This window comes from Bufo gargarizans, chromosome 8 (genome assembly GCF_014858855.1).
Source record: "Bufo gargarizans isolate SCDJY-AF-19 chromosome 8, ASM1485885v1, whole genome shotgun sequence".
Taxonomy (NCBI): domain Eukaryota; kingdom Metazoa; phylum Chordata; class Amphibia; order Anura; family Bufonidae; genus Bufo; species Bufo gargarizans.
In genome coordinates this window covers 137,149,980-137,405,560 of record NC_058087.1, presented here as the reverse complement: position 1 = coordinate 137,405,560, position 255,581 = coordinate 137,149,980, and the positions used below count along the sequence as shown (strand labels likewise).

The 255,581-nt window shown below is 44.7% G+C and overlaps 3 protein-coding genes and 1 non-coding gene across 6 annotated transcripts; 1 reads left to right on the top strand and 3 right to left on the bottom strand.

The window, feature by feature from the left end:
* Positions 1 to 12,111: 12,111 nt before the first annotated feature.
* EEF2K (eukaryotic elongation factor 2 kinase) lies at positions 12,112 to 88,857 on the bottom strand. Of its 2 annotated transcripts, XM_044303476.1 has the most exons (19): positions 88,661 to 88,857; positions 75,325 to 75,650; positions 66,770 to 66,870; positions 54,474 to 54,534; positions 54,320 to 54,357; positions 47,949 to 48,120; positions 40,286 to 40,435; positions 39,983 to 40,115; positions 35,394 to 35,521; positions 33,966 to 34,152; positions 31,783 to 31,850; positions 31,628 to 31,699; positions 30,197 to 30,256; positions 28,644 to 28,703; positions 18,762 to 18,896; positions 16,458 to 16,646; positions 14,231 to 14,355; positions 13,913 to 14,091; positions 12,112 to 12,359 (listed from the first exon to the last, which is right to left on the bottom strand). In XM_044303476.1, exons 2-19 carry the CDS (start codon positions 75,568 to 75,570, stop codon positions 12,250 to 12,252), a joined length of 2,214 nt encoding a protein of 737 aa, XP_044159411.1. In that variant the 5' UTR covers positions 75,571 to 75,650; positions 88,661 to 88,857; the 3' UTR covers positions 12,112 to 12,249. The 2 variants fall into 2 exon arrangements, with proteins under 2 accessions (XP_044159411.1, XP_044159410.1); XM_044303475.1 differs by lacking the exon at positions 28,644 to 28,703.
* A 10,485-nt stretch (positions 88,858 to 99,342) lies between these two features.
* TRNAL-UAG lies at positions 99,343 to 99,424 on the top strand. Its single transcript has one exon. It is a non-coding gene; the product is annotated as a tRNA-Leu (tRNA).
* Positions 99,425 to 102,769: 3,345 nt separating this feature from the next.
* On the bottom strand, positions 102,770 to 177,502 carry SDR42E2 (short chain dehydrogenase/reductase family 42E, member 2). 2 transcript variants are annotated; one of them, XM_044303523.1, is made up of 12 exons: positions 177,323 to 177,502; positions 160,161 to 160,533; positions 159,968 to 160,063; positions 151,205 to 151,262; positions 150,397 to 150,515; positions 146,836 to 146,911; positions 121,408 to 121,490; positions 120,689 to 120,826; positions 120,538 to 120,606; positions 114,528 to 114,591; positions 109,655 to 109,728; positions 102,770 to 103,689 (listed from the first exon to the last, which is right to left on the bottom strand). In XM_044303523.1, the coding sequence occupies exons 2-12, from the start codon at positions 160,482 to 160,484 to the stop codon at positions 103,468 to 103,470; spliced, it is 1,323 nt and encodes a 440-aa protein (XP_044159458.1). In that variant the 5' UTR covers positions 160,485 to 160,533; positions 177,323 to 177,502; the 3' UTR covers positions 102,770 to 103,467. The 2 variants fall into 2 exon arrangements, with proteins under 2 accessions (XP_044159458.1, XP_044159459.1); XM_044303524.1 differs by lacking the exon at positions 109,655 to 109,728 and having other exon boundaries at positions 103,503 to 103,689.
* A 51,824-nt stretch (positions 177,503 to 229,326) lies between these two features.
* Positions 229,327 to 242,443, bottom strand: LOC122945618 (PHD finger protein 13-like). Its single transcript, XM_044304731.1, is given in 5 exon segments — positions 229,327 to 229,480; positions 229,482 to 229,555; positions 231,872 to 232,472; positions 234,741 to 234,842; positions 242,006 to 242,443. Coding segments are annotated over 5 exon segments (966 nt in total). The 5' UTR covers positions 242,042 to 242,443; the 3' UTR covers position 229,327.
* Positions 242,444 to 255,581: the final 13,138 nt, after the last annotated feature.

Below are 255,581 nucleotides of genomic sequence, written 5' to 3'. Positions count from 1 at the left end.
CTTGACATCATTTGCTATGTGGTAAAACTGACCAGTTAGCGTCATCCTCTGGATCAGTGCGATTACAGCGATACCACATTTAGGCCTCTTTCACACGAGCATTATGAATTCACTGAGGGTTTTTTCCATGCGGTGCAGTCAGTTTTTGATGCATTTTTCACACCCGTAAAAAAAACCCATAAAAACTGAAGAATAACAATCTACATCTCCTAGCGATCATGAGTAAAAAACACATTGTATCCGGATGCAATCTGTTTTTTTCACTGAAGCCCCATTCACTTCTATGGAACCAGAGCTCAGGAAAAATGCAGAATATAGAAAGTGCTGCGCTTTTTTTTCCTGAACTCAGAAACGATGCGTGAAAACAACGCTCATGTGCACAGACCTATTGAAATGAATGGGTCCGGATTCAGTCCGGATGCTATGCGTTTGCTTCACACTTTGCACCCGGACGGAAAACTTGCTCATGGTAATGAGGCCCTATGGTACCTGCACACAGTGTGGTACAGATTTGCGAGGCAGAAAATCCGCAAGAAATTTGCACAAAAAAGTATATAAATCCACACTATTTACTGCAGTTTTGGTACTTTTTTTGTGCAGTATATATGTGGTTTTTGTTGCGGATTTTCTATTTATATGTAAATTGTATGAGACGCACAGGAGTGAATGTGACCACGGGCGGAGGTGCTCACAGTAAAGAGGATTCGCCCCTCCTCTGACAAATTGAGATACTGAGATAGACAATACTGGGCACTCTCTCTATAAGTAGAACCATGCGAAAAACAGGTATATATGGTGATAAATTATTTATTATCATATACAATTTATATAAAGATTACATTCAATTTATTACTTAAAAATATGGATGTATAAAATATTAGCTTAAAATACCCAATTAATACATATAAGATAGTGGAACTACCTAAAACCATAACTAGGCATCAGTGCAACAATATATTACATACAGATATACGAATAAATGGTAAAACGTCAATGCAACATAAGGTGTTCTCCACTCTGCAACTTATAGCAGTTAGGTCCCAATAATGGCTAGACTAGTGGAAAAATAGGAGTATTCTTGGGGTCTAATTGTGTCCTCTGTATTCACTTCCCAAGTGTATCCCAATCTCTTAGTAAGAGCAAAGTTCCTGGATCTTTATGTAGATGAATCACAGTGAGTTTTTAGAGCGGCGTCCCGCTATTACTCACTGCTTGATGTCTGCTGGTGAAGCTCCGGTCCACTGTAAGTATAGAGATTCTCTCACAGGTTGCTGCTGTCGCCGGTCTAGGCTTCTCTGGGCACCGCTCCGTTACGCTGAAGAGCCGGTGTCCTCCGAGAACCTAGTCGCCTGCTACCGCTCTGGATTTGGACTGCAGTTGCGGTCTGTGATGTCCTTTTGCTGTGGTCTTAGTTATCCAGCGTTCCAGGTCTTAGACTAAGACCACAGCAAAAGGACATCACAGACCGCAACTGCAGTCCAAATCCAGAGCGGTAGCAGGCGACTAGGTTCTCGGAGGACACCGGCTCTTCAGCGTAACGGAGCGGTGCCCAGAGAAGCCTAGACCGGCGACAGCAGCAACCTATGAGAGAATCTCTATACTTACAGTGGACCAGGGCTTCACCAGCAGACATCAAGCAGTGAGTAATAGCGGGACGCCGCTCTAAAAACTCACTGTGATTCATCTACATAAAGATCCAGGAACTTTGCTCTTACTAAGAGATTGGGATACACTTGGGAAGTGAATACAGAGGACACAATTAGACCCCAAGTATACTCCTATTTTTCCACTAGTCTAGCCATTATTGGGACCTAACTGCTATAAGTTGCAGAGTGGAGAACACCTTATGTTGCATTGACGTTTTACTATTTATTCGTATATCTGTATGTAATATATTGTTGCACTGATGCCTATTTATGGTTTTAGGTAGTTCCACTATCTTATATGTATTAATTGGGTATTTTAAGCTAATATTTTATACATCCATATTTTTAAGTAATAAATTGAATGTAATCTTTATATTAATTGTATATGATAATAAATAATTTATCACCATATATACCTGTTTTTCGCATGGTTCTACTTATAGAGAGAGTGCCCAGTATTGTCTATCTCAGGATTTTCTATTTATGTTAACAACCCGATTGAAGTTTATGGAACAATCACTGTACAGAAGCTGCCGAATCGCACAGGCAATTGACCTGCTGCAAATTTTAAAATCCACACAACAGGTAAATTTCCACAACTAAGAAAAAAGCAAAGTGTACATGAGATTAGTCAAATCTCATTCACTTTGCTGTTAATGTATTACGGTGCAATTTGTCTGGATGAAAATCTGCATAGAAAAACCACATGAAATCTGCATCAGCCTTAGGCCTCTTTCACATGAGCATATTGAAATCCATCAGTATTCCGGCTCTGGATTACACACGGATTACTGATGATATACCATCAGTATTGCTTCAGGATTTCATCAGGATTTACACGTGTATTCTTTCCTCCCTGCATTTTTGATGCACTCCCATAGACTGTAATGTGTGTAATTGGAAACAAACAAGCACAAAACTCGACATGCTGCAGATTTCAATAACTGACGGAAATTATACGCCCAATAGCTCTATTCATTAACATTAGCTTTAACATTGTTTTTGACAACAAATATACCAGGAGAGCTGACACGTATGTACCGGAAAAATCTGAAGGGGCTATGGTGCCCCTTCTTGCTGCTGATCAACAAGGCTTTGGGGGTTTAGAACCCCACTGTTCACATAATGATGTCCCCGGCTTCTCTTTCATACCTCCTAACCCAGGTCTGGCGCCTGAGGAGACTACAGTGCTTCAGAGGCCTGGCACCTGAGGAGACTACAGCCCTTCAGAGGCCTGGCGCCTAAAAAGACTATAGCGCTTCAGAGGCCTGGCGCCTAAAAAGACTATAGCGCTTCAGAGGCCTGGCGCCTGAAGAGACTACAGCGCTTCAGAGGCCTGGCGCCTGAAGAGACTACAGCGCTTCAGAGGCCTGGCGCCTGAAGAGACTACAGCGCTTCAGAGGCCTGGCGCCTGAAGAGACTACAGCGCTTCAGAGCCCTGGCGCCTGAAGAGACTACAGCGCTTCAGAGGCCTGGCGCCTGAAGAGACTACAGCGCTTCAGAGGCCTGGCGCCTGAAGAGACTACAGCGCTTCAGAGGCCTGGCGCCTGAAGAGACTACAGCGCTTCAGAGGCCTGGCGCCTGAAGAGACTACAGCGCTTCAGAGGCCTGGCGCCTGAAGAGACTACAGCGCTTCAGAGGCCTGGCGCCTGAAGAGACTACAGCGCTTCAGAGGCCTGGCGCCTGAAGAGACTACTGGCGCCTTTATAGAGCCCCTTCTTGCTGCTGATCGGCAAGACTTTGTCTACTCTAGGACTTGACTCAGGGACGAACTTTACCACCACGCAAACCAATTAAATGCTTAGGCCCTGTTGGCTGAAAAAAACAAACAAAAAAAAAACACTAAGCTAGCGCCTGCGCAGCCAGTTCAGCTACACAGGGGCCCAGTGGTGAAGAGGAGCAGAAGTGCCCAGGCTTGACTGCCAAGCTTCGAGTAGGGTTGACAGAGGCAAAGCTCAAAAGGCATAGCTTTGCTTGGGACCCCAGAAATGCCAAATTCGTCCCTGACCGTAGTCTCCTGATGTCTCCTTTAAAAATTGCATAAGAAGGCAAGGAGGTGTCAGGCATCGTTTTAGTTCATTGGCATAAAAAAAAATAAAGCTGTGATGTCCTAAAAATATGTAGAACGTACCCTTTTTTGTATTTTTATTTTTAAAAGGGGTTATCCTATCCCTTAAAAAAAAAAGCTGAAAATGTCTATAAAATATAGAAAAATAAATCAACATCCACATTTCCAGTCCCTCGCCACTCCAGCGGAAGTTCCCCCCCAGTTTCCTTTACAAACAGCCATGTCAATCAGTGGCCTCAGCTCCCATTGGTGAGTGGTGGTCTAAGTTGTATGGCATGTGACTGTTTAGGCCACTGATTGCAGTCTTGTGCCAGCCGCTTATAAATAAAGATGGGGGAGACCACCACCACGTGCCTGCATCGGATTGGTAGGGGATTGAAGAGGCTTAAAAAACAAACAAAAAACAAACAAAAAAAAAAAAACGAACTTTGACCTTAACATCAGCCTGTCCCTTTAACAGTGAGTTCCACAGCACTCCACCCCCTTGACAGTGACCTCCACAGGGACCATACGTTACAGTCCCCTTAACTGTGACCTCCACCATTCCCGACCCCCTTAACAGAGAGACCTCCAAAGCGGCTGCCTCTTTAACAGCGACTGCCACAGTCCTCTCCTCCCTTAACAGTGACCTCCACAGAACCCGTCCCTTTAATGGTGACCTCCACTGCGGCCTGCCCCCTTAACAATAACATGCACAGCACCCTCCCTTTTAACAGTAACCTCCACAGCAGCCGCCCCTTTATTAGTGACCTCCACAGTACGCCGTCTCCTTAACAGTGATTTCCACATTCCCAGCCCCCTTAACAGTAACCTCCACAGTCCCTGCCCCTTTAACAGTGACCTCCACAACTGCCGGCCCTTTATTTGTGACCTCCAAAGTACCCAGTCTCGTTAACAGCGATTTCCACAATAACCCGCTCCCTTAACAGTGACCTCCACAGAGCTCGTTACCTAAAAATGTGACCTCCACAAGACCACAACACCCCGCTCCTTAACACTGGCCTCCATAGCGGACAGTCCCCTTAACTGTGACCTCCACGGTTCCCTGCCCCTTAACAGATTTCCACAGCTCCCGCCCCTTAACATTGACCTCCACAGCAGTCGCCCTTTATTAGTGACCTCCACAGTACCCCATCTCCTTAAGTGATTTCCACAACACCACGCCCCCTTAACAGTGGCAATCTGCCCCTTAACACTGACCTCCTCAGCAGCCTGCCCTCTTAACTGTGACCTCCACAACCCTCCACTCCCTTAACAGTGTCATCCACAGCACCCTGCCCCTTTAAAGCTGACCTACAGCAGTGAAGAAAAATGGCTGGGTTGTTATGGAAATCTGGTGTAAAACTGTGTGTATGTGGAGACTAAGGGCCTGCCCGCTTCTACTGGCGGATAAGGATCATGTGACTGTGTGTATGACAGTTGGCATATGAGGAGGAAGACCTGCAGGCTTCTATTGGCTAATTATTTGGGGGGGGGGGGGGAGGGAATATCTCAGGAACGGTACGTGCTACAGAGCCGAGACCCAGTCTAAAACCTTCCCGGACACCTGATGTACCTGGGTGCCAAATTCCGTGATTGTAAATACATACACTCAGCTTTATAGAGTATAAAATATATATATATATATATATATATATATACATACATACATACATACATACACATACACACACACACACACAGTTGTGTTCAAAATAATAGCAGTCAGACATCACTAACCTGATCAATCACTGTTTTTGGTAGAAATTATATTTCTACAGGGCAAATAATTTACTAGCAGGTGTAGTAGAGTAATAGAAATCCAACAGACCCAACAGTCATGACATGCATGCTGCTGATTATGTGTAATTGAATCACTAATTTAAAGGGGCATGTTCAAAATAATAGCAGTGTGGAGTTCAATGAGTGAGGACATTCATTCTTTGAAAAACAGGTGGAAATTATTGCCCTCATTTAAGGAAGGAAGGCAACAAATGTTGTACATGCTGGTTACAGTGCATTTCTCTCAGAAATTCTGAGGAATATGGGTCGTTCCAGACATTGTTCAGAAGAACAGCGTACCTTGATTAAAAAGTTGATTGGAAAGGGGAAAACATATAAAGAAGTGCAGAAAATGATAGGCTGCTCGGCTAAAATGATCGCAAATGCTTTAAAATGGCAACCAAAACCTGAAAGATGTGGAAGAAAGCGAAAAACTACCATTCGAATGGATAGAAGAATAGCCAAAATGGCAAGGACTCAGCCAACAATCAGCTCCAGGAAGATCAAAGAAGGTCTAAAGTTACCTCTGAGTACTGTTACTATTAGAAGACGCCTATGTGAAGCCAAGCTATCTGCAAGAAGCTCCCGCAAAGTCCCACTGGTGAAAAAAAGACATGTGATGAAGACGTTACAATTTGCCAAAGAGCACATTGACGGCCTAAAGAGAAATGGCGCAACATTTTGTGGACCGATGAAAGTAAGATTGTTCTTTTTGGGTCAAGTGGCCGGAGACAGTTTGTCAGACGACCCCCAAACACTGAATTCAAGCCACAGTACACTGAAGACAGTGAAGCATGGTGGCGCAAGCATCACAATATGGGGATGTTTCTCATACTATGGTGTTGGGCCTATTTATCGCAGACCAGGGATCATGGATCAGTTTGAATACATCTGAATACTTGAAGAGGTCATGCCACCTTATGCTGAAGAGGAAATGCCCTTGAAATGGGTGTTCCAACAAGACAACGACCCCAAACACACCAGTAAACGTGCAACATCTTGGTTCCAGACCAACAAGATTGACTGTTATGGAGTGGCCAGCCCAATCCCCGGATCTTAATCCAATAGAAAACTTGTGGGGTGACATCAAAAATGCTGAGGCAAAACCAAGAAATAGAGAAGAACTGTGGCATGTAGTCCAATCATCCTGGGCTGGAATATCTGTTCACAGGGGCCAGAAGTTGGTTGACTCCATGAAACACAGATGTACAGCAGTTCTCAGAAACAGCGGTTATACAACTAAATATTAGTGAAGTGATTCAAAGGAAAGCAAAATCTTCAAACATTTTTCAGTTTATATAGTGAATGTTTGAGTTTGTAAAGAAGAATACACAAACTGCTATTTTTTTTAAGTCTAATATTCACTTATCTTAAAAAATTTTTTTAGAGGAACAACACAAATATTATATATTTTTCTTCATGTTTTCATTTGGAATAGAATGTGTAGTGTTCCCAATGCATTTGTGTGTATGGAAATAAAAGCTATTAGAAGAATTTTGAGCTTTATTGACTTTTTAAACACACTGCTATTATTTTGAACACAACTGTGCGCGTGTGTATATATATAATAATATATTTATATACACACATACATACACAGTACAGACCATAAGTTTGGACACACCTTCTCATTCAAAGAGTTTTCTTTATTTTCATGACTATGAAAATTGTAGATTCACACTGAAGGCATCAAAACTATGAATTAACACATGTGGAATTATATACATAACAAAAAAGTGTGAAACAACTGAAAATATGTCATATTCTAGGTTCTTCAAAGTAGCCACCTTTTGCTTTGATTACTGCTTTACACACTCTTGGCATTCTCTTGATGAGCTTCAAGGGGTAGTCACCTGAAATGCTCTTCCAACAGTCTTGAAGGAGTTCCCAGAGATGCTTAGCACTTGTTGGCCCTTTTGCCTTCACTCTGCGGTCCAGCTCACCCCAAACCATCTCGATTGGGTTCAGGTCCGGTGACTGTGGAGGCCAGGTCATCTGGCGCAGCACCCCATCACTCTCCTTCATGGTCAAATAGCCCTTACACAGCCTGGAGGTGTGTTTGGGGTCATTGTCCTGTTGAAAAATAAATGATGGTCCAACTAAACGCAAACCGGATGGAATAGCATGCCGCTGCAAGATGCTGTGGTAGCCATGCTGGTTCAGTATGCCTTCAATTTTGAATAAATCTCCAACAGTGTCACCAGCAAAGCACCCCCACACCATCTCCTCCATGCTTCACGGTGGGAACCAGGCATGTAGAGTCCATCCGTTCACCTTTTCTGCGTCGCACAAAGACACGGTGGTTGGAACCAAAGATCTCAAATTTGGACTCATCAGACCAAAGCACAGATTTCTACTGGTCTAATGTCCATTCCTTGTGTTCTTTAGCCCAAACAAGTCTCTTCTGCTTGTTGCCTGTCCTTAGCGGTGGTTTCCTAGCAGATATTCTACCATGAAGGCCTGATTCACACAGTCTCCTCTTAACAGTTGTTCTAGAGATGTGTCTGCTGCTAGAACTCTGTGTGGCACTGACCTGGTCTCTAATCTGAACTGCTGTTAACCTGCGATTTCTGAGGCTGGTGACTCGGATGAACTTATCCTCCGCAGCAGAGTTGACTCTTGGTCTTCCTTTCCTGGGGCGGTCCGCATGTGAGCCAGTTTCTTTGTAGCGCTTGATGGTTTTTGTGACTGCACTTGGGGACACTTTTAAAGTTTTCCCAATTTTTCAGACTGACTGACCTTAATTTCTTAAAGTAATGATGGCCACTAGTTTTTCTTTACTTAGCTGCTTTTTTCTTGCCATAATACAAATTCTAACAGTCTATTCAGTAGGACTAACAGCTGTGTATCCACCTGACTTCTCCACAATGCAACTGATGGTCCCAACCCCATTTATAAGGCAAGAAATCCCACTTATTAAACCTGACAGGGCACACCTGTGAAGTGAAAACCATTTCAGATGACTACCTCTCGAAGCTCATCAAGAGAATGCCAAGAGTGTGCAAAGCAGTAATCAAAGCAAAAGGTGGCTACTTTGAAGAACCTAGAATATGACATATTTTCAGTTGTTTCACACTTTTTTGTTATGTATATCATTCCACATGTGTTAATTCATAGTTTTGATGCCTTCAGTGTGAATCTACAATTTTCATAGTCATGAAAATAAAGAAAGCTCTGAGAAGGTGTGTCCAAACTTTTGGTCTGTACTGTATATATATATATATATATATATATATATATATATATATATATATATATATTTTTTTTTTTTTATATGCTGCTGACAATTTTTTTTCAAAGGTCCGACAATACCTTTAATGTGCGGGTAAAATAAATATAAAAAAAATGAGCACTCCTCCGATGTATGAAACAGGGTTGACTGTTTATTTGATAAAACATTTAACAATTAATAAAAAATTCATACCACATGCATTTTGCACATAAAAGGCATTTGCACATTCACTCAATCAAGCTTCTCTTCAACCATTTATAACAGTGTAGCCTTTTTTTTTTTGCTTCTGCTTTAAAGAGGACCTGTCCCCCTCTACCGACATGTCCGTTTTAGTAACTACTTGCATCCCTCATGTAATAACAATTCTGAAGCATCTATTGTTATGACTGTATGTTACGCCATTCCTTTATTATTTCTATAATAAATTCTGAATTAATTGCTAGCAGTTTGCAATGAAGGAGTTACCAGTTTTGGGTGTGTCACTGCTCAGTCTGACACTAGCAGCACAGATTGGATAGTGTCAGACTGTGCAGGGAACCTCCCCCAACTGGTAACACCCAGCTGGACCTTTACTGCAAACTGCTAGTGAGTCGGTTAAAACCTCTAGGAATGGCACAACATAGAGAAATAGGAATAGATGCTCCAGAATTGTTATTACAAGGGGCACGCCATTAGTCGCTAAAACAGACATGTCAGGAGGGGGTTACAGTGAGTGTATATTGTACACAGGCATCACTAACATAACCCCTATGGGATTTTAAACAACACATTGCATATTTTTTTGTAAACGTTACATCACATTTTAAAGTTTTTATAAGTACAGTCTTTTTTCAAAAATATTTTTTTCTAAAGCTGCATTCGCATGGGATACAAGCTAGTCATTAGCTGTTAGAAATGCTCCATTCAGCATATGTGTTTAGTAAGGTATTAACCCCTGGTATGCACACCCATTTGTAATTAATGGTAAGAAAGCACAGACCATTCACAAGAGGTTCCAGTAGGTTCTATATAGAGTATGTTGCAGCTGCCAAAGCATCATCTTTTTGGATATAACATGAGAAATGCATAAATTCTTTAGAGCCGTTTGAGGGTTCCCAATTAGTTTGTGTAGAATGAGAATGACAAAACAGCAGTTTTCAACATTTCTGTCAAGTTTTTTCCCCCAATTTTTTTTTTGTAAAAGCAGCATGTGGAATTTGGAGATGATCAAACAAAATTTGTCTTTAAAATGCATACACGGATCTCTCATTAAGTTTCCTTCCCAAACGGCACATTCCGATAAAAAAAACACTACAGCATCCGTAAAGCAAGAACCATGCAGATCTTAAACCTAGAATGAAAAAGTATAAGCAACTAACCTGATTTACAAAGCAATATGGACCTGAAATAGTGTATAATATACTGCAAATAAAACACTAAATTTTATCCCAGACTTTGAATGCCTAAGAAAAGGTAAACATACTAAATATATCCTACGCAAAAAAAAATAAAAAATGAGTATATGTAAAGTCAGTATCTAAAGTTGCTATCTGCTTGTAAAAAGATTTTTTATTTTAGGCCCGTGCTATGGGTATTTCTGGCGCAGCATACTCCCCAGGGTTTCCACATCATGCAATAGTATACAAGAAATAAAATCAACATTTTTCCAATGAAATGTAATAGGCGACACTACGTAGTGAAATAATGGCGAATATCAATAGATTTCTGATATGGATAGATTTTAGAATTCACAATTTCCCATTCGGGGATTCTGAGTTAATGGAAGAGAGTCCTTCATCCAGGATCTGCATCTATTAGGCCTCATTCACATGTCAGTGTTTGGTCAGTGATTTCCATCATTGATTGCGAGCCAAACCCAGGATTGGAGTCTCCAGCCTAAGGTATGAGGGAAAGATCTGCAACTGTTCTGTGTTTAGAGCCGCACCTGGTTTTGGCGCAAAATCACTGACTGTGTGAATAAGGCCTCGTGCACACGACCGTTGTTTCGGTCCAAATCCGAGCCGCCGTTTTGGAAGCTCGGATGCGGACCCATTCACTTGAACGGGGCCGCAAAAGATGCGGACAGCACTCAGTGTGCTGTCCGCATCCGTGGCTCTGTTCCGCGACCCCGTTAAAAAAATATAACGTCCTATACTTGTCCGCGCTTTGCAGACAAGAATATGCATTTATATTGCTGGCACCCGTTCCATAAATTGCGGAAGGCAACACGGGCGGCTTCCGTTTTTTGCGGACCACAAAAAACGGTACGGCTGTGTGCATGAGGCCTAAGGCATTAGGGGAACTAAACACTTACCGCCTGGTATCCTGCTGATTGCGGCTGGTTCCAACAACACGGAGTAATAAACTTATTTTTGAGGGACCCTTCTAACAAAAAAAGATTGTCAAAAGAGGACAACCCAACCCCTTTAGGAGCAAGTTAGAGAGCAGTAGAGGAGTCTGCAGTTTCATCTGATGAACCACTTGTTGTGCTTATAACCCTACAATTTGATCAGGTAAAATGAATGAGGTCTAAAATGTACATTTTCAGTCATGTTACCTAAAAATTGAAAAAATATTAATTTGCTCAATGTTTTTGCTTCTCAGCTCCAAGATCCTGATGAAGACCTCACAATATAAAGCCCTATTATCCTGCTGAAGACCTTCCAATCTAGATCAGTGATGCCCAACCTGTGGCCCTCCAGCTGTTGTAAAACTACAACTCCCACCACGCCCTGTCTTAGGCTGATAGCTGTGGGCTGTCCAGGCATGCTGGGAGTTGTAGTTTTGCAACAGCTGGAGGTCTGCAGGTTGATCATCCCTGATCTAGATGTTCATGATCCAGATGAAGACCTCAAAATATAGAGCTCCCTGATCCTGATGAAGACCCCTCACAATACATAGTTCCTTGATCCTGATGAAGACTTCATGATACAGAGCTCCATAACTCTAATGAAGACCCACAATATAGAGCTCTATGATCCTGATGAAGACCACACAATGCAGAGTTCCACAATCCTGATGAAGACCCACAGTATAGAGTTATATGATCCTGATGAAGGACTCACAATATAAAGCTCCAGGATCCTGATGAAGACCCCACATTATAGAGCTCCATGATCCTGATGAAGACCTCTCAAAATATAGTATATGACAAAATTACCTTGTTATATGTGATCTTCTCCAGACAAATGTAGCAAATAGAGAGCAATACAGCTGCTGATTCCAGAGATGGATCAGATAATGTATGCATAGGGCCAGGGTTTGCAGTTATGAGGTCTGCTTATTTTAGTAAATGCAGCAAAAAACCTGGGTAACCCCCTCCCAACTTTACATAAAGTAAACACAGGATCATACAGAATTACTGCTAGATCTGTGGACATTCTTACCCATCATACATCTAACAAAATATTTTTTTAGCATTTTTAAAAGTTTTTTTTTTTATCAGTGTAAACATGTATTAGGAGAGTCCAGCGACAATAAAATAATTTTAGAACCAATATAAAATATAATCCTTATTCGAGGAGTATTTTCAGCTGCCATGTTCGATGCTTTTCGGGCGAGATTCATTCCTCCATGAGGGCCCAGGCTTCCTCTGCCTTCTGATAGTACTGATTTGCAAGTCTTCCTTTCATGGCCTCAATTGCAGCCTCTGCAGCTTCTGTGTAAAGTTCACCTAGAGGAAAGAGAGAACAATATACCACATCTGAAACAGAAGAGGTGTTGGCCAAACGTTTGAAAGCTAAGAATACTGTAGGTCTGACCATAAAGATGAGATTTTTCTCTGTAAAGTCAGACAATTTTGTCCACATCCAGCAACAATTCAACATCTATGAAAGATGTCGGAGTGTTCCCCAAAGCTTCTGGTCAGGTGAAACAAGGAAAAGTCAGGTTGGAATTTTATCCATTGTTAAGGCCTCTTTCACACTTGCGTTGTCCGGATCCGGCGTGTACTCCACTTGCCGGAATTACACGCCGGATCCGGAAAAACGCAAGTGTACTGAAAGCATTTGAAGACGGATCCGTCTTCAAAATGCTTTCAGTGTTACTATGGCACCCAGGACGCTATTAAAGTCCTGGTTGCCATAGTAGGAGCGGGGGAGCGGTATACTTGCAGTCCGCGCGGCTCCCGTGGCGCTCCAGAATGACGTCAGAGCACCCCATGCGCATTGATGACGTGCCATGCGATCCATGCGCTTAGGGTGCCCTGACGTCACTCTGGAGCGCCCCGGGAGCCGCACAGACGGTAAGTATGCTGCTCCCCCGCTCCCCACTACACTTTACCATGGCTGCCAGGACTTTAGCGTCCCGGCAGCCATGGTAACCATTGAGAAAAAAGCTAAACGTCGTTTCGGCGCATTGCCGGATCCGACGTTTAGCTAAGGCCGGATCCGGATCAATGCCTTTCAATGGGCATTCATTCCGGATCCGGCCTTGCGGCAAGTCTTCAGGATTTTTGGCCGGAGCAAAAAGCGCAGCATGCTGCGGTATTTTCTCCGGCCAAAAAACGTTCCATTCCGGAACTGAAGACATCCTGAACGGATTTCACTCCATTCAGAATGCATTAGGATAAAACTGATCAGGATTCTTCCGGCATAGAGCCCCGACGACGGAACTCTATGCCGGAAGAAAAGAACGCAGGTGTGAAAGAGCCCTAAGCTGTGTCAGAGGTGGCTCCATCAAAATTGCAAAATGGATATGTTTTATTTGGGGGTTCAGTCGACAACTTTGCTGAATACCCCAGCCAGCTTAGAGTGAAAAAAAAAGGCATCTGTCAGCAGATTTGTAGCTATGAAACTGGCTGACCTGTTACATGTGCACTTGGCAGCTGAAGACATCTGTGTTGGTCCCATATATATGCAAATGAGCCTCTAGGAGCAACAGGGGCGTTGCCATTACACTTAGAGGCTCTGCTCTCTCTGCAACTGCCGCGCCCTCTCCACTTTGATTGACAGGGCTAGGCAGTGAAAAAGTCATCATGTCTGGTCCTGACTTGTCCTAAAAGTCAATTAAAGTGCAGAGAGCGCAGCAGTGAAGTACGTAATGTTTTTTTTAACCCATTCTGCCATATATATATATATATAAAAAAAAAAATCTCATTGGACAACCCTTTTTACTCTTAAAATAAGTCTATATCCTCAGAGTAGATTTGAAGTCTTCAAATCACCAACATCCTGAGTAAAATTTAATTCAATAAAACAATATTGGTTTTTAATTAAAAAGTTTTACCAGATCGCTGTGGGTCGTTCTCCAGTTTACATCCCCCAGTAAGCAGCATCTCAGCCTCCCTAGCTAGCAGCAGGTACTTGGGTTCATCTTGGGTACCATCATATTCCCCTCCTTCATCATAATCAGTCATGTTTAGTGCAGCATTGTACCAAAACAGAGCCTCCTGCCAGTCTTGTAACCTGCAACACGATATAAAATAAAGACTATGGTTTCTACTATAAAACCAGGGATATCGTATCAAAAATAATCTTTGTTGTGTGTTAGAATTTTACATAATTCCCAGTTAACTTCTACATGTCCATTATTCTTATTATTTACCTGTCGGTTCCAAGGTTTATGCCAGTGTCGTAAGCTCGAGCAACATGAATCATGGCGGGCCGGTCGCCTGCTTCTGCAGCCATCAATAAATAGTTAAATCCTTTAACTTTGTTTTTCTCTGTGGCCTTTTGAAAAATGAGAGAAGCAATCAATAGGTAACATGCAGCATAGCATTTACTATAATTAGACTGTACATTGCATGACCAGCTCAAAAGATATGCTGCCTTATGGTCCTTTTAACCGGGAAGATTCCTTGCCTTTAATTTTAGGTTTTGGTTATAGTATATATAGACAATAAAAAGGAGGGTTTCAACTCCACAAGTACAGAGTCATCAGAAGATACGCCATACATTTATTTACCTGTAAAATAAAACAAAAAACTAACCACCTAACCTAGTGCCAGCACATGGCTCCCATAAATTCCCTGCCTTTTACGTGTGCCGATCGTCGGTACCTTTAATGTGATCGTCAGTATCGTTCAGGAGATTGCCAATATCGTTAATGTTATGGTCGGTATTATTAATGTGATCAATATCGTTAATGTTATGGTCGGTATTATTAATGTGATCATCAATATTGTTAAATGTTATTGTCGGTATCATTAATGTGATCATCAATATCGTTCATGATATGGTCAATATTTTTAACGTGATTATCAATATCGTTGGTGTGATCGTCGATATCATTAATGTGATGAGTGATATAACTAATGTTGTCGATATCGTTAATGTGACCATTGATACTGTTAATAAGATCATCGCTATCATTAATGTGATCATTGATATCATTAATGTGATAGTCGATACTGTTAATGTGATAGTTGATATCAATGTGATCATCAATATTGTTAACGAGACCATCTATGTCATTAATGTAATAATCGATATTGTTACGGTGATCGGCGATATCATTATTGTGATCATTGGGGCCCATACATTTTCACTATTTTCAGCAGCACATCCCTGTTTACAAGTAGTGAAGTACTGCTGACAGCTGCCAAATGAGCGTAAAGATTTAGCTTAAAAGGGTTTTCAGACATTTTAATACCGATTACCTATCCTCAGGATAGATCAACAGTATCTGATCGGTGGAGGTCCGACACCTGGGACCGTCGCTGATCAGCTGTTTGAGTAGAAGTGCCGCTGCCTTCTCGAACAGCTGATCGGCGGGGATGCCGGGTGTCAGACCCCTACGATCAGATACTCATGACCTATCCTGAGAATCAGTAAAAATATCTAAAAAAAAAACCTTTAATTGTTGCCTGATCGGTGAGCATGTTTACATGCAGCAATGATGGAGGACAAACTTCGATAGGAAGATTCGTTCACATGATTATCGGCTTGGTAAAAACTTTCAGTCAATTTTCCAATAAACAGGGTTGTACAACTGGATCAAAAATGAAATATTTTTTTGAAAAAGGATGGGAGATAAGTGGTTGCCTGGCACCCCTGCCAGAAATAATTATAATAATGGATCAAAATCAAATAATTTTTCTTCACAGTCAGGTGACTGTCATCCAGGCATTGCGATAGTCAGTCTTGTAAAATTGGGTGGTATCTACTAACAAACCTAGAGTCACGTTAAGACTAGCATTTTAACCAACCACTGTGCTGACTGTGCTGGAACCTAGCAGTTACAAACTTGGTTAAAGAAGCTCTCCCACAAAAATGTTTATTCTCTCACCTGTTTGAAAGGTTCATGATGTAATCTGTAGTGAAGGTAAGCTTCTCATCAGTGACTGTATTTGTGAGTTATAACCTCCCTTCTGATTCTCAGCTGTGTCATGTGACCAACTCTCTGATCTCCAACTGACACAGGACGTTAGATACTTCTCTATTCATTCCTATGAGACTGACATTGAGGCTCCCATAGGAATATATAGAGAAACTGACTTCCTTCCTGTCCACACATAAAGGGCTGAGTTATTTGGAAAGTCAGTGTGTTGGTCACATGACACAGCTGAAGATCATAAGGGAGGTCATAACTAGATTACATCATGTATCTTTCCAACAGGTCAGAGAAGTTTTTTTTTGTGGGAGTGCTTCTCTAACAAGCCGTGTAAATGCCAGGTCCCTGCCATAGTCATAGGCATTCACAGCATGAATCTGCTCTAAAGTCCCATCATGTACACGGCTTGTACAGTGGAAATGTTCCCATTATGTCAGTACAAAGGCTTTGCTCAGTCGTGTGAATAAGCGGATCCTAATAATCCGTATTCCAGCTTTACCTCCACAGATACATCAGTCAGGATATGATGGGGCAGCTGAGAATATATAAGCCCAAGGCCAATAATGGCCTCCAGTTCTCCACAGTCAGCAGCATGTTCCAGGTGGTATAGGGCAGATTCTTGGTCCCAGTCCTGATCTTTTTCACAAAAACGTCCTGCCTCATGATAGCGTACCATGGCCAAGTGAACCTGTCATATAAGAAAAAATAATGTTACTACCATGTTATGCAGTATTGCAAATTTGCTCAGATGGGGCATCAAAATGGCCTTCTGGCTTCACTTGTTACCAAAAATATTGTGTGTGTCTTGTGTCACTCTGTAGACATCGTGTTTACATTCAAAACGTCTTTAAGGCCCCATGCACTCTTTCATTTTTGGGAAATTGGATACGGACCTTTTCATTTAAAAGGGGGCGCAAACATCCGTATGTCCACATGTCTGTCCCGCATAAAAATTAGAACATGTCCTATTCTTGTCCGTTGTGGTAATGTGAACAGTGCTGGAAGGTGTGTTGTCCAACTTCAGGTACCTCAGATGGGTGAGACAGATAAAATCCGCATAGTTTGCAGAGACATTTTTGTATACATTTTCTGGGCTGGATTTTACTTGGACTGGTGGCTAGGCTTGGTAGAGGGAGTTGCCAGTCCACAACCTTCCAGTACGGGTTTTCCTTTCTACCTGAGGTGATTTCAGGTGAGGCCTGCTGTAATCAAGCTGGCATAAAGCGCCTCAGAATAAGTCAGTCTGGGGAGAGATACAGAGACCCAAAGCAGAGGCTCTGTGTGTGGTCTCAGCTTGCCAGGCTGAGAGACCAGGGCATTGTGACAGACCAAAGTTTGGGGAACGCCGTGACGCCGGGATTCAAGGGTCACAAGGCCGGAGTCGGGAGGACTGTTGGGCCACACTTCCCCATACAGGTACGGGACTGATTACAGCCAGAGAGGCTGGGGAACTACGGGCTGAGAAAAAGCCGCATATGGGTTCCGTGTGTGAACAGGGTTCTGTAGCTGAGTCAGGGCCACGTTAACAGGTGTAGTGAGAGCCCAGCCAGGCAGGTATTTGTTTTCTTTTAATGTATGTGGGAACCTCATCACACCCAGTGATTATTAACTGGACTGTTCAGTGTATGAAAAATGTCCTAATAAATGCAATGTTTGGCCCCGAAAGCTGCGGTGGATGACGATTCTTGTGAGAATGACCCCCCCAGGTCCTCATTAGGGGCCTGCAATGGCTGCTGCACATGTATGCCTAGGCGAATGTATGCCCATGTAATGCGCCAGGTCCACCAGAGAAGGAGCTGCTTTTACAGAGGTGCTTAAAGGGGATGTCCAGTCTAAAGATATTGATTACCTATCCTCAGGACTGGTCATCAATATCAGATCAGCGGAGGTTTGACACCCCCTCCAATCAGCTGTTTGAAGGGGTAGTGGTGCTTCAAAATCACTTGCGCGTTGTCTCGCTTGTACAGACCGCGCAGTGCAATTACAGCTCCAAGTCCCATCCACGTGAATTACACTGTGCTGCCGCTGCAAAGGGGACGACGCGCAGATAATTTTGGGCGTCGCTACCCTTTCAAACAGCGCTGATCGGCTGAAGTGTCGCAAGTTGGACCCCTGCCGTTCTGATACCAATGAACTGTCGTGAGGATAGTTCATCAGCGTCTTCGCACTGGCCAACCCCTTTAACTTTTGGCACAGAGAAGAGGGTCCGGAGCACCTCTATAACATCCATATGCCCCATTATAGGTTATGGGCAGAAACTGTCATTCGCAAACAACCCCTATAAGGCCTTGTTCACATTTCCGTTTTTCACTGACAAGTGCTGTCTGCATTTTCTGCGGACAGCGCACGTACCCTTTGATTTAAATGTGTCTGCTCACATTTCAGTATTTTTTTATTTTTTTTTACTGACCGTGACTCAGTAAAAAAAAACAAAACAAAAACATAGGGACATGCACTACCTTGATCGGTGATGCGGACTAAGCACGCCTATTGAAATCCATGGGTCCATGAAAATCACTGACAACACGGATGGTATCCATGGTGTGTCCGTTTTTCACTGAAGACTGATAGGAGAGTCTTTGGAAATAGATTTTCAGCTGAGCAACGTCAGTGTAATATGGATGACACGCGGATGGTAAAAAAACAGACACATGGACCAACCACAGATGAAACGTACACTTTTTTTCACAGACGTGACACTGACACGGAAATGTCAACAAGATCTAAAAGTGTCAATAGACTATTTCTAAAGCTCCACATGTTTGTTTACATGGCACAACAATTGTAAAGTGTCAACCATCACCTTCCCCAGGATGGATTTCCCAATTTTCTTTTCTAGTTCCAGGTCGTTAAGTCTTTGCACTTCTGACGCAACACAAGAAGAGCGGTGAATATGCACACGGGATGCATGGAACTGGTTCCACTTCTCCACGGACACCTAAACCACCAAACAGAAAGAGTTTAGTTTTTGAAGAAAAAGGAATAGAATGTCACACACACGTAAATCAATGGCGGTATCAAAACAGACTTATGAACTGGTCCGTGTTCTCGGGGCTTGTGGGATTAGGACTGAAATGTATTAATTACTTCTGGATCAGCAAGTAGTTATTCATTTTTAAACTCGTTTTATTGAGAATAACAAATGAAAATTGGTACAGTACATGCTTGACAATAGCACAATGCACATACATGTATACATATATTCTTCAGTGAAATCGTCCGGTACATATGGAATGGGTCACAATTCTCCAGGTACACATTATGAAAGCGGCACAGTTATAAGAAGGATCACAATAGCCCACGTCCAGAAATGAATTACAATCCTTCCCCTCTCCCACTCCCCTACACACATGATGAAAACTCAAGGTACATAGAACCGTGGAATTCACGCCGACAGCATATGGAATGGTAATGCAGTAGCTGACGAAGAACACCAAGAGCCCCAAATCTTATCAAATTTCTGGGGACACTTTCTATTACCATACATTATTTTCTCAAACGGCAATATCTGGTTTACCAAAGCTTTCCATTGGCCTACAGTCGGCGGTCTGTCCGCCATCCATCGCAGTGCTATGGCCTTCCTGGCTAGGAACAGAGACTCCCTTAAAAAGATGCAGACATATAAGGGGTGGGAATCACAATCCACTACTCCCAAAAGGCAAAGCTTGGGACAGCACGGAATTACCGCTGCAACTAGGGTAGATAAAGTATCCACCACCTTTTTCCAGAATGGTTGTATGTATCGACAGTCCCAAATAAGATGCCAAAAATCCGCGTTAATCTGAGCGCATCTGTGGCATCTCGTGTGGTCTAGTCTACCCATCTTATGTAGCCTAGTAGGTGTCAAGTAACTTCTGTGAAGAATGAACAATTGAATAAGCCTATTGTTGAGAGCAGGCGAAACAGTAGATGGCGCACTCATGGCTTCAGCCCACTCCACATCAGTAATCTGCGTCACCCTTTCCTTCCACCTAGCCTCTACCAACAAGGGTTTGGATCTTACTTTGAGGTCAAGAAGATGTGTGTAGAGGTTTGAGACCATCCCTCCAGGGCCTTGTGTCTTAAAAATGCCTATTAATGGGTATTTGGAAATACCTTTTGTACTCCCTCGAAACTGGGATTGGACTGCATGTCGTAACTGCAAGAATCTATAGAAGTGAAGCCGCAAAACTCCAAACTTCTCTTGTAACTGAGAAAAAGAATATAGAACGCCCTTCTCATACAAATCCCTCAGTGTGAGTACTCCATAGTCCCTCCAGATAGTCCTCCCTTCACAATGCTGTAGGTGCGGGAACATGGGGTTATTCCATAACTCTATCTCCTCAGGAAGGTCTTGGTATTGCTGGAGCTTCGCAGCTCCCCAAACCTGATGAGCTAACCTATGTATGGGCAGTAGTCGACCCTCTATTACATGTGTGTTTTCTAGAACCGGCCACAAGGTTGACAGGCCCAAATGACACCTCAAAAATATTCAGAATTTGGCAAAAGGGACTGTGAAACCCAGGTGGTCAAGAATCTGAGCTGTCCTGCCAAAAAATAGAGAAAGAAATCCGGCAAAGCCGCACCTCCCTGTTGCCAACTCCTCTGCAGGGTGTCAAGGGCTAGCTTCCTTCTCTCCTTCCCCCACACAAACCTCGCTATGGCAGAGTGTAGCCTCACAAAAAAGCTCTTCGGAACTGGAGTGCATGCATGTCCTAGTAAATATAATGCTTTGGGTAAGAGAATCATCTTGACAAGGTTCACCCTGCCCATTATAGATAAAGGCAGCAAAGTCCAGGACCTGAATTTATCTGCAGCATAAGACTCGATGGGAACAATGTTAAGTTGGTGTGACAGTGCAGTGTCCCTGGTAATAATAACTCCTAGGTACTTGAAATGCTCCACCACCATAAGATTGTGATATACAGGGGGCCACCCCGGAGACCATAGAGGCATCAGCGCCGATTTGGCCCAATTAATACGCAAACCAGAAAAATCTCCAAACCTATTAATTAGGTCAATCGCCCGTGGCAAGGACAAATCTACTGAGTCCATAAACAGAATAAGATCGTCCGCATACAGCCCCAGTCTATCCTCTCTGCCTCCCATCGACACCCCTTTATAGATGTCATCCTGACGTATTCTAATGGCCAAATGTTCAATAGCTACTGCAAAGAGCAGCGGGGATAGGGGGCATCCCTGCCGAGTACCCCTGTGCAAGGGAAAAGTAGAGGACAGGGAGCCACTGACCATGATATTAGCAGTAGGTCGGTGATAAAGCACCTTTATCCATCTGACAAAGGTAGGACCAAAGCCAAAACATTCCAGGACATTCAATAAAAACTCCCACTCAATTGAATCGAATGCCTTGGCCGTGTCAAGAGAAGCCAAGGCCCACTGTCTGCCGTCTAAGCATCCCACCTGCGCTATCACCTGAGCACGTCTAATATTGCTTGATGTGGAGCGGCCCGGTATAAATCCAGATTGATCCACATGAACAATTGAGCCAATCACCTTGTTCAATCTATTTGCAAAAATCTTAGTTAAGATTTTATAATCTAGATTCAACAATGATATCGGGCGATAAGACCCACACTCCAAGGGGTTTTTATCTGGTTTTAGGAGGACCACAATAGAAGCGTCATATAGCGTATCTGGTAATTGACCCCTTTCCAGAGAGGCGACATACATCTTACGCAATTGAGGCCCCAAGATGTCCTCGTACTTAGCATATACCTCCAGGGGAATGCCGTCTGGGCCTGGGGACTTTCCCAGGTTCAAGCCTTTAATCGCAGCAATTACTTCCTCTAATGTTATCTCTTCGTCAAGAAGCCCCCTATCCAAGGGGGATAATTGAGGATGAGCCATCTCCCCCAGGTATGATAGTAAATCCGACAAGGCATACTGGTGTCTTGATGAGTACAGCTCACTATAAAATTCCTTAAACCTGGTCAATATTCCCCCTGGATCCTCTGCCACATTTCCGTCCTCAGTCTGGATGCGAATGATCGGGGGAGCCATAGTATTACGCCTGACCACCTGTGCTAGGAGCTTCCCTGTCCTACTACCCTGCTCAAAAGCTTGTTGCTTAATAAAGAAAAACCTGCGATCGCTCTTCTCTTGCAAATACATCATGTACTTCCTGCCTCTCTGCATCCATTCTAGTCTATTCGCCTCAGAGGGATCAGTAACGTATGCATTCTCAGCTGCCTTGCATAGCGCCCCCAGCTCTTCCTCCTTAAGTCTCCCAGTCTTCTTAATGTATGATATGGATGACTTGATACATCCCCTCAGAAAGGCTTTCAGGGTATCCCACAGTATAAGAGCATCGCTATCTCCCACTGAATTAAGATCTAGGAACACCCTCAACTGATCAGGTATACGGTCAGTCATGCCCATTAATGACAGCCAAAATGGGTGTATGCGAATACCGTGGCTACGGGGCCCCCCATCAGAAGAGACCAATGTCCCCACCATGGGCGCATGATCAGACGGTCCCTGAGGCACATATCTAACATCTGAAATTGCGTGACACACTTGCACATCGCATAGCATATAATCAATACGAGATAGCGCCCCCCTGGAAGGCGTGAAACAAGAGAACTCTCTGACAGACGGGTTTCTCTCCCTCCACACATCCAACCATCCCAGTTCAGAAATAAAGCGTTTAAGGCGCGTATCGCCCGCACGTACACCTTCTGCATGGGGGCTGGCCCGGAACCTATCTAATGACTCATCACCCACCAAATTAAGATCCCCCATACACAGTACCCCGGCCAATGGGAATTGAGCTGCGAAACCCGCCGCGGCTTGCAAAACAGAAAGACCAGCGGGAGGAGGTATATAAACACCAAGCACTACATGAGGCATACCATTCAAATGCGCATACACAAACACATACTGGCCTTCAGGATCTATCACTTCCCGGTGCACCTCCCACCTGACCGACCGATGAACCAGCAAGGACACACCCCTAGAGTATGACGTGCCAAAAGAACTGCTAGTCCACTGCACCCACGGTTTTCGCAGCCTGCCCTCAGTTTCCGCTGTAACATGAGTCTCCTGAAGGCACAGTATATGCGGAGAATATGTACGGATATGCGCAAACACCGCCATACGCTTCCTAGGACCTCCCAGACCACGCACATTCCAGGACATACACGTCACAGATGCCATTTGTTCTGTATAAAGATCATTGAATAGAATGTACCATGGATCCCACGAACATATGCACTAAACCCATCACAGCAGTGTATATCATAGCAATACATAGAGCACCAATTGACATAGAAACATTCAAACCAAGAACCAAACATTAAATCCCAGCGAACCGGGTAGTAAAGAAATCTGAAGCATGGAACATTTGTGACCATGGTAGTGGGGGACCTGCACAGTGTAGTGATGAAATATACAAGTGCAGGTAAAACAGCAAGCTCCCACAATCAATTACAAGCATGGTCATACATTTATCACAGTGTAAACTGAACCTGAGGCACATGTTAGACAGACCCACGAGTCTCTCACCCCCGTCGGCCGTCCTGTATAATGCTCATGAGGTAGTCCAGTGGAATCCCCGCCGCACAAAATGGGGAAAAACAGATGGTGATCAAGTCCTGGCCAGAATCAGAAAACAAACACCACCACTCCCAATACAACTTCACCTCATCTTTGGGGCGCACTCCGGGGCCTCACTAGGAGCCAGTCCTCGGCCTCCCTAGGGTTGTTGAAGAAATGCGATTTCCCGCCATCTAGGACCCTCAAACGGGCCGGATAGGCCATGGAGTATTGTAAATCCAGATCCCGCAAGCGCTTCTTGATCGATGTGAAGGTAGCCCTTTTCTTTTGTAGCTCCGCTGAGAAATCCGGATACAAGGAAATGTTGGCAGATCCCAAAGTGATGGTTTGTTTGACTCTCGCTTTAGAGAGTATAAGATCACGATCCCGCCAGTTGAGCATGCGGGCAAGGAGCGGTCTTGCGGGAGCTCCAGGTGGAGGCATCCGAGCAGGGACCCGGTGGGCTCTCTCCACCGCATAGGCCGTCGAAAATGAAGCGTCCGGGAACGTCGATTTGAACCACCCTTCTATAAACGTGGCAGGATCGGATCCCTCAGACCGCTCAGGCATTCCCAATATACGTATGTTGTTTCTTCTGGAGCGGTTCTCCAGGTCATCGCATTTCTGGCGCCACATTTCAACCGCTCCTTCCACAGCAGTCATCCTAGCCACCAGGGGTCTGGTGGTATCTTCCAGCTCAGACACCCTCTCCTCAGTGAGACGAACCCGCTCTCTTAATTGCTGAACGTCATGGCGCAAGAGGCCTAGGTCCACTCTGACCTCCTCTATCTTGCCCGTAAGTGACGACTGGCAACCCACGATAGCCGCCATCAGCTGACTGTGAGAGGATTGCAGGGTAATTTCGGGTTCCTCCTCCGTCTCCGCCGCTGGGGCTTGTCCAGCTTGCCCCCTGGTGAGCGGTGCACGAGGAGAAGAGGTGGCGGCGGCGCCAGGCTGTGACTCTTGGCGGGCAAATTCTTTCAGGCGATCCGCCGCTTGCTGTGCCTTGCTGGGACCCATGGCCAAGTTCTGCTGCCTCCGGGGATTCCACAGCTCAGGTTAGATAGAAAATAGCTGTATTACCAGCTCAGGATTGCTCAGGATGAAGTTATGGAGCCGGAGCCGCTCTCAGACACGTCCGGCCATGTCGGCAGTTGGCCACGCCCCCCCCAGTTATTCATTTTTAAACTTTATATGTGCCTGTCCAATTAATTTAAAGGAATGTTCCAGTTTTTTTTAAGGTTGATGACCTATCCTAAGGATTGGTCATCAGTTTCAGATTGGTGGAGGTCCGACTCTCAGCAACCCTGTTAATCAGCTGTTTGAAGGAACTGCAGGGTAATTACAGCTTTCCCTCCCATTCACTTAAGCCTCATGCGCACGTCCGTGGAACACGGACCGCGAGATACCGGCCTGCATTCCTGCTGAGTGCAGGAGCGCACGGCGTCATTGGTTGATATGACGCTGTGCGCTTCGTGCCGCCTCTGCTGTACAGTAATACACTCGTTTAGATAATCTTTAAATGGACTAAAGCCTCTTTCCCACGAGCGAGATTTCTGTCCAGGTGCGATGCGTGAAGCAAATGCATAACATCCGGACTGAATCCTGACCCATTCATTTCAATGGGTCTGTTTTTAATGCATCATTTCTGCGTTCAGGAAAAATGTTCTATATTGTGCGATTTTCACGCATCTCTGGCTCCATAGAAATGAATAGACCTTGCATAAAAAAAACTGATTACATCCGGACACAATGCGTTTTTTCACTGATCATTGCTAGGAGATGTAGAGTGTTATTCTTCAGTTTTTTTTCACGTTAAAAAAACGCATCAAAAACTGATTGCACTCAAGCAGAAAAAGCTGAAACACTGAACACAATTGCAGACAAAACTGAGTGAACTGCAAAACCATCAGTTTTTTCCTGAACAGATCCTGACACCATCCATATCGCTACCAGCTGTAATAACACAGCACTGTCACTACAATGTAGATGGTGAACGCAGCTCTCGCACGAGCACTGCAGCCCCCTCAAACAGCTGATCGGCGGGGGTGCCGAGAGTCAGACCTCCTCCAATCTGAAATTGATAAAACTATCCTGATGAAACCGGAATACCACTTTAAATAATGTATGATCTAGTAGACTGTAATACCTCCTAACAGCCTGCAGGTGTCAGTGTAGTATTCTCATTCAGTTAATTTTTTTTTGCCGTAATAACTGACTAAAATGATCCGCCAAACTCAGAAATCAGTTTGGAATACACTGGGAATTGCTAGTAACATCTCACTCAGTTCCCTGCCAGATCTATAAATCAGAGTTAAAGTGGATGTCTCCCTTCAGCAAATGGCATTTATCACGTAGAGAAAGTTAATACAAGGCACTTACTAATGTATTGTGATTCACCAGATTGCCTCCTTTGCTGGCTTGATAAATTTTTCCATCACGTCATACACTGCTAGTTTCCAGGGGTTATGACCACCCTGCAATCCAGCAACGGTGGACGTGCTTGCACACTAGAGAAAAAAGTGGTGGCAGGGACCGCGGAAGCACGCACAGGCACGCATATGCAGCAGTTCCCGTCCCGGACACCTTATATCTGGCCTATAGCAATGGCTGTAACCCCTGGAAACAAGCAGTGTGTAATGAGATGGAAAACCGCTACTCTGCTATCCTGGTCGTGACACGTTGTACGAACAGTGATCTCCATGTAGCAGTATCCTTATGTACGCACAATGTCATAATTTTGAGCAGGAAGTGTTGTCATAGGGACAGGGCAGTAAAAAAAGCTTTCATATATTCCTTATACTAACTCCCTCCTAACCACCGCGTTTAGCAATCAGTAATTAAGGACGTGTAATTTCATAAAAACAAACAAACATTTCAAAAAGACACAAAAGTAACCGTCGTGCTTTGTAAAGCTTTGCTTGCCTTTACAAAGATGAAAGCCCATATTACTCATGCACAGCCGTACATAGCACAGTCATCAAAAGAGACAGACAATATTTTCAGCGACTCCAATACTTACCATGTACAATTTAAAAGGGGTTTTCCAGGTGTACGATATGATGACCAAGAATATATATCCAATTAGTGGGGGTCCGACTCTTGGCACCCTCACCAACCAGCTGTTTGAAACGGACAGCTTAGGCTACTTTCACACTTGCGCTTGATCGGATCCGTTCTGAACGGATCCGATCATATTAATGCAGACGGAGGCTCCATTCAGTACGGATCCGTCTGCATTAATAACTTTAAAAAAATTCGCAAGTGCGCAAGTAGCCTGCGCGGATCCGTTCAGACTTTCAATGTAAAGTCAATGGAGGACGGATCCGCTTGAAGATTGAGCCATATGGTGACATCTTCAAGTGGATCCGTTCCCATTGACTTACATTGTAAGTCTGAACGGATCCGCACGCCTCCGCACGGCCAGGCAGACACCCGAACGCTGCAAGCAGCGTTCAGCTGTCCGCCTGTCCGTGCGGAGGCGAGCGGAGCGGAGGCTGAACGCCGCCAGACTGATGCAGTCTGAGCGGATCCGCATCCATTCAGACTGCATCAGGGCTGGACGGAGGCGTTCGGGTCCGCTCGTGAGCTCCTTCAAACGGAGCTCACGAGCGGACAGCCGAACGCTAGTGTGAAAGTAGCCTTACAATGTCTGCGACCTCCACACCGCCATACACCGTATAGTGGTTGTGTTTGGTATTGCAGCCTAGGCCATGTCTGTCTTCCTGGCTGCAGCGGTGACATCTTGTGATGAGGCCAGTGATTGGCTGGGCGGTAACCTGTGATGTCACCGCTGCAGCCAAGAAGATGACGTCAGCACTGCAGGAAGCGCTGTTGTTTCAGGTCCTTTACAGCTGCTGGACTTTTTATTTAACTCAGCCTCCCCCTTTAATGTTTAAAGTACAACTATGTATGATACTGTGGGATCCTGTCCTACATAATGCGCCATTATGCATGCCACATCTCACACAGACAGGGTAACTGGACCCGACATCATGAAATCTACACCTGATATTAATAAAACAAACACAAGAAGCACAGTATTTTGATGATTATCTTCAACATGATGGAGCTGCGTGAATCACAAGGATGGCCATACAATTAAAAGGGGTTGTCTGGGTTTAGAGCTAAACCTGGATATACCCACATTTTCACCCAGGCAGGCCCAGCATTTGATGCTCCGATGCTCTCCCTTGCCCTGCGCTGTATAGCGCAGGGCAAGGGTTTCTTTGTTTTTATTTTTACACTGCTGGGCGGAGGCCTCCACCCAGCAGTGTATTCGGTGATGTCACTGGCTCTGATGGGCGGGCTTTAGCCGTTGTACAGGCTAGGGCAGCGCTAAAGACCGCCCATTAGTGCCAGTGACGTCACTGGGCTCACTGCTAGCCTCCGCCTACCATTCTCTATGGAGAGCCCGGTACGTCCAACGACCAAGGGCTTGTTCACATCTACACTGATCAGCGCAGACCTCACTGACTACAATGGGGTCTTATCTGGTTTCCATTATGGTGTCTGGCACTTTTTATGGAATCTGTATCTGGAGAAAGAACAGCTTGGGCAGTATTTACACTCCTTCTGCTCCATCGATTCCGCGATACAGGAATTTAACATCCCGACTGCATGTGCTCCTCTTTCTTCCTGTTCAGCTGTATAATGTAGATGCAGCTGAACAGGAAGAAAAAGGAGATTGCCCGGTCAGGATGTCGGAGGAAGAGCCCGCAGCCAGTTGGGCAGTTACGTGAGCCCAGGCGGGATGTGGAATTAGCGGAGCGTCGGAAGAGCAAGTACTGTCAAACATGCTGGAAAAATGTGCCAAATTGCGCCCCTTTTTAGACAGATTTTTAGTGCAGACACGTTAGTAAATTCAGGCCTGTATTTGAAAGGCCACAAGGTTTTTTATATATAGATTACATAAATAGTAGCTGTAAAATGAACCATATCTGCTAAAAGGAATCTCAAGAGCAAAAATGCAAAACAGGAAATATTCTAGCATTTCTAAAGGGTCAATTTTATATTCCGAATGCAGATGATCTAGAATGCTTCCCACTTTCATGTTGAAGAACCATCTAAACATGTGCAATGTGTTATATCGGCAATAAGCTGTAATATAAGCATTCATTGGAATCTCTGGCAGCACGTCATGCAGAATCACCAGTTTACTCCGGGGGCTGTTTATAGGGTTCGCATTGGCTTTAATTATATGACATTTGCTCTAGTTGGAAAAAAAATTAGAAAGGAATAGATGATGTGATGGGTTAAGGAACAAAAATCGACAATCACATAGGAATACAGCAGTACTACGTATATAATGAAAATGAAGCCGGGTGATTGGAAAAGACAAGCAGAGGAATATCCCCGGCGCACAATATAGCAGCAACTATAGCCAGCTAGCTGCCCACGTAATACACTGGGTCTGCCAGAGGGGGAGCTGTTCTTACAGTGTAGCTTAAAGGGGTTGTTCAGTGCAAAAATGCTGACGGCGGCAGTGGTCCAACTCCTGGTACCGCCATCGATCAGCTGTTAGATGGGGTAATGGCGTTCGTGTGAGAGCTGCTTCCGCTTCAAACTTTCATGTACGCCATCTCATTTCCAGTGACTGTGCAATGTAATTACAATACATTCACTTGAACGGGACAATCAGTAATAACTAGTGTGGCGCCCCTGCAAGCGAGACAACGCACAGGTAATGTTGAAGTGAACGCAGCGATCGCATGAGCACTGTTACCGCTTCAAACAGCTGATTAGCGTGGGGTACTGGGAGTCGGCCCCCTGCCGATCTAATATTGGTGACTAGCCCTGAGGACAGGTCGTCAGTATCTTTGCACTGCACAACCGCCTTAAGCTACTCTGTAAGAACAGCTTCCTCTCTGGCAGACCCTGTGTATTACGTGGGCAGCTAACGCGGATGCGGACCGATTCAGTTCAATGGGGCCGCAAAAAATGTGGACAGCACTCCGTGGGCTGTCCGCATCCGTTGCCCCGTTCTATTTTGCGGACAAGAATAGGCATTTCTATTATGGGCTGTCCGTTCCGTTCTGCAAATTGCGGAAATCACACAGGCAGCATCCGTGTTTTGTGGATCCACAATTTGCGGACGGCAAAACACGTCGCGGTCGTGTGCATGTAGCCCTGGGAAAACCCATTGTTGTCAGCAATTAAATATTTCCTGCTAAATGGACAAATCTGATGAATATTGTTTGTCACGACAGTTAAAGGTAAGTTCCATCGAGGCTCATAGGTTGGCAGTGGGTATTGTAAAATGTGTAGCTGTCCCCAAAATCTGTGACTGGGAATCGTTAACATTAAGATCATGGTCTGCACTCAGCTGGCCCGGCAAATTCACCGGAAATAGGCGTAAATGATGAATGAAACGTACTCAGGGGCTCAGGGACTGGAGTTGTTTTTAAACTGGGTGCATGGACTGCCGGATGATGCACCTAATTTATGATAAGGCATCTGCCTCCTCATAAATTAAAGGCATCCTCCAGGAACAGAGGCTATTAAAGGCCAGAGTAAAATGCTGGTGTTTGACAAATGACCCCCTAAGTATATAGACAACAGAGGCTTAGGAAGAGGACTCGCACACACAGAGTTCTACTCTGACTTCCTAAAGCAGTACTGCTGTTTTCTCAGTGAAATAAGAGTTAGATGGCAAATGAAAGAAGGATGAGAAAAGCAAATATCATTACGGTTGTCAGCACATACCTTCCCAAAGCTGTCCTCCGACTCGGACTCAAACCGCCTCCGGTTATAATTGCCATGAGCCTGCAAAGGTAAAAGGTGCATGCATAGCAAAAGTCAGAAAAACGTGGGGAATGGATCCAGAGCACGCTCGCTCAGCTATTGCCAGAGATTTTGGACTTTTCCATTAGCTATGCCGTAAAGGCCAAGGATGACAAAACCTCAATAAATTGGGGAAAAAATATAGAACTAAGTGCCAGGAGGTACAATATCTACCAATATAAAAGGGCATCTGTCAGCAGATTTGTAGATATAAAACCAGCTGACCTGTTACATGTGCACTTGGCAGCTGAAGACATCTCTGTTGGTCCCATGTACATATGTGCCCGCATTACTGAGAAAAATTATGTTTTGATATATGCAAATGAGCCTCTAGGAGCAACGGGGGCGTTGCCGTTACACCTAGAGGCTCTGCTCTCTCTGCAACTGCCACACCCTTTGCACTTTGCCTGACAGGACCAGGTGTGATCACATTTACACTCCCTGGCCCTGTCAGTCAAAGTGCAAAGGACGCTGCAGTTGCAGAAAAAACAGGGCCTCTAGGTGTAACGGCAACACCCCCATTGCTCCTAGAGGCTCATTTGCATATATTAAAACATCATGTTTCTCAGCAATGCGGCCACATATGAACATGGGACCAAAACAGATGTCTTCAGCTGCCAAGCGCACATGCAACAGTTCAGCCAGTTTCAGAGGTACAAATCTGCTGACAGATGCCCTTTAAGTGTATCATCTTCAGCTAGGACAATTATCTTAAAGAGGACCTGCAACCTCTCCTGGCCTGTCTGCAAGTACTTGCATCCCCCCCTTGTAATAACAGTTCTGAAAAGCATATTTTCTTACAACTCTGTGATCTAAAAATGTTTTTTATTTTTGCTAGAAGCAATATTCCTTTATTCCTGCTAGAAGCTATGAATGAATTACTATGTATTTTGCATTGAAGGTCCAGATGGGTGTTACTAGTTTCGGGGGGAGGGGGATGTCCCTGCACAGTCTATCCAATCAGTGCCACCAGTGCCAGACTGTGCAGGGACACACCGCCAACTAGTAACACCCATCTGGATCTTCAGTGCAAACTGCAAGCAACTCATTCATAACTTCTAGCAGGAATAACAAAGGACTGGCATAACATAGAGTCATAAGACTAGATGCTGCAGAATTGTTATTACATGGGGAATGCAAGCAGTTACTAAACCAGACAGGTCAGGAGAGGGGACAGGTCCGAGCATGTGACTGTGTCACATCTGATGTCTGTGCTCTGCTTTAGAAAGCGGACTATCCTAGGAATACCATACGTGGACTGATATGGCGGTCTTGGTAAGAATCACTGCAATTTGATTTAAAGCATATGGGTCTGTAGGTGGGCTGGAATTTTGGGTGAGGTATTGGACTTACCCTGTGCTCCATTTCATCAGATTCACTTCTCTTCTCACTGGGACAACCACTGTCGCCACCGTTTTCAGAGTCCTATAAGAGTCAAGAGGATAAGGCTAATGCTGCACGAGCACAAAGTGAGCATATTACTGAGTAGGGGGCAGTGAAAAACTTACTCTGTGGTTATCTAGGTTGTTATTGTGTTCATTATTCAAGTTATCAACCTCATTGAAAATCGGCCATCCTGTGCAATACAAAACATACATAATACTACAAAACCATACATACTATGAGCTTGTATTCAATCACAGTGGGGCACACATATCAAGTGTAAAAATGTCGCATGTTGTAACTGCACAATAATTTGAGACTTTTCACTTGTCTTGATACTTTTCAAGTGGTGAGTAAAGGGGTGAGGCTTTGTGGTGGGGGCTCCCACAGCCTGCCGGATTTACTATCATTCACACCAGCAACTGGAGAAAAATCTACCACAGCTCATAGCTGGCAGAGCCTTGACAGTAGGGCTGCAACGAATACTCATTGAGTAATTCGACACACAAAAAATATTCAATGCAAATTTTTTATATCAAGGATTCGTTTGTGTCACGTGACCACGGAGTGGGAGTAAAGCCCCTGGAATACTCATCTTTCCGGCAGGGGCCTCAGCACGTCCATGGCCCCGCGCTGCACTGACCTCCTGACATACGCACGCCGTGACCTGACGCAATGTGTGACGTCAGGCACAGAGCAGCGCAGAACGATAGAGTGTCGGCGGCGCCCCTGCTGGAAAGGTAAGTTGGTGCGACTAAGGCTGGGCACCCAGCATCATAGCACATAGCAACCCAACCAATGACGCTGTGCACTCCAGGTGTCGGGGGGGGGGGGGGGGGGGGGGGGGGAAGCTGCAGGCACTGGAGGAACGGAGCTGATGGCACTGGTAAGGGGGGGTGCTGATGGCACTGGGAAGGGGGGGGTGCTGATGGCACTGGGAAGGGGGGGGGTGCGGATGGCACTGGGAAGGGGGGGGGGGTGCTGATGGCACTGGGGGATAATGGAGCTTATGGCACCAGGGGGAACTGATGCACTTGGGCTGATCGCACAGGGGGAAAACGAAGGGTGTTGAGGACTGATTGCAGGGTGTCTGATGAGTTTTTATAAAGGAAAACAGTCTATTAAATCAATTTTTTCTTATTAGATTACTTGATTAATAGTAAAAAAAATGTGTATGTGCACTCAATAGGCAAAGGGGAATTATATTAGATTCACTGGCGGTGGTTTACCCGCTGTGAGAACAAAGGATTGTGCGTGCTGAAATCCAACATGTTCAACCCTTCTTTTCCATGACATCTGACACCCCCCATACACATTAGATGGTCACACGGTCCCATAGAAATCATCAGGTATGGGCAACATGTATGTAATGTGTATATCCTGCTTTACTATTAGTTTTTTTTCATAATCTGGGGGTCAGGTGGGTACACGGCTGTATCGAGCTACAATAGATATTATTAGCTGTTTGCTATGAACAGGACTGTTTTGTAGCAGCCTGTAATCTGTAGTCCATTGAAAAGCTGAGGCCCCCTATGGACATCCTACCCCCTGTTAAAACCACCCTAAATTAGGGCATTTTAGATACACTCTGGTGTACCCCCCCCCAGGGGTTAATATCCACGCGTGGCTGAGAGACTGGACACTGACACAGAAGTTGGTCAAAGCAATCTCTAACTTTTAATTACATGGGGGTAAGCGTATATACATCTTTAGAAGAGGGCAGTCCTCACTGAGGCTAAAACATTGTTTCATTGGTCAAAAAGGAAGAAGAGATAAGAGAGAGGAGATAATACATCTGCATCTGCGCACTGGGTCCTACTTTGGAATGTGAACTAATGTAAACATCTGGTTACCATCGCCATTTTGTAATGGAGTTTATTCTAACAAGAATTCTGCCTACGTCATATGTGACACTTCAAAGAGGTGCTTCTCTATAGGCAGTGAATAATATATACATATCATCAAGCCATATGATTGGCCTACGCATTCCACCACACTCTATTGGACACCTGTAGAAAGATGAGAAATCAGACACTTTCCACAGCACAGCTCTTTGCCCCCCTCTCTCTCCTCTCCAGTCTTGAAACAAAGAGGGGGGTGGGTGGGCACTTGGAAGTAGAAAAAGTTAACTCATTACAATCCTAGATATACAAAATATAGAATAAAATTCACACATCTTTAACACCCCCACGTCATTGGACACTGACGGCATACCGTAGCGCTATGCCACCAAGTCCTATTGGCATTCTCCTTCAGGTGTTTGATATTATATTGTGTCCAGGGACATTCACACTATGACACGACGTACCGTGACCCTGAGGGGTAGCTGGGGAGGGCGAGCTTGGCAGCGAGTCGAATGTCATGTCGCTCATGTTCTCATCTCCAGAATTCTCAGAAAGCCGGAAAAGCAGAGGCGGGCGGCTTCCAGACATGGTTCTCACCCGAGAGCTGCCGCACTTCTCTTCTATGCCACGTACAACCGTCTGCGCAGTTTGCTAAAACATTGCAGGGACAGGACATTTTTAGATTGCAGGTCATGCACTGGATAATATGTACCGCCGTTACATTACTCTGCTGAGAGTGAATGACCTGTGGGTCACAGAAAAATATCATCTAAAATCAATGAGCTATAATCGCGGGAGTGCGGGTATAGTCACATGGCAGATTCTGCAGCAGCGAAATCCGCTGTATATTCCGGCTCAGAAACTGCGTGGCCCCGGTCACTGAATGGAGCTAGGCTGCAAATGGTCAATCGCCGCGGCTTCCATCAGGACATGTCCTTTTCTTGGGGCGGTGTCCAGACGGACATCGCTGGAAGTCCTTTTACTTCATGTTCTTTAAACCAATGGCTGCGCAAATGGCAGTATGGCCTCCCATGTAAAACAATGGGAGACGAACAACCCCGGAATACTGGCACAAGAAATAGACTATGAAATATCCTGGTATTAGATGCGGCCAAATTATTAAGAGACAAATTTTTGGCAGATCCACGAGCCAGAATATGAAATCTACTTTCTGACACAAGTAATTGTTAAATGTGTCAGGAAGCACAGTTCTCTGCCCATAACCGGCCCCCTCCAGACCACTTTTTTAGAAAAAGAATTTTGACGCAAAAAACGGACTTGAGCCAAATTTGCCAGAAAATTGGCGTAAAATTTTAATAAAACCTCCCTTTTTCACTTTGGGAACGTAGATCTGTATGTAGATGATATTTATTTCTTAAAGGGGTTGTCCAGGATTTTTTATTTTTTTTTTTAAACCTTCACTCACCCAGTGGGACCCGTGAAGAGATCTTTACCAGCGCCCCTGGCTTTGAGGCTTTTGGGCTGTCTTCAAAGGACTTCCGGGGGAGGGGATAAGATGAAAAAATACCTGGACAATCCCTTTAAATAACACATGAAATGGATGTAACTTCTGTACAAACATACGATGGTCTATTCACAGTATGACCTGTGGGAAGTGACAGCTGCTCAGAGCTCTGATGCAGCCGTCATTCAATGCCCTCTGACCCCCAAACAGGAACATTCGAACATTCATATTGACTTCCAAAAAGGAGCACAACCTGTTTTCGGGGGTGGGGGGGGACCTATTACACTTTGCTACAGCAATTTTTACGACAGCTAAAGTTCTCGCCAGTGTGGAAAAAAAAATACATTTTGCAAACCGACATTACAAAATACTAGACATTTTGAGCCAAAGGTCCTCAGCTATCTGGTTCAGTATAATGGACACATACCAGCATCTTGGTGCAGTTGTCCAACACGGCTTTTTCTCGAGGGGAATGGTCAAAAGGTGTCAGTCTCATGCTTTTACAGATTTTGTTGCAGGCATGGGAATGGAAGAACAAGGCCATACCACGCACTCCTGGAGAAAAAAATTAAAATTAAATCACGTCATGTAGTTATGGGTAAATTCTAAGAACAAAGGGTCTCTATAAATGTTCTGTAATGAATATTACGAATCGGAAGCTGTGATTTTCATACCTGAACCCATGGTCAGGCTGGTGAAGGGGTGAAGGGGGGTGTTGGCCTGTCAGCACAGGGCCATACTGCGCTGTCAGGTGCCCCTAACCAACAAATGGTTTTTCTTTCATAAACCCAGACCAAAAGGAAAGGTTCCCAAAAAGGTGTGTGGACACAGCAGTCCTGCAGACAGTTCTAGTAGATCTCTGGATCTGGCATAGTCGGATACTGGAGTTTGCCTAGAATATTGTGAGAAGGTTCACTATTCTAGGCTCAAAGTGTCACCCTCTAGTCAGCTAATTAATCCATACCCCCTGAGCAAAGGGGACCTGAGATTGTGACTTTGGGGTTTCATAAGCTGTAAGCCATAATCATCCAAATTATAACAAATAAAGGCTTAAAATATCTGGCTTTGCCTGTAATGAGTCTCATATGTTAGTTTCACCTTTTAAGTTGCATTACTGAAGTCTCTGCACTGGATGTACTGATCCACATGGAGGAGATGTGTGCCTCTGATCAAAACAAGATTCCAGTGTTTCTTAAGAGTTGGGAGCCATGGTCCAGGTTTAGAACCTCTTTCTCGGTTTGGGTAGCTTCTGGGGCTCTCCCTGATTCCCCTCCCTAAGTGCCTAGTGATTCACCAGCTATGCCCTACGATTTTTCCCCTTCCCCCACCCCTCCTAGTGTGTGTCGTCTTGTCTTCCCCTCTTTTATGTCAATGTTTGTCTAGAATTATGGGCCTAAGTACCTTTTATTTGAGGCCTTTTTAAGCCCTTTTGGGGCCTTTTGATTCCGCTGACTATATAACAGCTGGTTGTTTGCAATACAGTTACGGATACATGCTTGTACCATGTCCTTAATGCTATATTGCTGTTTAAAGGGACACTGACAGGCCCAATTAGCATATTTAGGTATATATATGTCAGTACAGGTCTTCTAAAGTCTATTAAAATCATCTAAGTAGCCCCCCTGTCCACCTTATAAATACCGAAATATAAAGTTTTATAACCTGCTTGTCCGGTCACCAATCTGCCCAAGCGGCGGCGTTTCATGTCAAAATGCGCCCAGCCAGCCGCTCCCAACTGCCGTTCTGAAGCCCCGCCCAGCTCATCAATATTCACTTTGCTGGGCGGCGGCTACAACTCTCCCGACTCACGATTCTGCGCATGGCCCATTCAATCCTCTGGGCACGTCCTCCGTCCAATCTTCAGCGCATGCGCCCGGCCGGGGTCACATTGCTCCTGCGTACAGAGCGCTGCAGCCTCTGCTTTATGCACATGCGCCGGACACTTGAGTTGGGAGAGTTGTAGCCGCCGCCCAGCTAAGTGAATATTGATGAGCTGGGCGGGGCTTCAGAACGGCAGTTGGGAGCGGCTGGCTGGGCGCATTTTGACATGAAACGCCGCCCCTTGGGCAGATTGGTGACCGGACAAGCAGGTTATAAAACTTTATATTTCGGTATTTTTAAAGGTGGACAGGGGGGCTACTCAGATGATTTTAATAGACTTTAGAAGACCTGTACTGACATATATATACACCTAAATATGCTAATTGGGCCTGTCAGTGTCCCTTTAAGACTGCATGTCGCATTGTAACTATTTATGTGGTTTCTATACTGCAAATTGTGATGTTTCCTTTATTATTATAAAAGAGAATAAAAACTTATTGAACCATAAGTTGCATTACTGAAATAAATGAACTTTGCAAGATATTCAAATTTTTCGAGTTTCACCTGTATATCAGGATTTGGTCAGGACAAAAACAGTTGTGTCCAGCAATTTTTGACCGGCCGAATCCCGGCATTTATGCCGGGGAGCGGCAAGATCCTTGCTGGTTCCCATTATTGTCAACAGGGTCCGGTGGGCAAGCGACATTATCCGCCTATGCCGGAACCAGAGAACTCTTCTGCCGGATTGCTCCGCCGCATGTGTCAACTTAGCCTTATCCCCTATCCCAATGGTCAGAACGCCAGCAATCCTGTGAAGGAGGGTCCACAAGTGCTGCAGAACTGCCCCATGTGAATCTAACCGACTGCCGAGTACAGTCCTTGCAGTAGTCCATAGAAGCAAATGCAGCAGTGGTCATGCGTGTGCATCACTGCTCCATTTCCATGGGGCGGGGCAGGGGGAGGTCGCGTGCGGACCCCTGTTTACGTGATCACTGGTGGTCCCAGCAGTCAGCCCCCCCAGTGATCACTTATCTCCTATACTGCAAACAGGGGCTAAGTGTTATCAGTGACACAACCCCTTTAAGTAAATTCATGTGTCTGCCTCGCCTTTTTTTTTTTTCTTACCACTTCTATCTGTAAATATGACACTGGGGACGTTGCATAGCAACAGCGAGGATGACACTTCGGTGACACACTTTGTTTACATAAGTCTATAGGCATAAATGTGCTACCATAATAACCTGCGTGGACTCTCAGCGCCTGTCACAGAGATGTACTGAAGATGATGGCAGCCTCCCTGACTGTATACTGGTATATACACTATATACTGGTCCCTTAGCTTTAGGACATTTAGACTACAGAGTGTATCTATATATCTATTGTAATGCCGGCAGTTTGTGCCCGCTGGCATCTCTCCTTGCTCGGTGGGCACAGCTACTGGAATATTGATTACCTCTGCTGTCGGTGGTGGGTGTTCACTGGCATCTTTTCCCTCCTGCCAGCCATGCTGCCAGAGGGTGGGCTGCCTTGCTGGTCCTATATGGTTGCCCTCTTCTAGCCTTCCCCTCCTCCTGCCCGCTATTCTGCTCCCTTAGGGCATGCACTTGCTCTCTGCGTCTCTTAAAGAACCAGCATATGCGGCCGAAATCATTCCCCAGCCAATGGCTGCTGTCCCCGAGTTATTTAAAGCATCTTCCCCCTATGGGAAGGTACCTGAACAAAAAGGTGTTTGTGTCTTTATATCGATCCTGTTCCGCCAGTTCTGACCCCTAACTGCTCATCGTACTCACCCTGTGCCGAACACCCTGAGCTACTGCCTGACCTCCGCTTGTCCACTGACCACGCTCATACGCACCCATCTCTCTTGACCCACCTGGGTAAGCTGTCACTGAACGGAAACTATTTCAAGAGGTATCGGCCTGGTGGTTGCCCTGCAGCATAGTACAGATTCCGGTACTGAGCTACTGCCTGACCTCTGCTTGTCCACTGACTACGCTCTTTTTTGTCCCCTTGGTACTACACAGCCATCTCTCTTGATCCTTCTGGGTGAGCTGTCACTGAACAAAGACTATTTTAAGAGGTAGCGGCCTGGTGGTTCCCCTGCAGCGTAGTACAGATCCCTGTACATGGGTGCCACTTAGATTTACTCCCATTCAGAGACACAGTGGGTTCACACCCGCTGCGTTACATCTACTTTTTATAGAGAAAAGATACAGATGGCACTGGCTCCAGCCGCACACACTATGTTGTGTTGAGGCATCATGGGACTAATAGTATAGCCACACACTTTAGATAGATGCCACCAAACCTGCCAATTTCAGCAGGACCAGGTGACCCTCTTATTGTGTATAGAGGCCTCCTAACTTTATGCCGTTATCTGATGTTGGTTCCATCCCTTTGTTCTCAAGCCGGAGGAGGGCTAAATTCCCCTCTACATATTGTGAACACATGCACACTCTGCTGTATAGAAGAGGAGGGAGGGTGAAAAGAAATTGTTGTTGCCTGAACAACAGCTTTCTAAGGTGTATGACCACCTAAAATTCAATATGGTATCTGATCAGAAGCAGAGAGGAGGCTGCATGGACCCGTCAGGCCCTATGTACTATGCATAACACAGTGTATCAGATTTTCTTGGCATGTTCCTTTACATAAAAAAAAAAACCTGCATCTAAAAAAAAATATAAGGTATTGAAAATAAATATTAATTTTACAGATAACATCAGTTCTTATTAATGGGAAGATGTCGTGAGAGCACTTCACAGCAAAACTCCGTCCTAGGCACTTGAGAGAGCAGAATGAAACATGATTTTCACACTACTCCTGATAATTAAAAGCCCCACAAAAGATATGTTTGTACAGCTCTCCCCAGCCCCTACCTAGTGCACGGTCAAAACTGCTGACAGTCTCACATAAAAAAAAATAAGCCTCTTTCACCTCCCTGTTCCCCCACTGCTTGCATTCCAACACTGAGCAGGTCCATTCTGGTCCTGGCTCAACGCACAGGAAATGCACAGACGGCTGCTAAGGTAATCACAAGTCGTAGGCAATTTCCACGTATTTCCTGTATGTTGAATGAGGACCAGGAAGCGATGACCTAAGGGGACCTCATAACCTATTCTGCTCCATAAATTAAAAATATTATCCTGAGGGACAACCCCATTAAGGTCAATGTGGTATAAATACAGAATAGAGTACCTAAGTTGCCGTCTCCAAAGTCAGTTCCAACCTCTGTATGGATTTGAGGGTCTGTGTACAAGTCTCCTACTCCTTGAATGTCTACGACAATCAGCTGATGGCCCGACCGTTCGAATGTAAAGTGGCTGAAAGCCTAGAAGATGAGAGAAGACATTTATCAGGGGACACAGTTCTGGCACCTTTATGGACGGGTACAATGGGTACGACGTCAGGAAGACAGACGTTATAGACAAGAGATGCAACATGAGCGTCACGGCATGGAATAGAATGAATCGGCATCGGTGCCACCTGAACGAAGCCTACCTGCGGAGTGAGGCGAATGTTGTCATCTCGGACGAATCCGGAGTTGGAGTTATACTTAATGTATTTGCCTTCAATGTAATGTTCTAAGTGGAAGAGAGGTTTGCCGGGTCTGTCTTTCATTTCGATGATGCACATCTGCATGATGTCCACCTGCATGGAGGAATCACACGTCATATACAATGCCACCACAAACAGGGAGGTAAAAACATCTAAGTACTTTTCAGATTATGCCTTCTAGGCTGTGTAAGGTTGGGTGACCACATGGGGTTTTCTGTTGCGGTTTTGCCAAAAGTAAGGCTACTTTCACACTTGCGTTCAGAGCGGATCCGTCTGAGACGGATCCGCTCATATAATGCAGACTGTGGCTCCGTTCAGAACGGATCCGTCTGCATTATATTGTTAAAAAAATTAGTGTGAAAGTAGCCTGAACGGATCCGTCCAGACTTTACATTGAAAGTCAATGGGGGACGGATCCGTTTGAAGATTGAGCCATATTGTGTCATCTTCAAACGGATCCGTCCCCATTGACTTACATTGTAAGTCTGGACGGATCCGCACGGCCAGGCGGACACCCGAACGCTGCAAGCAGCGTTCAGGTGTCCGCCTGCTGAGCGGAGCGGAGGCTGAACGCTGCCAGACTGATGGATTCTGAGCGGATCCGCGTCCACTCAGAATGCATTAGTGCTGGACGGATGCGTTCGGGGCCGCTTGTGAGCCCCTTCAAATGGAGCTCACAAGCGGACACCCGAACGCTAGTGTGAAAGTAGCCAAAAAAACTGCTGCATGGGTGAATACAGCCTCAACCAAGAGAGGTCAAAAACAACGATCAATGGGTAAATACAATGGGATCACTTGTATCTTACTGAAAATCACTGTGTAAACGTGTATTATAATAATCAGATCTTCGTAGCGTGTACATCCAGCTTTTCATGACGTTTAATGGCAAGTATGAATAGATAGAAGCTGCAGATCACTGCTCAAACATGCATGCCATACAGTACATAAACGATATGAAATGTTACCGCCATACCATGCAAACTAACTTTACCATACAGAGTGCACATAAAGGCTAGTTCATATGGTGGATGTTGCTAAGGCAAAATCCGCTGCGTATTCCACAGCAGTAACCACCAGTTTGAATGCCAAGGACCCGCTTGCAGTTTATCCCCCTTGAATGGGGCCAAACCTGCAAGGTTTACTGCAGCGTCCATCCAGACACTGTGCCAAGAAACAAGGACAGGTTTTTATTTTTGAACCGGGGAAGGGGGGTTGCTTTAGGGCAGGCATGCTCAACCTGCGGCCCTCCAGCTGTTGCAAAACTACAACTCCCAGAATGCTCTAATAGCTGTAGGCTGTGAGGGCATGCTGGGAGTTGTAGTTCTGCAACAGCTGGAGGGCCCCAGGTTGGGCATTCCTTCTTTAGGGTATGTTCACACTATGGATTTTGAAGAAAAAAAATGCTAAATTTTTTGATGCATTTTTTTTATCAATTCTGGAGCATCTATTCTTAGGTCTCTATATCCTGCCATTCCTTTATTATTCCTGCTAGAACTTATGAGCTAATTACTAGCTGTTTTTATTGAAGGTCCAGCTGGATGTTACCAACTGGGGGGGGGGGGGTCCCTGCACAGTCTGACACTATCCAAACAATGCTGCCAATGTCAGTCTATGCAGGTTCACAACCCCAACTGGTAACACCCATCTGGACCTTCTTTGCAAACTGCTAATAATTCATTCACAAGTTCTAGGAGGAATAATAATGGAACGTAAAGTCATAAGAATAGATGCTCTAGAACGGTCATTACAAGTGGGATGCAAGTAGTTACTAAAACAAACATGTCAGGAGAGGTAACAGGTCCTCTTTAAGTTTGTGAACAGTCACCAAGGAGGACGTTCAAAGCGGACCAACTGATGTGGAGACAGGGCAGCGACCCATGGGATAATCCAGCCTTGCTCTACTCCACCATAATTATTTCCAGTCCTGAAAATCTTCATAATTATGTGTGCATAGCATTGGATGCTCCTTCCATAGGCTCACTGGTCAGACTGGCCCACCAGGATCCTCCGGTGGGCCCAGGGTCTAATACCATAGTGGGCCCCAAAGTACCAGGAGAAAAGTCACATTTGGCTGCCTTTGGAGCCAATAGGGTTGATTTAAGACCTATTAGACATTATTGATGATATAGGGGTTGGGCCCCAAGAATAATTTCCTCTGGTGGGCCCAACGAACCCCTTTGCACGTCTTTTAGACTTTTTAACTTCAGGTTTCTTGCTCCTTGATATCTTGGCACCATAAAAGAAATGCACATCTGTTTTTCTTTACCGCACTGCGGTTGCAAGTCCAAGATGGGACAATATGATGACTCACTGCTTACAGCGCATTTTCAGCACAAACCTGGGAAATGGTCAAAAGTTCTCCCTCAATGAAACATTTCCAATAACAAAACAGTGTTTGGTTTTTCTCTCTTGTCGAGGTTCCCTGCAGATTGTTTTCTTTGGGACGTTCACATATGTTTTATATAGGCTACAAAGCAAGCTAAAACCAGAAATGTTACTGCTGGGACTTCCTGTTCTTGTCAGCAAGCCAGAAGATGATTGTATGGTAGATAAAAGTGCAAAAAAATAATTGTAACGGTGATTGTTTCAGCCTTAGGGCTCATGCACACGACCGTATATATTTTGTAGTCCACAAAAAACGGATCCGCAAAAAATACGGATGACACCCATTTGCATTCCGTATTTTGCGGAATGAAACAGCTGGCCCTTCATAGAACCGTACTATCCTTGTCCGCAATGCGGACAATAATAGGACATGTTCTATTTGCGGAACGGAAATACGGAAACGGAATGCACACGGAGTAACTTCCGTTTTTTTTGCAGATCCATTGTAAATGAATGGTTCCGTATACGGTCCGCAAAAATAAATAAATAAAAAATGGAATGGACACGGAATGAAAATACGTTTGTGTGCAAGAGGCCTTATGGCAGAAACTGTCATTACTGTATGTATTTCGCATTAAAGGGGCTTTCCTTGTGTTTAAGATTAATGACCTATCCTCAGGATAGGTCATCAATATAATATCGGTGGGGGTCCGGACCCGGCAGACCTTGGCATCGGGTAATAATCTAATGGGGATGGCTCAATGGTCTCTTAACAGCAGATGTTCAGGGAAGAATTTCAACATGCCCGATCTTCTGTTCCTGCAGGGAATGTTATTAGCACTTGCTTTTATTCTGTCTCCATTTACACTGACTTGATTGCATGCTATAAAATAATGGTTGCTCGTGAACCCCCTCTATAATAAATGGGAGCAAAGTCAGATCTTTGCAGAAATGTCGCGTGAGAACAAAATCATAAAAATACAATAAGGTGTGACATAAAATCAATCAATTGAAGGAAAGTGCATTCTGTACGAGAGGATAGATATACATGGGGCACGTCCTATATAATGTAGGTTTATCACTAGACCTTCAGTAAAATATCTGCACATGTCGGATTACACGGCATGGGAGCCTAACAAAGCGGGAGGTGGCTGGTTTTCCTGCGGGCTCTTTCATGTCTGACATGAGGCAGATTAGATAGCAGCTGCAGCCTTGTCAGGTCTGTCTCACAGGCACATTAATTCTGTTATGGGCGAGACTGAGGGATGTGGCCACGTGGTGACACGGCCATTCTCCAGCCGCTCGGGCTCACGTTTTAGGAGGAGCTGATTATGGAGAATGTAAACAGGTCCAGGCACATTGCACAGCCTCACGTATAGCACGTCCCATCAGCATGTTTATATGCTGCGGTACAGGGTGTTCGCTGCGCTGCTGCAGCTGTCTGTTCTCAGCGGTTTAGGTTACAGGTTATAACTGGAGACGCGTGGAAAGGTTTGGGTTATAGCATAACATACACAGAGACACCATAGATGTGTATGACAGGAGGACGCTGATGGGTTTCCGCTAGCTGTGCAAAGGGGGAGCAAAATATATGTTAGGGTATGTTTACATGCAGTGTTTTCAATGCCAATTATGGTCAGATAAAAAAAAAAAAAAAAAAATAACCATACAATTTTTTTGGGAGAAACTGATAAATTCACAAGGAGATGATGCGTAATTACATCTAATCACATTACCTATCTCTATCTATCGATCTATGTAATATCTATTGATCTATCTAATATCTATCTATCAATCTATCATACGTTCTTCTTTCATAAATCAACACAAAACATGATGTAGTTACATGCAGTTTCTGTACTTTAACAGATTGGCAGTGGTATAGCGCTATTACTGCATTATAAACATCCTAAGGCTAAATACACACGAACGTTGTTTGTTTCCGTGTCTGCTCAGTTTTTTTTGCGGATAGGATGCAGACCCATTCATTTCCATGGGTCCGCAAAAAATGTGCATCAGTATGTCCGTTCTGTAGCCCCGCAAAAATAATAGAACATGTCCTATTTTTGTCAGTTTTAGGCATTGTTACAATGGATTTCCCCAAAAAACGGATGGCATACAGATGTCATCCTTTTTTTTTGGGGGGGGGGGGGGGGGGATCCGCAATTTGCGGAGCGCAAAACACATACGGTCGTGTGCATGTATCCTAACGCGAATACAATTGTCCTGGTGAAGTGGGAGAGATTGGTAGTACCGTTTCTTATAGTACCATCTGGGCAGGGTTGGACTGGCCCACCAAAGAACTAGAAGATCCTCAGGAGGGCGCAGGCTCTAATACTATAGTGGGCCCTGAAGGTCCAAGAAAAAAAAAATCTTGGGGGCTACCAGGGCATATTTTCCTACAAGCAAATTTAGACTAGCACATTCCTAACTGCAGATGCATATCCATAAAGATAGATAACATGCAGGAAGCAAACAAAAAAAGGTATGGCAGCACAATATTTTTCACATACAAACAATAAAACTGAGAAATAAGGATCATTCTAACTTAGAGTGGTATTATACCTACTATAAATGAGAAAAATATCGCACATTTTTGATCAAACGTGTGTCGAGGCCATCTACCAGGCGTCAAGGTGGCTTCTGCAGGTGGGTCCCCAACACTAACAGAACTGCCTCTCCTGGGCTTGACCTAAGCCTACAATATTCAGGGCAGTGTAGGAACCAGCTACATATATACTCTGCTCAGAAGCCCTAGGCAGATGGGTGGGGAGTGCTCAATCTAAAAGAGAAGCTACCCTCAATATATACTGCAAGAAAATTTAGACTATCACAGATGCATATCCATAAAGCTAACATGCAGGCAGCACAACATCTCACATACAAACAAAACTGAGAGTTTTATTGTTTGTAAGGGCATATTTTCCTGGCACTGGATGCCATTGGAGTTACCACTTACACTGTGCATGGCTGACACACGGTGTAACAAGTTCTACATGACGTCATGTGAAATTTTGTCACAAAAACAATCCCATCCACTCTTCATCTTGGATAAACCCTGAGGCTGTTTTTGTAAGAGGCCCTAGAGAGAGGTAGGTGTGTCTGTATGGACCTAGAACACAAGGTCATGAGTTCAGTTCCTGTCTCTCACCTTGCTGCCAAAAACTTGTGCAAACCAATCCCTCGTATGACATTTCTGTACAAACATCCCAGTGGAAATATGTGTATATAAGAAAGTAGAGCTATAAAGTGTAGACCTCAAAAGTATACCGCACATTCAGCGTTTGATTGACATATTATTGGGATACTGCAAGGGATAAGCAGCTGCCAGAACCTTTGCAGCTGCTTATCTCCACAGACATAGAAGGATCAAAGTCATTATAAACTTTGGTTGCTCCATTTTGTAGATGCATAGGATTTGAAGAAAATAAAAATTATGCTTTCTGCCAAAAAATGGCACCACTCCTGTACTTAGGTTATGTCTGGTATTGCAGCTCTGATACAATGAAGTAAATGGGCCTGAGCAGCCACGCCAAAGACAATCTGTGGGCAGGTAAGGCACCGTTTCAGGTAGAAAGCAGCCATGTTTTTCTAATCCTGTACTACCCCTTTGAGGACAACCCAAAGACTAGACTGTTGTTGAATCTCACCACTATTGTCAAGATCTGCTGAGATGACATGCACAGTCATGTTACATGTTGCCTCATCTCCTCTTTCCTATTTTTGAGGCAGGGGTAGGCCACCAGGAAATGCTGGCATCCAGAAGGTCACGAAGAGCAAATGTCTAATGTAATTGCTATGTGCCAAGCATCCAGAGGACCTTCTCTCACAAAAGGGAGTTTACCAGAAGCCATTATATCCTGGCCAATGACTGCCCATCCAAAAGCCCGATCCTTCTACCTCCTGACATTAACCGATGGGGGAAGAGTCGGGATGCCCCATACATATTAGATATTTGGCCTGCCTAAATGGATGGTTTCAGCCAACATGCATCTAATATGTATGACCAGCTTTAGGCTGGGTTCTCACATCTCTGTTTTTGCCGTGGTTTACCAACACAGCTGCAAAAGTATGACCCCAGCCTTAGAATGGAGAGGCTGCAACGGTAGCTAAGGCCATGTGCACATTTGTGCCACATTTCTGGTATTCTGTACCAGCGTAGTAACAGAATACTGGAGCAGCAAACGAGGTTTGTCGGGTGTCCGGCGTGAATACTGGCAATTTGCCAGACAAAATACCACTACACATGCAGCGGTATTTCAGCCTTTCTTTGCCAGAATCTGTAATGGAGGCGCCTGCCGAAACCTCCGCTGCAGAAGTGAACTAAAGATAACTAAAATATAGTCCCGTTTGCATGAATGGATCTGTGTTGCGGTTCCCTGCACAGTGTGCGCCCGCACAAACTGGATTTTAAAAGCTGGAACCCCAGAATGCCGTGAAATGTTATGGAATTGCACTCAACCTTCTTGGCATGACTTAGGCCTACAAACATTTCCATGAAAAGATCAGTCTATGAGTTCTCCTCCTGTTCTACCTGTTCATTAGTTTCAGATTTATCCTGGTCTCATACACAGGTAACGAGTGGCAACCAAAGCATGGCCACCGAAGTATCCACGGACCCTCAACAGCATATCAGTAGTGATGAGCGAACTTCTGTTTTAAGTTCGGCGTCTAAAGTTCGGCTTCCGGTTAGCGGAGAATCCCGATCTGGATCCGGATATGGATTCCGACTTCCGTTGTGGTCCGTGGTAGCGGAATCAATAATCGGCCATTATTGATTCCGCTACCACGGACCACAACGGAAGTCGGAATCCATATCCGGATCCAGATCGGGATTCTCCGCTAACCGGAAGCCGAACTTTAGACGCCGAACTTAAAACAGAAGTTCGCTCATCACTACATATCAGTCTGAACAGAGCTTTGTAGATCTACATGTGACTACTGCATGAAATCCTGGAGTCGGTACAGGACCAGTGTCGGACGGAAGTCCCTTGGCCCACCAGAGGAAATGATTCTGAGGGACAAAGAGTACACGTGTATACAGGACCTTAAGGGCCCTGCTTTATTAGAGGTCCATAATTGTCAAAGCTTGGGCCCACCGGAGGATTCTCTGGTACTCTGATGGGCCAGTCCAACCCTGTATGGGACAAGGCTAAAAGTTTAGGGTGTTGCAAAACCACTTCCAAGTATACAACCAAACCAAGTCTCCATACGTGCTCGTGTTGGTTGCTCATTACGGAAAAACAGTGTGACATAACGATAAGTCATAAATCATCCCTACCTGTTTTGGTGGTTTGTGTCGGTTGTATTCTTCACCCCACAACTTGGCCTCCATTTGTAGGCGGACGTCTTCGAAATAGACATCCCTGTCAACGGTCTCTAAATACCGTTTGGCCACATAGTTGTAGGCGCTTTTCCACTGCTGACTGTGTGAGAAATTGGACAGCTTCTTCCTAACAATACAGAAAAGACAAGAAGCATTTACATAGGATGGCTGTGATGGATATGATAATATGTCACCATACATAAGCACAACAAAGGCTCTCGTTCCCACTGACCTGTTGATTTCGGCAGGGTCGACTGTCTGTATAATGTGTATAGGGGCCTCGTCACTCTCTCCCGATGGCAGATGTTGAGGGACAGAAGGGTCAGACATGACAGATTTCTACCAGTCTGATCCTTTTGTTCTCAGGAAGATAAGCCAAGCATGCATGAAGGATCGGGAGAAAAATCGGTCATATGGGCGCTTATCCAGCCATGTATGGCCGGCTTTAGACATTTATGGCTATCCACACAACATGCCATAAATGTCTGAGAGATCAGGTCCCACCTATCTGACTCACCTTTATCTCCAAAATGATAGCCGCCGCATCAAATGAATGGAGAGGTGGATGGGAAGAATTCTCCATTCATTCTCAATTTGCATGTGGTGGCTGGCAAGTGAGAAAGGGGTGGGGGACCCCTGTTCTGGAGATAGGTGACTGTACTATAAATGACGAAGATGGTAATACCCTTCAAAGGCGATGTGCAAACAGTCCCAAATTTTCAGGGACTGTCTCTGCAACTTCGCGGTGTGCCGGGCTGAAAATGGATGAGCTTATATTAGACACACCCACAAATAGGCAACCCACTCTTTTTGGGGAAGTTCCCTGTGGCGGAATCTATTTATCCCTAATTTATGCAACAATTAACAGGGCAAAAAAAAAAAAACACTACTTGTCAAGTGGATGCTGGCACAGATAACACTTCGAGTAGAGGAAACAAAAAAAAATAATTGTGGAAATGTAATAAAATGGTCTCAAAGAAAATCTGTGTTCTCCATAGCAACCAATCGCATCCAAGCTTACATTTTTCAAGAGCAGAGTAGGAAGTGAAAGCTGCGCTGTGATTGGCTGCTATGGGCATAAACACACTGTAATAGGAGAGATTTATCAAAACTGATGCAAAGTAGAATTGGCTTAGTTGCCTATAGCAACCGATCAGATTCCACCTTTCATTTCCCATAGGAGCTCTAAAAAAATGAAAGAAGGGATCTGATTGGTTGCTATGGGCAACTAAGCAAGTTTTCCTTTATGCCAGTTTTTATAAATCTCCTTGACTGTCTGATCCAGTTATTATGTAAGATTTTATAAATCTGCTCTAAAAAGTATCTGAAAACACATCCAGATCATGAAAGCAATGGTCTTGAGAGGACCCAGGGAGCCCACTGACTTCTATGGGAGTGTTGTAGGCATGCTTTGTGATCCGTGCAGAGATCAGGAGGGAGTAGATAAGTCTTGACAATCACCTATTGCGAATGGTGGATCCTGTGATTACATATGTGATATCGGTCATTCTAATTCTGCTCGTAATGATAAGCAGATAACTGCGGTAAGAGTACAGAAGAGGCACCTATTTATTAGGCTTAGCGGCCAGTGCTAAAACTGCAGGATTTTATGGTTTTTGTTTAAATACAGATATTGATATGGAAAATAAAAACTTCCCCAAAAATTGGCTCCAACAAAATAATTGCTGTGTATAACCAATTAGAATCTCCACGCCTAAACAGACATTATAAATACACATCGCATAATTACTCCAATTCAATTAATTTCATATCAAATAACATTTAAAATCTAGTAGCAGCGGCATACATATACTAGATTTTAAATATTCATTTGGATTAATTATGCACTATGTATTTATAATGTTTGCTTTAGTATGGAAAATGAAAAATAACATCACCCAAAAATATGTTTGACATGAAAACATTATTAAACAATAGGCAATTTTCTGATGACACATTCCCTTTAAATGTATGGTCCCTATCACTGTTGTCTCTCACCTTATCAGACGCTGCAGTAAAATCTAGTCCATTGACTTATCAGGGATCAATGTGTAAACCATTGAAAATTCTAGTTCTGCAATGTTTAACCCTCACTGGCTTTGTTTCTCCTATGTTATGTCACACGGAGACAGATGATGAGAGGGGAAGATAACAGAAAAGAAGAAGGAAAGCTAAAAGCAGTGGCCCTGAGCTCTTTATAGACACGCTTGTCATAAGGGCCCTTCACACAGGGTGATAATCCCCTAAACGAGCGTTCACAATCAGTGCCCAGCGTAACCATGTCCAGTGATCAAACGATGGAAGACAATTCGCATTGTTGTCACTGAGCTGGTTGATGACATAAACATCCTACATCCCCTCATGTAAAGAGGCATGTCACTTGTAATGCAAGCTGTATAGAAGGGGAACGATCATATGGACAATCATAGTTATAAAAAACCCTCTCAATTAATGTATTGTATAATCTATTGTATTATATAAATTATTTAAAGGAGTGCCGATCTACTTACTATAATCGCCAATCGGCACTTTACAGGCAATTTATCTGCTCATGTTAAAGGACACTAAAGCCTGTATTAAACAGCCAGTTCAGGCAGGCGATCATCAGGAGAGAAGCGTCCCTTCCCAGCAATCGCTTTCTCGTCAGTGGAGAGCGCTGTTATTACATGCATGGATCTTCTCCACAGTATGGGGAGGAGCGATCACTAATGCCATCGCTCTTCCCTATACTAAATCATTGTTTGCCGGCAGCAGATCGTGATTACACACACCACGATCTGCCACCTGCAGACAATGATCTTCAAACCTGTTGAAAGAGTTGGATTAATCGGCAGTAAAATTACACTGCCAGATCATCACTAACGAGTGTTACTACGAATGCTCGTTAGCGATCATCTGGCAGACAATCTGCCTGTCTAATACCGCCTTTACACTGGGCATACACAGGTTAAGCTGCCACCTATTCCTCATGATCCTCTCTCCATACACATGCATGCTAGGCAGAGCGTGCACGTGATCTCGAAAGGGAAAGAGCAGTAAAGTGCTGCCAGACTCTCCTGTAGGCAGCTTATCTCCCCTGAGAACAAAGGAATCATGCATGTTGGAATGGAACTGCCTGATTATGATCTCCCTCAACATCTGCTGTTGGGGAGAGTCAGGACTCCAGAGACCTTAGATGGTCAGCTAGTCCTACTGAAATTGGAGGGGTCGGCCAGCTTAATTTCAATAGCAGCATAAGTGTATGTTACCGTATAAACCATTGTGCCGCATATCCCAGGAGGAACCATAATGTGAATTTACACGGCCGGATATTCGGGAAGAATATCGTGAAAGAACGTTCTAGCGAAAGCTCGTTCCTGACAATCTGCACGTCTAAAGGTGCCGCCGATTACCCGATGAACAAGCAAAACGCTAATTTATCTGGTTATCCTGTCATTTGTGCAGGCACCTAAAATATATTTTCTGGGCTGCTGATCATGATGTCTAAACAGCGATCTGCTGCCCAGAAACAGCGCAGCTGTATGAAGATGAGCGATCGCAATAGTGACTGCTCGACCCCATACTGTGGAGGGGATCGCTGCATGTAAATGCAGTAGTCTCCTTCACTGGACGAGCAGCAGATTGTCGCTTCCTTCCCGACAATTGTCTGTCTGTTCGATCGGAGCATGTAAACCAAACCCACCTAAAGAATTCCACTGATTGGACAGGAGTATAAAGCTTGAGTAAAAAATTTACTAAAAATAATAAATACAGATAATAATCCATTATTTTAGGACCATTGAGACCCCTCAGCTTTCCGCTTGGCGAATGCTGTGGCCAGCTTGACGTTGGGGAAAGTCAGAACCCCAGAGACTTTAGATGATCAGCCAGTCCCACCAAAATCGGCAGGTTTGGCCAACGTCTAATGAGTAAGGCCAGCTTTATTGCAATAACGGAGTAAGCATTGGTCATAAACCATTGTGCCGCTTATCTTAGAAGGAACCAAGAATTCCATGGAATGGACATGGACTTTTACAAAAGTACAAAATCTAATAAACCTAATATGTGATAATAGTCCATTATATAAAGACCTTCGTGACCTCTAAGCTTTTCGCTTGGGGAAGGCTGCGGCCAACTAGACATCTGTTCTGCAGGGGCCATTACATGTGCAAAATTGAATCAACTTAATACATAGATAATAATCCATTATCTTAGGACCATTGTGACCCCCTCTGCTTTCTGTTAGGGAAAATGTATGGCCAGCTTTATTTCAATAGCAGCGTGAGCGTACGTCATAAACCACTGTGCCGCTTATCTCAGGAGGAACAAAGAATTCCACCAAATGGACATGACTTTAAAACTTACAACAGTACAAATCCTAACAAACCTAATATACAAATAATAATCCATTAATTAAAGACCTTTGTGACCCCTCAGCTTTTCGCTTGGGGACATGCTAAAAGTAGTATTACTTGGCTGCTGTCCAGAAGGAAGACCATTCATCTAATGAACAGACAGATAAAATCCACCAGAGTAGGAGCTGGTTAAAGGTGACCCTTTGGACTTTAGTTACACCCCTGCATTTGTAACTTCCTATATCTTATATTAAGCTTGATTTAAAACACGTTCATTACAATCCACACGTTGGACAAGCAGCTCTGATGTGTTCCCATTAGGAAGTTCCTGGGCAGCAAAGATCGATGAGATGAGATTACAAAAACATTCTCCCGTCCCAGAGCTCCAGGGCATGACTTTACATGAGCGAACACTTTTGTGCACTGCTGATAGTACCTTACACATTCCCACGCTCATTACATTCCCAAATGTTTCTCAGTACATTTAACAAGAGCTGCAGACGCTCAGCACACACACCCTATAATGATTAAAGAGGTTCTCCAGCAACCAACGTTAATTATCACAGTGTCTCAAAGTTGCGTGGATCAGCCGTTCTGGAACATGGAAGCCTACATCCTCCAACGTCAGATCTTTTACCAGGTTTCTGGTCTGGGCTATAGATGGAGAGGTTTTGTGGATGAGACCTGAACTATGCAACTTGCCGGCGCATGCGCAGATGCCGTGGATTTAGGGGTTTGCGCGCGCACCAGGAAGCTGAGCAATTCTGGCTCCATCCACGGCCCCACTTCTGTCCTAGGCTGTAGAAGTGACGTCGCTGGAAACAGAGTCCAGATCAGAAACCTGGTAATTTATGTGATGCTGGGGTTTTCTGAAGAGGAGTCACGTAACTAAAGATCCAACACGCCAATCCACGCAACTTCGAGATGGTAAGTGTATTGGAAACTTTCTTCTGCAGGCAGGATATGGTGAATTAAAGGGGTTGTCTCATTTCGGTAAGTGGCATTTATCATGTTAAAAGGGGTTGTCCGGGTTTAGAGCTGAATCCGGACATACCCTTATTTTCACCCAGGCAGCCCCCCTGAGGCTAGCATCTCATGCTTCGATGCGCTCCCGTGCCCTGCGCTAAATCGCACAGGGCAAGGTCTCTTGTTTTTAATAACACACTGACGGGCGGAAACTTCTGCCCGGCAGTGTGTTCGGTGACATCACCAGCTCTGATGGGCGGGCTTCCTGGCAGCCCCATGGAGAGCCCCGGTAGGTCACCAGATCTCCAAAAAAAATGCCTTTTCCCTGCGCGACTTAGCGCAGGGCAAAGGAGAGTATTGGAGCATGAACTGCTCCGATGCTCAAGTCAGGGGGGGCTGCCTGGGTGAAAATGCAGGTATGTCCAGGTTCAGCTCTGAACCCGGACAACCCCTTTAATACAAGGCACTTGCTAATGTATTGTGATTGTTCATATTGCCTGCTCTGCTACTTCATTAATTTTTCTATTGCATTATACACGGCTCGTTTCCAGGGATTACGACCACCACAGCAATGCAGATATGAGGTGGACTGGACGGGAGCTGCTGTGCATGTGTCAATATGTGCGCCCCCACGGTCCTGGCCACCAGAGAGGCCGGCACTTTTTCCTATGGTGTGCAAGCAGGACCACCGCTGCTGAATTACAGGATGGTCCTAACCTCTGAAAACAAGCAGTGTATAATGTGATGGAAAAAATTCTAATAAAAATCTAAAGGAAGCAATATGGACAATCACAATATTTTAGCAAGTGCCTGGTATTAATTTTCTCTACGTGATAAAAGCCATTTTGTAAAGCGAGACAACCCCTTTAAAGTTAAATTGCTGAGTCCCCAAAATCCTTTAACATAAGCACACTTCCTATCATATATTCATATTTTGTGCATGCAATATAGTAAATATAATAAAAAGAGACAGAACTGATTAAATAGAGAGATATGAGATAGATGGATAGACAGATAATTACTTACGTTCTATAGCATTCTCTCATAGCACCACGTCCAAATGGCTATAAGAAAAAAAATAGGAAATATTTTATTCCCAAGTGTCCTTATGTGACGTGGTTACTTATAATAAGTGAACCCTCGCCCTGTACTTTGCACCCAAAAGGAAAGAAATACTTACCTGAGAGGCCATTTTAATTAACACGACATCCTGTACCCACTGGCCGGAGACAGCATTGTACCTACAGACAGAAACATGAAGATTATCACACAGGTCATAGATAATAATAGCTCACAATAACACGTACATACAACACACACAAAATTACATTTCCTAGCTAGAAAGTTGCTTTCTAATTTGCCACTTGTAGACGAAAAATGACGGCACAAGTGAAAAAGCGAGAGGGTGATCCTACTATACCCCTTGAAATTCAGTACAGTTTATTTGGGTTAATCTGGAATTAAATTGGTTGTGCCACCATTAAATGTAATTTTTTTCATATAACTAAATGAAAATCGAGTTACTTTTAAAATTACTTTCTGTTACAAAAATGCTCTGCTTGTTGGATATTATCTTCACATCCTTATAAAGGTACCCCCTGGTGTTTAATCTGTATAGTAATTTGCTTGTCCATTTAATGAGCTGGTCGCACATGCTCAGTTCCATCCTTCAACTGCCGTATCTACTGTAAGAAGCTGTGACAGTTAAGAGAGCTGCAGCAGAAAGGACATGACCCCCTGCCTAGTTGAGCAAAGATTAGGGAGATCTCTGGATACATGTGAGATACAGAATTGGTTTGAACTTGATGTCAGATTTTAATTTACTACTTCTATCACAGCATAACCCCTTTAATAGTAACAGATGACCTAAGTGGTTTGTATAGAACTTACTTTAGGACACAGAACAAAGGATCAGGCATACTGAAATTGAACACACCACCCCCCCCATGATCTGCCAGGGGAGAGTTGGCACACAGTCATACATAAAATATTCATGCGGTCCCGGCGGGTTCAGCCGCCTTTGCTCTCATGAGTGTGAGGACCTGTAGATCATATTACAGTTCTGTGATAAGACAGGTGCCAGATTTTCTAGATTATCAGATGCTGAATTAAAGGAATTTCGATGTAGATAATAACACTTTAAGACAGGCTATGGCTTTTACTGCCAAACTGCATAGTGCACGTTGGCCGATCATATATTTTGAGCATTGTTATACCAGTGTATGTGGCAGATGTATATACATTTTATATGTGCCGCATATGGATGTTATTCGGAAGTAGTGGGTTTGCATATAATAATTCTGCATTGACAGACTTTATAGCAGAGGCCATGCCCCCTCTGTTCTATTCCTGGCCATTTAAGGGCCCTGCATGATGTTCCTAGAGCAGCTGGGTCCTATCTAAACACAGAGATATGTTTAGTACAGTCTAAGAGCATGGTCCCCCAACGTGACACTAATAAAAGACACAAATATTAATGCAAACCTCTCTGTGTATCAGCGGCGAACTGGGAACTTAAAGTGGCCCTAGAGGGGGAAAAAAAAAAAACTAAAAGTGGCCCCAATTTTGTAGGTGGGTGCAAACTGACAGAAGGTGTGCAGCGACCGGGTCCGCAGGGGAAACACGTGAGACTAGGTAGGCCGATGGGGGTAGTAGTTCATTTACTCACAGTTAGCGGAGCCTCCCTGGACCGGCGTGCAGTGTTGGGGAAGACAGCACTAAATCCTCCGGGGTACTCTCTATTGCAGGGAGCACCAGCCCAGATGGTGGTTGAGGCGCCCTTGATGGTAAAGATGCTTAAGGTGCTTTTGCGGCTGGGCCCCTGTAGTCGTGACGCCAGCACCGTAAGGTGCAAATGTTGAGTGTAGTAGTAGTAGTAATTAAGAGTCAGTTGTTGTAAAAGAATTGAACATTTACTTGAATCAATAGTCTCAAGGCAGATGTTACAGTCCATCAATAAAGTGCATTCATATGGCACCAGTAATGATTCAGATGTTAAGGTAATTGTAATCCTGTCAATTGAGGAGTTTTCTAGTACTTTAGCTTTACAGGCGAAGAATAATTAGTCTTAATTATAAAGTGTAACTAAGTGTAATTAGTCCACTTTCTATAGCACTCTGGTACTAAACATGCTGTTTTCTACTTATCTTGAGCTATCCCATAAGGGCGTTCTCCCTCGTCTTCTGCTACATTATTTACAGGATGCTCTCCTGAAGCAATCAGATTTTTTGGTTTCCACTAGATCCCGGAAGGCTTCTAGTGAATAAGGACAATTCTGCGCACTAATTATCCATTCGTGTCCCGGCACTTGGAAAGCTGCTCTCAGGCACTTGTGCGGATGAGGTCCATAAGCTAGAGTCAGCTGTAACCCTCACTAGGCTTACTTCATATTTAGACATAGACTTATGGTCTGGTGCTTGGCTGCTGTAGATAAATGTTAGCTGTACTCCCTTAGCCTGGCCATGACCAAGGGGTAGAAATAGCAGACGACATGGTGGACGATGCCCGTTTCTCTCCTCCATACACGCTGTACTAACTAACTTCACTTCCTCTCTACTCTGCTCTACTGTTCTAACACACAGCCCAAGCTATGTAAACGAGTGGTGCCAGCACCACCTAGGGGCGACCGGGCGAAATGACAATGCCAGTCTGATAGTAGGAAATACCATACAATGCAAATACATAGGCAGATGTTTTAAGTGCCCCATCTACACACATATGTGGGACGCTGCAGGTGGGGTAACACAATTAGATGAGGCCAATACAAGTTGTCAGGGTCAGTAATACTGCAGTGCAGCACAGAACGCCATCCCACAGAACCAAATATTATAGTGCAGCACAAAATACCTGCCCAGAAGCTGATCCTCTGTGGTGGCCATCAATGCCTGCCATGTTCTGTCCTTAGAAGGTGAGATGTGGGCCACGACACCAAGCCAGCCTTACTTTCAGCATGCTACCTGGACTTCCTCTAATAATAAACCCCTTAAGTTCCAACAGAAGTATGTATCCAGCCAGCGGCAGTGAGGAGGGCACAGGCGGCCCTATGGGCATCGCCCCACTGGGAAAATTCCCTGTGGGGTCTATGGCCTGTCTGCCCCTACCCTGTATACATGCTGTGTCCTAAATTATTATACTGGCAGTTGTGGAGCAACTGGGGGATGGACGTTGCCCTCAGCAGCATCTTTTATGGACCAGTAGATGGCCTTATATTGTTCAGTGGAGATGCAGATAAGAAACACTTAAAGGGGTATTCCCATCACATACAAATGGGGGCATATCGCTAGGATATGCCCCCATTGTCTGATAGGTGCGTGTCCCGCCTCTGGGACCCACAACTACAAGGAGAACGGAGCGGGGAGAGCTGTGGCTGGAAGACCACGGGTTTTCCCGGGGTCTATCCACCACCAAGCGCTGCTCCCATACAAGTGAATGGGAGCGCACCACGCATGCGCGGCTCCTGCTCCCATTTATTTCTACGGGGCAGACGGAAATACCTGAGCCAGCACTTGGCTATTTTCGGCAGCCCCATTGAAATGCATGGAGGGCGGCTGCGCATGCGCAGTGCGCTCTACATTCATTTCCCCGCTCCATTCTTGTTGTAGGTGTGGGTCCCACCTCTGGGACCCAGATCTATCAGACAATGGGGGCATATCCTAAGGATATGCCCCCATTGTATGTGATGGTAAAACCCCTTTAACTGTCAAGAAATCACCTCCAAATTGGAGGGATCCAAGAAAACTTGATTGCCTTGGCCAGCTTTATGGCGGCCAAGGCCATCAATTGTTGGCACATAATTGGGGATGAATGTTCCTACGAATGCTCGTACTCAACAATCTGGCAAGTAAATTATCGTTTCTGGGCAGCAGATCGTTCTGTCTAAACAGCAATCTGCTGCCCAGAAACAATGCAGCCGTAGGCCGTCCGTGCCCTTGCTGCAATTTGCTTTCCGCAATGCATGGTCACCAGCTGTGGGAGTCCCGTATTGTGTCACGGACCTATTGACTTGAATGGGTCCGCAGTCCGCAATATATGGCAAAAGATAGGACATGTCCTATCTTTTGCGGTGCGGAGGCACGGACCTAAAATGCCCACAGAAGCACTTTTTGAGGAACAATTGCGGACAAGAATAGGACATGCTCTATAATTTTTGCGGAGCCGCAGAACGGAATTACAGATGTGGACAGAATGGGTCTGCACCTGTTCAGCAAAATTGCAAAACGGATGTTGACCAATTCATACGGTCGTGTGAATGAACCCTAAAATTGTAGGCACTGCTGGGATCCCGAGACTCTCGCTCCCGGTGAGTGCCCAGTCACTGCCCATTTTAGTCTATGGATGATGAGGGAACAGTTCATTAAGCCCTGCTGATCTGGATACGCCATAAAACTCAATCAAGCCTCGATAAGTACATTTTAGAATTGAGGATATTAATTACATTGCTTACGCTACTACTGATACAGTTACACCTAATAGGACGCTAATGACAATTTGATTACAGTATGTGTTGTGGGGATTCGCTTTGGTAGGCAGGGTAAGCGGACGCAGTACAGAGGCAAAAAACAAGGTTTAAATCAAAGTTCAGTGTTTATTCACACATAGCAAGAAAACAAGCCAAAAGAAAGTGTTCAGTTTTGGTGCCTGTTCACACCACACAAAGTTCACAGTGCAAAAAGACGTCACCTGGTCAGCAGATGATTTTCACCCAGAGTCCGCAGCAGTCTTTAGTGGCCTGTTTCCCCAGCCTATGGCTCACACAAACAGATGCCTCAGTGTTTCAAACCACAGACTCCTCAGCTCCTCTGTCATGGAGGATAATTCCCCCACCTGAACATGCTGGCTGGGTTTTTTATATTCCAGCCAAAACCCGGCCTGGAACCGTGGGGAACAGCCACCCACCCTGCTCTTTGGCTGCTCCCAATAAGAACCGGCCCGGATTGGCTTTACAGCCATTCTAACAGTTGAAGTGTCAGATTGCACTACAGACCTGACACTTCAGGAAAAAACCCGGTTCTTACCTCACCGAGGCCAGGAACCTCGGTGACACGTATCTTCCGTCAAAGACGGCTCCTTGTTCCTTCTTACATACCTCCCCCCTTTGTTCAACCCTGAGGGGGTGAACACTTGCCAGACAGTGTACGCGGGATAGGGCATCCGCGTTTCCCTGTAACCTGCCTGCCCTGTGTTCCACGGAAAACTTAAAATTTTGCAAAGATAAGAACCACCTGGTGACCCGAGCATTCCTCTCTTTGGCCTGGCTCATCCATTTCAAAGGGGAGTGGTCGGTCACCAGACGGAACCTTCTCCCCAAAAGGTAGTAGCGGAGAGACTCGAGTGCCCACTTGATGGCCAGGCACTCTCTCTCCACTATACTGTACCTAGTCTCGGCTGGGGTGAGCTTCCGGCTGAGGAAGACAACGGGATGCTCCTCCCCGTCAATATCTTGAGATAGTACAGCACCGAGACCTACCTCGGAGGCATCGGTCTGCACTATAAACTCCCTTTTGAAGTCGGGCGTCACCAAAACCGGGGACCCACACAGGGCCGACTTCAAAGCGGAGAAAGCCTTTTCCGCCTGCTCATTCCAGTGGACCGTCACTGACTTGCGTCCCTTCAAAAGGCCTGTCAATGGTGCGGCGACTGTAGCAAAATTGGGGACAAACCTCATATAGTACCCCACCATACCCAGGAACGACTTTACTTGCCGAGTAGAGACAGGTCGGGGCCAATTCCTAATTGCCTCAATTTTGTTCACCTGAGGTTTGATCACTCCGCGCCCAATGACATACCCCAGGTATCTGGTCTCTTCTAACCCTATCGAGCACTTTTTTGGGTTAGCGGTTAAGCCAGCCTTCCTAAGGGAGTCCACTACAGCCTGGACTTTAGGCAAGTGACTTTCCCAGTCGGTGCTATGGACAACGATATCGTCCAGGTACGCTGAAGCGTATCGACGATGTGGACGGAGTACAATATCCATTAACCTTTGAAACGTGGCGGGAGCGCCATGTAGACCAAAGGGTAATACCTTGTACTGATACAGCCCCTCTGGCGTGACGAAAGCCGTTTTTTCTTTGGCAGCCTCAGTCAAGGGTAGCTGCCAGTACCCTTTGGTGAGGTCCAACACAGAAAAATACCGGGCTTGGCCCAACTTTTCAATAAGCTCATCCACTCGGGGCATGGGATACGCGTCAAACTTGGACACCTCATTAAGTTTGCGGAAGTCATTACAAAACCGCAATGTCCCGTCTGGCTTGGGTATTAATACTATCGGACTGGCCCACTCACTTTTTGACTCCTCGATGACACCCAGCTGGAGCATTAGCTGCACTTCCTCCGTGATGGCTTGTCGCCTAGCCTCGGGTACCCGGTACGGTTTTAACCGGACTTTCGCCTGAGGCTCAGTGACAATGTCATGCCGGATTACGGACGTGCGTCCAGGGAGGTCTGAGAACACATCCGTATTCCGACTAATGAACTCCCTGGCTTCCTGAGCCTGTTTAGAGGAGAGGCTGTCAGCAATTTTCACTGTGACAGCCGCTTCCCCTGCTTCAGACTGAGGGGCCAAAACCGCTTCCCCTAGGAACCCTGGTCGTGGGCTGTCTTCCGTACAGGTTTCCCTTATCCTTCCACGGCTTGAGCAGATTCACATGGTACACCTGCTTTGGCTTTCGCCTCCCTGGCTGGTGTACTTTGTAATCTACTGGTCCAATTTTTTCTAGTACCTCGTAGGGCCCCTGCCACCTAGCTAGGAACTTACTATCTACCGTTGGTACCAGAACCAACACCCGATTACCCGGGTTAAAGTTTCGGACCCGAGCCTGCCGATTATAGACCCTTACTCTGGGCTCGCTGCGCTGCCTGCATATGCTCCCTAACCAGAGGTAACACTGTTTCCTATCCGTCCCTGCATCTGGGTGACATACTCAACTACACTTTTGTGCGGTGTGGTTTGTTGTTCCCACGCCTCTTTGGCGACGTCTAATAAACCACGAGGGTGTCTGCCGTATAGTAGTTCGAAGGGCGAGAACCCAGTAGAGGCCTGGGGCACTTCTCGCACTGCGAACATGAGATAGGGCAGAAGAAGGTCCCAGTCCCTCCCATCCTTAGACACCACTCTTTTCAGCATATTTTTTAACGTCTGGTTAAACCTCTCTACCAGGCCATCCGTTTGCGGATGATACACGGATGTCCGTAACTGTTTTATTTGGAGCAACTTACAGAGTTCCCTCATGACCTTGGACATAAATGGGGTCCCTTGGTCAGTTAGAACCTCCTTAGGCAGACCCACTCTAGAAAACATTTCCATTAACTCCTTAGCTATGAGTTTGGCTGACGTATGACGCAGTGGCACCGCCTCCGGGTACCGCGTGGCGTAGTCGAGGATGACCAGGATGTGCTGGTGCCCTCTAGCTGACTTCGGTACTGGGCCTACAAGATCCATAGCGATCCGCTCGAAGGGAACCTCAATAATCGGGAGAGGGACCAGAGGACTACGGAAATGTGGCTGGGGGCTGGTTATCTGGCAGGTTGGGCAAGACTTGCAAAACTCTTCTACCTCTCTGAACACACTGGGCCAGTAAAACCGCTGTAAAATCCGGTCCTGCGTTTTCTGCTGGCCCAGGTGTCCCCCAAGAACATGTTGGTGGGCTAATTTCAACACGAGCTTGCGATATGCCTGGGGCACCACCAGCTGTTCAATATGTTCACCCCGTAGTTTATTTACCCGGTACAGCATCTCCTGTTGAACCACAAAACGGGGGAACATAGATTCGGCCCCCGGTTGTTGCGGCTCACCCTCAACTACTACCACATTTTCCCAGGCTCGAGATAGAGTCGGATCCTGGTGTTGTGCTGTACCGAAATTATCCCTAGAGACATTGAGGTCTGCCAGCTCAGGACCCGGCGGCAAATCCTCTACGTCTCCCACCATCACACTTAACGGGGTTGTCTCCCCCTCTTCCACCGAAGTGGCGGTCACCCCTACTGCTGGTCCTTCTGACTCAGGTTCCCAAGGTTCTGGCCTCCCCCCTGAGTCAGGCCACTCTGCTAGGGGTACATCTGTCTCCCGGGTAACTTTCGTATCCGGCCAGAGTGCCGGGAACCCGGGGAAGTCTCTCCCAATGATCAATTCATATGGTAGCTTTGTGGCGACGGCCACCTCATGCATCCACCTGCCGGCCACCATTGACAGAGAGACCAGGGCGGTGGGATACTCCTTTAAGTCCCCATGTATGCAAACAACACCGACTCTTCGGCCAGTATACTCAGCCGGCCGCACCAGGGCAGCTCTTACCAGGGACACCAGGCTCCCTGAATCCAGCAGAGCCACCGCCAGAGTGCCCCCCACTTCCACCTGGCACAGGTGGCTATTGTCCATAGTCTCTGAAGTTCCTGTGGCACACAACATCCTGGCATATAATGAGTGGCGGAAGCCATAGTTGGTGTCCATGGGTTCCCCCCGATGGGGACAGTCCGCCCTTATGTGTCCAGGCTCCTGACAACGCCAGCAGACCACCGGGTTTGGGTCGGCAGGGGGTACATCCCGGGCGGGTCTAGCTGGCACCGGCCGCCGGGTCTGGGGTGGAGTTTTCCGGGGTTTGACTGGCCCCCTCCCAAAAGAACCCCCCTGTAGATTTCTGGTGGCCTCATAGCGCTCCACCAGGTCGACCATCTCCAGGGCATTATTCGGAGACACCTGGCCGATCCAGTGCTGGAGAGGGTACGGCAAAGCCCTCCAAAACACATCCGCCAACAGCCGATCCAACATAGCAGTGGGAGTCAACATGTCCGGCTGCAGCCATTTTTGCAAACGGTGCAGCAGATCATAATATTGTGGTCTAGCGGGTTCAGCCGGGTTAAATTCCCACTGATGCACCCTCTGGGCCCGGACCAATACATTCACCCCGAGTCTCGCCAGGATCTCACCTTTTACTGTCGGGTAGTCGGCCGCCTGATCATCGGGGAGATCAAACAATACTTGCTGGGGACCGGACGCCAGGAACGGAGCAACGACCTCAGCCCACTGGTCTCGGGGTAACTTTTCCCTCACGGCCACTTTTTCGAAGACCGCCAGATAGGTCTCGACGTCATCCGAGGGGGTCATCTTCGGAATCGCCGCGCGGACAGCTTTCCGGGCATCGTGGACATTCTGGGACGCTCCTGACGCCTGCAACGCCATCACATGTTGCAATAGCAGCTGGTTCGTTTCTTGTTGCTGCTTGTTAGCCTCCCGCTGCTGCAAGTTAGCCTCCACGAGGGCCTTCACGACCGCCTCCATTTTGTCAGGGGATACGGGTCGTAACCTTGCCGGCTTAATGTAGGACATGCACTTGTGCCCGGATAAACAAAAACTTTTCGGCCTTCAGGCCTGCCTCACTGCGTTTGCCCGCATCCGACACCAAATGTGGGGATTCGCTTTGGTAGGCAGGGTAAGCGGACGCAGTACAGAGGCAAAAAACAAGGTTTAAATCAAAGTTCAGTGTTTATTCACACATAGCAAGAAAACAAGCCAAAAGAAAGTGTTCAGTTTTGGTGCCTGTTCACACCACACAAAGTTCACAGTGCAAAAAGACGTCACCTGGTCAGCAGATGATTTTCACCCAGAGTCCGCAGCAGTCTTTAGTGGCCTGTTTCCCCAGCCTATGGCTCACACAAACAGATGCCTCAGTGTCTCAAACCACAGACTCCTCAGCTCCTCTGTCATGGAGGATAATTCCACCACCTGAACATGCTGGCTGGGTTTTTTATATTCCAGCCAAAACCCGGCCTGGAACCGTGGGGAACAGCCACCCACCCTGCTCTTTGGCTGCTCCCAATAAGAACCGGCCCGGATTGGCTTTACAGCCATTCTAACAGTTGAAGTGTCAGATTGCACTACAGACCTGACACTTCAGGAAAAAAACCCGGTTCTTACCTCACCGAGGCCAGGAACCTCGGTGACACGTATCTTCCGTCAAAGACGGCTCCTTGTTCCTTCTTACAGTGTGTACTTATCATCTACAAGCTGAGAATGACATTAATTACATGATGCAAGTCATTATCTCCTGATAACTGGACCAGCACCTGGTAGTATGACAACACTAATCACTAGTCATTAATCCTTTATTACACATATTATTTACTGACAACCTAACGCAATCATTATCTTCCAGTAGCAAATGCTCACGAGCCATGAAACGGCTGCACACTACAGATGTAGCAGAGCTACGTGTGTCACTTAGAAAGGGGTTGTTCCCTTTTTTCTATTGATCCTCAAGATAGGTAATCAATATCCGACTCCCGGCACCCCCAACCAATCAGCTGTTTGAAGAGAACGCAGCACTTGTATGAGCGCTGCCTTCTCTTCACCGTTTACCTGCTCGCCGTTGCAACTGCAGCAGCGTAATTACAACTATGGCGTCCCTATTCACTTTTGTTCAAGTGAACACTACAATGCCATCCCATAGACGTGAATAGGGATGCCATAGTTGTAGTTGTTGTTAGGTGCAGTCGCAACGGCGAGCAGGTAAACAGAGAAGAGAAGGCAGCACTCATACAACGCTGCTTTCTCTTCAAACAGCTGATCGGCGGGGGTGTCAGGAGTCAACCAGGGCCGATCTGATATTGATGACCTATTGATTGGTCATCAAAAGAAAAAAAGCAACCCTTTTAAAAGGAGGTTTCCAAGATTTTCATATTGATTGGCCTTTCCTTAGGATAAGCCATGAATATCAGAGTGGTGGGGGTCCAACTCCAAAAACCGCCACCAGTCAGCTTTTCTGCGATAGATCTGCTGACTGAACTACACAGCACCGCCCACTGTGTAGTGGACGAAGCTTGGTATTACAGGGCTGTTCCCATTAAAGGGAATGGGAGCAGCACTACAGTAACCAGCTTACGCCAGATCAACTGCTGATTGGCAGGGCTGCCGAGAATCGGACCCCCATCAAGACGGGGCCAATCAAGTCCTGGAAAACCCCTTTAAAGGGGGTATTCCCATCTCCCACATTTATGGCATATTGCTAGGGCAGGACTTCAATTTCGGATATAGGTGGGTAACACCTCTAGGACCTGCTTTTATCTCCAGAAAGGGTCCCCCAAAGTGAAGTAGATCATACAGCGCAAGCGCTGCCACCCTCCAGGTGCCTGTGCGTTCTCCATTCACCGCTATGGCAGCTCCCAAAATAGCTTAGCAGAGCTCCTATAGCAGTGAATGGTGAGCAAACCAAGCATGTGCAGTGTGCTCTACTCCACTTCATGGACCACGAAGTGGAGTAGAGCACCTATCTGACTGTCTGACATTGATGGCATATCCTAGCAATACGCCAATGTCTGAGATGAGAGTACCCCTTTAACTGTGAAACCAGCTCATCATGAGAATGCTTGCAGCAGTTTTACCATCAGGCTTGTGCAAAACTGCAGAAATTACAACGAGATATCTCCAGCAGTTGTGAAAAATCTCACTTCTGCAACATTTGCAAACTCAGCTCTACGTCTGTGCAACATGTACCAAAATGACATAAGAAATGTGATAAGTGTTGCGTTTCAAGAGCTGCTATCCTTTTCCGAGTTGACTCTGCACGTATGTTACTTTGGTGACTGTAAGACTACGTGTCACGGAGAACCCTTCCAAATTTACTGAGAACATTCCTGGAACCCCACCAAGTTTCTGAGAGAATGAGACAGGCACAAAATGCTGGCATCTAAACACAGTAATGGACTTGCATTGCAAATGCAGACTGCTACGAAAACAGCACACTGCACAAGACGCCAGCTAAAAGTACCGTAAAACTACGCGATGTATATTATTCCTACTCGTAGTCAACAGGTGAAACCTCTCCAAACCTCTTCTTGGAGAAGATCACCTTTTGATCTAGATGAGATATCCTGTAACATACTAGTTCTGTGCATACTAGTCACTCTCTTAGAGGACCACTCGCCCAGAAGACCCTTTGTGGATGCAGTTTGGGCGTCTCAGAGAGACTTTATTGTATGTGCATATGCCGTTCTTGAAAAGGGGTTATCCCATGATTACTGTAAAAAATGTAAATCAGAAATCATATACCACATGACAATTTCTTCCTATCAAAGCTAGAACCAGCTCTGTTCCTCACCTCGACCCTGAATCAAGCAGGCAGCACATGGGGCGTGTCCTTTTGGGGAGGGGGGGGGGGGTCCTTCTGCTGCAGCTCTCTCCCTCTCCTTGTCACAGCCTCTAACAGAATAAAGGGCTGGGGACAATTGAACAATTTAACTGAGCATGTGCATCCACCTCAGCGAGGTGGACATAGAAATATGTTAAAACACAAACAGCAGGTGGCGCTGTACAGATACATTTTTTTTTAATAACTCAGTGGCTATGCTAAATTTTTATTTATAGGCAATTACAAAAGTATTCAGATCCAGGCGCTGCTTTGCAAAAAGATTTAAAAATTTTCTTGGGACAACCCTTTAAAGGAATCTTGCAGAGCATTTCCCAGCTACACTTGAGATGTCACAGACCTGTGTCGGATTGCATGTTCTGTATCCATGTCTTCCAGGTGAAACTCGGCCCAAGGATCAGGCATCTGCTTGGCTTTTTGGATGGCATGTTTCCAGGCCTCCTGTGAAAGGCAGAGCATAATCAGCCATAAGTACAGAAAAGAGATAAGGATGAAAAGTCCATGTTATTACATATGTGAATGGTAGTGATGGACGCCATATGGTAGCGAGGAGTGACATTAAAGGGGTTACATAAATCATGTAAAAAGTATCACCTGAGGTGGAGCTGATTGTAGGGTGTCCTACAAAGATTCTCAGCAATTTGCTGTAATCTGTTGGAGAACCCAACAGCAGCAGCAAAGTGTTCACTTTCTCTACAGCGCCTCCACAGGAGAAATTAAGAATTCCTCGGTGGGGGTCCAACCACTGGTTTTGCTGGCTCCTAGGTCGGACAACCCCTTTAAGGTGCCAATTCTATATGCCTAAAGAGGTGGTGGAAGAATGTTTTTGTTTTTTTTGGCAAACCCCCCCCCAATTTGACATTGCCGCAGCGAGGCGATGTCAAACCAGATGTTGACATTGATGGAGCCCAGCAGAACATCATAGGAGAAGGAGCGTGGAGCCGGTGCTGGAAAACAGGCAAGTCATCTTCCCTTTGCAGGTCCGGCTTAATAGAGGGGGCACAACCCCTTTAAAGTAAGTATTATGTGCAATATACATGTGGAATGAGTATAACACAATATCCAACCACTTGCAGTTCGTACAGACAGTATATACACAGTACAGAGATGGACAAGGAATGTAGCACAGAGAATTAAGCACCAAAGTACAGTCTCACTAGCGATTATGATGTCTAATTTCAAATGACACATACCCGACCTCGATCAGTCAAGCAGCCATGCTTAATATAGCGGTGTTTGTCATTCTAGGAAATGCACAAAAAGTATTAATGGACCATCACCCAAAGCGCCAGCACATACATAGCAAACAAACACTGTACAAGATTAACACCAGTATACACCCAATGAAATATTCCACATTTAAGACAAGACATATACGGAATGCACACATCACTCTAAAGCCTCGCACACGTCCGTGCTGAAATCCGTGAAAAGGTGGTCAGTGATGCATCCGTGAAGGATCCGTGTGTGGTCCATGTGTCATCTGTGTTTCACCGACCCTGCACAGCTGAAAAATTATTTTCAAATCATCTCTTCCTAATGATCCGTGAAACATGGATGAAACACGGATTGGCATCTGTGATGCATCCGTGGTTTTTACTGACCCGTAGACTATAACAGCTGTGAACACGGACAAATTAGAGCATTGCATCCGTGCTAAAAACACGGAGCCGCGGACCGTGGCAAAACACTGGCGTTGAACGGAAGCTCGACGTAAACGTTCCTAATCCTTATTATTCCAAATTCCTCTCCTCTATTACCAGCAAATTCCACTTTTTGGACTCGTAATCTCCCTCTTTGCCTCGGCAGCCCCTTCCTCTGCACGGGTGTGTGTGTGTGTGTCCAAATCTGCTGCCATTCAGTCCATCAGGAGATGGATATTTCCACACGCAGAGGCCTCATGTGAACAGGGCAACTCCTCTATGTGACTTATTAGGGCACATGGACTTTAAAGGACTTGTCCGGGAAGATAGGCCATCACTTTCTGGTCTTAGAAGTCCGACACCCTGCAACCCCCGATCAGCCGTTCTGCAGTAGCTGTGCGGTGGACGGAGCAGGTTACTGCAGCGCCGATCCTACTGAAGTGAATGGGGGCAGCACTGCAGTAACCAGCTCCGTGCACTACACAATGGATGGCGTTGTGTAGTTCTGGTATCCGAGTTGCTGCAGAACATCTGGTGTCGGACTCCCCACTGATCAGATAATGGTGACCTATCCTGGGGCTATCACTTTGTAAAATCTTGGACAGTCTTTTAAGGGACATAGTTCCTCTGTCAACAAAAGCTCTTTGCAAAGGGCTTCAGCTGCTTCACCAGGGGTCCGCAGTTAAAAAAAGGGATTGTTCAAAATGAGACAACCCCTTAAGTCCCTGCTCACATTTGAAATATTTGCTGCAAATGTTTGGTGCACAATCAGTAAATCGTCGGATGCGGATCGCAGACCCCATTCAAGTGAATGGGTCGGCGATCCGCATGTGGCTGCCCCGTGATCGGTGCACGTGCATTGCGGTCCGCAGCACGGGCCCGGCCAGCACTAAATTTGAGAACATGCTGTGAATTAGGACTTATTCACACAACCGCCTCTGTTACTCCATCTGCAAAAAAAATAAATAAAAAAAATCCGGGAAAATCTGATAGCACAAAAAAGGTTTCCAAAACGTTTTTTTTTTCCGTTTTGCGGGCCGTTTTTATATCCGTTTCCGTATCTCCGTTCAGATAGAACATGTCCTATATTTGGCCGCAAATCACGTTCCGTGGCTCCATTAAAGTCAATGGGTCCGCAAAAAAACTGAATGCATACGGAAATGCATCAATGCATCCGTATGTCTTCCGTATCCTTTCCGTTTTTTGCAGAACCGTCTATTGAAAATGTTATGCCCAGCCCAATTTGTTCTATGTAATTACTGTATACTGTATATGCCATACGGAAAAACGGAACGAAAAACGCAACCGAAACGGAAACCCAACGAAAACAAAAAACGGAACAGATCCGTGAAAAACGGACCGCAAAACACTGAAATAGCCATACGGTAGTGTGAAAGAGGCCATAGAGTACAGTTGATAGGTAATGCAATGGATCAAATCCCGTGAAGTTAAAAGAATTCTGCAAAATCCACACGCAATCCACGTGTAAACCGTCCACTGCCCGTGCTGGAGTCTGAAGGTGCAGATAACAATGGGGATGAGCTGTAGGGATCGTGTGACTCAGGATTACACTGGGGGCCCTGGTATGAATGCTGGGGGGATGCTGCTGGGGAGGAACTGGTTCGAGCTTGCTGTACTCGGAGGCAATTCCCTATCCATTAACTTGGCAGGTTCCCTTTGAGCTTCTGTAACCTTGTGTCCCCAGGACAGCTCCACTCATCACGTCATGCCTCGGGGCAACACAATGGTATATTCAGGAAAAAAATGTTGTTTTATTAGGCCATGCTAACGAGTTCTTCCTGACAACTGGCTGCACAGATGATATAGTTAGAGTTCTGTGCATTCGCTTTTGAAGCTTCTAAATGTTTTAAAGGATGGGCTTGAGAACCGCTTAAAGTGCAATCCCCTAATGTAATCTTTTTCTGCTCGAGTGTGCAAATGTACCTGTGACGAGAAGGTGATGTTTGTGAAGAGGACTACAGACTGTCATAAAACAGCCTCGAACAACAGCCTCACACCCCTCGTTTAAAAGCTACCTTTAAGGGATCCTCCACCTTTTGGACCTGTGAAGGGAAGCACACTTACCTGCTCCCCAACGCTCAGCCAATAACTGGCCACAGGGGTGACGTCCCCCAAGCGGCACGTCACTGGGCCACATGGTCACTGTGGCCAATCATTGGCTGGACCCCTGTCCATGCTGGAAGTTGACAAGTGGGTAGCAGAATGTTGCGAACTGAAGGAGCGAGGACCAGATAAATATGTTTCCCTCCACAGGTCCGGCAGGAAGGGAGAAAACCTAAAATAAGGTTGAGTATGCCTTTGAAAGGGATTGTCCAGAATTTTTATATTGATAGCCTACCCTCCCACGGTGGGAGTCTGACACCCTGCCCACCTGCCAATCAGTTGTTTCAGAGCAACTCCGGCACCAGAAGTCAGAGCTGGGACTGACCAGCTCCTGTCATGGAGCAGTGGACGGACTGGTAAATAAAGCTTGAAGTGAAAAATCGAGATTTCTAGTTCCGGCACCGACTTCTGGAGCCGGAGCTGCTCTGCACAACTGTTCTGCAGGAGAGTGTGGTGTTTGGCCAATGCTGATCAAACGTTGATGGCTAGGGATGAGCAAACTTCTGTTTCAAGTTCGGCACACAAGGTTCGGGTTATCTAAGAATTCCGTTACGGATTCTGCTACCACGGACCATAAGTTATGGACCGTGGTAACGGAATCCATAAAGGAATTCTTAGATAATCCGAACCTTGTACACCGAACTTGAAACAGAAGTTCGCTCATCCCTATTGATTGCCAGTCTACTCCACGTGTAGGCAAAACCTAAAAAACAACAAACCGAAAAACTTTTCATCTGTGTCTATGTGCAAGGTAAGTGGTGAGCAGCTCATGACAAGGCATGAACACAAGGTAGAAAATACATCTGGTCTCTGTCACAGTGAAGGTCACCGACACCCTGTGGCATCCATTTATTGGATTAGAGCCTCTAGATTGTCTGGCGATTGCCTGTATCCGTTTTACTGGAATGGGAATGTTAAGCAGATAAGGATTTCCTTTTCATTTCTGATCATCTGAAATAAATCAGGCAAAGTTCACTTTCCGCAGATAGTTTACGGTTATGTTAGGTGATCACCTCTGCCAAGCTATTAGTAGGGCATGCAGCTCAGCAACACAACGCATGCACAATGTCACACATAATTTGTCCATAGGTAAAGCTAATGCATTTCAATCGATCTGCTCTGCAAACATAGATATTAGTTTTAATGGAACGGGCGCAGGATATGCATTGCTTGGTTTTCAGACCACACTCTCAGGGGCTGCAGGTGAGACAACGTCTGTGCACATTTCCATGTAGGTCCTTCGTGCACATGGTAGTATCATGCATTATCTATGGCAGTGCAGTTTCTAGGTAAAATTTCTCTCAGGGCGAGTGTCAAAAAAACTCCCCCCCCCCTCATAACTGCTCGATGAAATAAGTGTCTCCCTATTGTAAAAAACGTGGAACCACAGTGCACGGACGGTCACAGTGACGCACCCAGTGACCCACTGTCCAATAGACTCAGGCTCACTCACAGCAGGCTTCTTTCTCAGCACTGCTCCGGGCGGGCGGTAACAGACAGGCAGGCAGTGCGGGCGGCGGTGCAGCGCGTGAGGTACAGTGAGTGAGCGCCGCCGCCCGCACTGCCTGCCTGTGGGGGGACATTATTTTTAATAAGGATCACTATGGACATTATTTAGAATGGAGGCTGCTGTGGATGTCATTATAACTGTATAATGTCTGATAGGCCTAGTCCTGAGTTATATTACCCTGCCCTGTATAATAATGTATCCTGATACCCCTTAGTTATATTACTCCAGCGGGGTAATATAACTAAGGGGTATCAGGGATGGGTACATTATTATACAGGGCATGGGCAGGGTAATATAACTCAGCTCAGGACTAGGCCTATCAGACACTATACAGTTATAATGAGTAATGACACCAACAGCAGCCTCCATTCTAAATAATGTCCATAGTGATCCTTATTAAACTTAATGTCCCCCACAGTGACAGTGGCCCCCATTTTCATGTCTCCCACAGTGGCCCCCCCATTGTAATTAATTCCCCCCATTGTAATTAATGCCCCCTCCCCCATTGTAATTAATGCCCCCCCCAGACCATCACTCGCCTCACAGCAGGCATCAGCACTGCTCAGGGACTCACGGCGGGCGGTAACAGGCAGGCAGTGCGGCGCTCACTCACTCACTGTATGTCACGCGCCTGCACCGCCTAGTGGGAGGACATCAGTAAGTCTGACCAGGGCCGGTGCAAGGATTTTTGCCGCCCTAGGCAAGATAAAAATTGACGCCCCCCCCCCCCCCCCCCCTTATCAGATCCGGAATTGCGGACCCGGATCCGCAATTCCGATCCTGAAAAAAAATAGTACATGTCCTATTCTTGTCCCCAATAGCGGACAAGAATAGGCATATTCTCTTAGTGCCGGCAATGTGCGGTCCGCAAAATGTAGTATTAATAACTAAACAATTAAATAATACACATATTGCATTGTCTACTTACCACCAGGACAATTAGATGATCTGGTCTCTGGCTGCAGTCTGGCTATGCGGACTCCCTTGTCACTCTCATTCTACTCCCCCCCACCCCCCTTGTCACTCTCATTCTACTCCCCCCCACCCCCCTTGTCACTCTCATTCTACTCCCCCCCACCCCCCTTGTCACTCTCATTCTACTCCCCCCCACCCCCTTGTCACTCTCATTCTACTCCCCCCACCCCCCTTGTCACTCTCATTCTACTCCCCCCACCCCCCTTGTCACTCTCATTCTACTCCCCCCACCCCCCTTGTCACTCTCATTCTACTCCCCCCCACCCCCCTTGTCACTCTCATTCTACTCCCCCCCTTACCCCCCCCCTTGTCACTCTCATTCTACTCCCCCCACCCCCCTTGTCACTCTCATTCTACTCCCCCCACCCCCCTTGTCACTCTCATTCTACTCCCCCCACCCCCTTGTCACTCTCATTCTACTCCCCCCACCCCCCTTGTCACTCTCATTCTACTCCCCCCACCCCCTTGTCACTCTCATTCTACTCCCCCCACCCCCTTGTCACTCTCATTCTACAACCCCCCACCCCCCTTGTCACTCTCATTCTACACCCCCCACCCCCCTTGTCACTCTCATTCTACACCCCCCACCCCCCTTGTCACTCTCATTCTACACCCCCCACCCCCCTTGTCACTCTCATTCTACACCCCATACCCCCCTTGTCACTCTCATTCTACACCCCCTACCCCCTTGTCACTCTCATTCTACTCCCCCTACCCCCTTGTCACTCATTTCCTCCCCCTTGTCAATGTCACCTCTAATGTAGTAGCGTGGCCGAGCTCTGTTCGCTCCGTGGTACAGGAGCTTTTGTTTCCTGTACCCGGCTGACAGGAAGTGCTCACTTAGTGTGCACTTCCTTTCAGTCCGGCCGGGTACAGGAAACAAATGCTCCTGTACCCCGGGCCGGACCGAACAGAGCTCGGCCACGCTACATTAACAACTCAGCAGTCTGCAGCGCTGATCTATGGGCCTATACTGTACTGCTATGCGAGTACACTTTCATACCAGACAATATAGCATGTTTTACTGCATTCCGTATTACAGAGGTATTCTCCCCTAAGAGCCATCGTGCCAGCATATACTGCCTTCAGTTGCATAACACAGAACCACAGGGACTCCTAGTGCCATCAAATAGGTCCTGTGCGCGCTTTGTTGCACATATAAGGCCTATGACTACACCGCGCCATATGGCCGCAGGACACTGAGGGCTCATGCAAACGACCGGAATTTATTTCCGTGTCCATTCTGTTTTTTGTTTTTTTTTGCAGCCCAACCATTCACTTCATTTGGTCTGCAAAAAAAAAAAAAAAAACGGAAAGGACTCAGTGTGCATTCCGTTTCCGTATGTCTGCAAGTCCATTCCGCAAAAATAAAATAGAACATGTGCTATTCTTGTCCGTTTTGTGGACAAGGACAGGCATTGTTACAATAGATCCGGAAAAAAAAAACGGATCCAACACAGATGTCATCTTTTTTTTTTTGTGAGTCTATGTTTTGCGGACCGCAAAATACATACAGTTGTGTGCATGAGCCCTAAGGCTACTTTCACATCTGCGTTTTTGCTGGATCCGTCAGGAGAGTGAATAATACAATTGTCTGCATCTGTTCTGAATGGATACGGTTGTGTTATCTCTAAAATGAAAAGACGGATCCGACACTAAAACCACCGTAAGTCAATGGGTGTCGGATCAGTTTTTCGTCGACAGATCCGGCACCATTGACTTACATTGTGTCTCGCTCAGTATCCGAAGACGCACACAAAAATGCTGCTTGCTGCAGTTTTGTGTGCGTCATGGGAACGCAACAAAACCGCGTGCATCAGTTTGGTCCTCAATGAAAATGAATGGGGAGAAAACGAAAGCGTTTTGCTGCGGTTTTAAGATCCTGTGACGGATCTCAAAACCGTACAGCGAAATAACGCAGATGTGAAAGTAGCCTAAAAGGGCTGACCTGTTTCCTATATTGATGCTAGGTCAGATCAGATGGGGGGTCCGACACCTGGCACCAGGAGTTGGACCCCCGCCAATCTGATATTGATGACCTAGCCTGAGGATGGGTCATCAATATAGGAAACCAGACAACCCCTTTAAGATCATAATGTCATGTGATTCCCGGTCTCCTGTTTGCCATCCAAGATGACTGCACAGCTTCTCAGACTGCCCGATACACATGTCCTGCTTGTCCAACCCTGCTCTTGGATTGGCCAGCACTGTTCATGTGAGCACTGCTGGCCAATCAAAGGGCATCAGGAAGTGTATTGAGCGACCAAATACACAGGGTGCACCAGGTAGTCCGAGAAGCAGCGTGCCAATCTTGGATGACAGAAGAAGAGCCCGGGAATTGGTGGATCAGCAGCTAAAAAGAGGTTTTGTTTGTTCCCCGGTTAATGTGAATTTTTATTTTATTTTAACCAAATTGTCACTTTAAGAGCGGTTTACCCGATAGTAACCCCCTTTTATTAGCAACTGTGAATGGTTCCTGCTCTGTAGGGTTGCACATTACACAGACGGCTCTCTGATTTCCATAGGCACGGGGTAATACTTTATTTCTTTCTAAATGATCAGTCAGTGACCACTGACAGATTACCGTCTCCCAACCTAAACTGACAACCGATCACAGGCAGTGAGTAAGTGGTTGCTGCACACCTTGAAGCTGAAGGAGTTCCTGGGAGATGAGCTGCTCCCATATTCCGTATCCTTTTTCAGGTTTTCAAAGAAGCGGGTCTTTTTCGTCTTCGCCGTGTTGTGTGATGACACATCATCAGTGATGGGGCAGATGAAGTAGTTATCTTCCTCATCACTGTCAGCCTTGTTGTAATCTGAGCAGTGATCTTTCAAGATGTGAGAGTTATCCAGACCCTCCATTCTGAAGATGAGGTCTTCGTCTGCCATGGTTGCTGGTAAGCAGGGCTTATTCGCGTAATGACTGAAATAGCCAGACTGCCGCTGTAGATTAGCATTCAGGAGCGGGCCTGCAAAGCAATATTCAAAAACGACCAGTCAGTAAGGTAACACCAGCACCGGATATCGGTAAATATACAAAAGCACAGACTTTACAGGCAATGCACAAATGTATTTCTCAACAGCACCACTGTCGCTGCTTTATGAAATCTAAGCACTGCCACCCAGGCGTCATGTATGATGACTACGGCCAACATAGAGATGCTGCAAGGCAAGTCTTGGAACGTCTCGGTTCCTTGCATAAGGCTAGATGTACATATTAGGCTTTGTTCACATCTGTGTTGGAGGCTCCGTTGGGGCCCTTCTTGCAGATTCTGTCGAAAATGTACTCGGCTAGCTCCCATAGAAATGAATGGAGCGGTGGTGCCGCTTGGTCCATTTAAAAGGGGCCCCACGGGGTGGGGGGGTCCTACTGCTGGATCCTGTGGATAAGGGCTAACTTTTTATAACCAGACCTGTACCTTCTCCTGACATGTCTGTTTTAGTCACTACTTGCACTCTCCTTTCTGGAGCATCTGTTCTGATGACTTTATATATGCCATTCTGTTAATATTCCTACTAGAAGTTTATAAATGAAATGCCAGCAGTCTAATTGAGTGTTAGGCTACTTTCACACTGGCGTTTCTAGGTCCGCTTGGGAGATCCGTTTCAGGGCTCTCACAAGCGGCCCCAAATGGATCAGTTCAGCCCCAAAGCATTCTGAATGGATAAGGATCCGTTCAGAATGCAGCAATTTGGCTGCGTTTGGTCTCCGTTGAGTTTTTTAGACGGTCACCAAAACGCAGCTTGCATCGTTTTGGTGACCGTCTGACTATGCAGAGCCAAACGGATCCATCTAGACTTACAATGTAAGTTAACGGGGACGGATCTGGTTTTCACTGACACAATATGGTGCAATTGAAAACTGATCCGTTCCCCATTGACTTTCAATGTAAGTCAAGACGTTTTTTTGGAATGAATAATGCAAACGCATCCGCACAAGACGCAAGTGTGAAAGTAGCCTTACTTGTTGGGGTTGTGTGCCCCTGCACAGTCTGACACTATCCAATCAGTAAAAATTATAAATAAAGTCCCAATCCGTATGACAAAATTGTCGCAGCGGTTCCCAATTGTGAAGTGGGCAAAGATCACAGTTCAGACCATGCGTTTTTGAGGGGCCGTGCGTTCCCTATCCAGAAGGTTAAACCTCTTCAAACTTGAGGAGTCCAAGATTTCTGACACAGGCAAATAAATCAGGTCCCCACTACCAGCACACTAAGGCAGCTGTGGGATGTCAGAAAGTTTGCATATAGTGAAGTACTGCAGATCACCAGGAAATTCCTTGTGTGTTTGTACTCACAAGCGCAGCTTGATATATAGGCACATAGTATAGCTCCACAGCTCTCCTTTGTCCACGTCTCTTCACCACCACTAAAACAAGGATTACTCCGATAGTGAAGCATCGCTAGCAAGTGGTTATATGAAAAGTATTTATTATACTAACAAACATATGGTAAAACAAAGCAGTCAAGGATGTCTTTCAAATCTGCCCATATTTTTAATATGGAAAACCAAGCAAACCACATGACATGTTAACAGATTATATATTGATAAATAAACATCTATTTATTTATAAATATGTATAAATACAGATTTGAAAAAGACAGCCTTGACTGCTTTGTTTTACCATATGTATGTGAGTAAAATACTTTTCATATAACCACTTGCTGGTGCTTCACTATTGGAGTAATCCTTGTTTTAGGCCTCTTTCACACTTGCGTTGTCCGGATCCGGCGTGTACTCCACTTGCCGGAATTACACGCCGGATCCGGAAAAACGCAAGTGAACTAAAAGCATTTGAAGAAGGATACGTCTTCAAAATGCGCTCAGTGTTACTATGGCACCCAGGACGCTATTAAAGTCCTGGTTGCCATAGTAGTAGTGGGGAGCGGTATACTTACAGTCCGTGCGGCTCCCGGGGCGCTCCAGAGTGACGTCAGAGCGCCCCATGCGCATGGATGACGTGCCATGTGATCACGTCATCCATGCACGTGGGGCGCCCTGACGTCACTCTGAAGCGCCCGGGAGCCGCACGGATGGTAAGTATACTGCTCCCCACTACACTTTACCATGGCTGCCAGGACTTTAGCGTCCCGGCAGCCATAGTAACCATTCAGAAAAAGCTAAACGTCGGATCCGGCAATGCGCCGAAACGACGTTTAGCTTAAGGCCGGATCCGGATCAATGCCTTTCAATGGGCATTAATTCCGGATCCGGCCTTGCGGCAAGTGTTCAGGATTTTTGGCCGGAGCAAAAAGCGCAGCATGCTGCAGTATTTTCTCCGGCCAAAAAACGTTCCGGTCCTGGACTGAAGACATCCTGATGCATCCTGAACGGATTTCCCTCCATTCAGAATGCATTAGGATAAAACTGATCAGGATTCTTCCGGCATAGAGCCCCGGCGACGGAACTCTATGCCGGAGAAAGAACGCAAGTGTGAAACAGCCCTTAGTGGTGGTGAAGAGACGTGGACAAAGGAGAGCCGTGGAGCTATACTATGTGCCTATATATCAAGCTGCGCTTGTGAGTACAAACACACAAGGAATTTCCTGGTGATCTGCAGTACTTCACTATATGCAAACTTTCTGACATCCCACAGGTGCCTTAGGTCCCTTTCACACGGGCGTTGCAGATTGGGGCCAGATGCGTTCAGGGAAAATGATGCGATTTTGACACTAAAACAAGTCAGTTTTCACTGCGATTGCGTTCCATGTTTGCGTTTTTTTTCCGCGCGGGTGCAAAACATTGTAATGAGTTTTGCACGTGCGTGAGAAAAATCGACATGTTTGGTACCCAGACCCGAACCCGGACTTCTTCACAGAAGTTCGGGTTTGGGATCGATGTTGTGTAGATTTTATTATTTTCCTTTATAAACATGGTTATAAGGGAAAATAATAGCATTCATAATACAGAATGCTTAGTACAATAGCGCTGGAGGGGTGAAACAAAAATAAAAAATAATATAACTCACCTTAATCCACTTGATCGCGCAGCCCGGCTTCTCTTCTGTCTTTATCTTTGCTGTGCACAGGAATAGGACCTTTGATGACGTCACTGCGCTCATCACATGGTCCATCACATGATCTTTTACCATGGTGATGGATCGTGTGACTGATTTATTTGCCCGTGACAGAAATCTTGGACGCCTCAAGATTGAAGAGGTTTAACCTTCTGGATAGGGAACGCGCAGCCCCTCAAAAACGCACTATCCAATCAGTGCTGGCAGTGTTAGACGGTGCAGGGACACACCCCCTACTGGTAACACCCATCTGGATCTTCACTGCAAACTGACAGTAATTAACTCATAACTTCTAGGAATAATAAAGGAATGCCACATCATAGAGTCATAACAATAGATGCCAGAATTGTTATTACATGGAGATGCAAAACATGTCAGGGATGTAAAGAAACTAATTGGGAAGGTAGAGCCATGGTTCATATGGTGCAGTCGTTTGGTGCCTTCATTCAGTTAAATAGTACTGCCGTTTAGTAGCATTACCCAATTTTGGTCAATCAAAGGAACAAAGTGGGAACCCCGTCCTGGGGATAGTTTGTGTGCATACATTTCCCAGCACTTTTTAGGGGACATTTTTGCCACGACTAGGGATGAGCAAATTTCATATTTTGAAGTTAGTGTGCGGGTTCGTGTTGTGGTATTTACTGAATTGCGTTATGGATTCTGTTAACACGGACCATAACGCAATTCCATGACGGAATGGAGGGACCCCAGACGTTTAGGAGGGGTACACATGGCAATACTGGCATTGCCTGGTTCCTTTAGGTATATGTCTATGGGCTACATAGGTTTTCTGCCCAGTGAGGACAGGCTATTTTTAGCCTGTGAGTTTGAGGGAAAAGTTTTCCTGCTTCTGTCAGGATCACTGGGCAGAAGTCTGATTCTGCCTAGTGATCCCCCTTTAATTGGTCAGTTTGATTGACCTATTGTGACCCAGGGTTCCGGGTAGGGTTACCCGGACCCTGGTAACAATGGTCCGATTGGTTGAAGGGGCCGGGATATGGGCTATAAGTGTCCGTGCTCCGCGGGCCGGGTTGCCTTTTATCTGCACCTGCCCGTGGAGCCGGATCCTTTGTTGAATGTTGGCCATAGTTCTAAGGAGGGTGGTTTGGGTAGTCATCCCGTGATGGGACGGACTCTGATGCACGGTTATGGTTTAATTGAGTCAGAATTTATGACTAGGCTCAGAGTTGGTATATTAAAGTTTAAGTTGAAATTTTGGTTTTAATAAACAGGCCATGGCCAATTTTTACCTCCATTCTCTAGTCGTGTATTTATTTATTTAATTAATGTTAATAGTTTGGGCGAATGGTGGTAAGTATGGGCATATATGCCATGTGCTGCCATGCATAAGGGAATGCCTTTAGAGGCATTACGTCATAATAGAAATCTATGGGCTGCAAAACGGATCCGTCCGGTTTACGTTATGCAGGGTAGTCCTCTATTATGATGAAAGGAATAACGGAATGCCTCTTATGCATTAGGTCATTAAATTGCGTTATGGTCCGTGGTAACAGAATCCATAACGCAATTCAGTAAATACCCCAACACGAACCCGCACACAAACTTCAAAATATGAAATTCGCTCATCCCTAGCCACGACCCTAGAGATGGTCTTTCTTTCCTATTTGGCTAAGGCAAGGGATGGGTGAACGCGAGATGGACTTATCTCAGCCCACTCCCCAGAGCTAATACATGTATGCAGTAGATGTCACTGACCCAGTCTTACCAGTAAAGCCTCTTTCCATAATGGAATACGACCTGAATGTGTGGAATGCAGAGCGGCCGAGTTCACGCAGTACTCCCGTGAATGGTTATTGCCCTAACACACAGGATTAGTGACTTACGGTCAATGTATTAATCAGAATACAGCTGAATTATCACTTTTATAGTCACTAATGCCCTGTAGTCTTGTGTACTCCTCTACCAATTTCTTGCCGTTAGGCCTTTTGCTCCTAGTCATATTAACATCATGTAGAGAAAGTTAATACAAGGCACTTACTAATGTATTGTGATTGCCCATATTGCTTCCTTTCCTGGCTGGATTAATTTTTCCATCATATTATATACTGCTCGCTTTCAGGCGTTACGACCACCCTGCAATCCAGCAGCGGAGAGCAGGAGACAGAAGTGGTGGTGGCAAGGATAGGAGTAGTAGTAGTCAAGGTAAAAGTCCTCACTCTGGCGTTCCCGTGCAGTGATGAAAGGAGCACACTCCTTCTGGTTCGGGGTACTACTAGGTGGGGTATACTTGATGTCGGTGGGTTTTGGGGCGCAAGGCAGGGAAGCCTCCGAGTACTAGAGAGAAGCAACGATGGGACAGTGCAGGGTGGTTTAGGGGTTACAAGTCCATTGTGCTTTAGGGCTCATGCACGCAAATGTATTTTCTTTCTGTGTCTTTTTTTTTTTTTTTTTGTGGACCGTATGTGGATCCATTCATTTCAATGGGTTCACACAAAAAAAAAAAAAAAACGGAAGTTACTCTGTGTGCATTCCGTGTCTGTATGTCCCTACAGCAAAAAAATAGAACATGTCCCATTATTGTTCGGATTAGGGACAAGGATAGGACTGTTCTATTAGGGGCCAGCTGTTCCGTTCCGCAACATACAGAATTCACATGGACGTCACCCGAATTTTTTGCGGTTCCGTGTTTTGCGAACCTCAAAAAACATACGGTTGTGTGCATTAGCCCTTACTAAAACTATTTGGCCAGATGACACATGCAGGCACTTGCATTATAGCAAACCAATCTCCGCCAATACAATTCTGCCGATTTACACGTACTGGTAACTGTGCCGATCCAACTATTGCTTAGCAGAGATAGTACTAACTACTGCGCCATATAACCGGCGGCTATGACTTAACAACCAAGCCATTTCTAGCTGTAAAACTGATCAATAATACATAACAGTGTGGTGGTGAGTCATTGTTTGACATTGTGACCGCATACTAATGTGCCGGTCATTTCTTATGGAGTGTGTAAACAGGCCTTATGTGACAAAGGAGAAAATAATAAAGCAGGAAGGGCGCACTTAAAGAGGACCTGTGCCCTCTCATGAAAAGTCTGTTTTAGTATCCCCCTTGTAATAAAAATTTGGGAGAATTTTTTCTTTCATTGCGGTATTTTTCTTTTATTATTCCTACCAGAAATTAGGAATGAATTGCTAGCAGTGTACAATGAGGGCCCAGATGGATGTTACCAGTTTGGGGTGTGTCCCTGCAACGCCTGAATCTACCTAATCAGCGATGCCGGTGTCAGACTGTGCAGGGACAGAGCCCCAACTGGTAATACCCAGCTGGACCTTCATTACAAACTGCTAGTAATTCATTCATATACTTCTGGCAGGAATAATAAAGGAATGGCACATCATAGAGCCATAAGGATAAATGCAACAGAATTTTTATTACATGGAGGATGCAAGTAGTTTCTAAAACGGACATGTCAGGAGAGGGGACAGCTCTTTAAACAAAGACATGAATTATACGCTGTGCATACCCATAAAATATGTGCTTTCTGTATTTTTCTCAGACCCATCAATAAAAACGACTATTAACTGCCACAATACAAACAAGATAATTTGTGGGGTGGCCACACAGATCCGCAAAAAAATAGAATGGTGTGCACGACCCCGTAAAAAGTGAACGGTCAGTGTGCTATCCGCCAAAAATGTGGGTAGCCCACGGGATCTTACTGACGTGGAGGGAAAACGACTTTCATTCTGATAATAGAAAGTAGCTGTCACCACGCCAGGATGTAATTGTCCCTGTTTGTCAGACACAAGCCTCTAATTAAGAGTCTACAGACTGACGTTCTGTTAGTGAAATGAGAATGGGTAGAAAGCAGCCCCCTGTAAATAATTCATCAGCAGTGCCAGTGAAGTCAGAGAGTATCTGATGTACAGTTTGCTATTACCTTGCCTTACATATGTTGTACTCTTCACACAAGACGAGATTTATCACCCCCACCTACTATTAGCCTGGCACTTTTCCGTCCACAGGCCCCCATTAGGAGTTCCCAGTCTCCCCATATGACAAATCTTGCCAAAACAAATCTCATTGTCATCAGAAACAACTTTCAAATGTGTGCTGCATTCTTCACAGTCCTGACTTCACATCTCCCATCATTCCCCTGCTTGTTCAGTGTCTCTATACAATGGGGCAGATTTACTCATTCTGCCTAAACTGTAGATGGGGCCTCATTCACATTAGCTATACGTAGTGTAGCTGGCTGTTTTGCGATCAGCAAAACACGGACACTGGCCGCATGCATTTTGCGGAACGGAATGGCCGGCCCCTAATAGAACAGTCTTATCCTTGTCCGTAATGCAGACAAGAATAGGACATGTTCTATTATTTTGCGAACGGCGTGGAACGGACCACATCTTGTGCAGCCCCGCTGAAGTGAATGGATTCACATCCAAACCCCTGCAAAAAATGTGGATTGGATGTGGACTAAAAAATAAGTTTGTGTGCATGAGCTCCCAATACTGACGGATCCGTTTTTTTCTGCAAATGCGTTTAGCGTTTGCATCTTTTCCATCTGGATTGCATGCGTTTTTCACACTCGTGAAGAAAACCTGAAGAATAAAAATCTACATCTCCCAGCAATCAGTGAAAAACGTATTGCATCTGGATACATTCCAATTTTCACGCAAGCCCTTTCAATTCTAGGGAGCCAGAGCTGTGTGAAAAATGCACAATATATAGAACGTGAAAAATGTATGTACACAAACCCATTGAAATGAATGGATCAGGATTCACTCCTTTAAAAGACTATGAAAAACCTACTGTTTGATAGAGCAGTGCGAATCCACACGGTAATAGATATTTCATATTAAAGGTCTTTTAAGAAGCCCAATGGACATGACGGAAAGAGTCAGATGTCATTAGTCGTGTGGGTCTACAAGTGACTACATGCCACCTTATATTTATCTGGTACAGGCAGCGACAGCTTTTGGATACTACTGCCCTAAACTATGGTGGCTCCAGGCTGATGACATTTTATCTACGCTGCGCTGAGGATGATGATGATGCACAAGGTTACAAAGGCCGGGTACAATTATAGGGAAACTCCCAGCAGTCAGAAGGTCTTTACTGGTTTTCACCATGTGACTGTAAAGAAAAACATTTTTATCTACTGACAACAAAGAGGTCTTAAAGAGCACCGTCAGCAGGATAAAACTTCTAAACTAACTATACAGACATGGAGAGCGGCGCCCAGGGACCCCCCTGCACTTACTGTTATACCTGGGCGCCGCTCCGTTCTCCCAGTATAGCCTCCGGTATCTTCATAGTTAGGCTCCACCCAGTGGAACCTGCCGGCGTCACCTTCTCCCAGGCTGTAGCGCTGGCCAATCACAGCGCTCAGCTCATAGCCTGAGAGGCTTTTTTCTCTCTCAGGCTATGAGCTGAGCGCTGTGATTGGCCAGCGCTACAGCCTGGGAGAAGGTGACGCCGGCAGGTTCCACTGGGTGGAGCCTAACTATGAAGATACCGGAGGCTATACTGGGAGAACGGAGCGGCGCCCAGGTATAACAGTAAGTGCAGGGGGGTCCCTGGGCGCCGCTCTCCATGCCTGTATAGTTAGTTTAGAAGTTTTATTCTGGTGAAAGGTCCTCTTTAAAGAGCACCGTCAGCAGGATCGATCCTATAAAGCCAGGTATACTGCCTGAAAGGGTTGATCCTGCTGATCAACATGATAGCTATACCTCCCAACTTCTGAAAAGCATGAGGAGGGGTGACAGCATAGTGTGGCAATTTTTTTTCTTTACATGCAGTCACACCTCTAAAGTTGCCCTATGCCTATCTATTCAATAAGTGTGCAAGATAAAATAAAATACACGCCCAATCCTGACTAGCCCGCCAAGTGCCCCTACACAGTAGTTATGCCCCCTTAGTGCCCCCACAAAGTAGTTATGCCCCCTTAGTGCCCCCACAAAGTAGTTATGCCCCCAGTAGTTATGCGCATTGCACTTGCTGCTGGGGTTCTCTGCTTTATCATTGCACTCAACTGTATCCTCAGTAGATGCAGATACACTTGAAATTAGGACATAGCACAGCCATTCCGGGACCTTGGGACAGCTGCCAAAATCCGGGACAGTTCTGCCAGATCCAAGACGGTTGGGGGATATGGATACATGTCTTTTGAAACTTCAGTGCACCAAGCTGCGTGGACAGCACTGGAAAGCTGAGGACCTGAGGGGTAAAGACCCCAGCCCTCGGTGCAATGAAGACCTCATTTGTATAAAGAATAAGTCTTTTTTTTTTATCCCCCCCTCAGGAATGCCAGAACCGAATTTCACAAGATGGGCAACATTGTATTCAGCAGGAGCAATCCTACCAGGCCATATGCCTGATAGAATAGGACTGATCCCGCTGACAGCTGTATTTTAAAGGGTTTCTGTCATCAGAAAAATCGTTATGCATCTGGCTGGCATTAGCGATGTGCCAACGTCAGCAGAACATAACTGTATGACTTGTATCTCCCTGCCTAACGCCGTTCGTGCTAAATAATGACTTTTATAATGTGCAAAGGAGCCTCTAGGTGCTAGTGGGGCGTTGCTGCAGCACCTAGAGGCTCCGTCCTCTCACCGTTTGGCACGCCCTTGCAAAGCATCCTCGGTCTCATCCGTGCCCCGCAAATCCCACGCCTGCGCTATCCATTTTAGTATTAGGCGCAAGCGCAGTGAGTGAAGGACGGCAGCAGGCGGGCGTCCTTCATTTACTGAGCCTGCGCCTAATACTAAAATGGATGGCACGGGATTTGCGGGGCACGGAGGAGACCGAGGATGTCAATCACCTTTACAAGGGCGTGCCAAACGGTGAGAGGACGGAGCCTCTAGGTGCTGCAGCAACGCCCCACTAGCACCTAGAGGCTCATTTGCATATTATGAAAGTCATTATTTAGCGTGAACGGCGGAGGGCATGGAGATATAAGTCATACAGTTATGTTCTGCTGATGTTAGCACATCGCTAATGCCAGCCAGCTACATAACGATTTTTCTGATGACAGAAACCCTTTAAAAGGGATTGTTCGGTTTCAGCAAGAAACAAGACAACGCTGGGCAAAACCATATTTACAGCATACAGTGATGTCATCAGATGGACACTGAAACCGGAGAGTTGGAATCATTAATAAAGGACTTAGAAAGTAATTTCCTGGCATTTTTCCCAGAACGCTATTCACTTACCATGTGATATGTAGGTGTGTGGATCTACACTGTCAGTGCAATGGAAAATTAATTCCAGCCCAATGTCTTATATAAAACACAAATCTGTCAGTCTCATATCAGTCAGTGTATCTATCCATCCATCATCAATGTCTGAGATGAGACAAACCCGTTCAGGGTGGACCATCAATATGCTGAAACAGGAAAACGCCTTTAAAGGGTTATTCCAGTTTGTAGGATTGCATAAACACCCTTTAAAATAATCCATTATGAAGGTCGCTGTAATTTTGTCATTTATTTATTTTCCCTTCATTGCTCCTGTCTCCAGTTCTGGGCTGTGGTCACATGACCATGTCCATGCAGATCTTTCTTATTTCCTGTGATGTAATGTCCATGGGCGGGGCAGTGATAGGGGAGTGTCTATGTAACTAGCTGGGTGGGAGGAGCTATAAACCAGCTGGGCATTGTTAGGGGCGGTGCTGGAGGTGTGGCAGAGAAGGAAGAAGTGCATCATGGGTTTGGTTGGACACAGCAACAAGCAGTGCTGCCTACACGGATGGGCCTCCCTGTACCTGTGTGTCTCTGCTTATCTATAGAGACACACGGATGCCAAAAATAAAAATTTCATACACCATCTACCACAGGCATTCCCCTTTAGAAAAGGGCAGACGAACATACAGCAATGATAATCCAGACCTCTAGTGTCCATACACAAGGGAGTTGATCTCCGTTGAATTAAATAAGAAAACCGCTTGTTAATTCATATGGCGCTTTTTTCCCCCTTTTTGCGGTTTTAAAAACCGTGCTGCAGAATAAAAGAAGGGACATATCCATTGTTGACAAGAATCCGCATGCAGAGTTCCCATTGAAATGAGCAGGATGAAAAACCACGTCCAAACAAACGCACCAGAAAAACGTATAGCCGCGGGCACGTTGAGAATGGACATGTCAGTTCTCTGTGCGGCCACAGCTTTAAGCCGCCGCTACCCGATCCTCAGCGATGCCTCCCATTCAGATGTATGTGAGGCAGAGAGTACATGGCCACAGCCAGGTTTTCGGCGTAGTTCTCCATGCCAAAATTCCGCTGAAAAAGCCGTCATGTGAACGTCCTCTTATGGAGCATTTTCGGTGCTAAAAAACAACCTGATGGAGAATCCGCAATTTTTTTTGTTCATGTGTTTTTTTTTCCCTAACTCTTTTTTGACGTGGTTTTGGCGAGTGGCCATTTTGAATGGAATTCTGGAGGCGGAGTCAAGAATGGACAGAACCATTCTTTTTTTTCCATTTCTAAAACCACATATGGGAAAAAACAGCGCTGTATGGTTTCACATGCAGATTCCCACTGAAATCAATGGGGAAGTTCTGCAGGCATTTTTTGGCAAGGATTTGTGGCATGCAATCCGCACCAAAATCCTCCACGTGCACCTAACCTAAAACATACAACATAAGGTATATAACAGTAACGTAAAATAACTGCTGCACAATTCTACACCTTCTTAGGCTACTTTCACACTAGCGTTTTTTGCGGATCTGTCATGGATCTGCCCAAATGCTTCCGTTACAATAATACAACCGCATGCATCTGTCATGAACGGATCCGGTTGCATTATGTCTTCTATAGCCAAGACGGATCCGTTTTGAACACCATTGAAAGTCAATGGGGGACGGATCAGTTTTCTATTGTGCCAGAGAAAACGGATACGTCCCCATTGACTTACATTGTGTGCCAGGACGGATCTGTTTGGCGCCACTTCGTCAAGCAAAAACTCTGTAGGCAACGTTTTGGTGTCCGCCTCCAAAGCGGAATGGTTACTGAACGGAGGCAAACTGATGCGTTCTGAGCGGATCCTTCTCCATTCAGAATGCATTAGGGCAAAACTGATCCGTTTTGGACCGCCTGTGAGAGCCCTGAACGGATCTCACAAACGGAAAGCCAAAACGCCAGTGTGAAAGTAGCCTAAGAAATCAATGCATTTCCAGATTTTTAAGACTGTGTGACGCTAGTACAAAGCGATCCACGTACTATTCTTGCCACGTAAAAAAATAAAAAATGTAAATTATAATAATAATTATGTCATCTTTCCTGAAATAGGACGAACATTTATCCGCTTGTATTGCCTATTCCTCTGGTGAAGCAAGAGTTAACTAAAGACAAGCCAAATTCTGCTGATGTCTGTTTGTTTTCTTGTGCCATGTGCCCCTCCATCACGCAGGGTGCCATCAGCCGCACAAAACGGCAAATAACAACACAATGCTGCAAACCAATGCAAAATATTATAAAATAAAATGTACAAACGTCTCATAGACAGAAGAACACACTGCTGCAGACCCATGCAATGTAAAAAATAAATAAAAATTACAAATGTGTCATAAAAAGAACACACTGCTGTAAATCAAAGCAAATGTAAAAGAATGCAAAAAATATATATAACTGTATCATAAAAAGGATCAACACACTGCTGCAAACCAATGCAATGTAAAAGAATGCAAAATATAATAAAATATGCAAATGTATCATAAAACTAGGCATCAAAGAGCAAAACAACAACACGCAGCCTATGGCCTCCTGCCATATATAGAGGGTGCATACTGGTCGCTCCTAAATCTTACCATTCTGAAAGGGTTTTGATGATCGCCGCAGATTACTCTGAGGCCACCATTATTGTTACTGATTGTACACTGCTATGGATGCATGTATACAGCATGAGACATCTCAGATGACAATACACAGACCATGCCATCACTGCAGCTGCTGGTAAACAACCTGCAGAGGAGACACATGCATTAGAAGACTTACCTTGTACAGATGGCACACAGCCTGCAGAAGGCTGGGGACGGTAAGTGATGTCCTGGAGGGGGCAAGAAGCTGGCACACAATGAATGAGCAGCAGGCCAGCAGTGTGCACCCTCCTGTCCTGTCCTCTCACTACTGAGCCCCCCGCAGCATAGCAGCACAGGAAGACCCGGGCCCCGCCTGCCACTCAATTCCTGCTGACTCCTGGCCCCGCCCACTGGCTGCTCCGTGTCTGTCAGAGAGGGAAGGCGCCAGGCGGAAGCCATGACACTTGTGTGGTGTCTTGCATGTGGCTCAGTTCGGCCTAAAACGTGTAAAAATGTACATTAATAAGACATAAATCACATCTTAGGTAGGGGTGACTACTTTGGGCTCAAGTTACGTCATCCACACGCACACGGTTGTATTAGGCTATTGTTCACACCACAGATTTTTGGCATGGGTTTTAGCGCGGATTCGGTGCTGAAAACCGCATCAAGCCTGGGCTTGAAACGCCTTCAATTGTTTTCAATGAAAAGCGGCGTCGCAGTTCACATGGCCGAGGACTTTTCACATGCGGTTTTCCAGGCCAGTTACCACAGAGTTTTTGGTCCTGATTTTGGAGCATTTCTGCCTCAAAATTGGCTCCAAAAAACAGCTTCAAAACAGCCTCCCAAGCTTTTTTTTTTCCATGTTCAGCATGTCCTATCTTGTGGCGGAATCCATGTTGAATCTCCCATTAAAATACATGGGAAGCTCCAGAAACCTCGAGCTGAAAATGCAGCTTTGTATTGTAAAGAACACCCACTGGCTAAAAAAAATAAAAAAACTGGTGAAAAAAATATTGGATTTTGCACAGTTTTTTTCAGCAAGTTTTGAAAATCCGTGAATATTCCCTAAGAGGACGTTCGCACGGTGGGATTTACAGTAGAATTTTAGCACGCCAAAAACCTGCCTGCGTCCCCGTCTTCTCTGCCTCTCATACATCTCAATAGGAGGCAGCGGATCGCAGAGCGGCAACTCATAGCTGCGGCCGCACAGAGAAGGGACCTGTCTGTTTCACCGTAGCTTTAAGCAGCCACTCCGCTAACCTCCGCACTGCATTTTTGCCGAAATTCCGCTGTAAAACCTGTGTGTGAACGTCGTTTTTATCGATACCATTTTAGAGTGTGTGTGACTTTTTGATAACTTTTTATTCAGATTTTTAGGGGGGCGAATCAACGAAAAAATGGCAAATCGGTATTTGATATTTTTTTTCTCTTCACCATACGGGATAAGTATGTTTAAATTTTAGTTTTAGTACGGACATTTTGGGACGTGGCGGTGCAAATGATCTTTATTTTTTTTTATCATTTATTTTTATTATGGGGGCAGTGGGGTGATTTGAGTCGGATCCCCCCAATCAGAAATGGATGACCTAGCATGAGGATAGGCCATCAATATAAAATTCCCAGAGACCCACTTTAAACTTTAAGGTACTCTAAATCTATATCAACCTTAAGGGCTCATGCATACGACCGTATGTATTTTGCATTCCCAAAAATGGATCTGCAAAAAATATGGATGACGTCCGTGTGCATTCTGTATTTTGCAGGAACGGAACAGCTAGCCCCTAATAGAACACTACTATTGTAATGCGGACAAAAATAGGACATGTTCTATTTTTTTTGCGGAACGGACATACAGAAACGGAATACACACTGGGAAACTTCTGTTGTTTTTGTGGACCCGTTGAAATTAATGGTTCCGCATACGGTCTGCAAAAAAAAACGGAACGAGCACGGAAAGAAAATACGTTTGTGTGCATGATCCCTAAGTATGCTGCATGCCCTACTAGCACAAAATTTTGCAATATTTTTTGAGGGTTTACACGGAGCTGGGTGTTTAGAGGCCAGGTATGGCGGCACATTTACAATAATCTGTGTAGATTATAACCGAAATATACAAAAGCTCCCTTGCTGCTGTAGATTTCAGTATTTTTGTACAGAACTTTACAGATGCCCCACAAATATTAACGCCAGCAGGGGACACATTCACACCGGCGGTAAGCAGATCCAGCAGGCTTTTCCGGCTGAGAACAGCCTGCCGGATCCGTCACTGACGTGCACTGACGGAATTCCGTCCTACCCCATTCACTGTAATGTTCCCCATTATAGTGAATGGGGTCAGGCGGTATTCCAGCGGCGCACGGCAGTGACGGATCCGGCAGGCTGCCGAATCTGCTTACCACAGATGTGAAACAAGGCAGTGTGCAGGTAAACAGTAAAGGGAACGCAGTGCTTGTATTATAGCTGTAGACTCTTTAAACAGCAGCTCAACGGGATTGCCGGGTGTCGGCCCCCCACCGATCTGATACTGATGACCTGTCCAGAAGACAGGTCGTTAGTATGGGAAACCAGACAACCCATTTAATCTGTCCGTGCACATTAGAGTCAGTCAGTGATTTTGGCAGGATCGTGTATGGATGTGTATAGAAGCCTTGCAACAGCAGATGTCGGGGTAAAGTCGAATTGGGCATGTTGGATTTCAACATGCCCAATCCTTTGTTCCAGCGGGAGAAAAGCCGCTGCCAAAGATATCTCCACATTGAAAAATATGTTAATAGAGGAGCTGAGAGTCTTAGCTATCACCGTTAACTCTCTCACTCGCTTGTATGGCCACCTTCCATGGCACCCATTCAAATTAATGGAGCCACTCTTAGTGGAGTTCTGTTCAGACAGACAACCCCCTTTAGGACCCCTATGATCAGGAGGTGTCTTCATGAGACAAGCCCTTTAAGGGGGCTTCTGCAAATGTTTTCTGTCCTGCTAATAGACACCAGGCGGGAGGCTGTGCATGCTCTTCATTAAAAGGAATGGAAGTGGTGATTTTGTGCAGCGGAAAATTTCTTTGGATTGGGACTAAAAATGACAAAATTGGCCTCTTTTTGCTTCGGCATCACAGCAGGTTTTCCGCTGCTTTCAACCTTTGCATTGCTGCTACAGCTATTGACATGTTGCGGGTTGATTAGGTTTTCTCTGCAGAGTGCGAATGAGATTTCTAAATTCTCATCCATTTTGCATATATTGTAAATGCCGCCTATTATTCAACACCAATTCCACCGCAGAGCAGCATTTATGCCTCGTGTGAACGTGCCCATGTTCATTTCCATGAAAAGCAACCGGGCACTGGATGGGGAAAAGCTGCAGAGTGCTGCTGAATTCCTGCTGTGTCAGGGAAGCACAAACCTGTTTGAGGCTGGTAATTTATTGGCATTTCTTAAAGCTTGGTCGCAAACATCACGAAAAAAGACCAGGCACCTGACCTCTGTATCTGGAAAGAAAATACCTGACCTTCGACCACAACCTTTGACTTGACCTCAGGACTGTGATGTCATCATACATCATATGAGAGTCATACGCATAAGGTTCATAACTGTGGAGGTACACAGCTCACAGTCTTGCGTCATGGGCACTGATGGATGGTGACCATCTGGGATGTGTCCTCATATACTACTTCCTAATGTCACAGGCTTAAATTTCACATGTGCTTAAAAGATTTAGGAAAGGTCTCGTAGATGACTCTTTTGGTGTATACGTGTGCCAAGATCACGCTCATACTATAGTTATCATTTGCCCTTTGCTCTTCTTTGCCTCCGTCATTCTTATACTTTCTTGTCTGTTTTTGCTAATTTGAGCCCCCTCCCAGATTCCTCCTGTTGACCGCTCTGTCCTGCATCTTCCTGACTCGGTTTAATAGTTAACTTGCCGTTAAATTGTAATATCGTTTTTTGTGGGGGGGGGTTTTGTAGTTGTTACCACCCCTGCCGTCCATCCGTTTGAGCAGTGACGTGGAGTGCACACAGTACAGATTGTTTGTTTTTCATCTTTGTGTTTTTTTTAAGTAGTTGTAGGTTGAGTAAGGGTACATGCACACGTTCAGGATTCATGTGCGGAGAATCCGCAGGTGTTCGCAGGCAAATCTGTGCGGTTAATCCGCATTAATTGGTGCGGATTTGCATGCGGATTCGGTGCGGATTTTCCGCATGCGGATTTCACTAAGTGAATGAAGAAAATCCGGTCAGGAAAAAAATAATTTATTAACATGTCGCGGATTTTAAAATCCGCACCGCAGGTCAAAATCCGCCCGGAAAAAATCTGCATCGTGGCCTAAGGCCCCCTGCACACGATCAGGATTGCGTGCGGATTTTCCGCGCGGATTTGCGTGCGGAAAATCCGCACCGTAGGTCATGTCCATTGTATTCTATGAGAATTTGGAATTCTCAATGCACACGATGCGGATTTTTCGCGTGCGGATTTTGACCTGCGGTGCGGATTTTAATATCGGCGACATGTCAATTAATTTTTTTTTTCCTGTCCGGATATCTTGCGGATTTTCTCCATTCACTTCAATGGAGAGGCTAAAATCCGGATGGTACACGCACACAGTGCGGATTTTGATGCGGATCCGCATCAAAATCCGCATGTATGTAATAGGAAGGGGAAATAAGGGGAGGAGAATCAGCCACCATTTTGTGTCTGTTCATTGCAGCAAGAGAAGGAAGCAATATACTACATATAGTATATGGAGACGCAATATACGTCTCCATATACTAGAATGTACTGTCAGATTTGAGATTTACTGTACGTTGAAATCGCGATGCGATTAATTTAACACGAAATAATCGCATGGCGATTTCAACTTAGTACTGCTATATTCCATATTCGCTGAATATGGAATATAGCAGTACTAATGGAGCGTCCCCATCACCATGGGAACGTCTCCATACACTAGAATGTACTGTCGGATTTGAGAATTACGTTGAAATCGCGATGCGATTAATTTAACACGAAATAATCGCATGGCGATTTCTACTTAGCACTGCTATATTCCATAGTAGGCTAGAATTAACGAATATGGAACATAACAGTGCTTAAGTTGAAATCGCAATTCGATTATTATAACTTGAATTAATCGAATTGCGATTTCAACGTAATTCTCAAATCCGACAGTACACTCTAGTATATGGAGACGTTCCCATGGTGATGGGGACGCTCCATTAGTACTGCTATATTCCATATTTGGCGAATATGGAATATAGCAGTACTAAGTTGAAATCGCCATGCGATTATTTCGTGTTAAATTAATCGCATCGCAATTTCAACGTACAGTAATTCTCAAATCCGATTCTCAAATGATGTCACAGGAAATTATGTTAAAAAAGGGTCTATTTTTGTTCTAGAGAGATGTTGAGAAAATCCGCATGCAAATCCGCACGCAAATCCGCACCAATTAATGCGGATTGACCGCACGAATTTGCCTGTGAACACCTGCGGATTTCAGTGCGGATTCTCCGCACATGAATCCTGATCGTGTGCAGGGGGCCTAAGGGTACTTTCACACTAGCGTTTTTCTTTTCTGGCACTGAGTTCCGTCAAAAGGGCTCAATGCCGGAAAATAACTGATCAGGTATATCCCTATGCATTCTGAATGGAGAATAATCCGATCAGGATGTCTTCAGGTCAGTCATTTTGACTGATCAGGCAAAAGAAAAAACCGCAGCATGCTACAGTTTTATCTCCGGCCCAAAAAAAACTGAAGACTTGCCTGATCTGGCATTTTTTTCCATAGGAATGTATTAGTGTCTGATTCGGCATTCAAAATACCGGAATGCCGGATCCATCCTTCCGGTGCGCAGACCGAAAAAAAGGTGAAAATAATAAATGACGGATCCGTTTTGCCGGATGACATTGGAAAGACGAATCTGGCATTTCAATGCATTTTTCTGACTGATCAGGCATTTTTAAGACTTACTAATGCCATCAGTTGGCATACGTTTTGCCGGATCTGGCAGGCAGTTGCGGCGACGGAACTGCCTGCCGGATCACTCTGCTGCAAGTGTGAAAGTAGCCTAAAACTTAACTTAAATCTTACACTTAAATTTTGCTTTTTCTGAGGTGATAAACTATTGCTGAGTGAAACGGACAATAACATGGAATGACTGCTGCCAGGATGCCAGTCTTTTTTTTTTTTAAGTTTTCGGGAAGGTGTTAGACCAGTCACATTAGACAGACTGGTCAGTATGAATAATCACACACAAAAAATAAATTAAAAAAAACATCCCTGAACATGGCCTTTACTTTATTGGCTGCATGCGTGTTAAACAGCTGCCCAAAGGTCTAGCGGTAACGGGGTACTTACTATTCATTATGGTAATATTTGTACCTGGTCTCCATCAATGAGAGGTCTGATGTCGGTTTATTTTTGCAGCATATGTGCATTTATCACATCAAAAATTCACCCACAGGGGATAATAACTGGGTTAAGGTATTACCCCTTAACCCTGGGTTCAGACCTGAGCGTTCTGAAACGAGCGCTCTGTATGCGCGATTGTACGGGCGTTTACAATCGCGCATACAGAGACAGGCGTGCACACATTGTCGCGCGTTCCCGAATATCTATGTGCGGGAACGCGCGACAAACGCCCCAAAAAAAGCTCAAGAACTTGTTTGAGCGTCGGGCGTTTTACAGCGCGATCGTACGTGCTGTAAAACGCCCAGGTGAGAACCATTTCCCATAGGGAAGCATTGGTTTCTCCTTGTTGAGCGCTTTACAGCGCGTAGGAACGCGCTGTAAAACGCTCAGGTGTGAACTTGGGGTTAATGGCTTTATCTTAGGACATCTCAACACCCACTAATGTCTCATAGGTGTCCCCTAATAGATAGTGAATATTAATCTAAAAGTAGAGGGGAGTCAGTCTTTTGCGATGTTACATGCCCCATCCTCCTCTCTGCTTGTCAGGGATTATGATCCTGAATATATCTGATAAGATCTTCAGCTGATTCTCTGTGGGAATGGAGTTCATGAGGAGACATGAAGTACAGAGGGGATGTGGCTAATGAGCAGCAGCACTTGTATGCAGTCTCCATTACCACAGCCCCATAGTCTGTCCTGTCCGTCCTCTCTGTTCTTCATGTCTCCTCATGAACTCACAAAAGAAGGAAGTGTAACTTATGAAACATAAAAAAGAGGCACAGAAATTCAACAAAGGCTATATTAGTAAGTACCATATAATCATCTCACAAACACATTTGTCAATAGTAGTAAGAAAGTGGCCAACCCCTTTAATTACATGCATTCAAATGAATAGGAGCTAACCTTCAGTAGCCTGGCGCAGCTATGTTGTTTTTGACACTGGCGGAGGCTGAGAACAGCGGATCGGCATGATGCTTGGTGTCAGACATCCCCACTGATCTGATACTGATGACCTAGTCTGATGATAGGTCATCAATATCTAGAACTTGGATAACCTTTAATTAATACATTTTATCTGCCTGTTGTCACCACTAGGGGGAGCTTACTGTATGCAGATTTATACAGCTCCCACTGAGCTCAATGATAAATTGGTATGCAGTAAGCTCTTGGGCTGCCCTCTCTAAAGTAAGTGGCTCAGGTGCCACCTGTCTCCTGGCCGGCTGCTTTTAGGTACCAGGGATGTCATGCCATTACTGACCCATATCACGGATTTGTTCTGCTTCGTGAGAATGGCCCTGAAAACTGTACAACTACACCAGGGATCAGCAACCTCCGGCGCTCCAGCTGTTCTGAAACTACAACTCACAGAATCCTCCTTTCACTTCTATGGGAGTTACAAAAACAGCCGAGTGAGTGCATGATGGGAGTTGTAGTGTCATAGCAGCTGATGTGCCAAAGGTTGCTCATCCCTGACCTACTCTAGACCATGCACAACAAACACAATAGCATTGTTTCTTGGTATTTTGCACATTACGTTCATGGTATATTTTTTTCCTGCTAGTAACTGGTTGTAAATTCTTCTCTGTCTAGGGCCGGACTGATCTCATGAATATTTCATGTATTTTCGAGAGATGTTGGTGGGTGCATGTGCTCTGACCCATGGCTCATACTTCTGCTCCCAAGGGCTCCTGTATGAATGAAGACGTTCTTTAAACAGTAGGTGTGCGGTACATTCTGTCCTGTAAGCGAGAAAATATTGACACAGCCAAGGAAGCGCCTGTGCTTTATAACCCTCCCTGCTATACTGTATTACCTGTGTATGACATAGGGGTCAGCTCTTAAAGGGGTTGTATAGATTGTAATAATTATCACCTTACTGACAGAACACATATAATCAGAGGGATATACTTGAAGCTCCTGGGCCCCAGTGCAGAGTTATTAACATCGCCCCTACCTACTAAATGCCTCTTGTGATTAGCGATGAGCTAATCAATTCGTCGCCTTTGATGAGGAGTCCCCAAAGCTGAGGACTCTAGCCCTGCCGCTTGATTGACAGGGCTGGCCTTGACGATCATGCGCCTGTGCCACTGCTCCAGGTAGCGGCGGAAGTGCAGAGGCGCTGCTGGAACTGCGACTGTGCATGCACTGCTACACAGTGCGCATGAACAGTCGGTGATTTGAAAGTGAAAAGAGCTTCTCTGCACTTGCATCTCTGCTCGGAGCAGCGGCCCAGGCACAAGATCAGGGCCTATGGAGATGTCCAGCCCTGTTAATCAAGCAGTAGGGGGAGCGTCCTCCACTTTGAGGCGTAGAACTCTATTACCTCTACACTCCCTACAGCTAAGCCGCTGTGTGTAGTGCTGTCACTTCTTAATATAGTGTCTAAGTGAACAGTCACTTCTAGTTTTTCTGTTAAAAGCAGAAAAAATCAGCTTAAGGATCTCAGCGACTTTAACAGGGGCCAATTTGTGACGACTAGATGTCAGGGTCAGCGTATACTCCAAACTGCAGGTTGTGTGGGGTGCTCCCGAAGTGTATTGCTTATTACCTACTAAAAATGGTCCAAGGAAGCACCGGTGATGGCATCATGAGCGCACAAGACCCATTGGTGCATATGGTGAGCAAAGGGGCAACCATCTGTTCTGATATCATAGAAGAGATAGTGTAGCACAAATTGGTGGAAAAGTTAGAGGTTTTCGGTGATTTTTTAATCTCTGAATAGGTAATCAGTATCTGATTGGTTGGGATCTGACACCCCACAGCGGTGCTTGCTGTAGTGCCATGGACTTCTCCCAGCGCCGTACATTGTATAGCGGCTGTGCTTGGTATCACAGTTCAGCACCATTCACTTCAGTGGGGCTGAGCCACGCCTAGGCCACGTTACCGATGAATGTGTTGTCACTGGCCTAGAAAAAACTATTATAAGGCCACGGCACCACTGCAAGTGCCTGTGCCTTCTCAAACAGCTGATTGGCGGGGTCCCAGATTTTGGACCCCCACCGATCAGATATTGATGATCTATTCTGAGGATAGGTCATTAATATCTAGAACTCAGATAACCTTTAATTAATACATTTTGGCTGCCTTTTGTCACCACTAGGGGGAGCTTACTGTATGCAGTTGTAGGTCGTCAGTTAAAAAATCCTGGAAAACCCCTTTAATGCTGGACATTTTCCATGTTCTTGGGGAGTCTGTACATGAATAGGTCAGAGCTGGCTTGGAGGCACAAGGGAGGCTTACATAATATTCGGCACTAAGTTTTAAAGGGAGCCTATCAGCCTCTTAGAGGGCAGCATATAGTGGTTACAGAGACGCTGATTTCACTGGTCTGCAACTTATGTGTAAATCTACAGCATTGTCTGTGGTCAGTCTGGGGTCTAATGTATTCATGAGGTCCACGCTCCCACCACTGTCCCACTGCCGATTGACAGATTTCTCCCTGTCACTGTGCAACTAACAAAGTAAATTTATCTTGTTAGCTGTCTTAGGCCTCATGCACACGGCCGTTATTGTGGTCCGCATCCGAGCCGCAGTTTTTGCGGCTTGGATGCAGACCCATTCAATGGGGCCGCAAAAGATGCGGACAGCATTCCGTGTGCTGTCCGCATCTGTTGCTCCGTTCCGTGGTCTACCAAAAAAATATAACATGTCCTATTCTTGTCCGTTTTGCAGACAAGAATAGGCAGTTATATTAATGGCTGTCCGAGCCGTTTTGCAAATTGCGGAACGCACACGGACGCCATCCGTGTTTTGCGGATCAGCAATTTGCGGGCGTGTGCATGAGGCCTTAAAGGCACGTGAGGAGTCTGTTTTGATAAATCTCTGGGGGAGATTTATCATCTCCCCTGTGCCAGAAAAGTGGCTTTTTTAATGCAACTCTTTTGGGGGGGGGGGGGGGGGGGAAGTCGCAAGTGCCTCTTTTTACGCCGTCCTCACCTTTGTCAAAAAGGGGGCGTGACAAGAGCAGGAAAGGGGTGTGACCAACAACAGAGAAAAATGTATCTTCATTTCCAGCCATTTTCTGGTGCAAATGAAGTCAGAAATTTACGGCAGCTCTGAGCGGTCTTAGATTGCCAGAGAACCCGTTCTAATCTATGACGAGGCATGCAGCTCATCCTAAGGTGCATCCTCCTCCTGCAGCACAGGGGGTATCAGGACCAGCGCAGAAAGTCTTGATAAATCTCCTATATTACACTGGCCTATGACAAGGGACCACTGCACAAATCAATGAATCAAGCGAGCAACAGTGCCACCAGGTGGTAATTCACAGGTGCTACATATAGGCACAGGAATTTCTTCCGCTCGCTTACGGCGGTGATTTATCAAAGCGGAAATAGGAACAAGAGAACAGACTGAGCTCCTATTTCACAGACATTGACAAATATTCTGTCACATGGGAAAGATTTTTCAGAGGAAGCATTAGATTTTTCAGCAGGGCTATATGGTTTTAATAAGGCATATTACATTGAGGTGGTAGCGTGGCCGAGTGGTCTAAGGCGCTGGATTTAGGCTCCAGTCATTTCGATGGCGTGGGTTCGAATCCCACCGCTGCCACAGGGATTTTTTTTTTAAATCCTTTTAATATCCATTTTACACTTTATACACATAAAAACAATGCACATCGCAAACATACCAAGGATAGTAATGTTTATCCTGGATTGTGTGACCCATGTCTCCTACATATACCATGAGATGGGAGCGCATGCTCCATACAGCACTGTTCTTTGTCATTAAAAGGGATGTCTAACCTATAACAACTTATCATCTACCCACAGGATTTGTGTGATTGCTGGGGTTCCTCTCGCCGGACCACCTCTGATCATGAGAACAGGGGTCCTGAATCCTCATTATGAACTGAGTGACAGTCCAGCATGCAGGCTGCTGCCCCATTCCCTCCAGCATGAGTGGCTGAGGACTGAAGAAGTTTACATAGTCCGCAGATGGGCCCCCGGGGGCCTCCTGCTGCCCAGCAGGGGTAAGTTATTAGGTGACATAGAGATATTTGTCAATCCAAAAAATAGATTAGGGGCCAATGGCAGATAACTTTAGAAACTGATCAACCCCTTTAACACATTGTAAACGTCAAGTTAAAGATGGATACCTTTTATAGAATGACCAGGCTACAGTAGTAGTAATCAATACCGGTAATGAAAAAAGAAGAAAAGTTTATTCGCCCATGTGGACGCGACGTATCTTATAATCTTCTGATTATAAGATACTTTTAGGGAATAACTAGAAAAATTCTGGTTACTATCCAACAACAAATTTGTGACTTTTTTGTCAGTAATTTATTTCTGAAAAATTACTGTATTTGTAAGAAAATAGATGGTGTGTACTGCCATCTTCTGGTAGTTTTTTATATAAGCTTGTTATTTGCAAGTAAATGGCATAATAACAAAATGGGTATATTGGGGAATTTATATTGATGATCTGTCCTCTGGATAAGTCAATCACCAATATCAGATTGCTGGGGGTCCAACAGGAAGAGGCTCACGGCACTCCAACTGTGGTGAAACTATGACTCCCAGCATGATCCATTAATTTCTATGGAGTTCTGAGAACAGCCAAGCAAGGGGAGATTTGTAGTTTTACCACAGCTGGAGTGCCGGAGGTTAGCCATGACAGTCCTAGGCCATGTGACGTTACTGTACATCGGCCTCATGGCCTAGTTGCAGCTCATCCCTATTCAAGTCAATAGGGCTAAACTGTAATACGATGTACGGCGCTGTTCTTGGAAAACTGCTGTGAGCCGGCTGCACTCACCAAATCTCTGCGAAGCGCGGCGGCTCCCTGAACAGCTGATCAGCAGGGGGGCCGGAACTCGGAGCCCTGCCAATGTGATAATGATGGCCTTAGGATAGGTCATCATTAGAGATGGTAACGGAATCCATAATGCAATCCTGCTTTTACCATCAAACGAAGCGTGAACGAATGTCAAAATATAAAATTCGCTTATCTCTAGTCATCATTATGAATTTCCGAAAAACCCCTTTAAGATCTTAGATTGGTTGTCCAAGTCTCTAATCCCACTTTGTACACAGCTTTCAGTTTTTAATATATTTTATTTACCTACAAGATCCAAACTCCCATCAGATGACACTGAGCTTCCACCAATGTCACATCCATCGCTGAGCTTGTCTCCCCTCCAGTCTATATCTGAAGGTCTATTGCAGTGTACGCATCTGCAATGAGTAAATGGACAACTGGGTGTTACCATTCCTTTTATCGAAGCATTGTGTCCATACATGGTCTGATTGGACAGTGTCAGAGAGTGTAGGGAAGCACTCCCCCCAACTGGTAACACCCAGTTGTCAATTTATTAATACATTTCTAAGAGGGATAACAGAGGAACAGCACAAAACAGTCCTAAGAAAAGACACTCCAGAACCGTAGTATTATGGGGAACACATGTTTTTAGGAGAATAGACATGTCATGAGAGGTGCCAGGTCTACTACATTTACATAAAACGTGCACAGTAAGAATTAAAAAAAATATATTTTATTGAAATATTTGATTATCAAGCGGTCATTCATTTAATATCTCTGAGGCCTAATGATGCAATAATGAATATGAATCTGTATAAACATAAATTATCATTATAAAAATACTTGAGTATTGTCCAATCACGTCTGCATTGTTAAAAAGCAGTACATGAAGCACCCAGATTTTTTGTGTACAAAAATGTCTGATAAACAATTTTTTAAAAATATTTTTTTTTTGTTTAAAAATCAATGTCGTCTATATAGATTATGACAGCCATAGAGCCACAGGTTGGAGACCACTGAGGTACAGTAATAAAAATATTTATTGGAGGTACAGTAATAAAAATATGTATTAATGGATGTGCAGAATGAGAAACCATAAAAAGACACCGTGGCCCCCTTCCTCCTTGGAATCAGTGGGGACCAATAGCTGGGCACCTACAGTTAGGCTTGCACATGGTGGGTACAAATATGACAATTTAGAGGACGGGGAAGGGTTGAGGAATAATGCATGCACGTTCAAGAAGCCATGTACCAGAAGGACAGGGACGGATTTTAATTTAAAGGGGTTGTCTTGGACAAACCCCTGGGATCCTCATGAAATAAGGAACTGGCAAGTACTGCTGCGGCCAATCGCTGGACTCTTCAGGTGCTGCGATAAAGCCAGTGCTTAGCTGCAGAGTTCATGTGTTGTCGACATGATGTCACTGCTGCAGCCGACTAAATAGAGCCCGGCTGTGAGAATTGGAGCGGCAGCTTGGGATCTGTGAGGTAAGTACTTATTTGTTCTTTATTTAAGGAGGATCCTGGAGGGGTTTTTACTTCTGAAACTGTGCAAATCCTATAGGCCTCGTTTTTTGCGGGCGTCACGGACAAGAATAGGACATGCTATATTTTTTTGCGGGGCCACGGAACGGAGCAAAGGATGCGGACAGCACACGGAGTGCTGTCCGCATCTTTTGCGGCCCCATTGAAGTGAATGGGTCTGCATCCAAGCCGCAAAAATTGCAGCTCGGATGCGGACCACAACTACGGTCTTGTGCATGGGGCCTTAAGGGGATTGTCTGATTTAGACAATCTCGGCTTGTTAGAAGGGTGCCTTAATGGGGTTGTCCCACAAAAATTATTCTAAATTTTTTCAAACCAGCACCTGGATCTGAATACTTTTGTAATTGCATGTAATTAAAAATTTAGCATAGTCAGTGAGATATTCAATAAAATGTATCTGTATAGTGCCACCTGCTGTTTGTTTTGGTTCTTATTTCTTTGACCTGCTCACTAAGATGGCCACACATGCTCAGTTTCATCCTTCATCTGCCTCCTGGGCTGTAATAGGGAGAGCATGGACACGCCCCCTGAGCTGCAGCAGAAAAGACACGCCCCTTGAGCTGCCAGCTTGCTATAAATCTAGCAAAGCAATGACTGGGGAGATCTCTGGGCCCATGTGGGGTACAGGGCTGGTTCTAGCTTTGTTAGAAAGAGATTATCATGTACTGTATGATTTTCATTTTTTACATTAGTCATAGGATAACCCTTTTAAGCTCCCTGCCAGGATCCCCAAAGACCAGCTATCATTTATGGGGGTCATCTAGCCATATGTGTTTAATTTTCCTGCACCGCCACCACAGGCGAAATGAAGTATTACACTATGTCCTTTCATATTAATCGACTGTCTGTGTAATGCAGGAGGAGAGGAGAGGACAGGTCCTCCAAGGTGCTCTCCACTCTAGCTAATACAAAATACAACACCCCTAGAAGTCTATGGGCCCTTACTGTACCTTTATAAGTTTCCAAATGTATACAGTGCCATATAAGTTTCTCTTTCTTTCTGTGGAATCTATTAGATGTGAGATTCATGGCCATTCCTTATTACCATGCTATATGCAGTTTTCTATACAAACGTCTACAATAACCTTATCAGAGAATGTTCTTAAAATGCAAAGTATGTGAGTGCCCTAGAATCTCATTACCAATAAACAAAATAACTGCAGAAATGTAATTCTCCAGCCCTGGCCATAATAAAAATCATACTGATTTTCTTCTCAAATTGTAACCTCCTCCCCATTATTGGTAACAATACACTTTAGGTGGTTTTAATTGGAGGTGCGGGGTATCTAATGGTTCCATAGAAGCAAAGGTAGATACAAAATACAAATTAATAAAGCAAATGTAATAAGCAACAGTTTTACAAAATTCTGATTTTTCTGTGATGAAATGGGCCTGGTTTTCATATAAAGATCCACTGATTCAGCCATGGAGAATTTTTTTGGGTTGTAACCAAGCTCTTTCTGAGCCTTATCTATCCGGAATGTGTGCATCGCAACAATTTTCATTACCTGGAAAAGAGGAGGCAGATGATAGGAAGTTAATAAATGTATTTTGAAGTTGGTAAATCTCATTGGTGCTTATTCCCATAAAGAACATCTGCCAGCAGATTTGTACCTGGCTGACCTGTTACATGTGCGCTTGGCAGCTGAAGACATCTGTGTTGGTCCCATGTTCCTATGTGCCCGCATTGCTTTGAAAAATGATGTTTTAATATATGCAAATGAGCCTCTAGGAGCAACGGGGTCGTTGCCGTTACACCTAGAGGCGCTGCTCTCTCTGCAACTGCTGCACCCTCTGCACTTTGATTGACATAGCCATGAGTTATTCTTTTTTCCCTTGCATGGCCCTGTAAATCAAAGTGCAGAGGGCTCAGCAGCTGCAGCGAGAGCAGAGTCCCTAGGTGTAACAGCAACGCCCCAGTTGCTCCTAGAGGCTCGATTGCAGATATTAAAACTTCATTTTTTTTCAGCAATGCCGGCCCCAAATGAACATAGGCAGGGCCGATGCAACCATATAGGCGAACTAGGCGTTCGCCTAGGGTGCCGGCCTGCTGGGGGCTCCCTGGTGGGCCCCCCCTGACTGGGGCTGCAGCCCTGGGCGAGCGGCTCTTGAGCCGCCCCCAGCGCCGTTACAGGGGGGCCAGGAGGTGGAGGTCCTTCTTAAATATGGCAGAGCGGGCATCTGCTTACCCTGATGGCAGGTGCCTGCTCTGCCAGTAAATTACCGGAGGAGAGGAGGCAGGCGGCAAGGGAGGCTGTTCTAGAGGCTCCCCACTCCTCCATCGCGCGCCCTCAGTGATGCCGGAATATGACGTCATTCCGGCCCCGGCATACTAAACGGCGTGCTGGAGGACTGAGGAGCTGCACCACACTGGACCCCAGGGAGGTGAGTGTCTGCCTGTGTATTTATGTCAGTGAGTGAGTGTATGTCTGTCTGTCTGTCAGTAAATGTATGTGTGTCTGTCATTGAGTGAGTGTATGTCAGTGAGTGTGGATGTCTGTCTGTCTGTCAGTGTCTGTGTGTTTGTCAGTGAGTATATGTGTGTGTTTGTCTGCCAGTGAGTGTCTGCCAGTGAGTGAGTGTCTGTCAGTGAGTGTCTATTTCAGTGGGTAGGTGTGTGTCTGTCAGTGAGTATGTCTGTCAGTGAGTATCTGAGTGCGTGTCTGTCTGTCAGTGAGTTTCTGTGTACTTTATTCAGTGAGTGTCTGAGTGTCTGTCTGTCAGTGTGTGTGTCTCTGTCAGTGAGTCTATGTGTGTCTGTCAGTGAGTTTCTGTGTACGTCATTCAGTGAGTGTCTGAGTGCGTGTCTGTCTGTCTGTCAGTGTGTGTGTGTGTCTGTCAGTGAGTGAGTGACATGAGGGGGCGGCAAAATGGATCTTTGCCTAGGGCGGCAAAAATCCTTGCACTGGCCCTGAACATACGACCAACACAGATGCCTTCAGCGCACATGTAACAGGTCAGCCAGCTTTATAGGTACAAATCTACTGACAGATGCCCTTTAAAGAAAATCTGTCAACAGTTTTATGGTGTCCTAACTAAGGGCAACATAAACTAGTGACAGATCCCCATAGCAAAATGCTGGGTCAATTTCTAAAATCTTGCATTAAACAGCTCCAGCACATGCAGGTGAATCCTGAATATTCATGAGCTCCTGATTTTCTCTGCCTGCTGCTAGCTTTAGTTGGGAAAAAAACTGTGAATTAGTGGCAGGGGGTGGAGAAAGCCTGAAGCTGGAGCTGTTAGGACTGAGCAGCATAAAACTGGTGACAGATTCCATTTTAGTGTTTTGGTTTTTTACTCTTTGCCTACTGTAGGAAGGAACAAGGGGCTGTCATTGATGGTCGGTACGTGTCACCGAGGTTCCTGGCCGAGGTGAGGTAAGAGCCGTTTTTTTCAAGTGTCATTATTGCAGATTGCAGTCTGACACTTCAGCTGTTTAGTATGGCTGTAAAGCTGATCCGGAGCGGCTTTTACTGGGAGTAGCCAAAGTGCTGGGTGGGTGGCTACTCCCCACGTTCCAGGCCGGTTCTTAGCAGGCTTATAAAGCAGTCAGCACTATCAGGTGGTGTGGATCTACCTCCATCTGACAGTGAAGCTGTGAAGTCCTCTAGGCTGAAGACTGCAAACAGGCGTGCAGGCCTCCTGGTAGCCTGCCAGTGAACTTTTCTGTGGCTGAGCATTCAGTCGGGTGTGAACTGACACCTAGGATTCCAGGTGAACATTGTTTTGTTTTGCTGTGTATGAACAAGCACCAAGACTGTTATGTTTTGCTGAGTGTGAATAAAACACTGAAGTTTGATATACAACCTGGTTCCTTGCCTCTATACTGCGTCCGCTAACCTGTCTACCAGAGCAAATCCCCACACTACCTAGAGTCATAACTTTTTTACTTTTTCCATTGACGTATTTGTATGAGGGCTTCTTTTTTTCAGGATTTATGATTGTACTTTTTTGAAGGTTGTACAATGGCAACCTCTTATGATGTAGCGGGAAGCTGGGAAAAAAATTCCAAAATGGAAAAAAAACGCAATTCTGCCGTAGTTTTAAAGGTTTTGTTTGTCATATTCTGACCCCTAATTATTTTTTTTATATTTATGTCTACAAAACTGAGTGAGGGTTTATTTTTTCCAGGGCAATCTGTAGTTGTATTTGCTACCATTTTGGAGTGTGTATGAGTTTTTAATTACTTATTAAATTTCATGGGGAGATGAAGCAACAAGAAAGTGACAAATTGGCCATTTGGCATTCGCTGTAAGGCACAACATTTTCTGTTTGGGGGCCACATGGCCAGACTGAACCAATGACGAGGGCCGAAATGAAAATTTAAAGGTGTATTAACAACTTAAATATTGTACTTATGGCATATTGAACACACAATATATACCATTAATGTCTAGTTACACTTCCAGGACTCCCATCTAATGTGATAAATGCATGAAATACAGAAATGTGAGCAGCCACAAGACATAGGCATACATGTCTGTTACCAGATGATTGGGGGCCACACACAATGGTATCAAGGGCCGCAGGTTGGCACTCCTGCTCTAAGGGGTAAATACTTTTATATTTTAATAGTTTGGACATTTTGGGACATGGCAATGCCAATCAGCTTTTTTTGTTGTTTGTTTATTAATTTTTAGTTTTAATATGGGGAAAGGGGGGTGATTAGAATTTTTCATATTTTTTATTTTTATTTTTTTATATTTTTACACTTTTTTTTTTTTTTTTTTAACATTGCTTCTCCCATAGACCGCAATGATTTACCATTGCAGCCTATAGGAGATTCATTATGTTATTATGAATCATTATTATTATTATGACAGGTGTCTGCTGTGTAAAACAGAAGGCACTCGGTGGCTATGGCACCCACTCATTTTCTGAGCGGGCACTATCTTTAAGGTCCGGACTTCTGCCATACATGCACAGCGGAACTCCTGAAGAGGTTAAAGGAAATGTGATTTAAACAATAATTCATTCTCTAATGACACATTTCTAAACATATTGTTGGGAATATTTGATCAGGTTTTGTTTAATTTTCCATCTTCATGTCTACTGTATATAAAAAAAAAAAATATATATATATATATATATATATATATATATAAATCCTGCAATTTTCGTACTGGCTACAAGGCTTAATAATAGTTTGATCAAAATGTGCGCAAAGAGCTTCCATTTTTCCATCTATAGTAGGTATAATACCACTTTAATTTAGAATGATCCCCATTTCTCAGCTCTATTGTTTTTATGTGTAAAGTTGTGCAGCCATTTTTTTTTATCAACCATGTTTGCTTTATGGATATGCATCTATGACTATGAATATGAATGTGCTAGTCTAAATTTTCTTGTAGGCCTTATAATAGGTCATCATTTTCTGGTTTGTGCGTTATCATCCCAGGCAGAATTACGATGACTAATAACACCTCTGTATGGATAACACAGGATCCACCATTCACAATAGATGATATCACAGCTTATCTGCTTTGATATAATCTATGTAATCTTTGTAGGCACAGAGCATGCCTAAAAAACTTTCCCACAGAAGTGAATGTGTTCAGCTCCTGTTAACAAATGTATATGTACTATTAATACCTAGGAGGGTCCGTCCAACAAACAAATGGCCACGCTCACTGTGTAGACAATATCCAGATTAAACCCAGCCCTCTCCTATATTTCTTGGCTCACATGCACTGGCCTCAAAGGGGGGGGGGGTTGAAGACATGGCTGCAGCCTGAGAGAACAATGTACTGTTTTTCTATTGTATTTGTTATGGTCTGCAGTTGTGATATCTGAAGAAACAAGGGCAAATAACAAAGACACATAAGGCGATTATGTTAGGCCTAGTTGCCAGTGTGAAAACTGCAGGTTAGGCTAGTTTCACACTAGCGTTCGTCGGTCCGCTCGTGAGCTCCGTTTGAAGGAGCTCACGAGCGGACCCGAACGCCTCCGTCCAGCCCTGATGCAGTCTGAATGGAGCGGATCCGCTCAGACTGCATCAGTCTGGCGGCGTTCAGCCTCCGCTCCGCTCGCCTCCGCACGGACAGGCGGACAGCTGAACGCTGCTTGCAGCGTGCGGATCTGTCCAGACTTACAATGTAAGTCAATGGGAACGGATCCGCTTGAAGAGGTCACCATATGGCTCAATCTTCAAGCGGATCCGTCCCCCATTGACTTTACATTGAAAGTCTGAACGGATCCGCTCAGGCATCTTGCGCACTTAGAAAATTTTCTAAGTTATTAATGCAGACGGATCCGTACTGAACGGAGCCTCCGTCTGCATTAATATGATCGGATCCGTTCAGAACTGATCCGATCAAGCGCTAGTGTGAATGTAGCCTTATAGTGACATGGAAAATAAAAAAAAACACAAAAAATGTAAAAATAAATAATGTTTAACATGAAAATTTGACTAAAGCAATAGGGCATTCCTTTAAAGGGGTAGTCTGGCTGATGCCATAAGAAAAGAAGTAATAAAACAAGACATTATTAATCTCGAAGGTCTCCCATTCTGATGCTGGTCTCTACTTCCTGGTTGCTGTGGATACAGGTAAATTTATATACCATATTTATCATTTTATAAGATGCACTTTCTTCCCACCAAATGTGGGGGAAAATGGCAATGTATCTTATAAAGCGAATACTAATGAGTGCTTTTTATTATGGAAGCACTCATTTGTACAGTAGGACTGGGAGAGTGTAGTGTGGTTAACGCTCCTTGGCCTTCTCCGGGTGCTGTGCCTTACAGTATACAACATCAGGACGCAGTGTACGTAAATGGGCACTTCAGGATGTAGTGCATGTAAGCATGCACTATGACCTAACTCTGTGCAACGTCAGGTCACAGTGCAGTGCAGCAGGAAGAGCGCGCTGGATCTCCTGATCTCCTGAGTGGCAGGGCTGTATGGAGTAGGAGAGATGAGATGGTGTGTGTGTGTGTGTGTGTTTTATTTTTTATTTTTTATCAGGGGTCTGATGAAGGTTGGAGGTGATCTGAGGTCTGATGAAGATTGGACGTCTCATCTGAGGTCTGATGAAGATCGGGGGTCTGGTCTGATGACGATCGAGGTCTGATGAAAAATGTTTATCTTTCTCCTCTAAAACCTTATGGTGCATCTTCTAAAGGAAAACATATAGTATATATTGACCAGGGAACCCTTTCCACATGTAGTACTCACAGGGGTACCAGAAACAAAGATATGAAGAGTTATTTGAAGTGTTTTCACACTGAAGACTTTTGGTTGTCCCTGTGCGATTATGTGATTTATTTTTATTTTTATTTTTTACTTATTTATATAGCGCCAACATATTCTTTTCTACTATCAACCCTCACCTGCCACTTTGAGGCTCACAATCTAAATGCTAAATACCTATCTTTGGATTGTGGGAATGGAATATTAGGGGTTACCTTAATTTTCACTTCATAAATTTATAAGGTATGGCATTTGCTACCAAAAAAGGTAGGTGATATCTTACCTCATGTCTGGTGAGCACTGGGTCTAATGATGCAAATGGTTTTAAGATGAGATACAGATATTCCAAAATGAAAGCTACAGTGAAAACAGAGTTAATCATGGTTGATACACAGCAAGTCATGTCAGCCATATTATTATTGACACATTATGCTCTATTTTGACCTATAATATGGATAAATAATATCTTGCACACTAAGGCCCCTTTCACACGGGCGTTGCGGGAAAATGTGCGGGTGCGTTACGGGAACACCCACGATTTTTTTCCACGCGAATGCAAAACATTGTAAAGCGTTTTGCACTCGCGTGAAAAAAATCAGCATGTTTGGTACCCGAACTTCTTCACAGAAGTTCGGGCTTGGGATCGGTGTTCTGTAGATTGTATTATTTTCCCTTATAACATGGTTATAAGGGAAAATAATAGCATTCTGAATACAGAATGCATAGTCAAATAGCACTGGAGGGGTTAAAAAATAAAAAATATAAATAAATTTTAACTCGCCTTAGTCCACTTGTTCACGTAGCCCGGCATCTCCTTCTGTCTCCTTTTGCTGAACAGGACCTGGGGTGAGCATTAATTACATAAACAGGACCTGTGATGACGTCACTTCGGTCATCACATGGTCCGTCACATGATCTTTTACCATGGTGATGGATCATGTGATGGAACATGTGATGACCGGAGTGACGTCATCACAGGTCCTGTTCATGTAATTAATGCTCACCCCAGGTCCTGTTCAGCAATGGAGACAGAAGGAGATGCCGGGCTGCGCGAACAAGTGGACTAAGGTGAGTTAATTAATTTTTATTTTATTTTTTTAACCCCTCCAGCGCTATTTGACTATGCATTCTGTATGCTATTATTTTCCCTTATAACCATGTTATAAGGGAAAATAATAATAATCGGGTCTCCATCCCGATCGTCTCCTAGCAACCGCGCGTGAAAATCGCACCGTATCCGCAACCCCATTCATTTCTATGGGGCCTGCGTTACGTGAAAATCGCACAATATAGAGCATGCTGCGATTTTCACGCAACGCATAAGTGATGCGTGAAAATCACTGCTCAAGTGAACAGCCCCATAGAAATGAATGGGTCAGTATTCAGTGCGGGTGCAACTCGCGGGCGGAATACTCGCCTGTGTGAAAGGGGCCTTAGGCCTCTTTCACATGGGTGTCGCAGGTGAGGGCTGGATAGGATCCGGGTGCGTTCAGGGAAAATCGTTGCGTTCTTCCGTTTTTCTCCACGCAAGTGCAATGCATTTTGCATGCGCGTGATAAACTGAATGTTTGGTACCCAGACCCGAACCCAGACTTCTTCACTGAAGTTCGGGTTTGGATTCGGTGTTCTGTAGATTTTATTAATTTCCATTATAACATGGTTAAAATGGAAAAAAAATTAATACAGAATGCAAAGTCAAATGTCAATTGAGGGTTAAAAAAAATAATATAACCATCACTCACCCCATCCACTTGATCGCGCAGCCGGGATCCTCTTCTTTGTTCTTCTTGAAGGACCTGCAAAAGGACCTTCGCTGATGTCATCTTGCTCACCATGAAGAACAAAGAAGAGGATCCAGGCTGCGTGATCAAGTGGATGGGGTGAGTGATGTTTTTATTATTTCAACCCTCAATTGACATTTGACTTTGCATTCTGTATTAAAGAATGCTAATGTTTTCCATTATAACCATGTTATAATGGAAAATAATAAAGTAAATGGGGTCCCGAATCGCTCATCCCTCGTCTCCTTAGCAACCATCCGTGAAAATCGCATTGCATCCGCACTTGCTTGTGGATGCTATGCGATTTTTCACGCAACCCCATTCATTTCTATGGGGCCTGTGTTGCGTGAAAAACGCTGAATATAGAGCATGCTGCGATTTTTCACGCAACGCACAAGTGATGCGTGAAAAACATAGCTCATGTACACAGCCCCATTGAAATGAATGGGTCAGGGTTCAGTGCTGGTGCAATGCATTCACCTCATGTATTGCACCCGTGCGGAATACTCGCCCGTGTAAAAGGGGCCTTAGAGGTGTCAATATATTTTTGCCATACTAAAGTCCCTCTGACTTGAGCTTGAATTGGTGGATTGACAAGTCAAGTTTTAAGTTGGCATTATATAAAGATTCCTTCCTTTTGTTCTTTTTTTGTTTGTCCTTCCTCTCTTTAAGGTGGGTGTTTTTTTTTGTTTTGTTTTTTAATTCTATTAATATGTGTTCACTATGTGATTGTAGATAAATATCAATAAAACAGGGAAAAAATAGCTTGGATAATCGATCTGGTACAGTGACTGGACAGCTCGATGCAAATGGCTGATGTATGGATGATAAATGCAAATGGATGGTGATGAAGATCCCGGTATCGTCCAGGGGCGGATCTATAGGGGGTGCAGTGACTACTGGGCCCAAGAGCCTGAGGGGGCCCAAAGACCCTTGTGCTGCGTAAGAAGACACCAGTATTATAGAAAGTGCATGCTGGTCATGTTACACCTCTGGCTGGAGTGAAGGGGTTAGGTCAAGAATTTAACATTTATGCCTCAGGCAGCACAAAGGCTAAGTACTTCCCTGTTTCTCTATCCCTGGCCACAAAGCACTGAGGGAAGGGGTGCCCAAGCTGGACTATTGCACGAGGGCCGATGAGCCTTTATCTACACCCATGGCATCTTCTCTTATGTGGGCAATCATTGTGCCACTTCAGGCATCATTTCCCAGGTGCAACTGCCAGTTCTACTTTACACCAGTTTGATAAATGACCCCAGTAGTGCAAGCAGTCGTGCATTATGACCTGATGTTATGTGTCTTCTTCAGAGGTCTGGGACGTGATCTGAAATCAGATGAAAATTGGGAGTCTGTTTAAGGGGGCGGGCGGTCTGACCTGAGGTCTGCTAAAGTTTGTGGGTCAAATTGAGGGGGGTCTGATAAAGATTGATGAAAAATGTATTTTAAAAAGAAATGTAATTCTCTTTTTCCTATTCTAAAAGGTAGGTGCGTCTTATAATGAGGTGTGTCTCATAAAATGAAAAATATGGTAAGTTATCATATCTTGTGTTGAAAAGGATAAACATTCTTTGTGGGGCTCCCATACACAATGATAGGTTAGTTTTGGGTTTAGGCAATGGTTGCAGGCTGAAACGCCTGTTGTGGTGGTTGCCAAACTCGTGTTCACCAACAGTATGGATCTGTAATCTCCTGTTTATTAATATGTATATTACAGCTTGCGGCTGATTCATTGGGCTATGTGCAATCTACAGAGAATAAAGTGCAATGTGATCATTTATTTGTTTTTATATTGCTGTGGTATACTTAAAGGATAACTGTCACATATTATTATTTTTTCAATATTGGATTTTGGTGATGAATATCACCTTGTTTGCAATGTTTTAACCTTTGGTTCTTTAGTAAATAACTCCTAAAAACCACATTTATGTCCCCAGTATATGCTATTTTTACCTAAGATTAAAATCCGGTTGCTATGACTCATCCGTCTTCTAATTGTGCTTAGACGGAAGACTAAGGACGCACAAGGAGGCCGTCCTCGTGCGTGCGCGTTCATGTTGCTGGCAGGAAATGACAGCGAGTCTCCCCGAGTCCCGCCCGAGATCCGATGGTATATTCTAACCCCCAGGCGTTCCCATGGTGACGGGGACGCTTGCCTGGGGTTTAGAATATACATGTCCAGACTAGTAAGAAGAATCCTAAGCTGGTCTTATTAAACCTCACTGTGGCTCTATTTGCCCCCAAAAATGGTTTTTATAACCTGTCAATCACTAGTGTGCAAGCGCGGGATCTGGCAGAGAAACTGGGAGGATTGCGGAGGCGGCGCTGAGCTGTAGAAGGCGGCTCTGAAGACAGGGAAGGTGGCGCTGGGCACCAGACGGTGAGGGGTGTGGGCGGGGACCCTGTATTAACGGACCTCCCCTTGGGCACCTTAAGTAAATGATTGACAGATTATTAAAACCTGTTTTATGGGCAAATAGAGCCACAGTGAGGTTTAATAAGGCCAGCTTAGGATTCTTCTTATTAGTCTGGACATGAGCATATGTTTAGGTTATAGGGGTAAAATCTGATGACAGAATCCCTTTAAAGTTACGGATTACAGTTTATAAATGTACTCCTGTGAGGGTCGGGGAGGGGGATCTGTGGATGGCACTTTTTAGCGGGGGATCTGTGGATGGCACTGTAAGGAGGAGGAGGGCATGTTTAAGTGTGGAGAGCAGCAACCATTGGTTGAGGTGCAGAAGCTAGTGCACGAGGAGCTCAATGCATTGTGGGTAGTGAGGGCAGGCAGGATTAGCCTCAGGCTGTGGGCAGTGGCAGCCATCTTAACAGAATAGTGAAATTGCAGTTTTATGCAGACTGGTTGCTAAGGGCTGAATCTTCTGAAATATGGGGTAAGTAGGTCTAATAGTTAGTGATTCTGGAATATCATGGTAAAAGTAACTACATATATAAAAATTTAAATTTGGGTCCAAATGTGACAGCTATCCTTTAAAATACCAAAGCATTATTAGCTGTCAGTGTAATTGGGCATCGATTTGTGAACACCCCTGCAGTTTTAGCCACTCCCCCAGTTACCCTTTCCCTGAAATACCCAGACCTGCCACTCCAGGGGATAGGGAAGTGGCTAAGACTGTAGGGGTGTTCACAAACTGGTGCTCCAAGGGCTCTGCCCGGCCTTTTAGTGCTCCAACTAGCCAATTTAATATTAATAACAATTCTGTTTTCTCTGGAACAATGCATTATACAGACATTAACAAGGTATCATCAGCATGATCAACCCTGCCATGCAGTGTGTCTAGTTTAATAGGGTTGATCATGCTGACAGATGCTCTTTATTTACAGATTCTGAGTATTTAATCTATAAACAATACATACCTGCAGCATAGGCCACAGAGCTGGGTATAATTATCCACGGATCTGAGAAACCAAGTTTTTCAAACTGAAAATGCAAAGAGGCATCATCAGAATTACTTGTATTTACATATATTTATATATATATGAAATAATGTGACAGTACACAGCAGATTGTACCAAATAGATTTATTTTTTGTTATGATTCGCTTAGGCCCCTTGCAGACGAGCGTGTCCGGATGCGTTGCGGCAAACCCGCGTGAGTAGGTACCCAATTGCAGTCAGTTTTGATTGCGTTCCGTTCAGTTTTTATCGCGCGGGTGCAATGTATTTTGCACGGGCGTGATAAAAAACTGAATGTGGTACCCAGACCCGAACTTCTTCACAGAAGTTTGGGTTCAAGGTTGGGTAGATTCTATTATTTCCCCTTATAACATGGTTATAAGGGAAAATAATAGCATTCTGAATACAGAGTACAATAGGGCTGGAGGGGTTAAAAAAAACAATAAAAAATTATTTAACTCCCCTTTTATCCACTTGTTCGCGCAGCCGGCATCTCTTCTCTTCTTCTTTGAGGAATAGGACCTTTGATGACATCACTGCGCTCATCACATGGTCCATCACATGATCTTTTACCATGGTGATGGATCATGTGATGAGCGTAGTGATGTCACCACAGATCCTTTTTCTGTGCACAGCAAAGATGAAGACAGAAGAAAAGCCAGGCTGCGCGAACAAGTGGATTGTTGCCATTTCTTTACTTAAGAGACAGGATAACCGGATTAAGTTGCTTCTGAACTTATCTTGTGGATTACAGCAGCTCTCTGATGGAGGACAAACTCACACAGGCACCATGCTTTTTGTTTCCTCAGGAACACACACTGCTGCTTACTGTGCAGCCTCTTTTCTCTTTTTTTTTTTTCTCTGTGTGTACAACTTTATTTAAACACTTTCTGGTTAACAAACAGACAACATATTCATATGACTGTAGATCAATAGATAAGCTGTATAAGGGCATATAAAGAAAATGTCATATATCTTAACACCCCCACTTGCTCTTATACTGCTTATGAGAAATAGTTTGGTACAGTTACATCATTTTACTATCTATATTCCAAAAATATAACTAACAAACCTATCAAGCTTAAACTTTGTTATTGGTTTAGTCATAACATCAGCTACCATTTTATCCGTAGAACAATACTCAAGATCTATCTTGCCTTCACTCAGAACAGATCTAAGGAAATGAAATTTAATGTCAATATGTTTGCATCTCTGATGGTAAACTGGGTTCTTTGCGAGAGCTATCGCACTCTGATTGTCTTCAAAGATCTTTACTGGTTCATACTGACATTCACTGTCCAATTCTCTTAGCAATTGTGCAAGATATAGACTCTCCTGTGTGGTTGCGGCTAATGCCATATATTCAGCTTCACAGGAAGATAGTGCTATTGTTGGTTGTTTCTTTGACTTCCAAGAAATCAGAGGTCCATTTTCAGTCAGGCTGAAACAATATCCTGTTGTGCTCCTCCTATCAATCTGGTCTGAGGCCCAACTGGCATCACTATACGCCTCTAGTTTTAATTTCTCTTTACATTTTCTGTAGCATAGTTCAAAATTGACAGTTCCTTTCAAGTATCTCAGTACGTGTTTGGCAGTGATCATGTGTTGTACACTTGGTTGTGAAAAATGTTGTGACAGTTTGCTTATAGTCCAACTCAAATCCGGTCTTGTACACGTAGCCACATAAATCAAACTGCCTACTATCTCCCGATAGCTTTTTACATCTGCAAGTTCGCTTTTGTCGTCGAAATCTAATTTTTGTTCACAGGGAGTAGATCTCGGTTTACAATCTGACATACCAAATCTTTCTATCATTTTCAAAATGTATCTCTTCTGATTCATCTTCACCGTTTCACTAGTCTGTCTAAAATCAATGCCCAAAAAATAGTTCAGTTTCCCAAGATCCTTCATTTTGAATTTTGTCGCAAGTGTTAACTTCACCTCATTGAGTAGTTTTTCATTGCTTGCAGCAATGATCAGATCATCAACCCATATTAGTAATATTGCTTGTTCATTGCCGTTCTGTTTGACATATACACAATGGTCTACAGAATTTTGTATAAATGCATTTGAACATAGATAATCATGTAGCATCTTGTTCCAGTTTCTTCCCGATTGCTTAAGACCATACAGTGACTTTTTTAGTTTGAGAACTAGCTTTTTATTTGTGTCATCTTTGATATCAAAACCTTCTGGTTGGTCTATATATATATCACAATCAATTGGGGCATGCAAGTAAGCTGTCTTCACATCCATTTGATGCAAAATTAAATCATATTGTTCTGCCATTTGCATCAAAATGCGTAATGAAGTAAAATTTGCAGTTGGAGAAAAAGTTTCCATGTAGTCAGTTCCCTTTACTTGACTATAACCTTTTGCCACAAACCTGGCTTTGTACGTTTCAGTTCCATTTGCATTGCTTTTTATCACATATACCCATCTAACCCCCACTGAATTTTTACCTTCTGGTAACGTGGTCAATGTGAAGGTATCATTCTCCTTTAGTGATTCCATCTCTTCTTTCATTGCATCTAACCAACTTTGTGACTGGGGTGTTTCCATGGCTTCTCTGAAGGTCTGGGGTACATCATGTGTTCTATAGCAGTAATCTATATTTATCAGTACCTGATCATCACGAACAGATTCTAGTACATAGTCATTTAAATACTGAGGAGTTTTTCTATTTCTTGTAGGGTATCTTGTACCCTGGTCATCATCTTTGTCCTCTGCAATCTCCACTAAAGAATCTGGGGTCTCTTTAGTTATTGGACTTGATACAGGAATTACACTCCTTTCCTCATAGTCATCATCATTATTGTCCAACAGCTCAGTCTGAGTTTGTTTCTCGATTACATCCTTTTCAATGAATTTTACTAGTCTGTGCCTGAAGACTTTGCCAGTTTCAGGGTAATACACCAGGTAAGAGGGACTATTTTTGTCATATCCTACAAAAATTCCTTTTGTGCATTTTGGATCCAGCTTTTTCTTATCATGTTTGTATGCAAAACATTCTGACCCAAAAATCTTCATTTTTGAAAAGTCTGGTTTCTTCCCTGTCAGTATGTTGTACGGCGTTTGCTTCAAACGACTGTTAAAGCATCGATTTCGAATCATAGCTGCTGTCATCACTGCATATGTCCATAACTCTTTTGGTACTTTGCTCTCTATTAGCATACATCTTGCCATCTCTATCAGTGTTCTCCAGTTTCTTTCAGCCGTTCCATTTTGATGCGGTGAGTAAGGTGCATGAAGTCTCATGTCTTATGCTCCTCTTTATGAGTAGTGACTGGAAGTCATTCGATGTGAATTCGGTACCATTGTCTGACCTCATTCTCTTGATGGTCCCATAGGGGGCAGTGTCAGCGATAAACTTCTCTGTGGCTAGAACTGTGTCACTCTTGTTCTTCAGAAAGTATACAAACACTGCACCAGAATAATCATCAGTGAACGCTATGATGTATTTGAATCCGTCCTTTGCAACTGGCTGTATAGGACCTGTTAAATCTGTGTGTACTAGTTCAAGTGGGTATTTTGCACGGGTGTCAGACTCTCTGTTTCTACTCTGAGCAAATTTCCCTTGGGTACAAATCTCACACTTCAGGTTGGACTTATCAACCTTACCTTGGATCTTCATTCCATCTACTAGATTCTGTAGTTTCAAGATATCATCGTAATTACAATGACCAAGAATTTTATGCCATATCTGAATATCATAACAACCGTAACAACTGTCTTCACATCCCTTATAGGTGTCCAAATAGAAAAGCCTGTTGTATTTCTTTATAATAAACTTTGTACCATTCTTATGAGCCAGAATACTGTCATCTTGTCGGAATTCCACAGACGCCCCATTCCTTGTTGCTGCTTCAACTGAGAATATGTCTTGTGGATATGTGGGGATAAATAATGCGTTTTGTAGCAATGTTCTCATTTGTTTTCCCCTACTGTCCATTAGGTACAGTTCTGCGTCGCCTCTCTTGAGTGCTACACCGGAAGTCCTTTTCCCATCTGCCAACTCCATGTAGTGTTTCTCTGGCTTAAATGAGGTGTCAAATCTTTTAAATTTCTTAATGTCTGTAATAATATGCGATGTTGCTCCTGTATCTACCATCAGGCTTTTTGTTACGGGATTGCTTAACTGGTCTTCGCTTATCTTAAAAGCAAATGTTTGTTCTGTATCATCCACTACATGCTTTACATTGTCTCGTGCTTTTCGTCTGCACAATGTCTCACTGTGAGTGGAGCTCCTGCAATAACTACACCGCTGTGTCTTCCTTTTATTCACTCTGCTTGGACATGCATTGGCTTTGTGACCTTTCTGATTACAACTGTAGCAGATAATGATGTCTTTCCCCTTTATTGGTATAACAGGGGTGCTGACCTTCATAACATTGTCAGTGCTTGTGCTGCTACGATATTTTTCAGTGTCCTCAAAAATCCTTAACTGGGTTTTAAAGTCAGTAAAAGTCATATCTTCTTTACCTTGTGTTATATGGATTGCAAATGGTTTGAATGATTCAGGCAGACCTTTAAGAATCATAGCAACTAACAGTCCATCACTGAGGGTCTCCCCTGCATTTCTCAGTGCTGTAATAGCTGTTTCTGTGCGTATGATATAGTCTGTGACACTTTCACATTCAGATTTCTGAAGAGATGTTAGTTCTGTGTATAAGTTTATGATACGTGGCTTACCTTGGCCAGCAGTAATGATCTCTCAGGATTTTCAGCGCTTTTCTTCCATTATCAGTTGCTTCTCTCATTATAAGAGATAGACTTTTATCATCTAGGAATTGTATTAGTTCAGCATAAGCTTCTTCATTCTTACTCCTATCTTGCATAGGGTCTACTCCATCTGCTGGTTCACGCAGGATGGTTTCTTTAAGGTTCATCAAGCGTAGATGGCCTAGGAACTTTGTCTCCCACAGCTCATAATTCTTCTCATCTCCATCGAAAAGTAGCCTGCTCCATCGGCTTGTTCCTTCTCTCCTGGGCCCATAACCTGTTGCCATTTCTTTACTTAAGAGACAGGATAACCGGATTAAGTTGCTTCTGAACTTATCTTGTGGATTACAGCAGCTCTCTGATGGAGGACAAACTCACACAGGCACCATGCTTTTTGTTTCCTCAGGAACACACACTGCTGCTTACTGTGCAGCCTCTTTTCTCTTTTTTTTTTTCTCTGTGTGTACAACTTTATTTAAACACTTTCTGGTTAACAAACAGACAACATATTCATATGACTGTAGATCAATAGATAAGCTGTATAAGGGCATATAAAGAAAATGTCATATATCTTAACATGGATTAAGGTGAGTTAAATTATTATTATTTTTTTAACCCCTCCAGCCCTATTGTACTATGCAGTCTGTATTAAGAATGCTTTTATTTTCCCTTATATGTTATAAGGGAAAATAATAATGATCGGGTCCCCATCCCGATCGTCTCCTAGCAACCGTGCGTGAAAATTCCCTTCGATTGGGCCTGAGTTACATGAAAAACACACAATATAGAACATGCTGCGATTTTCACGCAACGCACAAGTGATGCATGAAAATCACCGCTCATGTGCACAGCCCCATAGAAATGAATGGGTCCGGATGCAATGCGTTAACCTCACGCATTGCACCCGCGCAGAAATCTCGCCCGTGTGAAAGGGGCCTTAATGTTTATCTGTAATAACATTCTTGTCAATAAAAAAAGATCTGATTTAAAAAAAAAGAAAAAAAGATTACTAATATTAGGAGCTAGTGTGCATGAATTACAGGAGGGCAGACACCCTCAGCTTTCTCCATAACTCCCATAGATGCAAATTAAGAAAGCCATGCACGTGTCCATCCACTTCTCCATTTATTCTCTGCCTGAATGCATGAGGAACATGGTAAAATTCTGGTTGCCTGCAGCCACCACTTGATATATATACAATTTAAGCTGATCCCAGACATTAGTATCCATCTCTTTAGCTGTTACTTACTATTGGATGTAGGTACCAATCATCAAAGCTGACATCTTCTCCGTCATGGATAAAATAGGCTTTTCCACTCTGAAACACGTTACATTAAAGTGAATGGAGCTTAGTTTTACCACAATTTTGCACCATCACATCTCATATTACATTAACTTACAGCTATATAGCCTTTACTGGCAGTCAAAGCCTCTGCAGCAAGTATATGAGCGTCGATTAGATTATATAAATGGATCCAGTTCATCTTGGTCTCCTTATTCCAAAACTTAAAATATAATAATCCCTTCTCTGCATTTGCCTGCATTAAGATGAAAAAAGACATTCAGTAAATATATGTTCTGATTATAGCGGTGGTCCGTTCTGCCGCAGCGCACGCCTTCCTTCACCTGTCGGTATCCCAGCAGTCTACTGAACAGAAACTACTCCAAGAGGTAGCAGCCTGGTGGTTCCCCTGCAACGGAGTACAGATTTCTTACAGGTGTGAAGGAGTGAAGATCTGGGGAGGCCACTTTCAGGAGTAGCCCCAAGTCAAATCTGTTCAGGAGACGCAGGGGATCCACAGCCACCTAACATGTTATATATATTCTTAACTGATGTGAAATGTATGGCAACAATGCCACTGCTTCTCAGCTCTCTTCTTTTTAATTGGAATACTAGTCCAATTGATAGATTTTTCCAGTCCTTTGATTAGTACTATGCAGCCAAGTCACACAAAACACATCACAATATAATATTTGATTTGGTTTTCATCTGTTCATGAAGCCTACAGTGCCCCACGTTCTACTCATTACCATAAATAGTCCAAAACTCCCTTTCTCTGCTAAACCTCGGAGCCCATGTCCAGTACGCATATATGATATTTAGGCCCAGATGACTTACAACCAGTCTTGGCAAATGTCTTTTTTCATCTGGTCCATAAATTCCTGGAGGCCGCAACACACATGTATGAAGTTTACCACCTCCTGGAAGAACACAGAAGAATTTCTGAAGTCAGCAAAGTTCCTTATACTAAACAAAGTTTCATTGTAAGCAGTTCTCTTTTATATATTTTACTTTTGCCTGTAATTAGCTCCAAGTGACACCTTCACCAATATCTCTATAAGGCCTAATGCAGACGACTGTATGTATTTTGTGGTCGGCAAAGACGGATACCGGCCCTGTGCATGTTGTTCTATAATTTGTGGAACGAACACAAATGTAGACAGCACACAAATGACATCCATGTGCTGTCCGCTTTTTTATGGACCCATTGAAATGAATGAAATACTTATACACAAACAACCATTGTATGAATGAGGCCTAAATGATTACTTATAAAAATGAAACATTCCCCTCAGATTACTATCTGGAAACAATTTGTTACTAACTCTATAGATCAGGGATGGCTAACCTCCGGCACTCCAGCTGTGGTGAAACTACTACTCCCAGCACATTCTTTTCTATGGAGTTCTGAGAACAGCCAGTGTGCATCTTGGGAGTTGTAGTCTTACCACAGCTGGAGTGCCGTAGGTTAGCCATAACTTCTATAGATCATAATAGAAACAGTAAAGTAATTAGTATATGTCTGTAGCAAAACAAAAAAATAAAAACACTAATTGTAAATTGTTTGCAGCTACGTTAGAACCTCTGACAGCTTTGATTATGGGGATAACTGTATTCAGGGCTTTGTCCCTCAAGGTATTAATTATAGGATCTTATTATATTCAGATGATATGTTACTTTCAGAGGAAATCTGTCAATCTTTGTTCCCTACCATGGGAAACACCGATCAGTTTGGAAAATTTTCCAGTTTAACCATAAACGGAGAGAAATCTGCAACATTAACCCATAGTGAACTGCCATGTACAGCGCTCTGATCGGGCAGGTGCTCAATCAGCGGCAGGGTTCCGGCTGTTCCTCACAACTGAGCCCCTGCTGTATACGCCAGAGTCTGTGAGTACACTGATGTTGATATACTAACCCCTTGTATGCCATGGTCAATGCTAACCGCAGCATGCACAGGGTTTGTGGCAGGTATAGACAACCTCCCCAACTCCATCGGATACCCGCACTGCGGTGATAGGGACCCGATGGCTGGAACGGCAGCCCAATGCCTTACATGGGCTTTGGGGCTTGCCTCCTATGGAACCCTATCAGATCCAGCCCTCAGGCTGGATCTCATAGGCAGGCTGTCAGTGTATAAGCTGACAGGCAGTGCATTACAATACACATTGTATTTTACAATACACATTTTACGTAATAAAAAATAAAACTATCAAGTAAAAAAAATGGCCCTTTCCCAATAATAAAGACATATAAAATTTAAAAAAATGGAAATAAAATTCGATCCTGCAAAAAACAAGACAATCGCCACAAAAAATATGGATTTCAGAAAATGGCAATACAAAAACAAGACTTTTTCTTTCCAAAAATGCTTTTACTATGTAAAACTCAATACAAATAAAACAATAGACATATTAGGTATCGCTGCGTCAGTAACTTCCTGCTAGGTAAAATCATCACATGAGCCACCCCGTCAGGTGAATGCTATAAAAAAAATAAGAATAAAAACGGAGCCATTTTTTGGTTACCTTGCCTCACAAAAAGCGCAATACCAATCGATCAAAAAGTTTTATGTACCCCAAAATGGTACCAATGAAATGGTCACCTGATCCTGCAAAAAACAAGCCCCCAGATAAGACAGTCACCAGAGAAATTTAAAAAAATATGTATTTTCTTTTCAAAAATGCCTTTATTGTATAAAACTTAACAAAAATAAAATAAATAGACATATTAGGTATTGCCACGTCCGTAATGACTGGCTATATAAAAATATCACATGATCCACCGCGTCAGAAGAACACTGCAAAAAAAAAATAAACTGTGCCAAAACAGCCATTTTTGATTACTTTACCTCACAAAAAGTGTAATACCAAGCGATCAAAAAGTCGTATGTACCCCAAAATGGTACCAATCAAACTACCACCTCTTACCGCAAAATACAAGCCCTCAAACAAGACCATTGCCAGAAAAATGCAAAAAATTATGGCTTTCAGAAAATGGTGATGCAAAAGTAAGATTTTTCTTTTAAAAAAATGCATTGTGTAAAAGTGGTAAAACCTAAGAAAAAAAAAGATATAAAATTGGTATCTCTGTAATTGCACTGACCAGCAGAATAAAGATAATGTGTCATTTTTCCCACACTGTGTTCGCTGCAACAACAAGACGCAGAAGCAAGATTGCAAAAGCAATAGCAGAGGTTCTTTATCCTGGTAGCAAAAAGTGATCAAACAGTTGTATGTACTCCAAAATAGAACCAATGATGATGGCAACTTATCCTGCAAAAGATAAGTCCTGACACAGCTCCATGAATGTCTGTACTGGTCCCCAGAGGCTGTTCAATACAAACATGGCATCCGTGACCTAATTCATCAAATTCTGCACAGCAAAAGGCGAATAGCAGCCTTTCCTGCAGCGTACCACCAGCAGTTTATGTCCAAACTTATGACATTTTCTTACCTAGTAGAACCAACCTAACAATTTAAAGAAGGGCATGGTGTGTCGCAGATGACACACAGTGGGCACAGCATATTGGGCACTGACATGCCATATCCGTTAAAAAATTGCAATTTATATTTTGCACAGTCCCATGCTCACTAATTTTTGCAAAACACATGTGGGGTCAAAATGCTCACTCCAACCTCAAATAAATACCTTAGCTGTAGTATCCGATATAAGGTCACTTCTCTGGGGTTCTATTGATTATTTCAGCCCAGCGTCTCAGTTGTCAGACGCATAAATCACCACATTGGGCCACAAATGTGCATGGTGCTCTTTTATACCTGGGCCCTGTTGTATGTCCAGGCAAAAGATTAGGCCACATGTAGGGTGTTTCTAAAACTATAAAGCACGACATAGTAATGAGAGGGCTCATTTTTCACACTGGCATACTCTTGGTACAACTTATGGGGCACTTTTTCACTTTGCACCATCTGCTGTGAATTAATTTGACAAAACACCTGTCAAAATACTCACTACGCCCCTTGGTAAATACTCCAAAGGGTGTGGTTTCTAAAATGGGATAATTTCTTGGGTCTTTATTTAAATGTATTTTTTTTTACCTCAGAGCCTCTGCAGTTGTTGTTTAATGCTGTATAAATGCACATGGCGCTCCTTCCCTTCTGATCCCTGTGGTGTGCCCATATAGACAGTATATTCCACCCCCTAAGGCCGGTTTCACACTGCCGGCTGTAGTTCTGGCAGAGAACAGCCTGCTGGAGCTCTCTGGATCTCGAATTGGTGGAGGTTACTGGAATGCCCGCCAGCCCCATTAAGCATTATTATTTATTTGAAAGCGCCAATAATTCCAAGAGGGGTTACACATACATAATAAAAAAAATATGATAAACATGAAACTAACAGACTGGTACAGACAGGGAGAGGACCCTGCCAGTGAAAGCTTACAATCTACAAGATTGTATAATGGAGTCCGATGTAGATCCAGCCGCTACCTAGCAAATATGCCGGTATTTGGCCAGACAAAAAGCCCTATGTCATTCGCTGGGCAGTAAAAGTGGCACATTACCTTTAGGGCTCATGCACATGAGCATGTGACCGTATTGAAGACTGAAAACAGCACCTCGCATTGACTTGAATTGGTCTGCAATCCTCAAGATATGGAGCGGAGGCATGGATCGGAAGCCCATGGGAGCACTACAAAGTGCTTACATAAGATTTAGGTCCGTTCCTCTGCACTGCCCCCCAAAAAAGAACATGTATTATTTTTTGCAGTGCATCTCTTGCAGATCCTGGACCCATTCAAATCAATGGATCTGCATCCACAAACGGCATGCACACGGACAGTGCTCCTGCACTGCGTTTTGCTATTTGTGGTCCACAACCCGGGGCACACACACTCATGTGCATGAGCCCTTATTCTGAGGATCAGTATGATTACAGCAATACCAAATTTAAAGCAGTTTTGAAAAAAATTAACTGCATTTACTAAAACAGACATGTCAGGAGAGTTGTAAGCCTACAAAACCTCTCTGTCCACCGCTGACAGCACAACACTCCACCTGGGACAACACACCATGTCATAACAAAAAAGCCAGTGGAAATAATTTAGAATCAATAGTATCAACTTTATTATGTAATATATAAAATATGGAAGAAAAGAAGGCAAGATGGAGAGGATATACAGAGAAGCAAAGGGCACCCCCTCAATGGCCAACCATGTCCCTCCGTAGAGCTATAATTGCGCTTTCCGGATACCAGGCCATACGCTGCGTCACCGGACATTGTGAGATCCACAGCATAAGCCCCTGGTAACCATGAATAATAGTGTATAACATGAGAGTTAGTAAACTCACAGCCTAGTATATATATCATAGGCCTAATATGGACACTGTAACATAGCGGTATCTTAATAGACACACCTAACCAGGGACATACCTGAAGACATGATCTGACCAAAAGGAGGTAAAGAAACCCCAAGCACAAGACCTCGACGTGCGTTTCACCTCAGCGGCTTCGTCCCGACAGCCCATATGATATAAACGTCCTATGGGCGGTTGTTTATCTTAAATGGACGTTATAAAACCTCCATTCAGAGATGGCAGCTGCACGTGAATCGTGCAGCTGCCGAGCGGGGGAGACCGCTGTCAGTAACAGCAGGGCAACCCAGAGGAAAGGCAGGGACAGTTCCCAAGTATCCCTGCCTTCTAGATCGCTGTATACACAGCACTCAGCGAGCGCTGTGTATACAGATCAGGAAGCGCTATTGTCATGTGACCCCCGAGGCTGGGAAGTTAAATGTCCCCCAGAGGACAAATAAAAAAATCTATAAAATAAAATAGACATATTTGGTATTGTCGCGTCCGTGACAGCCAGCTCTATAAATATATCACATGATCCACCCCGTCCGATAAACACCATAAAAAAAATGTCAAAAAAAGCAATTTTTGTCACCTTACATCACAAAAAGTGCAACACCAAGTGATCAAAAAAGCGTATGTCCCACAAAATGGTACCAATAAGGCTAGTTTCACACTAGCGTTCGTCGGTCCGCTCGTGAGCTCCGTTTGAAGGAGCTCACGAGCGGACCCGAACGCCTCCGTCCAGCCCTGATGCAGTCTGAATGGAGCGGATCCGCTCAGACTGCATCAGTCTGGCGGCGTTCAGCCTCCGCACGGACAGGCGGACAGCTGAACGCTGCTTGCAGCGTTCAGCTGTCCGCCTGGCCGTGCGGAGGCGAGCTGATCCGTTCAGACTTACAATGTAAGTCAATGGGAACGGATCCGCTTGAAGAGGTCACCATATGGCTCAATCTTCAAGCAGATCCGTCCCCCATTGACTTTACATTGAAAGTCTGAACGGATCCGCTCAGGCATCTTGCACACTTAGAAAATTTTCTAAGTTATTAATGCAGACGGATCCGTACTGAACGGAGCCTCCGTCTGCATTAATATGATCGGATCCGTTCAGAACGGATCCGATCAAGCGATAGTGTGAAAGTAGCCTAAAACCGTCACCTCCTGCAAAAAATAACCCCCTACATAAGAAAATCTCTCAAAAAATAAACTATAGCTCTCAGAACATGGAGACATTAAAACATCATTTTTAGTTTTAAAAATGCTATTTTTGTGTTAAAGTGAAATAAATAAAAAAAGTATACATATTAGGTATTGCCCCGTCTGTAACCTGCTCTATAAAAATATCACATGACCTAACCCCTCACGTGAACACTGTAATAAAAATAAAATAAAAACAGTGCCAAAAAAGCAATTTTTTGTCACCTAACATAACATAAAGTGCAACACCAAGCGATAAAAAAGATGTATACCCCCTAAAATAGTACCAATCAAACCGTCACCTCATCCTGCAAAAAATGAGACCCTAACTAAGACAATTGGTCAAAAACTATTATTGTGTAAAACTTAAATAAATGAGAAAAAGTATACATATTAGGTATTGCCACGTCCATAACGATCTGCTCTATAAAAATGTCACATGACTTAACCCCTCAGGTAAACGCTGTAAAAATAAATAAAAACAACCAATTTGTTGGTCACCTTGCCCCATAAAGTGTAATAATTAATGATCAAAAAGTCATAGGTATCCAAAAATGGTACCTATAAAAACATCAACTCTTCCTGCAAAAAACAAGCCCCTGCTCAAGACGATTGGCAGAAAAAGAAAAAATATGGCGTTCAGAAAATGGAGACACAAAAACATTATCTTTTTTCAAAAATGATTTATTATGTAAAACGGAAAGAAAGTAGACAATTGATATCATTGCGTCCGTAACAACCTGCTCTATAAAAATAGCACATGATCTACCCTGTCAGTTGAACATTGTAAAAAATAAAAACAGTGCCAAAACAGCCATTTTTTTGTAACCTCACAAATTTTTTTTATATAGAGCAATTAAAAATCATATGTACCCCAAAATAGTAGCAATAAAACTGTCACCTTATACCCTAGTTTCCAAAATGGGGTAAATTTTGGGGAGTTTCTACTGTAGGGGTGCATCAGGGGGGCTTTAAATGGGACATGGCATCTAAAAACCAGTTCAGCAAAATTTGCCTTCCAAAAACCATATGGCGATCCTTTTCTTCCGCGCCCTGCCGTGTGCACTTACATCAGTTTACGATCACATGTGGGGTGTTTATGTAAATCGCAGAATCCGGGTAATAAATATTAAATTTTGTTTGGCTGTTAACCCTCGATTAAAATGGAAAATCTGGCAAAAAAGTGAAATTTTGAAATTTTCCTAAAGGGTTAACAAAGTTTGTAAAATCAGTTTTGAGTAACTTGAGGGGTGTAGTTTGTACCTTGGGGTCATTTATGGGGGTTTCCACTGTGTAAGCCCCACAAAGTGACTTCAGACCTGAACTGGTCCTTAAAAAGTGGGTTTTGGAAATTCTTAAACATTTTAAGCATTGCTTCTAAAATTCTAAGCCTTCTAACGTCTTAAAAAAATAAAATGACATTTACAAAATGATGCCAACATAAGGTAGACATATGGGGAATGTTAAGTTATAAATATTTTATGAGGTATCACTTTCTGTTTTAAAAGCAGAGAGATTGAAATTTAGAAAACTGTGATTTTTTTCACATTTTTGTTAACTTTTGGATTTCTTTTTATAAATAAAGGTAAAACATATTGACTCAAATTTGCCATTAACATGAAGTGCAATGTGTCACGAGAAAAGAATCTCTGAATGGCTTCGATAAGTAAAAGCGTTCCAAAGGTATTACCACATAAAGTGACACATGTCAGATTTGCAAAATTAGGCAGGGGGTAAAATGGTAGAGGTTTTTTGAGTAGTTGATTTGAAAAACGTTTGTGAAGTGACATGCTACTTCTTGGAAGCAGATTTGATTGAGGATTTAATAGATGTCAAAGGAAAAGCAGAGAAATCTCAACCAAATACTCTTCTAATACTTTTCAAATTACAAATCTGCCCCCCAAAAATAACCTGTTTTCAGCTAGTAGTATACTACAGATTTTTCTGCTGCTGATTTTGCTGTGTGAACTTACCCTTAGGCTGGTTTCACATGGGCGTTACGGAAAAATATGCGGGTGCGTTGCGGGAACATACGCGGCATCTTTGGTACCCAAACCCGAATTCTTCACAGAAGTTCGGGTTTGGGTTACGTGTTGTGTTGATTGTATTATTTTCCCTAATAACATGGTTAGAAGGGAAAATAATAGCATTCCTATTACAGAATGCATAGTACAATAGGGCTGAAGGGGTTAAAAAAATAATAATAATTTAAATCACCTCATCCACTTGTTCACGCAGCCCGGCTTCTCTTCTGTCTTCTTCTTTGAGGAATAGGACCTTTGATGACGTCACTGCGCACCTCACATGGTCCATCACGTGATCTTTTACCATGGTGTTGGATCATGTGACGGACCATGTGATGAGCGTAGTGATGTCACCACAGGTCCTTTTCCTGTGCACAGCAAAGATGAAGACAGAAGAGATGCCGGCTGCGCGAACAAGTGGATTAAGGGGAGTTCCAATTTATTTATTTTTTAACCCCTCCAGCCCTATTGTACTATGCATTCTGTTTTAAGAATGCTATTATTTTCCCTTATAACCGTGTTATAAGGGAAAATAATAATGATCGGGTCTCCATCCCGATCATCTCCTAGCAACCGTGTGTGAAAATCGCACTGCATCCGCACTTGCTTGCGGATGCTTGCGATTTTCATGCAGCCCCATTCACTTCTATGGGGCCTGCGTTGCGTGGAAAACGCACAATATAGAGCATGCTGTGATTTCCATGCAATGCACAAGTGATGCATGAAAATCACCGCTCATCTGCACAGCCCCATTGAAGTGAATGGGTCCAGATTCAGTGCGGGTGCAATGCGTTCACCTCACACATTGCACCCGCGCGGAAATCTCACCCGTGTGAAAGAGGCCTTAGACTGTCTCTTGTTTACACCACCTTGGCTTACTTTATGCCAGAATCGTGCAAAATTTTGCATATTTTTGGCATGCATTGGTGCATATTAAGTAATGCCCCTTTCTGGTAGGCCACATCCTTTCCCACTATGCTACATCCTCTTGTCATATGATTCAAAAAAGAATTGATAAGGGCTCATGCGCACAAACGTATTTTTTTTCCGTGTCCATTACGTTTTTTTTGCAGCCTGTATGCAATACCATTCACTTCAATGGGGCATCGGAAAAAGGGAAATTACTCTGTGTGCATTCCGTGTCTGCATGGCCGTTCCACAAAAAAATAGAGCATGTCCTATTATTGTTCGTATTATGGACAAGGATAGGATAGTTCTATTAGGGGTCGCCTGCAGAATGCACACGGCCAGTGTCCATGTTTTGCAGATCCGCAATTTGTGGTCCGCAAAACAGCCAGTGGTTGTGTGCATGAACCTTAAGTGTGATACAAATCATATATGCCAGTTTTTTTGGCGCCTTTTGATTAATTAACCTCACCCAGTCTGTCTCTTTCCCAGTTTTCTCAGTAGTAGAATACGGTACTTCATCTTCTGCATGGATATCAGGTGAAGCGAGATCGTACTGCAACGTGTCCCCGGCTATATTTATCCCGGCCTCACCTGTGCACCTGCTATCATGTTGCACTTTACATTAATTTGTTGTACAGTGGCATTTCTAACCTTATCGCTGCTCTGAGCAGCTTAAGTGCTGAACTGACTCCATGGCTATGGAAATGTCTGGGGTCTGTCATGAATTATTCCAGTTCAGTGTATCAGATGACTGCTCGAAGGTCTTAGGCTGACAAAACTATTAGAAGCAATTGTGCAGGCAGCGAGTAACTCAGTTTATAATTTCTACTCGGTAGAGGAAAGTGTCCAGAAATGTGTGATCACAGATCAACCAAGTGATATAAAAGGGCGTAGTATAGGCAGTGTAGTATAAGCGGTCCAAACAAAGCGCCACTGCTGTGTGTGTAGGAATTACACAACGTCATGACTCCCGTTCCCACCGCACCAGAAGTGGTGTCCCGAATCAGCTCACATGTCCACCGAGGCCAGTCGATGGCCTTAGCGGTGGCGTGGGCACATATGGTATGTTGACCTCTTGAGCCTCAGGAGTTATGTACTTGGCACCGCTGAGACCATCATTTGGCCTTTGCGGTTATATGAGCTGATATGGAACATCATTACATCTGTTCCAGTGGAGATTGGGGATGGCCCTGGCATGGCTGAACTATGTCAAAACAGTTGTTGTTTGTTTTTTTTTCAAACTCTTTCTGGTCATCCACTCATTTTTTTTGGCTGACATTGGACAATCCCTCTGTGGTCAGAATTTTATTGGGGGAACAAGCAGAAAAACTCTTTAAAAATAAGTTTAGTAGTAGTACACAGAATAATTAATATCTTCATAGATTATGAAACCTTTACATAAATTAATCAGTCAGTATACTCACTGGTCAACTAAGTCTACTTATGTTTTCTCTGACCCTTAAAGGGCATCTGTCAACAGATTTGTACCTATGAAACTGGCTGACCTGTTACATGTGCGCTTGACAGATAAAGGCAACTGTGTTGATCCCATGTTCATGTGCCCGCATTACTGAGAAAATGATGTTTTAATATATGCAAATGAGCCTCTAGGAGCAACGGGGGCTTTGCCGTTACACCTAGAGGCTCTGCTCTCTCTGCAGCTGCCACGCTGTCTGTACTTTCATTGACAGGGACAGGCAGTGAGAAAGTCATCACACCTGGCCCTCTCAATCAAAGGGCATTCAAGTCAATGGGTCTTTATCCACTAAACACAGTTCACGAGGCCGGTGCTCATGTATTGCAGACCCGCTGTTTGCAGTCCACAACACGGCACAGTGACCATACGGTAGTGTGAATAAGCCCTTAAAGATATACTTGGAAAACAATACATACAGCACTACAAAATATACAGTGTAATACAGCACCACATAGCTCTTCCATCCAGTGATGTCTCCTCTGATGTAGACATTCTCTTTTCTCATCTTCTCTATTCAGAACCAGACCGCCATGATGATTTCTTTCAGCCATCTCTTGTCTTTGCAGAGTTTGACAAACAGAAATCTTAGTTTCCTACTTTTCCTTCATCCTCCCCACCTGCTGATCACCCAATCCTGCCACCCCCAATATGGTGCCCACTGTGCTACCCAATACTGTACTGCAGAAACAGTCCACCTGATAATATTACTACCACATAGATTATTTGCACAAAGTGCCCTAAAAAATAACTGCACACAGCAAATAGTGTCCCTGACACTAATAGTGTAAACATAATGTCACCCAAAATAATTGTGCTAAGCTGATACTGTGCCAGGGTGCCCTTCCACAGCAACAGTGTACCCCAAAGTCCCACCAATAGAAATAAATCTCTGCACTTAGTGTTAACAGTGCCCCAGAAGTAGTAATGCCCCACAGTGCTCCAAAAGTAATAATGCCCCCATACTAGTAATCATGTTTCCCATAGTCCCCCAGTAGTAATAATTCTTCATATAATGTGTGCCAGTACAAAAATACCCCCTTATAATGTGTACCAGTACAGAAACACCCCTTATAATGTGCACCAATACATAAACTACCCTTATAATGTACGCCAGCACAAAAATACCCTTTACCGCGCAACAATGATATTGCTACTGAGAGAAAAACATGTGATTTATACAAAAATGAGCGCGCTGATTCCAAATATGAACTCGGAATTTGCCTGACACGTCTAGATTTTAAGTTATACATGCAAAGCCTATTCAGTTATGATATTAATGCATTATATTGGAAATATTCCAATGGACATGTCCAGACCTATCCGGACGCACTCAGGCTGATGTCAGCAGTAAGTATATAAGGCAAGCTGGACAGATTTTGATAAAGTGATCTGTTATAGTGCTATCAGTTTTGAAACTTTAGATGGATAAACGCAAATGTGTTAACGATCCAGATAATTTCTGCTACATATGTGGCAAATATACTACTTATGATCAGCGCAAGAATCTGAAAAAGCGAGTGCGTCTTGCTTACAAGTATTACTTTGACTGTAAAATTGGAGATCAAGATAAAAGCTGGGCACCTCATGTTTGTTGCACTGTGTGTTACTCTGGGCTAACGCAGTGGCTGAATGGTAAATGGAAAGGAATGGCTTTTGCAGTGCCTATGGTTTGGTGTGAGCAGAAAAATCACTATTCAGACACTTTTGCATGACTAAAATTGACGGATATTCAAAGAGAAACAAGTTATAAATTGTGTATCCTGACTGAGTCTGCTCTTAAACCAGTACCACATGATGTAGAGAATCCAGTGCCTGTCCCTCGAACAGCAGAAACGGCAATTGAAACAGACGGTTCTGATCCTGATGAAGAAAGATGTTCATTGTCACAATGTATTTCCTGATCCAGAACAACTGGAGGGTCAGCCGCACTTGCTGAGCCAATCAGATTTAGATGATTTGGTAAGAGATCTGTCATTATCTAAAGAAAAGTCAGAACTGCTAGCTTCTAGACTTCAGGAATGGAATTTGCTACAATGAGGCACCACAACTTCACACTTTCGTCATCAATACGCCAAGTTAGCTGCATACTATGCAATGGAAAGCGATGTCTGTTTCTGTACTGATGTAAATAGTTCAAATTATGATGGAGTTAGATGGTACACATTTTCCCGATGAATGGAGGCTATTCATAGACTCTAGCAAAACAAGTTTGAAAGCTGTCTTGTTTCACAATGGTAACGAAAAAACCATCTGTTCCATTGGCTCATGCGGTTGAAATGAAAGAGATCCATGCATCTATGGAGTTAATTTTGAAAATGATCAAATACTCAGAACATAAATTGAAAATTTGTGCTGGCCTGAAAGTGGTAGCACTGCTGCTCGGCCTACAGTTAGTGTTCACAAAGCATATGTGTTTCTTGTGACTATGGAACAGTCGTGATGACAACAATCATTACAAAATGAGACAGTGGCCTCTCAGAGTCGAGCACACAGTTGGTCAGTACAATGTACAACACAAATCACTGGTCAATCCACTTCAAGTTTATCTTCCACCTCTTCACATTAAACTTGGTTTAATGAAAATTTTTGTAATTGCACTTGATCGTGATAGAAATGGTTTCCAGTATTTGAAGGAGAAGTTTAGCACACGGAAAACTGATGCTAAAATAAAGGCCGGAATTTTTATTGGTCCTGAAATCAACAAACTAATGCATGATGACACATTCAGAACAAAACTCAACCCTCTGGAACTTGCAGCTTGGGATGCATTTGTGCTAGTAGGGCAGAACTTCCTTGGGAACAGACGAGCTGCAAACTATGCTGAATTAGTAGACAACATACTGTGACAGGGTGTCACAATGTTTTGCAGAGAAAGTGCTGGATGGTGTGTACATTGCACCAAGTTTCCAGCACTTCATGTGTTAAAAGGCTCCAGGAAGGTTTGGTTTTCCTTGTATCCAGAAGCTTTCTGGGAAAAAAGAAAACCACTTTAGGGTCCTGGAGCCGGTCAGGGAAGAGTTGGGTGGGTTCCTTGACCACCCGGAGCCAGTCCGGCTTTTACCTCCCTCGGGGACTGCTCACACAGATGTACTAATTAAGTCAGCAGCCCTGACCCAGGAGCTCTCTCTCTGGCAGTCTGTTTGAGAAGCTGCAAGGCCAGGAGCTCTGAGAACGGTTAGTTTCTCCACCTAACTACTGAACTGTAAGTTGCTCTGTTTTCCCCTTGAAAATGCTCTTTGTGTTTTGTGTTATGAGTTTAGCTAGGGCTGCTGAGTGAGATAGGCAGGAGCCAGACGGCTATTGTTGTTTTTGGTTTTGTTTGTTAATTTGAGCAACTTGCAAAAATAAACTAGCAACAGTCTGACGCACAAGCTACAAAGGTGTCAGTGTACCTGTTTCGGCCGAAAACAACCCCCGGGAAGGCGTAACAGTTCACAAATTGGTGTCGGATGCGGGCAGACGGATCCCTGCCAGATACCACCCATCTAGCAACTTGAATTGCATTTCATCTTATCATCCAGTACGATGGAAGACCTGGTGTTGAGGTTGGCACAAGCCTGTGCAACCCAGCAAGACGCAAATGCAGTCCAGCGAGAGACTAATGCCAGATATGAAAAGGCTTTGGCTGCACTAGCTGAGGCTGCGGAAAGAGACAGGCAAATGCAAGCTGAAGCCGCTCGGAAAGACAGAGAAACTCTTACAGAGGTTCTGCAGCAGCTGGCGAATACGCGTCCGGATCGACCTAGCAATAGTGGGTTGATCAAAGCAAGCCATTTTCTTCTGAAAATGACCCCACACGATGACGTGGAAGCGTTTCTGAATACTTTTGAACGTACCGCAGATCGGGAGGCGTGGCCTAAGCCTCAGTGGGCGGGGTTGGTTGCTCCGTTTCTAACTGGTGACTCTCAGAAAGCGTATTTTGATTTGTCTGCCGAGGATGCCCAGAACTACGAGAAGCTAAAGCTTGAAATTCTCCGCCGTTTGGGTGTCACTCCTGCTGTGCGGGCCCAACGCGTGCACCGCTGGAATTACCAACCTAATAAGTCTCCCAGGTCACAGATGCATGACCTAATTTATCTGGTACGAAAGTGGTTGCAACCTGAGATACTCACGGCACCCCAGATTGTCGAAAGGGTCACAATGGATCGCTTCCTGACGGCGCTGCCGTATGAATTAAGAAAATGGGTCAGTCACGCTGATCCAAAGTCTGCCAATGAGTTAGTTGAGATGGTTGAACGCTACCTCGCAGCAGAGGGGTTTTTGGCAGGGGGGTCTGACCCCGAGAACTTGCCTGTAAAGCGGCGTCTGCCCGCAGTGGCGGGGAGAGGCGCCTCAACCTTAAGTGCTGATCCTGGTTTGAAAACGTGGGTGAAGACCAACATGGATACTAGGCTGCTGAAAGAGACCCTACCAGGCTCCGGTGTCCAGTGCTGGAGGTGCAAAGCCCGGGGGCATGTGGCTGCTAAATGTCCTGACGTCCCAGTACCTATGGAGTGTGGAGCCGCTCGGCGCCTTTCCTTCTTTGCTCATCCAGCGTGTCTGACATCTGCGCTGGCTCACATGGCACAAGTCAAAGTGGATGGAAGGAGTGTCCAGGCCTTGCTGGATTCTGGAAGCCTCGTTACGCTTGTACACTCAGACCTGGTAGCTCCAGACCAGCTGAAAAACCAGTGCATGGGTGTTGTGTGCATACATGGTGATGCAAAAAGTTATGGTACGGCGGTGGTCCCCATTGAGACTCAGTTTGGTGTGACATCCCATGAGGTTGGAGTGTCTAAATCCCTGATGCATAGTGTCATACTAGGGCGGGACTTTCCTTTGTTCTGGGACCTGTGGGCGGTCGACTTTCCACCTCAAGTTTCCCTAAGTGTGAGAGATGAAACTCTGGCTAGCCTGCCTAACTTTGGGGATTCTGGTTCTGAAGCACCAGCCGGTGGACTGACCCCAGTTGAGCCTGACCAGTTCCCCTTCTCTGTGCTAGTGGGGGAATCCGAGAGACCACAAGAGTCTATGGAAGAGTTACCTATGCCAGAAATAAACTGCTCTCAAGATAACTTTGGCACATCCCAACTGAGGGACCCAACGTTAGCTCATGCTTGGGAAAATGTGGCTGTGGTTAATGAGGTTGCCCACAGTACGGGCTTGGAGAAGGTGTACCCTCACTTTGCTGTCAACCATGATCTTCTCTATCGTGTTGATAATATAAGGGGTGAAGTCGTAGAGCAACTAGTTGTTCCCAAATCGCATAGGAAAGTGGTACTTGACCTGGCTCATAAAAACCCCATGGGAGGACACCTGGCGGCCGAGAAAACGCAGCAACGGGTACTCCAGAGGTTTTTTTGGCCTGGCATATTTGAAGAAATCAAACGATTCTGTTCGTCTTGCCCAGAATGTCAGTTGACGTCCCCTGCGCCTCATTACCGGGGACCCTTGGTACCGTTACCCATCATTGAGGTACCTTTTCACCGGATTGCAATGGATTTGGTGGGGCCCCTGGTGAAATCTGCAAAGGGACATCAATACATTCTTGTGGTTTTAGACTATGCCACTAGGTATCCCGAGGCGGTTCCTCTGCGGAACACGTCAGCTAAAACAATTGCCCGGGAGCTGTTTCATATGTTTGCTAGAACAGGCATTCCAAAAGAGATCCTGACGGATCAAGGAACGCCTTTTATGTCAAACGTAATGAAAGGTTTGTGTAAGCTGCTGGGTATAAAACAGTTAAGGACATCTGTCTATCACCCTCAAACTGATGGGTTGGTTGAGCGCTTCAACAAAACCCTCAAGAGAATGTTAAAAAGGGTCGTTGAGGCAGACGGGAGAGATTGGGATTGCCTGCTCCCCTACTTGATGTTTGCTGTTCGTGAGGTGCCTCAGTCGTCTACTGGGTTTTCCCCGTTTGAGCTTTTGTATGGGCGACAACCCCGGGGGCTTTTGGATATTGCAAAGGAGTCGTGGGAAGAGGAGCCCTCTCCCCACCGCTCCGTGGTGGAACATGTTCTACAGATGCAGGATCGCATCACAGCTGTAATGCCCATAGTACAAGAACATATGAGACAGGCTCAAGAGGCCCAAAGTCGCATATACAATCGGGGAGCCAGACTCAGGGTTTTTCAGCCGGGTGACCGGGTCCTGGTTCTGGTTCCCACCGTCGAAAGCAAATTCCTAGCGAAATGGCAAGGGCCCTATGAGGTTGTAGAGAAGATAGGGGAGGTGAATTATAAAGTCCACCAACCTGACAAACGGAAAAAAATGCAAATTTATCATGTCAATTTAATAAAGGCCTGGAAGGAACCGTTAGTTTCTATGGCGGCTGAGCCTCTCAGCCCTACACTTCAGGGGGAAGTTACTGAGGTGAAGGTCTCGGAGACTTTGTCAAGGGCACAAGCCCAAGAGGTAAAGGAATTCCTCCTTAGGAATGCTGATGTGTTTTCAGAGTGGCCAGGTTGCACTCATGTAATTAAGCATGATATTGTTACAGATCCACAAGCTCGGGTTCGCTTGAAGCCATATCGCATTCCTGAAGCTCGCAGACAGACAGTAGCCGGTGAGATCCAGAGAATGTTGGAGCTAGGTGTTATTGAGCCGTCCCATAGTGATTGGTCTAGCCCTGTGGTGTTGGTACCAAAACCGGATGGGTCCTGGCGGTTTTGCAACGACTTTCGCAAATTAAACGATATCTCAAAGTTTGACGCTTATCCCATGCCACGGGTGGATGAGTTGATAGAAAGGTTAGGTCCAGCCAGGTACATTACCACCCTGGATCTAACCAGAGGTTATTGGCAGATTCCACTTACTTCAACGGCTAGGGAAAAGACAGCATTTTCTACTCCTCAGGGCCTATTCCAGTATGTGAGAATGCCGTTTGGGCTTCATGGGGCCCCTGCCACCTTTCAGAGGTTGATGGATGAAGTCCTTAGGCCACACCGGCACTTCGCGTCGGCCTACCTTGACGACGTGGTGATATTCAGCTCGGATTGGGAAAGTCATCTTCCCAAGGTCCAAGCGGTGGTAGACTCAATTCGGCAGGCTGGTCTGACGGCCAATCCCAAGAAATGTGCCCTGGGCCTTGAAGAGGCACGATACCTAGGGTACATTATTGGTAAAGGCCTCATCAAGCCTCAGGCTCAAAAGGTACAGGCAATTAAGGAGTGGCCTCAACCTTGCACAAAAAAACAGGTGAGGACGTTTCTGGGCATGGTAGGGTATTACCAGAGGTTTATTCCAGATTTTGCCACCATAGCTGCTCCGCTTACGGACCTAATCAAGGGCAAAAGCTCAGGGGGAATTTCTTGGAACAAAGATGCTGAGGTTGCGTTCTGTAAACTCAAGGAGGTGTTATGCAGTAGGCCAGTTTTGATCGCTCCTGATTTCAAAAAAAAGTTTGTTGTTCAAACAGATGCTTCCAATGTGGGCCTAGGGGCCGTGTTGTCACAGTTGGTGCATGGAGAAGAACACCCAGTGATATATTTGAGTAGGAAGCTAACCCCAGCTGAGAAAAACTATAGTATTGTGGAGCGCGAGTGTTTGGCCATCAAGTGGGCTTTAGAGACTCTGCGATACTATCTGCTCGGCCGTCAATTTCAGTTAGTGACAGATCACTCCCCTCTTACCTGGATGTCACGGGCCAAAGATCATAATGCAAGGGTGACCCGCTGGTTCCTGTCACTACAGGACTATAATTTCTCAGTGGAGCACAGAGCAGGAAAGCTGCAGGCCAATGCTGACGCTCTCTCCCGAACTCATTGTATGTTCTCGGAAAGTGTCCGTACCCACGGGTTCGAACAGAGGGAGGGGGTATGTGACAGGGTGTCACAATGTTTTGCAGAGAAAGTGCTGGATGGTGTGTACATTGCACCAAGTTTCCAGCACTTCATGTGTTAAAAGGCTCCAGGAAGGTTTGGTTTTCCTTGTATCCAGAAGCTTTCTGGGAAAAAAGAAAACCACTTTAGGGTCCTGGAGCCGGTCAGGGAAGAGTTGGGTGGGTTCCTTGACCACCCGGAGCCAGTCCGGGTTTTACCTCCCTCGGGGACTGCTCACACAGATGTACTAATTAAGTCAGCAGCCCTGACCCAGGAGCTCTCTCTCTCTGGCAGTCTGTTTGAGAAGCTGCAAGGCCAGGAGCTCTGAGAACGGTTAGTTTCTCCACCTAACTACTGAACTATAAGTTGCTCTGTTTTCCCCTTGAAAATGCTCTTTGTGTTTTGTGTTATGAGTTTAGCTAGGGCTGCCGAGTGAGATAGGCAGGAGCCAGACGGCTATTGTTGTTTTTGGTTTTGTTTGTTAATTTGAGCAACTTGCAAAAATAAACTAGCAACAGTCTGACGCACAAGCTACAAAGGAGTCAGTGTACCTGTTTCGGCCGAAAACAACCCCCGGGAAGGCGTAACAGTTCACAATACTTACAGCATATGAACAACTTGGCTGCCGAATGTCATTGAAAGTGCATTTCTTACATTCCCATCTTGACTAATTCCCACCCAATTTGGGACACAAGTGACGAACATGGAGAGCGGTTCCATAAAGATATTTCTACAATGGAGAACAGGTTTCAAGGCCGCTGGAATCCCAACATGATGGTTTTTGCAACGGGAAAATATGACCGTTCACAAACGCAAAAGCAGATGCCTGAAGACCTTTTAAAAGTACTGGGCCTTACTCAAGTAAGACTTTTAAACTGAAAAACAAGACTTTTTGAAATTTTGTTATTCCATTACATTTTCATACACTGTTTACTACGCAAACTTTGATGTAGATCAGGTAATCGTTGGAGTAAAACTTGTTCTGTTCAAAATTATTCAATGCTTTCCAAGTGCTTAATATATTTAGGCAGACTTATGCATAGCAAAATTTCGTGACATGTTACAACAATTCTGACTTCAGATTTGTAATCCACACACTCAATTTAGTATAGGACAAATGGTTTTTGCCCAGTAGCAGACGAAAAGTTTTTTTTATTGTTGCGTGGTGTAATGCCTCCTTCTGTGCCAGTACAAAAATGTCCCCTTCTGTGTGACAGAACAAAATGCCCCTATTTACTGCCACCAGTAGAAACAATGTCCCAACAGTGCTATTCTCTGCCTTTCCCATAGTGGCTGAACAGTGTGGTGCCAAATAAAAAATATTAAACTCAAATACATACCTCCATGTGGCTGTCAGCGATGTGGCGCAGGCCTCTTCCTGCTTGTTACACACTCAGGCGGTGCGATGATGATTACAGGAGCTAGGCCTAAAGCCTATCAGTAGGAACGGCGGGCAGGGAGACATCGCTTCTGTGCCCCGCCTCAGCATCTAATTGTATCGCCGTCCTGAGGCTTAGGGGCCCGATCACAATTGCTACCCCTAAAGTTACGCCTATGTCTATAGTAGGTGCCTTTTTTACAACATATTTCACTCCTGGGGCAAAATGTCCTACGTAGTGTGGCCTCAGTATGTGAATCAGGTAGATGTTTACATATAATTGTGATAACCTGTTTATAGTTATTGCTATATCTGTGATGTTTTATAAGCTCCTTTGTTTATAACATGCAGCTCTAACGCTCCCGAGGCAGTTTAAGCACACCTAATAGCTTCATCATACAAATGCAATCAACAACTTATCTCCATAACTAAGGCACGAGTCACTAGTATTTAATGCCGGAAAATTCTCACACAAGCCATTCGAATTGCGAAAGGCAGACGAATGACTAGCAAACGTCTTCAAGAAAAAAATACAAGCCCAGTTGCTCTGACTTATCACTACTGATATATCCTTTGTGTTTACTTCCCGTCTCGTTGAGTCATTCTTCCCGGGTTCTACCACTAAATATATTTCTAGCCCTATCGATTTTATTAGTGTTATAGCCACGTGTATGAAAAGCATTCTGCCATTAGCTTGCATTCTTTGTAAAATGATTCATCAATACCTAGAAACATCTATGTATCCTAATGAATTCCTCCACTGGAAGGTTGCACGTGACATGCCATGATCTGCTCATAACAATGAGATACCAGTGACCGATTTTCTATATAAGTGTGTCTGTATGATATTCCTCTCAATACCACCTCGCAATTAAAGTGTAACTGTCATTCTTTTTTAAATTTTTGTAATGTATCAGGGAAGTGATACTGACCATTTTTGTAATATACTAATACATAAAGGGAATCAACAAGGTAAAAGAAGAGAGAATATTTAAAAGAAGAAAAACTGCTACAAGAGGACATAGTTATAAATTAGAGGGGCAAAGGTTTAAAAGTAATATCAGGAAGTATTACTTTACTGAGAGAGTAGTGGATGCATGGAATAGCCTTCCTGCAGAAGTGGTAGCTGCAGATACAGTGGAGGAGTTTAAGCATGCATGGGATAGGCATAAGGCCATCCTTCATATAAGATAGGGCCGGGGCTATTCATAGTATTCAGTATATTGGGCAGACTAGATGGGCCAAATGGTTCTTATCTGCCGACACATTCTATGTTTCTATTACTGAAATCGTACATTTGTATTAGAAAAAAAGCTCTAAAGTGGGCCGTTTTGAGCCTTAGCAACGCTCCTCTGTCTTCTGTTTACATAACAGTGGAGACCTGCTCAACACTGACTGTGTTATGTAAATAGAAGACAGAGGAGCGTTGTTAAGGCTCAAAATGGGCCACTTTAGAGCTATTTTTCTAATACAAATGTACGATTTCAGTAATGAAAGTATATTACAAAAATGGTCAGTATCGCTACCACTACACATTACAAAAAGAAAAAAAAGAATGACCGTTACACTTTAAATATCAAGGAAAGATATCTCCATAGCATGGCTGAAAATCTGATGTTATCATTGTTGGTATTAGGGAGCAAGCACACAAACGTATTCTTTGTCTGAATATGATCCGCATCTTTTGTGGGTCAGATGTGGACCCATTCACTTCAATATCGTAACTTCGTATGTCCGTTCCGTGGCATCTGCAAAAATATAGAACATGTCCTATTCTTGTCTGCATTACGGACAAGGATAGGACTGTTTTATTATGGCCCGGATGGTCCTTTCCATCTGGTATCCGTGTTTTGCAGATCCGCAATTTGCAGACCGCAAAACAGGCAATGGTCGTGTGCATGAGCCCTTAATGTTTGAAACAAATGCTAGCACAGACTCCTTTGAACTGCCCCAGATAACCAGCATATTAATACTAACAACTACAACATCAGATTCACTGGTCAGAGCCAGGCTACGGAGAGGAATAGCACAACATTGAGTTATAAGGCAAGATGCGTCACAATTGTTAAGACGTGTGAAATACAAGTAGTTACTAGAACAGACAGATCAGGAGAGGTGACAGCTCATGTACATTTCTAGTGAATTAGAATTTCATAGCGCTCCCACATACTCCACCCAGAGATCCAGAACACACCACATACTGCACAGGAAACAGGTTCCGCCACAACAGATACCATATATATTAAGCAGAATTGCGAAATATACCGTGGATATAAAAAGTCTACACACCCCTGTTAAAATGTCAGGTTTCTGTGATGTAAAAAAATGAGACAAAGATAAATAATTTCAGAACTTTTTCCACCTTTTTAATGTGACCTATAAACTGTACCACTCAATTGAAAAACAAACTGAAATCTTTTAAAGTGGAGGAAAGAAAACAAAACAAAAACTAAAATAATGTGGTTGCATAAGTGTGCACACCCTCTTATAACTGGGGATGTAACTGTGTTCAGAATTAAGCAATCACATTCAAAATCATGGTAAATAGTAGTCAGCATACACCTGCCATCATTTAAAGTGCCTCTGATTTACCCCAAATAAAGTTCAGCTGCTCTAGTTGTTTTTTCCTGAAATTTTCTTAGTCGTCACCCACAGCAAAAGCCATGGTCCACAGAGAGCTTCCAAAGCATCAGAGGGATCTCATTGTTAAGAGGTATCAGTCAGAATGGTACAAATGAATTTCCAAGGCATTAGATATACCATGGAACATAGTGAAGACAGTCATCATCAAGTGGAGAACCAAGAACTGGACGTCCCTCCAAAATTGATGAAAAGACGAGAAGAAAACTAGTCTGGGGAGGCGACCAAGAGGCCTACAGCAACATTAAAGGAGCTGCAAGAATATCTGGCAAGTACTGGCTGTGTGGTAAATGTGACAACAATCTCCTGTATTCTTCATATGTCTGGGCTATGGGGAAGAGTGGCAAGACGAAAGCCTTTTCTTACGAAGAAAAACATCCAAGCCAGGCTACATTTTGCAAAAACACATCTGAAATCTCCCAAAAGCATGTGGGAAAAGGTCTTATGGTCTGATGAAACAAAGATTGAACTTTTTGGCCATAATTCCAAAAGATATGTTTGGTGCAAAAACAACACTGCACATCACCAAAAGAACACTATACCCACAGTGAAGCTTGGTGGTGGCACCATCATGCTTTGGGGCAGTTTTTCTTCAGCTGGAACTGGGGCCTTAGTTAAGCTAGAGGGAATTATCAACAGTTCCAAATACCAGTCAATATTGGTACAAAACCTTCAGGCTTCTGCTAGAAAGCTGAACATGAAGAGGAACTTCATCTTTCAGCATGACAACGACCCAAAGCATACATCCAAATCAACAATGGAATGGCTTCACCAGAAGAATATTAAAGTTTTGGAATGGCCCAGACCTGAATCCGATTGAAAATCTGTGGGGTGATCTAAAGAGGGCTGTGCACAAGAGATGCCCTCGCAATCTGACAGTTTTGGAGTGTTTTTGCAAAAAAGAGTGGGCAAAATGTGCCATGCTGATAGACTCATACCCAAAAAGACTGAGTGCTGTAATAAAATCAAAAAGTGTTTCAACAAAGTATGAGTTTAAGGGTGTGCACACTTATGCAACCATATTATTTTATTTTTATATTTTTTCTTCCCTCTACCTAAAAGATTTCAGTCTGTTTTTCAATTGAGTTGTACAGTTTATAGGTCACATTAAATGTGGAAAAAGTTCTATAATGATTTATCACAGAAACCTGACATTTTAACAGGGGTGTGTAGACTTTTTATATCCACTGTATATACAACGAGAGAATGGAACATGCCACAGGTTACCAGGCAGAGGGTCCCTGTAAGATCATCCGATGTTATACATATATATTTACTACTGACAATCAGAGACTGATAGACTTTATAAGTCTCTGTGATTATGGATCTGTATTGTATGATGCATTTGATACATGGTGGAATATTCCTTTTATACACTCCTCTGGGTAAAACTTGACAAATGGTGAAGAACAATACAATACAAAAATATCACCTTATTAGGGATGAAGCCCTTTTCAGACGAACGTAAGGGCTCCGTGCCCGTATTGCGGACCTCTGCGGATGTGGACCCGTTGAGTTGAATGGGTCCACAATCCGCAAGATACAGGGAAATATAGGACATATTCTAGCTTTTGTGAAACGGGGGCACTTTGAGGCCAAGTTTTACCCCAGAATTGAGGTGCAATTTTGCACAAAACAATGCATCTTAGGCTACAATCATTTTCTGCGAAGCTCCACCACTTTCAGCAATACCTCCTTTTAAAGGGAGTCTGTCACCACATTTGAGCATATTAGACTGATCAAATAGCGTTATATGTGCCACCGAGAACTTAAAAACGGTACCTTTGTTGGAGTTTTCTTTCAGCCAAAAATGAACTTTTAAGATTCTGTAAATGCGCCCTCTCAAGTGCCCAGGGCGGCGTCTCAATCGTCTCCTTTTCCACTGCGCCCGCTACGAATTTTACCGCGCAGCCGCAGTGGAAAAGGAGAGGAGGAGAGTAAACAGGCGGGCAGAGGGACACGGAGGGCAGGGTTATGAGCCGTTGAGGAGGTGCTGCCTGGGGCTCGGACGATTGAGAAGCCACCCTGGGCACTTGAGAGGGCGCATTTACAGAATCTTAAAAGTTCATTTTTGGCTGAAAGAAAACTCCATTAGATACAACAAAGGTACAGTTTTTAAGTTCTCGGTGGCACATATAACGCTATTTGATCAGTCTAATATGCTCAAATGTGGTGACAGACTCCCTTTAAAGTAAGTAAAAAAGTGTTCAAACCCTATTTGTGCCAATTTTTAGACAGATTTTATAAATGAGCTATTATAAATACAAACAATGACAGACGTGAACAGAGCCTTATAGGGGTTGTTCTATTAGAACATTTTATCCCCTATCAACAGGATAGGGATAAGTGGGATAGGGATAAGTGTCTTAACAGCGGGGTCCGACCACTTGGCCCCTACCAGTCATGAGAAGGGGAGCCCATGCTCCTTGTTTGAGTGGAGCAGTAGACACACATGCGGCCATCTCCAGCAGCCCCTTAGAACGGAATGGAGGTAAAGCACACATGCATGACAACTGCTCCATTCAAATGGCAGAGCACAGGCCCCTGTTCCAGTGATTGGTGGTGGCCCCAAGCAGACACCAAAAAATATGTATGGCAGCACACCGTTATACATGCGAACACTAGAACTTGAGATTAGGGATTATTTTGGATTACAGTGGTAATATACCTACCGTACATGAAAAATGGAAACTCTTCATGCACATTTTTGATCAAACGTGTGTCAGGCCCATCTACCAACATCAAAATGGCTTCTGCAGATGGGTACCTAACACTAACAGAACTGCCTCTCCTGGGCCTAACCTACACCTACAATGTTCAGGGAAGTGTAGGAACCAGCTATATTTATACTCTGCTTAGAAAGCCTTGGCATATGGGCAGGGAGTGCTCAATCTAAAGGAGGGAGCTATCCTCCAAACACAGCGCAAGAAAATTTAGACTAGCACTAGACTAGTCATAGGTAAGGCTGTAAGGCTAACATGCAGAAAGCAAAAAAAATATCATTGTACTGAAATGAACTGAACTGAACATTGTAGGTGTAGGTTAGGCCCAGGAGAGGCAGTTCTGCTAGTGTTAGGTACCCATCTGCAGAAGCCACCCTGACATTAGTAGATGGGCCCGACACACATTTGATCAAAAATGAGAGTGCAGAGTTTCAATTTTTAATGTATAGTACCACTGTAATCTAAAATAATCCCTAATTCCTAGTTTATTTGTTTGCATGTATAACAGTGTGCTGCCATACATATTATTTGTTTGCATGTTACCTTTTTGGATGTGCACCTGTGACTTTGGAAATGATATTCAACATTTTCTTGCTGTGGTGGTGGCCCCAGCAATTGGAACCCTGACTATTACACACTTCACCCCTCTCTTATGGATACGGGATATGTTGTCTTAATGGGACAACCCCTTTTAACCTAATTAGCCCCATGAACCAGATTGCTAACTGATTGCCTTGTTTAACGTGCACATATGTTGTGATATGTATTCCTTTCTGTTTTGGTTTACAGGGTTGAAAGTTTACCTTTAAGTAGTGAGCCATTAGCTGCCAGGATCATTTGTTCAGCAATTGTCTTTGTCTTGGAATAATAGTCCAATTGCTGAAAATAAAAAACAAGTTATATAAATACACACAGTATGTGATGTACACTCACCTAAAGAATTATTAGGAACACCATACTAATACGGTGTTGGACCCCCTTTTGCCTTCAGAACTGCCTTAATTCTACGTGGCATTGATTCAACAAGGTGCTGATAGCATTCTTTTGAAATGTTGGCCCATATTGATAGGATAGCATCTTGCAGTTGATGGAGATTTGAGGGATGCACATCCAGGGCACGAAGCTCCCGTTCCACCACATCCCAAAGATGCTCTATGGGGTTGAGATCTGATGACTGTGGGGGCCATTTTAGTACAGTGAACTCATTGTCATGTTCAAGAAACCAATTTGAAATGATTCGAGCTTTGTGACATGGTGCATTATCCTGCTGGAAGTAGCCATCAGAGGATGGGTACATGGTGGTCATGAAGGGATGGACATGGTCAGAAACAATGCTCAGGTAGCCCGTGGCATTTAAACGATGGCCAATTGGCACTAAGGGGCCTAAAGTGTGCCCAGAAAACATCCCTTACACTATTACACCACCACCACCACCAGCCTGCACAGTGGTTACAAGGCATGATGGATACATGTTCTCATTCTGTTTACGCCAAATTCGGACTCTACCATTTGAATGTCTCAACAGAAATTGAGACTCATCAGACCAGGCAACATTTTTCCAGTCTTCAACAGTCCAATTTTGGTGAGCTCGTGCAAATTGTAGCCTCTTTTTCCTATTTGTAGTGGAGATGAGTGGTATCTGGTGGGGTCTTCTGCTGTTGTAGCCCATCCGCCTCAAGGTTGTGCGTGTTGTGGCTTCACAAATGCTTTGCTGCATACCTCGGTTGTAACGAGTGGTTATTTCAGTCAACGTTGCTCTTCTATCAGCTTGAATCAGTCGGCCCATTCTCCTCTGACCTCTAGCATCAACAAGGCATTTTCGCCCACAGGACTGCCGCATACTGGATGTTTTTCCCTTTTCACACCATTCTTTGTAAACCCTAGAAATGGTTGTGCGTGAAAATCCCAGTAACTGAGCAGATTGTGAAATACTCAGACCGGCCCGTCCGGCACCAACAACCATGCCACGCTCAAAATTGCTTAAATCACCTTTCTTTCCCATTCTGACATTCAGTTTGGAGTTCAGAAGATTGTCTTGACCAGGACCACATGCATTGAAGCAACTGCCATGTGATTGGTTGACTAGATAATCGCATTAATGAGAAATAGAACAGGTGTTCCTAATAATTCTTTCGGTGAGTGTATATGACATTATATTTATTGCAAATAAACTTATGTAAAGAATGGGATACTACATTGGTACCAACCCTAAGTATCATTATGACCAGCATTGCACAAGATATCAACAATACATACAGTATATACTACTACATTTTAGTCTTTGACCTATATTATAGGTACTATGGATATGACAGAACTTTGTGCACGAAGGCTATATGGCAAAGCATTAAAATTACAAACCATACAACCTACATTGCCTTGAAAAAGTATCCATGCCCCTTGACCTTTTCCCCTTTTTCTACATTACACCCACAAACTTAAAGAGGACCTTTCATTACAATAAAAAATCTAAACTAGGTATGCTGACATGGAGAGCGGCGCCCAGGGATCTCCCTGCACTTACTATTATCCCTGGGTGCCGCTCCATTCTCCCGGTATAGGCTCAGGTATCTTTAGATTTTCGGCTCAACTGGGAGAAGCCTGCTCTTGTTCTCCTGGGCGTCTCCTTCTCCCAGGCTGTAGCGCTGGCCAATCGCAGCGCTCAGCTCATAGCCTGAGAGTTTTTTTCCCCCAGGCTATGAGCTAAGTGCTGCGATTGGCCAGAACTCCAGCCTGGGAGAAGGAGACGCCCAGGAGAACAAGAAGAGCAGGCTCCTCCCAGTTGAGCCGAAAATCTGAAGATACCAGAGCCTATACCAGCAGAACGGAGTGGCGCCCAGGGATAATAGTAAGTGCAGGGAGATCCCTGGGCGCCGGTCTCCATGTCAGCATACTTAGTTTAGATTTTTTATTGTAATGAAAGGTTCTCTTTAAATGTATTTTATTGGGGTTTTATGTTAAAGGGGTTGTCCAGGTTCAGAGCTGAACCTGGACATCCCTCCATTTTCACCCCGGCAGCCCCCCTGACATGAGCATCGGAGCAGTTCATGCTCCGATGCTCTCCTTTGCCCTGCGCTAAATCGCGCAGGGCAAAGGCATTTTTCTGAGTTCCGGTGACGTACCGGGGCTCTCTATGGGGCTGACAGGAACCCCGGTGACGTCACCGGCACTGATGGGCGGGATTTGGCTCTGCCCTAGCCAGTAAAACGGCTAGGGCAGAGCTAAAGCCCGCCCCTCAGAGCCGGTGACGTCACCGAACACACTGCTGGGCGGAAGTTACCGCCCGGCAGTGTGTTATTGTAAACACAAGAGCCTGTGCCCTGCGCGATCTAGCGCAGGGCACGGGAGCGCATCGGAGCATGAGATGCTCCGATGCCAGGCTCAGGAGGGCTGCCGGGGTGAAAATAAGGGTATGTCCGGGTTCAGCTCTGAACCCGGACAACCCCTTTAAGTCTTTTGGGGTATGTCTCTACCAGCTTTGCACATCTAGAGGCTGAAATTTATGCCCATTCTTCTTTGCAAAATACCTCCAGCTCAGTCAGATTGGATGCATCTGTGAACAGTAATTTTCAAGTCTTGCCATAGATTCTCAATGGGATTTAGGTCTGGGCTTTTACTGGGCCATTCTAATACATAAATATGCTTTTCTCTAAACTTCGTTGTCTTGCTGGAAGGTGAACTCACGCCCCGGTCTCAGGTCTTTTGCAGCCTCTACCAGGTTTTCCTCCAAGATTGCGCTGTATTTAGTTCCATCCATCTTCCAATCAACTCTGACCAGCTTCCCTGTTCCTGCTGAAGCAAAGCATCCCCACAGCATGATGCTGCCAGCACCATGTTTCACGGTGGGGATGGTGTGTTCAGGGTGATATGCAGATCAGCTCCACCTGAGCAGTGGATCTCTGCAACTCCTCCAGAGTGACCATGGGCCTCTTGGCTGCTTCTCTAATTAGTGCTCTTCTTGCCTGGGCGGTCAGTTTAGGTGGAGGTGTCTTTGTAGATTTGCAGTTGTGCCATACTCTTTCCATTTTTGAATGATGGATTTAAAAGTGCTCCTGGGATGTTCAGACCTTGGGATATTTTTTTTTTATAGCCTAACCCTGCTTTACACTTCTCCAAATTTATCCATGACCTGTCTGATGTGTTCCTTGGTCTTCATAATGCTGTTTGATCACTAATGTTCACTAACAAACCTCTGAGGCCTTCACAGAACAGCTGTAGTTATACTGAGAATAAATTACACACAGGTGGACTCTATTTACTAATTGCTTCCATTAGGTGTTATAATCCTGGCTATGTACCCAAAAATGAGCTGTCTACAGCTGTGCATAGACATGTGCCCTAGTGGCATGCCATGCAATTATTACCTTTTCCAGGGGATAGTAAGTTGTTGTTTCCTCAGTACCATCTTCTATGCTGTTGCCACCAAACACCACATTAACAGTACTCGTGTATACAAGTCTGGGAATGTTTCTATGAATGCACACTGCAGGGAGAGATAAGATTATAATTACACTGGTAATAGGAAGTACCTGATTATCATTCCATTCCTGGTATAATTTACACTGGAATAAAGAACCAGCCAGCCCTCTTTTCAAGCATTGTGTCCTTCCAACTTTTATTTTGATTCCTCAATAATCATATAACATCAAAGATCCTCAAGGTCAGAGTTGCCCAACTCCAGCCCACCTTCTGGTCATGATTTAAGAATGTCCCACAGAATGAATACCTTTGGTAATTCCTCATCAGTAGACACTAATTATATCACCTGCTCAATACTAAGGAAATCCTGAAAACGTCAAGGGCAGGTTGTTCCCTGAGGACTGTGGTTGAGGAACACTGCTCTATTTCACAGCTAAACGGTGGAGATTGTTGAGAGTTGTAGATTAATTTAAGGACTCCACCAATGTTGCATAGCAGGTTATGCTTCTAAAAAGTGTCACGGACCAGCCGTGGACCATGCTTCAGGCAACTCACGTCTATGCACCAGGAGACAAAGCCTCCTAGAGATGGGAGAGCCATCTTGCTGAGGATTAGGGTCCAAGGCTTGTGGGGTGCTTTCTGAAACCCTCACCTTGAGCACCAAGTCATCTTGTCCCTCACCTGAATTTATATGATATGCTTCCCATACAACCACAGTAATGATGGGGACACAGCATTACAGAAGTAACTTACCATCAATGACAACTTGTGTTCCTCCAACGTTTATGGATTCAATTTGTTTCGTCTGCAGCTAAAACACAGAAAAGGTTTATCTTTTGTAAGATTTCCATAAATCTATTGCACTGACTTAAAGCTTTTTTCCTATATATTATGCCAAAATTGTGGGACACAAGGTTTTGTTCATATTAGATTAAAAGTGTAATTGCACATAAGGCGCTGTAAGCTTTATGGATGAAAAATAGCCTGGGTGGTGATAAATTTATACAGGGGGAAAAAGAGACAGATACAAGCTTCGCAAAATGTTCTGATACCATAGTGCTTTCAGGAAAGTCATAGAGGCTTCTTAAAAAGGGCCCCCAGTGGGACTATAATGGTGCCATTCACCATGTCCCAAAATCAGCCACAGTGTGCCTAAAACAAAGTAATCAAAAGTGCCCCCTATAAATGGGCACATCATTCCCATAATTACTTCCACAGTGCCCCCATAGCGGTAGGGGAACGTTTATCAAGCCCTGCAGAATTCTAGTTTCAAAAAGTTGCAAAATAGGGCTTTGCACATTTTGGGCTTGTTATTAACGTAAGAATTTTGTAACATTTTGCATTTTTAAACTTTTTTGAAAATTCTGTGGGAATGGGCATGGTTAGCCTGTTGAGTTTAATTAAAGAGGACCTGTCACCTCTCCAGACATGTATGTTGTAGTAACTACTTCAATTCCCCATGTAACAACAATTGCGAAGCATCAGTTCTTTTGGCTCTATGTTGTGCCATTCTTCTGTTATTTCTACTAACTTTATGAATAATTTGCCAGCAGCTTTTAGTAAAGTTACAGCTTTTCCTATACATTCTGACACCAGCAGCACTGATTGGACAGAGTCAGACACACCCTCTAGTGGTAACACCCAGCAGTACCTTTACTGCAGACTGATGGCAATTTATTTGTAAACTTCCAGCAGGAATAATACAGGAATGGCACAACATAAAGTCATAAGAATAGAAGCTCCAGAATTGTTAATACATGAAGAATGCAAGTAGTTACTAAACCAGAGATGTCAGGAGAGGAGACAGGTCGTTTTTATGCCAGATTTATCAACTGCAGCTGTTGCAAAAATGGTCACAATCTTAGGCAAGGTTCACATCTGCATTGCGGTGTTCCAGTAATCTGTTCCAGCAGAGGAACATACTACCGGAATTATCATATCCAGCATAGCCGGACACCACCGGATCCCCATTCACTATAATGGGATCGTTGGGTATCCCGCAAGAACGTCGGCTTTCTGCCTGGAAAAAACACTGCATTCTATTTTTCCAGCAGAAAACCAGTTTTCACGGCATCAACCCGATTGATCCAAGCATAGTGAATTGGGATCCTGCAGTATCTGGCTCTTTCTAAACAGACTGCCGGAATACCGTAACACAAAAATATGAAGCTACCCTTACTCCAGTGGTGGTGCAGAATATTGAGTAATGTCTCAGGACAGAAATGTCTGACTTAACCCCTTAAAGACCAGGCCTATTACCATTTTCACATTTTGGATTTTTCGTCCCCACGTTCCAACAGCCATAACTTTTTTAGTTTTCCGTTCACATAGCTATATGAGGGCAAATTTTTTGCAGAACAAGATGCATTTTTTAATGCCACCATTTAATTTACCATGTCTTGTATTAGAAAACGGGAAACAAATTCTTTGTGTAGTAAAATAAAAAAAATAAAAAAATAAAAATTCTGGCAAGATTTTGGGGGTTTTGACTAGTGATGAGCGGCATAGGCAATATTCGAATTCGTGATCTTTCGCTAATTTTTGGCCAAATATTCACCATAAATTAGCAAATTCAAGAATTCATGATATCCAATAATTGTTTATTTGATTGTGAAAATCGGCAATGTAATATATTCGTGATAAATTCGCGATTAGAATATTCAACACTATTCGCAAATACGAATATACAGCAGTATATTCTAAATATTCACAAATTCTCGAAGTGGCGATATTCGCTATTTTAATTTGCGATTCGAATATTCGCACTCAACACTAGTTTTGACATCACAGCGTTCACAGTGTACTAAAAATGACCTGACATCCGTATTCTGTGGCTCAATAGGAATGCGGCGATACCAAACTTGAATAGTTTTTTTGTTTACTACTTAAAAAAATTGGGAATAATCAAAATTTTCTTTGCATCGCTATATTCTGACAACCATAACTTTTTTATATTTAGGTCTACAGAGCTGTTTGAGAGAAAGAAATTCTAGTTTTTGTAGTATGTAAGACGTTATTAAATTTTTTGTGGGGGGCAAGATGACAAAAAAAATGTTTACAGTGTTCACCGCACAGGAATTTTTTTCTATATTTTAATAGTTCAGACATTTTCAGATGTGGCAATACCTAATATATTGGTGTTTTTTAAATCTTTTTTAAAAACTTTTTTCACTTTTTTTTTTATACCTATTAGCCGCCTTAGGGGCCTTGTACATGGGATCTTTTGATCACCTCTCCTATTCACCCTAAGGCCTCTTTCACACTACCGTATGGCTATTTCAGTGTTTTGCGGTCTGTTTTTCACGGATCCGTTGTTCCGTTTTTTTGCTTCCGTTGTGTTTCCGTTTCTGTTCCGTTGTTCCGTTCCGTTTTTCCGTTCCGTTTTTCCGTTCGGCAATACAGTATACAGTAATTACATAGAAAAAATTGGGCTGGGCATAACATTTTCAATAGATGGTTCAGAAAAAAATGGAACGGAAACGGAAGAAATACGGATGCATTTCCGTATGTGTTCAGTTTTTTTTGCAGATCCATTGACTTGAATGGAGCCACGGAACGTGATTTGCGGGCAATAATAGGACATGTTCTATCTTTTAACGGAACAAAAAAATGGAAATATGGAAACGGAATGCGAAAGAAAAAAAAACCGGTTGTGTGAAAGAGGCCTAATAGAGATCTATTAATGCAAATAGGATTTTTACACTCTCCATTCTCATAGCTCAGTATGGAGAATGCCATGCCAGGCCTGGATCGCTTCAGCAGGGTCTAGGCTGCCATAGCAACCGATCGGAGTCCCGCAATTTCACTGCTAGGGCTCCGATCGGAAGGAAGAGGGAGCCGCAACCCTCTGCCTTTACCGACAGGTGCTGCGATCAGCGTTGATCGCGGCACCAGAGGTATTAAATGACAGGGGCGGCGCGATCACCGCTTCCTTTCAGTGCAGGCGGGTGACGGCTATATGATACAGCCAGCACCCGACGTGTATGGAGCGGGCTAGCTGCAGAGGCCCACTCCATGCATGTGCAGATGCATAACGCCGTATATATACAGCGTCATGGGTTAAGGGTTTAAGATGAACCAAATGTATCAAACATTATGTGACATTTGATACATTTGGTACAAATTGCTGCAATGCAGACTCCTACAAAAATGACTTTAAAACTTCTCATTATGAAAAAGCTGGGCAAGTAAGGACCCCCAGCTTTACTGCGTATACTCTGAATCCACAAAACAGGAGCAAGCGCAAGATTTAGATCCACTTGAGATTATATATCTCTGCAGTAAGAACATCTATCAAGTCAGTGTAGGTCAGGGATCAACAACCTCCTGCACTTCAGCTGTTGTGAAACTACAATTCCCAGCATGCTCCATTCATTTCTATGTGAGTTCTTAGACAAGCAGAGCAAGTATGCATGCTGGGAGTTGTATTTTCTCAACAGCTGGAGTGCCGGAGGTTGCCTACCCCTGGTGTAGGTGTTATTAGGGAACGAACACCATGACTTTTCATCCAAGCGGCTCCAAGAACTTCATTTGCATACAGAGTGTGGTATAAAGACCATCTTTTTAATATTGTTTTGCTAAGAGCAACACCGATATATTGAGTAAGGGGCCATTCAGACGCCGTATGAATGGGTCCACACCTGTTCCGCAATTTTGCGGAACGGGCGGAGACCAATTCATTTGAATAGGGCTGCAAAAGATGCGGACAGCACACCTTGTGCTGTCCACATCTGTGGTTCCGCTCTGCGGCTCCGCGTAAAGGATAGATAGAGCATGTCCTATTATTGTCCACAATTGCGAACAAGAATAGGCATTTTCTATCATGGTTGTAGCCATGTGCGGTCCGCACACGGCCAGTATCTGTGTTTTGCGGATCCGCAAAACACTACAGCCATCTGAATGAGGCCTAACATGGAGTTAATTGCGTGGAGCAGCCAAAATACCAACCTCAGAACACCTGCGCTTCTAGGGATTGTGTTGTTTTAGGCCTCATGCACATGGCCGTTGCCCAGCCGTGGCCATATTGCGGCCCGCAAACAGTGGGTCTACAATATGCGGACACCGGCCGTGTGCTCCCCGCATCACAGATGTGGACCCATTAGCTTGAATGAGTCCGCACTCCAGAGCTGCAGTGCGGAACGGAGGCATGGAACGCCACGGAAGCACTATGCTTCCATAGTGTTTCTCTCCGTGCCTCCACACCGCAAAAAAAATAGAACATGTTCTATTTTTTCACAGTGCAGATGGATCACGGACCCATTCAAGTTGAATGGGTCTCGATCGGTCCCGTCCGCCGCACGGATGTTGTCCGTGCATTGGGGACCGCAAATTCCGGCAGTGTGCATGAGGCCTTATACAGAAGTTACAAAAGAAAGATACAATTATCCTGCCTTTTAAACAACTTATGATAACTGTTTTTCTTATGAAATAAGAAGATACAAGTAGCTACAAACTGAAATAGTGGCAGTGGCGTCTCTAGCTTTCAAATTTTGGGGGGGCACACTGGGGGCCAGGACAAAAGTAGGGGGGGCAGCTATAACAACGATACATTTACACAAGTATGCTTAGAAATGCTACGATACTTTACCCAATACCTAAAACCGCAATAGGGAAGAAAAGTCCTGCTGTCTGTGGTTTAAAAAAAATAAAATAATAATCACTCAGATTTCAACATGTCCTAGCTGCCTGGGCATGCTGGAATTACTCCAGATACAGCATCTACCAGCTGTGTCAAGTCCCCTTCTCTTTGTCACATGGCATGAACCGATAGTATCGCTATCGGCAAGCACCTGAAGTACTTGTACTCAGTATTATTATAGGAGCGGATCCGTCTGTGCAGACACCAGACGGATCCGCTCCGAACGCAAGTGAAAGTAGCCTTATGGAGGGGGATCTGTGCATGACCCTTATGGAGGGGGATCTGTGCATGACCCTTATGGAGGGGGATCTGTGCATGACCCTTATGGAGGGGGATCTGTGCATGACCCTTATGGAGGGGGATCTGTGCATGACCCTTATGGAGGGGGATCTGTGGATGACATACCGTTTATAGCATCTTATGCTATATGTGTCATCCACAGATCCACCCCATATCAGTGTCATACCGGGATCCCTCTCCCTATAAGGCCCCATTCACACATCCGAAATTTGCATAACGGAATTGCGGACCCATTCATTTCTATAGGGCAGCACGACGTGCTGGCGGATACGGAAATGCGGACCCGGACTTCAGGGTCCGCAATTCCGTTCCCGAAAAAAAAATGCCGACCCGTACATTGCCGCTGTTATGGATGTCTGAATGGAGCTTAACAGTGTCATCCACAGAGTGGCACAGATTCCCCCCCCAATAATCGTGTCATCTACAGATCCTCGTCCCTATAACAGTGTCATCTACAGATTCCCCGCCCCCCCATAACAGTGTCACGACATCCACAGACCCCCGATCCCCCTCCCTATAGCACTATAAGAGTATCATCCACAGATCCTTCCCCCCTATAACAGTGTAATGACTCATGACATCACGCTCCCACCACTCACATTTGAACATGATTTCTCTAAACGGTAAAGTAAACACTGTAATCATCCAGGCTGCACTGACAGTAACTTTAAAGGGGTTCTGCACTTCCATTTAACTGATGATCTATCCTCTGGATAGATCATCAGCATCTGATTGGCGGGGGTCCGACACCCAGGACCCCCACCGATCAGCTGTTTGAGAAGGCACCGGTGCTCCAGCAGCGCCGCGGCCTTCTCACTGTTTACCGCAGGCCCAGTGACTGACGTCACGACTAGTATCAACTAGCCTGAGCCCGGCTAAGCTCTGTTCACTTGAATGGAGCTTAGCCACGTCCACGCTAGTTGATACTAGTCGTAACTCGTGACATCACTGGGCTGGCGTTAAACAGTGAGAGGGCCGCGGCGCTACTGGAGAGCCGCTGCCTTCTCAAGCAGCTGATCGGCGGGGGTCCTGGGTGTCGGACCCCCGCCGATCAGAAGCTGATGATCTATCCAGAGTATAGATCATCAGTTAAATGAAAGTGCAGAACCCCTTTAACTTTTAAATCAGGAAGATTCAGGGGCAGCCGCCAGCCAGCTCTCCTCTCAGTCTTAGGGCTCTTTCACACTTGCGTTGTCCGGATCCGGCGTGTACTCCACTTGCCGGAATTACACGTTACACATTCAAAATGCGTTCAGTGTTACTATGGCAGCCAGGACGCTATTAAAGTCCTGGTTGCCATAGTAGCAGTGGGGAGCGGGGAGCAGTATACTTACAGTCCGTGCGGCTCCCGGGGCGCTTCAGAATGACGTCAGAGCGCCCCATGCGCATGGATGACGTGCCATGTGATCACGTCATCCATGCGCATGGGGCGCCCTGACGTCACTCTGAAGCACCCCGGGAGCCGCACGGATGGTAAGTATGCTGCTCCCCGCTCCCCACTACACTTTACCATGGCTGCCAGGACTTTAGCGTCCCGGCAGCCATGGTAACCATTCAGAAAAAGCTAAACGTCGCATCCGGCAATGCGCCGAAACGACGTTTAGCTTAAGGCCGGATCCGGATCAATGCCTTTCAATGGGCATTCATTCCGGATCCGGCCTTGCGGCAAGTGTTCCGGATTTTTGGCCGGAGCAAAAAGCGCAGCATGCTGCGCTATTTGCTGCGGCCAAAAGACGTTCCGTTCCGGAACGGAAGACATCCTGATGCATCCTGAAGGACGGACTGTCCATTCAGAATGCATTAGGATAATCCTGATCAGTATTCTTCCGGCATAGAGCCCCGACGACGGAACTCTATGCCGGAAGAAAAGAACGCAGATGTGAAAGAGCCCTTAGTCAGTCCACTCACTCACTACTTGTAAGTTGTAGTACCTTATATTATTAAGTTAACCTGAGTGTCCTGCTTGCTACACACCGTCATCACTAGGTCAGTCTCAGTCCAGTCTGTCTGTCTGTCTGTCTCTCTGTTCGGTATCGGTAGGGCCACACCAGGCCACACACTGTCTCGTCTGTCTCAGTCAGTCTCTAGTCTCGTCTGGCCCTGGCTGGCTTAAAGGGGTTCTGCACCTTCATTTAACTGATGATCTATCCTCTGGATAGATCATCAGCTTCTGATCGACACCCGGGACCCCCGCCGATCAGCTGTTTGAGAAGGCAGCGGCGCTCCAGCAGCGCCGCGGCCTTCTCACTGTTTACCGCCGGGCCGCCCGCCCACTGACGTCACGACTTGTATCAACTAGAGTGGGCGCGGCTAAGCTCTGTTCACTTGAATGGAGCTTAGCCGCGCCCACTCTAGTTGATACAAGTCGCGACGTCAGTGGGCGGGCGGCCCGGCGGTAAACAGTGAGAAGGCCGCGGCGCTGCTGGAGCGCCGCTGCCTTCTCAAACAGCTGATCGGCGGGGGTCCCGGGTGTCGGACCCCCGCCGATCAGAAGCTGATGATCTATCCAGAGGATAGATCATCAGTTAAATAAAAGTGCAGAACCCCTTTAAGCAAGTTAGACTACAGGCAGTGGGAGGGCTACTCACAGTGACATCACACGCCTAGGAGGAGGAGTAGGAGTGCCTCCTGCACTGCTGCCAGTAGTTGAATAAATTCAGATCAGCTGAGCTAGTCTCGACTAGGTGATTGAGACTAGCTCAGACACTGAGTCTGACTCAACTGGTATGGGGCTGGGAGCGGGCTTATGACGTGGCGGGGGCGGGGCTTATGACAGTGGCGGGGGCGGGGCTTATGACGTGGCGGGGCTTATGACGTGAGCGGCGGCAGTGGGCGGAGAGTGAGAGAGAGCGCAACGGCACCCGGGCACCAAGACTCAGTCAGATCATCAGACTGAGATGTGTGAACTTAGATGTCCGGTAGGAGTGCCTACACAGTGCGCAGCAGGCAGCACAGACCAACACTAGTATCAAAATGAATGGGGAACATTTTAGTTGGGGGGGCACATGGGGGGGCACAGCTTGATGTAGGGGGGGCCGTGGCCCCCTCTGGCCCCCCCCTGGCGACGCCACTGAATAGTGGAGATGAATATGAATACCCTCACTATACATCAGACCCAATCTGTAGTCTCATAACACTCTGAAGATATAATAATTATATAAAATATAACTAAATGCAATCTGAGCTTTTTAATATCACAAAGAGCACTTTTTGTTCTATATTATTTTTAACAATTGAACAATAAAAGTTAATTTTTATATGTTAATAGGCCAGAAACAGAATTATGAAAATGAATATAATAAGAGGATATTCTGGGCCATAAAGGGTCTTTTTGAATTTGTAGAAAATACATGCAAGCTGCAGGAGCCAATAGGACAAAATTTTGAAGTGCAATAAAAAAAATGATGTTTACCCCAAAATACATGCATTTAAATAAAAATTAATGTGAAGGTGTCTACTGGCATCTAAAAAAAATTAGAAGTTAGTACTTTTTTCATATTATAGTGTGAAAACATAGAGTATTGAACGCAATCAATTATAATGATAAGAAATTTTGTAGAAAAGTAACTTTCACCCACTTGTTGATATCCTGACATTCCAAAGGAAGCTGCATGGAAAACGCAATCAACTCCTTCACAAATGTCATACAGTGCATCATAATCCCGGATGTCACCCTGAAATGCAGACAATACTTTTTGGCTACAGAACGCAGGAAACTTCTTGGGTCTTCATAATTGTATGTCAGATTAGTAAGGTTACAACTGGATTTACCTCTATGAATGTAGCACGACTTGGAACTTCCCAGTCTGGCTTGTGTATATCAAAAAAAATAACAGTATAGCCCAACTTTGCAAGAGCTAATCCAAGGTTATGTCCCATATAGCCTGCACCACCGGTGACCAGCACTTTAGTTAACTCCCTTGTGCCTGGGTGTACACTTGGCATACAGGAGACCCTGCTTTGGTGGGGTACCACACCATTGGTCCGTACAGTTCTAAGGGGTAGAGTGTTCCTTATACATTCCGAACACCTTTCTTCTTTTTTTAAACGTTTTCTTAGATCTTCAGGTTCACATACAGACATAGTTTCCCTCATGATGAGAATTGTGTAGAGGTTTTCAGTTGTGTAGAGTTTTCAGTGAGACCTGATTAGAATAAGACTTGAATGAATTCAAATTTTAGACAATTTCTAAAATGTTGTCATTAGAAAGGGGTTCTCTGGGAATTAAGAAAATGAAAATATTTAAATATTACTTTATTAGAAATATATTCACAGATACCTTTTATTATTTGTAACGGCTCATTTTGTCTAGGGAGCAATCATCAGGGGTAATAAAATGGCCACTGTCCTATAAGTGCACACAAAACCTGTTCTAATCACCAGGAGGACAACTTAATCCAGAACAGTGAGCAAAAGAGCAGCCTCATCCTCCTCTATGCTTGCCAGGGATTATGGTCCTGAATACAGATGATAAGAACTTCAACTGAATCTCTATAAGAATGGAGTTTATTAGGAGACATGAAGTACCAAGGACAGACTGTCATACTACCACCTCCTCTCTGTACTTCATGTCTCCTCATGAACTCCATTCCTACATAGACTGAGCTGAAGATCTTATCAGTTATATTCAGGACCATAATCCCTGGCAGGCAGAATAGAGAAGAGGATGAGGCAGCTCATTAGAACAGGTTTTCTGTGTACTAATAGGACGGCGGCCATTTTATTCCTTCTGATTGCTCCTCAGACAAAATGAGCCATTATAACTAATAAAAGGTATTTGGGAATATATTTATAATAAAGTAATACTTAAGTATTTTCATTTTCTTAATTCCTGGAGAGGCCATTTAATAAAATATAGGAGGAAAAGCAAAGAGGATTTCAGCCAATGGGTCCTTCAGGAAAAGCCAGAGTTCCAGTTCTTTAAGGAAAAACTAAAACAAATTCTATGGAAACCTGGTTTTACCCTGATTAGTTCATTTAGGATACAATTAAAGAGACCTTCTGGTCAGAAGCATTTATCTCCTATCCACCAGACAGGTGAGTAATGCTATTTCACTGGGGTATACTGGAAGTATAAAGGACAGGGGAGAACACAGTATAAGTGAGAACTGATTATCAATCACCACTATTAACACTAGAACACCCTGCTTATCACTGATTATAGTATAAGGACAGGAGAGAACACAGAAGAAGGGAGAACTGATTATCGCCACTAGAACACCCTGCTTATCACTGCTTATAGTATAAGGACAGGAGAGAACATAGGAGAGATGATAACTGATTATCTATTACCACTAGAACACCATGTTTATCACTGATTATAATATAAGGACAGGAGAGAACACAGGAGAGATGAGAACTGATTATCTATCACCACTAGAACACCATGCTTTATCACTGTTTTTAATAAATAAAGGCCTTATGGCAATTTACTCAGAATATATATATATATATTATTTTTTTTTTTGCTTACCTGCATTTAGCGGTGCCTATCAACAGGACTGCTGGACATGAAAACTAACCAGTAGAGGAGTTTAGCAGTGCAATATACCTGTAATGCTTTTTATTAAGACCAGAATTAGGAGGAGTCTGCATCCATTGCAGATAATTAGGGAGAAAAGAATTCAATATAACTCAATTACTGCACACACCCAGCCCAGGGATTCTAGTAATGTTAGAATGCAGGATGCAATATCACAGTCTCAATTGATCACGTTATATTTTGACGTGTGAATAATAGAAATGTAAATTATATTTACGGGTTTACACAGATATTATAAGGTCCCTAGTGACATTTCTTTATTATTATTCATTTTTTTTATTTGTAGAGGAATAAAAATTGCAAGAAGTGGTTTATAAATGCGTTTATAAATTTCCCAATGTATTACACCAATCAGCTTGCTCAGATACATTGATAAATCTTTCCCATACTGTTCTAAAGCATCTGCTTACCTTAATATTTTATATTTAAAATTATCTGCCTGCAGCTACCACTAGGGTAAACTCAATGTTTTAGAAGTTATAGTTATATACATTTAACTCAATGGAAGCTGTAAAAAATCTTTATCCCCTGAGCTCCCCCTAGTGGTGTTTGCATACCCCACTAGTGCTGACACTTGTTAGTGCAGGCATCCTCAAACTGCGGCCCTCCAGCTGTTGCAAAACTACAACTCCCACAATGCCCTGCTGTAGGCTGATACCTGTAGGCTGTTTGGGCATGTTGGGACTTGTAGTTTTGCAACAGCTGGAGGGCCGCAGTTTGAGGATGCCTGTGTTAGGGAAAGGAAATTTCCACCTTAAAATAATAATGTCAAGGTCAGGTTTCTCACAGGTAAATGCCCAAGGTCTGGGGTAGTTGTCAATAAGTGTTAACAACATTAATTACCCACATTTTAGGGAATTTAAAGGGGTTATCCTGGAAGTTATATTGATGACCTATCAACCTATATGGCACCCCTTCCCCTCCTGTGTGTCCATACAGCAGTTTATGGGGTATTGATGTATTCCACGGAAAATGCAACAAACTATGGGGTACATTTTCTCCTGTTACCTCTTGGTGAAAATGAAAAATATGGGGCTAAAGCAATATTGTATTTGAAAAGAAATGTAATATTTTTCATTTTCACAGCCAAGTGTTTCTAAATTCTTTTCCCATGCCATATGATGCTCCTTTCTTTCCGAGTCCTGCACTGCGCCCATACAGCGGTTTCTGACTACATAAGGGGTGTTGCCGTATTCAGTAGAAAATGCCTAATACATTTTGGGGTGCTTTTTTGTCCTGTTACCCCCTGTGAAAAATAAAAAAATGGGGCTAAAGCAACATTTTATTGTAAAAGATTTAAGGTTTTTCTTTTCACACTCAAGTGTTTCTAAATTCTACGAAACACCTGTTGGGTGCTATGTACACCCCTTGAAAAAATCCTTGGGGGTGTAGTTTCCAAAATGGGATAATTTTTTGAGGGTTTCCACAATAGTGGTACTTCAGGGTTTATTCAAATGCACCCAAAAAACTATTCCAGCAAAACCTGCCCTCCAATATGTGCCCCTTCCCTTCTGAGCCCTGAAAAGTGCTCATTTAGCAGTTTACGACCACATATGGGGTGTTTCTGCAAACTGCAGAATCAGGATAATAAATATTGTGGTTTGTTTTGATGTTAACCCAAATCTGCAAAAATAATATAAAAAAAAAATAATTCACCTCCATTTTGCTTTCATTCCTGTGGACCACCTAAAGGGTTAACAAAGTTTCTAAAAATGAGTTTTGAATAATTTGAGGGGTGTACTGGGGTCATTTATGATCTGTTTCTATTATGTAAGACCCTCAAATCATTTCAGAACTGAATTAGCCCTTAAAAAAATTTGGTTTTGGAAATTTTCTTCAAAAATATTTAAAATTGCTTTTAAAATTTGAAGCCTTCGAACATCCTAAATAAATAAATAAAATAACATTTACAAAATGATGAAAACCTAAAGTAGACCTGTGGTGAATGTTACTTAATAACCATTTTTGAGGTAGCACTATCTGTGTTAGGGTCCATTCACACGTCCGTAGTGTATTGCGGATCCGCAATACACCCGGCCGGCACCCCCATAGAACTGCCTATTTTTGTCCACAATTTTTTTCCGGAGCCGCGGACCGGAAGTTCTGGGCCGTGCTCCGGAAGTGCGGATGCGGACAGCACACTGTGTGCTGGTCGCATCCATTCCTGCCCCATAGAGAATAAATGGGTCCGCACCCGTTCCGAATAATTTCGGAATGGGTGTGGTGTGCGCACACATTCTACGGACGTCTGAATGGAGCCTTAGGGCTCGTTCACACAAACGTTTTTTGCGTTCCGTATAAGGGACGTTTTTTGCGCTCCGTATACAGAACCATTCATTTCAATGGTTCCGCAAAAAAAAAAACGGAATGTACTCCGCATGAATTCCGTTTCTGTATTTCCGTTTTTCCATTCCGTTGAAAGATAGAGCATGTCCTATTATTGCCCACAGATCACGTTCCGTGGCTCAATTCAAGTCAATGGGTCCGTTAAAACAAACGAATACAGAGCAGGATACAGAGTAGATTGGAAATTCAAGCAGACTAAAAAATAATCAAATAGTCTGGAATGGAACGGTGGAATGGCAAAAATGCCAATGGTAACATTTTTCTCGAACAATAGATTCTTATACCCCAGATGACTAAGGCATAATATTAAAATGCTGCAGTCTACTGCTGTGCATAGATATCTATGTGTTTTATACATGACATTGTTGTTACACTAATATTCATTCCCATCATTACATCAGCATGTTATTATGCATAAGGGAAGTTACTAGTTACACCTCTTGTATGCTTCGCAATTCTTCATTTGACAAAAGTGCTATTCTATGACACCATCCGGACATTAACCCCGTCACGCATTTGGACGTAACTGTACGTCCAAATCGCAAGTAATGTACTGCATTTGGACGTAAAGTCACATCCAAACTGCTTACAGGGGCTCTGACACTATGAAGTTACAGGGGCTGTGACACCTTGGAAGCCAGCGAGGGACCAATCAGTGGTCCCTTGCCAGCGATCGCTCTGATTGGTTAGTCTCTGCAGACTAACCATTTACAGCACTTCTGTGTAAAAATGCTGGTTTCAGGCTGTGATCTCCACGCTGGAGATCACAGCCTAATATCAGCAGTGACCCCCACTGTGCCCCCAGTGATGTAATGACCCCCAGTGCCCCAATGATGCCCCGAGATGCCGCCATTTCCATCCCCCGATGCCCCCTGTAGCCCATCTTCGTCTGTCTCTGCGATCAGCAGAGAGTGTAAGCTGTAACTTACAGCTGCCACTCTGCTGCTTTGGCCAAAATCGGTGCTGGCACCGATCTCGGGCGTTTAACCCCATAGATGCCACAGTCCATGTGGCATCCATGGGGTTGAGAGGGAGGGAGCTCCCTCTCTTTTCCATTGGGCCACGGCTGCTGCGCTGGCAGTAGCCCAATGGTTGCCATTAAGGATGAGCGAATCGACTTCGGATGAAACATCGATTCGCATAAAACTTTGTTTCAATACTGTACAGAGCAAGCGCTCCGTACAGTTTTAGAATGTATTGACTCCGATGAGCCCGAGCTCAGAAAATGTTTTTTTACAGTAGAAATCAATTCATGAAGTTATTACGCGAAGTCTCGCGAGACTTCGCAAAGTAATAAATTCGGCTCATCGGAGCCAATACATTCTAATAATGTACGGAGCGCTCGCTCTGTACAGTACTGAAACAAAGTTTTATGCAAATCGACTTCGGATGTTGTGAACTTGCATGGTGTACCCCAGAGCATTTTGAGCCTGTGATTCCTGATTTTGTAGGCCAACCAGGAATCCAAATTCGCACCGTGGGTTTCACTGAATATGACTATTTTAGTCTTTTTGTCAGTGACCACTTTGTGAACCTGATGGTGGAGCAAACAAACCTGTACACCCAACAGTTCATTGCTCAACACCCGGGCTCCTTTTTGGCTAGGGCCGGTGGCTGGACTCCGGTCAGTGCAGCCGAGATGTGGACGTTTTGGGGCCTCGTGCTGCACATGGGCCTAGTCAAAAAACCTAGTGTCAGGCATTACTGGAGTGGGGACGTCCTCTACCAGGCCCCACTTTACAGTACGCCATGACACATACCCGGTTTGAGGCCATCCGGAAATGCCTGCATTATGCAGCTAATGTAGCATGTTCCCCCCAAGGTGATCCTGCCTATGACCGCCTGTACAAAATCAGGCCGGTCATCGATCACTTTGGGGCCAAATTTGTGCAGGCCTATGTACCTGGAAGGGAGGTCGCGGTTGATGAGTCTCTCATTGCTTTCAAGGGGAGACTCATTTTCCGCCAGTATGTTCCTTCAAAGCGGGCAAAGTATGGCGTGAAGCTGTACAAACTTTGTGATAGTACCTCAGGGCACACTTACAAGTTTCGTGTGTACGAGGGGCGAGATTCCCGTATTGAACCCCCAGAATGTCCCCCTACTCTGGGTGTTAGTGGGAAACTTGTGTGGGACCTTATGCACCCACTGCTAGATAAGGGTTACCACCTGTACGTGGATAACTTTTATACTAGTATCCCCTTGTTCCAGTCCCTCGCCGCCAGATCCACGTCCGTTTGTGGGACCATGCGGAAAAGTCTACGCGGGCTCCCTACCCACCCCCTCCAGGTACCTATCCCCAAGGGTGCGACCTGTGCCCTTAGCAGTGGAAACCTGTTGCTGGTCAGATATAAGGACAAGAGGGATGTCCTTGCACTGTCCACAATTCACAGTAAAGGCATCACCCCTGTCTCTGTGCGAGGTACCGCGGCAACGGTCCTCAAGCCCGATTGTATCGTCGACTACAATCGGTATATGGGAGTAGTTGATCTCTCTCTGATCAAGTCCTCGAGCCATATAATGCCATGTGCAAAACCTGGGCATAGTACAAAAAAGTTGCGGTCTACCTGGTACAGGTTGCCTTGTACAACTCTTTTGTGCTGTCCCAGAGCGCTGGCAACACAGGGAAATTCCTTCATTTCTATGAGGCAGTCCTCAAGGCCCTGATCTTTTCTGACTGGGAAAGAGCAGGCCGGAGTACCTCAGGAACTGGGGGCGCCCGGATCGTCCCTGGCCAACACTTTCCAGGTGTGGTCCCCCATACGGGAAAGAAGGGACAGACCCAAAAAAGTGCAGAGTGTGCAAAAAATGAGCTTCTACCTAAGATAATCGGCTAAAAACAAAAAAAAAATTACTCTTAGACTATGGAGATACTACTAAAATGTTTTTTTTTGTTTATAAAAAGATAATATAGTGTAAAACATAAATACATTAAAAAAAAAGTAGACATATTAGGTATCGATATGTCCGTAAGAATCTGCTTTATAAAAATACCCCATGATCTAACCCCTCAGATGAACACGGTCAAAAAAATAAAATAAAAACGGTGCAAAAAAAGGTATTTTCCTGTCACCTTACATTACAAAAATTGTAATAGCAAGCGATCAAAAAGTCATATGCCCCCCAAAATAGTGCCAATAAAACCGTCCTCTCATCCCACAAAAAATGAGCCCCTACCTAAGTTAATAGGCTAAAACCTTTTTTTTTTAACTGACTCTTAGACTATGGAGATACTAAAATGTATTTTTTTTTTTGTTTATAAAATAAAAAAAGTAGATATTTAAGGTATCGCTGCATCCTTAAGAATCTGCTCTATAAAAATGCCCTATGACCTAACCCCTCAGATTAACACGGTCAAAAAAATTATGGTTCAATTTGTGTTTATTGAAACCCAAAGTATGCAGGAAATGCAGTGAAACATAAGAGGTTTGTGTTTCTCATATACAATATTTTCATACAAATAGAGATCAATAAAACATCAATCCAAAAATAAGTGATAAAAGGAAAAGGGGAGACAAGACAGAAAAATAGGAATCAAGGGAGGGTAAGGGGGGGGAATGTAAAACGGATAGACTAGTAGCCCAAATAAGAATTCAGAGCACGGTCAAAAAAATTAAATAAAAACTGTGCCAAAACAGCAATTTTTAGCAAATTTTCCATTTTAATTCGTTTTTTTTTCCAGTAACAAAGCAAGGGTTAACAACCAAACAAAACGTAATATTTATTAGCCTGATTCTAAAGTTTACAGAAACACCCCATATGTGGTCGTAAACTGCTGTATGACCAAACGGCAGGGCGCAGGAGGAAAGGAACGCCGTATGGTTTCAGGAAGGCAGATTTTTATGGCCTTTTTTGGAGGGCACCATGTCCCATTTGAAGCCCCACTGATGCACCCCTAGAGTAGAAACTCCATAAAAGTTACCCCATCTAAGAAACTAAATCACTTAAGATATTCAAAACTGATTTTACAAACTTTATTAACCCTTTAGGTGTTCCTCAACAGTTTGGCAAATGGCAAATGGAGATGACATTTCAGAATTTCTATTTTTGGTAACCTTGCCTCACAAAAATGTAATATAGATAAACCAAAAATCATATGCACCCAAAAAATAGTCCCAACAAAACTGCCACCTTATCCGGTAGTTTGCAAAATGGAGTCACTTTTATGGAGTTTCTACTCTAGGGGTGCATCAGGGGGCTTCAAATGGGACATGGTGTAAATAAACCAGTCCAGCAAAATCTGTCTTCCAAAAACCACATGGCGCACCTTTCCCTCTACGCCCTACAGTAGTTTACGGCCACATATGGGGTGTTTCTGCAAACTACAGAATCGGGGCAATAAATATAGCATTTTGTTTGGCTGTTAACCCTTGCTTTGTTACTGGAAAAAAAATGGATTAAAAAGGAAAATTTGCCAAAAAATTGAAATTCTCAAATTTCATCTCCATTTGCCAATAACTCTTCTGCAACACCTAAAGGGTTAACAAAGTTTGTAAAATCAGTTTTGAATACCTTGAGGGGTGTAGTTTCTTAGATGGGGTCACTTTTATGGAGTTTCTACTCTAGGGGTGCAACAGGGGGGCTTCAAATGGGACATGGTGTAAATAAACCAGTCCAGCAAAAACCACACGGCGCACCTTTCGCTCTACGCCCTACTGTGTGCCTGTACATTAGTTTACGGCCACATATGGAGTGTTTCTGCAAACTACAGAATCGGGGCAAAAAATATAGCATTTTGTTTGGCTGTTAACCCTTGCTTTGTTACTGGAAAAAATGGATTAAAATGGAAAATTTGCCCAAATATTTAAATTCTTAAATTTCATCTCCATTTGCCAATAAACCACTCCAGCAAAATCTGCCTTCCAAAAACCACATGGCGCACCTTTCCCTCTACGCCCTACTGTGTGCCCGTACAGTAGTTTACGGCCACATATGGGGTGTTTCTGCAAACTACAGAATTGGGGCAATAAATATTGCATTTTTTTTGCTGTTAATCCTTGCTTTGTAAATGGAAAAAATGGATTAAAAAGGAAAATTTGCCAAAAAAATGCTGAAATTTTATCTCCATATGCCATTAACTCTTGTGGCACACCTAAAGGGTTAACGATGTTTGTAAAATCAGTTTTGAATACCTTGAGGGGTGTAGTTTCAAGAATGGGGTCATTTTTAGGTGGTTTCTATTATGTAAGCATCACAAAGTGACTTCAGACCTGTACTGGTCCCTAAAAATTGGGTCTTTTGAAAATTTCAGAAAAATTTCAAGATTTGCTTCTAAACTTCTAAGCTTTTTAAGGTCCCCAAAAACTAAAATGGCATTCCCAAAATGATCCAAACATGAAGTAGAAATATGGGGTATGTAAAGTAATAACTATTTTTGTAGGTATTACTATGTATTATAGAAGTAGAGAAATTGAAACTTGGAAATTTGCTAATTTTTCCAAAATTTGGTATTTTTTTTTATAAATAAAAATGATTATTTTTTTTACCAGTGTCATGAAGTACAATAAGTGACGAAAAAACTATCTCAGAATGGCCTGGATAAGTCACAGCGTTTTAAAATTATGACCACATAAAGTGACACTGGTCAGATTGGCAAAAAATGCTAATTAAGGTGATAATGAGCCCGGTCCCTAAGAGGTTAAGGAGCAGTTCAGTTATGAAGTCACTTTGTGGGACATAGTAGGAACCACCCATAAATTACCTCATTTTAGAAACAACATCCCTCCAGTTATTCAAAACTGATTTTTACAAACTTTGTTAACCCTTTAGATGTTCCACAAGAATTAAAGCAAAATGGAGGGGAAATTTGTAAATTTAATTTTTTGTGCAGATTCTCCATTCTAATCCATTTCCTATAACACAGCAAGGGCTTAACAGCCAAACAAACCTTAATATTTATTACCCTGATTCTGCAGTTTACAGAAACACCCCACATGTGGCCGTAAACTGCTGTATGGACGCATGGCAGGGCGCAGAAGGAAAGGAGCGCCATATTGTTAACGGAGGGCAGATTTTGCTGGAATGGTTTTCAAGTGCCATGTGACATTTGAAGAGACCCTGAGGTACCCCTAGAAAGAAAACCCTAAAAAGTGACCTTATTTTGGAAACTAAACCCCTCAAGGAATAAATCTAGGGGTGAAAACAAGCGTTTCATAGAATTTCGAAACGCATTGCTGTGAAAATGAAAAATAAACTTTTATTTCCAATATAATGTTGCTTTAGCCCCAATTTTTTTCCACAAGGGCTAACAGGAGATAATGGACCCCAAATTTTGTTATGCATTTTTCCTGAATACGGCAACACCGTATATGTGGTTGTAAACTGCTGTTTGGGAACACGTGTCACCCCTTGCCCTGTGAATGTGCGGAGATCTGTCAGACTGGCTGCACATGTCTGACTTCTTTGTTTGTTTTGATTTGGGTTTGAGCTCGATCCACCTTCCCTTGGGTGTACTGGGTTTCATTGCTAGTAAGGATATCCCCCCCCCCCCCAGTGGCCTGTGTGGGTTATAGTTCTTTCCTGGGAGCTTTTGATTTGTGGTGGATCGTCTGCTCCAGCTCTGCTCAAGCTAAGTCCTCTCCTTCATTTTCCTTTGTGTGTTTTTCTAGGTCTCTAGGGAGACGCTTGCTTCTTCCTGGTTCGAAGAAGCAGGTTGCCTCTTCCCTTTTCCCTGATGCTTAGGGTTTGCCCAGGGTGTTTAGGTTTAGGCACGAGGGCATGTGCATATCCACCCTAAGGGTATGCAGATGGGCACAGCAGTTTAGGGAAAGCTTTTAGGGATCGCTAGGAGGTGACCCTTTTCTCCCTAGCTTTTGGGCCTAGTCGTTTGTTCTGTTTGTTTTCCCATGTTTGGTTATTTCCCCGCTTACCTACCTACCGTGACATTATAACCCCCTGAAAATGACTGTCATATCCCTGCTGTTTGCGAAATAAAAGCTATGGATGCCTTGGTTGATCGCATGCAGGGATTATCGCTGGAGGTTGCTGATCTCCGCAGTTCTGTTGCACGGTGTCAGAATCCTCTGGCGCCGTTGGAGGCAATCAGGTCTGCTTAGAGCCTAAAGTCGCTCTCCCTGATAGGTTCTCAGAGGGTGGTGATGACTTTATTCGGTTCAGGGAGTCCTGCAGGTTGTATTTTTCATCTGCGGCTGATGTCATCTGTTGACTAGAATCAAAGAGTGGGGATCATTATATCTCTGCTCAAAGGGACGTGCAGTCCTGGGCTTTTTCTCTGCCGACTGGTTCACCATCCCTCCGGTCGGTGTATGAATTTTTTAGAGCCTTGGGATTGATTTATGATGACCCAGACCGTGTCTCTATGGCTAAATCTAAGCTGCGCAGTTTGTTACAGGGAGAACGTACTGCGGAGTCGTATTGTGCAGAATTTAGAAAATGGTCAACTGACTCGGGGAGGAATGATCCTGTACTCCGGAGTCAGTTTTGTCAGGGGCTATCTGAGAGGTTGAAAGATGCCCTTGCTTTTCATGAGTATCCCGATTCATTGGAGACGGCCATGTCTTTGGCAGTGCGGCTTGATAGACGTCTTAGAGAAAGGTATAAGATTCCTCTCGAGGGGGGGTCCCGTCTGTAAGTGGATCCGTCCCACCTAGTCCCCAGGGTAATATGACTTTAGAATCTGGGGCAGGAGAGGAGCCTATGCAGTTGGGCCAGGTTTTCTTTCGCTCAGGTGATAGGGATTTCAGGAAGCTGAATAAGCTATGTTACTTCTGTGGAAAAGAAGGTAACTTTGTTTGTGCATGTCCTTTTGTTAAACCTCAAAGCGGTAATGAAAAACTATCGAGGTATTCACATAAAGAGAAAAAAAAAAGACTTCCCTGACTCTTGGTAGTGTGAATGGGGAGTCTGAGCAAGCAAATATGCATTCTCCCTTCAATACCCATTTTCTCCTGCCTGCCATGGTGGCGCTAGACTCAGGAAATTTATATTTTGAGGTATTTGTTGACAGTAGTGCGGGGGTAACCCTTATTGATTTTCAGTTCCTCCAAAATCTTGGTTTTAGAACTAGCACTTTAGATAAAGAGATACCGGTGTTTGCTATTGATTCCTCTCCTCTCTCACAAAAGAGTCTTACTCATATCTTTCATGACATTCTGTTAAGGGTGGGTGATTAACATGTTGAGTCCATTTATTGTTTTGTTATGAAGGGCTTGCCTGCTCCGATGGTTCTGGGTTTACTGTGGTTGATAAAGCATAAGCCTACTATTGACTGGCAAACAAGACAAATCAGTAGCTAGAGTCAATTTTGTTTGGACAACTGTCTTTGTGCTTCTATCTCAGGGGTGTCAACTACGGTCCTACCTCAGTTTCTCTCTGATTTTGCATATTCTCGGAGGGTGGAGCTCAGGAGCTGCCTCCCCATCGAGAATTAATTGTCTGGTCAGTCTCATCCCTGGAGCTAAACTGCCAAAATCTTGACTATACAACCTTTCCCAACCCGAAAGAGAAGCTATGCGGAAGTATATTGCAGAGAGTTTGGTAAAGGGACATATTAGGCCATCTAAGTCCCCTGTGGCCGCCGGCTTCTTTTTCGTAAAAAAGATAGACGGATCACTTAGACCGTGTTTAGATTTCCGGGAATTGAATCTCATTACGGTCCGTGATCTGTATCCCCTTCCTTTGATTTCTGATCTATTTGATCAAATTGGAGCCAAGATGTTCTCCAAGTTGGATTTAAGAGGAGCTTATAATCTGATCAGTTAAAGGGCTTCTGTCACCCCTAAAACACAATAATTTTTTGGGGGCTCTTAAAATCCTTTTTTAACGACTATTCCCTATATCGGGCTCTTACCTTTTGTCTGTGGCTTTGTTTCCTTAAAAATTGATCTTTTAGAATATGCAAATCACTTCACTACCAGCAAGTAGGGCATCTACTTGCTGGTAGCCGCCGCAAAAAAAAACCCCTCCTGCTGTTAATTGACAGGGCCAGCGAACGCTCTCCTCCTCCAACTGGCCCTGTCAGCATTTCAAATCCCGCGCCTGTCTTCATTCGGCAAAGGCGCTCTGAGAGAAGGAGGCTCGCCTCCTCAGCGCTCCCTCAGTGCGCCTGCGCCGATGACATCTTCTCTTTCAGTGACATCATCGGCGCAGACGCACTGAGTGAGTGCTGAGGAGGCGAGCCTCCTTCTCTCAGAGCGCCTGCGACAAATGAAGACAGGTGCGGGATTTGAAATGCTGACAGGGCCAGCCGGAGGAGGAGAGCGTTCGCTGGCCCTGTCAATCAACAGGAGGAGGGGGCGGTTTTTGCGGCAGCTACCAGCAAGTAGACACCCCCTACTTGCTGGTAGTGAAGTGATTAGCATATTTTGAAAGATCGATTTTTAAGGAAACAAAGCCACAGACAAAGGTAAGAGCCCTATATACGGAATAGTAGTTAAATAAGGATTTTATCAAGCCCCCCCAAAAAAATTGTGTTTTGGGGGTGACAGAAGCCCTTTTAAGAAGGGGATGAGTGGAAAACGGCCTTTAATACACCCGAAGGTCATTTCGAGAATCTTGTCATGCCCTTTGGTTTAACTAATGCGCCAGCGGTCTTTCAGCGATTTGTCCATGATATTTTCTATCATTTAGTGGGAAGATTCATTGTTATTTACCTTGATGATATACTAATTTACTCACCTGATTTGGAGACCCATAAGGATCACGTGAGACAGGTGTTGTCGATCCTTCGGGAGAATAAATTGTATGCAAAATTGGAAAAATGTGCATTTGCTGTCGAGGATCTACCGTTTTTAGGATACCTGCTTTCTGACTCTGGTTTTCATATGGACCCCGAAAAGGCCCGGGCGGTACTGGAATGGGACCGGCCTGAGAATTAGAAAGCTCTGATGCGGTTTTTGGGTTTTACCAATTACTACAGAAAATTTATCTTGAATTATTCCACCATTGTAAAACCTTTGACAGATATGACTAAAAAAGGCGCTGACTTTTCTGTCTGGTCGGATGAGGCATTACAGGCCTTTTCTGCTATTAAGAAATGTTTTGCGTCTGCTCCCATTCTGATGCAACCTGATGTGTCTCAACCGTTCATCGTAGAGGTTGATGCATCAGAAGTGGGGGTCGGAGCAGTTCCGTCGCAGGGTCCATCCCCTAGCAAATGGCGTCCGTGTGCCTTTTTTCTCCAAGAAACTCTCGGCTGCTGAAAGAAATTATGATGTAGGAGATAAAGAGTTGCTGGCTATTAAATTGGCCTTTGAAGAATGGTGACATTGGTTGGAGGGGGCTACTCACCCTATTACGGTATATACTGACCACAAGAATTTGGCTTACTTGCAGTCTGCTAAGCACCTGAATCCTAGACAGGCTAGATGGTCACAGTTTTTTACTAGGTTTAATTTTGTGGTCACTCTCGCCCTGGAGTTGAAAACGTTAAGGCAGATGCATTGTCACGTAGTTTTCCTGGGGCGAGTGATTCGGAGGATCCCACTCCGATTTTTGCTGATGGGGAGGTGGTTTCCGCTCTGTAAACCGAGTTGGAGATGGAGGTGTTGGGGGCCCAGGAGGAGGCTCCTGATTCTTGTCCTCCAGACAAGTTGTTTGTTCAAGCTGAACTGCGATACAAGGTGTTCAAGGAACATCATGATACGGTCCTTGCAGGGCATTCTGGAAGCAAATCCACAATATATCTTATTTCCCAGAGATTCTGGTGGACTGAGTTGCGCAAGGGTGTGGAGGGTTATGTGATAGCTTGTGAGACCTGTGCACTTGCGAAGGTGGCTCACACTCGGCCTTCAGGATTCCTTCTTCCTTTATCCATCCCGTCTCATTCTTGGACTGCATTTGTCCATGAACTTTATTACCGATTTACCGAGTTCCTCTGGGAAAACTGTGATTTTGGTGGTAGTGGACCGCTTCAGTAAGATGGCCCACTTTGTACTGTTGCCTAGCTTACCCAATGCCAAAACTCTCGCTCAGGTTTTTATCGATAACATTGTGAAACTACATGGCATTCCCTCTGATGTGGTGTCTGATAGGGAGACGCAATTTGTTTCCAGGTTTTGGAGGGCGTTCTGCTCTCGTCTGGGAATTCAACTGTCTTTTTCTTCGGCTTTTCATCCCCAGTCGAATGGTCAGACAGAGCACACTAACCAAAACCTGGAGACCTATTTGAGGTGTTTTGTTGCCGTGAACCAGGATGACTGGTCCTCGTTCTTGTCTCTAGCCGAATTTGCCTTGAATAACCGTAGACAGGAGTCCACTGATAAGTCGCCATTTTTTGGCGCATATGGTTTTCACCCACAGTTTAGTACTTTTTCTGGGACTGGATCTTCTGGGATGCCAGAAGAGGAGAGATTCTCTTCCACCTTGTCATCTATCTGGCGGAAGATCCAAGTTAATTTGGAAAAGATGGGTGAAAGATATAAACGTATGGCTGACAGGAGACGTATGACTGGTCCAGACCTGTGTGTGGGTGATTCGGTGTGGTTGTCCACTAAAAACATTAAGCTGAAGGTACCATCTTGGAAATTGGGTCCAAGATTTATTGGCCCTTACAAAATCTCTGGAATTGTCAACCCGGTGGCATTTTGTCTGGATCTTCCGCAGACCTGGAAGATCCATAATGTGTTTCACAGGTCTTTATTAAAGAAATATGTGGAACTTGTAGCACCATCTCCATTGCCACCTCCCCCTGTTCTGGTGGATGGTAATTTGGAGTTTGAAATCTCTAAGATTCTCGACTCCTGTGTTCTTCGGGGTTCTCTCCAGTACCGGGTGCACTGGAAGGGATACGGTCCCGAGGAAAGAACGTAGGTTTCGGCTGCTGATGTCAGTGCTAGCTGCCAGGTGAGAGTCTTTCACAGGGCACACCCGGATTAAGTTGGTCCGGGGTGTCCGGAGGTCACCCGTAGAAGGTGGGTTCTGTCATGCCTTGCCCTGTGAATGTGCAGAAATCTGTCAGACTGGCTGCACATGTCTGACTTCTTTGTTTGTTTTGATTTGGGTTTGAGCTGGATCCACCTTCCTTCAGGTGTACTGGGTTTCATTGTTAGTGAGGCTATTTATCCCTCCTTCCCCCCCAGTGGCCTGTGCGGGTTATAGGAAGGAAGGGGTGGCATGGGGCTCCCCATTTCTGATGTGGAGGGGGCTCGACAGGGGTCGTGCTTCAAAGCTGCAATGACTGGACCCAACATTTAGGGTCCATTCACACGTCCGGACACCAGAAATGTGTGTTCCGCATTTTACGGACCGCACATCGCCGGCACTCTCATAGAAAATTGGACATGTTCTATTTTTTTGCAGTACGGAAGTGCGGATCCGGATGTGCGGATCTGCAAATGAGGATGCGGACAGCACATTCCGGCTCCATTGAAAATTGCAGAATGGATGCGGACCCATTTTGCAGATGTGTGAATAGACCCTTACTCCTGTTTCCAGGCATAAATATTGGTAAATTTGTCTTGCCCTTGTCACACCGTCAAAACGCCTAAGTGTCCAAATTGTCGCAAAACCAGCCGTGCAAGAGAAGGGGGTTGTGCGACAGTTTTTGTGACAAAAACTGGCGTAAAAATGTTTGTAAATTACCCCTTGTACCAGAAATATTGGTGGGTATGAGTGAATACGCAGGACACCTGCTATATACATTATTTTAGTGGTTAAGGAAACTTGCCTTGCAAATCTCTGATTTCACATTCATAATAATGCAGCTTTTGTTCATTTTACTAAACCATTGTTAGGGCAACATACAAATACTGTGTGCTACTCTTGATATCTGCACCGACTGCATGATATGTTCCACTAAATATCTAGAAATATAGAAAACACAGGGAATCAATTTGTCATGGGCTACACAGGACATTGTAACGGGCCTATGGTTTATGATGCTGATATGGATATGAGTTGACCCCCACATATCAACATGTATCAATCTGATAAGTGAGGCTGCAACATAATGACCTGCTACCATTAAGCTTTCACCCACAGGACTGATAACTGGTTACTCCAAGCTTACGGGGAAGCATTATCTCTTAGGAAAAGCTTTTTCAGGAATGTGATGACAAATGAATATCCTGGATATGGATTAGGCACTTACCTGACTGAGGGTCTTTTACAGCACCATCAAGCTGACGGGTCACTGGGTCTTTCTTTTCTTGTCCAACTAGGAATGTCTAATTCTTTACCAGGCACGACTTCATGTTTGTAGATACGAGCTTACACCATATAAGTACCTGGTCCAGCCACAACTCAGCTATCGAATTTATCAACTTCTGCTGAAGCAGCTGACAGCGAGCACAGCCTGACATCCTGCATGTATAAAAAGGTAAAGATAACATAGCTGAAGGCACCCCCTAGAGGCTTCACACAATATGCAAAGATCCTGCTAGGGAAACAAGGTAGGCGACATGTGCCTTATCTATCATCTGCCATCTATCTGTCTGGGTGGTAGGTCCGTAACAAGGATAACTACAAGGGAAGGATTCAGAGTGTATGCAAGGGAATGGTTTCTATTCCTTCATTGCACTAATATTGGAAATTAGAATTGATTTGGAGGATTTGGGATCATCAGTGTAGTCTGTTTGGAAAAAAATCAATAAAAAAATGTTAATACATTTTCCCCAGGCACCATCTGCGGAGAAATCCATACTTGCCTGCTTCCCGCCACTCTGTTAACTGAACTTGACATGACTGCATCCATGTGGAAGTTGACAAACTAGAAAGCCCGGGAGGCACAGACCCAGGACAGAGCCGTGGGGAGGACGAAAGTATGGATTTCTCCACAGGTACTGTTGGCTGGGGGCCAAATATAAAAAAATCCTTTAACCACTTCCAGACCGGGCAATTTGCCACCATCCTGACCAGTACTCACTGCCAAAAGGAACGTTAAAAGCAAAAATAATTAATCTTTAAATATCTTCATTAAAATTAATGGGAAGGGATAACCCTATATACCAAAAAAGTATCAAATCTAACTTGTTACCTACGGTTGCTCAAGAGGCAATAATACCTCCCGGACATATGGTGAGTATTTTATGAGGTATTACTCTCTGTCTTAGGCTACATGCACATGACCATATGTGTTTTGCGGTCCGTAAATTGCGGATCTGCAAAAAAAAAATGGATGACATCCGTATGCCATCCGTTTTTTTTTTGCGGATCCATTGTAATATTGCCTAAAACGGACAAGAATAGGACATGTTCTATTTTTTTTTTGTGGGGTTACGGAACAGACATACTGATGCGGACAGCACGCGGTGTGCTGTCCGCATTTTTTGCGGACCCATTGAATTGAATGGGTCTGCATCCTATCCGCAAAAAAAAAGGAATGGACACGGAAACAAACAACGTTCGTGTGCATGTAGCCTTAAAAGCAGATAGATTCAAATTTAGAAAACAGTGAATTCTGAAAATTTTTCGTTAACTTTGGGATTTTTAAAAAATAAATAAAGGTAAAACATATTGATTCAAATTTACCATTAACATGAAGTACAATGTGTCACGAGAAACAGTCTCAGAATGGCTTGGATAAGTAAAAGCGTTCCAAAGTTATTACCACATAAAGTGACACATGTCAGATTTGCTACATTAGGCCTAGTCAGGAAGGGAATAAATCACTGCAAAAAATAATGTAGTTTACGCTCCACCAAGAAATTACTACTCGCTGTCAAAAGAAACGTTAAAAGCTAAAATAATTCATCTTTGTTAAATATCTTCATTAAAACTAATGGGAAGGGATAACCCTATATACAAAAAAAGTGTCAAATCTAACTTGTTACCTACAGTTGCTCAAGAGGTTATAATACCCCCCGGGGTGTTATGAATAATAATCCCCCAGGGTGTACCCCCTTATAATTGTTTTTAAAAACTCGGTAAATGAATAATTACCATCAGTTGAACATCATGTGCATCTACACAAAACAGCAGACTGTGTGATACTGTGTATGTATTGTCCCCTGTAGCGCTATTGGACAATTAGTTGCTCTGCCGCTATATTGTGCCAGTGTTCAACTGTGGAAACGGCTACAGTGTTGCAAATTGTGAGCATGCATTGGAGACTTAGTTAAATAATCCGATTATCGGGCATTTCCACCCGAGATACATCTGTCCCCCTGTTTCTATGCATGCACATATAATTGCCACTCAACTTTAGTAGTAAAATGGCTATTTGCGCCTCCTTTGTAACATAAATATAACTGGCTGTGTGTGACTAATTACACCCTAGCTGCAGCGCTGGCCAATCGCATTGCAGAGCTCACAGCCTGGGAGAAAAAAAACTCCCAGGCTGTGAGCTGTGCACTGCGATTGGCCAGCGCTAGAGCCTAGGAGGAGGAGACGCCCAGCAGAACAAGGGCAGTCTCCGCCTACTATAACTTACTGAGCAAAGGTACCGGAGGGCATAGCAGGAGAACGGAGCGGCGCCCAGGGATAATAGTAAGTGCAGTGAGTCCCCGGGCGCCGCTCTCCATGTCAGCATACCTAGTTTACACTGTTTTTACAGGTGAAAGGTCCTCTCTAACAACATTTCTAAAACCAGTTTTGAATAGTTTGGTGTAGTTTCTAAAATGGGTGCATTTATGGGTTGGTTCTATTATGTAAGCCCCACAAAGTGACTTCAGAACTGAACTGGTCCTTTAAAAAGTTGACTTTGGAAATTTTCTTAAGCCTTCTAACATCTTAAAAAAATAATATTACATTACCCAAATGATGCCAACATAAAGTAAACATATGGAAAATCCTAATTAATGAATATTTTATGAGGCATCACTATCTGTCTTAAAAGCAGAGATTCAAATTTAGAAAACAGTGAATTTTGGGATTTCTTTTTATAAATAAAGGTAAAACATATTGACTCAAATTTACCATTAACATGAAGTACAATGTGTCATCAGAAAACAGTCTCTGAATGGCTTGGATAAGTAAAAGCGTTCCAGAGTTATTACCACATAAAGTAATACATGTCAGATTAGCAAAATTAGGCCTGTTCAGGAAGGGGGTAAATGGCCCGGTCTGGAAGTGGCAAAGAGACAAAGGGACTTTGGTCAAAAAAAAGGGACACTTGTGAGGTCTGCTTTAAGGGGTGTTAAATATTAAAATGTGTTCGAATGTCATTGGGTAATGTCAGAAAACAATATATACGCACGTTTTTGGAGAGACTGTTAGATGATGGCTCATGCTATACTCATACCCTATAATATAGTGCCTATAGACTTCATTTTTTAATTGGACTAATAGGAGACAACTGAGGCACAAGTTACTGAGGCACCATACAGCAGCCCATGGAGTGACTACAGCTTCATGGAAAAGACTTCATATAGTCCTCCTTCTAGGCTCCTTACACATGATTCTGCTGTGTAATTGAGGTCTAAAGGGCATTGATGAGCATTGATTACATATGGATGTTATGTCAGGAGCACCTAATGGGTGAAGTTTGAACTGCCCAGAGGACTCTCCCACAGGTTACTTTAACCAAAGAAGACTCTGCCAAGGGTGTGAATTGCTTTCAGGGAAAAAAGTGAGGGTCCGCCTTAGATATGTCATTTCTGATTATGCTGGTGCTTGATGCTAGGCTTTAAAGAGCATATATCATATTTGTACCTATGAAACTGGCTGACCCGTTGCATGTGCACTTGGCATCAGTGTTGGTCCCATGGTCATATGTGCCCCCATTGCAGAGAAAAATGAAGTTTTACTATATGCAAATGAGCCTCAGGAGCAACAGGGGTGTTGTCATTACACCTAGAAGCTCTGCTCTCTCTGCAACTGCCCCACACTCTGGTCTTTCTCTGACATGTAAGCATAATCACGCCTGGCCCTCTCAATCAAAGTGCAGAGGGTGCAGCAGTTGCAGAGAGAGCTGTGCCTCTAGGTGTAATGACAACGCCCCTGTTGCCCAAGAGGCTCATTTGCATATAGTAAAACTTCATTTTTCTCTGCAATGCGGGCACATATGACCATGGGACCAACACAGATGCCTTCAGCTGCCAGGCACACATGTAACAGGTCAGCCAGTTTTTATAAGTACAAATCTGCTGACAGAAGCCCTTTAATCCGGAGTGTTGTACATGTACTGCACAGGATTAAAGCTCCTGCAATCCAACAGGAGCAGGTTGGGTCCGCAGCTAACCCCGAGGAGAAGACGGAAGCTGTTTATTACTGCTCTAATACTGAGTTGGCCAGTGAGGGAGAAGAGGATGCCACTTTCCTCTACTCCTCTACCCCTCCTCATAATCATCATCATCATCCAGTGATGAGGGACCCTCTAGAAGGTGCCCCAGGGTAGCAGCGGAGACAGCCCCCCAGAGTGACCCCATATGGACCCCACCCCCTGACAATTATCAGCTCCAAATTCCTGAGTTTGTGGGCAGCTCAGGAATTCAGATAGATTGTGCGGGCTTTACTGAAATTGAATTTTTTTAAATCTTTTTCTCTGAAGATTTAATAAATTTGATGGTAACCCAAACTAATTTATACACCCAGCAATTTATTTCCCAGAACCCCACATCGCCCTATGCTAGACCCCTAGGTTGGATCCCAGTAAATGCAGCAGAGATGATGACCTTTTGGGGGCTCTTGCTGCATATGGGCGTTGTTAAAAAACAAAAAATTACTCAGTATTGGAATGTGGATGTCTTGTACCACACTCGAATTTACAGTATTGCCATTGCCCGTAATCCATTCCAAGCAATCCTGAAATGTTTGCATTACAACGATAATGCACAGTGCCCACCCCAGAATAAAACCTCACCATCAATTAGGCCCATCCTTGACCACTTCAACGCAAAGTTTTCAGAAGTGTACACCCCATAAAAAAAATGCCTGTGTAGACAAATCCCTATTACTTTTCAAAGGGAGGATAAGATTCCGCCAGTACCTGCCCAACAAGCGGGCAAGGTATGGCATAAAAATGTATAAAAACTGTGAGAGTAGCTCTGGGTACACTCACAAGTTCCGGGTTTACGAAAGGGAGGGACACCCGGATTGAACCCCTAGAATGCCCCCCCATCCCCATCCTAGGAGTTAGTGAGAAGATAGTGTGGGACTTACTGCACCCACTGCTGGATAAGGGTTACCATCTCTACGTTTATAATTACTACACGAGTCTACCACTGTTCCAGTCTCTAGCTTCCAGAGGTACTGTGGCGTGTGGCACAGTATGCAAACATCAGAGACGCCTCCTTAGATCCCTGGTAGGGCAACCACTAAGAAAAGGAGAAAGCCGTGCTCTCCTCAATGAGAACATGTTGGGGGTTAAGTACAAGGACAAGAGGGATGTCCTTTTATTGACCACTATTCACACTAACACCAGCTCCCCTGCCGCTGTACGAGGTACCACAACCACTGTCCCCAAGCCAGACTGCATCCTGGACTACAATAAACACATGGGGGTGTTGATCTTTCTGAAGCCCTACAATGCTACACGAAAAACAAAAGTGTGGTACAAAAAGCTGGCTGTGCACCTCGTACAGATGGCGCTGTACAATGCTTTTGTGCTTTTTAAATCTAGAGGCCATCCAAGAACATTCCTACAGTTTCAAGAGGTGGTGATAAAGGCCCAAATTTTTTCTAACCAAGCCACCGAGGGTCCCAGTACTTTTGCAAGTTATGGTGCCCGAGTTGTACCAGGGCAACATTTTCCTGGTTGAGTCCCCCAAACAGCGAGAAAGGGAAAGACCCAAAAAAGATGCAGGGTGTGTTCCAAAAGGGGGATAAGGAAAGACACCCTTTACCATTGCGAAAAACCTGGCCTGTGCATCAAGAATTGTTACAGAATCCATTACTCATCCATGAAATAATTTCATCCTTGACGTACCCTGTAATTTTACCACCTTTATAACTGATTTTATCCACAGAGCTTACATATCCACTTTTCAGCAACCACTACATATTAATTTCTATAATACACCTGTTGGGTCAAAAGTGCCCTTTCAACCCCTTAAAATGTTCGTACGGGGGTGCTCTTTCTAAAATGTTTTTTATTTTATTTATTTTTTGATTTCTGGGGACCAAAATCTATGTCTGTTTATTCAGGCCTGCAAAATCCATATTTTGCAGTTTGCATCTAGAGCCCCTGTTGTGCGCCCATACAGCAGGTTACAAGCACATATGGGGTGTTTCCTGAATGGGGAGAAAATGGGGAACATATGCTGGGGTGCATTTTCTCCTTTAACCCCTTGTGAAAGTAAAAAATTGGGGTCTGCTAGTAATTTTTCATTTTTACAAATGTGTGCTTTGAAATGCTTTCTCTAGTATTTCTGCCTTCTGTGAGTCACCTGTTTGCTGAAAAGTACCTTTTCTACCACTTAAAATGTTTGTACGGGGGTGCTCTTTCCGAAATGGGGTCACTTCTTGGGGTTTTTTATTTCTGGGGACCTCAGGAATTTATTGAAAGTAACATGGCACCTAAAATAAATGTCTGCCAATTCAGGTCAGCACAATCCATATTTAGCTGTATATAGAGCCCTGCTGTGCGCCCATACATAATTTTTTTAGCACATATGGGGTGTTGGTGTATTCGTGGGTGAAATTGGGTGGGAACAACATTTAGGGTGCATTTTGTCCTGTTACCCCTTGTGAAAGTGAAAAATGTGGGTATAAAGCAACTTTTTCTGGAAAAAATTTTAATTTTTCATTTTCACAGCCAAGCATTTCCTAATTCTGTGAAACAGCGAATGGGTCAAGGTGCTCACTACACACCTTGAAATATTCCTTGAGGGGTGTAATTTCGGCAATAGGGTCACTTTTTGGGGGTTTCCACTCTAGGGGTACCTCAGGGTGTGTTCAGTTGAAAGATGGCGCCATGTCAATTATTCCGGTGAAATCTGCCTTCCAGAAGTCATTTGGTGCTCCTTTCCTTCTGACCCCTGTGGTACGCCCATATAACAGTATACAAGCACATATGGGGTATTGCTGTAATCATGAGAAAATGGACAATAAATTAGAGGATGCATTTTCTCCAGTTCCCCCTTATGAAAGTGAAAAATTTGGGCCTACAGTAAATTTTTCTGGAACAAATTGTAATTTATTCCATTAATCCCCTTTGAGGACAAAGTTCTCACTACACATCTTGAAATATTCCTTGAGGGGGTGTAGTTTACAGAATGGGGTACCTCAGGGTGTCTTTATATGCAACATAGCTCCCAAAATCCAATCCTGCAAAATCTGTCCTCCAAAAGCCCTTTGGCACTACTTCCCTTTTGAACCCTGCCATGCATCCATACATTATTTTTTGGCGTATTCGGGGGGAAATGGGGAACAAAAGGTGGGGTGCATTTTGTCCTGTTTCCCTTTGTGAAAGTGAAAAATTTGGATGTAAAGCAACTTTTTCTGGAAAAAGTTTCTGGGTCAAAGTGCTCACTACACACCTTGAAATATACCGTGAGGGGTGTAGTTTCCGCAACGGGGTCACTTTTTGGGGGGTTTTCACAGTAGGGCCACCTCAGGGTGTCTTCATGTGCAACATAGCTCCCAATTACCATTCCAGCTAAATCTGCTCTCCAAAAGCCATATGGTGCTCCTTCCACTCTGAAGCATGCTGTGCGCCCATACATCACTTTTTGAGCACACATGGGGTGCTTCTGTAAATTCCAGATTCAGGGTAATAGACTTTGGGTTTTGTTTGGCTGTTAACTATTGATGTGTTGCATAAAAAATAGATTAAAATTTTAAATCTGCTAAAAAAAAAAAGGTGACATTTTCTAATTTAATTCCCATTTTCATTTAATTCTCGTGGGGCACCTAAAGGGTTAACAAAGTTTGTAAAATCTGTTTTGAATAGCTTGAGGGGTGTAGTTTCTAAAATGGGGTTATTTATGCGTGGTTTCTAATATGTAAGCCTCAGAAAGTGACTTCATAACTGAACTGGTCCAGAAAAAATTGGGGTTTGGAAATGTTCTTTAACATTTTAAGATTTGCTTCTAAACTTCTAAGCTTTCTAACGTCCCCAAAAAATAAAATGTTATTTTCAAAATTATCCAAACATTAAGTAGACATATGGGGAATGTAAAGTAATAACTATATTTGGAGTTATTACTATCTATTATAAAAGTAGAGAAATTGAAATTTGGAAATTTTCTAATGTTTCCAAATTTTGGGTAAATTTTGTATTTTTTTTATAAATAAAAATGACATTTTTTGACTCAATTTTACCACCGTCAAGAAGTACAATATGAAGTACAAAACAATCTCAGAATGACCTGGAAAAGTAAAAGAGTTTTAAAGTTATTACCACATAAAGTGACACATGCCAGATTTGCAAAAATTGGCCTGGGATTTAAGGTGAAAAGTGGCTTGGTCGTGAAGGGGTTAAGGAAATCTGTCAGCAGATTTGTGTGTGTACATTGTGGGGATTCGCTCTGGTAGACAGGGTGTGTGGAGGCAGTACAGAGGCATATTACCAGTTCTTAAATCAAACTTCTGTGTTTATTCACACAGAAAACAAAAACAAAACGTCCAAATAGCAAAAGTCAACTTGTTGGCAGTTCTGCCTCCAGCAGTCCATAGCAGGCTTTTAGGGGCCCCTTTTCCCTTACGGATGGGTCTCAGCCCTCCAGCACGGCACAAGTCTCAGATCCCAGCACAAACACCTCCTGAGCTCCACTGTCAGACTGAGGTAATCCTCCTCACCTGGCAGTGCTGGCTGGGTTTTAGGCCTGGTAAAACCCCGCCTGGAACATGGGGAGTAGTCACCCACACAGCACTTTGACTACTCCCAGTAAGAGCCGTTCCGGATCAGCTATACAGCCATACTAAGTATTAAGTTGTCAAACAGCAACTGCCGCTGACACATAAAAACCAGCTCTCTTACTCCACCGAGGCCAGAAACTTCAGTGACACGTACCTATCATCCACGATGATTCCTTGTACCTTCTTACATACCTCCCCCCTTTGTTCAACCCTGAGGGGGTGAACACATGCTATACAATATACTTGGGACAGGGCACCCGGGTTTCCCTGCAACCGGCCTGCCCTGTGTTCTATGGAGAACTTTAAGTTTTGTAAGGACAGGAACCACCTGGTGACTTGGGCATTTCTCTCTTTGGCCTGGCTCATCCACTTGAGAGTGGAGTGGTCAGTCACCAGGCGGAATTGTCTCCCCAACAGATAATAGCGGAGAGACTCGAGTGCCCACTTGATAGCCAGGCACTTTCTCTCCACTATACTGTACCTGGTCTCGGCTGGGGTGAGCTTGCGGCTTAGGAAGACAACTTGATGCTCCTCCTCGTTGACTTCCTGAGACAGTACAGCACCGAGGCCTACTTCGGAGGCGTCTGTCTGCACTATGAATTCCTGCTTGAAGTCGGGTGTCACCAAAACCGGGGACCCACACAAGGCCGACTTCAAAGCGGAGAAAGCCTCTTCCACCCAGTCATTCCAGTGAACCATCACTGACTTGCGTTTCTTCAATAACCCTGTCAATGGCGTGGCTACAGTAGCAAAGTGGGGAATAAATCTCATGTAATAGTCTATCATACCTAGGAATGACTTTACTTGTTTAGTGGTGACAGGTCGGGGCCAATTTCTTATCGCCTCTATTTTGTTTACTTGGGGTTTGTTCACTCCACACCCAATGACATACCCCAGGTATTTAGTCTCCTCTAACCGTATCGCACATTTTTTTGGGTTAGCGGTTAGTCCCACCGTCCGAAGGGAGTCCACTACAGCCTGCACTTTGGGTAGGTGACTTTCCCAATCGGTACTGTGGATGACAATATCGTCCAGGTAAGCCGAAGCGTACCAACGATGTGGACGCAGCACAATGTCCATAAGCCATTGAAAAGTGGCGGGGGCACCATGCAGACCAAAGGGTAGCACCTTGTACTGATACAGCCCTTCAGGTGTGATGAAGGCAGCTTTCTCTCTGGCAGTCTCTTTCAGCCAGTACCCCTTTGTGAGGTCCAAAACAGAAAAATATCGGGGTAGTATATGGTCCTTTTCTTTTCTGCATTCCCAGATGCCCCCCGAGAACATGTTAGTGGGCTGACTATAACACGAGTTTGTGATCAGCCTGGGGCACAACTAACTGTTCAATATGTTCACCCCGCAGTTGGTTTACCTGATGCAACAAATCCTGATGAACCACAAAACGGGGAAACACCAACTCTGCCCCTGGTTGTTGTGGTTCACCATCTACTATTAATACATTTCCCAAAGCTCGGGATAGGGTTGGGTCTCGGTGTTGTGAAGTACCAAAAGTATCCCCAGAGACATTTAGGTCGGCCAGCTCAGGCCCTGGAGGCAAGTCCTCTACATCTCCCACCATTACATTCAGTGGGGTTGTCCCCCACTCTTCCACCGAAGTGGCGGTCACCCCTACCGCTGGCTCTTTGGCCTCGGGTTCCCAGGGTTCTGGCCTCCCCCTGGAGCCAGGCCACTCTGCTGGGTTACCCCTGTCTCATGGGTATCAGTCGTAGCAGGCCACAGTGCTGGAAAGCCCGGGAAGTCTCTCCCTATTATAAGTTCATAGTGTAAATTTATGGCAACTGCCACTTCGCTAATCCACCTGCCGGCCCCTGTGGTTAGAGACACTGGGCGGTGGGATAGTATTTTAAGTCTCCATGGATGCACATGACCCGAGCTTTCCGGCCAGTATACTCCTTGGACCGTACCAGGGCAACCCTTACTAGGGACACCAGACTCCCTGAGTCCAGCAGAGGCTCCGCTGGAGTGTCTCCCACTTCCACCCGGCACAAGTGGTTTAGAGTTTCTGGGGTACCTGCTGCACACAGCTTCTTGGCATATAACGACTGACGGTAGCCATAGTTAGTATCCATGGATTCCACCTGATGTGGACAGTCAGCTCTTACATGGCCAGGCTCCTGACACAGCCAGCAGACTATCGGAGCCAGGTTCGTAGGGGGTACATCCCAGGTGGGTTTGGTTAGTACAAGTCGCCGGGTCTGGGATGGAAATTTACAGGGTTTGACTGCCCCCCTCCCAAAAGAACCCCCCCCCCCCCCCACCCCGTAAGATTCTTAGTAGCCTCGTAGCACTCTACCATTTTCAGGGCATTGCAAGGAGACACCTGGCCGATCCAGTGCTGGAGAGGGGATGGCAGAGCCCTCCAGAACATATCAGCCAGTAGTCTATCCAGCATAGCCATGGGACTCAGCACATCAGGCTGTAGCCACTTTTGCAAGAGGTAAAGTAAGTCATAATACTGGGGTCTCGCAGGCTCCGCCGGCTTAAACCTTCAGTGATGTACCCGCTGGGACCGGACCAACACATTCACCCCCAATCTCGTCTTTACTTTTTGGTAGTTGGCCGCTTGATCTTCCTGCAAGTTGAAATACACTCGCTGGTAATCGGATGCCAGGAACGGAGCGACGACCTCAGCCCACTGGTCTCGGGGTAGCTTCTCCCTGATGGCTACTTTCTCATACATCGCCAGGTAGGTTTTGATGTCGTCTGCGGGGGTCATCTTAGGAATCGCGGACTGCTTTCCGGGCATTGTGGATGTTCGGGTTGCTCCTGCTGTTTGCAAAGCCATCACATGTTGTAGCAGCAACTGTTTGGTGTCCTGCTGCTTATTAGCCTCGTGTTGATGCAGGTTTGTCTCTCGCTGCTGCAGATTAGCCTCCATGAGGGCCTTCACAACAGCCTTGATTTTGTCGTGGGGAACTGCTTGTAATACAGCTGGTTTAATGTACGACATACAACCGTGCCTGGAAAAATGCAAAACCCAGAAATATCGGCGTTCACGCCAGCCTCACTGCTCTTGCCCGCATCCTCCACCAATTGTGGGGATTAGCTCTGGTAGACGGGGTGTGCGGACGCAGTACAGAGGCAAATTACCAGTTCTTAAATCAAACTTCCGTGTTTATTCACACATAAAGCAAAAATGTCACTTTTCAGTCTTAGTGTTAGTTCACACACAATGGAAAGTCCACATAGTAAAAATCACCTTGTTGGCAGTTCTGCCTCCAGCAGTCCATAGCAGGCTTTTAGGGGGCCCGTTTCCCTTACAGACGGGTCTCAGCCCTCCAGCACGGCACAAGCCTCAGATCCCAGCACACACACACCTCCTGAGCTCCACTGTCAGACTGAGGTAATCCTCCTCACCTGGCAGTGCTGAATGGTTTTTAGGCCCGGCAAAACCCCGCGTGGAACATGGGGAGTAGTCACCCACCCAGCACTTTGACTACTCCCAGTAAGAGCCGTCCTGGATCAGCTATACAGCCATACTAACTATTAAGGTGTCAAACAGCAACTGCTGCTGACACATAAAAACTGTCTCTTACTCCACCGAGGCCAGGAATCTCGGTGACATGTCCCTATCATCCAGGATGATTCCTTGTAACTTCTTACAACATATATCATAGCACCACACTGCAGCAATGGCTGCTGCATCCGCATACCGTTTATATACCATAGCTTTCTCTGAATGCTGGCAATACAACTGTTGCAAAAAGATCCATAAATAACCAAAACACCACATGTTTATTCTGTCAATTATTGATAATAAATTCTTCTGAGCGGCAAGTTTTGATGGCCAGATCTTTTCTTACCAAGCAGGATTCAAGCTGACCTGTCAAAAAAGATGAGCTAGGTATGGAGAAGGTTATGGCAGAATGAATCTGCTGACTGAATCCCTTTAATCTGACATTCATAGGAACACAGTACCCCTGTGTAGTCACTACTATTCGGGTGCACTCACAAGCTACAGATTTTGTTGCAGTTCCATTCATATGAATGGGACAGCAAGCACACGGATTTCTGCAAGCTCCATTCAGGCGAACGGAACTAATTTAAAAGTTGTGGAAAATTCTGCCACAAAATCTACATGTGAAGTTACTTCAATGCAAAGGCCATTTGTTAGTCAATACCCCCTGTGTTTTCTGTATACATTGCCATTGGAGGTATACGTCAGAAGGATTTCCTGATACCACTGTACTGCCATACAATGCCATATGTCACCCATAGGTTAACATGTTAAAAAACATACACCACGCTTTGTTTTATTGTGTGTGGGATGCCTCTGAATAATTGGTGTTCTTCATGACCTATATTAAATATACCATATATCAAAATAAATATATTGCAAATATGAGACATTTTTAGGGGTAACAATGTACAAACAAGACCATAAAATATACTTTATTAATGTACAAATATATATATATATATATATATATATATATAAAAAATCATTCCTGAGGCAGATAACATAGGTCATTCATCTTAGGTCTCTTGTAGTATCCAGGTTAAAATAAAGCATTTTTCACTAACTTTTTACTCCGAATTAAAGGGGATTTCCGAGACTTTGATATTTATCATCTGTCCTCAGGATAGGTCATCAATATCAGATCTGCAGGGGTCTGACTCCCAGCGCCCCCGCTGATTGGCTGTTTGAAGAGGCAGCGGTACTCTGGTTAGCACTGCAGCCTCTTCCTAGGCCAGTGACGTCACTTTCATCGGTCATATGGTCTAGGCGCAGCTCTGCCCCAGTCAAGTGAAACAGCTGATTGGGGGTGATGTTAGGAGTCAGACCCCCCCCCTCAAGATATGCCATCAGTATCAAAATTTCAGAAAACTCCTTTAAATCAATGTATATTTTTAACAAATTATATTTCACAACATTCTCCAAGAATAAGAGATCTCAGAATACATAAATACCGACACTTTTGGGGAAAAGGTTTGATTGAGAGACATTTACATACAGTCAATTTATACATATAAAATTCCAGTTTCTTCTATGTTGCCTGATTGGTTAAGTGTTTTTTTCCTGGAGTGATCCGATTCCTTTCATCTGTTGTATAAGATAAAAAATAAATGAAAATCAGCCTTGCAGATCCCCATATGAGTACTGGACACTTATACATACATTACATAGCACAGATGAAGAAAAAACAAAACTAAAAACATAACATTTTTTGCTTTATAATATGCCCTTTTTTACCTCAAAGGTAGGGGAAAATGGCAGTGTGTCTTATGCGAATACTAGAGAGCAGTAGGTGCGGGGAGTGGAGTGTGAGGCCCTGCGAGCGCTGCCGGTACTCACCGTCCTTGGCCTTCCTTTCTGGGGCTGTGCTGCACTGTCCTGTGTATAGCATCAGGACGTAGTGCACGAACTATAACCTGACGCTGTATGAGGTCAAGTCACAGTGCGGCATGGACCCGGAAAAAGACAAAGGAGCGTGACTGCAGGGGAGACTGCCGGACCTGCAGAGTAGCGGCAGAGCAGAAAAGGTAAATGAATGTATTTATTTTATGGTCTGCTCCGAGGTCTGATACTTGGTCTGGCATAGAGGTTTAATGGAGGTGTGATCTGAGGTCCTGATATAGGGGGTCTTGATCTGAGGTCCTGATATAGGGGGTCTTGATCTGAGGTCCTGATATAAGGGGTCTTGATCTGAGGTCCTGATATAGGGGGTCTTGATCTGAGGTCCTGATATAGGGGGTCTTGATCTGATTTAAAAAAAATATATATTTTTTATTTTTCCTCCTCTAAAACCTAGGTGCGTCTCATCACCAGTTACGTCTTATAAAGTGAAAAATACGGTATGTCCATTAAAAGGGCTGGCCGGTCTTGTACATTGGGGGCATATCGCCAGGATAAGCCCCCCAATGTCTGATAGGTGCGCGTCCCACCTCTGGGAACCACACCTACCTGCATGCGCAACCACCCTCCATTAATTCCTAAGGGACTGCCGATCAGCTATTTCTGTTAGCCCCATAGAAGTGAAAATAGCCAGGCTCGGCTACTTTCGGCAGTCCCATGGAAATGAATGTAAGGCCGCGGTGTGCCTTTCTTTACTTTGCCGGCTCAGTTCTAAAGATAGGTGTGAGTCCCTGAGGACTTATGAAGGACTCCAGGGCTGTGTGCTCAGTTAGCTTGCCATTAGGGCAGCCTGTGTCATACTGACACAGAGCATAATTTATTGGCATAGAGGAGTAAGCTAATAGATTCTTAGCCTTAAATAAAAAGTCATAAAATAGTAATCTCATAATGGAATTCGAAACATTTGTTATAAATAATAGAATTAAAAAAATTGCACCCCTGCCAAAAAATTCCATTATTTTGTGTAAAATATATTTTATTGTGCATACTGTAGGAAGGTGCAAGGGTCCGTAGTTGACGGAAGGTATGTGTCACCGAGGTTCCTGGCCTCGTGAAGTAAGAGCCGTTTTTTTCAGGTGTCAGCGGCAGCTAATGCTGATTGACACTTTGCTATTTTAGTATGGCTGTATAGCTGATCCGGGACGGCTCTTACTCGGAGTAGTCAAAGTTCTGGGGGGTGACTACTCCCCGCGTTCAAGGCCGGATCTTGACTGGCCTATAAAAAACCCAGCCGGCAGTGTCAGCTGAGAGTGATTACCTCTCTGACAGAGGAGCTCTGGCGATTGCTGGTGTGGGAACCGAGCCCCCTGCTGGGCTGAAAAGGTGAGACCTGTGTGTTGGGAGTGCAGTCCACCAAAAGCCTGCATTTGGACTGCTGGAGGCAGAACCACCAACAAGGTGACATTTTTGTTATGCACAAACTTTCAACTTGGTGTGAACAAACACCAACCTTGCAAGGAGTGTTTTTGTTGGACCTTATGTGTGAATAAACAAGGACATTTGAATTACTAACTTGTTCTTTGCCTCTGTACTGCCCCCCGCTTATCCCAACTACCAGAGCGAATCCCCACAATACATTAAATAAAATGTGATGTGCATGGCTGTACGTGGCGTCCCACATGACCTGGTTGTCCGGGGGACCGAGTAGTCGCTTTAATGACGTCACTGTTTGGCGTGGGACGCCACGTACGGCCAGCACATCACGTAGCACGCTGTGAGTGCACAGCCGCCTGGATACAACGCTGCGGAGAGCAGTGAAGAGGGGTAAGACCGCGCTCGTTTGCGAGCATTACAGAATCTATGAAGCAATCATAAGTTATATCTAATCAATTGCACTGTGGAGTGAACACTTTGGATTCAGCTGACACTTGGGACCAGTTGTGTCTCTTACACGCTACGGAATCCAGCGCAGCATAAACATTGTGCACTGTGGTTTCGGTATACGAGCAGTATCCACGTATATTTATATGACATTGCTGGCACGCTGTTGTATACACAAAATTTTGAGACTTCTATACACCCATAAGAATTCCTCCCTATTGTAGTTTCACATCATTTGCATAGGTATATGTGTGTCTACATGTATGTTTTTATATATTTTTTAGGGGTTTGTTTTTAGACTAATAAAGTCCATTATTCGTTACTATCTTGTGTTTCCCTTCTGAGTGTGCCCCTTCATATTGCTTACACCTCCTCTTGTTTTCTGAGGTCCTGAGGGCGGTGATCGGAAATACAAACCGGATTCCAAAAAAGTTGGGACACTATACAAATCGTGAATAAAAACTGAATGCAATGATGTGGAGGTGCCAACTTCTAATATTTTATTCAGAATAGAACATAAATCACGGAACAAAAGTTTAAACTGAGAAAATGTACCATTTTAAGGGAAAAATATGTTGAATCAGAATTTCATGGTGTCAACAAATCCTCAAAAAGTTGGGACAAGGCCATTTTCACCACTGTGTGGCATCTCCCCTTCTTCTTACAACACTCAACAGACGTCTGGGGACCGAGGAGACCAGTTTCTCAAGTTTAGAAATAGGAATGCTCTCCCATTCTTGTCTAATACAGGCCTCTAACTGTTCAATCGTCTTGGGCCTTCTTTGTTGCACCTTCCTCTTTATGATGCGCCAAATGTTCTCTATAGGTGAAAGATCTGGACTGCAGACTGGCCATTTCAGTACCCGGATCCTTCTCCTACGCAGCCATGATGTTGTGATTGATGCAGAATGTGGCCTGGCATTATCTTGTTGAAAAATGCAGGGTCTTCCCTGAAAGAGATGACGTCTGGATGGGAGCATATGTTGTTCTAGAACCTGAATATATTTTTCTGCATTGATGGTGCCTTTCCAGACATGCAAGCTGCCCATGCCGACACGCACTCATGCAACCCCATACCATCAGAGACGCAGGCTTCTGAACTGAGTGTTGATAACAACTTAGGTTGTCCTTGTCCTCTTTGGTCCGGATGACATGGCGTCCCAGATTTCCAAAAAGAACTTCGAATCGTGACTCGTCTGACCACAGAACAGTCTTCCATTTTGCCACACTCCATTTTAAATGATCCCTGGCCCAGCGAAAACGCCTGAGCTTGTGGATCTTGCTTAGAAATGGCTTCTTCTTTGCACTGTAGAGTTTCAGCTGGCAACAGCGGATGGCACGGTGGATTGTGTTCACTGACAATGGTTTCTGGAAGTATTCCTGAGCCCATTCTGGGATTTCCTTTACAGTAGCATTCCTGTTTGTGGTGCAGTGTCGTTTAAGGGCCCGGAGATCACGGGCATCCAGTATTGTTCTACGGCCTTGACCCTTACGCACAGAGAGTTCCAGATTCTCTGAATCTTCGGATGATGTTATGCACAGTTGATGATAAGTCTTTGCAATTTTTCGCTGGGTAACACCTTTCTGATATTGCTCCACTATCTTTCTGTGCAACATTGTGGGAATTGGTGATCCTCTACCCATCTTGGCTTCTGAGAGACACTGCCACTCTGAGAAGCTCTTTTTATACCCAATCATGTTGCCAATTGACCAAATTAGTGTTAATTGGTCTTCCAGCTCTTCGTTATGCTCAAATTTACTTTTTACAGCCTCTTATTGCTACTTGTCCCAACTTTTTGGGGATTTGTTGACACCGTGACCATTTAAATCAACGTATTTTTCCTTTAAAATGATACATTTACTTGGATTAAACGTTTGATCTGTCATCTACGTTCTATTACAAATAAAATATTGACATTTGCCATCTCCACATCATTGCATTCAGTTTTTATTCACAATTTGTTTAGTGTCCCAACTTTTCTGGAATCCGGTTTGTACACATGACGTGCCGTTACGTCATGTGTCCCCAACAGGTTAAGGGATTCAAGAATATAACTTCATACAGAGTGAATGGAAAAGTAAAAAAGTTATGGCTCAAGAACAAACCAAAAAAAAAAAACCTGCCTGTGGTGAGAGGAGTACACCCCCCTCTCCCTATTGCCATTTTACCCATAACAGTAAGGCCTCATGCACACGACCGGTTTTTTTTAAGGTCCGCAAAAACGGGGTCCGTAGGTCCGTGATCCGTGACCGTTTTTTCGTCCGTGGGTCTTCCTTGATTTTTGGAGGATCCACGGACATGATAAATTAAAACAAAATCTAAGTCAAGTTTGCCATTGAAATGATAGGAAAAAACGGACACGGATCACGGACACGGATCACGGACGACAATCTTGTGTGCATCCGTGATTTTTCACGGACCCATTGACTTGAATGGGTCCGTGAACCGTTGGCCGTGAAAAAAATAGGACAGGTCATATTTTTTTCACGGCCAGGAAACACGGATCACGGATGCGGCTGCCAAACGGTGCATTTTCCGATTTTTCCACGGACCCATTGAAAGTCAATGGGTCAGCGAAAAAAAAACTGAAAACGGCACAACGGCCACGGATGCACACAACGGTCGTGTGCATGAGGCCTAAGCCACATGGTTTGAATTTTAGACATTTATTCTTACTTATAGGAATATATTTTCCAGTATAACTGCACAAAGTAGATTTAAAGCTATCCCTTTCAGCATTTGTATAGTTATTCCACAATAGCTGCTCCCAGTCTATGTTGTAGGTGCAGGCCTCAACCCGGGATAATTGGACACCAGAGATGACTGCTGATTTCTAATGTACAGTAGACTGGCCCTAGTAAATGAGGTCTATTGAAAATTTAAATGTAATTATTAACGTAAAGGAGTTGTCTCAAAAAACTGCATAAAAAAATTTAAAAACTTAAAAGGGGTTGAACCCGGACATATCCCCGTTTTCACCCAGGCAGCCCCTCAGAGATTAGCATCGGAGCATTTCGTGCTTTTTTGTTTAAATTTTGTCACTGCTAGGTGGAGGCATTCTTCTAGCAGTGTTGCTGGTGACGTCACCGGGCTGACTGCTAGGCGATAGCCTCCGCCTAGCAGAGACCCGGTATGTCACCAGATCTACAGTAATGAAAAAGCCCTTGCCGTACACGATTCAGCGCACGGCAAGGGAGAGCATCTCAGAGGGGCTGCCTGGGTGAAAGAGAGGATATGTCCAGGTTTTTAAGTTTTGATGCAGTTTTTTTTGCTATAACCAGTAGTGGGTTCAAAATGAATCTTTATATTTTTTCAGGTGCACAAACTGTGTAACTGATGTGGATGAATTGTCAGATATGGCTGGACTGTAGCAAAGTCTCCGCAATGAAAATCTGCAACAGTACAATACACGTGGATGTGGTTTTCAAGACAACATCCACACTTGGGGTTCTTTCTTACTTGAATATCGAAATATAGATCAAATATGGATGTTAATCCGTATTTTTTATTTTATTTGCGATTTTCACTCAACGCACAAGTGATGCGTGAAAATCACTGCGCATGTGAACAGCCCCATAGAAATGAATGGGTCGGGATTCAGTGCGGGTGCAATGCGTTTAACTCACGCATCGCATCCGCGCGGAATACCCGCCCCATGCAAAAGGGGCCTAAGGGCTGTTTCACACGAGCGGATGCAGTGCGGGTAATACGCAGAGTGAAAGACAGCCAAGTCGCACTTTGGACAGCAGAGACACGGAGCATTAAAATGACTCATAATGCTCCATGCCTCTCTGATCTTTTTACTACAAAATCACAGTGAGATAAAGTTGGCACCGTGATTTTGTAGTAAAAAGGTCAGAGAGAGGAACGGAACATTATCAATCATGTTAATGCTCCGTGGCTCTGCTGTCCAGTGCGGGGCTTGGCTGTCCTTCATACTGTGAATGACACGCACGGCATCCGATCGTGTGAAACAGCCCTAACCCTGCTTTCACACCTGAGCGTTTCTCAAACGCGCGTTTTACGCGCGTTTTTGTCGCACGTTTTTATGCGCATTTTTTGTATTAGTAAACGCGCGTTTGACGCGCGTTTGTGTGATTGACTGCAGTGTCCTATGGCCACAAACGCGCGTCAAAACGCCCCAAAGAAGCTCAAGTACTTGATTATGCGTCGGGCGTTTTACAGCGCGATCGTACGCGCTGTAAAACGCCAAGGTGAGAACCATTCCCATAGGGAAGCATTGGTTTTCATGTGTTGAGCGTTTTACAGCGCGTTTGAACGCGCTGTAAAACGCTCAGGTGTGAACCCAGCCTTAGGGGCACATTTTTTTCAAGACTGGCGTTTTAGACGTTGGTCTTAATAAAGCCCTAAAATGGAGGTGGATCCGCCAAAGTATTGTAAGGCGCCGGCCTCTCCATAACTTCAGTGCATCCAGCGCTAATATAAGATAGCTTCTGAGTTCTCTTAAATTTAGACCATTTTCTACACCTAAGGCTACTTTCACACTTGCGCTTGATCGGATCCGTTCTGAACGGATCCGATCATATTAATGCAGACGGAGGCTCCGTTCAGTACGGATCCGTCTGCATTAATAACTTAGAAAAAATTCGCAAGTAGCCTGAGCGGATCCGTTCAGACTTTCAATGTAAAGTCAATGGGGGACGGATCCGCTTGAAGATTGAGCCATATGGTGACATCTTCAAGCGGATCCGTTCCCATTGACTTACATTGTAAGTCTGAACGGATCCGCTCGCCTCCGCACGGCCAGGCGGACACCCGAACGCTGCAAGCAGCGTTCAGCTGTCCGCCTGTCCGTGCGGAGGCGAGCGGAGCGGAGGCTGAACGCCGCCAGACTGATGCAGTCTGAGCGGATCCGCGTCCATTCAGACTGCATCAGGGCTGGACGGAGGCGTTTGGGTCCGCTCGTGAGCTCCTTCAAACGGAGCTCACGAATGGACCCATGAACGCTAGTGTGAAAGTAGCCTAAGGCTACATGCACACGACCGTATGTGTTTTGCGATCCGAAAAAATAAAATAAACACGGATGACGTTCCGTATGGCATCCATTTTTTCAGCGGATCAGTTTTTTTTTGCGGATCCATTGTAATAATGCCTATACTTGTCCGCAAACTAGAAAAAAATAAGACATGCACTATTTTTTTTGCGGGGCAATGAAATGGACATACTGATGCGGACAGCACACGGTGTGCTGTCTGCTTTTTTTGCGGACCCATTGAAATTAATGGGTCCGCAAAAAAAAAAAAAAAGGAACGGACACAAAACACGGTCGTGTGCATGAGGCCTAAAACAGGTGTAGAAAATGGTAAATGAGACGTACCTGATGACCCTTCCCCGTCCATGCTACAGCCACAATTTTAGACCTGGTGCGAGCGGGCCGAAGTCGCAGATGGCGGCGCAACTAACCGCTGTACCACCATCTGCGCCTGAAATACGCCTAATTTAGGCGTATTTTAGCGTGGTAAATGACCCACTAAGTGTGAAAACAAATGTCTAAGAAATCAAACCATTAAAATTTATTGGCACAGTTATTTATTTATTCTTTTCCCCAATGAAAAAACTGAATTAATAAGGATTTGTAATACAGATGTGTGAATGAGCACTTTGCTGTAAAGTGCAATTCACAGCATGCCACAGATCTTCTGCAGCAATTAAACACCCTAAATATTGATATATCCCTGCATAAGTTTTAGGCACATTGTAGATGGGATATAAAAATAGGTTTATGGTACTCAGTAGTGCAATGAAAACACAAGTGTAGCTTCCAGAGATTAAATTCACCATAGTTGGATAAATGGAGAAAATAGGTGACCTTGGGTCGACACACTTGAGTTACCTTTTACTAGAAATCTCACTCCTCACTTTACAAATATTAATTCATATCAACTGAGTGCTTATTTGATCTGCTGTCATATGATTTCCCATCAGCTGGCATATTGCATGAGAAAGTAAAAATGTATACAAATGTATTCTCTGTTCTTGGAAAATGGTTCAACATCTCTTCAGACGGGATAGCTCTAACATGTGCCACTGTACAGACATACATAGGATGCCGTCCATAGGATCATAGTGTAAAGAAAAAATGTGAATTATTATTATTATTTTTTTTTACCAGAAGCCTCTGGAATAACAGTCTGCTGCACTATTGAATACAGCAAAAAAGAAAGGATACAATACTAATGTATACTGCCCAAGAGCTTGCCAGGTGATTTGAGGCTTTGGGATACACCTGACATACAGTATACAGTATTTAGTAGCACATATGGCAAGTGGTACAGCCAAATGCAGTAAAGTAGCCTCGACAAAAAGCGTAGCCTCGACAAAAAGCTAACCTAATTATATATATATATATATATATATATATATATATAAAGAGTGGAAATTCACTCTTGTAGGCAGGGTAAGCGGACGCAGTACAGAGGCAAAAACAAGGTTGTAAAGCAAAGTTCAGTGTTTTATTCACACAATAGGAAAAACAAGCCAAAAGTAACAGTGTTCAGTTTTGGTGCCTGTTCACACCACACAAAGTCCACAGTGCAAAAAACCTTCACCTGGTCAGCAGTTTTCCACCCGCAGTCCACACAGCAGGCTTTAGAGGCCTGTTTCCCCAGCATGCGGCTCTCAAGACACAGACTCCACAGCTTCTCTGTCATGGAGGATAATCCACACCAGCTGAGCTGCTGGCTGGGTTTTTATATCCCAGCCAAAACCTGGCCTGGACGTGGGAAACAGCTACCCACCCTGCTCTTTGGCTGCTCCCAATAAGAACCAGCCTGGATCGGCTTTACAGCCATACTAACAGCTGAAGTGTCAGACTGCAATTGCAAAACTGACACTTCAGGGACAAACCCAGCTCTTACCTAATCTTCCGTCAATGACGGCCCCTTGTTCCTTCTTACATACCTCCTCCCTTTGTTCAACCCTGAGGGGGTGAACACTTGCCAGACAGTGGACCCAGGACAGGGCATCCGCGTTTCCCTGTAACCTGCCTGCCCTGTGTTCCACGGAAAACTTAAAGTTTTGCAAAGATAAGAACCATCTGGTGACCCGAGCATTCCTCTCTTTGGCCTGGCTCATCTACTTGAGAGGGAGTGGTCAGTCACCAGACGGAACTTTCTCCCCAAAAGATAATAGCGGAGAGACTCGAGTACCCACTTGATGGCCAGGCACTCTCTCTCTCTCCACTATACTGTACCTAATCTTGGCTGGGGTGAGCTTCCGGCTGAGGAAGACAACTGGATGCTCCTCCCCGTTAACATCTTGAGACACAACAGCACCGAGACCTACCTCGGAGGCATCGGCCTGCACTATAAACTCCCTTTTGAAGTCAGGCGTCACCAAAACAGGGGACCCACATAGGGCTGACTTCAAAGCGAAGAAAGCCTTTTCCGCCTGCTCATTCCAGTGGACCGACACTGACTTGCGTCCCTTCAAAAGGCCTGTCAGTGGTGCGGCGACTGTAGCAAAATTGGGTACAGACCTCATAGTACCCCACCATTCCCAGGAACGACTTTACTTGCCGAGAAGTGACAGGTCGGGGCAAATTACTAATTGGCTCAATTTAGTTCACCTGAGGTTTGATCATTCAGCGCCCAATTACATACCCCAGGTACTTGGTCTCTTCTAACCCTATCACGCACTTTTTTGGGTTAGCGGTTAAGCCAGCTTTCCTAAGGGAGCCCACTACAGCCTGTACTTTATGTAGGTGACTTTCCCAGTCGGTGCTATGAACAACGATATCTTCCAAGTACGCCGAAGCATATCGACGATGTGGACGGAGAACAATATCCATTAGCCTTTGAAACGTGGCGGGAGCGCCATGTAGACCAAAGGGTAATATCTTGTACTGATACAGCCCCTCTGACGTGACAAAAGCAATTTTTTCTTTGGCAGCCTCCGTCAAGGGTAGCTGCCAGTACTCTTTGGTGAGGTCCAACACAGAAAAATACCGGGCTTGGACCAACTTTTCAATAAGCTCATCCACTCGGGGCATGGGATACGCGTCAAACTTGGACACCTCATTAAGTTTGCGGAAGTCATTACAGAACCGCAATGTCCCGTCTGGCTTGGGTATTAATACTATCGGACTGGCCCACTCACTTTTTGACTCCTCGATGACACCCAGCTGGAGCATTAGCTGCACTTCCTCCGTGATGGCTTGTCGCCGAGCCTCGGGTACTTGGTACGGTTTTAGCCGGACTTTCACCTGAGGCTCAGTGATAATTTCATTCCGGATTACGGATGTGCGTCCAGGGAGGCCTGAGAACACATCCGTGTTCTGACTAATGAACTCCCTGGCTTCCTGAGCCTGTTTAGAGGAAAGGCTGTCAGCAATTTTCATTGTGGCAGCCACTTCCATTGCTTCAGACAGAGGGGCCGAAACCGTTTCCCCTAGGAACCCTGGTCGTGGGCTGCCTTCTGTACAGGTTTCCCTTTCCTTCCATGGCTTGAGCAGATTTACATGGTACACCTGCTGCAGCTTTTAGCCTCCCTGGCTGGTGTACTTTGTAATCTACCTCTCCAATTTTTTTCAAGTACCTCGTAGGGCCCCTGCCACCTAGCTAGGAACTGTCTACAGTCGGTACCAGAACCAACACCCGATCACCTGGGTTAAAGTTTCGGACCCAAGCCTGCCGATTATAGACCCTACTCTGGGCTCGCTGCGCTGCCTCCATATGCTCCCTAACCTAAGGTAACACTGTTTCCATCCATCCCTGCATCTGGGTGACCTATTCATCAACACTTTTGTGCGGTGTGGGTTGTTGTTCCTCTTTGGCGACGTCTGCCATATAGCAGTTCGAAGGGCGAGAACCCGATAGAGGCCTGGGGCACTTCTCACACTGCGAACATGAGCTAGGGCAGAAGAAAGTCCAAGTCCCTCCCATCCTTTAAAATCCCTATTTCCAACATATTTTTTTACGTCTTGTTAAACGATACACGGATGTCCGTAACTGGTTTATGTGGAGCAACTTACAGAGTTCCCTCATGACCTTGGACATAAATGGGGTCCCTTGGTCAGTTAGTGTCACGGATGTAGTAGGGGAGAACACCAAAAGACAATCAAGAAGGAAGGGAAAAGACACTAGGCCTCACCGCTAGGGAAGGAAAAGGGTCACCACCTAAAAAACCCTGCTCCTGGCCCTAACTCCTATCCGTATGGGCACCTCTCGATGGTAGAGATACCCATACACGGGCACCTAGAAAACCCTGGTGACCCTCAGATGCCCTAAAGATAATAACAGGGCAGAGACCACCCGTTCCTTCCCTGGCGAAGGAACCAGCGTCTCACTGAGACCTAGTAAACAACCAGGGGGGATACAAAACACGATAAGCGGAACACTTAACTTCAGAGGATGATGGATGAACAGGACTTCAACACGAACCACACTCCAGCTCTTCCAAGACCAAATGAAGCTATCCCAAGCAAGGAGTGATGGGAAAAGTCAGACTAAATAGGGCGAGGTAAAGGTCACATGATCCACACCTAAACAGGAGGTGTGGACATACCAGCAATACACAAAGTGAAACCAAAAGAGGCTGTCAGATCACTAATGCATAGATAATATTTCAGACCTTCTGAGACCTGTCACAGATGTGACAGTACCCCCCCTTCTACGGGTTACCTCCGGGCACCCAGGACCGACCTTATCAGGATGAGCTCTGTGGAATGCTCTCACCAGACGACTAGCATTAACATCGGTCGCTGGAACCCACATCCTCTCCTCTGGTCCATACCCTCTCCAATGAACGAGATACTGGAGGGATCCCCGGAGAACTCAGGAGTCCTCAATCCTGCTGATCTGAAATTCTAAATTGCTGTCCACCATGATAGGAGCGGGAGGCAAGGAGGACGGCTCAACAAGTTCGACACATTTCTTTAGCAACGATTTATGAAATACGTTATGGATTTTCAATGCCTGAGGACGTTCAAGACGGAAGGCTACAGGGTTAACAATGGCAGTGATCTTATATGGACCAAAAAATCTTGGGCCCAACTTCCAAGAAGGTACCTTAAGTTTAATGTTTCTTGTAGACAACCACACAGAATCACCCACTCTCAGGTCCGGACCACTCATACGTCTCCTGTCAGCCACACACTTATACCTGTTGCCCATCTTTTTCAGGTTATTTTGGATTTTCCGCCAAATAGAAGACAAAGAAGAGGAAAATCGTTCATCCTCAGGAATGCCCGAATTTTGAGCACCAGAAAATGTACCAAACTGTGGATGGAACCCATATGCCCCAAAAAACGGCAACTTATCAGTGGATTCCTGTCTACGGTTATTTATAGCAAACTCAGCTAACAACAAAAATGAAGACCACTCTTCCTGATTCTCTGAAACAAAACATCTCAAGTAAGTCTCCAGATTCTGATTAGTGCGCTCCGTCTGTCCGTTCGACTGAGGATGAAAAGCCGAAGAGAAGGACAATTGTACACCCAGACGAGTACAGAACGCTTTCCAGAATCTGGAAACAAACTGAGTCCCTCTATCGGACATCACATCAGAGATGTTGTCGAAAAAAAACACCTGTGTGCAAGAGTTTTAGCATTGGGTAGACTAGGTAATGCAATAAAGTGTGCCATTTTACTAAAACGATCTACAACCACCAGAATCATTTTTTCCCGAAGAATTCGGTAAATCCATGATAAAATCCATGGACAAAGGGGTCCAAGGTCTGGACGGGATGGGCAATGGAAGCAGAGATCCGGAAGGCCGAGTATGTGTCACCTCAGCTCGTGCACAGGTACCACAGGTACCACCAAGGAAAAAACATGAACAGGACGACGAAAATAAAACTCACGAAACGTAGACACTCGTGACCAATCTGCCAGCTTCATTATATCCTCTAACCTGGCCCCTGCAACAGCCATGGATGTCGCTGAAGCACCTCTAGTGGTATCCACACCTGCCAAGGACATAACTCACTTAACCCAACGAGCCAGAGTGATGCTAGTAACCGGAAGAAAGGGGTGTCGGTAAGACAGAAAAAGCTGAGGGTGTGAAGTATTGCGGTGAGAGGCTGTGTGTGACTCATATTCCCTCACACAGGCGACTGGGCAGAGAGCTGGAGTATCCAGGAAACTGGGATATGCCACAGATTTAATGTTGGTCTTGGTGCGCTGCGTAATATTGCATACGACCCCAATCGGAGTAAATGAACGGGCATCATGGTCCAAAGCTCAGACATCTGAGACTCTTTTACAAGAAATCAAACAGAATAAGGAAACCAACTTGGCCGAAAGTTGACGTAAAGAAAGTTCCGCGTTTGGAGGCCAAGAAGAGAATAAGGACAATACGGAGGGCCACATCCCATGTGGTCGAGAAACGGGGCCTAGGAGGACGGGAGAGGTGAGCGCCTGTAAGAAGGCGACACACCGAGGGATGCTGACCGGCTGGGAATCCGTCGAATCCCTGATGAGAGGAAGAAATGGCAGAGCGAAAAACATTAATGGTCCGATATGCTCTACCATCCTCGAACAGTGAAGTGAGGAATTGAAGGATCTCCTTTACAGGAGCTGAAATGGGATCCATGTGTCTAGCCAAGCACCAATCAGCCCAAGACTTCCAGGCCGCTCGATAAGCCTGTCTGGTACCGGGGGCCTAAGCGCCCTCCAGGAAGCGTCTAGTAGATTCCGAAACTCCTGCGACGTCCCAGGGTTCCCTGAAATCCTGCAGGCTAGGAGTTGGAGGGTTCCTTCTAAGACGAGAGGATGAGGCAGACCTGACAGGTCTACCAAAAGATCCGGAAAAACTGGGAGAAGGAGAGGACACTGGATCAGGCATTCCATCAGTTGAGGAAACCAAGACTGGGAGGTCCAAAAAGAAACCACCAGGATCAGTTTGGCTTCCTCTTGACGGACTCGGGTTAGCACCCAGGGAATCAGAGCAAATGGGGGAAAGGCATACAAGAGGTTGCCGGACCAGCTCTGTAGAAAGGCATCGGTGGCTTCCGCGTCCGGATCCGGGCGCCAACTGAAAAATCTGGGAAGATGGGTGTTCAAGCAGGATGCGAACAGATCTATACAGCAGGGACCCCATCTGGAGGATATGGATGAGAAGACCATCCTGTGCAATCGCCAATCGCTGGAATCCGAGAGAAACCGAGAGCTCCAGTCCGCGTGCATATTGTGCAGGTCGGGGAGATACTCCGCAACAATGGAGATTCCTCTGGACAGACAGAAGGTCCAAAATTCCCGAGCCAGATGGGACAATGCCGCCGAGTGTGTGCCGCCCATGGCGTTCACGTACCTCACTGCCGACACGTTGTCCATCCGCAACCTGATGCAGGTGTTGGACACATCTCCCGTAAAACTGCGAACCGCAAAGAATCCAGCTAGAAGCTCCAAGGAGTTGATATGGAGTCTGGACTCTACCGCAGACCAACGTCCCCCGGTGTGCACGCCGTCGCAATAGGCGCCCCACCCTAACAAGCTGGCGTCGGATTCCACCTTGAAGTCCGGACGTGGGCCGACAATAGCCTTGCCATTCCAAACCTCCAGGTTCCGGATCCACCATGTCAGTTTGTCCCTCGACTCCTCGTCTAACGTGATCAGGTCTTCGTATGACGCCCCTGCGCGAAGATGAGATATTTTGAGGAGCTGCATGGCACGATAATGTAACGGTGCTGGAAACACCGCCTGGATAGAGGACTAAAGGAGGCCTATGACGCGGGCTAGACGGCGCAACGATACCTGTGGAAGGGATAACATCTGGCGTATCTCCTTGTGGATGGCCCGAACCTTGGACAAAGGAAGACTGAGAGTCTCTGTCACTGAATTGATAGTGAATCCCAAAAACTCCATGGACTGGGAAGGTACCAGGCAGGATTTCTCCATGTTGAGGAGAAAACCTAGATGAGACAATAAGTCCATTGTCCAGGATAAGTGGGTGAGCAAGGTCGGACAATCCTGGGCCAATATGAGGATATTGTCTAAGTATACAATTAGCCGAACTCCGCGGCTGCAGGACACGACTGGTCGTAGTAATTTGGTGAAACACCAAGAAGCTGAGGACAGCCCGAAGGGGAGGCAAGTGAAACGCCACATCTCCATGTTCCATTGGAAACAAAGTAGGTTCCTGGAAGTCTCGGCAATAGGCACTGTCAAATAGGCATCCTTCAGGTCTAATTTGACTAGCCAATCTCCATGAAGGAGCATGTCTCTCAGGAGGTGGATACCCTCCATCTTGAAGTGGCGATAACGGACAAATGCATTCAACGCCCGAAGGTTGATCACTGGACGCATCTGCCCTCTTTTTTTGGCCACCAGAAACACGTTGCTGATAATGCATAGATAATGCAAAATTAAGCCGGGAGGACCCACCAACTCTATGTGAAAACCCCGAACTGTAGTGAGGACCCATGGGTCGGCCGTGATGGCTGACCAAGCGTGGGAAAAAAGACGGAGTCTGCCCCCTACCCAAACAGTTGAAGAAGATAGAGTGATTGGTAGACTTACCAAATGGGCGCCTGGATCCCGAGAATCCTCTGGTCCCGCGGGATCGCCAAGGAGCACCACGTGTGGGGAAAAAGGTGGACGGCTGGCGGAACTCATTGCTGAAAGATCTGAAGGACATGGAGCCTCGACCCAAACCGCGGGTCTGGAAAGATGACCGGCCGGACAGACGGCCCCTAGTACTGCCGGCCCTGGCGGAGACCCGTCCCTGAAAAACCCGTCTCATTGACGATTGGGCTTTATCCAGCGCCGTGAAGGCACCAACAAAACGGGATAGATCTTTAATGAAAGAGTCTCCAAAAAGGAGACCCTGGGCATCCTTGCCCGCCTCAGTCAAGGCCAAATTGGACAATTTAGGTTCTATTTTGAATAGAATGGCCTTCCTTCTCTCAATAGAAAGAGAGGTATTAGCATTGCCAGTGAGACATAAAGCGCGCTGTGTTCACCCCCGGATTCACCTGAGTGTTCTGGATTCTGGAGGATTCCGCCAACTCAAAGATCTTAGTAAGGGGCCCCAGGACATCCAGTAATTTGTCCTGGAAGGCCTTCAGGGCTGACTCAAGACCCTTACGCGGGTTCCACACAGATTTGGCCAGAAACTGGATCATTTTAGGATCCACTACTGGTGTGTCACACACCTTGTTGGGGACAATGGGCCTAGGGCACTCAGCCCTCAACTTATTCCTAGCCTCCTTGCTAAGGGGCTGACTTATGCGGGACTCCAAATACTTAGCAACGTGGTCCGATGGGAGCCACTTGGCGGACCTCGGGTGATGGAGAGCATCCGGGTCGAATAGCGGCTCTCCCGAAGGGTCCATAATCACCTCTAGGGTACTAGAAGGGACCTTAAGGGGGTTGGAAACGGGTAGTTTCAGGTCCTCTGGCTCTGAACCTAAGTCAGGCTCTGACTGCGCCTCCTCTTCCGATCCAAGTTCGGACTCGGATTGCGTATCATATTGCGCTCTGGCAAATTTCCACGGCCTCACCTTTTCTGCCTGGCGGGCATAGGCTATTTTGCGCAAACTCAGCGCGCTCTCTTGGGTGGCAGGTAACACACCAGTCTTAGTGGTGCTGGAGGATCAGAACCGGCTGACCCTGAGGTCAAGAGTCTAGGGCGGCTACTGGGACCGGACACAGATGAGTGTGCCATAAGGGCGTCCGAAATAGACTGCGAAATAGCAGTGGACATGGAACCCATTGAGGGCTGGATAGCCACAGCTACCGAACGCTGGATCGCCATAGCCTGATCTGAGCTGGAACCTGCTGCCTGGGCATGGGTGGTGAACCCCATGGCCTCAGGAGTACGGTTATTGGGGTGGCCGTCCTCTGACATGATCCCCTTTTAATATTTGTCACTAACTGGCAATGGGCTCTAGGGCACTATGCTATCAAATCTACCCTGATAATACTAATATAACAATGAGGGCAGAGTGAAGAAGGTGGGTGGGGGGGGGGGGGGGGGTTTGCACAATAACAGAAAGGGCAGGAGAAAAAGGCAGCCGCCGATGCGACCGAACGTCCGTTGGTACTGATTGCGTGCACGAAATCCCGCGAGATTTCGCGCCTCCCTGAGGAGAGAATAGAATGAACTGTTAACTGCGCCTGAGGGCGGGAGCAAGCGGAGCAGAGGAGAAGAAGAAGACAACAAGATTCCGTCCTGAGGTAAGCACTGGGTGATGGCGCAAGATTTCGGCCGCAATGGGTGCCAAGGAGACACAGAAGGGGGAAGAAGAACCGGAGGCCAAGGGGGAGACCGGAGAGGGGGAGAAACCCGCCGGAATAAGATAAGGACCGGAGGCTAAGGGGGGAATCTAAGTAACAAGGGGAAAGACCGCAGGGTCAAAATGAAGAGAGAGAGGGGCGGGGGGGATATACTCTAAAAAAGGAAAAATAGATACAATACACGAGAATTTTATATATATATATATATATATATATATATATATATATATTCTAATGTGAAGACCACAATGACAACTTATCTGAGTGGTCAGCAGCAAAGAAAGAGGAGGAATCTATGCAAAGCAGGACTATTATAGGGATGTTATGTGGGAGGGCCTTGGTTACCATGGTTACTTGTTTTCTTGTTTTCTTTGCTGCTACTGGTGGTCAGTAAAAGGAAGAGAATGCAATACTCTCCTCCGTGTCATGTAATAAAATCCACGCCAGCTGAGCTGCTGGCAGGGTTTTTATATCCTGGCCTGGAACCGTGGGGAACAGCTATCCACCCTGCTCTTTGGCTGCTCCCAATAAGAACCGGCCCGGATCGGGTTTACAGCCATACTAACAGCTGAAGTGTGAGACTGCAACTGCAAAACTGACACTTCAGGGAAAAACCAGGTTCTTACCTCGCAGAGGCCAGGAACCTCGGTGACACGTATCTTCCATCAATGACGGCCCCTTGTTCCTTCTTACTAAATATATATAAACAACTAGGAGAATTACCAGTAATATTCTGGGAAATACACTAGCCAAAGTGAGCCGAGCTGTACATGTGATCAGACTTAAAGGGGTTATCCCACTTAGCGTTTCTATACTTACCTGCTGCCACCGCGCGTTCGCTTCCTGGATTCTGGCTGGGGGCGGGCTTCATCTTGATTGAAGTCTTCTCCCGGCCATGCCGCGCGCTGGAATGAATGCGCACGCCGCCGCGCATGCGCAATGGTGACTTATTCCTACAGAGCCGGCGTGCGCGTTCGCAGCTCTGTACTATTCTGGCCGGGAAGAAGTCACTGTCGCGCATGCGCGGCAGCGTGCGCGTTCAGAACAGCGAGCGGACCGGCCGGGAGAAAAGGAGTCGTCTTCTGGGCAAGCGCGACCTTCCGGCTTTTCAAGAAGAACAGTGGTCGTAACCAGGGGAGACCGAGTCACAACAATCAGGTAAGTGGGTATGAATTTTATCCTAAACGGTGGGGATTTGTTAATAAAGTATATTTACAAAAATGATCACTGTCAAATCATTAACAGATTTAACAGTGATCATTATGATGGGATAACCCCTTTAAGGCTATCATATACAGCATGGCCAATGTAGGTCTGCATTGTTATATTTCATTACTTAAAGGGGCCATAATAACGTTTTAACAATAGGTTTTAATTTAATGGACCCAGAAGCCCCCATTCACCCAACAAAATAGTTTCATTTTGGCCTTCGTTTGGCCAGTATCCATCAGGGATACTGTTTGTATTGTACGGAATACACAGAGATATACAGAAAAACAAGTGTATTTGTAAATATATATATATTTATTTTTTTAACAGAGGTGCCTATAGTTCCGTTAAATGCATACATCTAAGGTATTAAGTAGTTTAATTTGTCTTTGGGTCTCAACAGAAATCAGTATAGGCGGCAGCCTGAGGCACAACTCCCTGAAAGAAAAGTGAACCCAGCTTCGACTTAGGGCTCATCCACAGGACCGTAAACGGCACGAGCACGTATTGCGGCCCTTAATCTGGAAGATATGGTGTGGAGGCACAGAGCAGAAGGCTACTGTCACGTGCTGAAGGCCCAAAGCGGACCTCCGGGACATCATGCAAGCAGGACACGGCAAAACAGACCAAGGACCCACAGAGAACTTTATTACAAGTGTAATAAAAGCACATGACCGTAAGCAGGTTAGGCAATAGTGGTAGCACTACCACAGAACCAAGTGCACCGGCAGACCAGAGGCAAAACCCAGAGAGTGGAGAGCCAGTAAGCCCAGTTCATCATAGAGCCCCTGGTGGTGGGGATGAACTTGGCCGAGGGCTCACTGGTCACACCTCTAGGAAGATCCCAGGAACACTTGGCCCTACCTGCAGAGAACCACGCAGGTGCAAACACCAGCGGAACAGAGCAACAGAACTGGAACCCATACAAACACTGCACATGGAACAGACAACAAGACGGACGGGAACCAGCACAGAAGCAGATGCCTGGACCCCAAGCGGAATGGAAGCATGGCGGTCTCAGGCAGAGCTGCACACAGACTAGAGAAACTACACAGACTAGAGATTCCCCCTCCAGGGAAGCCAGGGACCCTCTCACGAGGGCAGGACAAACAGGATAGGAACAGACCACAAATGGAACTACAGGCAGAAATGAACACTGCCGACAGGACATAGGACAGGATACAATCAGAAGCCGTTTAGCGCTGCCAGGCTATCAGATGCAGTTGCTCACTGTTAGGTGAAACAAGGAACGGACAAGGATAACATCGTACAGGGCTGGTACAGATCAGAAAGGACAAAACATGAAACACCATCACAAAACAGGTATAGGAGATAAGACAAGGCAATAGGCAATAATAACAAACACCAAAGCAATACCAGGAGACACCACACTGAAGGCTAGCTGGTGAAACCCCCTAAGTCAGCAGCAAGGGGGTACACCTAGCAAGACAAAAGATAGACTGACCTCCTGGGTGAGCAGCGAGGTGCTACAACCAGCAAGACACGAGAAAGACTGACCCCACGCCCCACAACACACAGGTAGATATAGCTGCTTAATGAGGTTACCTGAAACCCACACCCAGGCACAGAACAGGGGAAGTTAACCCCATCAGAACCAAACAGGGAGGACTAGAACCACAAACCCACGGGCTGCAGTACAGGATGTTGCCCCAGGCAACCAGCATACACGGAATCCACCGCAGCCAGTACGCCAGAGCACAAACATCCCGTGAACACTGACACAACAGAGAAGCATCACAGGGAGAGCAAACATACACAGGCAGCAGTTCACAGAAGACACCGCAGCCAGCACGCAGCCCCAAGCAACCAGCCTGCCCAGGTGTTGGCCTGCAGCCAGTACGCAAGAGAGCAGGCAGCCAGCCTACACAGACACAACTGTCACAGTGAACCTACAGAGTGTCTCTGTGCGATTTCAGACCGTGCCTCCACACTGCAAAAAAATAGAACATGCTCTATTTTTGTGCGGTGCAGATGGATTGCAGACCCATTCAAGTTGAATGAGTTTTTCATCAGTCAGCACCAGCCACAAGGACGGTGCATGTGCATTGGGGCTACAATTTTTGGACACCAATGCATGGCACAGGCGGAACACAGTTAGTGTGCATGAGCACTTAAAAAGAGACCAATGTAATGATAATGATGACCTATCTTCAGAATAGGTCATCAATATCAGATCGGCGGTGGCTCTGATTACCAACACCCGGCCAATCGGCTGTTTAAAGAGGCTATATACAGCATCTCCCATTTACTTGAATGGGATAGGAAAGTGTAATTACACTCCACCGCCACTACAAGGGGGACAACGTGCAGATAAACACTGAAGAGGACATGGAGCTGTGGCCTCTTGAAATAGCTGATCGCTGGTGGGTTGGGAGCCCCCTTCCTCCCCCCCCCATACATATCCTGACACCTCATAACCATCAAGATGACTTGTTGGGGCGGATGCAACCAACCACTGTTGCTGTAATGAAGAACACATGCTCGGGAATCTGCCAACTTCATACAGATGGCATCATTGTCAGAAATATACCTCTAGCCCCAGCTCTGAAGGACTCATCCTACCCACTGTGGCATCCAGTACAGTATTGCAGCATCATGAAAATCTCTATTGTGATTCTTACCTGAAACATCACTTCCTTCCAAGAACATGTCTCTAGAGGCAGAGTTCTGCTTTTCCAATATCAGGGACCTGTTATAAACAACATGCAATTAGTTAACACTTTTCTTAAGTGATCCAAATGTTTAATTGATGACTAAAGGCTCCTTTACATAGGCCGATTTAGCAGGCAATTATCAGGAATGAACTGTTCGTTCCCAGTGACTGCCTGATTGTTAGAGAAGGTGAAAGTAGGCAGTAATCATCACCTCTGCATGGGGACGAGCAATCGCTACTCCAGTTGTGCGTCCCCATACTGAATGATTGTTTCTGGCTGTTTACACAGTATGATCTGCTGCTCAGAAACAATGATTTTGGTGTCCACCAAAGGTGATGCTTCCACCCTAAGAAATGGCCGTTTGCTTGTTCATCAGGTGATCAGTGGCACATTTACACAGGACAATGGGAATGATCTTTCCAGATTATTTCCCTGTGTAAAAGGACCTTAAAATGGCTTGATTATCTATTTTCGCCACTGATACAATGTAAAGAGTGAAAGCTGAGACAAATCCATAGCTGTTTCCATGTTTATTCTTAATCTGGCACTATAGTGGAATATCAAATAGTAGAATGACAAAAAATTGTACAGAATTAAGGCCTCGTTCACATCAGCGTTCAGCCTTTCCGTTCTCCTGCTCCGTTATAGGAGCAGGAGAACGGAAAGGACGGATTGGGCACATAACTGAGGCGAGCGGAGCCTACGGGTCCGTAGGCTCCGCTCGCCTCAGTTATGTGCCCAATCCGTCCTTTCCGTTCTCCTGCTCCTATAACGGAGCAGGAGAACGGAAAGGCTGAACGCTGGTGTGAACTCAGCCTTACCTGTGAGCTACAGGACCTTGAAGAATAGAAATATATTATGGTATATATTTGCTTTGATTTCGTCTGCATTGCAGATTATCCCTCAGATATCTCAGGATGATTGAATACCATTACCAAGTTAATTTGGTTTTACTGTATTATAGCCCAAAGCTACGTTTACAATTCTGCCTGTCAATATTGGAACAGGGTTGCTGAGCTCTGTCACATTTCATCTTGGAAGGATTATTTTTCATGCGTTAAATTACTGTGTATTGCCTTGTATTAAAGGTGTTATCCAAATAATGCCCCCTCTAATGCCCGGGCCCCTCACACAGGTTGTACTTACGTTGCTCCCCGACACATGCGTCATTTCTGATGCCCGCATGGCCGCCACTACATCTCCCAGTCACACGGATCAAAACATCTGGGAAGGCTAGGGCGCATAGCAAATAGCAGACCGCAAAGGGGTCAAGCCTCCCTAGCGTCACCCGTGATGCTAGGAAGGCTTGACCCCCGTCACGGCCTGCGGGCATCAGAAGTGACGAGAGTGCCATGGAACAAGGTAAGTACAACCTGTTTGAGGGGCCCGGGCATTAGAGGGGTTATTATAGGGTTTGGATAACCCCTTTAAGGCTACACCTAGCATAATGCAAACCACTACAGCAAAATGACTCCAGACCATGCAGTGCTGGCTACTGTATCTGAGCGTTTTGATTTGAGCCAAATATATAATCTGTTTTCTCCAGAATTTACACTATAAAGAATGCAGAAATGAGTTCTAAAAAATGTCAAAGTGGACAGGGCTATCAAATTGGTGCATGTTACGCCTCATTTATCATCCTCTTAGGCCTTATGCACACGGCCATTGATTGGGCTACTTTCACATATGCATTTTTCTTCCAGATTTTGAGATCCGGCAGAGGATCTCAAAACCAGAGAAAAAAAAGGCTTCAGTTTTGTCCGCGTTCATTGTCAATAGGGACAAAACTGAACAAACCGGAACGGAGTGCACCACAATGCATTCCGTTCCGGTTTGTTGTGTTCTGTGACCAGACACAAAACCACTGCAAGCAGCAGTTTTGTGTCCGGCATGGGAAACTGAACAAGCTGGATCCGGCACCAAAAACCATGTAAGTCAATGGTGCCAGATGCAGCCAATTGTATTAATCGAACGGATGCGTTCTGCTGTGGTTTTGAGATCCCCTGTTAGATCTCAAAACTGGAAAGCATGAACGTAAATGTAAAAGCAGTCTAAAAAAAATCATCTAAAACTGCTGATTGAAGACTTCCGGTTCCGGCGCTGGGATGCGGGCGGCAGCGTGAAGGAGCTCCGGGACCTTCTCACCATAAACTAGATCCCGCTCATCTAAAATCGGCAGGAGGGGGCTGAGACAGGTGCGACCTGGCCCCTGAACTTCCAGTGTCCATAGGTTTATGGACCGATACTTGTTACGGAGCGGCAAAAGGAGGATCTCCAGAGGACAGGGCAGAGCCGTTGTGGACATGCTCGACAAGATGGCGGAAGCGCGCCCCTCTACTCCATCCCCGCTGACGCAAGTGCTGCTAGAAAGCGGTAAGAACGAGGAGCAAGTTGCCCAGCTGAATTCCTCGATGGACATTGATTACAAGAAATTGGCCATAGAGGTGGCCAGGCATTTAGCCCCTGATATCAGAGAAACACTCACCATCACTTTGTCTGCCTCGTTACAGCAGTTGCATGAGGCGGTCGCCCAGCATGATCTGAGGCTGGAGGAACTTGAGCAGAGAGTGTCTAGGGCTGAGAACGAATCGGCTGCTTATACTCAAAAAATAAATGAGCTCTCAAAGCAGAATATGATTCTGTATGATCGGGTAGAGGACCTGGAAAATCGGTCCAGAAGGAGCAATTTGAGACTGTTGGGGCTACCCGAAAATTTTAAACCGCAGACTCTGCTGGATATCTGTGAAAAGGATCTACCCAGGGCTCTGGGATTGGAAGGGCGCTGTAAAGTGGAAAGAGCCCACAGAATTGGCCCAGCTCTAGAGGATCAGCGGGACCGGATGGGTCCGTCTAGAAGCCAAGGCCCTAGGCCTGCGTCAGGTTATAATGAAATTCCTGGACTATTGTGACAAGGAAGCCTTGCTGAGAGCATATAGGGCTAAGAAAGGCCCATTAAAGCTGCTGGGACACTCTGTTTTACTTTTTGGCGACTACTCTGCAGCTGTGGCTAGGAAGAGGAGGGACTTTAGTCACGTCTGCACTTTGCTGCATCAAAAGGGACGCAGGTTCCAGCTACAATACCCGGCAAAGCTGAGGGTGTTGCATCCTAATGGGTCAAGCACGATTACCATGATCCGGACTGCAGCAGAAGAATGGATTAAATCCATACAGAGTCCAGGAGAGCAAGAGGGAGCTGACGAGAGGAGAGGAAGAGGCTCATCAAGAGTGGAGGACACAAGAGATCGGGAACGAAGAAGGGAGAGAGGAGGAGATTCTCCGGAGCCTGGGGCTAGGGGACGAAGATCCTCCGGCCGGAGAGAGGATCCCCACCTGGGGAGATGACTCACGTTTCCCAGCTAATCAATAGGGGGTCTGTAAGAGATCTCAAAGTGCACGCGAGACTGGTATATCTGCTGGTTAAAAAGGACAGCACTGTTCTGTCAATATGTTGGGTTGCAGAGGGTTATGGTTTTACCTGCTAAGTTATGCTAGTGCCCGGTGTTGCGTGCTATGTCAATGAAAATGCATGTGTGAGGCGGATGATACCTGATGCAGGGTAGATGGATACGGGTGGAAGCCTAATATGTCTAACGGGGAGACCTCAAGGGGTTACAGCAGGAATGTTTTTTCCTAGATAGCTTGGTGGAAGGTTACCCGCAACCCAGAAAAAAAGGGAAGTTTCCTATAGGTGTTGAAGGGGTTGTGTTAGAGGAGGAGGGGGATAGGGAAGTTAAAAGTTAGTGGCAGTGTCACAAAATTGTTGGTTATCTAACATTTGTCTGTTTGTTCGCCTGTTTACAAGGGACCTCTCTGGGCGCTTTCGGTGAGTGACGTGGACCCCGGACTCGGTAGGTTGTGATAGCATATATCGGCGGGATATATAACGAATATAAAAAAAAAAAAAAAAAAAACAGGAACAGAAAATCCAGGGGACGGACATGAAGGTGATATCGTGGAATATCAAAGGGTTGAGATCACCCCAGAAAAGGTGGATGATTCTAAGACACCTTAAGAAACTTAAGCCAGATGTGGTTTTCTTACAGGAGACCCATCTTGAGGCGTATGATTTTGACAGAATGAAAAAGTTGTGGGTAGGGAGAGTTCTTGGGTCCCCGTCACTCAATCGGAAAGCGGGGGTAATGACGCTTATCAATAAGCAATTGAACTGCCAGATTATATCTCAAGATGCCGATTCGCAGGGGAGATGGGTACATGCTGTGATACAAGTGCAGAATACGCAATATAGTTTGCACAATGTATACTGCCCTAACACAGGGAATCCTGCCTTCCTAAAGGCCCTGGAGTTGAGACTGATAGGTGACGCATGCGTAAACAAAGTAGTTGGAGGTGATTTTAACGCGGTTCTAAATGGGGTGGTGGATAGGAAGAGACATGAAGGAAGATTAGGAGGGGAGACTTCCCAGGATAAATCGCTGCAGCAGTTGTTAGTGGGTGGTGGATTGGTAGATGTCTGGCGTCAAGCCCATCCTGATGACAGTAGTTTTACTTTTTATTCATACTCCCAAAACTCCTGGTCTCGCATAGATTATTTATTGGTGACCCACAACATGGTACATAGGGTAGAATCATCTGATATAGGAGACTTAGTGATCTCGGACCATGCACCGGTGACAATAGTGGTGAGGGATGATTTCCCTAGAGGCCCTGACTTCATATGGAGATTCCCCTCGCAGCTCTATGCAAGGGAAGAGTTCCTGGAAAAGCTCTCTATTTGGTGGGAGGAATATAAAGCGGATAATGCTAATCATTTGGACACGCCAAGCCTTTTCTGGAACGCTTCTAAGGTAGTGTTGAGAGGTAGAATCATGGGGTACCTGACAGGTCTTAAAAAGAAGGCTCAAGTTCAGCTGGAAATGGCGAGCCAAAGAGTGGGGATGTCGTATACAGAGTTTAAACTAGATCCCACGGACTCAAATAGGAAAAGGTGGATGGAGGAACGTCTAAGTTTTGAGCAGTGCATGAGGGAGAAAGAATTATTACGGAGTTCTGAATTTGAGGCTAAGATGTTTAAATATGGCAACAAGTCAGGGAGACTTTTAGCCAATCTGGCGAAAGGTTTGAGGCAACCGCAGTATATAATAGCTTAAAAAATTCAGCAGGGAACACCATACATAACCCGGCAGAAATTAATTCTATTTTGGGGCGTTATTATGAAAATTTGTATAAAGATGGAGAAGGTGTTGACTTGGGTAGCACTCTCCTTGACAGAAATAGATTACCTAGATGACTGAGGAACAACGACAGGCTTTGAATGCAGAGGTCACAGAGACAGAATTGCAGGGAGTGATAAAGGGGCTGGGTAACTCTAAGGCTCCTGGACCTGACGGCTACACTGGTGAGTACTACAAGGCCTTGTGTGCTCAACTCCTACCGGTGTTGCTGGAGGTGTACAATGACGTGATTAGGGGCACGGCGACCCTGGATGGAACTAACCTCTCCTACATCAAGTTGTTGCCTAAACCTGAGAAAGACCCCTTGCTACCAGGTTCCTATAGACCCATTTCTCTGATAAATGTGGACGCAAAGATCTTGTCCAAGGTTATTGCAGACCGCTTGGCTAAAATAATGCCGTCTTTGATAGGACAGGAGCAGGTGGGTTTCATCCAGGGTCGGGCGGCGGTGACGAACATTAGAACAGTCCTTACCGTTATGGATAGGGTACAACATGATCCGGAGGAGGGAGAGACTCCAGCCATGCTCACTCTAGATGCTGAGAAAGCGTTTGACAATGTTAGGTGGGCATGGCTGGAGGCGGTCCTGGATAAAATGGAGATTACAGGAGCCTTTCGGGGAGTACTGTCACAGATGTACCGCAGGCCACAGGCAAGGGTTTATACACAGGGCTACTTATCCAAACCATTTGACCTGCAAAAGGGGACTCGGCAGGGGTGCCCTCTTTCCCCATTATTATTTAATCTGGCGTTAGAGCCCCTGGCCAGAGAGTTGTGCAAGTCTGACCTGTTTGAAGGGATTAGAGTCGGTAAGTCGCAAGTGAAGGCGGCATTGTTTGCCGACGATATTATTCTATTTATTTCAAGTACTTGGAGAGGGGCTCACCTACTGCTCAGGCAATGAAAGGGTGCACCTACAAAAAGGATTCACCCAATCCTTTAAAAAATATTTCAAAAAGAGGTAAGATAGTAGGGCACACCACCACTTTGATGTCAAACGGATATTTATTATAACATATACTGTCTAGAACATATAAAATACAATCAAATACGGTAAAATTGTTAAAATATAATACTAAAATATAGTCATCATACAAAATCAAAATGTAAGTAAATGGATTCGGCTACGGCCGCAAATTTCTTATATGATGTAACTTCATACATGTCTTTGAGGATTACAAGTTTAATCCTATAATTAATTCCAATGCTGTTTAAAAAGTCACTTGTATTCTATGTGTTTTACACTGAATTGTGGCAATGCCGCAGAAAAAAGAAGACTTCTAAACCGGAGTGGTTTTACTCACTATTTTTAGATAATGCCGGCTTTCCTTATCACTCTGTGGCGTCCCACTTACAGTGAGAGTCTCTTATAGGCTGCGGCCGAAAAAGATGAAGTGTAGACTGCGGGATCCTCGGTGATTGTGAATTGGTTGTATCGTCTCACAGGTCACCTGGAAGTATATGCCCTCTGCGTTGTTTGTTCACAGTGGTGCAGGGGTTAACTTTCACCAGAAATAAAAGAGCTCAGCGTAAAGACGAATGTTCTTTTCCATAAAGTGCAACTTCACCGATCCCTTCTTTAAGTGCTTATAAGTCTTAAATTGCCACAATTCAGTGTTAAAACCCATAGGATACAAGGACTTTTTAAACAGCATTGGAAATTAATTATAGATAAATTGTAATCCTCAAGACATGTATTGAAGTTACCATCATATAAGGAAATTGCGGCCGTAGCCGAATCCATTTACTTACATTTTGATTTGTATTGATGACTATATTTTAGTATTTATATTTTAACAATTTACCGTATTTGTATTGTATTTTATATGTTCTAGACAGTATATGTATAATAAATATCCGTTTGACATCAAGTGGTGGTGTGCCCTACTATCTTACCTCTTTTTGAAATATTATTCTATTTATGTCAAGGCCAAAGGGACAGATAGATAATTCTTAGGGCATTGGAGAGGTTCGGGAAGTACTCTGGATACAAAGTAAACATGTCAAAGTGTGAACTATCCAAATTGATGTATCCACTCCAGACCATACCTATACTCCTAAGGCACATGGATGTGAGGAATTTGGAGGGATGTTTTATAAAATTCATCTGGAAAGGTAAAAAAACCAAGGGTCTCATTGAGGAAGCTGAAATTGAGAAGGGAATTTGGAGGGCTAAATGTACCTGACATTAGGGATATAATTTGGCCTGCTTGAGTAGACACCTGCTGGACTGGTTCAATGAGACTTCCCATTACTCTAACTTGAGGTTAGAAAAGCAGTTGGCGGCTCCCTGGGATTTGAGGGCATTAGTCCATACCAAACTACCTAAACTGCCACGCCTAGCTAGATGCTCAATAATACTACGGGATCCATTATAGCGTGGAAGAATCTTAGAAAGGTGTATAGGTTGCCGTATCAGATATCGAAACATCTCCCTCTACACAATAATCCGGCCTTCAAGCCAGGTCAGTCGGAGAAGTCGTTCCGGGAGTGGAAAATCAAGGGAGTTAAGACGGTAGGCGACTTGTTCCATGTTCAGGAAAATAGATGGGCGACTCTACAGGAACTAATTGATAAGTGGGGGCTGTCGAGATCTGATTTGTTCCCTTATTTACAAGTCATGCATTATTGTAGGAGCCTGGCTATCAATATGGCGGGCGAATGGGCTAGGAATAAATTTGACACATTCATCACCTCTGGCAATAGGCAATCCATATCGCTTTTATATGGTGGTCTGCGGAGCCTTTGGGAAGACACTTTCGCCAAGGGAATATTCGGGAGATGGGGGGACAAATTAGATCAAGAGGAGGTTTACCCTACCGTGAGAAACGGTATAGCAGCTTTGCACAGGTCGGTGGTAAATGAAACAATGAGAGAGACTCACTTTAAAATCATTCATTTTGCCTTGTATGGTTTTGACTTGCCGAGCATTAGTACAAAGCCGGATAGGATAGTAGCATGTCCTAGATGTTCCACCCCCAAAACTGATCTGCTGCATGGGCTGTGGAGCTGCTCAAAATTAGAGGATTATTGGAGAATGGTGAGGTCGGTCCTGCGAGAGGGCAGTAATTTGAGGGGGAACTCGACATCCAATTGGTAATGCTACATGCCAGACAAAAGGTGGAGCCAACTGACGGTGCACCGGCGCGGAATGAAAGCCTCACAGCAATGGGACATAGGATAGTTCTGGAAGCTAAGAGATGTTTGTTGTCGGCATGGCTTGAGGCAGGGGTACCATCAAAGGCGGAACTGTTGAGACGCCTAAAGCATATGCTGCAATTGGAGTGGCTAGTAGCAATAGGTAGAAAGGAGGAAGCCGGGAAGAAACTGTATAAGGCATGGAAAAAATTCATGTTGAACTTCATGGGAGAGGCAGAACTAGCTAGGATTATGAGACCGTTCGCCCTAACAGCTTGGTACCTGCAGGAAGATATTAAGGGAAGGCTTGGTAAGCTTAAGGTCTGTGATCGGTAGAGATATGAGACGGGACTAGCTAGAAGAGACAAAGGGGTATAGGGACAGGAATGTTACTGGCGGAGACGACCCAGTTAACGCCCAGAGAGGTATGTGTATGTGCCCTTGACAGGTTCGCTTTGATTTGATATTAGTATGTTATTTGGTTGGATTGCGGGGGGGGGGGGGGGGGGGGGAGGGGGGGGATGGGGAAATAAAAAGGGAAAATGCATAGTATTGTGTTGTCTATCTTGAACTAAGATGTATCGCATGGTATGTGATTTCGCTGAATGATATTGTATTGTCATCTTTCTTTTTGTGATCATGACGCAATACTAATAAACATCTTTGTTAAAAAAAAAATATTAATCATGAAATCATCAATAAATCATTTAGTAAATTAATAAATAACCAATAAACCATCAGTAATGTCCACAATTGTCCCCCCCAGCAAAGCTGGGTGACTAACCCTCCTATAATTCCGGACCGCGACTTGTAAATGCAGGAGGGAGGGGGCGGCGCGACGTGACGTCTTCTCTCTTCCAGGTTCGGCAATGGACAAGGCTCCAGACCCGCCAAACACCTCCTTAAATACTTGAATGTCCTGCTTCAGGTGTTAGAGCAGCCAATCAGAAAGAGGCAGAAAACAGGTACCCCAGTAACAGGTAGGAAACGAGGAACCAATCACAGCTCTTCCTTAAATCACCTCAGATTAGCTGAAAAATAAATGGCAGAAAACAAGCACAAAAAGGGGGGGGGGGGGTGACAAAACTAAATGACTCAATGACACCATGGTGGGACTCCGGCATACGCCTTTGTGCCCACGGTCAGGACATTAGAAGGACGTGCATGCGACAGGCATTCAAAGAACACCGGGGCACATTTATTAAGGCACTCGTGACTATTTTAGTCAAAAGTCCCCTTTTTAACCGGCCGTGCAACAATAATTTGTTGCACAGCAAGTTTTGCTCTGTGTTCACCAGTTGGGCAGGACAGCGGTGGGGTGGGGGGGGGGGGGGGGGGGGTGGTGTCAGGGGTCTGGAATCCAGTCCCAGCAAATTTACTAACATTTACGCCTGGAAACAGAACAGGGGCTGGCGTAGTTTTATCGCCAGGCACAAGGATTTCCATAGAATCTTAGGGCAGCACAAGGAGGAAATTAAGACCGACGTAAAGAGACAGTCTTAGTAAATGTGCCCTACTCTGTTCGGCTCTGCATCTTCATTAGGGTGTAAGGCCTCATGCACACGACAGTGTTTTTTTCACTGTCAGTGATTGGCTTCAGTGGTCAGTGTCCGATTTTGCTTCAGTTGTGTTTCCTTGCGTCTTCCTTTTTTTTTGCCTGACGGGGAAAAAAAAGGAAGGTTAATGAAAAGTGTAAGGGCTGTTCACACGAGAAGATGCCGTGCGTGGCATCCGCTCGTGAATGACAGCCAAGACCCGATGCAGACTGCAGAGGCAAGGAGCAGTAACATGAATGATAACGCTCCGTGCCTCTCTTGAACCTCTTACTACGAAATCACAGTGACCAACTTTATCTCACAGAGAGGCACGGAGGTTATCAGTCATGTTAATGCTCCGTGCCTCTGCAGTCTGCATCGGGTCTTGGCACTCTTTCACGGAGCGATGCCACGCACGGCATCCGGTTTTTTTCACAGCTCCATAGAAATGAATGGGACCGCCACTAAACTGTGAAAAATGACAGAACGGACGCGGATGAACACAACGGTCGTGTGCATGAGGCCTAAATCAGAGTAAAATTGCCATTTAGACACTATCCATTATTGCATGTTGTTGTGGTTGGAAAAGTTGTCACTAGCTACAGATTTGTTTCTTTACTTTTTTAGGCCTCTCTTTACAGACTGAATCCTAGCCATGAACCTCAGTAGTCTCAGAATAAGGACTCATATACACAACTGTATGTACTTTGTGGTCCGCAAAATATACGGATAACATCCGCGTGCATTCCATATTTTAATAGGACAAGTTCTATTTTTTTGCAGAATGGAAGTAAGGACCTACGGAAATGGAATGCATACGGAGTAACTTCAGTTTTTTTGTTTTTTTTGCGGACCCATTAAAATGAATGGTTCCACATACTGAACAATAACGGAACAGACACGGGTAGAAAATACGTTTGTGTGCATGAGCCCTAACTATAAAAGAAATGTGAGGCAAATTAAGAAAATAGCCTAAGAGAAAAAACATCTGCAGCAACCAACCAATGAGTAGGTTATATTTTTCAACTGTAGAACACAAAATAAAAGCTGTGCGGTGATTGGTTGCTAAATCTCCCAAATAATGTTTTATTTTACTTTTCTCATTACAGCTTCATTATATCTTAAAGGGGTTGTGTGAGATATTGTAGCTGTTCCCTTGACATCACTGGAATGGAACTGCAATTTCAAACAAACTCGTGAATAGGAGTGCCAAGTTTTTCTAGGCCTTTAACAAAAAAAAACTAAAAAAGATCACTTTCGATTTACGAGGTGCTATCAGTGGCATACATAGAATAGTAAGGGCCCCGTAGCAACCATCAAACTAGTCCTCCCACACAGGACAGAAGGGTTTCCACCTAAACCCCTTTTAATGACCCTTGGGCCATTTTTTTCACTGCCTCATATGCTCTTAGTTCTTCCGTTAGAGGGGAGAGTCCTGACCAAGTTTTCACCCACAGTAGAAGAGGGGATGATCCCAACTGGGCCCCCTCTTGCCCTGGGCCCCACAGCAGTCGCATGGTCTGCCACTATAGTAGATCAAGCCTGTTTCACCACAGTTAAACATTTATTTTCTTTATTGTAAATTTATCCTGTAGTTGCATAAGGGGCGTAGCGAGGGGATGCAGACGGGGCACATGCTGGGGGCTAGGGAGGGGCGCACCCACCCAGCTATTCCCTGCTTCACTGTTCTTCTGAGTTCAGACGTTCCCCCCACAGGCCGCACATCGCACTGCTGGTTGTGGGAGTGCAACGGACGACTCCCCTAGGGCCCCCCTCTATGAATTGCAACCCAGGTGTAGGAATGCTGAGTGGTATAGTGCGGCCTAAAATGTCCCTTTATGTGTGTCACGGTGCTCCTACCTAGTTACGGCTGGACCCCAGGCTTTGGCTCCAAAGCAATAAATAGGGGGAATAATTGAGGGCTTTGAAAGAAATATTGAGTCCAGACCTTGTATGTAGTTGAACAGCAGCTTTACTTGAATAAACATTCATCAGAAACAATCTTCAAGCTTTATCTTTGTCCCAACAGGCTTTAGCATTAAACTGGCAGGCAAACTCAACTCTGCTATGTTTCTCTCTGGCTCTGCTGTACTGACAGGCTGACTGCATGACTCAGATTCTTCTATCTGCTGCACCTTCTCTCTGTAGTCTGACTCTTATACAGCGCGTTTCAACGCGCTGTAAAACGCTCAGGTGTGAACCCAGTGTAAGTTATGCCAGGGAACTATGCTCCTGGCTTCTGAGGCTTTAAGATTTGGCCTCCATGGCCAGCAGAGCTTAGGATGCTCTGGCTGGCGAGGGGCACGTCCAGCAGAAATGTGCCTGCACACCTTCCCCAAGCAGTGTGTAACCTAGAACTAACTGACTAGAAACTGGGACCCACCCTTCCTGCAGGAAGTGGGGCTTGCCCACTTCTCTCCAGGGGAGGGGTAAGAATGGAAAGCTCCATTCTACCTAACTGCAGCTCTGCCATATTTTCTGCCACCTGCTGGTGAACCAGGCACATTACATTAATGTAAGTGTGTGTGTGTCATCATGGATGCAGTTAAGTATTTGTGGGGGGGTTTTTTTTTTGGGGGGGGGGGGCGGCACAAGGAAGACATAACTCTGTGAGGGGGCACAAACTGGGCATACCTACTGTGAAGGGCACAAAGGTGGGCATTACTACAATGAGGGGCCACTAGGAGTACTGGGTGGTAGCGGTAAGGGGAAATGCCCTAGATTAACCTATTATACATTGGGATGGCTCGGTCTTACAGGGCCAGCACAGCGCCCCCACATAGGTATTTACCAGGTACAGTCACCATCCCATCCTTATGTAATTATTATTTTTGCTTTATCACCACAGGGACCTTGTTCCGGATCCAGAGGACATCACGCCGACGCGCCAGAGACCCCTTGGATGAGGTAGAACCAGTTGGGTCTTTCGTTTATTGCATCGTGTACCCTATGTGCCTTCACATGCTGCGGATTTTGTTGCAGAATTTTCCACGACCGAAAATCAGTTCCTTTCATTTGAATGGGGCAGCAACACGTGAATTTCTGCAAGTCCCATTCAGGTGAACGGAACCGATTTTCTGTTGTGGAATATTCTGCAAAATCCGCAGTGTGACTACTCCCTTACGGTTCTTTTCTGCGACATGTGCATGGATTTATTCAAGATAATGGAACAGTTGCAGAAATGTGTGCAATACATCTGCTACATATGAATATACCCTAATAGTATGCAAACAACTGAAGTGTGTTTCTCTATTCATATTTTGGCATGGGGTTTTGTTTTTTTGTAAGGGTGCTTTAACGCATTTTGTGCCATTTTTCTGCATTTTTATCACCTGCATTTTTTTTTTTTTTTGCAGCAACAGCAAAAACGCCAGCCCCATGGCTGAAGGTCTATGGGAAATATGAAATGCAGGAACTGCTACTAAAAAGTTTTAGCCTTTCTTGCTTCTTTTCAAAATTGCAGCATGCTGGAGCTCTTGCTGTTCTGCCATCACCATCTCTAAAGGGGTAAAAAAAAAAAAAAAAAAAAAAAAAAAAAAAAAAAAAAAAAGAGTGGTAAAACACAATGTTCTAGATTTCTGAAAACTGTCTAAATGAAAAATTGCTTTTTTCGCCCAAAGTACATTTTATTTTCTAAAATTGCTCAAAAAATGAACGCTAAGCTCCGATTGGTTGCTACGGGCAACTAAGGCATTTTACTTTAAGGGTGCCTTCACACACTGCAGATCTTGTTGCAGAATTTTCTGCGACTGTAAATCAGTTATTCATTTCAATGAGGCAGCAAACAGCGGTTCTAGAATACATGGGCACCTGCCATGTGAACGCCGCATCACGGATGAGGACCCATTCACTTGAATGGGTCCGCAATCCGAAAGGTCGGCGCTTCTGTGGGTTTTCTGTCCGTGCCGCTGCACCACAAAAAAGTAGTGTACCGCCGGATGCGGATCGCGGACCCCATGTGGCGGCCCAACGGTCATGTGCATGAGGCCTTAGAGAGAGAGAGCAAGAGAGTTTTGACAAATGGGGCCCATAGGGGGAAATTTATTAAAACCGGTATAAAATTAAAAAAACTTGTTGCCCATCGAAATCAAATTACATCTTTCATTTTTCTAGAGCTCCTTTGGAAAAGGAATGGTGGAATCTGATTGGTTGCTATGGGCAACTTAGCCAGTTCTACTTTAAACCAGTTTGGATACATTTCCCCCGTAGTGTGCAAAAGAAGCTTTTTCTGGCATTTTTTTTATGTGTGCCATAGCCAAATCACCATGATAAATGTGTTATTTCTTGACATATAGAATTAAATTATGAATGCCCGTTGAAGTTAAAATATTGATATATTTATTTACAAATGTACAGAGTTTCACAGAAACATCTTCCTTGCAAATACACAAGTCTTGTACATCACATAATGTTTTCCAGTCTGTGCTCTATGAAGCATGTTCAATGTTTCTCTCAGTCTTATTGAACAAAACAAAAAAACTAAACCGAGATAGATATATTTATATATACAAATACCTCCAATGTCGATATCGGGAATATTACTGAGAGTAACTTTAAACAATGCAAGACCAAACACCCTAAAAGACAGAAATGAGCAAGTCATGACCAGCACACTCCAATAAAAAAAATAAAAATAAAAAATATCTATGTACGGTAATTATTAAAAAAAAAAATTTTTACGTTTTCTAGACAGACAATCTCTTCTGACTTGGAAATATATTCATGTACACTGGGTGCTATTGGCTCTGTTGCTTTGAAAGTAATAAGTGAACATGTAAGAAAACAAATAAAATAAGTGCACAACTGACAAGTAAGACTAACCCCATAAAACTGTGCCAAAGATGCAGACTTTAGATAGTGCCATTGTACAAATGAATGTAGGATAAAGTAGGGCGGTTTAGTACCAACGTTACAATAGTTTTCAGTGTTTGGTTACGAGACTATTTAAAAAAAAAAATAATTCAATATCTAATTTCTATAGTTAGGGGCGCTGTTTCTACGAACTTGTGATGATATACAAGCCCCTCTGTAGCCTTACAGAAAATAAAACATTAGGACACATTACCGTTTCCACACAATAGGCAGACAAATATACACAAAGGTGTGTGTAGAAGACAATTACCATATAGTTCACAACCTTGTTTTGGTCTCTTTTGAAAAAGAACGGGTTTAAAATTTCACATAATGCTCTTACTTTGAAGTACATACTTTAAGTCTTCAACAAAAAAAATGTGTCCAATAATAGTGATGGAAAAAAAATTGTGTCATAGTTTGCAAAAAAAAAAGGCAGCAAAGGGTTTAAATGGTAAAGTAATTTAAGTTTTTGCATAACTGAGCTGTTCTGCAGCTGCTGCGGCTAACTTTCCTTCTATTAGCCAATAGGTAGACTGTACACCATTTTATACAAGTCGGGATAAAAAAAAATATCTGCTTATTGCCTTATTATTTATAAAGTGGGGGGTGGGGAAGGAAGTAGTTACATTTTCTGTGACATTCTCCCCCCCCCCCCCCCCCAAAAAAAAAAAACAACATTTGAAAAAAATTGTCAACTAGAACAACTAATCAAATGTGTTCCTTTTACCTTGTACTACTAGACTGAATCTCACTGGCTGCTACTCACACCACAATACTTGTGCCAAATATCAAAGGTTCAGTCAATTAAATGTAAATTGTGCAATATGACTGCCATTCCGCCTCCTCGTAACGATGGTGGTCTGGTTTAGTTCCTAGAACTATAACCCACGTGTTCTTTTATTAATCCAGGCTCATGTCATTAGGTATATGGGACAAAAAAAATCCTAGTATATCCCCCCCCCCCCCCCCCAATATTGTGCTGGGAACAGTAGTTCAATTTCTATTGATTATGTATTATCCGTCTCAGGTTTGTGGGAATGCAACACTTCTAGGACAACTGCAGGAGTTCTCAGTAGATGTCGGCCATTTTGTGGTCATATCTCAGATACGAGTGTGTCAGAGATTTCACAAACAAAATGGCTGACACCTACAGCCATAGCTTAAATTGTCCCTTAAAATTGTTAATTTGTACATTTTTTTCCTGTTTTGACCAGATTTTTCACAGTCAAGGAGAGGAATTTCCTCGGGACAACATTAGCCTTTAGAAGTTACTGGACATCCAGTCCATGGTGACTGAAAGGATGTCAACTGATGGCAAGTGATGGTCTAGCAGGAAAAGCTGTCTGCCGCTACTGAAAAGAAGGATTGGAATTAAGAACGTATTTAACGTCACTATTCCCCTCCCCCCAATCCCCTTTCTCTTAACACCTTCTGTGAATGAAATATTATGGACAGAGGTAGATATATTTCCAGGTGTATGTGTGACATTTATTATGTTTAAAAATTTGGCAGTCTTCTGACCTGTTGTGGGAAAACAGTCTGGTCAGTACCGACGCCTCCATCGGGCTTCCGATTCTGCTGAGCTCAGACTGGATCTGTTCCCTGAGTCTCTGTTCAGTTGCATACTGTAAATGGAACATATCCAGTCGGGACGTGAGCAGAAGAGCCTGCAGCCAGTATGAGCACGCAGAGGAGACTGGGGAATCAGTGGCCTAATGGATGGCTAAGTACTGACCTTCCAACAATAGATCAGAAGGTTGCCGGACTTGTTTAAAAGCCTGGAGAAACCCTTTAACATGAGGGTGAATTTAGCCTTCTAAGATGATAAACCTCCAAAACATTTACAAAACAAACAAAAAAATATTTAAAAAAATAAAAAAATCCGTAAATATAAACTGACCACCTATGAGGGGAAATAACATTTATTGAAATGTTTTATATTTCTGTACAACAATCCGGCCTGTGTGTGTGTAGGAGCCCCAAAAAACTAAATGTAAAAACAACTTCAACTTCCACCTAAGTCTTTCATACTGAAGAACTTAGAACTAGAAAAATATTACCGTCAAACCTGCAGCATTTAGATAAACGTTAAATTTTTAACAATTTTTTGTTATTATTTTGGTCTCGCCAGGAAAGGGCTAAAAGTTGCTATGTGGACATTTAACCCCAGTGCTGCCAGGTGTTCACGAGAACTCGTCGCAATAAAACAGTTCTTTTCTGTGGCCAGATTTCACGCAGGCAAAGATGGCCAACATAAAAATATTAGTTGCTAGTCTGTCAATGTACGCATCCACGGAAAACAAATGTAGTTTATTGAAACGATAATGGTTTTATATGCGCAGTAGTGCAGCCCTATGTGCTTCTTCCGCTGAGTCCCGGTGCACACAATGGCTGTTCAGCTATTAGTTTTTTGTTTGTTTTTTCAGTCCAAGAACAGCTTCCTACATCCCATACGTGAGCGGTTTGATCGTCGGATGTCAAATTTGGTGTCTCGGCACTTTTGGCAAACGTAGATTTCTGGAACATTGGACTTGCGGATTTTGGCACAGGACAGGTGAATCCAGGTATTGCATTCAGTTGCACTCTATCATCGGTCGACCAGCGAATGGCTTCATGCAGAAACAAGTGACAAGATGCCAAGATTCGTCATCTGCAAAAGAGCACAACAGTCAGACATCAAATACATAGAGTTACTTTCTTGGCTGGCTCATAACAGAACAATAGCTTCAAGACGGCAGCTTAGGAAATTGGGAAAGGGCACCAAGACCTCGGCTGCATGAAAACAACTGTGGGATGGCTGTGTCCGTGTTGTGGACTGCAAAACGCGGGCACGGGGCATGTGCACTCTGCATAGTGGTGCGGACCTATTCACTCCAATGGGCCCGTGAACCACAAGATGCGGCTAAAGACAGGACATATCTTTTGATGCATGGAATGGGAAGGACATGGAAGCCTCTGCTCTGGAAAAAGATAGGATATGTCCGCAGTCAATGGGTCCACACCGCGCTGCGAGGTGTCCATGGTTTGTGGTCTGCAACACAGACACAACCATCACACATTCAGTTGAATGCACCCTCATTATAACGGTCTAAAATAAAAATGCCTTTTGTTGCCCAGCAACCAATCACATTGCATTTTTAATTTTTTAAGAGCACTATAGAAAATTAAAAAAAGTCACGCCGTGATTGGTTGCTGTAGGCAACAAGGCAGTTTATCTTTTAGGCAGTTTCATTAATTCTCCCCTATGGTTTCCTTTATGCCAGTGACACCATGAAGCATGAACATGACATAAACCCCAATCCATCAGTGTAATTAAATTCCATAATCTGAAGAAACTTCCGCCATCCGCCTATGGAGGCGTTGATGATTACTGCATCTTAACTGGGAAGAATAGAAGCAAAAAAATAATAATTTTTCTGAATAATAAAGGTTGGCTGATTGGGAGGATAAGCACCCCGCTGTAACAACGTGCAGATTCTTATCCAAAATGGGCTCTGTTATAATTAAAGCGACATAAAATGTTGCTGGCGACGAGCGTCATAAGGGATTCGGAAATTCCCGGGGCCTTCATTGGCATGCTGGGTGGTAAAGGGCCAAGCAACAGGAGACAAAGACACTGTTAGGACCTGACAACTGTATAGGCATGTGATGTACTATGCTCTACTATTTGAAAAATTTTTTTAGAAAAACTGGATTATCAGATATTACCGTAGAGGAACAGAATAATTTTACCAGTAGACAGAATAGCACATTTTTAAAGATGGCTACATGGCCTTGCGGCTTTGTCCACTCAAGTGACCCATCGGCCTAAAAATTTGCTCATACTGGCAAAATAATTTACCTTTGAATCAGCATTTGATAATACATCATTCGTGTTAGTCTAGAACGGAAGACAGCTTTTGTTAACCTGTTTGCCGACTGTTGCTAGAGCAGACAAAATGGCCGCCTGCACTGAGGCCCAAGCTTGATGATAAGTAGCAGAGTAGCCACAGCCCCTAAACAGTGAAGGTAGAGATTTTAATATGCGTACACAACGGTCTGGAGAGTCCCGTTTGGCAGGATTTTTACAAAAGTTACCGAAGGCCACAGGACAGGCAGCCATTTTGTTTGCAACCACTTTAATGAGAAATATGGGTTAAAAATATTTTCACAATTCCCATATATCCATCATAGACAGGTATATAATAACGCCACACTATCAGTTGCCAGACTCTGGCAATCATTTCACCAGCAGGAATGCATTTCTAGGAAAGTTACTCGTCTGACTTGACAAATCCTATGAGCCACACCGGCAAAATAACTTCTTGCAAATCCATGGTGAATTACCAGCTCAAAGCTACCAATTATTAATTCCAAACCTCACAGAACCAGACCAGAGGAAACAAACATTATGCACTTTCTAGCCTACAATGGAAAATGTAGGCTGGTGGTTGCCAGGGGCAACTGCTTGCTACCTTTGATACACAAGGGTTGGCTAAATGTGGGCAGCCATTTTGTGGCTGAGGTGATTATGTACATGAGGCGGTAGCTTGATAAATGCCTAGGAATACAGGCAATATCTGACAAGATACACTACAGATTTGATAATCTACCTCTTCATAAAAATTGCACTGGTACCTTACAAAATGTCTGTGGGCAAATCGAAACCATAGATTTAACATCTGAGTTTAGGCATTCAATACCACTCACATTTCCTGCTTTTAAGTAATACATCTGTTTACAAACCAAAAGAGAATAATCTGAAAGACACAGCTGTAAGCAGTGGCAGCCATTTTGTGCACTGGACTGATAATATCCATAACATGGCAGTGCAATAAATCTATTAATGGAACGTGCCACTAAATTAAGGCTTCGGTATAACACTGAACAAACAAGTGTAATTATGCCAATTAATGGTGGTTGAGGGTGGTGCAAGATATGTTGTTAGTTACCTGGTATAGCCAATCCCACCTATGAGCAATCTTACCTGAATCCACCATGATGTCCTCATCATTCCCTGTGCCGTCTTCGTCCCGGAACACCACCTGCTTTCCCTGCCGTATGACCGTTCGCTTGCCCAGGTTCACCTCTGAGTACTCGGTCTTTATTTCCTCTGCGTCGTCAGAGGTCATGGTGATGGAGGCACTGTCCATACTATTATTACAACTCTCAAATACTGGGTCTGGGGTCTCTTGCTTTAGGGCCATTTTTAGGTCCAGTGCATGGTCTAGGACTGGAGCGGGCATGCTCTCTTCCGGCGATGAGTCCTCTGGCTCTATTTTTATGATGGCTTTCATGTATTCTTCCTCTTTTGCGACTTGTTGCTCCTTTTTCTTCATCTTTTTCCTTTTCTTTATTTTGTCCAGTTTCTTCCGGTCCAAGAGGAAGCTGCTGAGCTTGGAGCGCTTCAGCATGGAGGGGTAGGAGCAGTCATGTTTTAGCTCCCCAAAGCTTCTTCGCTTTTTGATCGGCAAAACCCCAGCCGAGGAGACATCATGGAATCTGGAATCCCAGCTATCGCTGTCTACGGTGCTTCCTGTGCTGTTTGGAGGGCTGGAGCCAGCTCTAAGAGGGGACTCCTGAGGAGACTATTTAAAAAAAAATATATATTTAAAAATAAATGATCACCCCTTACTCGAGATATCTCAGATACACAAATACACAATCCCCTTTTGTTAACCTCATTTCACATTGACAAACATAATAATAATAACTATTCATAAAAAAATCAATAATTCAGTAAACATTAAAAAATGTCACATATTCTTTACCCTGGAAGGAATTCTATACTGCACTCAATGCCACCACCTTCTGCTGAGTAATGCACGTTGTATGCGTTATCACTTTATCATATTGACCAACTGAATATCTTTACAGGTCTAGCACTGTGATGTACCCATATATACAAGAATATAACTACTATAATACCACCTCTAGTGTACAAGAATATAACTACTATAATACTACCTCTAATGTACAAGAATATAACTACTATAATACTGTTTTCTATGTACAAGAATATTACTGTAATACTACCTCTAATGTACAAGAATATAACTACTATAATACTAGCCACTATGTAAAATAGAACTACTATAACACTGCCCCCTACATACAAAAATATGACTACAGTAACACCGCTATAGACAGGAATATAAATACTATATTACTACTCCCACCATGTACAAGAATACTTATCTATAAAGGTAAGGACATTTCCTGAACATTGCTCTGCAAGTTATTGCTGGGAAAAAAAATATATAATCAAGCAAAATATATAAAGTTGCCTAAAATATTCACCCTGTGAAAGGTTAATCACTATTACCTGCAGTTTGGGTGGCAGCAGCCATTTTGTGGGCTAAACGAAAGCTAAGCTTTCCAGTTTTTGAGGAAATTATCAGTGACTCACAATGCTCATCTCACAACCAGGGAATCACCACTTTGTGATGTCTCTGGTGTTTTGAAAAACCTAGCATATGTCAGCAGAAAAGGAATATTTATAAAAAATTGTGGGGTTTTTTCCCCTCCCATTCCCTCTGTAAACCAGACAGGGTCTCTTTCACCAACACAAACTCACTAACCCTGCCTGCACATTCCCGAAGGGATCCTTCCCACATTCAATGATTACATTCACTTGTACCAATGCAAAGTTTGCCAGAAAAACCAATAAGCCTGTGTAACCGCACATATTTTATCCTCCTTTTTTATGGCTGCGTGCTTGTTAATTTATGATGCAATTTGAGATGGCTCCACCGGTCTCCTGCAGCCCCTTCACTCAGGAGGCCGAGAGATCCGTTCAGCCCGATGAAGAGGTCTTTAAGAGGAGAAAATGGTGCACATGGCATTGTCACAGTTGCTGGGCATATTAGACACACTTATCTTAAGTTTGGGGGCCTTTTACTTCAATAATGTGGAGTCCTTAAAGGGGTTATCCAATTTCTGAAACAGGCCCCCCCCCCCCCCATGTGCCAAGCCCCTCACCAGCAATTTACTTACCCACTCCTGGTCCCCACACCACCGCTTCTCCCTGTACACGGATGAAATCATCCGGTGTCAGGGGGAGCAGCCAATGGCAGGTGGGGACAAGCCTCCCTAGCATTGCGGGTGACGTTAGGGAGGCTCGTCCCGTCTGCTCTCCCCCCGACACCGGATGTTTTCATCAGTGTACAGGGAGAAGCAGCAGCAGAGGTGCGGGGACCAGGAGCGGCGCAGTGAGCAGGGTAAGTATATTACCTGTGAGGGGCCCGACACATGGGGAGCCGTTTCAGAAATTGGATAACCCCTTTAAAAGGGATTATCCAAGTTGTTTTTTTTTGTTTTGTTTTTTACAAATTGGCATGGATAGTGTTACAATAGAAAAATAAATAAAAAGTTACTTATAATCCCCTCAAACCCCCTCTGTTCCAGTGCCACCGATCTTCTCCTCCCTGCCAGGCCTGACTGTAGCAGAGACATGCCCATAGATTACACATAACCACTGCAGCCAATCACTGGCCTCAACAGTATTGTGCTATATACCAGTGAGGCCAGTGATTGGCTGCAGCATTTACAAGTGGTAAACAGCATGGGTTGGAATGAAGGTGGTTCAAGGACGGCAAGTTTAATTATTTTTTCATTATTGTTATGCTGTCAGTGTCAAATAACATGATAAATTATTACGCCCTATCCACTATTTTTTGTCTTAAAGGGGTTGTCTAGAATCAGCAAAAACAAGTTTTGCCTTTTCCCCTCCAAAACAACATCACATCTGTCAAGAGGCTGTGTCTGGAATTGGAGCTAATCGCCCATTTAAGATCACAGATTTCAATGTCATCAGAAGACCGTTCTGACTGAAACTACCGCGTATGACGACTTACCTCTTCTGGGTATGGTATGTATCCTGCATATGCCAGCACAAACGTACAGAACTTATTGAAATCCTCCACAGTCCTCCTCCGTCTGTAGTTTGGTGTTCCATCCTAAAATATAATAAAAATAATCTTGTGTAAGAACCAAGTTTCATCCATATGTCTTAAACCTCATGCAGACGTCCGTGGAACACGGTCCGTGAGATACCGGACTGGCATTGCAGGAGCGCACTGCGTCATTGGTTGCTATGTCGCTGTGCGCTTTGTGCCGCAGCAGTACACTAACACACTCGTATGATCTATACAAGTGTATTACTGTACAGCAGTGGCGGCACGAAGCGCATGCGACATAGCAAACAATGACGCAGTTTGCCAGTCCGGTATCTCACAGACTGTGTCCCACGGACGTCTGCATGAGGCTTTGGCCAATGTTAAAGGGGTTTTCTGGGAGTTAAAGGAGTATTCTGGTTGTAATAAGTTATCCCCAAATGTTTGGCTATTTTCACCAGTCCTACAGAGAGGAGCAGAGCGACAGTGCATCTACTGGACCTACTGGACCATCCAAATCCTGGCACCCCTGTCAGCTGTAGGGAGCCCAGGCACGCCTCCTGACACAAAATGTCCACCCACCCCTCCTACATCACATTCAAGCCATAACTCTGCCCCCCTTTTTCCTGCTCCAAGCATGAGGGCATGCATGGGCTCCTTCTTGCAAGAGTGCCGCCCCTCTGGGCACCTTACTGGCTTATTTGCATACCAAATAAACTGGATTTTCAGAAGATAGAAAACATCCCATGATCCAAAAGGACAATTAAATAAGACAATAATATCCCACAACCACAGTTAATCTTTCTGCAAGTGGACATGACACAAAACTTCATGTGGCCCCTGGATTAAACAAGGTTGAGCACTTTTGAAAGTCACAGCCAGCTAGAAGCAATACCAGCAGGAACCACATGGTGAAGCTGAAGCTCACAGATACATTGATGCAATACCAGGAGAAACTTTATGGTGGAGCTGAATCTCACATCCATTTAGAAGCAATACCAGAAGGAACCTCATGGTAGAGCTGAGCCTCACATCCATACAGAAGCAATACCAGAAGAAACCTCATGGTGGAGCTGAGCCTCACATCCATACAGAAGCAATACCAGAAGAAACCTCATGGTGGAGCTGAGCCTCACATCCATACAGAAGCAATACCAGAAGGAACCTCATGGTGGAGCTGAGCCTCACATCCATACAGAAGCAATACCAGAAGAAACCTCATGGTGGAGCTGAGCCTCACATCAATACAGAAGCAATACCAGAAGAAACCTCATGGTGGAGCTGAGCCTCACATCCATACAGAAGCAATACCAGAAGGAACCTCATGGTGGAGCTGAGCCTCACATCCATACAGAAGCAATACCAGAAGAAACCTCATGGTGGAGCTGAGCCTCACATCCATACAGAAGCAATACCAGAAGGAACCTCATGGTGGAGCTGAGCCTCACATCCATACAGAAGCAATACCAGAAGAAACCTCATGATGGAGCTGAGCCTCACATCAATACAGAAGCAATACCAGAAGAAACCTCATGGTGGAGCTGAGCCTCACATCCATACAGAAGCAATACCAGAAGGAACCTCATGGTGGAGCTGAGCCTCACAGCCATACAGAAGCAATACCAGAAGGAACCTCATGGTGGAGCTGAGCCTCACATCCATACAGAAGCAATACCAGGAGAAACCTCATGGTGGAGCTGAGCCTCACATCCATACAGATGCAAATACCAGGAGAAACCTCATGGAGGAGCCAGGCCTCACAGTCATATAGAAACAAGACCAGTTGAAACCTCAAGGAGGAGTTAAAATGCAATATCAAGAGAAACTTCTTGGTGGAGCTGAATCTCACAGCCATATAGATGCAATAACAGGAGAAACCTCATGGTGGAGCTGAATCTCACATCCATTTAGAAGCAATACCAGAAGGAACCTCATGGTGGAGCTGAATCTCACATCCATTTAGAAGCAATACCAGGAGAAACCTCATGGTGGAGCTGAATCTCACATCTATATAGAAGCAATACCAGAAGGAACCTCATGGTGGAGCTAAACCACACAGTCATATGTAAGCTATACCAGGAGAAATGTCTTGAAGGAGCTACTATTCATCAACATCCTAATGAAGACTGCAGCAAGTATTTCTGGTATTACTTATGCACAGTACACAAACACATACCCATCGTATGAACTAAGTTTTATAAAAGCACAGACCATTAATAATGGCAATAATATGTTCATAGGATAACATGTAATCAAGTCCTGTCACCTCAAACACAGGCAAAGCGTGCCAAACTCCTGTGTTCACATACTTGGGCCTACAGAGTCCGCACCCTTATTAACATACACATTCAATAACAGCAGTGAACACACAGCTAATAAAACCAAATCGCAAGCTCCACTTATGAAAGCCCAGCACAGATCAGTGGGCCCCCTAGTGGACATGGGCAGTACTGCAGCACAAGGAAAGTGCTGAATCTGCAAGCCGGCCCACAATTAACCCTTTGTGACAGCACTCGCACCTGTCCACAACCTGCACACAAATATCTCACAGTCAGGCAAGGCAATGCTATAATACGAGGTCTTGACAGAAGACGACTCGTTCTAGTATATCAGTGTCTGCGAAAGCTGGGTGATGGCCCAATGTGTCCACCATTATGGATTATCGGCGATAATTTATCGCCCATCGATCCCAGGCTCCCCGACAACAGATATCCTTAAGTGTGGGCCTTTATACCCTAACTTCCAGCATCTCTCATACAAGCTTCTGGAAAAGCTTGGTAGTTGCATTTAAAGCTGCTGTGATGGTGACCATAACGGTTCCCACCCAGCTTTCCCAGATACAGACACGATGATGACACAATTTTTAGCAACTTGACACTAAAGGAGCCCTTTTTATGGTGTAAATGAGCTAATAATGAAAAGCTGTGGGGTTATTTAAAGGGGCCCAGCAAAGAGTGAGGCAAGGACTACAACATCCAAAATGCTGTCCCAAACTGGCATCAGGCTTCAGCAAAATGGTGCCAGGAACAACCACCCTCTAATAGAATAATGCCGTCCATATATAAACTACAGAGGGCGGCGAGATTCTTGATAGGTGATCTCCATGAGAATCTTCCCTGCAGATCCCAACAGGATCCGAGAGCAATGGCCGGGGACAACAAGACGCTGAGGGGAAGGAGAAGACGATGTCCTCCTGGACTGTGTCTATAAAGAAGGGTTACAGGACCAGCGGCTGATGGCTGCCACATAGGGTGTGAGCCTTCTGGACACAGACACTGGAGTGGTCACGGGGGCACCCCACTGAGGAACACGACCACTAGACTCGGTCTAAAATGGCTGATAACAGGGATCAATACCTCAAATTCTACAGCACGTATTAGACATTGAGGCGTGCAGTAGATCGAACTGTCCTATATTGTCCCCTCCAATATGACCTACAGAGATCAGACTGCAGTTCCAGACCCCACTGCCCTCCTTACAGGGTGGTATCTATTGGTCCTCAGTCCGTAACTGGGTGTGCAGAGACTTGGTGGAGGTCTTCAAGGATGGCACCATTGTGAGATACCATACAATAAGAGCTGGCCGACCTCAATGGGTTAAATAATGTTAGGGAGGTTACACACATGTAGACAGCATATATATAGAAACATACACAGCACATACGTACATATCTACACAGAGCAAATACATATACACATGAATACAGAACAGAAATACATACACAGCAATATAATATATATATACATAAATACACACACACAATATTTATACAGACACATACAGCACATATACACATACGTATATAGACATCACATACATACCTACCTATACAGCACATATATAGAATACATATACAGCACTGACACATATATATACGGAACACATGCATATACAGCACATATATACCTATACAGTATTGAGACACACGTATGCAGAACAGATACATACACAGCACATATATACACCTATACAGAATATACAACCCTGACACACACATATAAATGTATGCAGAACACATACATATACAGCACATATATACCTATACAGAATACATATACAGCACTGAGACACACACACACACATATATATATATATCACATGTATGCAGAACACATACACAGCACATATATACTCTCCATACACACACACATATATATACAGCACTGACACACACACACACATATAACATGCATGCAGAACACATACACAGCACATATATACTCTCCATACACACACACACATATATATACACAGCACTGACACACACACACACACACACATATAACATGCATGCAGAACACATACACAGCACATATATACTCTCCATACACATACGTATAAAGCACATATAACGATGCACAGTTTAGGAGCTATCGCCTATATACTAGTACACCTGTCATCCTGGAACATTATGTATATCCCCACTGTGGAGCCCCCTTATGCTGTCCAGACGGTGGCGGAGACCTCGCAGACCGGGATTCCTTTGCGATCAGCACCATCTGGACAGCACGTCTGCTCCACATAGCACGGGCAAGACTTGTACATGTAGTGCAGCGATATAGGGATTGTCTGCGATCACGACTCATCGGACCGCCACATAGCAGTCGAGTGCCATTAGAGGAGACAATAAGGGTACGTGGTCACAATAAGAGACGGTAAACGTCCTGACCTTGACTACAGCAGCCCAGTGATCAATACAACTGGGGCATCAGCATTGCCGAACATTCTAATACCCCCAGCCCCACCACCCTAAACATATGTAGAGGACTAAGGATGGCTAAACTGTGATTAATGAGTAGAATGCGAGCCTATGGATATATAACAGACAAGATCAGACCAGTCACTTAAGCTTTCCACTGCCAGACTAAACTGCCATCAAAGGGGTCCTGGTCAGAGGGAGGGGGGGCGACATATTAAAAGCTCAGTTGCTTGGAGGGGGGGGGACATATTAAAAGCTCAGTTGCTTGGGGGGGTGGGGGGGTATATGGCTAACAGTAGCACTGCAGCCTTAAGGGACATCCCTAGTGACACTGTATAGGAGGGGACTGAAGGAGAGCCCAAGGGAGGAGCGTGGCTGTGACTGACAGTTAACCCTTAAAGCCCCTTTGGTCTTGAAGCAAATGCTGAGACAAGGCAGTGAGATATCCAGGAGATCTGAACTGACTGGGCAGAAACAAACCCCAGTGTAAATTCACGGAGAGGAGCACTGGGTTTCCCTCTGAAGAACCCAGGAGCTACAATGTAACAATAAACATTTAGATACATTGTAACAACCAGAGCACTATGTAACAAATCACAGGTGACAGGGTTCTATAGAGCTCAGTCTCTAGCACAACCCTCAAACTCTATTACACCCCAGACTATAAGCATCCGAATTCTAGAGGGGGCTTCTTATTAACCCCCCCCCCCCCTGTAGACTGGGATCCTCAGGGATACAATGTAACAATAAACATTTAGATACATTGTAACAACCAGAGCACTATGTAACAAATCACAGGTGACAGGGTTCTATAGAGCTCAGTCTCTAGCACAACCCTCAAACTCTATTACACCCCAGACTATAAGCATCCAAATTCTAGAGGGGGCTTCTTATTAACACCCCCCTGTAGACTGGGATCCTCAGGGATACAATGTAACCAGCAACTCCTCCTCTTGGCTCCTGTCCAGACACACAATAACCATTTTAATGTTTGATTGTTGCTAAAATGAGGCTAGAACAGGGGCAGAAGTGGCTTTCTAGGACTGACCCTTGTCTAATAAAAGAGTGAGGGGCTCTACAAGGACTGGCCAGGCTGATTAAGATTTAAAGAAAATGGTCACAGCAGGAGCTTCCCCCTCCCCCACTAACACATTGTGGGTCTCTCTATATCACATATAAATGTACAATACACTGTATTGATAGACATCTAATGGCTAAATCCTATAAAGTCAAGTCAGAAGAGGGGGGGGGGGGGTAAATGAGGAAGGACCCCCACCACTTCCTGCATATACACCGACTCCCCTGCTTTGTGACCCAAGGGGAAAGGGGGGGATGGGGCACCACTATCAGATGTCAGCACCCCAAAAGGACAAGGACCCCTCAACCCCCTTCATACTGAGCCACACACAAAGCAGATAAGGAATACTAGAGGGAGTGGGTGTAGTCTAGATTATCTGGCTCCCCTGATCTCCTGCATTTCTCTATAACCAGGGGCTCATAGGAACCTCTCCAGGGGGGCATTTTGCACTTCAATATGGGGGTTCATACTTTTAAAATACCTAATTTAAATTCAATCAAACCACCCATCCCCCCCCCCCCCCCACACACACTCTGGAGTGACATCTTGATCTTACACTAAACAAGTGGGGTGCAATAGGTTTCCCCTCATCAGCACCCACCTCTCCAGCACCCACCCATTGCCCCTGTGGAGTTATACCAGAGATCAGTCGACATGATCATGGAGGACTACATGGGTGGCAGGCTGGCAGCTGCTTGCACAGTGCAGGACTTTACTGTCTGGGTTGGAAAAGATTAAAATAAAGTCAAGCAAAAACTGTAAAAACGAGCTTGGGGGGGCAGGGAAGGGTCCCACATAACAGTCCACTGCCCAGTCCTGACCACAGAACTGGGGTGATCGCCTATGTGGAGAGAGCTGCTTCACCACCACTACCCCCTCCCCCCAGTCTGCCACCAGGTCCACAATATCTCACACACCCTCACTCTATTCTAATCAATCGACTACATCAAGGGGGTACTAACCTGCCAGATACCCCCCTAGCCCCCCAAAATGTGAGCTTGGTCACGCCTCACAGTCCTGACTGTGGAGTGCATTCAAGATGGTGATTTTCTGGGGATCACACTGCCAGGCTTAGATACCTGGAGAGCACAATCCATCCCACAGACGACAAAGACACCTACAAATGGACTACAGGGGAAGAGGGGGCTGCCAGGGGCTAGTCAAGGGGCACAGGCAGGCACATGGGGGGTCCTTCTGAGGGGCCACAGAAACACTTTTTTTGTTGCAAGGACAAGATGGCGTAAGTTGTAACGAGAGATGGGTCAGGGAGTAATAGGGCTGATCTGGTTAGACAGCACAGCAATCGGGTGCACAAGTACAGATCCATACATTGCTATGGGTGGGGGAGGGTGCAGTGGGGTACACACTCACACAAGGGGGGCTGTGGACTCACACAAGGGGGACTGCACCGATGCCTGCATAGCCAAAACAGAAATAAAATCAACTTACCTCTGAATCAAAAGTTGAGGTTGATGCAGTATCCATGAGTGGGGGGCTGTGGGGGTCAAAGGAACCAGGAGAGGCAGTCCAGGGGGGAGGGGGGTGATCTACAAAAGGTAGGTGATCCAGGGAATGCGTTGTTCAAAGTGGAAGGGATGGGGGGGGGGGGGGATTCACCCCTTTAATCTGTCGGTGGTCTTCCTGCAAAAGTTGGGGTGCAATCCTAGGGAGGGTCAGGTGTCCTGCCCAGGCACATCCAAGCTCTCTCCAAACCGTCCTCAGGGCTGAGTCAGATCATATCTTCACACCGAGCCAGCGACATCTAACCAAAGAGGCAAAACCGCCCCCCACACCGAATCCCAAACTGCCTGCCACCCCCCAAAAAAAAGAAGCTCGCACTGTGCAACAGCCCCCGCCAACTCCTCCAGCTTTCAATGGATATCTCGTTTTCTTTGCTCTCTTCTCACCCTCCTAGCCTCTTCTGATGTCACTGACAATTTGCTTTTGTTAATCTCTCCTCCTTGGTAGGATTGGTCAGTCTCTGGAGGAAATCTCCCACAGCGCAGAGGACGCCGGGATATGTAGTTTTTTCCTTTCTCAGCTGGCAGAGGGTAGGTATTTTTTTCATTTTTTTTTCAATAAGCTTTATTGGCAACGGACAAAAGTTGCTAAGGTTGTTTTAAAAGTGCGTTATCGGCGTAGGATATATCGCATACCGTTTTTTTTTGTTTTTTTTTTAAATCTAACTTTATTGAAAATTTGCTGTTTGCTCTATTAGAGTCGCAGGAGCATGATGGGCGTGGAGGAGCCATAAATCAGATAATAGGTCAAAGCCTCGAGCTGCAGGCTGGTTTGCTGGGCATGTCTGTCTGTCTGTTGCCATGAGGTGCTTAGGTCACATCAATGGAGGGGGGGAGTAGGAGGTGGGTGAGGGGTTTCCTCCTCTGAGGGGGAAATAATCCAGAAAAGCATGGTGAAATGCAAGGAGTCTCACTGTGTGACCCTTGTGAGCAGTCTATAAAGTTTATTCAATTAACATGTAAATATAGGTCCTCACACTTGCCCCAGGTTATAGTCACCATAGGTGGTAACTGTAAGGGTCCATTCACACGTCCGTAAGTGTTTTGCGGATCACCTGCAATGTGCAATCCGCAATTTGCGGACCGCACATCACAGACACTATAATAGAAAATACCTTTTCTGGTCCACAATTGCGGACAAGAATAGGACATGTTCTCTTTTTTTCAGGAACGGAATTGCGGATTCCGAAAAAACTGATGCGGATCCTGGAAATGCGGATTCGCATCCGTTCTAGCCCTATTGAAAGTGAATAGGTTCGCAAATTGCAGAACGAATGCGGACCCAAATTACGGACGTGTGAATAGACCCTAAGGCTGTGTTCACATCTCCACTTATTTCCGTTTTTCTGTTCCGATATAGGAGCAGAACAATGAAAATGACGAAAACGAATGGCGCTCAATTGATCCCACTGACTATAATTGGATGGGCCCCGTTTCCATTAGAGAGCCCCCCATTCCACCTGACAAAAGAGCGTATCATACACAATTTTGTCCGGGTCTGCAAGGAGGTGGCTATGAACATAGCTTTAGATTATTGGGGGTCTAACCCACACGAGAGTTAGAACAGGGCACCCCAATTTTAAATCTCTACCCACAAACACAGTATTGGTGCGGTGATACAGGACAGGAGACGAGTGGACATGCTGGAGCTCCATACAACTCTATTTCATCTGTGCCCCCTCATTCAGACATGCATTTCTATACTAGAGCTGCAAATCCCTGCTCGACTGCGGGTCTAATGATCCAAACTTACAGCTTCTTCTATCCCTTACAGAATTTAAAAGGGTTGTCCTGGGTTAGAAAGACATGGCTGCCTTCTTCCAAAAACAGCACCACCTCTGTCACCAGGGTTGTGTGCAGTATTGCAGCTCTGCCCCATTGAACCTAATGGAGCCGAGCTGCAATACCAGACACAACACACGGACAGGGGTGGTGCTGTTTTTGAAGGACAGTAGACATGTTTTTCTCATCCTGGACAAGCCCTTTAATCAGCATTATGATGCTTTTAGTTTGGGTCAGACCCACCTTCAGCACAGGATTTGTGACTGTAATATGGACGCTAAAATACTCCACCATCCCTACTGTTTGAATAAGGCCTTACTTGCCACAGGAGCCACCTATGCAAAACAAATGTCCAAAACAAACATGCACTGGAGGAAATTTAGTCAGGGCCGAGGGCGTAAGTATAATTTATAGGGCCACATAGCAAGTTAAGATGGGACCCTTCTACCTAGTGTAAGGCTACATTCACACGACCGTTCCGCAATTTGCGTAACGGCGCGGACAGCCTTTAATATAACTGCCTATTCTTGTCCGCAAAGCGCGGACAAGAATAGGACATGTTTTTTTTTGCAGGGCCACGGAACAGAGCAACGGATGCGGACAGCACATGGAGTGCTGTCCGCATCTTTTGCGGCCCCATTGAAGTGAATGGGTCTGCATCCGAGCCGCCAAAAGTGCGGCTCGGATGCGGACCAAAACGATGGCCGTGTGCAGGAGGCCTAAGAAAATGAAAATAGCAGCATAAGAAGCAGTAATTAAAGGTATGTATAATAGTACCATACATCAGAAAAGCCACATTATAGCAAAAGCCAGCATTTAATTTTTCTCCACAAAAAGCTATGTTCTTGCACCTGATTGGGCCTCCCAACGTCTGGGCAACAATCTGGATGGGAAAAAAATTTGTCGGACTCAATGAGCAAATGTCATATTTTTCTATGAATTTACACAAAAAGCACATGGTGCAAATACATTCAAAAATGTGCTTAATTTTGTGTAGAAACATTATATTCTCCTTTTGTCTGCCAAAGCATTGGTCAGTCATGTTGGTGCTATCAGATCCGTTTGTCAGATTGCTCCTCTTTTAGTGGATCTTAAAAGGTTTGCTCAATAAAAAAAATATTCTTTAATTTTCAAACCAGCACCTGGATCTGAATACTTTTGTAATTGCATGTCATTAAAAGTTTAGTACAGCCACTGAGTTATTCCATAAAATGTATCTGTATAGCGCCACCTGTTTGTTTATTTCTTTGTCCTGCTCACTGAGATGGCCGCACATGCTCAGTTTCATCCTTCAGCTGCCTCCTTAACTGTGATAGGGAGAGCATGGACACGCCCCCTAATCTGCAGCAGAAAAGACACTCCCCTGAGCTGTCAGCTTGATATAAATCTAGCAGAGCAGTGAATGGGGAGATCTCTGGATCCATGTGAGGTACAGGGCTGGTTTTGGCTTTGCTAGAAAGAGATTGTCATATACTGACATCTATTTTAATTTTTTTACATTAATCATGAGATAACCCCTTCAACGACAATCTAATATGTATAGGGGTTACAGACCCCCTCTGGTGTTCGCTTGTTGAAGGTCAGGGAGATTAGCTCTATAACCAGCCTCTCTCTCGCCATGATAGGCAGTATGTATGATATGATGGATTTTTGTATGTATGATTTGCATATGATTTGTGAATATCACTGTGTAAATGACCTGAAATGATCTTCAATGGACAATAACTACTGCCATTTGCAAAGACCCTACCTACAGTAAGGGTCCATTCACACGTCCGTGGAATGGGTCCGCATCCGTTCCGCAATATCTGGAACGGGTGTGGACCCATTCATTCTCAATGGGGCAGGAATGGATGCGGAGAGCACACTATGTGCTCTCCGCATCCGCATTTCCGGAGCGCGGCCCCGATCATCCGCAATTGCGGACAAGAATAGGCAGTTGTATGGGGGTGCTGGCTGGGTGTATTGCGGATCCGCAATACACCACGGACGTGTGAATGGACCCTTAGGCCCCTTTCACACGGGCGTTGCGGGAAAATGTGCGGGTGCGTTACGGGATTTTTTTTTGCGCGAGTGCAAAACATTGTAATGCGTTTTGCACTCGCGTGAAAAAAATCGCGCATGTTTGGTACCCAAACCCGAACTTCTTCACAGAAGTTTGGGTCTGGGATCGGTGTTCTGTAGATTGTATTATTTTCCCTTATAACAGAATGCATAGTAAAATAGCGCTGGAGGGGTTAAAAAAAATAAAAAATTATTTTAACTCACCTTAGTCCACTTGTTCACGTAGCCCGGCATCTCCTTCTGTCTCCTTTGCTGAGCAGGACCTGGGGTGAGCATTAATTACATGAACAGGACCTGTGGTGTCACTCCGGTCATCACATGTTCCATCACATGATCCATCACCATGGCATATCCGTTTGGTGCATTTTTCTTCTGTGATGTATATAATTATATTTTCACAATGCTCCGCACAATGCTCCATTTTGTGTAGGATGCCTTTGTGGTGCATGTGGACCGCGCCGGCATCCTCCATTGTATGCATTTTTTGCTGGGGATTGTCGTTTGCTGAGGTCCACATGCGGTGGGACTGCTCCCCTTATGAGAAACACGCCACAGTGTTTGGGGTTTGAGCAGTTCCCCCATATTTGCCACTATATTTCAGTGATTTAGTTTTATATGTATTGAATGTGTCTTTACCTGGCATTTAAACATTCTTTTGCACCTGGTGGCCTCCATCACACGGTCTGATATGGGTGTGACTTACAGTCTTGCTTTGTTCACATTGCATTAGTTGTCCTGCTATGCGGTTGTGTGGAAGCTTGGCTGTGAGCTTTATTTCATCACCTTCAGACCATGTTCACACCATAGTTAGTGTAGTGGTAGGACCCTTGCCATGCTGAGAGACCGTGACGTGGTGCATGATGGGCTCCGATATGTTCCTGACAGGAATATATTGGCAAAAGTCTCAGCTTTTAATATCTGCTTATATGACTAGCTAGTATAGTCAGTGGCATATCCGTTTGGTGCATTTTTCTTCTGTGATCTACAAAATGGATCCAGCATTAATTTTTTTCACCTTTTTTTTCAGTCTGCGCATGTGCAGACCGGAAGGACGGATCCGGCACTAATACATTCCTATGGAAAATATGCCGGATCCAGCATTCAGGCAAGTCTTCAGTTTTTTTTCGCCGGAGAGAAAACCGTAGCATGCTACAGTTTTCTCTTTTGCCTGATCAGTCAAAATGACTGAACGGAAGACATCCTTATGCATCCTGAACGGATTACTCTCTAGTCAGAATGCATGGGGATCAGTGATGGCCAGTTCGCAGTGTTCGCCAGCGAACACATGTGGGCTGCCATCTTTAGTAAGGTTAGACTCACCCGGCCCGCGATGCACAGGTAAGCCCTTACCTGTGCCGCAAGCCGGTCTGAAATCAAATGCACTCACCGGGAACAGGCAGTTCCGAGAACAGCCGCCGGGGGCCTTCATCGGGCTGTTCTCGGAACTGCCTGCTCCCGGTTACCGCATTTGATTTCAGACCGGCTCGCTTCACAGGTAAGAGCTTACTTGTGCATCGCCGGCCGGGTGAGTCTAACCTCACTAAAGATAGCAGCCCGCATGTGTTCGCTGGCGAACACATGCGAACTGGCTATCACTGATGGGGATATACCCGATCAGTTCTTTTCCAGCATTGAGCCCTTTTGACAGAACTCAGTGCCGGAAAAGAAAAACGCTAGTGTGAAAGTACCCTTAGTGAAAAACGGACCAAACATAGACACAACATAGATATTTTTCACTGACCCATAGACCATAATAGGCATCACGGACCAATGTCGTGCATGTCTCCATGAACAGACACATTAAAATCAATGGGTGCTTGTGCTGGAAAGCACATGTCAGTGAAAAACAGAGATGTGAACAAGGCCTTAATTGTTCACTGACTGCAAGCTTGATCCTTGCAAAAATGTAGCAGCTCTTACTTTTTTAGCCACTGCCATACATGATAATAGAGAGGTGGATGGGACTGGAGGTTATAACTGTCATTTGATATTTCTTTCGTCTGGCAGTCTAATGTGATGTCAGCAATGGTTGCCTTTAGCCTGGGTCAGTCTATCGTCTCCTGTATGAGGGAAGTGAAGTGGCCACCCAACAGAATAAGACTGCCAAACCAAGTTTCCATTTATTACAGAATTACTGGACCAAAAAGCATGGACAGCCTCAAAACTATACTTACATCACAAGAAAGGTTGGTTATAAAGATAATCAATCCAGTGGCGTAGGGATCGCCATAGCAACCATAGCAGTGGCTATGGGGCCCTACGCCACTGGGGGCCCGTCCGGACCGCATAATTATTATTATTTTTTTTTATTAATACACTCACACAGGCAGCCAGCAGCCAGGCCCGACCGCCCGCCCAGTGTAGTGGGCGGGGCGCGGGCGGTCCGCAGCTCGGGCCTGGCTGGGGGGAAGGCGGAAGCTAAGGAAGGAGGAGAGGACAGTGAGTGGACTGTAGAACTGTAGCACTAGCACTGCCGGCTGCCGCACAACTTAAGTAGTGTCTGGAGAACATGAGGTAGGCGGACGCGGTGGAGGGGGCCGGAATGGGGGCGTAGCGGAGGAGGAGCCAGGCTGGCACCAGCGCCGCAGACCGCACTGCACTTGCCTCTGTGGAAATTGAAGAGAAGCGCCGTAATCTCGCACAGGCGCACTGGCAGAGGCATCGAAGTGCGCATGCACCGTCTTCCTGGCCTCTGCCAGTGCGCCTGTGCGAGATTACGGCGCTTCTCTTCAATTTCCACAGAGGCAAGTGCAGTTAATAAATTAGGTAGGAAGCGGCTCTTGGTGGGGGGGATATCTGTGGAGGACACTGAAGGGGGGATCTGTGGACCACACTGAAGGGGGGATCTGTGGACCACACTGAAGGGGGGATCTGTGGAGGACACTGAAGGGGGGATCTGTGGAGGACACTGAAGGGGGGATCTGTGGAGGACACTGAAGGGGGGATCTGTGGAGGACACTGAAGGGGGGGTCTGTGGAGGACACTGAAGGGGGGATCTGTGGAGGACAAAGAAGGGGGGATCTATGGAGGACACCGAAGGGGGGATCTGTGGAGGACACCGAAGGGGGGATCTGTGGAGGACACTGAAGGGGGGATCTGTGGAGGACACTGAAGGGGGGATCTGTGGAGGACACTGAAGGGGGGATCTGTGGAGGACACTGAAGGGGGGATCTGTGGAGGACACTGAAGGGGGGGATCTGTGTACGACACTGAAGGGGGGGATCTGTGTACGACACTGAAGGGGGGATCTGTGGACGACACTGAAGGGGGGATCTGTGGACGACACTGAAGGGGGGATCTGTGGACGACACTGAAGGGGGGATCTGTGGACGACACTGAAGGGGATCTGTGGAAAAAGCTGGACCTACCAGTGCCCGCTGTATGCTTCCAATGGTGGGATCCTGTTGGTCTACATCCTCTTACAGCATCTTCCGCTTGGTGTGGCCTTCTTGAGAGGAACGTTGATCATTACTCTACAACACATCCATATTTTATACAGTTTAATGATAATGGCAGTAGATTAGGGATGAATACCCAACAACCCCCAAGTCTAACCAATGGCTGCCCACTGGTTGCCTACGCACACTTTTATAACTATACTCAGCGCCACACTACTGCCCTCTCACTGCTCTTCATCACTATGCCCTATCTAACAAACAACCTGGGCAGGACAAAGCCAGGCCAACCTGAATAGAGAGGATGATTAAACCTATTCATGTGGAAGGGTCCGCTGGTCAACTGCTGGATATGTAAGCTGCCTACATGTATCATGAACACACCGACCTTTGTGTGCGCATGCACTTGGGAGTTTATTGTGCATGCGCATACCACTATACTCCTCAGGTTTGTATGGACAGGACACCCTGGCCAATATCTATTTTCCTATAAAGACGGATCAGCCGTGTACATGATTACTGCCATACAGAGTGATAGATAAGCAGCTGACACATACCTCTGGTGATGCTTATCTCAACAGTTTGGTTGTGCTAAAATCGAATATGTATGCTGCTTTTATCTTCGATAGCATAGGACAGTCAAGGTGCTCCATATTGCAGTACACATCAGATGAATGTGTGGTTTTCCATTTCATCCACCATGACGGCCCACAATGAGATTGACCCTTGACCTCTGTAGGGGAAGGAACACATGAAGAGAGTTTAAATTCCCCCCACCCCTCCACCTCCTCAGTGCTTTTCTGCCCCTACAGGGGCCAACATGTGGAGGGAGCCCTCCTGTCAGGACGGTTGTGACGTTGTTTTTTTTACAGGAATCTCCTGCTGTCCTCCCGCGGCAGGGGCTAAGGTTGGACAGCATGGAGCAACAAGAACCCTCGTCCCGGCTTATGCTGGGGCCTGCAGTCCTCTCTTACCTCTAGACCTCCTTCCTCACATCGGGAAGCAGTCTGGGGTGTCGGCTTCACATGGAGGTTCGCGCGGTGTGTTCGGCGTCCTCCTTGCAAAACACGTGACCGGCCAGGGGAGTAGGTGCGGCGCATGAAGCGTGAACTTTAGGAGGCGGGCCGGACCTATACAATGGTTGGTGTGACGCAGGCATGACGTCAGACGGCGGGGCTGTTCAAAAGATTGCGGTTCCATCCAGCATTTGCCTGCAGCACCACGATGTCAGAGACACCTACTCCCTGTCAGGAAGGTCCTGATCCCTCTGCCGCCAGTACTGTGAGTCCCCTCTGGGGGGGTTGTATTACCAAGACAGCACTTATATTTGAATTGCTAACTGCGGGATATCTGGTTGTTCCCTCACTTCCAGGGCACTAAAGAGTCTAAAGCAAAAGTGAGATTACTAAAGTGTAATGCGTGCTCAAAAAGGCTACCCGAAAATTATAAGAAAAGGCTGTGCAAGTCTTGCACGGCCGAGATCTGGAAGGAAGAACAACCAGATATTCTTACAGAAATGAAATCGTTTATTCTGGACAAAATTAAGTCTTCTTTGGCTACTATATCAACTCCCGGCAGTACTCCTAATCCTCCCAAGAAACGCAAGCTCTCCGTTATATATATGCGGAAGAAGCCTCCGTCTCATCCAGACAGATATATAAAGAGGACCCCCCTATCAGAGGGGGAGATCGTGGATGAAGATGACAAATATTTCTTCTCTTCAGATGAAATGGAGGAACTGCTTAGGGATGTCAGGTCTACAATTGGGATTGAGGACACCCCTAAACACCGTGCCGTCCAGGACGAGATGTTTGGAGGTCTTAGATCAAAGACTTCCATTGTTTTCCCAATAAACAAAAACATACGGGAAATGATTATGGAGGAGTGGTCTGATCCAGAGAAGATGCTAGGGGTCCCCAAGGAGTTCAGAAACAGACTTTGCTTTGACCAGATGGAATGCAAGATATTTAATGAGACCCCTAAGGTTGACATACAGGTGGCCAAGGTGGTAAAAAGAACGGCTTTACCTTTTGAGGACTCCTCCCAGCTTGGCGATCCAATGGATCCAAATGCGGACGGGCTTCTGAAAAGATCCTGGGAGTCTGCGATGTTTGGAATTAAAACAAATATAGCAGCAACATCCGTGGCCAGGGCTATGTACATCTGGCTAGGAGAAGTTGATGAACATCTAAAAAATAAAACTCCTAGAGAAGAGAGTTGTGATTCTATCCCACTTCTCCGATCCGCCACAGCATTCCTAGCAGATGCCTCCGCGGAATCGATCCGTTTATCCACAAAAGAAGCAGCTTTTTCTAATGCCGCCAGCCGGGCGCTATGGATAAAAGACTGGTCAGGGGACAAAGCCTCCAAAGCCAAACTCTGCTCTATCCCATTCTTGGGAGAATTTGTATTTGGGCCCACTCTAGACACAATTCTAGAAAGAGCTGCAGATAAGAAAAAGGGTTTTCCTGAGGATAAAGAAACTAAAAGAAAGCCCTTTCGTCAGTTTCAACCCCAACAGCGATCATACAGGGGTAAAGGAAAATCCGGAAGATAGAGCTACCGTAAAAGAGGGAGGGGGAGAGGCTTCATCCTCAATCTCCAAAACAGACAAACCAAACAACAATGACGCCAGAGTAGGGGGGCAGACTGACAAGCTTTCTATCCTCATGGGAACAGATCACCTCAAATCCCTGGGCACTAAGTATAATCTCCCAGGGTTACAAGATAGAATTCACATCAGTCCCCCCAAGAAGATTCCGTATCTCTGCCCAGAACAGGGCAGAATTACCAAAGATATGGCACGGCGTCCGAGATCTTATAAGTCTAGGTGTAATTCAAAGAGTCCCAGTACTAGAAGGGAGAAAAGGATTCTACTCCAACCTCTTTCTAGTAAAGACTATAATAAATCTAAAGCCATTAAACAGGTCCATTCTGTACAGGAAATGGATGGAAACTATCTCATTCACAATTCCTCTCATCCAAAAAGGGGCATTTATGTCATCAATCGACCTCAATGATGCCTATTATCATATCCCTATTCACCATCTCTCTCAAAAATACCTACGATTCGCACTAAAAGGCGCGGATGGTTCGATCCACCACTTTCAGTATGTCGCTCTTCCATTTGGCATCTCCTCTGCACCCAGAATTTTTACAAAACTCGTGGTAGAGATGGTGGCTTATCTTCGCCGAGAGGGCATAACGATCATCCCATACCTCGACGACTTCCTGATTCTCGGCAGAACAGAAGAAAACCTATTGGCAACTCACAGGTTTTCAGAAACTCTAACACTTCTCAGGTTGGATTATAAACATAAAGAAATCCACACTCACTCCATCCAGAAGAATAAGGTTCCTAGGGGTAGAACTGGACTCAACCTTACTAAAGACCTTTCTTCCTCAGGACAAAACAGAGATTCTGATAAAGAAGATCGTGGCGTTTCAGAGTTCTCACAGATGCTCCATCAGGGAAGCCATGAGCTTGCTTAGGAAGCCTAACCGCCTGCCTATCTTCAGTCCCTTGGTGCGAGAGCCACACGAGAATAACCCAGAGCTGGATCCTGAGGGAATGGAATGGGAGACCTAGACAGAAGGATACGGATACCACAGTCTGTGAAAACAGATCTCAACTGGTGGAAACAAAAGAAAAGACTACTCAGAGGTCTAGATTGGCGGAACCATCCAGAGGTTCAAGTAATAACTGACGCAAGTCTCGAGGGCTGGGGAGCCAAAATAGGAGACCATTTTTTTCAGGATACCTGGCCAGAGGACATAAAAAGAGTCATCCAACTTCAGAGAACTGTACGCAGTTCTCGAGGCTATAACAAGAGGGGAAGGTCTGTTAAAGGGTCAACATCTAAAGATCCTGTCTGACAACACCACAACGGTGGCATATTTGAGGCACCAGGGAGGGACAAAGTCCAGCCTGCTAGGGGGAGTGGCAAAAAAGAATCTTCTCTTGGGCAGAAAGAAACACCTTATCGCTCTCCGCTGTCCACTTGAAAGGATGCGAAAATACAGTGGCAGACTACCTGAGCAGAGAAAGAATAGATCCGGGAGAATGGTCCCTGAACAGAAGAATCTTTCAGAAGATATCCGAAAGATGGGGTCATCCCGAAATAGATTTATTCGCTTCCAGACGAAACACTCAGGTAGAGCTCTTTTGCTCCCTAAATTCCAGAGGACGGACCTTGGGCGATAGACGCCCTGTCAATACGCTGGAGATGGAGACTAGCATACGCATTCCCTCAATACCTATCCTCGAGTCATCCAGAAGTTCCTAGGAGAACCAACCACTCTGATCCTGATAGCTCCTCTATGGCCAAAGAGGAGCTGGTTTTCCGCTCTGAAACAACTATCGTTGGAGGATCCTTGGAAGATCCCCTTTCAGAGAGACATGCTAGTCCAGGGCCTTCTTCTACATCCCGACCCAAGAATATTCAGACTAGCCGTTTGGATCCTAGAGTGAGAACCTTAAGAAGTAGAGGCATTTCAGATAGAGTAATCCTCACCCTCAAGGCCAGTAGGAATAAGGTTACATCTTCCATCTACCTTAAAATCTGGAAAATATACTGCTCTTGGTTAGGGGTGGATCACCCGGACACCTCCTCTCCTCCCATCAATAAAATTTTAGATTTCCTTCAGAATGGCTTGGAATTAGGATTGAGACCTAGTACCCTGAAAGTATAAATATCGGCTCTTAGCACCTTCTACGACTGCAGCCTAGCTGATCACAGATGGGTCAGGAGATTAATCAGAGCAGCAATCAGATTAAGACCCACTCTAAAATCCAATTTGGGACCTAAACACCGCCCTAGAGGGTTTAACAAAACCTCCCTTCGTGCTGCTGTCTGATATTTCTTTAAAGCACCTTTCCCTAAAAAACGCTTTCCTGATAGCAATAACCTCAGCCAGACGTATCGGAGAACTTCAGGCCCTTTCCTGCAAGGAACTGTATCTCCAGATCAACGAAGATCACATTTGTTTAATGCTCGATCCCAGGTTCCTCCCTAAAGTGGTCTCCTCCTTCCAGCGTGACCAGGAGATATTTCTACCCTCCATTACCGGGTTGCAGGATAGAGGGTCAGACGATAAAATGCGCCTATTAGATGTCAGAAATAGTCATTCAATATCTTGAGTCTACCCAAGAATTTAGGAAGGATAATAATCTCCTAATACAGTTCTCAGGGAGAAATAGGGGAAAGAAGCTCTCTAAATCCTCCATAGCTAGGTGGATTAGATCCACCATTGAGTGTTGCTATGTGATTGAGGGCAAACCCAGCCCGGGAGTCATTAAAGCCCATTTCACTAGGGCCACTGCCTCCTCTTGGGCTGAGAAAGGAGGTGTCTCACTTTACCAGATGTGTAGAGCTGCAACCTGGTCAAGTGTAAATACCTTTGTACGACACTATTGTCTTAGTCTTCCGGACTCGAATGAGACTTATTTTGGCCAGAGGGTTTTACAGGTGATATCCCCACACACTTAGTCATTTGTTACCTCTCATTGTGGGCCGTCATGGTGGATGAAATGGAAAAACCGCAATTAGACTTACCGGTAATTCCATTTCCTTGAATCCACCATGACGGCCCATACTATTCCCACCCCCCCCCAAAAAATAATAATAATATATAATAATAATACACGGGGAAGATATAGATGATAATATATTAAGGGTTATGAATCAATATCCTTTATTATGTTATTCCACCTTTCGGGTAATTTGTATGGTGATGGATCATGTGATAAACGCAGTGACGTCATCAAAGGTCCTATTCCTCACAGATGAAGACAGAAGAGAAGCCGGGCTGCGCGAACAAGTGGATTAAGGTGAGTTAAATATATTTTTTTTTAACCCCTCCAGCCCTATTTTACTATGCATTCTGTATTCAGAATGGTATTATTTTCCCTTATAACCATGTTATAAGGGAAAATAATAATGATCGGGTCCGCATCCCGATTGTCACCTAGCAACCGTGCGTGAAAATCGCACCGCATCCGCACTTGCTTGCGGATGCTTGCGATTTTCACTCAACCCTATTCATTTCTATGGGGCCTGCGTTACGTGAAAAACGCACAAAGAGGAGCATGCTGCGATTTTCACGCAACGCACAAGTGATGCGTGAAAATCACTGCTCATGTGCACAGCCCCATAGAAATGAATGGGTCTGGATTCAGTGCGGGTGCAATGCGTTCACCTCACGCCCGGAAATCTTGCCCGTGTGAAAGGGGCCTAAGGGTTACATAGCATCATAAATCAATAT

Coding starts and splice junctions, on each gene's coding strand:
- EEF2K (XM_044303476.1), bottom strand. CDS start 75,570: ATGGCAGACGAAGACCTCATCTTCAGAATGGAGGGTCTGGATAACTCT. Junction 48,121..54,319: donor ATGAGAGAATGCTATAGAAC/GTAAGTAATTAT, acceptor CTGTATTGTTAG/GAAGAAGCTGTCCAATTTCT. Junction 40,116..40,285: donor ACATTCGCCTCACTCCGCAG/GTAGGCTTCGTT, acceptor CTCATCTTCTAG/GCTTTCAGCCACTTTACATT.
- SDR42E2 (XM_044303523.1), bottom strand. CDS start 160,484: ATGAGGGAAACTATGTCTGTATGTGAACCTGAAGATCTAAGAAAACGT. Junction 120,827..121,407: donor GACATTTGCCAAGACTGGTT/GTAAGTCATCTG, acceptor ATCTTAATGCAG/GCAAATGCAGAGAAGGGATT. Junction 109,729..114,527: donor CTCTGTGGCCTATGCTGCAG/GTATGTATTGTT, acceptor TTTTCACTGTAG/CTTTCATTTTGGAATATCTG.